The 258,580-nt window shown below is 34.8% G+C and overlaps 4 protein-coding genes, 2 non-coding genes and 1 pseudogene across 61 annotated transcripts; 3 read left to right on the top strand and 4 right to left on the bottom strand.

The window, feature by feature from the left end:
- Positions 1-16,514: 16,514 nt before the first annotated feature.
- On the bottom strand, positions 16,515-39,241 carry Gin1 (gypsy retrotransposon integrase 1). The gene is given in 9 exon segments (XM_046460468.2): positions 16,515-17,349; positions 17,352-17,429; positions 21,539-21,824; positions 22,452-22,628; positions 22,730-22,921; positions 27,944-28,249; positions 30,115-30,308; positions 32,701-32,846; positions 39,148-39,241. Coding segments are annotated over 8 exon segments (1,566 nt in total). The 5' UTR covers positions 32,840-32,846; positions 39,148-39,241; the 3' UTR covers positions 16,515-17,155.
- Positions 39,242-39,327: 86 nt separating this feature from the next.
- Positions 39,328-172,400, top strand: Ppip5k2 (diphosphoinositol pentakisphosphate kinase 2). 50 transcript variants are annotated; one of them, XM_058584339.1, is made up of 33 exons: positions 39,329-39,563; positions 49,634-50,028; positions 52,678-52,783; positions 54,344-54,539; positions 57,089-57,179; positions 58,496-58,581; positions 61,331-61,485; positions 62,913-63,014; positions 64,669-64,830; positions 66,124-66,245; positions 67,883-67,984; positions 69,059-69,145; positions 69,980-70,055; positions 70,328-70,437; positions 71,124-71,209; positions 74,064-74,189; positions 74,476-74,597; positions 74,874-75,056; positions 88,166-88,307; positions 89,486-89,709; positions 95,489-95,616; positions 96,099-96,213; positions 99,935-100,042; positions 100,128-100,244; positions 105,964-106,131; positions 108,693-108,866; positions 110,144-110,216; positions 111,748-111,867; positions 112,743-112,805; positions 114,696-114,755; positions 116,317-116,454; positions 120,149-120,274; positions 170,132-172,400. In XM_058584339.1, the coding sequence occupies exons 4-33, from the start codon at positions 54,380-54,382 to the stop codon at positions 170,281-170,283; spliced, it is 3,678 nt and encodes a 1,225-aa protein (XP_058440322.1). In that variant the 5' UTR covers positions 39,329-39,563; positions 49,634-50,028; positions 52,678-52,783; positions 54,344-54,379; the 3' UTR covers positions 170,284-172,400. The 50 variants fall into 50 exon arrangements, 48 of the variants coding, with proteins under 48 accessions (XP_058440309.1, XP_058440322.1, XP_058440316.1 ...); XM_058584333.1 differs by lacking the exon at positions 52,678-52,783 and adding an exon at positions 45,312-45,445 and having other exon boundaries at positions 49,697-50,028; XM_058584329.1 differs by lacking the exon at positions 52,678-52,783 and adding an exon at positions 45,312-45,445.
- LOC124103804 (small nucleolar RNA SNORA26) lies at positions 48,582-48,695 on the bottom strand. Its single transcript, XR_006855285.1, has one exon. It is a non-coding gene; the product is annotated as a small nucleolar RNA SNORA26 (small nucleolar RNA).
- Positions 58,652-61,318, top strand: LOC131424776 (large ribosomal subunit protein eL18-like; annotated as a pseudogene).
- On the bottom strand, positions 80,597-80,703 carry LOC124103808 (U6 spliceosomal RNA). Its single transcript, XR_006855287.1, has one exon. It is a non-coding gene; the product is annotated as a U6 spliceosomal RNA (small nuclear RNA).
- An 878-nt stretch (positions 172,401-173,278) lies between the features above and the next one.
- On the top strand, positions 173,279-192,097 carry Macir (macrophage immunometabolism regulator). Of its 7 annotated transcripts, none has more exons than XM_046460381.2 (4): positions 173,567-173,694; positions 178,229-178,298; positions 179,977-180,066; positions 189,561-192,097. In XM_046460381.2, exon 4 carries the CDS (start codon positions 189,584-189,586, stop codon positions 190,205-190,207), a length of 624 nt encoding a protein of 207 aa, XP_046316337.1. In that variant the 5' UTR covers positions 173,567-173,694; positions 178,229-178,298; positions 179,977-180,066; positions 189,561-189,583; the 3' UTR covers positions 190,208-192,097. The 7 variants fall into 7 exon arrangements, with proteins under 7 accessions (XP_046316334.1, XP_058440349.1, XP_046316337.1 ...); XM_058584364.1 differs by lacking the exon at positions 173,567-173,694 and adding an exon at positions 176,164-177,735; XM_046460378.2 differs by lacking the exons at positions 173,567-173,694; positions 178,229-178,298 and adding an exon at positions 173,279-173,418.
- Positions 192,098-253,051: 60,954 nt separating this feature from the next.
- Positions 253,052-253,956, bottom strand: LOC124103728 (mitochondrial import inner membrane translocase subunit Tim17-A-like). The gene has a single exon (XM_046460438.2). It carries the CDS (start codon positions 253,948-253,950, stop codon positions 253,435-253,437), a length of 516 nt encoding a protein of 171 aa, XP_046316394.1. The 5' UTR covers positions 253,951-253,956; the 3' UTR covers positions 253,052-253,434.
- Positions 253,957-258,580: the final 4,624 nt, after the last annotated feature.

Raw genomic sequence — 258,580 nt, 5'->3', positions numbered from 1 at the left:
ACTCAACAATAGCAAATCTATGAAACCAACCTAGGTGCCCTTCAACAGATGAATGGATAAAAAAATGTGATATCTAAGTGTGTATATATATATATATATATACACATACATATATATATACATATATATACATATACATACATATATATGATAGAATAATACTCAGACTTAAATAATAATGAAATCATGGCATTTGCCAGTAAATGGGTGAAGTGGGAGAATATCATACTAAGCGAAAAAAGCCAATTCGAAAAAACCAGAGGCTGAATGTTTTCTCTGATATGCGGATGCTAATTCACAATAAGGTGAGGGGAGGCTAGGGAAGAATAGAGTTACTTTAGGTGGAGAAGTGAAGGGAGGGGAGGGGGTCTGAGAGTCTGAAGAACAGTAGAATGAATCAGACATTATTACCATATGTACATATATAACTATACAACCAGTGGGATTTTACATCATGTAAAACCAGAAGAATGAGAAATTATACTCCATTACATATTACGTATCAAATTCTTCTGTCATGTATAAGTAATTAAAACAAATAAAATATTTTTAAAAAGATTAGTTCCTCATGGAAAATCCCTGATTATAGGTTTGTGAATCTTCAATTTTACTATATAATCCTAAATTGCTTTTTCCAAAATAGTTTTATCAATTTATGCACTATAAAAAGTATTGTCTGCTCTATATCCTTGCTAATACTTTTAATTACTTTGAATATGATTTCAATTTCATTTTTCTTGCTGTTAATGAGATTAGTATTCATTGACCGTATTTGCATTCCAACAAGGAATAAATGAAAAGTTAAGATAATCAGAGGGACATAGGTAGACTCAGGACTATCACCCAGAAAGTTGTTTCTAATCCTAGGCCCAAAAAGACAAGTGGAAGGAGAGGTTACTGGAAACCCAGAATATCCTACAGGTTAAGGGCTGTTCTTTGAACGCAATAACACAAGTGAGGAAAAGAACAAGGAAAAGGAATATTCCAGCTCCATTCTCTCTCCTTCCAATCTTCTGCCAAATCTTCAACAGGAATCCCCACTGCCCAAACTCAACTGGGAGAAAGAGGATTACGGAGACCCCTCTGATAATAAATAGTTCATGGAGGCTAGGATCCTGGGGCAGAAAGCTGGACTTAAAAAATTTCAAAGTAGGTATAAGGCAAACAAAAGATATTTGCATGAGTAATTTGGTCTCTTATATGACGTACCTATTCAAGATTTTTGTCCATTTTCTATTTGATTATTTATCTTTTTCATATTAATTTACAGGAAGTATTTATGTGAACAATTATTCCTACTGCAAATAAGATCAGTCTTCTTTTAAATCTTCATGATTCTATTTTTTTTTTCCTTGCCTTACTGTGTTGGCTACAGCCTCCCAATACAGTAGCAGTGATACTTGTCTTTTTCTTTTTAGTTATATTTTCAATGTTTTCTTCATTAAATATGTGTTTAGTATAAAGTTTTTTCAAATGGATATTAATATTTAGCAAAACTCTTTCTGCTTCTACTAAATTAGGAGGCTATAAAATATAAACCCATAAGCCAAATACAGCACTCTAACCTATTTTTGTAATACTATTTTGTGGAAAAATAGCCACTCCTATTTGTTCAGTACGTGTGGCTGCTTTCACACTAGGTTGCCAGAGTTGTTTAGTGCCAAAAGAAATCATATAACCTGCAAAACTGAAAATGTATACTTTTTGTCTTGATCTTTGAAGAGAATGTTTGCCAAATAGATAATTATATGCTTTTTCTGTTGGTCTGTCAATGTGGTTTTGCTGGATTTCTCAGTTTGTCCACTTCACATTTATTCTGTCCTTTTTTGCTCTCTTTCCTAGGAAGCTGATCTTTCCTGAAGTTGAGCTCCCCCTTCCTCTTTGATTTCCCATGTGGACTGCCAAATAAACAAGAGCCAGAGTTGAAAATGTGGCAAACAATAGATCACGGTTTTGATAGTAGTTGTCACAGCTCTGAGTTTTTAGTTCTGGTGTGGTTACACCTTGTCCCCTAGCCTTATTGCTCACTAGGCATTTCCTCTCTGTCCCCCTTCAGGCTTAGAGGATTCTGTCTATTGGTGGTCACCCATGTCTCCTATAGGTTGCTTATGAATATGACTTGTAGTCCGTCCTCCCTCCCTCCCTCCCTCCCTCCCTTCCTTCCTTCCTTCCTTTCTTCCTTCTCCCTCCCCTCCTCCTCCTTCTCTCTCCCCTCAACCTCTTTATCTTTTTTTTTTCATGCCAGAGATTGAACCCAGGAGCACTTAAGCACTGAGCCATACACCCAGCCCTTTTAATATTTTTTTTCTTTTTAATTTTGAGATAGGGTCTCATTAGGTATCATTAGGTCCTATTTAGGAACTTGCTAAATTGCTGAGGTTGTATTTGAACTTGTGATCCTCCTGCCTCAACCTCCTGAGCTTCTGGGATTACAGTTGTGCACTATTGTACCTGGCCATGGTTTCCTTTTGAACAGTTCCTTAAATTCTCTTAAGTTAAAATTATCTGATGTGTTTCATCTTTCTTGTCAGGCATCTTTTAAAAATGTAGTCATTAATTATATTAATGACTTTTCTAATATTAAACCAATTTGACATTTTTGGAATCCACTCAATTTAGTCATAGTGTAAGCTGTTTTGTTTGTGCCTATGAATATATGCTCATGAGAGAATGACATTTTGCTTTCTTGTTTTATCCCTTTTCATATTTTGACATCAATATTGCACCATCCTCATGACATGAGTTAAGGAGAGTTACTTGTTTAGACCTATGAATAATTTGTGTAAGATTAAAATTATGGTTTCTTGTAAAATGGCCTGGTAAAATTATCTGACATTTTTTCTTGAACTATTTCATAGGTGAAAATTTTTCTACAATTTATCTATTTAATTAATGTTTTTAAAGAGACTTATTGGAATATTTAAATATCATATATCTTTTAAATATTTACATTCTATATGGTTATGATCCTTTTTTATGTCACAATGTTATTTATAAATTCTTTTTGTTAATCTTGCCGGAATTTTCTCAACATATTAGTTTTTTCAAAGAATCAACTTTTGACTCAGTTCATCTTGTCATTTTATTTTTATTTTCTACTTCATTATTTTTCAGAATATTTATGATTTCAAACTTTTGGCTTATTCACCCGTTCTTTACACCTCGATGAATTGGATGCTTAGCTAATTACTTTTTAACCTTTATTTCTTTTCCAATATAAGCATAAAAGTCAGAAAATTTCCTCTACACAGTTTTGCTGTATTCTGCAAAAATTTTAAAACAGCTTTATTTAGATATAATTCAAATATTATATCATTCACCCACTTAAAACATATAATTCAATGGTTTGGGTTATATTACATTATTGATTTCTTTTAATTTTATTTTTATTTTTAGATATACATGAGAGCATACTGTATTTTGGCATATTACGCATACATGGAGTATAACTTATTCTAATTAGGATCCTATTTTTATAGTTGTACATAATGCAGAGTTTCCCTGGTTATGCATAAATACAAAGCTAAGGGAGTGGAGTTTTGGCTCAGTGGTAGAGCGCTTGCTTACCACTGATTAATTCTATTGTCCTTCCTATTCCCCTCTCCTCTCCCCTCCCTTGGTTTCCCCTATGTCTAATCCAATGGACTTCTATTCTTTCCCTCCTCATCCTCCCTTGTTGTGGGTTAGCATCCACATATCAGAGACAACATTCAGCCTTTATTTTTTGGGGGGAGGGGTGGAGATTGGCTTATTTCACTTAGCATGATATTCTCCAGTTTTATTCATTTACTGGAAAATAGATATTAGTGAGAATATTTCATTCTTTTTTATGACTGAGTAATAGTTCTTTGTGTATATATACTACATTGTCTATCCATTCATTTGTTGGAGGATACCTAGGTTGGTTCCATAGCTTGGCTCTTGTGAATTGAGCTGCTGTAAACATTGATGTGGCTATGTTATTGTAGTATGCTGATTTTTAAGTCTTTTGAGTAAACTGAGGAGTGGGATAGCTGGATCAAATGATGGTTCCATTCCAAGTTTTCTAAGGAATCTCCATACTGCTTTCCATAGTGGTTTCACCAATTTGTAGCCCCACAAGCAATGTATAAGAGTACCTTTTTCCCCACGTCTTCACCAACATTTATTATTACTTGTATTCTCTATAATTGCCATTCTGATTGGATTGACATGTAATCTCAGTGTAGTTTTAATTTGCATTTTTCTAATTGCTAGAGATATTTGAACATTTTTCATTCATATTTCTTTTTATGTGAAGTGTCTGTTCAGATCCTTTGCCCATTTGTTGATTTATTGATTGGGGTTTTTTTTAATTTTTATTTTTTTTAGTGTTAAGTTTTTTGAGTTCTTTGTATGACCTGGAAGTTAGTGTTATGAGATGCAGGTGATAAAGATTTTCTCCCATTCTATAGGCTCTCAGTTCACGTTCTTGATTGTTTCCTTTGCTGTGAAGAAGCTTTTCTGTTTATTGATTCTTGATTTTACTTCTTGCATTTTGGGAGTCTTGTTGAGGAAGTTGGTTCCTAAGCCAACATGATGGAGATTTGGGTCTACTTTTTGTTCTAGTAAGTGCAGGGTTTCTGCCTAGGTCCTTGATCCACGTTGAGTTTTGTGCAGAGTGAGAGACAGGGGTTCAATTTCATTCTACTACATATGGATTCCCAGTTTTCCCAGAACAATTTGTTGAAGAGGCTGTCTTTCCTAAAGTTTATGGTGTGTCTAGTAGGAGATAACTGAATTTATGTGCGCTTGTGTCTGTGTCTTCCATTCGTACCATTGTCCTTCATGTCTGTTTTGGTGCCAATACCATGTTGTTTTGGTTACTACAATTCTGTGGTAAAATTTAAGGTGTAGTATTGTTGATGCCTCCTGAATCATTTTTAAATTACTTATTTTTAAAAATTATAGTAAGATACATTTAAATGACCATTTTAGTTATTAAAAATGTACAATTCTTTGACATTGATTACATCACAATGTTAAGCAAACATCACCACAATTTATTTCCAAATTTTTTCCTACTCCAAATAGAAATGTTGTAATCATTAACCATTAATCCTCATTTCCCCTCCCTACTCTCAGGTAACTGCTAATATACTTTGTTTCTATGAACTTGCCTATTCTAGATATTTCATATAAGTGGAGTCATACAGTATTATTCTATTTATGGTCACTTGGATTATTTCCAATTTTGACTATTGGCATACAGCAAATATCTATTCAGGTCCCTGCTTTCAAGTCTTTTTTTGGAGGTATTAAATCCACAGGTGCTTTACCACTGAGCTACATCCCCAGCTATTTTTATTTTTTAAGACAGGGTTTCACTAAGTTGCTTAGGGCCTCACAAATTGCTGAGGCTGGCCTCAAACTTGCAATCCTCCTGCCTGGGCCTCCTGAGTTGCTAGAATTGCAGGTGTAAGCCAAGATGCCTGACTTTAATAATCTTCTTTACTCATTTTTGTGTGCTGAATTGTAATCCTTTTTTAGAAAATATTATTTATTTGATTTTATTTTTTTAAATACATGACAGCAGAATGCATTACAATTCTTATTATACATATAGAGCACAATTTTTCATATCTTTGTGTATAAAGTATGTTCATGCCAATTCATGTCTTTGTACATGTAGTTTGTTTTTTAATTAATTTATTTTTTTCCATTACATTTCTCTTTAAATTTTTTAATTGTTTTAATTAGTAACACATGTAATTCTTTATATATTCCAGTTAGATTTTCTAAAAAAAATGACATCTCCTGTAACTACTTCAAGTAAAATGAGTGATAGTAAACATATTTTGTGATTGATCTGGGTTAAAGAAGACTGATTTAGTGGTATTCATAAAGGCCAGGCAGATTTGCAACCAAGTTGCTTTAAGCTATGAACAAGTCAAATTAACCATCATTGTTTATTCATCACATACAACTGCAAAGTGCATAATATACACAATGTGTGTGTGAGCGTTTATGTTTGTAAGGATGGAATTCTACACTGACAAAGCAAAAATGTGGAATAAAGAACTGCCCATAAACCCAAAGGCTATAGCGTTTATATTACTATACAAAAATATTTTCCTCCCTACTATATGAAAGTGGTACAGGGGAAGGAGTGAAAAGAAAGCAGACTCTTTCCTTCAGTCTTTCCTATATTCCATTTCAACATATCTCAGAACAGAAGCCTCATGGAGGTGTTGGGGGAGATGAGTAAGGTTGTCATCTGCTATCTAGGTGTCATACAACTATCCAATAGGCCAAAGAATTGGCTCTCTAGTCTGTTCCTCATAAATTCCTTCAAAATTTGCATAGGGTGCTGGGCATGGTGGCTTACAGGCCTTTAATCCCAGCAACTCAGGAGGCTGAGGCAGAGGGTCATAAGTTCAAGGTGGGCCTTATCAATTTAGTGAGGAGCTAAGAAACTTAACAAGGTCTTGTCTGAAAATAAAATTAAAAGAACTTGCAAAGTAGGTCATCATACATAAAACACTTCACATATAAAGAAGAAATGATAATAGCCATATGGTTTAATAAGATCACTGTCCAAGATTGTTCTTTAAGTTGTGGATTATGATTTTCCAATATTATTAGAATAACATATCTGAAGAAAAGTTCAATAACTGTAAATATGTACTTTGATAAATTATTATGAATGGAACACATTATCTATGCAATCACTACTTAGATCAAGTAATAAAATGTGACTACTGTCTCCAAAGGATTTCTCATGTTCCTTCCCAATTTCTAGTATCTCCTTGCTCAGCAAAGACAATCTGAATTCTACAGTATAGATAACTTTTGCTTGGCTTTGAGCTTTACAAATCATGTACCATATAGTCTTTTTTATCTGGCTTATTTGGTTTGATATTTTGTTGTCTCTTCCATGTCGTTTAATATTTCTGTAGTTTATTTCATTTTAAGATGGAATTTTACCATCTCAAATATGTATAAAGAAGTGAGATCTTGGGACTGGGGTTATAGCTTACTCAGTAGTAAAGCACTTGCCTATTATATGTGAGGCACTGGGTTCGATTCTCAGCACCGCGTATGAACAAATAAAATAAAGGTCCATCAACTAAAAAAAAATGTGATTTGAAGTTTCTGGCTTAAGAAAGGCCTTTCAAAAAAAAAAAAAAAAAAAAAAAAGCAAGATCTGCTAAGAATCCTGTAATAGCCACTTGTGAATGTCATGTCATGAATGCCAGTTTTGTCTTTTTCTTCCAGTAAATAAATTGTTCCACTTACCAAAAAGAAAAAAATAAATAAATTAAATTGAAAGTTTGAATAGGGAGGTGATAAGATAAAGGAAGTTCCCTGGGCTCAAAACATCTTAACTTCTAAACAATTTGTGGGTGGGTAAATAAAATAAAGGAATCAGCATTAATGATAGTAAATAAAGAGTTGAGAAAGACACTGAGGGATTAGAGGAAGTAGAGGAACCATTTGGTTTGGGCCAAAAGCTCAGGGTAAACTACTCACTTAAATACTTTTAATCTGATGGCGTTTAATTGATTTTTGACTATTTAGTATCGATTGTAACCTTGCATAAAACTAACATTTCTCTCTCACTAGTAGTGCATTTGTAGAAAACAAAAGTTTAAAAGTAGTTTGTTTTTAAAATGATGTTTTTGGTTTTTAGTTATTAACAATGGTTATAAACTATAAAACTGAAAGTGGCCAAGTCATTTTTAGATCTTTAAATAAAATATTCTGTTACAGCTTTCTACACGAACAGGCAGACAGAACAAAACTATAGTTTTCAAAGCTTTAAGATACAGATCCTAGCAACATGTATATGCAAAAGACTATCAGTGAAAATTTAAAATCAAATACTAGTGAAGAAATGTATTCATAAAACTGTTGGTCATTATTCACTATCCTACTGGAGTAAGTAAATTCTAGGAGGGCAGGATTTTTGTTTATAATTGACATAACTTCAGTGCCAGAAACATACCTAGGACTGGCATTTAATACATACCTTTTTAGAGTGTATGAATGAATTCCATAGACAAAATGTAGTGATTTTCTTTTATAAATTTTAGTGAATTATTTTTACATATCATGTAAGAAAATTTTACGCTTGAAATGTTAATCTTGTTTAAAAATAACTTCAAAGAAATCATTCTCATGCAAAATATTTTTCCTTGTAACTAAGCATCTCTATTTCCTTCTATATCATGTTTTTACATATTCATAAAAATTCCACAAGGTGGCATAAAAACCTCATAAAGACACTTCCTGATTCTTTTTGGCCAAAGGTTTTAGATACAGAAAACTTCCCTTCAAGTCAGGTAAGAGGGACACTTCTTGAGGAGGAGGAGGCTGTGTCCTGCTCTAGCTTATTCTACTCCCTGTAGTCCTTTGGCCCAAGGACACTTCCAGGGCCTTTCTGGTCTGTCCTAGAGAGTGAACAACTGGAAACTTCATTCCAAAGGCCTGGGCTAGTGAGCATCTCTGCAGGAGTAGGGTCAGTTGTCATAGTCAGGGGACGAGTTAAGACAAAGACAGTCCTCTTGAGACCAGCTCCTTTGGGTTGCCACTCACTGGTGTAGGGCTTTAAGGAGTCCACAAATTCTAGGAATCTTCACAAGGTGTATTTGCTGAGGTAGGAAGGTTTTTATTATGTGATTTACACCTTCTAAATATTTAGTATGTGGTATATGGACCTCCATCTTCACCCTTGACTTGGCCTTGCAAACACTACAGGTAAGACTGTGTGTATAAAATCTGTGGGTATTTTCAGTGCATATTTGTTTACTTAAAGTCTGTATTTGGAATCTTTGCATTAGAAATTCCAGTCATAAAATCAGCATTCTATTTGAATAGCTAGTATTGGCTATTTATCAGGGAGTAAAAATAACTTTGATCATAAATTTCCAACAATTAAGTTTGCAAAAAAGATGAGTGTGACAGCTTTTACAGCTATTCATTAATATTCTGACTTTCCTGCTTCCAGAAATATGCTACAATTGTACTTACCTGTCCTTTAGTCTTAAGTGTGGCTATTTTTTTTTAATCTGCGGTTTGGGACTTTACTGATATTTCATTCACATACCATCAATTCAACTTTAAAAATATATATATTCAGGAGCTTCATGAATAAGTATCAATCATGATCTGGATCTAATGCTGTTTGGATAAAAAGGTAACTTTGAAGTTGTTTCTATAGCTGCTTTGTATCTTAATATGTTGCTGTAGAATCCAGAATTATTTTACTACCCCTCTAAGTTTATGTGCCAGCTTTGAAGTATAATTGACAAGTAAAAATTGCAAACATTTACAGTGTATAATGTGATGTTTTCATATAAGCATACATTGTAAAATGATTACAAACTAATTAACATAATACCTCACATAGTTAACAAGTACATTTGTGGTATGAACATTCTTAAATGTCTCTTAACAATGCAATATTGTTATGGCTACCGTGCTGTACATCAGACCTCTAGAATTTATTCTTCCTACTTATGTGAAACTGTCCCCTTAAACAAACATCTTCACATTTCCCCAGCTCCCAGCCCCTGGCAAACACCATTTTGCTTTTATTATTTTAACTCTCATAGTTTTCACATGTGAGATCATGCAATATGTGTATTTGTGTGTCTGACTTATTTCTCTTATTTCATCCACACCCAACACGAACCCAGAGGTGTTTAAACACTGAGAACATATACTCAGTCCTTTATTTTTTATTTTTTTGAGACAGGGTCTAAGTTGCTCAGGGCCTTGCTAAGTCACTGAGGATGACCTCAAACTCTTGATCCTCCTGCCTTAGCCTCCCAAGCCTCTGCGAGCACAGGCATGTGCCACTGCACCCAGCAAATTCTCATTTTTTAAGGCTGAAAAATATCCCTTTGTATGCACAGATATCACATTTTCTGTACCCATGCATTCACTCATGGACATTGTTGATTCCAGTGTTGCAATGAATATGGGAGAACAGATATCTCTTCCAGATACTGATTTCAGTTCCTTCAGATAGTACAGAAGTGGGGATTGTGGATCACAGTAGTTTTGAGGAACTTCTATACTGTTCTTCATAATGGCTGCACCAATTTACCTTGTCACCAAAATGTACAAGGTTTCCTTTCCACATCAACAGTTACTGCCTTTTTTTTATAATAGTCTCTAACAACTGTGAGATATCTCATTGTGGTCTTGATTCATATTTTTCTGATTTGTGATGTTGAACATTTTTTCATATCTGTTATTCATTTGTCTTCTTTGAAGAAATGTCTATTCAGGACATTTGTCCAATTTTTAATCAGGTTTCTTTCTTGCCACTGAGTTACTTACATATTTTGAATACTAACTCCTTATCAGATGATGATTTCTCCACTTCATTTTAGTATATTCAACTTTAGGTGTTTTATCCATTCTGAGTTGATTTTTTATATAGTACAAGAATTTGCATTCTTTTGTATGTGGATGTATAGGTTTCCCAATATCATTTGCTGACGACTGGACTTTCGGTATTGTGTGGTTTTGGAATTTTTGTTAAGGATCAATTAACCAGAAACGCAGAGGTACATTTCTGGGCTCTCTATTTTGTTCCTTTGGTCTACATGTCGGTTTTTGTGCGATTGCTATGTATATATGACAAGTTGCTTTTCTCTTGCTGGCTGCTTTCAAAATTATCTTTGACTTTTTAGAATATGATTGATACACTCTGAAGATCCGTTTAATACATCTGAAGTGCTTTGGGATTCATGAATCTAGATAGTCATTTCCCTCTCCAAATATGGGAAGTTTTCCTTCCCTTTCTGTTTTGTTGTTCCTTTTACAACTCCCATATACATATTTTGATTCACTTGAGGCATCCTTCTCTTCTTCACTCTCTTCTGATGGGAATTTCAAATGACCTGTATTTGAGATCATTAATTCTTTCATTTCTTTGATTCTGTTGTAGAAATTCCCTAACACATTTGTTTTTCAGCTCCAGAATTTGTTTGGTTAATTACCTTTTTTTTTTTTTTCATGTATGATTCCTCCTTTTTTTGTATCTCATGGAGATTCTTTTAGATAAGTCATTTTGAATTCTCTTGTCAGGCAGTGTGTGTGCATGATTATATATATCCTTTTCTTTACAGTCAGCTATTGGTGCCATCTTTTGCTTCTCTGTATAATGCTTTCATGATTATGCATGATCCTTGTAGTCTTTGTTGGTATCTGTGCATTTGAAGTAGGCACCTCTTTCATTTTTATAGACTATGTGGAAAGCCCCGATTCTGGGTGGGCTATGTGGTAGCAGCTTCAGGTAGACTAACTTAGCACCTAGGTTCACAGGGGTCTGGCTCCATGGAGCCAGTCTAGTATCAATGACTGCTTGGGAAAACCTGAACCCTGGACCACAGGAGCCATCCTGGAGCACCCTTGTAAACTGTACAATTCAATAGGATTTTAGTATACTCACACAGTAAACTATCATCACTAATTTTAGAACACTATTATCACCATAAAAGGAAATCTGTATACATTAGCAGAAAGTGGCAAGTTCTGACCATTGTAATATAAGAAAAATGTGCAGAACATCACAACAAGTCTTTTAAGACCTAGTGCTTAGTTCACCATGTTATCCTTTTTGTCATGTGGAATGGTGTCACTCTAGGGGTGGAGCACTATCACACATTTAGGAGTGAAAATAAAAATGGAGGCAAGAACGATATTGGCCAAATTATACTGATATATCTTGTGCATGTATGAACATGCAACAACAAATCCCATCATTATGTACAACTATAATGCACCAGTTAAAAAATGTGGGGGAAAAAATGGTGACAAGGTCTTAATGAACCAAGAGGGAAGAAATAAAACTTTGCTGTTTCAAGTCACTAAGTTTTTGGAGTAGACTGCAGGAACAGAATAATATATACATAGGAAAAAGGTTTGTTCGATGAGAAATTATTTAGAGGTGGGATTTTTTTTCAACAGTTTTAAGTTTTGTAATTCTAAAATGACTCTGATATTAATTGATCTCTTAAAATGGAAAAAACAAAAGACTGTCTCAATCAGAAGATCACTGAAGGAAAGTCACCTCACTTGAGATAAGAAAAGGATGCAATCACTTATATTTATGAAGGAGCGGATATAATACGAATACTGAATTTCATCATGAACCTTGCTCTGCTGATAGGAGCAAGATAGGTATCTCTGTTTAATATAACTATGAAAATTATGGTTTCTTAAAGGTTCTTTCTAGAATTCTACCTGAAACTTATTATTTGGACTGTAGATGAGGTGCTAGACTGACCTTTCCCCCCTAATCAATTATCCTTCAGCCTATATTAGACATTAGTTAAATAAGTATACCCCAAATATTCATTTTCAATATCACATAGTGTGAGATATTTGATAATGACCTTAAGATAGACTCTATTCATAACAATGCTATAGCTCTAGTTTAGGTTTTTATTACTCACCTTCACAACAAAATCCTATCAATCTATCAAAAAAAAAAAATGGGACTTTTTTTCTCTCTCTCATCCTCTAATCTTTTCCTTACAAACTTTCAGATTAAATCTTTCTAAAACAGTTCTTATCATGATATGCACCTATGCAAAGACCTTCATTAGTTTTTGCTCTCAGAAAATAATTTTGCTAGGCATCTGTATTAGTTTTCTAAGGCTACTGCAACAAAGTACTACAAACTGGGTTACTTAAACAACTGAATTTCATTGTCTCAACAGTTCCAGAGGAAGAAGTCTGAGGTGAGGGGCTTATTTTGGAGTGTTGTATGGAACCCTTTACTCTAGCTTCTATGGTTTGCAGTCAATCCCTGGGTCTGTGTCCAAACTTCCTTTAGGACTCTGGTCATATTGAATTATAGCCCATCTTAGTTCAATAGGCCTCATCTTAACTAATTACATCTGTAATAACTCTATTTCTAAATCAGGTCACATTCTGAGGTTATGAGGGTTAAGGACTCCTTCTTAACTGTATTCAAAGTTCTCCACAAGACTTCCTACTTACTTTTTCATCGTTATCTCCCATATCAAGGCAGTGAAGACAACTTCTGCATATAACTGAAATACTTTTCTCTCTTTGTACATATCTTTTGCTATAATTCTTTTGTACTCACTCACCAAATACTATCCATTTTTAAGGACTAGCCTGCATAATCCTTTTTCCATGAGGATAAATCTAAGTTTTCTATCCAGAAACTTTTTTTTTTGCCTTCACAGGTATATTATTTGTACTTGTCTTATGGAATTCAGCAATTTTCTTATTTATAATTTGAGTTGTACATGTCTTATATGGTCTATATTCCTTACTGGGCATTAAGTCCCTTAAAAGGATGAAGTACACATCTTATTCACCTTTTAATTTGCCCACACTGCTTCACATGGTGCTTTATAATACTTGTTGAACAAAGTTGTGAAATCATACATTACAGTTTCATACTTGTGGTGAGCCGTGTTTGTAGACGGTTGCCGCCATTAGAAGATGGCTCCGGTCTCCGTTGTGGATCTTGGTAAACAACTCCTTATTAGGGAGAGTTGGCGCGCTGTCCCTCAGTACCCAATGAGAAAACCCCGCATAGCAGCTTTGGATTGGACTTGAGTAAGCTTTATTAGGCTATGCTTGGGCGCTCGGCGGGGGGTCACTAGAAGATGATACATGAAACAAGGCCTGAATAAACTGCTGAAAGAAGAATCCTGTGTCGTGTTTTCCCTTGCCGGCGAGGGGTCGCGACAATTGGTGGCCCGGACAGGGAATTATATTCCTCGAACCCAGGATCCAGAACTTTCAGCAGTCAGTGTGGTGCACCGGTAAGTTCCCAGGTAAAGTGGGAATCCGCAAGCTAATAGCGGGACGCTCCTCGGTAAAGAGAGAGAGCGGGAAAAAGGACGCTCCCCTGTAAATAAGGAGAGAGCGGGGCTTTTGTACTTTCACTTTCTTTATAGCTCTAAAAACATTATGGGCGCTACCTCTTCAAGCCCAATTTTGTTGGCCCTAGATGGGTTGCTACGTTCAAAAGGACTTAAGGTAAATTTTAGCAGAGCACTTTGCAGATGTTTTTGAGAGAAGCTGCCGGGGCCGCGGCCGCGGTCTGGGCATGAGGATGGCGGTGGGCTCAGTCAAGCTGCAGCCGCCGTGCGAGAACCCGGCCCTGGCCGCGGCGGTGGCGGCGGCGGACAGCGCTCTGCGCCACAGTCCTAGCGCCCGCGAGCCGGAGCACGAGCAGCCGCTGGCGTCGCTGCGGCCGCGGCTGAAGGACCTGCCTGCACTGCTGCGGAGCGGGCTCACGCTGCGGAGAAAGCGGAGCGCCGCCGGGGGCCGGGACCGGACGGAGCCGGTGTGGGTTCCAGAACGCCTGACAAGAAGAGTCCCGACAAATACATCTGAGTTAAATATAATCACTTTGGCCATTACTTCCCAGGTGTTAATTCCGTTGTCTCCTTCTAATGAGACCTCTAATGCCACTCATTTTAAGGCTTCTCCTTATTGCACCCCTGAGTATGGCTTCCCTCCTATATTTACACCTTGTCAAGATCACTCTTGGGAGAAACATCAGGTCGCCAAAGGTTTTTCCCTTTCCCCCTCTCTCAAAAGGTACTTGTATAATTCTTCCAACAATAATTCCTCTATAGGAGCGGGTTGGTCCTGGTTTCAATGGTTGATTTCCAATGAAAAGGGGGCCACAGCCGACATCTCCGCTTTGGCTCAATTACGAGGAGTCCAAAGTTGGCTGTTTAATGTTTCTGGCAGTAGTATCCAAGATTCGGTGTGGGGTAGGAGACTCAAAAATATTTCACACAATGCACAATTAAGTAATGCAACGTTACCCTCTGCAGCAGTCTGTCTCCAATCTCCGTTTCTGTTCCTTTTGGCTAATGTTACATCACAGGGGATGCTTAATTGTTCTAATACTACCTGTTACTTGTCTGAGTGTTGGAATGGATCCTGGCCTATGGCAGTGGTTATGAAAATTCCAACTTTTGTCCCGATCCCGGTTACTGCGGATCCAGAGTCATGTCCTATTGTTGAACTGATTAGAGCCCGTAGAGATTTTGGAATTACGGCAGCTATAGTGACAGCTGTGGCAGTGTCTGCTGCTGCAGCAGTTACAGCTGGAGTAGCCATGGCCAGCCAGGTTCAAACTGCTGCCACTATTAATCAGGTTATTCAACAAACATCCACCATACTTGAATCTCAAAGTAGAATTAATCAACACATTCTATCTGGGATTTTGGCTGCTAATCAAAGGATAGATCTGCTTCAAGCTCAAGTTGAGGAATTGTCTGACCTAGTACTTTTGGGTTGTGTTGATCATCGTGCACATCTATGTATAACATCTCTCAGATTTAATGATTCCAGAAATACCTCTCAAATCATCGGACAGTACCTGGCCGGAAACTGGTCCATGGAAGCAGAGAAGTTGATCCAGACCCAACTGACACAAATTGCCATGTTGTGACATTGGGCCAATTTACGAATTGGTTGTCTTCTGCTTTTTCTTTCTTTAAGGAATGGGTGGGAGTAGGCATTTTTGGAGCGATGTGTTGTTTTGGGGTTGTCCTTTGTCTGTGGCTTTTCTGTCGCCTAAGAGCTCGCCATAGCCAAGAAAAGGCTATGATTGTCCAGGCTTTTGCAGCCCTAGAGAATGGTATCTCTCCACAAGTTTGGCTTGCGCAACTTAAGCAATAATTTCCTGGGTTTTGGCCATTGCACCCCAAGTTATCTTTGACATTGCACTGGGATTGGCAGGCCCTCCTCTTCCTGCTTTCCCAGTTATGGAAGGCCCATGCACTCTGCAGGCCTTGTTGCCATTGCACGCAGGTGGGCTTCCATGCTGGTGCTGCACTTTATGCTTTGGACCCTTTGTTTTCTCAGGGGCTGAGAGATGGTGTTGCCACTTCCAACCTCATAGTTATTGACCGGCTACTTGTAAAATCCCCCTTTCTTTTTCGCCGTCATCATGATGCAGGATGCGAGGCAAGGCACTGCACTTGAGTGATCCGATCTCAGGACCTCAAGGGAAGCATGTCCTATTGCATACGGGTTTGGCGTCCACGCCCCGTCCCATGAAAGAAGGCATCGGCTGATATGGTGTCAGATCTAGGGAAGGCGCCTCCTTAGGACTGAGCCATACATTGCAGCCATGTTTGCACAGTGGGATAGGACCTCTACTTTCGCCTGCATTGTTTTTTAAGAGATAAGGGGGAACTGTGGTGAGCCGTGTTTGTAGACGGTTGCCGCCATTAGAAGATGGCTCCGGTCTCCGTTGTGGATCTTGGTAAACAACTCCTTATTAGGGAGAGTTGGCGCGCTGTCCCTCAGTACCCAATGAGAAAACCCCGCATAGCAGCTTTGGATTGGACTTGAGTAAGCTTTATTAGGCTATGCTTGGGTGCTCGGCGGGGGGTCACTAGAAGATGATACATGAAACAAGGCCTGAATAAACTGCTGAAAGAAGAATCCTGTGTCGTGTTTTCCCTTGCCGGCGAGGGGTCGTGACACATACTTACTTTTTTTAAAGACTGCAGAAAAAAATCTTATAATGGATGCTTTAGATTTTAATAAATAATATGGAAATGAACAAATGTTTTCAAACAAACATATAGTTTCTTGAACCTATCTAACAAAGTAGATAATTTGAAATTATCAATATTGTGAAAAACCCATTAAGCAACCCTAATTTTCCTCCACAATATTGTTTTTAGAAACTCAAATGACAAAGAAAGCAGTTTTATTTCATTAATGTTACAGTTCATCCAATATTTATTAATCCCATTCTAGGTAGTTAAAATTTATGTTTTAAAAGGGAGAGAAATTAAAACTGAAAATGCAATACCAATAACAGACAAAATTTGAGAGTTTTGAACTAGAATTTAATTCATAACAAGCAAAGGTGCTTTACCCATTCTCTATTTAAAATAAAAACTGAATTTTTTCACACATGTGTATATATATATATATATATATATATATATATACACACACACACACACACACACACACACACACATACTGATACTCAAATGTAGCACAACTTTATATAAATAAACCATTATAAAACAAACTTTCAGGATTTTGCCTTCAGAGTGTCAAGATACTTCTATACAATTTAATAGATAAAATATCAAGACTCAAGGGGTTTTATACATTCTAAATAAGTACTTAAAATTAATTTTGGTATTTACTAACTTAAGTACTCAAGAACTTGGTTTGAAGTGTCCAACAGACTGAAAGTCTGCTTTTCAAGAGTACCATGATCTTCTATCAATGGAGAGGTTTTGGCATTTCTATATTCTAATAGTTCACGATCCTTGTTTGATGTTAGTAACTCATTGTCAACTATACCAATAGGTGCATCTTCTACCAGAATATTTGCTTGTATGCTCCAACTGGAATTTCAGGCAATCCAATGTAGTCATGATCTGTCACTACTGAACCTTGCAAGAGATAAAGACTGTCTGAAAGAAGAGACATAAGTTTGCTTTTCACAATTATAATTAAATATCATTTTAAAATTAAACAATGTTAAGTGAGGAACAAAAGTTAAACTAATGAAAATGAACAATCAAGATTAACAACTTCTTACTTATCCAGTTAAAATGTGTGTGAAATAAATAAAAATTTATATATTTATATATCTATCTCTCACACACACAATGGTCAAGGATTTTAAAACAGATAAATTTTCCCATTACCCTGACCTGTCTCAGACAGATACTTATGTGTGGAAGACAGGGAGTAGGAGTGGTAGAAATTAAAAGCAAAATTGTAAAACTATGTTTTTAATAATGATGATGTATTTAATATGCTTCTGGCAAAATATTCCTGGGTGTATTATTAAGGTTTAAAATATCTGTCACATCCTTACATGTACAATATTAGATAATTCTTCGGTCTTTTTACAACACACATTAGGAAGATAATATCAAATTATTACAATATAGGTTATAAACAGATTACTGAAAATAAAGTTGCTAAAATCAGATGTGATAGGAATGTGTAAGGAGGCAGGCTTCGATGAAGTAGCTTTAAAAGGTTAGCTTAAGTGTAATTCTTAGGTCTACCTAATCTACACTGAAACTGTTACAGGAATCTTCTTTCCAGCATTTTATTATATTCTTAGCAAATTTATCATTATCCTCAAGAAAAATGTATATAAAATGAATGTTAAACTGACAGCAAAGTAGCAGTATCTTTTAATATAAAGAATAACAGAAAAGGATTTCTTCCTATCAGATACTTTTAATTCATTACAAAGGCAGTTTTCTACCACATCTGATTATGTCCTGAACCTTGCCTTCTTTTCTGAATTTTCTCCCAAGACATTAACAGATTCTATTTAAGTTTTTATTAGCTTATTGAGTACCTATATTTTAAGTTCAAGAAACAGCAAAAGAAAGATAATTTGTCCATTTAGATTGAAGATCAATGAAAGTTGATCAGACTAGATAAATTTGCTAACATGTATGGGGAAATGATCCTACACTAACTAATCCAATTTAAACATTTATAAATTTAAATTTATAAATTTCAGTACATCATACAAATCTAGGCTATCAACAGATCACATAAACAAGCTAGGGCTTATGTTAGCCCAGTTAATTCTTCCTGAAGTAAAGTATGCCTGGTATTTTAGTTTTTAAGAGGTGTTCCAAGTTTAATTTCACCAATTCTTATTAATGTAAAAGCAGTAATTAGGTTGAAAATAACATTAAGAAGAGACACAATTTACGATGGAATAAAGTATAGATAATTGAAGATGAAAAGAAAATGATATCTGTATTCTAATATGGGATGAACTGATGGATAAGATGAATAAAACTGAAAGAGAAAATACAAATCACACACCCCATGAGAAGTATTAGGACCAACAGCAGCATGAAAGAAGAAAAAATGATCCATGGAAATGAAAAACTCAGAATGTGTTGACAGAGGTTTGACATTGGGGCAGGTAGTAATTTATAAGAGAACGTCAAAGGTTAGGTATGGTAATAGTATTGTTGGTAAATTATTCTACTAATAGTCAATGGAGAATTCTATAGGTTCAAGGTCTGTAAACTGCTGTAAAGTTATTAAGTGATCACAAATACCATAGTATTAAAGGAATTTCCAAAGACAGTTTTTTGTTGTTTCAAGCCACTAAATTTATTGTAGTTTGTTATGGTAACAATAGAAAACTTACTCAATAGTGCAAATCATTTTGCAGGTGGGGGGTTTTCCATCATGAAGGAAAATGAGTGTGAAATTTTTGGGTGATGGAGACCAAATCTATCACAAATCAAATAAATTAAAAACAACTCAAAATTTGTGATGAATAGAACAGTGAATTAATAACGTAATTTTTCCTTTCAAAAGGGAACATTTATGATTATGAAGAGATACTACAGTACGTTTTAAAATTTCTTGCTAAAAAAATAACTAGATAAAATATTAAATAGCCTTGCTTAAAATAGCAGTGACAAATACTGTAGATCTAATACCAAATGTGTTCTGTCTACATTATGTTCTAGATAAGAATGGATAAGATTTTGGCAACAGAAGTATATGTGTTTCAGATAGTAAATCTTTAATATAACTACAAAATCTCAAGAATGGTAAAGAGTGTTGATGACAAAAGCAGACAAATTTATAGTTCTTTTGGATATAGGTTGCCCAAATTTATGTCAAATATGAAGTTGAGTTATTCAAAGATATTGTTTGCATTAAATTTAGCTCAAGGACTCCTGAAAATCAGCTTATAAAATGAAGATTTTTAGGAAAATACATGATATTTAAAAAAAATAGATGGCAAGAATCATATGTATGTAGAATTTTTGCAAATGAAAAAAATACAAAAAAGAGGACCAAAGAATGGCCAATCAAGATGCAGATTCTAGGATGACCAGATGAGAACTCCCTTTGGTTAACATGAAAAATTAAAACAAATTCACCCATTAATCTTAGATTCCTATGTGTATGCTAGTAGTAATATTACAATTTTCTCATATTACTGAAAGAAACATCTTTGGAGAATTCAATAATGAGGCAAAATTTATAATGTTTAGAAACTTTTGTTCCCAATTAAGATTAGCTATATTCAGAAGCAGCAAAATATCTGCTGTCCTTTCTGAGAAAGTCTGTGGTAAAGGTAAACTAAAAAATATTGAAACAGATCATGATACAGGATCATTTTAAGTGTAAATTTTGTATTAAGGTCAGTACATTAGAAGGCAGCAAGTCCTGAACAGCCAAGATAAGAAAGAAATCTTGCTATAGAAAGGATAGCTTATAAATATATAATCTTTTTTTCTACATAACTTGTGGAAGCAAGAGATTGTACCGGGTAGCTGAGAACCAAGAGGCACAAGGAATGAAAGCACTTACCTTCTAACAAAGAAAATGAAAGTACTTGTGAGTTTTCAGAATTAGAACACAGTCAAGATAAGTTTACTGACTAGAATAACTGTGTCTGTCACAAGAAGGAAAAGCACTAAGAGCTTTTAGCACAAGAGTTGTGGCTTAGATAAGAAGCATAGTTGAGCTATTATTACTGACCAGGCTCCTAAGGGCTTCACATCCAAATACAGGATAAGTGTAGGTTACTTGTCATTGCGGCTCTTGTTGCTATTTATTTAAACCTGCTAAATAACTTGCTTATATTGTTTAAAATCTAGTATGTTGGCTGGGTATGGTGGTGCATGCCCATAAGATGTAAGTCATCATGGTCAATTGAGCTGAGACCATAACTCAAAATAAAATAAAAAGGGCTGGGGGTATAGTTCAGTGGTAGAGTGACCCTGAATTCAATTCCCAATGCCATAAAACAAACAAACAAAATCAATATTGTATCTTCCATTAGCTGTTACTTATATTCAAATATTACTTATGCTGTACCTTTCTTTAGATAAAAAAGCATAATTATTGGCTAAGGTATCAGTTAACTCTCTCTCAGTCATCTGTCCCAGAGAAGCTCTAGGGACAAAATAAAACAGTCTTGTTAAAGTAGGAGACTTAATCTGAAAGCCATAGCAAAAATGTTATTTAACTAGTCTATGAAAGTAAAGGTTAAAAAGATCAGCTATCTTGACTATAAAGAACTAGACATATTTGGGGATAATTATGACTGTTTAGAGTACAATCATGTTTTATAGCATTGTGGGAACAACCCACTCTGTACCCTCACCTTTCCCCACTCACGACATTTTTAAGTTCCCTTATTTATTTCACAACTAAATTCTGTACAATGTTTGTTTATGGCATTGATAATTTTAGTTGATTTTTTTCCATGCTAAAATCAGGCATCAAGTGTCTAACAGGATGTTGTGAAAGCAAAAACAGAAGATATAGGTTCAGTATTTTCCACATGAATTACTAAAAAGCCTACTACAAATCAAAATAAAATCTTTCAGTTTCAGAAGACACATTCTAATAAAACAGACTTGGGATACCTACCTAAAACTATTATCAAATTGCATAAAAATAATAAGAACAAAAAAAAAAAAAAGCCCAAAAAGTAAGAAAGATTTCTAGTATTTTTAATTTCTCTTTTCAAAGAAAGTAAAAATGCACAAAAGTGACAGATATTTACCTTGTTCACTGGATTCTCTTATGTAAGGCTTAAGGTGGGACATTTTGATAGGTCTTTTAAGCCTAGTTCCAGTATTGTCTCTGAGGACAGCACATCCACTTTCTGTAATATAGTCTATGACACAAGGACCAACCCATTCAGATTGAAAACGACCATCCTTCCACCAATTTTTCCTTTGTCTTAAAACTTCATGACCCACTTTTAAATGAAATGGATTTAATTGCTTTGGTTTCTTTTTAACAATGATTTTGCTTTTATTTAGGTCATCTAAATTGTTGTTCTCCATCTACAAATGTAAAAAAAAAAAAAAGCAAGAGGTTATTTCTTGAAGGCAAATGCAGATAATGATAATATTATAACAAAATGGTTATTTATTGAAATGCTACTGAAAAGTAGGCAAGAGTCTGATTCAATTCTTAAAGTAACATTTCAAAGTCAGTATTTTCACCCCTGCTACACAGAGAAGGCAAACTAAAATGTTAGTCATTTCTCAAAGTCAAAATACAGAATACAGCTATGATTCTAAAACTCATAATTTTCTCATTACTATCAGAATTCCAAACTAGCAAGCATACTATTTAACTAAGACAAGAAGAACTTAACATATAGAAACATTTTGGTTTAAGGGTATGGCATATATATGTGCATGAACATGTATACATGCTGAAATTTTAAGAATAAATATCACTTTATAGAGTTCTATAGTTTTTCATTTTGGGGGGAGATGGGGGGTTACTGGGGATTGAAGTCAGGGTCACTGAACCACTGAGCTACATCCCCAGCCCTATTTTGTATTTTATTTACAGACAGGGTCTCACTGAGTTGCTTAGCACCTCACTGTTGCTGAGGCTGGCTTTGAACTCATGATGCTCCTGCCTCAACCTCCCAAGCCACTGGAATTAAATAGAATCACCTGGCCCACTGAAGTTGTCTTATTCTCCATTATTTTATCAGCTTCTTTAATTGCATCTAGAATTCTAGCAAACATATTTGTATTACCACCATCCACTTCATGAAGATTATCCGAAGTCTCTGGCATATAAGGATTTCGGTTAAACATTTGAAAATATGGTGTATTCTTAGTAGGTTCCTATTTTAAGAAAAATAAACAACAATTTTGTAATAAAATATGTTTTCTAGCCAAGAAATAGTCATAACTCAGAAGTACAGAATTAATATAAAGGCACATACCAAGTGAGTTACATTGAAGGCAAATGAAAGAGCTGATAGGTGCTCATCCCAGTTGTTGGGATGGTCAGCACAGTATTTGGAAAGAAATGTTTTGATTGTGCTGGGAGTACTTTCAGTTGAATTAACAGTTCCAGAGGCATGAGGAATTATAATCTGTTTTGTACCAAATAATCCATATAGTTCATCATTGATCTGAAAAATACATAAAACAAAGTTGACTTTTTAACATTTGTATTTTTCACTGATTTAAAAAAGACTTCAAAAAGAATTTGAATGTTGTCCTTTTCACTGACCACAGCACATTCTAAATAGAAACATACATACTGTGGGCATGCTAGTGCATGTTTATAATCTCAGCCACTCGAGAGGCTGTGGCAGGAGGACTATGAGTTCAAAGTCAGCCTGGACAACTTAGCCAGACCCCATCTCACAATCAAAAATAAAAAAGGGCTGGGGATATGGCTCAGTGGTGAAGTGCCCCTACAATCAATTTCCAATAATTCAAAAATAAAAAATAAAAATAATTGTGATATTTTACTTAAAATAGTAGTTACTACTGAGTCCTTGCTATGTGATAGTCAATACAAAAGATGCTTTACATTGTTGTCACTAAATCTTAAAATGATTTTCTGAGGTATTATTAACCCTACTTTGAAGATAACCTTGGGAGGTTAACTGCCTTACCACACACATAAAATAAAGAAACAGAAGGTCAGGATTTAACAGCAATTCTGTATCCAAGTAACTTTTTAATTCAGTTCATCATATATATATATAGTAGGTCACATAATTCAGTAAACAGGCAGGTGCCCTTGGCCAAGTGACTGAAACTCACTTGGCCAAACTTCCTTATCTGTAAAATAATGAAACTTCTTATCCAGAACTCCTATGAGAATTAAATAAATTAATGTTTATAAAGCATTTAAAAAGAATTCTTGCCAAGCAATAGTCAAGAACTTATTAGTTTTAGCTACTTTATTACTTTTAACTACCTTTATTACTATGAACTACTACTATTATTTTTGTTGCTATTGCAGTTATTTTTATGCAGGGCCTAAAAGAAGTTAAAATGAGTTTAGAAAACTTGTTAACAGTAAAATGTAAAATAACTACTTTTCCTACATCAGCCATCGTGCCCCCCACACACTTTTTAAAAAAAAAAATAGATTCAATACCTTTATCTTATTTATTTTTATGTGGTGCTAAGGATGGAACCCAATGCCTCACACATGCTAGGCAAACGCCTTACCATTGAGCTACAACCCAGCCTTACATTGCAATTAAACATGTAATGCTAATCAGAGAAAAGCTAAAAGAAATGCAACTGTATTTCCCAATCTCCCTGGAAGGTAAAAGTGCTCATGAAATACAATTCTGGCAGAAAAAAGATATGCTAAATTTATTATATAATCTCAGCTTTAATTAGTTTTTTTGTTTTTTGTTTTTGCTCACTGTCCTCCCCTTTCTTCTGACTGATATGTAGACACTGTGACCTGAGCTCTGGCATATTATGTGCCTAAAATTCAGAGTAACTACCCAAAGATGGTAGAACAGAAAGCTCTCAGCATGGGTTCCCAATGATATTCACAGTTATCATTCTTTCCTTTTCAGCCTGGTCTTCTTTTGCCTGAGTACAAAACAAATTCTTTCTGCAGTTTATGTATTGGAGAAGGAAGAGGAATTCTCTGTTACTTGCTGCTGAACACAATTCCATGCTGATATATGTACTAATTCAGTTCTTATCTACTAATTTTCTCCTTTTGATTAAAAAGTAATTAGAAATCTCAGAGAACAGTTGTCACTGAAGTCAGTTTCAATCTGAGGACTTGATCAATGGCTTTAAATGACTCATGGAAAAGGCTTCAATCTCTTTGTTACAAAAGGTTGCCTAGGAATGATCCAGTGAATCCACTTGTGATAACCTTATCCCATCAACTTTTTCCCTCAACCATCTAATCAGATATTCTATCAGTCATTACAATTTTAGTTTCATATGACATTTAAAAAAATGAAGATGTTTTCCCATTGAAAAGTCTTATTCTCACATGACCAGTATAACCCCACATCATATTCAACCACAAGAATGGGATCCTAATTAGAATAAATTATACTCAATATACGTATAATATTTTAAAATACACTCTACTGTCAGTGTATATTTTAAAAGAACAAATAATAAAGGCTTATTCTTTTTCTTCAGAAGTTTACAAAAAGTTTTCATATCTTTTATGGAAACAATTTAGCAAATACTCTAAGCTGAGTATGTTAGAAATATCTGAATTTTTATCTAAATGTATAATAAATTTCCCATTTGTTTATTGTTCTAAACTTACTTCAACACTCTAGCAGTGTTTTCTTTATTTATTTAAAAAATTATTTTTAGTTGTCAGTGGACCTTTATTTTATTTACATGTGGTGCTAAGAATTAAACCCAGTGCCTCACACATGCTAGGTAAGTGCTCTACCACTCAGCCCAACCCCAGCCCAAGCAGGATTTTCTGTATTTGCTGATAAAAGAATACATTTTACATTTTCACCATTATACTTTTATGAAATATTTCAGTTTAATCACAGCAAAAAGTACAAATTTTCCCAAACATATGTAACTTTTTTATTATAAAGAAATCTCACAAAAAAGACTTGTGAACATTTATTATTATCTTTAGTAAACGTTAAAGTTACTTTGAACATGACCAAAAAAACCTGCTAGCTAATCATAATGGCTACTATATTATCATTATTGAATTTCTTTCTTTCTTTCTCTCTCTCTCTCTCTCTTTTTTTTGGTGAAAGGATCTTGCCATGTTATTCAGGCTGAGCTCAAAACTCTTGATCCTCCCACCTTAACCTCACAAGTGGCTGGGATTATAGGTGTGTCCCCCGTTGCCTGGCTTTCATTTAGTAGACAACAAGTACATAGTTTTTGATTATTGAATGAAGTAAAAATACTTTCAATTTATGAGTATTTTATAAACATATACATATTTCATTTTCTTTATTATTTTAGTGCTGAGAATTAAACCCAGGATCTCATGTATGCTAAGTATGTTTTGCTACTGACCTACACTCCCAGCTACGAGTGTTATATTTTAAAATGGATATTAAGTGGGTTAGGATGTAAATGCTTATTAAGTTGTCTGCATAGACCTGTGCTGAAAAGAATTAACATGGAAGGTCTGAGACTGCTATCCTTTGAAAGTCCTCCTTATGCTGAGCTGGTGGCACACGCCTATAATCCCAGTGACTCAGGAGGAGGCTGAGGCAGAAAGATTTCGAGTTCAGAGTCACCCTCAGCAACTTAGCAAGGATCTAAGTAACTCAGTGAGACCCCATCTCTAAATAAAACACAAAAAAGGGCTGTGGATTGTGTCTCAGTGGTTAAACACTCCTGGATTCAATCCCTAGTACAAAAAAAAAAAAAAAAAATCCTCCTTATAAGATTGGTCCTTGGCAGATATCTAAGATCTTGGATTCTGGTTCCCACCAAAAAGGTTCTACCCACTTTCTGATAAGCGTGGCTCAGTATGCCTGAATAGTTTATACAAATCATGTGGCTTTTGCTAAACACTTTTCCTTCTGAGGGTTTAGAAATTTGTTATATGCCAGGCCAGGGTGTCTATGAGAAAAGGTCCCAGTGAAAACTCAAGACACTGGGTCTCCAAAGAGCTTCCCTTGTAGGCAATATTCCACATCCCTTGTCACAATTCACTGCTGCAGGAAAATAAACACATCCTGTGTCTCTAATGAGAGAGATCTTAGGAGCTTTCACAAGTTACTATTTCTTGTATTTCTCTGACTTCTCCTCATATACCTTTTCTCTTTGCTGATTTTGCTTTATATGCTTCCACTGAATAAACATTAACCATGAATATGCCTAAATGCTGTGTTCTCCAAGTGAATCATGAGGATTGTCCCTAGTGGAAGATGGGGATAGTCTTAGGGATCCTCACACAAGCCCTAACTACTTAATAAATACAAGTTTAGGTATTTCTTTTGGACTGAGACATCATAGGTATTATGTACCAAGAAAGTCTAGCTAACTCTGATTATTCCTATACGGTAATCTATCCCTTATGAAATTTTATACTTTTTTTTCCTTTCCTTTCCTTTTTTTTTTTTTAACAAAGTCTTGTTATTTTGCTCAGGTTCATCTTGAACTCTTGGGCACAAGTGATCCTCCCACCTCAGCCTTCCAAGTAGCTAGGACTACAGGTGTGTACCACTCTGCCTGATTTAATTGCAAAAATTTAAAATAGGCTTTAAGTCTAACAGTATTACATTTGTTTTTTAGACTTTTCATACATATTATTGCCTGCTTATTCTTCCAGATTAACTTTAATTAGGTAAAAGGCCAAGACAAGGGGAAAAACATCTTTCAATACTGAATATTCTCATTCATGTATAAGATGTATTTTTCCATCTAGTCAAGTCCCCCTTTACCTGACAATTAGAGATTTTTAAGTTTTTATCAGTGCATTCTAGTTATATATAAGTGAGGTTCATTCTGACATAATCATAAACATATGGAACACACTTTGTTTCATTTCAGTTCCCAGTACTTCTTTCCTCATCCCATTCCTTCCCTCTGCTCCCTTTCCTCTATTCTACTGGTTTGTCTTCTAATTTTTTGTTCTTGGTTTTTTTTTTCTTTTGATTTGTGCTTTATAGACACATATAAAGGTGGAATTCACTGTGGTATACTCATATAAGTACATCACATAATTTGATTAATATATAGATATATAATTAATATATATATGTTGTCAATAGACCTTTATTTTATTTACTTATATGTGGTGCTGACAATCGAACCCAGGGCCTCACATGTGCTAAGCAAGTGCTCTACCACTGAGCCACAACACCAGCCCTGGTTAATTTCATTCTGTAGTTTCTCCCCTTTCCTGTCTCTTCCCCCTTAACCCCCTTCCTTTCCTCCCCTAATCTTCCATCTGGCTTCATGGGCAAGAAGCAAACAAAGATTATTTTGTGTAATCTTCTCATTTTAGTTTGAGGATTCCCAAAGATAGGTTTACAAATATTTAGCAGCACAGTAAGTACTAAAATCTAGTCTCCTAATTTCCAGTCCAACTACCCTTGTACCATAGCAATTTATCTGAACTTATTAAGCACTTTATCATGCACAGGACACTGTGGACTGAACACTGAAAGGCAGGAAGAATATACTCTCAAACCTCAGTAGTTTAATCATCCTACCTGTTGAATGAATTCATCTCTTTGGTCCATTATTATTTTCTGAGGAGGTCCATATAAGAAAAATATATTGATAATAGCTTTAGAAATTTCTGATGCTGAAACATCACACAGAGGCAAAATCATAACCCATTTTGTAAACAAATCTGTCATGATTAAAGCATATACGTGACTTCTGTTGCTTGTATGAAAAGGTCCCATCAGATCAACAGTAACTATACTCCATGGATTGTCCACCTTGAGAAGGTGTTGTTTAGGTGCTAGAATAACTGTATTTTTTGCCACTTGGCAATGCTGACAAGCATATACCTACAAAGAGGAACACAATAAAGAAAATAAAGACAAATATTAATATAGTTGACATATAAAATTAATCTTATAAATCATAATTTTGAAATGGTTAGTAGGTACTTTGCATTTTGAAGGAGAAACTTTTGGACTAAGAACAGCAAACTGAATTAAACCTTTTATTGAAAAACTAACAACTAAGAATATTCTACCCAGAAAAGCTGCCATTTAGAAATGAAGGCAACATCAAGACATTTCCAGGGCAAAAAAAAAAGTGAGTTAATTGTCATTGGACTGCCTTGTAAGAAATGCTAAAGGAAAATTTTCAAGTTGAAAATAACAACATGAAAACAAAAGTATAAAGCTCAGTGGTACAGAAAAAAAATAATTAAATTCAAAACAAAAATCTTTTATTAAGAACAATAAGCAAATAGTAATTGCTATTTCTATCAAATGACCATCTTATAGGGTTTTAGTCACATGGAACATAATTCTAATTCATATTCAATAAATATTTATTAAACCAATAGGTCTTAAAGTAAGTTTTCCTATTATTTTACTTTGTTTTTTATACCTTTACTTTATTTATATTTGGTGCTAAGGATGGAACCCAGGGCCTCACATGTGCGAGGCAAGCACTCTACCACTGAGCCACATCCCCAGTCCCTATTATTTTACTTTTTAATTGACACATAAAATTGTACATATTTATGGGAAACTATGTGATGATTCATTTTCTATGACTTTAAATCAGTTTGTGAATATGCGATAATTTCTATATGTAAAAGATGTTTCTAAAGTTATCACTCTTAAGATGTTCATTCATTCATTTACTCCAAGAATATTCATTGATGTAATTTCAATAACAACATTTATAGACACCAGGAATTTCTCTAGGTCCTAATGAACGAAAAAAGAGGGGTCAGTGAACAAAAACAAAGCCCATGTTTCAGTTAAGGGAAGTGAGATGAGATCAAATGATAAATTTATGGATGGTGCCATTTTTCAATGTACTTCTGTAATTTCACTTTGGAGACTAATTCCAAACTAATTTTAAGAAAAAATTTCAAATGATCGTACTACAGTATAGTCATAGTTACTTTTGATCAGATTTTTTCACTTTCCAACTTATTCACCAGATTTAATCAGAAATAACCTCTGATAATTTCAAAAGATCATATCCATTCTCAAATCATACATATTCAGTGGCAAAGATTTCACTGCATGTTTATAAGGGATGCATGGCAGGTTCACAATTTGATTTTGGTTTGGAGTTTCTGCCATGTTTGACACTTTCTAACTCAAATTGGAATAGAAATGAAAGCTGAGAGCAGAAACTGGGTTTGATTTGTAAACATATTCTCCTGCATACAGAAAATATGACTGGCATTAAAAATGTAATGAATTAATCAAAGGAATTTCAGCCCCATTTAAATTCTGCCTATACAAAAAAGTTCAATGATGAAAATGTGGTTCTAAATCATCTATATAAATATGGTATTTTCTTTTTTGTTTAAATATTTTATTTTTTAATTGTAGTTGAACACAATACCTTCATTTTATTTTATTTTTATGTGGTGCTGAGGATTAAACACAGTGCCTTACACATGCTAGGCAAGCACTCTACCGCTGAGCCACAACCCCAGCCCTAAATATGGTATTTTCAAATGTTTAAACAATACTTTTATTTTAGTTCAAATTGCAATTTAGTGATTTAAAAGAACTGTGAAGGGAAATAAAACTAACAATTAATATTTTTTTAGTACATAAACTCCCATACAAAAAAATACTTAATGAGAAACCAGAGTAAATCTGGAGCAACAACAAATTTTGCATACTTCTTAAAAAGATATTAGTCAAAGTGTTCTAAATACATAAAGCCATACCCACTGTTTGACATCATTGGTCACAGAAGTCCAATAGTAACTGGATTCCACTAAAGTGAGAGTTCTGGATATGCCATGATGAGCTCCAGTGTCATTTTCATGGCATTCTCTTAGGACTTTCTTTTTTTCCTCTTCTGAAACAATTACCAAACGATTTTGTTTTCTGTCTTTTCCAACATAAAACAGCTTTTTTTCTGGAATAAATGAGACCAAAGAGATAAAACTGTAACTTTTTAAAAATTTATATCATAAAGATAATCACAGACTTATCTTCAAACTATGGAGTTACTGAATTTACAAAGTCTTTCTCCACTTAAAATAATATTTATTTGTAATGATGTCACCATACAAACTCTAAGGTCCTTAGCTGTTATACTTATTGGCTATCTAGGAAGAACCCTAGCTGCTTTAATTCTGTAACTATCAATACAAGCAGAGCCAGCTTATTTGCCAAAGCATGTAATAACTGTGACAGTATGAAATTATCTATGTGAGAACTCAAACTAGGACAAATATCTGCAGATGCCTCCTAAAAATGGCATAAATTAGCAAATGAATTATATACAGAAAAATAACCCCCGGAAGAGAATTTTCTAAAAATATTGCACTTATATAACTGTAGTTTTGTAAGCAACTACCCCTCTCTGCTTTTTCTAGATTTGAATAGAAGCTAGGGTTGGTAAAGAGGAATAAGCTAAATGTTTTAAGTTATTTTCTTTCCTTCCCCCTCCCCCCCTATAGTACTAAGGATGGAACTCAGGGCACTCTACCACTGAGATACCTCCCCAGGCCTGTTTATTTAAAAAAAAAAAAAAAAAGGAACTGACTAAATTGCCTAGGATGGCCTCCAACTTGAAGTTGCCAGTGGCTGGAATTATAGGGCTATACCACTACACTGAGCTAATTGCATTTCTTTCTTTTTCCTTAGTACTGGGTATTGAACCTAGGGCACTCAACCACTGAGCCACATCCCCAGCCGTTTTTGAATATTTTATTTAATGACAGGGTCTCACTAAGTTGCTTAGGGCCTTGCTAAATTGTTGAGGTGGCTTTGAACTCATGATCCTCCTGCTTTAGCCTCCCAAACTGCTGAGATTACAGGCACACTCCACTTCTCCAAGCTAGTTGCATTTTCTTTAGGATACCTGAGAAGAATTTGCAATTGAGAAACAACCAAGGGATTCAGAACCATCACTTCTCCAGTATGGACAAGATAACTACTTAAAGGACAGAATCTAGCACTAAGCTACTATGTGCTAAAACACATGCTGAATAAAATGTTCCTTATTTAATTAGAAGGAAAGCATTCTGAGTAAAGGAACTCTTTATCTTATAAATCAGGAACTCTTATATATCTTAAGGGCATAGGATATGCTTGGCATTCAGTGAAAACTCAGTTAAACATTTTTTCCATAAATGATTAAATAAATGAATAAAAATGAATCCTCACTGCCGCAGTCCGGCTGGGCAAAATAACCGAGAGGTGACAAGCAACTTGAAGGTTGAAACGGGAACTACTTTATTGCGAGTGAACTCAGCGGGAACTCAAAGTAGCAGGCACCCAAGGTAGCAGGAGCCGCTTCTCTGCCAGATAGCAGAGGTATATATACTTAACTAATTACACACAGCTTGACTCAATTAACATCAGCAGTCAGCCAATAAGGAATCCTCATCATCTTAATGGCTCACTGGCATTGCTTCACAAACCACTTCTCCTGACAAAGTGCCAGGCGCCATCTTGACTTGATTTGCATCCCCAACATCTCACTTTAAGGGTATAAGAAGTAAATAGTCTGCCTTCTTTAAGCATATGGAGTTATTGATAGGCATGTACACAGGAGAGGAGAACAGGCATTTGTTTATTAGAATTTTCTTGACATGCTTTGGGAAAAGCCTAACATACCTATGTGCAAAACTCCCATTAAAAGCACCGACACTCATTTAGCTACTCATTGACTATTCTTCTTATCTATCCTATCCCAAACTTCTCATCCTCTTTGGAGGAGGGAAGGGGGGAAGAGGACATTTCAAGATAAATATTGCACTGCCTTTCAAATATTTAATCTATCAAGGGAATTCAGGATCCAAAAATAAATGTAACTCTGAGAATACTTTATAGCAGTGTGTGTGTGTGTGGGGGGGGCACAGAAATGAATACAGTTAATTCCCTCCATTTCTTCTTTTAGAAAACAAATTAGTTAACTTTGTTAATATTTTTATATTAAACATCAAATAAATTCCTTATTTACAGTGGCGTAAGTGCTTGAAAATGCCCCATCTAAGTAGGAACTACTGAAGTACAAAGGAAGGAGAAATCAATCAATTCTCACACAGGCTTCTATGTAGGTTTTATTTATTTTTTCATGGTATCTCTGTATATAATTCTGAAGGCCCTTCTTATGCTTACTGGCCTTCCGTTGGCTTCAGTATGATTTCTCATTTTGCTTTTGATTGTCATTACCATCTTAACTCATAACTGTTTAGCAACAACAAATTACCACAGAAATTATCAGGAATCCACAAAATAAAAATGCATGTGGAAAAGAATCTATAACTTATATTCAAAATTTTGGATGTTAATTTCACCTTTGAAGACAAATTTTTTTGCTGCTCTTCTAATGCCACTTCTCTCACTTGGTAGTGTAGTTGAGTGATATTCACCAGTTCGCTTATAATATGCAATCTGTTTAAGATGAAGGTCACCATTTTTTCCACTCCGGACCATCGTGAACCTAGGTAAAAGATATTTAAAGATATTACTTAAATAATAATCTAATTCATGCTTTGGGAAAAGCCTATTTTAGTTCAGGTTTCTGTCACATCTCTGCTTTTGAATTGAGCATTCCCAAAACATTTCTGGGAGGGAGACAATTGTAGTACAAAAAAGGAATAGAGTGATGTATGTGAACAAATACATTCAAATGCTATTTTTGAGATAAATCAAGACAAATTATCTTGTCTCTTTTTGTGTGATAAGCAATGCTGAAAATTTTCTATATACTAGGGGAAAAATGAACAAATATACTCTCTGTAAGGTTTGGTTAGTCCTCTTATTGCCAACAATGAAAATGTTACTTACATAGGTTGGTCCTGTTTTGTGACATTTAAATAACAGATTATAAGGAGAGAAATGTAATTTTATATTACTTCTAAATACATTCATGATCAGTACAAAATGCAAAAAACCTCATATTCAAATCATATGTTAAATATATTTTGTGAATGTTTTAATGATACATGACAGAGAAGATATTTAGCAGCCAGATCTCATACATTCTTCTGATCTACATGTAAACTATTTATCTTGAACAAAAATGAGTTTTGGTGCTGCATATACTCTGTCAATGTCATAAAAAAAAATCTGGCTGTACTGGCAAAAGCAAAACCAAACCCTTTTCTATAACAGACTATAGGTAACATGGTGAACCTTTTACAAAAAAAAAAAAAGCTTTTATTTCATATTTTCAGTTAAAAGGAACAATTCTGTGTTATTCTATTTGCCACCATGCTCAATCCTCCATATCCACTTTTGGCCTTTCTCTCCTGTTCGCTGTGCCCTAGGAAATTGACCCTTACACTCTGCATTTATCATTTTCTGATTGGAATTACCAGTGGGAGGCAGTGGCAAATCAGAATGCAAGAGAAGAAAGAAGTCAGGATATTTATTTACTGGCTCTTTCCTTAGATAAAGCTGCAACCCTTTACAAAGAGCACCCATCGGGGAGCCTGTATTCTTTGTCTCTAATTCTCACTGGAAGTCAAAATCATTTCTTCTTGACATGTCAGTCCTAGAAGTAGGAACTATTTTTTGCTGCTATTAATCTCCAGGTTTATTTGTCCCTATCCATACCTCTGAAAAAAGGAATTTTATTAAATTTTCTTTAAAAACCACAAGAGAATATATCTTCATTTTCCTGCTACAACTCTAATACAAATTATTAAAATTCGAAATTCTAAAAACAACATATTTTCTGACTATTGGAGGATCTCAAGATGAAACAAAGAATATATTACTGTAAAGAGAACATTGGAACAAAGCAGAACAGAGTATGCCAATGAACCATAGCTTAAGATGTATAAGTCTCTTTTCCTATGATACAGCTCTTTGAACAGCTAATAACACTTTTCTGGTCTATTTACAAGTTCACAGAAAATACCAATGCAATTCTAACATCCTTCAATATTAAGTTAACATGAAGTATAATCTGCTTAAAAGTAAAACTTCTGTAATGCTGACATAGTCCCGTTATAATCTAAAAAACAGGTCGGTTCTCTACAAAGTATTATCAATCAATATGTTCTAAGTTTAATCCACTTTCATTTAAATATATAACTTTTTCATTTTATAAAAGATGGCTGTACCCACAAATTGAACAAAGTAGTATATTGCAGTTTCTGAAAAACCCTTGAAAATTAATGGATTAGATTTTAAGATTTTGTATAAAAATAAGTAAAAAAGACACTGTAGAACTGGCATAAAAATAGACAAATAGGCCACTGGAACAGAATAGGGAATGCAGCATTAGATCCATACATATAAAGTCAATTAGTTTACAATAAAACATTCAATATAATGGGGGAAGATATGGTCTTTTAGTGATATTGGAATACCTGGATATCTTTATAGGAAAATAAAGCCATTAAGCAGCTGCCTCACATTTTTCTTAAACACTAATTCCACATAGATCATAATCCTAAATGTGAAAGGTAAACAACAAAGCTTCTGGGAGAAAACAAAGGAAAAGATCTTGAAATCCTTAGAATAAGCAAAGATTTCTTAAACAGGACATATACAAAAAAAATACTAGGATTTCATAAAAGTCAACATGTCTGTTCATCAAAAGATACTATTAAGAAAGTGAAAAGGCAAGTCAGAAACTGGGAAAAGATGTCTTTATATATATATATATATATATATATATATATATATATATATAAAACAAAGGACTTGTACCCAGTGTGTGTGTGTGTGTGTGTGTGTGTGCTCGTGCGCGTGTGCATGGATGGTAGAAGGAGACCCTCATTGTTATACAAAATACATGAATGAAGATATGAGAAAAAAAAAAGAATAGCGTTACCCTAGATTAGGTAGAGAGAAGTGATGGAAGGGGAGGGTAGGGGGTGGGGAGATAGGAAGGATAGTAGAATGAAACAGACATTATTATTACTGTGTGTATATATGTAAATGCATGACTAATGTGATTATGCAACCTGCATACTCAGAAAAATGAGATATTATATCCCATCTGATTCAAATGTATGATATTTCAAGGTCATTGTACTGTCATGTGTAACTAATTAAAACAAATTAAAAAAAGAAGAAAAAAGAGATAGATGGGGGGAGGGGCTGGGGTTATGGCTCAGCGGTAGAGTGCTAGCCTAGCATGTGCAAGGCCCTGGATTCAATCCTCAGCACCACATAAAAATAAATAAATAAAATAAAGGTATTTAAAAACAAACAAATAAACAAACAAAAGAGATAGACACAAGGTTCAGTCATTGGTCTAAATAGGGAGCAGGAAAGAGGTAAATTATTGTCTAATGGGTATAGCTTCATTTATACAAGGTGAAAAGAGTTCTGGAGATGGACGGTGGTGATTGTTATACAATATTAATGGACTGAATGCTAGTTAGTTAATGGCACACTTAAAAAGGTTAAAATGGTAAATTTCAAATTACTACAATTTTTAAAAATTAAAGAAAAATTGTTTTGGTTGCAAGAAGGGAATAACCCAAAAAGTTTTAAGAGGAAGGGCTTCTAGAGAAAGACTATTAGAAATGGAGGAGAGGAAAAAATAATAAGTGACAGTATTATGTTCCTGAGAAAGCAGTAAGGGATGACATCCATTTTACAAATAAAGGAATTAATCTTATTATCTCTTCCCATAAGGATATTACAGTGAATAACACAATGAAAGTAAATTGTTTCCATCTGAAATATCATTTAAAAATTCCCACAGAGTTTCTAAAATGTAGAAGGTTGTAAAGTTACTCCCACCCTAACAAGGAGAAAAAGCTGGACAACTTTACAAAGATGCCAATTTCCCCCAAAATGATTAAAGATTCAATGCAATCCAAATCAGAAACCCAGAAACTCTTTTGTAGAAACAGATAAGCCAGTTCTCAAATTGACATGGGACTTAGAAAAGTTAAAACAACTTTGTAAAGTAAAAATAGTTAAAGAACTTCATTATTACAAGACTCAGTTTCTTGGGACCAAGTGATGGTGTGGCAATCAAGACTATGGTACTAGCAAAATGAGAGCAGTAGATCCATGGAAAAAAATAAGAGTCTCCAATAAAAATCCACTCAGATATGGTAAACAGATTTTCAGCAGAAGTTCCAAAGTAATTTTAATGAAGAAAGTCTGTTTTCAATAAATACTGGAACAAATAAACAACTGTATTAAAAAAAAAAAAACCATGAACTTCAACTTATACCTTGCACTATATGTAAAAATTAACTTAAAATGGGTCATAGGTCCAAATATAAAACCTATAATTACAGAAGTCCAATTCTAGAAGAGACGAACTTTGGTCTGGCAATACTTCCAAAATAACAAATAAAAAACATCATTTATGAAATAAAAATTATAACTTTTGTTCTTTTAAATATATTGTTAAGAAAATAAAAGAAATCACATCTGGGAGAAAATATTTGCAAAACACATTTCCAATAAAGAACTTCTATCTGAAATTTATAAAGAACTTTCAAAATTTATAAGAAAACAATCCAATTTTTAAAATGAGCAAAAGAGCTGTATAGATATATGGTTAAATAAACAAATGAAAAGTACTCTACATCACTTGAGACAACAAAAAAAACGTTAATTAAAACCACAATACAATACTATTATATAAACAACAGGAAAACAAAAAACAAGTACTATCAAAGTTGCAGAGTACTGTTGGTGAGAATACATACATGGAATTTCAAGAAGGGTGTTGTCTAAGAAGGATGGAGTAAGAATTACAGGTGTTTGATACTTACCTACGACTCAGTACCAATGTTTGGGGGAAAAAAAAGACATAACAACTGTCCTTTTTTTTTTTTTTTTTTTTTTACAATAATGAGGATTAATGATATAATGGATTTGATAAGTCCTTTGTAAATAGTAAAGCAATATGTATTTATTGTTATATTCAAATATTATCATTCACATCAGGCTGTTTTAAGAGAACACTTTCTTTTCTCAAAATTTTTATAAGGAAAAAAGATTTTAAAATCTCTGTCCTTACATTAATAGTGATTAATGTTTTAGAGCTATGTTTATTTATAAATTTATACTGCTAATAGCAAAACCCAGAAGACTCAGGAGGCATATAATTTATAATGACTATTTATTTATTTACATACTTTTGCAGTAATAGGGATTAAACCCAGGGACACTCTACCACTAAGTCACATCTCCAGTCTTTTATTTTTTAGGAGAACGTCTTGCTAAATTGCACAGGCTGACTTCTATCTTGTGATCCTGCTGCCACAACCTCCTGAGTAGTGGGATTTAGGTGTGTTCCACTGCACTCAGCTATAATGACCTTATGGTTTAATGCTGGCTCTGAATTTAAGAGACAGATGAGAAATAGAAAATGCCTAAGACAGATGAGTTTATAAAAGCATTGCCTTTTAAATAGATGGTTAAGAGTTGTTATTCATGTTTGGTATTTATGTAAAATAATTTAAAAAACAGAAATTTTTCCTATTCATCACCTGGTCGCGAGAAACCAACCATTTGAGAGGTAGTTAATATGAGAAGAATGGTTTTAAGCTGCAACATTCAGGGCAAACATAATAAAATATCTTCTATGCACAGATTATTAAGCAAAGGTATCATTCACAAAGAATTAAGAGATCTGTCTGAATTACATAAATAAAGAGTATTTTAGCCCATTTTTGGATTTGCTTATATTTTTAAGAATTTAGGAATCAGAAAAGGTAGTTGAGTGTGATCACAACTTCTGTTTTTGCAAAAGGAATGTTAGGATCATATTTGGTTAAAATGAACAAATATCTTTGTGAATATTTATTGCTTAATTCCTTTGATAATTTTATCTTGTATGTCCAATGAAGTAAGACAGTTATCTGTGTTACTTCAAATACAATAAGGTTTTGTGTTTCAAGAAGAGTAAAAACCATCAAGCTGGTAACCTATGCCTCTGAAAGGTAATAATATGCATGTATTACAACTTAAAGTAAAATCTTGGTTTCAATAATACAAAAACTTGGAATTTATATTCTGATTTTTTTAAGTATTCTATTTTAATTGTTGAAAAAAAATGGGCCAGTACAATTTTATGCAATGTGAGAGACTGGAAAATGAATACACCAGATACTTCTCTGCTTCATTTCAGCTTACAAAAACAACAAAAGCCTTTAACTCCTTAGGCACACACATGAAGCCACATAAGATATTCATTTCCATTTTGAAAATTATTTTTCCATTCTGGTTTTGACATGCACACGTAGGGGAAATAATAAAATAATATGTCCTCTTTTCCTGAAAACCACGTGACAAGATTCTGTCTTAAGTTCACGTTTCTCCCCATCACAGAAGTCTTTAATTTGGGGCAATATTTCAGATTAAATCACAACTATGATAAAGTATGGATCAGAAAGCTCTAACGTCAGTCAAGAGCCGCACCCGACCTTTGAATTCACTCATAACCTTGGAGTCTCAAATACTATAACTATGCAGAAGTATTTCCCAAGCATTTTGATGGCTTGTTAACTGACTTTTAAGGATAAGGTCCAGATAAACTATGCACAAGCAGGAAAACGACTTTGACTAAAACTCAATCCCACCTAGTTGTCACCTCCCAGGGCCCGACAACAATATTCTTCCCTTTCTAGCCTGCTGGGTGGGACTTCGCAACGTTCAAGGTCCTCCCGCCCCAACGGCGCCTGCGCAAAATCTTCAGCCTTCAGTCGAAGAGAATGGTTTTGAAATTACTGTCAGATTACACTTCACTTTAAAATAAGATAAAATAAAATAAACCAGTACATATGATAAAGCACATCAGAATGACCACTCACCGAAGTGGTCCTAAATGCAAACGACTGTATTTAAGCTTCCTCTCGCGACTTATCTGGTGCTACAGGAAGCGGAAGTATCCCAGTCGGTCCTTCCTGGGCCTTTGGAACCTCGGTCCGGAAAGATTAGGGCGGATCGTTGGGCTCTTGCCGGAAATTGTTCCGCCCGGTCAAATTTGTGTGTGAGACCCTAGGCGGGTGAAGAAGAGGCGTGCCCGGGATTCAAGAGGTGTAGTAGTGCCTCAGCTACCTCTATGTGGCTCTTTAGCTGCTGCTGAACGAAGAAGACCCCTGTCCCCGCGTACAGCTGAAGTCTCAGGACCAAAACCTCACCCACCCTTATCCCCAGAATAAAAAGGGGAAACCTATGTGTATCGGGCTATTTCCAGCAGCTCGCGTGACAACCGCGTCCGAGTCAGGTGAGGGCCCCAAGATCAATGGAGGACAGGAGATACAGAAACTGATCTCCAGATGGTTGCTGCCGCTGGTAGGCATTTGCTTTGTCTCCTTTGCTTTGAGGACCCTAAACAGGCGGCTCCTTGAAAGGGCATGTGTTGGTTGAACGGCTTCGCGGGTTCAGAGTGACAGTACAGCCCTCAGGATCCCTTGCGTCTCGTTGTCCCTTCCTCCGCCTCCTTCTCCTCCTCCTCCATTGCTTTCCTTTTTCGTTTCTTGGTTTTGAAACTCCACAAATGGCAGCTAAGTTAGGGAACTGCGGAGCTTCCCCTAACTGCCACTAGTTCCACCAAAGTTTAGCACCTTCGAATTTGAGGACCGCTGTGGGTAGAGGTGGCTATTTATTTTTTATTTTTATTTTTAGTTGTTGATAGACCTTTATTTTATTCACTTATTTATATGTGGTGCTGAGAATCGCACCCAGTTACACATTGTCAGGCAAGTACTCTACCACTGAGCCACAATCCCAGCCCTAGAAGTGGCTATTTTAAATAATTTTCGTTCCTTATTCTTTGTTCCTTTGCTTGTCGCGCCTCCACGCCCACTTTAAAAGAACAAAAGCCTTGTGCATTATTGCAGTTTTCTGTTATGGTCGGAGGTTGCAGTTCACTGCTGCAACTAATCGATTGGAGACTATTACATCCTGGTTTGTGGATAGTGACCTTTGGATCTCATTCACGAGGTTCTGGGCAACTTCCTGGCAAATTACGATCTTGGAGTACTGTAAGTAATAGTTATCTTCGTTTAGCAAGCTGGAAGGTTTAGCTGTAGAAGTAAGAAGCATGGCTGACTTTAGCAACTAGCATCCTAGCCCTACACTAGGATAGAATTTTGTTTTGCTATTATAGTTTCCTCAATGAAATATGTAGTTTCAGATGGATAAAATAGTGAAAGTAGCTTCCATTAATGAGCATTGTGACAAGTGCTTTACACAGTCACTCCTCAAAATTTACCCCTATTTTATAAAGGTAGAAATTGAGGCTTTCAGAGGTCAAGTAACACTCTCCCCAGTAAACTTTTGCAGCAAGTAAACATTTGAATCTCTATTAGAAACTAAATCTCTCAGGTTCCAAAATCTGCATTCTACTGTCCTACCATTATTCTTACACAATTCCAATTTTTTTTCATCAACAATTTCAGTGGCTAAAAGTATTCATTCATTTAAAATATTTGTGTGTGTTTCTACTTGTGTCTGACAAGTGACAGACATGATCTATATCTTTGTGGAGCATCAGTATTGTGATGCAGAATTAACTAGTTCAAAATCCCAAATACTTACTGCAGCACAGGCTTATTTAAAACTAGTGACTGATTGATGTGCAGGAAGCTTATAGGAGTAAAATCAAAGCTTTCTATTTAAGTTTTAAACTCATATGACATATAGAGTAGTTATGAGGGTATATTAAAATGAACAATTGATAGAATTTTTTTGTGCTGGGAATTGAACCCAGGGTCTTCTGCATGCTAGAATCACTCTACCACTGAGCAACATCCCCAATCCTAGAATATTTATTAATCACCCAAATAAGTGCTGTACACTAAGTTAAGAACTGAAAATATATAGTTGAGATCCTTGTTTCTCAAAAGCTACCAGGCAACTACTTATAGACAATGTTGTAGAACAATTTAATAATATTCTTAGATGGAAATGGTATTGTGTTTAAGTAGAAAGATGCAATTATTTTTTTGGAGATGAATGCCACTGTATTTAGAGGTCATGTATGTTGATGCCTACAGCTTACTTTCAAATGGTGCAGTAAATATATGCCTATGTATGTGGTTACATAAATAAAAAGTAAATATAAAAAAAAGTTGACCATTGTTGAGTTTAATGGTGGGCATATGGTTGTTTAGTGAACTGTTCTCTCAATGTTTCTGAATATTTGAAATTTTTCGTAATAAATTTGGGAGGGAAACAAGCCCCAACAGTTGTAAAAATAGATCTGAAATATTGTGGAGCATATTGGATGGCAGAGGGTTTTGTTGTGTAGTTAGGGCCTCCCAGAGGCATGATAGTTGTTAGGAGAGCATTTATTGAAGCCTTCCAGTCATTTATTTAAGGAAGAATAAGACTTCCTATTCCTACAGGGGAGGAGTGATTTCCAGGGAGAAGGAAATGCAGGTTCAGCAGAAGGGTATTATATGAACATTTGAAGAAGGAAAAAAAAAAAAATCAATGTGAAGGTTGTATGAAACTTGGACTTTTAAAAATAAATAATCTTAGAAATGTTACTAGTTTGCCTTTGCCATCCTGAAGAAGCCTATTTAATACCCTCTTATGTAGTTTACTATTAATGCCTTAGAATTTAGTCACCATTTATAAGAGTGATTCCATTGGGAAATGCTTTGGGGATATGAGGTAAACTGGTTATGTATCTGTGTTCAGGTTGAGCAGCAATAACTGGAGTTCTCATTTTCTCTGATTTGGGGAGCAGAGATACAGTATTAAAACTGGGCCTTGAGGGAATTTATGGAAAGGGCTACAATGAAAACTTGGACAGAGTTTTGTATTCAGCCAAGGGGCCTCTGAATACTATGTAGGACTCATGAGATTTAAACAAGGTATTTTTTTGAGGACTAGTAGCTCTGGCCAGGACCAATAAAGCTATGAAAGAGAAGACTCTTTATCCTGGGCAGTAGTGTTTATGATAGTCTCAAGTAGTGAGGTAATGCTGGAAAAGATGTAGAGAGGTTTCCAGCAGCAGCATTGACAAAGAGAAGTTTCTGTGGCTTCCTTGGATGGAAGGTAAGTAGTTAGACTCTAAATTGAGTTGTTTTTGTTCTTTGATAGTTAGAATACGGTCAAAAATCTTGTCTTATTTATCACAGTTAACAGAATATAGAAACAGCTAACAGTTATTACGTGCTTAACATAAACTGGTTTTTGAAGCACTGTCATTGTTATTGTCATTTAGTCTTCAAAAAAATACATGAGATTTATAATCCTATTTTACAGATTATAGTTAGACAGGTTCAATAACTTTTACGGACACAGCTGAGCAAATTTCAGAAAAAGCGTTCAAACCCAGTTTTGTCAAAGAATATAGTAATTGTTCTCAAAGTGTGATTCTTAGTCAAACAGCATCAGCATCAGCTTGGAACTTTTTAAAAACTCAAAATATTGGCCCTCACCCCGCAAACATTTTAGTTTAGTACTTTTAACAACCCCTCTAGGTGATTCTGACGTATGCTGAAGTTGGAGAACTACTGCTTTGAGTGTGGAAACTTATTGACAGAATGGTGCTCATTTCAAATTTAGAAATCAGGGTTAAGTAATGCTTGTCTTTTGCATAGATTTAGAGAGTTACCCAAATCTAACTGTTCATCCATTTATTAAAATATAGATTCTCTAGTTAAGAATTATTGATTATGGGGCTAGGGTTGTGGCTTAAATTGCTGAATAATGTTGAAAATGTTATATATATAATGCATTTGGTTCAATTATCAGAGTTTAAGTGAAATAAACCATTTAGAATATCCTAGATCTCCTACAGGGCTCATTTTATTTCATTTTGTACCATATGTATGCCACGTGAGTAAGAGGGGGAAAAAAAGGTTTATTCTATATTTTTAGTTTTCCAAAAATTTATTAAGTATTTCAGTAATGTAAGAAAAACTATGGATTGTTGATTTTTTACTTTTAACTTATATCTGGCATTTTGCCACTCTTATTGACCTATGTGATGATTGAATATGATTTCATCAAGTTCTCGGTACTTGAACTTTTGAGTCTCAAGTATTCATTTATAATGAAATAATGAACATACATAGATGTACAAGCATTTTTAAGATGAGGAAAATATCCCTATCCCACAGTATTAACTAAGTGCTTCTCAACTTTTTTCACATTAAGGCAGACATAGAAAATTATTGTATATGTCCTGTATTTTGGGAAACTGAAAAGAATGCTACTGGAGGCAACTGGCCAGGGGGTATAGCTGTCTTGATGGCTGAGACAATTTCGTAACATACATATAGCTCATTTATGGTGAGGCAGCATGTTAGGAAGCTCTGCATTAACTAGTTACTTATCAGATAACAATGTTTATTAAGTGTTCATTCCTTTTAGGTTTTTATTTTGGAGAGAGATACATAACCCAAACTGTTAAATAATGATAAGGATGTAGGTGACCAAAGGTCACAATAAGTGATGGAGGGAAGAAGTTTTGAAAGTTATTGAGGAAAGTTTTGTGGCAGAATATTTATTGAGTACTTGAGATGTACCAAGCACCAGGAGGCAAAGATTGTGCGTCATCACTTTTATCTCCTTTCTATTATAGAATATAATCAGATTCCCTATACTATTAGCATACTGTCAAAACAACAGTGAGGGGGTGGGGTTGTAGCTCAGTGGAAGGGCACTTGCCTAGCATGTGTGAGGCACTGGGTTCGATTCTCAGCACCACGTAGAAATAAATAAAAACTAAAGGTCCATCAACAACTAAAAAATATTTTTTAAAAAACAACACTGAATGGATATATTTTGCTTACTATATGCTTCCATTCTTCCATCCTCTTATTCTTTTGAGGGGGGGTGGGGGTTACTATATGAGTTCTAAACCTTGTCTGTTCATTAGAATTACCTGGGAACCTTAAAAATATCTCAACCCTACTCTCGAACATTCTGATTTAATTGGTATGGAGTATGACCGTGAAATTGGAATACAAGCATTTTTTTTGTTTGTTCCAATTAGTTATACATGACAACAGAATGCATTTCTACTGATTGTACACAAATGGAGCACAACTTTTAATTTCTCTGGTTGTATACAATGCAGAGTCACACCATTCATTCAGTCATACTTGTACATAGGGAAATAATTACCGTCTCGTTCCACCATTCTTTGCACCCTTATAGCCCCTCCCCGCTTCTACCTCTCCTCTACCCAATCCAGAGTTCCTCCATTCTTCCCATGCCCCCTTCCCATTACAGATCAGCATCCATTTATCAGGGAGAACATTCGGCCTTTGGTTTTGGGGGATTGGCTTACTTCAGTAAGCATGATATTCTTCAACTCCATCCATTTACATGCAAATGCCATAATTTCATTCTTCTTCGAGGCTAAGTAATATTCCATTGTGTATATACCACAATTTCTTTCCATTCATCTACTGAAGGGCATCTAGGTTGGTTTCGCAGTTTAGCTATTGTGAGTTGAGCTGCTATAAACATTGATGTGGCTGTGTCACTGTAGTGTGCTTATTTTAAATCCTTTGGGTATAGACCGAGGAGTGGGATAGTTAGATCAAATAGTGGTTCCCTACCAGGTTTTCTGAGGAATCTCCATATCGCTTTCCAGATTGATTGCACCAATTTGCAGTCCCACCAGTAATGTATAACTTTTCCCCCACATCCTAGCCAACACTTATTGCCATTCTGGCTGGAGTAAGAGGAAATCTTGGAGTAGTTTTGATTTGCATTTCTCTAATTGCTAGAGATGTTGTACAATTTTTCATATATTTGTTGATCGATTTTATATCTTCTGTGAAGTGTGTGTTCAATTCCTTAGCCCATTTATTTATTGGATAATAAATTCATATAGCACTAATCTTGGAGGTTAGTGCTTCATCTGATACACGTGTGGTAAAGATTTTCTCCCATTCTGTAGGCTCTCTCTTCACGTTACTTTTTGTTTCCTTTGCTGAGGAGAAGCTTTTTAATTTGAATCCATCCCATTTATTGATTCTTGATTTTATTTCTTGTGCTTTAGGAGTCCTGTTGAAGAAGTCAGGTCCTAAGCCAACATGATGAAGATTTGGGCCTGCTTTTTCTTCTATTATAGGCGCAGGGTCTCTGGTCTGATTCCTAGATCCTTGATCCACTTTGAGTTGAATTTTATGCATGGTAAGAGATAGGGATTTAATTTCATTTTGCTGCATGTGGATCTCCAGTTTTCCCAGCACCATTTGTGGAAGAAGCTCTCTTTTCTCCAATGTATGTTTTTGGCACCTTTGTCTAATATGAGATAACTGTATTTATGTGGGTTTGTCTCTGTGTCTTCTATTCTGTACTGTTGGACTACACGTCTATTTTGGTGCTAATACCATGCTGTTTTTGTTACTATAGTTCTGTAGTATAGTGTAGTATAGTTTAAGGTCTGGTATTGTGATGCATCCTATTTCACTCTTTTTTGCTAAGGATTGCTTTGGCTATTCTGGGGCTCTTATTTTTCCATGAATTTCATTACTGCTTTTTCTATTTTTAAGAGGAATGCCATTGGGATTTTATATATATATATATATATATATATATATTAGTTATATATATATACATACATATATATATATGTATTTAGTTATACATGGATACAATACCTTTATTTAATTTATTTATTTTTGTGTGGTGCTGAGGATCAAACCCAGTACCTCACATGTGCTAGGCGAGCATTCTACCACTGAGCCACAATCCCAGCCTTGTCATTGGGATTTTAATTGCAATCGCATTAAAATAGAACTTTTGGTAGTATGGCATTTTGACAGTGTTACTTCTGCCTTTTGGAAAACATGGGTGATCTTTCCATCTTCTAAGGTCTTCTTCAATTTCTTTGTTTAGTGTACTGTAGTTTTCATTTTAGAGGTCTTTCATCTCTTTTGTTAGATTGATTCCCAATTATTATTTTTTTTTTTTTGAGGCTATAGTGAATGGGGCAGTTTTCCTAATTTTCTTTCAGAGGATTCATCACTGATGTATAGAAATGAATTTGATTTATGGGTATTGATTTTATATCCTGGTATTTTGCTGAATTAATTTATTAAGTTTTCTGGTGGAATTTTTTGTATTCTCTAAATATAGAATCATGTCATCAGCAAATAGTGATAGTTTGAGTTCTTCTTTTCCTATTCAGGGATACAAGCATTTTTAATGTATTATATTTAATCCTTCTAACAAGCCACAAGATAGATATAATTTACAGATGAGGAAATTAGGTCCCTGAAACACTGTTCAAGTTCATACAGTTATTGGATTCAATATCAAAACCCAGGTATTTGGGCTCCTGAATTTGTCCACTTACCATTAACTTGTTTAGTCCTTTAATAATATTTGTAACTATCTCTCATATATTGAAATGGAGTAACGGAGGGGGAAAAAAACAACTTTCTTTAACCATATGTTTTTCTGAAGCCCAAATCAGTCTACCTGCCTTTTAAACAAAATCATTAAAAAACAACAACCAAAAAACTGTTTAACTTGAATTTATTTCTGCTTCCCAATTGTCTTAAATGTAATCCAATAAAATTTGTTTTTAAGTCATTTGTATACATCTTAGCTACTTCTCTGATGTCTTTTTTTAGCCATTCTTCCTTTGTTTGCCTGTTGTATATTCATGTTCTATTCCTGTTTTAGAATTTTTAATTTTTTATGTTTCTTACCTAAAATGCTCTAACTCTTTGTGGCAGATTTCCCATATATATTTAAATTCATGCTTAACTGTTATCTTATAGAGAGGTCTTCTAACATATTTATTTGTGGATTTAACTATTGCCTTACTCCAAATAAATGAATCAGACATGTTTTCAGATCTAAATTTATAATCAAATGAGAGACATGTATCAGTGTACTTCAAAAAAGGGGACAGCTCAATCATTAATTCATATTGTTTTGGAAAAATATCTATGGAATACACAGTTGCTACCCATCAAGAAAAAGTTGATTTTCCACATATACATATGTGTGTGTGTGTGTATATATATGTGTGTGTGTGTGTGTGTATATATATATATATATATATATATATATATATATATATATATATATGACGTATGTATATGTGAGTGGTATTAAGCATCACAAAAATGTGGGAAAATATATATCAAAAAGACTAGTTAGTAGGAAATTCAATTCAGTTCTACAACCAAGAACTGCAACTATTAGTCCTGCCACTAGGTTATGGGGTAATTAACTGATTTTTATTTTAAAAATTCAGTTTTATGTGTTTCAGATATTTCAAAATGATACTCTAAAACTACATAATTTTTAAAACTTAATTTTTATCTCAACCTCTAAAACAAGTTTTATCACGTTTATTAGAATACCTAAAGTAGAAGAAGTACAATTGCCAGTATCTAATAGTGTGTCTTTTATAATATGTGAATATTATTTATTGATTAAATAAATGTATTTCAACAAATAATGAGTGATATTATTTTAGATTTCCATGTTATATTAGTTGGGAACTTTGTTTATAGAAGTGCTTATAGAAACTATGGTTTAATGAGTGTTTGATATGTGTCAAGCACTTTTACTACCGTGTTTAGCTTTTACGGAGTTATAGGCTATTAGTATACTCCCTTTTTTATAGATGAAGAAACGAAAGCTCAGAGAAACTAGCATAAGTTTCTAGTAGTTATGTAGTGACAGACTGAAATAGGTATATCTGACTCCAAAATCATGCCCTTTCCGCTGCTGAAATATTTGGGATATTTGCGCTGTGTTTAAATAGAAAGAGTAAAAAACAAGTAAGAAGAAACCTAAGGATATTTACCATTTGATACAAAACAGAGCTGAGATTAACTTACCTACTGCCATCAAGTGTTATAGCAATTGGAAACCATTTTTTCTTTATCAGCAAACATTTTTTAATGTTAAACAGTGAAGAAAGAATAGAAACAAAAAAGCTTTTTTTTTTTTTCTTTTGGTGATACTGGAGAGTAAATTCCAGGGATGCTCTACCACTGAGATACATCCCCAAGTTATTTTAGTTTGAGACAACTGTGGCTATGTTGTCCAAATTGGCCTCAAACTTGCCATCTTCCTGTCTCAGCCTCCCAAGTAACTGGGAAAAAAAAGCATTTTTTAATAAAGTAAATTATTTCTTCCAATTTTTTAGTCACAAACTGTTTTGTGTTTCATAACATTGTTCAATTTAAAGATAAATAAATCAATGCTGACTGATTAAACTGGTTTAATATTTATAAGGAGCCATCAGTTAAACTGAAACTGGAATTAGACCTTCAGTAATATAACCTCTTTTTTTTTTTCCAACTGTAACTGATTCAAAGAGGAGTTTTGCAACCTATTCTCTAAATTTTATGGAAGTTACCTTTAACCTTCAGTGTTAGCCTCTTAAAGCACTGCATCAACTTTAAAAGCACACAAGAAAGGGCAAAGGAATATGACTTTTAGAATTGTGTGTTGCAATTCTATCTAGTATATTATTAAACTCTTTTAAAAGTTATTTCATCAAGTAAGGTCTTTTAATATCAGTAAGCAATTGAAGGATGTGATATATAATTTGCTCTTGGTAGATAATTAATTTTAATATTACCAGAGTCCAAGTGCATGTAAATGACTTTGGTAAAGAATGCTTTTCAATCATAGCACTATTACATGATAGTTCTTTAACTGATCTGATTTCATGGGTGCCTGATTATATGGAAGAGTTTGTCATTAAAGAACATAAAATTGCTTGCAGAGTTTAGTGTTCATGAGCATTTTTGGGGTGAGGGGGACCCATAGATATTATTAGATTTGCTAAAGAGTGTTTAAATTCTGCAAATTTAGGAACTACTGTTAGAAATCTTATTTTCACTCTGTTTCCCCCCACTTTTTTAATAGATTTATGTATGGACTAGAATGTATTATAATATTATATTCCCTAAAAACCTGTTTTCAAACTAAACTTCTACAATCAACTTAATGTCACTTCAGATTAGTGCTCAATTGTTAGTAGCTGTTAAACCTACATAAATAGGTTTATCTGTTCCATTCCATTCAGATAGTTCTGAACTATGTGATAAAGGATGTAACTTTTAATATAATTTTGTTATAATTCAAATAATTTTCTCTTAATTTGTTATTTTTGCACTTGAAGAATTTAGTGTGTAGTTTTATATTATTTTGTATCACCTTATTAAATTGATGTGCTGTGTTTTACTGAAGATTACACTGTTAATTAATCTTATGGAAGAAAACATTTTCATTTTGAAAGTATTCATCCAGTTATTGGATGCTGATTATGCAAGCATCACTTAAAATTATCTAAGTGACAGGAATGTTTTTAAAGTACACTCAATTTTTTTTATTGCATTGTAGGTAAAACAATTGCTGTATCAACTTAGGAATACAACAGCCCTATTGTCTTTGTATTTTAAACAGCAGCAACAACTTTGATGTCCACAATGAAGCAATGATATCTGAGAACAAAGGAATATTTGCCAACTAACTGTCATCACACTTTCAAGTGATTGTATAAGCAGAAACAAACTGCAGCAGACCTCTGTCAGCTAGTATAGGGAGAATGCTTTCTTCTGATACTATTTATTTAGAAGTTTTAATATAGATACTTTGTTATATCTATATTAAATGAAGTAAAAATGAGTGAAGCCCCCAGATTCTTTGTTGGGCCTGAAGATACAGAAATAAACCCTGGAAGTTACCGACATTTCTTCCACCATGCAGATGACGATGATGATGAGGAAGATGATTCTGTAAGTTGTTTCTTTCTTTGGTGAGAGAGCAATATGGTATTTCTGCTAATCCCAGTTAATGTGAATGAATACTATGACCTTAAATTAAGATTTTTTTCATGTACAAATTTGTTAGAAATTTTTTAAACTGAAAAAGTAACATTTTGTGAGGGATGTTATTGAATTGATGGTGAATCAAGTAATATGGTAAATATAGTTAAGGTTCAGATTTCTAAGTTATTTAGTGATGCTTATTTTAGTTTCTTTCAGTAATATACATCATGTAACTTGGGGCTTTGCAGAAAAAAAATGGCTAAGAGAAATAGAAATCTGGGCCATGCATTAGAATTATTTCTTGTATTTGAAATACATAACAAATACATCAAGATTAAGAGGTAGAAGGAAATAATTTTAAAGGTACTAAAGAAGAAAACTGCTTACCCAAATTCTTTGTTTATCAGTTTGTAAATGGAAGTGCTGGTTGAACTGAAGATATCACTATTTATTAGCTAATCAAAAATCTACAAACTGGCTAAAAGGAGAGGCTGCATCATGTGCATAAGTGTGTGAACACACTGCAAATAAGTGTGTCTGATTCTCTTTCTGACATATTAGAATGTTTATACCCACACTGGATGAACATCTATTATGTTCGTTTTTCTACAGTTAAATTCTTCCAATGTTTTCCTTAGTCATCATAGATTTTTTTTGTGTGTGTGTGCATGGATTGCTATATTCTAAGGGCTGATTTAAAATGCAGACATTTTATAATACATGCTTAGTTTTCTAAGTTAAATTGGAAAGATAATTTTATTTTAAAAGGAAAACTCTTATGCTTGGTAAAAGTGATAAAAAAAAAAAAACCAAAAATAGTTCTTTAAGGCCTTTTCCATAGCAACATATTTCTGAGTGAAGTTACACATATCTATAATGCAAACTGGACTGTTCCTCTTTTAAAACTCTCAGTACAGAACATCTTCCCTATTTCCTACCCTTGAAAAAAATAATGATTATCAAGCTTCTCTCTGGCCATTCACAACTTTTCTTCATCTAAAGTCTTATCTAGAAGTAAAGTTTGAAAGTAAAACTTCTCTGGTTCACTTAGACTAGAAAGCACTACTGACTTGGCCCCAACTAGCCTTACTATTTTTCTCTGGAGTTCTGAACAGTGTGGATACTACTGCTAGAACAAGTCCTGTCTTCTCACATGTAAGGAATTTTATCTCCCATCTCTATTTATAGGTAGTTATCTCCCATTCTTCCTACCTTTTGTATTTTAGTAACATCGCAATTTTACTTCCAACTGGGTACAATGGCGCACTCCTGTGATCCCAGTGGCTCAGGAGGCTGAGGCAGGAGGATCCTAACTTTTGGGCCAACCTCAACAACTTAGTGAGGCCCTAAATGAGACAGACCTTGTCTCAAAATAAAAACATAAAAAGGGGGAACTGAGGATATAGTTCAGTGGTAGAGCACCTCTAGGTTCAATCCCTAGTTCCCCTCAAAAATTTTTTTCCATATATTTATTTCATGCCATATCATGTGTGTTTGCTGCTGAATATGTTTCTTTGTTGCTCTAAAATGCCCTTATTTTGAAGTACTTGAGTTACATTTATTCTTCAAAACCCTCCTCAGATTTTTGTGTCTTTCACTCCATTCTCCATGCTCTTTTCACATGACAAATTTGATCACTTCTTCCTTAGTACTATGTTAATATCTTGACATATAATGTGTCACAAGTTACTATATTATTTTTGTGGTGCTGATAATGCCAAGGTCGCGGGTTTAGTCCCGGTATGGGCCACCAAATGCCGCAGTCTGGCTGGGCACAATTCAGGAGCCACTTGTCAAAAGAAACAAACTTTATTTTTAGAACATACACACCGCACCACACAGCTCTTCAGAGCCCAACTGCCACCACCGGCTTCCCACAAGCCTCTTAATCTCCCCCCACTCCTCCTGCTCTTGAGGCCGATTGGCTGGGTCGTGTGGGCGGAGCAAAAAAAAAGTCCCCCAATAAGCAGCTCCGTGGTCTGAAAGGGTGGGGAAACAGCCCAATGAGCATCACAGCAGAGGAGCCAATCAGTTGGCAGCTAGAAGTTTGTTGGGGCCGCTGTGAGCCAATCATCAGCTGGCAGCTGGAAGTTTGCTGGGGCCCTTTCGGCTGTGGCTCTCAACATTCCCTATTAGACTCAAAGTACTTTAGTATTGAATAGTACTTTCTATATAACTAGACTTTAGACAGTAGAGTTCTTGGAATATTGGTGTTAAATAAACTGAACTTGTATTCATGATGTGCAGTTGACACTTTCATGGAGCTTGTTCTTTTGACCTATAGTTTCATATGGAGCTATCATTCTCCTTTTAAGATTTCAAAAATGTGAGCTTCAATTTTGTTAGGCATTAAATCTAACACAGTATTATGGTCTAGACATACCTCAAAGATTCGTATGTTGAGGGCTTAGTCCCAAGTGTAACAATAGTCAGAGGTGAAAATTTAGGGAAGTGATTGGATAAATGAATTAATCCATTGAGGAATTCATAATTTGTTGTCATTATTGGTATGTGGTGGAAATGGGACCTAGTCGGGAGAAGTTGGTCACTGGGGGTGTGCCCTGTAAGGGTGTATTTTGTCCCTTGCCCCTTCCTCTCTTTTTCTCTGCCTCCTAGCTGCTGTGAAGTGAGCAGTTTTTCTCCACTATGCCTTTCTGCCATTATGTTCTGCCTTGCCTCAGGCCCAAAGCAGTGGAACTAGCTGACTGAAACTTCTGAAACTGTGAGCTGAAATAATTTGCTCCTCTAACTTGTTTTTCTCAGGTATTTTGTTTCAGCAATGAAAAGCTAACACACAAAATAACTCCGATCTGTTTTATAATTAGTTTGTACTTCAAAGGTCTTACCTAATAGGAAAATTTTGTCTTAAGACTGTAAGTTTTTATTTGTTTACATTTTTAATGTCAATGTTTTCTTATCATCTTAGCCAATGAACAGATTCATTAATAGGTCTATAATAAAAAACCCTAATCTAGTACCTTTAAAAAATACTAAAACAATGTGAAATGTTAGGTTATCCTGATGAATCTACTTTAGGAACATTATAATGAGTTATGCCAAGGCTTTTGATCAGCATAAAAATTGAATAAGGAAACATAAAACTGGATGATCAGAGAAAATAAAGATAGCAGATCCCGAGAAGGATACAATTTATTATCTCTTTGTTTTATAATTCAATACTGGTTTGAACTCTAAATTTCATGGGTTAGAAGAGAAAACATGGAAGTATATTTCTAGGCAAAAAGAACAACTTAATTCTGATACTATCTGATTTTCTTTTTGGATCATAGAGGAGAAAATATCCTAAACCACTTTTTTGAGTACAGATTATAATGTCTTATAAAATATATCAAATCATGGAAAAGAAAGTAGAATCAAATGAAAAGCTGGACATAGCTTTTTATAGTTGAGAAACTCTTAAGCCCTGAGATGCATAGACCCCAGGGTGACTCTCCAGTACTTTTTATGAATGTATGAAGTTACTATTGTTATTATTTATGTATTCTGCCTTTTTAGATTAGAACTAATAGTGGCCTTTGAGCCACAATTTGGTGTAAAACTGGTAATATTAGCAACATCATTAAGGAGGAATATTGAGTGTGAAGATTGGAATGTCAGAGGTTCTTGCCATCTCTGGTAGCAGTGTGGTTCTCTCCAAAATTTTCTTTTGAGTTGTCATTAATGACCACATTCAAGCTCAATCCACAAAAAGAATTGAATACTATATAGCTTTGAAGGTAGAACCATATCTTACTCATGCAAGAAAAAATATTTTATTTCATTCCCATTGGTCTTTTTACATGAATTGGATGGGTTTGGGCCCACATTTGCCCTTTTTTCTGCTGTGGAGAGGATAAACAAATACGAAAGGCAGTTAAAGCAGAGTTTGTTTGTTTGTTTGTTTAATTAGTTGTAGATGGACACAATACCTTTATTTTATTTATTTTTTTGTGCTACTGAGGACTGAATCCAGTACTTTACGTGTGCTAGGCATGTGCTCTACCACTGCAAAGTTATTTCCTTAAGTTTTAAACTTGATTGAAAATAGTATCAATGTTCTAAAAATGTGTATCTTTAAAATTTTTTCCAGACCTTTATAGAAAATTATTTATAAGGTATTTATTGTTATAATAATGATATAATTTTTAAAATGCCTTTTTTGATTAATGTATCACTTTTATATATTTATCACAAGCCTTATTTACTTCTGAAAAGAATTAAATAGCTATGTTTTGGAGTTTATATTAAGTCAACCTGATTTTTTGTTTTGTTTCTCTTTTAGCCACCAGAAAGGCAGATTGTGGTTGGAATATGTTCCATGGCAAAGAAATCCAAATCCAAACCAATGAAGGAAATTCTGGAACGGATCTCCTTATTTAAATATATCACAGTAGTAGTATTTGAAGAGGAAGTTATTTTGAATGAACCAGTGGAAAACTGGCCTTTATGTGATTGTCTTATTTCTTTCCATTCTAAAGGTATTAAACAAGAGGGGGCACCCCTTTTTCTTCTCTGATTATAAAATTAATGCATAATAATTGTAGAATATTGAATAAAACAAAATAATATTAGACCAACCCACTCTCAACAATGTTATATTAACATTTTAGTATATTTCTTTCAGTCTTTTCTATATTTTTTAAAAATTTAGTGTCATATCCTAGGTATAAGTTTATATTTAACTTTTGCATTATTGTATCAATGTATATTTTTCACCTGTCATTCTTCAGTAACCTGTGGCATAGTATCATTATGTAGATGTACCATAAAATATTTAATTAATATCTGAATATGTGGACAATTTCCAATTTTTACTATTAAAAATGAGGTTGTGATCATCTCTTTGAATGTATATCTTTGTTTGCATTTGAATTTAATGGGATAAATTCTTGATGTATGAATATGCAAGTTGTTTTTGCCGTATAGAAAATGATCTGTCATTCCTCATGTTTGTATGCATACTTTATGTCTTAAGAAACTAATATTTGAAATTTTAGATCTCACTACTTTTTATTAATTAAGAATAAATATTGGTTAAGCTTAATTATTACTGTATAGAAAAATCCACTAGTTAAAATTATTACCAAGTGTAGATCTGAAATTCATAGCCTAAAAATCTGCAGATTAAATAAACTAAGAACTAGAAGTATAATTTAAAAGATGTGCTCTCAATTATAAATGTGTTGATATTTAATCATCACCTGTTGACAAAATATGCAGTCCTGAGTTGTTTTAAAGTCTCAGTTCAACAAGAAGAAAATGGGACATAGTTTTTTGTGTCCCCATTGTGTAAATTAATTTTGATTATTTCATGGAGAGCTACATTCATGATCTTTGCTCACCAAATCACCAAGACCACTCATCTTAGAGAACATTAAAATTTGTTTATCCTTGAGGGTAAGGTGTTCTCTTATACAGTCATAAGATTCTTCCTGTAAAAGCTATTTACCTCTAAAAACTAGGTGTTACATCTAAGTTCATATCCCATACAACATCTCTTGATAAGGAAAATGTTCTTCTTGGACAGTAAAAGTAGAGAACTGACTGTAGGTGTTTTCTATTTGTTGGATTATGTTAGGACACTTCAAATCATAGACATTAAGAAATCTTTTGCAAGTGATGAATTCTGAGAGTCTCTAATACTTGAAGGCTATATAATTTGGGGCCAAGTGATTTTTGGTATAGAGTTTTTACATTTAAATTTCAAAAACTAAGGGGAATTTAGGAATAAATCTTGTTTAACTGAATGTAGTTTTTTGTTTTGTTTTGTTCTTTTAAATTTCAATATGCCTTAATATTTTCTAACTTTTTTTGTAATGCTGCAAAAATAGAGTCTTCATGGATGCACTTCACCTTCAGTGGTTAAATCCTAAAATTGTACATACTGCTGATTTTCACCCTTTTCCATAGATAATATATTCACTAAAATATTGTCACTTAAGGAATAATAACAGTTAGCATATATTATTGAGCACTCACTATGCCAGGTATTGTGCTAAGTGTTTTAGATGTACTCTTATTTCATTCCTCACAAATTCTACTAGGGTAAGACTTACAAAATTCTCATTTATAGCTGGAATAATATATTTAAAGATGTTAAATAAATTTTCCCAAGGTTACATAGTGAAAGGTGTGCCAGGTTTGAACAGCGGTTTATGCTCTGAACCCCTAGAGTCTAGTGTGTGTGTGTGTGTGTGTTTCCTTTTTTTAATGGGGTCTAATTATGCTACCCAGATTAATCTTGATATGCTGGGTTCAAGGGATACTCTTGGTACAGCCTTCAGAGTGCTGGGACTACAGCTGTGCACCACTATAATTGGAGAGACTTTTAGTGTCAATATAGGAAGTAAAATAAAATCATTAAATTTTTTTAGATAGTTTAATGACTTTTCTTACCATATCTGCCATTTGATTCATTTTTATTGTAAAAATTAGTAATTTTACTAGTGTCTAGAAATTTTAGGGAAGTAATTTCTTATATTTTAGCACCAGCTTAGCAATAGCATGATTCTTCTTTTATATTTTGAGTATATGTGTTATGTGTGAATTAGTTTTGCTTTTGCTATTATTTTTAATGGTACGTAAATTCTTTGACTATCAGCTAATTTGAGAATATAAGCATCAAAATATTTAGTGAAAAGAATTGTATACACAGTATATTCTTAAAAATTATAAGGTAGTCATGGTTCACTTATTTATATATAGAAATCTTTTTGTATGTGAAGTAATTTTACTTTCTGTTGGATGACTTTGTATATAGTCAGGCACTGACTAACATGTCTCTGCTTTAATTTGTTTTTATAGCCACTGATGTAGTATGCCTTATTGATAGCATTAACTAGGAAAAAAATGAGATTTAATAGTAAAAGCTTAACTAAAATTTCTTTATATATTATACCTTTTATAGAAGTCAGTTATGAACATAATGAATCATTATTTTATGGGAGCATCAATTCAAGTTGATAAAGTTATAGATGTCAACTTATCTTGAAATTGTTTAGAGTATGTTAATGATATGTGTTCTTAGGATTTCCACTGGACAAAGCAGTTGCCTATGCAAAACTCAGGAATCCATTTGTAATCAATGACTTGAATATGCAGTATCTCATACAAGATAGGTGAGTGGTGAAGTTGGCTAAATTAAGGGAAGGAAAAATTAACATTTATTTAGTACCTACCATATACTGACATAGCATAAAGTGTTTTACATACTTATTTCATAGCATCCTTAAAAAGTATTATTCATAAATAGGTGTTTATTAACGAATTTTACAGAGAGGAAACATGAGAATCAGATCAATTAATTTGCCCAGAGTCATAAGTAGTACCCAGTAGTAGGACAAGAAGTTAAACCACATTTGTTTAATTTCCAAAGCCTACTAAAACCATGAATAATTACAAGTAATTTTTCTTTCATTTGACTGATAGTTAAATTAGGAAATAACTTATAACTAGATGTTTTTTAATGATACAATATATATATTTAAAAATATTTCTCTATGTATGTTAGCATTTATTAAAGGCCAAAAGTATAGATTTATAAATGAAATTATAAAATATGAGTGTACTTATGTATTTTATTTTATTTATTTATTTTTATGTAGTGCTAAGGATCGAACCTAGTGCCTTGCACGTGGTAGGCAAGCACTCTACCACTGGGCCACAATCCCAGCTATATCTATGTGTTTCTTACTCTAGTAAATACTCTTTTAATATCTCCGTTCTGTTTTTTGTTACTATTGTAATATCATATATGTGGAAATACTTTTATGATTTTTGGTTTGGGTTCTTTTTTTTCCTGCTCTCCCAGAATGTAGAGTTGTTATTATCTAAACATTTAAAACATTTTCTAGGGCCTATATTATAGTATATGTTCATATATAAGTTATATACATATATAAAAATGCATATATATTTTAACAAGTTTGAGAAATAAAAGCATAAAATAACCATTTAGTTCTGTCACTATATTTACTATATTTTTCATATAGAGAGCAATATATATACACATACATGCTTGCATTTTAGAAAACGAGAATTACATTTCTCTGAGAATACAGTGAACATTTTCCCATGTCATTAAATGTTATTTAAACATGTTTTTAATGGCCAGATTATTTCATTGTGATGTTATCAACTTTAACAAACATTCATTCATTTACTCTCTTGATTTAATAATAATATGCTAGAAGAAGTAGTATGCATAAACTTTTGTTCTCATTGCTGAATATTCCTTGCTGAATATTTCAAGTATTTTTAAATACTTGAAATGATTTAGATTTATTTTTAAATCTATATTTTTAAAAAGTTTTAAAACTTGATATACATACCCTTTTTAGTAGTACAACACAATAACATATAACAATAAGTACAGTGTTATATTCATTGCAAAATACAGCAGCAAGAGAGTAAGGATGTTTTTCTTTTTCTTTAGGAGAGAAGTATATAGTATTCTTCAAGCAGAAGGTATTTTACTTCCTCGTTATGCAATTTTGAACCGTGATCCAAATAATCCCAAAGGTAAGAATAAAAGATTTTAAGTATGTTACCTTCTGTCACTTGAAATACTTAGGCCACTCTACTTAACTAAAAGGAATTTAAACAATTCTTAGTATTCTGTTTAACAGTTTTCCTTAATGATTTAAATAAATAATCATGTATTATATTCAGTTAAAATGTGATATTGTGCTAAAAGGTTAACTGATAATTTAGAAGTTATCTCTTCTACTTTTCTTTGGTATGCATTTGACATATCTTTCAGAATCATAAAGTAAGTTTTGAAATTACCTGGTTATTGAATTTGTATTGATTATGGAAAAGCAGGTGACTCATTTCTGACTTAGAAACTTCATGCTATAGTGTCATAATTAAATACCTGATGCTACATATTTTGAAATAATACTATTAATATTTTAAAGTAGCCTTGACTCCTTTTTTTTCTGGTTATCTACTATATGACATGTAAGTTTTATGTAACTCAATCTAAAGGGCAAGATAGCTTTCCGGACTAGGCTGAGCTGTAAGCGCCATCATGGAAGTCGACATACGCCACAATAAGGACCAAAAGGTTTAGCACAAGGAGCCCAAGAGGCAGGACATCTACCTAAGGCTGTTGGTCAAGTTGTACAGCTTTCTAGCTAGACGAACCAGTTGTACCTTCAACCAAGTTGTACTGAAGATGTTGTTCATGAGTCGTGCCAATAGGGTACCTCTCTCCCTTTCCTGGATGATCCAGAAGATAAAGCTTCTGAGCAGAGAAAACAAAACAGCTGTGGTCGTGGGGACCATAACACATGACGTGCGTGTTCAGGAGGTGCCCAAACTAAAGGTGTGCGTACTGCGCTTCAGCAGCCGAGCCCACAGCCACATCCTCAAGGCTGGGGGCAAGATCCTCACTTTTGACCAACTGGTCCTGGGCTCCCCTAAGGGCCGTGGCACAGTCCTGCTCTCTGGCCCTGGCAAGGTCCAAGAAGTGTACCAGCATTTTGGCAAGGCTCCTGGGACCCCACACAACCACACCAAACCCTACGTCCGCTCCAAGGGCAGGATATTCGAGCGCGCCAGAGGCCGGAGGGCCAGATGTGGCTACAAAAACCAACCTCGGATCTTACTGTTAATAAAGAGGCTTTGGATTTGATAAAATAAAAAATAAAGGGCAACATAAATGTTTGTCTTGAAAGTTAATATGGTAACATTATTTTGGGAAATTTTGATTAATTATTGTATCTGAAAGAAACTTTCAGAAAAATTACTTTCCTAAGTTAAATAATGTCATGTTTTACATTATTTATGATATGAATGATCCTATACATTTTCCAGAGAATGGTAGTGCTGTTCTGGAATTAGTCCTCAATCTCTCTTTATGGCATCATTTCATACTTAACTTTGAAGTCTCTGACATGGTAATATAAAATGGCAAGTCCATAGAATCTGAGGAACAAGTATAGTTCTTAGTTTCATATGTATCATAAATGTTGATATATGTTGTTTACATAAATATATCTAATTAAAATCAAGTAAATACATTATCCAAGTTTTGTTTTCTTTATTATTTCTAGTTTAGAAAAAAGAAGTCCTCAATCATAGCATGATATCTAAGTTAAAAAATAGTGTAATTAAAATAAAGAAAAGAACTAACTATTCATAAGCTGGGTGCATGTCTGTAATATCTATAGTTCTAGATTTTGAGTCAGGAAGATCACAGGTTGGGGCCAGCTTCAACAACTTATTGAGACGCTGTCTCAAAATAAAAAATTATGAAAGGGATTAGGGAGATAGCTTACTGCTTAAGCACCCCAAGTTCAATCCTCAGTACACTATAAGAACAAAACAAAAAATCCCAAATATTCATCCTTGAGAACTAGAATTTGTCTATCAAGTTAAAAGCTACCTCTTTAGGAGTTTAAAAATTTGTACTCTTGAATAAACACTTAAATCACATTAATGTTCATAGTTAATGATCATATGTTAAGTAAATGTTGATGGAATGCTCCAATTTATCATGCTAACCTACTTCCCTACTGGTTCTGTTCCAGGCATTTGCTTCTATACTTCTTCTGTTTTTATGAAATCATCCAATGTGATCAAGATTTTTATACAGTATTGTTTCCAGACCTTTGTAGAATCTGTTCCCAGTATACTAGAACAGGTTTTCTTTCATAGAAAAACCATTATTACAAAAGAAAAATGACAAAGTGACATAATTTTTATAATTACCAAATTAATTGTCAATGGTAGAGCATTGATTTTTAAATTTTCTTAGGATAAGCATGGATAGACAGTGAGACAGGGTATAGAAGATATATATGAAGAAGGAAATTACCACATTGAAATGCACCATCTTAAAATTCAGAGGCCCTACTTTCTACAGTACCTGTGCAAGGAGAAATGTCCTAAAGGTGAAGATTGATGTGCTGTGGCATTAGTTTGGAGAATTTTGAAAAGAACAGATTTTACTCTTAGCTGGGAATCCAAGAAGAGGTTTTTAAAAATATATCTGTACTAGACCCCACATATCTGTATGAGATTCTACATGAGTGGTTTTTTTTTAAGAGTGGGTGATTTAAACATGCTGTTAGGATTGAGCATTCTTGGTGCAAATTTTTTGTTTTCTTCTGAATGTCATTAAAGCAAGATAAATTCAAGTTTGCTGATAAGGCTTATACAGTTTTGCTGCAGATTAGAACAATGCATTCTGTTGTTTGTTTTTTTTAAGCCTTCTATTATAATGAAAAAAGTAATTTTTTTTCTAATTATGTTTGATTTATAGAATGCAATCTGATTGAAGGGGAAGACCATGTAGAAGTAAATGGAGAAGTTTTCCAAAAGCCATTTGTAGAAAAACCAGTCAGTGCAGAAGATCACAATGTTTACATTTATTATCCAACATCTGCTGGAGGTGGAAGTCAAAGACTCTTTAGAAAGGTAAACTTTTGTAACCTTTATATGAGTAATGTTCTTCATTTTTTGAATAAATTTTAATAGTAATATACCTTTTAAAAAAGTAATCAAGCATTTAATAAAACTATAATTTTATCTTGAATTCTTGAAAATGTATTATTTAGAAGTAAATTCATAAAACTGATATCATACTGTTAGAAAAACATGGTGTCATTGTCAATATTTAATGCTGTTTGGCAAAATGCCTACCTACAGAATACTGAAAAAGTACTTAATTTGTGTTCAACCTCTTATTCATGTTTCTGTCAGACTAAAATTCAGTTAAACCAGTCTTTTAGAAAACTGACCCAGAAAAGTAAACAGTTTATAGAAAAAGTTATATTAATAACTTTTATATACATGAAGATATGCTTAATCATACCCATAATAAAAGAATGCAAAACAAGTCTGAAATATAATTATATCATATTAACTTTTTTGGTTTGTCAAAGATTAAACACTTATGTATGTGGAAAACAAGCACAAGCCTATACATCATAAGCAGGAATGCCGCCTCTTAGCAGTGTAATTTAGCAGCACATCAGAATTAGAAATACACTTACAAACAATCATGGAAATGCAAATAAAAATACAATGAGATGCCATTTTAATAAATAGCCATTAGAGTGGCAAGTGTTAAAGAATCTGATAATACTAAGAACAGCTGGAACTCTTGTACATTTGCTGGTGAGACTAAATTCTTAAAATAGTTTCTAAAAGGTTTTGGCAATATATTTGTAAGTTGAATATGTGCCATCTAGCAATCCTTAGAAACACAAATGAACATATATCATGGTGACACAAGAATGTTCAAAGCAAAATTGTTGTAGTAACCAAAGCTTGGAAAATATCCTAAATATACACTGGTAGGAGAATGGATGAATTCTGGTTTATTTACACAGTAGAAAATTTATAGTAGTATACATGAACAAACTTGAGTAACATGTAGCAACATGAATGAACCTTAGAAATATAATTCTTGGGCACTTGGTTTGATCCTCAACACCACATAAAAATAAATAAACAAAGATATGTGTTCATCTACAACTAAAAAAATGTTTTTTAAAAAAGATTTAATTCTTAATGTTCATTTTATTTTATGTTTTTAAATTTTGAACTGAATAGATACTTTACAGAAGAAGAAATACAACCGATCATTTTATTTTTATGCTCTTCAACTTACACATAAGTTAGAGACAGTATAATATAGTGCCAAATACATAATAAACCTTGTTAAATATTCATGGATTAAATAATTATTTGAAAATTTCTAAGATGGAACAATTTCTAAGGTGAAACAAAGGTTATATTATAAAATGAGGGAAATAATGTGATTTTCCACATTTTTTATTGGTGCATTATAGTTGTAAAATAATGTGGTTTTTATATTGATGGACAATTTTTACTTTCAGATTGGCAGTAGAAGTAGTGTATACTCCCCTGAAAGCAATGTACGAAAAACAGGTTCATATATATATGAAGAGTTTATGCCCACAGATGGTACTGATGTTAAGGTAAGACTGACTGAACTATATTTTGATTTTGTATTCAAGGTGATACTGATGTTAAGGTAGGATAAATTAAAGTACAGATGCTCCTCCATTTAAGAATGGGGTCACATCCCAATAAACCCTTCAGAAATTGAAAATGATCTACATTGAAAATGCATTTAATCAATCTACTGAAAATCAAAGATTAGCAACATGGTGTATAGGGTGAGTTGTTAACATAATTGTGTGACTCATTAAGAGCTATGTGACTCATTGCCATTGCCTAGCATCCTAAGAGAATATCATAGTACGCATCACTGGCCCAGGAAAAGATCAAAATTCAAATTATGACTTCTACTGAATGTCTATCACTTTTACACCATTTTAAGTCAAATTGAAAAATCACAAGTACGAATCGTAAGAGACCATGTAGATGTAATTTTGTATTTTGATTTTACCAGTAATCGAAGAAGGAAACACCCTTCACTAATCTAACTTCTATTCTTTATCTCTTTCTTTTTAATTAAGGATGCTCAAGCCATTTTGTTCCATGAATACCTTTGGCAGTTAGAAGCCTATGAATCCTTTTTTTAAACATAGTGAACTTAAGTGCTTAAAATAAAACACACAGGATTACGAAGAAAGATATTTTATCTAAGTGTAGTTACTAAAATATTTAAAAATCAACTTTTTAATATAATAATTGTGTGATTCTTTAAAGGGACTTTAAATAATAAAATATTAGGTGAGTCTAATAGCCTCCACATTTCTAAGCAGTACACTTTACCCAGATTTTGAGATCTGTGACAATTATTATGTGATTTAAGAATATCCATATGGGCACATTGATGTACACCTATAAGCTCAGTGGCTCAGGAAGCTGAGGCAGGAGGATCACAAGTTCAAAACCAACCTCAGCAATTTAGTGAGGCACTAAGCAACTCAGTGAGGTGCTGTCTCTAAATAACATATTTTTAAAAGGGCTGGGTATGTAACTCAGTGGTTAAACACCCCTGGATTCAATCCTTGGTGACATAGAATAAATAAATAAATAAATAAATAAATAAAATTTTAACTGGTAACAAATGAGATCTTAATATGTCAACTTTCAACTACCCTTTCTGTAACCACAATGTTCCTTTTAAAGTATAAATTTGATCATGATACAGATAATATCATAGTCTGTCCTCTGTCTTACTAATTTTATTTCTTAAAGCATAAACTGCATCAAATAACTTTTCCATATTTATATGCATCCTGCTGTTTCATATGTCTGTCCTTTGTGTCCATTTACCTCTGCTTAGAATGCCTTTCCTTCTCTTGTTCTGATTCATTCTCCACCTTTTAAAAACTTCTATTTTGGCAATTTTTTTCCTTCCATGATGTTTTATAGTTTTTTTTAATCTCTTTTTTGTTAAACTAAAACATTTTGAAGAGTTAATGCTCAGTTTAATAGTTTCCTATACAGAATGAATTCTTGCTTTACCAGTGTTGCCATATAAGTATTTATAACCTTTTCCAATGAAAATTTGAGATGTAAAATAGAAAAGTATGTCTTATAATAATACAGAGTCTGAACCATTTTTTGTTACTTTTTTCTTTGAATTTATTTTTTATTGGTTTTACGAGTGTTTGTGTATGTGTGTGTGTGTATATATGTGTTTAATATTCGTCAAAGGTTTACACAGTTGGTCCAGATTATGCTCATGCTGAAGCCCGAAAATCTCCAGCACTTGATGGCAAGGTGGAACGAGATAGTGAAGGAAAAGAAGTAAGATACCCTGTTATTCTCAATGCACGAGAGAAATTAATTGCTTGGAAAGTCTGCCTTGCTTTTAAGGTAAGATGTTAAGACAAGCCATGTAGACCTTTGTAAAAAAAAATTCTAATTCTTATTCTTGATTAAGAGACATTATTTGGATATATAATTAGAGTAATAAGCTGAGAACTGTTCATGTATTTTGCAAGCGGATTTTTATAGTGCTAATATATTGTATTCTTGTAGTACCAATATGTTCTTTCTGTGTTATATAAAAAGAAACTGTATGAATTTTTTCTGACTTTAAAATTGCAGAGATTAGTTCAGTTAAACAGTGTTTAGGGGTATTGTCTAATCTGTTTTTAAGAAACTAATTATAAGTATTATTTACTTTCATAGAACTGGTAAATTGTCCTTAGTATTGTAGCCTTGGCAGTCAATTCTTTTGGACTACTGTATAATAGAATATGTTCATGAAAGCACTGTAAAAAAATTTCTTAAAACATTTTACTTCTAATATTTGATTAATTCCCTTAATCTATATTAACAGAATTTTTACCTAACTTGTATAAAAGTTTAAATAGAAGTAGTACAACTGACATTTAATAAATAATAAATTTTACCTTTTTGAAATCTTACATTGGATACATAACTTAAAGACTAATAGATATTACTGGTTATTAAATAATAAATACTTTGTGTGTTAACCATAATGTCTCTTTTGTGGAAGAAATGTTAGATTGTAAGTAAGTTTTAATAGATTTATGTAAATTGTCTTATTATACAAGGATCCCAAAAGCTATGAATTCAAATTACATTATAGTAGTGCATGAGTATTTGCATAAAAAATGTGGAAGAAAATTTTCACAGAGTAACAAATTTATAACTTTCAGCAATTTTCTTCCAAATTTATTTTAGGTGCTCACAAATATGTGATTATGAGGAGATTAACAGATTTACAGGAATAATTGAACATTTCTTCTGGGATAGGTCTTTAATACTATTTTTCCTTTATTGTGTTGGGACTTAAATGACCTAAATTTCTGCTAGTGTAAAATTTTATCTGAATTTTCAAAATATTTGCTTTTCGAAAATTGAAATTTTAGTTGGAGATTGTTTTGATGCAGTGTTCTGTTTTGGCCACTGTAATCCTTTATACTTTATGTCTGTTTTATGATAAGGAATTTAAGTAATCATATGGAATATGTAATATATCTTTAGAATATTCAAATTACAAATAAGTAATTTCTTTCCCTTACTTAACATGAATTGAAACAATATATAATAATATACTTTTAGACATAAAATATATGTTCTAATAAGACTAGAAAACTGAATCATAATAATTTAAAGTTTATAACTTATTTTAAATAGCAAACAGTTTGTGGCTTTGATTTGTTACGAGCCAATGGACAGTCCTATGTGTGTGATGTCAATGGCTTCAGTTTTGTGAAAAATTCCATGAAGTATTATGATGATTGTGCAAAAATACTTGGGTAAGAATTTAATAATCTATTTTCTTCTCTTTACTTTGCATACTAGTTATTCAGAAACAAAATAATTGGTAACATTGAAGGATGAAGTTTTTTTTTTAAGTATTGTAGAGTAAAAAATCAGTTCATAAAATGGCACCTCCAGAGACTGTACCAGATTCTGAATTATAGGTGAGATTATCAAAGACAGATTAATTTATAATCAGTACAAAGGCCTAAAGATGTTAACTTCATAGAGTTAGAAATGCTATAACATGGTGATTAAAATATTCCTCGAGTTTTTGCTGTGTAATTGTAGTTGAAATTAAGCTTTTTAAAAAATTACATTGACCTTAGAAGTGTGAAAAATATGAGTTTTGTCTAAAGTAAATTGTTTAGAAATATAGAATCAGACAGGTTGCATGAAGGTCAGGGAGGCCAAGTGTCAGAGACTTCAGCAGATTATTCTGGTTCTTGTGGAAAAGAAAAGGGGAGAAAGGAAAAGGAAAGGGAGGGGAGGGGAGAGGAGAAAAGGGGAAAGATCCCTGTAAGAGAGAAGACTCCCATAGAAGAAGCCCTTGCCCACTTGTTCCCCACAAGAAGGGAAATTGGTGACAGCAGAACAGGAATCAGAGGAAACAACCCTATTTCTGGCTTTGAATTCACAATCCTCCTGTCTCAGCCTCCCGAGCTGCTGAGAAAAATAGGAGCACATTGTTATTATTTTGCTGGCTGTTTGCATTTTTGTTTAATAAACTGCTTTGCTTGCTCAAAAAAAAAAACAAAAAACAAAACAAACTTTGTTCTCTTATTTAATAGTGCAAAATTAACATTCATGAAATAAGTAAGATAGAAATTTTTGGAATTCAGGATTCTATGGGTGACATTTCTTTATGCAAGTATATGTTAAAGATATTCTCATAATATTATCAAGTGAATATATAAAATTATTGCAGGTAGAAATGTCAGTTTTATATTCTTTGATTCATTTTCCTTGTAACTTGATTAGGAAGACTTAGCAAGACAAGAACTATTTTTGACATTTTTAATACCTTGATTTTATTTATTTGTCTGTTTATTTATTTAATGTTTGCTGACAATCAAATCCCGTGCCCCACACATGCTAGGCAAACATCTTACTACTGAGCTACAACTGCAGCCCCTTTTTAACATTCTGAAGCATATCTGACAAAGCCACAGAAAACTTAATACTTCAAAATGTTTGATAATTGGACTCATATTTTATAGTATGTTTTGAAGATTGTTGAAGTTATGCTTAAAGTGAAATTGAGAAGAGTTATCTAAATTTTTCATGAATGAATATTAAATTTAAACAAAATTAAACACCTCTTTATTGTTAACCCTATTAGTAAAGTATAATAATAATTTGTGGAAAATGAGCATGGCATTTAGAATAGGTTTATAAATGTTCATTAAATGCATAAGGAATGATCAGTGGTCACCTAGTCCAAGAGACAGTTTTGAATTTCAGAGTGTGTATAATTAGAAATAATATAGTTATACTGATTTATTCAAATCTAATATTGATTTGTATTTTAAATTTTTCAGATGACTTTAACTCCTGTGATTCGCTACCATTCTCATTTAGTATCTAATTTTATCTTTAAATGAAATAATAATTATTTTCTTTTCATTTGAAGAAATATTGTAATGAGAGAGCTTGCTCCACAATTTCATATCCCCTGGTCAATACCATTGGAAGCTGAAGATATTCCAATTGTACCAACTACATCTGGAACTATGTAAGTTTGAATTATTTTCATTTAGAAATTCCTTGAGTTTTCTCTATTAGACTGTGCTATTATAATAAAAAAAATATTTTTAGATACTTTGTATGTTTTTGTTAGATTTGGTGTGAAGATGGGAGGAATAAATTCTCTTATATTGTTGTTAGATATAAAATCCTGCAATAGGCTTTGATAATTACAGAACTACATAATCAAGTCATAATAATAGAAGTGGTTAAAATAGATACATTTCTCAAAAGTTCAGTCATCATTATGTGGCTAGCTTAAGTTACAGGTTGAGATAAATTCATTAGACCAATATTGCCAGAATGTTTTATTAACATCTGCTGAGGAAAATGACTCATTGAAAAGTCAGGTGAGTTGACTGAATGCTTCACATTCACAGCTTAGAAAGATTTATATTAGTATGTTAAATAGTTTTGGACATTCTGATTTGTAGAAACTGTATTTACTTTTGTTTTTAAACCAGTATTCTCTAAACTTATTTAACACAAAATTTTCTCAGATAATTGTATTAATATCCTGCAAGTTATGTTCAAGACCTCATACTTTGGCTAATACTAAATTATACCTCTTAACTCTAAAATGCTTCTTTACTACTTTTATCTTCCATTAATTTGAGTTTTAAATACTATTCCTATTACCTGAGCAAAAGATAGCAAATTTATAAATGTAGTGACTGTTTCCTTTGCTATTAGATAAAACTTTATTTTTATTTGATGAACTCAGTCTAATACTACCAGGCAGATATTTTATAAAGTTCAGGAATCAGAGTACATTTACTTGTGTCCAGAGTTAACATGGTTCTCTTTTGAGAAGAGGAAGTATTATATTATATATCATAATATCACTCCCTCCTCCAACTTTTTAAATTCCTTTTAGGATTTAACTTCATAAAATTAAGACTAAATTGTTAAAGACATAAAATTGTTACAAGTACTACTCTTCATGGGAAAGATCTTAAAATGGTGAAAGATGGCCTTTAATAAATGATTGGATGTTTTATTAATCTGAGTTATGGTACACAAATCTTTGTTAGAGTATTAAGAACTTTTTTTTTTCCTTTAGGATGGAACTTAGATGTGTCATAGCTGTCATACGTCATGGGGATCGAACCCCAAAACAAAAAATGAAAATGGAAGTGAGGCATCAAAAGTATGTTTCAAGAAGAATATTTAGTACTCATGATATAATTTTAAGATTTCTGATGAATGTTAAGCTCTTTTAATTAATACATCATATAGGAAAATGTTTGACTACTATTTCTTGTTCATAAATATTTAAACCACTGAATGCATGTAAGTTCATTTAAAGTAATGTAAATGCCAGCACCTAAACATTATTATGGTAATGCACATAAATATCAGTCTGACCTGGCTTTTATTTATTGACATAAATGGGTTCTATTTAATTTTGGTTTATCATTCTGTTGCACTGCATTTTGAGAATTATTAACCTTTCAGTTTTTTAGAAGAAAATTAGTGGAAAGCTTCTATTCTGTTCAGTGTTTGATTTGGAGACTGCAAAACCAAAACCTGAAAAACTTAACTATCAAATATGTATTTACATACTGACCTTAGAGAATACAATAATATTTTGCATTATAATTGTGTATTCAGTTTTGATCATGAGAAAACTTTTAAAAGTAATATCGTGACCATTAGTTTAGTATAGTTTAGGAAAGTATTAAATTTATAAATACAGGTACAGCAAAGAAAGCTAAGTGTACTAGAACACTACTATAGTCCCAGATACTCAGGAGGCTGAGACAAGATGACCACTTGAGACCTGCTTGAGAAGCATAGTGAGGCCTGTCTTTGGGAGGAAGAAAAAAAAATAGTAGAGGAGCAACATCGGAAATAGGACAAATAGTACTGAAAATCCATAGGTTTTTGAGTTCTAGCCCCATATCTATTGCTTTGTTAGATTAAATATACTGTGGTAATATCAATTATTGCAAGTGACTAACAGTGCTCTCTTTTTTATAAGATTTTTTGATCTTTTTGAAAAGTGTGATGGATATAAGTCGGGGAAGTTAAAACTCAAAAAGCCAAAACAATTACAGGTAAGTGTTTTTGCTTTCTTGTTGAGTTTTAAATTTTTTTTCTTTAATATTTTTTTTTTAGTTGTAGTTGGACACAATACCTTTATTTTGTTTATTTATTTTTATGTGGTGCTGAGGATAGAACCCAGCACCTCGCATGTGCTAGGGGAGCGCTCTACCACTGAGCCACAACCCCAGCCCCGAGTTTTTAATTTTTAATGGTTAAGTTTTTTTTTTTTTTTTTAATGGTGAAATTACATAAAAATTCTTTTCCTTATTAACTTATTTTATAGGAAGTGCTGGATATTGCACGACAACTTCTTATGGAGCTAGGGCAAAATAATGATTCTGAAATTGAGGAAAACAAATCAAAGCTTGAACAACTTAAGACTGTATTGGAGATGTGAGTATCTTTTTGTAACTCCTAGTTGTATACTTACTTTAGTTCTCTGTCTTTTTTGTGTTGTGTGTAGTTATAGGGTTTGAACCCATGGACTCAGACACATGCCAGCCAAGCATAAGTAAAAATTTAATATAATACAAATTGATTGTTGTATTATTGAAAATTATTATTTTAGCTTTATTTTTAACTTTAATACGATTCAAAGAGGACATCAAATTTGTGTCTTCTGTGAAGTACTCTTTAGAATGAAGGCATATTACTAACTTGACCCCAGATTCAGGGCTGTTTAAATAAAAAAGTTTTAAGCTATGTTTTTATCAACTAAAAATGAGGCCCACTAATATTCCTAATAGAGGCTTTATATATTTCACCACTTATAATCTTATATCCATTGTTATTTAAAAATACATACATTTATATTTGTACATATTTCTATACTTTATCATCTCTTTCAAATTGTCTTAACTTTGTAAAAACTTATATTTTTTTGTTTTCAATGGAATTGAATGACTATGGTACAAATTTTCTGCTGGATATGTTAAAGAATTCAACAAAGCAATTACAAATAGAAGGGAGTATTCCTATCTGAGAATTAATTTTTCTCTACATAGATTTTAGTTTTTCTTTAGGAATCACATTAACAATTCATGAATATTGTCCATCCTGCTTACCATTTTATTTTTCAGGTATGGTCATTTTTCTGGAATAAATCGTAAGGTCCAATTAACCTATCTCCCTCATGGTTGTCCTAAAACATCTAGCGAAGAGGAAGGTATGCATTTTTAATGCCTATTATGTTATAAATATTTGTAGTCACTTAATTCATTCATTACATTTAGACCATTTTTTGCTTAATAGTTTAGAGATTGGCAGGTTAACTAAAAGAAAAATAAAATGGTGTTTTGTTAATAGTGACTCTATCCTTTAGGTAAAGGATACTTTTTATTGTTTAACCATTTATTGTATGGATATATTTTATTATTTTGAAACTGCTTATGACTTTTCTTTTTTCTGAGATTGTTTCAGAAAGTTATTTCTTTATAACTAAGTGATATTTAATCAGCCCCATTCTTACTTTTTTTTGATAGAAATGAGTAGAGTATTTAAAACAAAGCTAAAAATGTATGAAACGAACTGGGTGCAGTGGTACACACCTGTAATGCCAGCAGCTCTGGAAATTGAGGCAATAGAATTGTGAGTTCAAAGCCAGCCTCAGCAAAAGTGAGAAGCTAAGCAACTCAATGAGACACTGTCTCTAAATACAATAATACAAAATAGGGCTAGGGTTGTGACTCAGTGGTAGAGTGCTTACCTAGCATGTGTGAGGCACTGGGTTCTATTCTCAGCACCACATACAGATAAAATAAAGGTCCATTGATAACTAAAAAATATTTGAAAAAAAAATAATACAAAATAAGGCTAGGGATGTGACATGCTCAGTGATCAAGTGTCCCTGAGTTTAATCCCTGTAACCTGCCCCCAAAGTATGAAATGAATATTTGAAAATATACACAATGTATTTCTACAGTAAATTGATATTTTTCTCCATCCAATAAACATCAGTAAGCATTTAAATAAGGTTGGTATCCTAGAAACACTTAGCACAAAGGTCCAAAAATTCATTTACCTTTCAAAATCTGAGTGTGGTGGTACATGCCTATAATCTCAACCACTAAATTAATTATACAGGTTAAGTATTCCTTATATGAAAATCTTGAGATAGAAGTATTTAAAATTTTGAATTTTTTCCAATTTATAATATTTGTATGTACATGGTGAGATATCTTAGGAATGGAACTCAACTTTAAACATGAAATTTATTTATGTTTCATATATACGTCACACATACACACCCCTTATGTGTAGCTAGAAGGTACTTTTATACAATATTTTTAATAATTTTATATCTGAGAGTTTCATGGTGTGGAATTTTCCACTTGTAGCATCATGTGGGAAATCAAAAAGTGCCAATTTTGGATTTCAGATTTTCAGATTAATGACAATCAACCTGCTTAACCTTGTAATAATCAATCTTGCCTATCATAGTAGCAAAGTGTTTTCTCTCCTTTTTTAAACTGGTAATAAAGTGCTGATGAATAAATTGTGACAGGATTTTAGTGTGGTGGTAGAATTATAAATTGATACAACTTCTTGAAAAGTGATTTGCCAATCAAATCTTCAAAAAATATTTCTATACTTTTCTGTTAATAATAAATTTAATAATATTTTAAGTTTATTTTTTCCACTTTATTGAAATATACATATATTGTATATAGTACAGCATAAAGTTCCTTTGCTTTGACTTTAATTCTGCTTGTAAGAGTCTATCCCAAGGCCAGGCATGGTGGTACACTCCTATAATCCCAGTGGCTTGGGAGGTTGAGGCAAGAGGATCTAGAGTTCAAAGCCAGCCTCAGGAAAAGTGAAGTGCTCGCTTGCTAAGCAACTCAGTGAGACCCTGTCTCTAAATAAAATAAGAAACAGTGTTGGAGATGTGCCTCAGTGGTCGAATGCCTCTGAGTTCCTCTGTACCAAAAAAAAAAAAAAATCTATCCCAAGAAAGTAATTGGATATTCAGAGAAAGATTGATCTGTAGGGATATTCACATTGGCATTATTTATAGTAGCAAAATTGAAGTCATGATTATATTAAATGCAAAAACAAATTTGAATACATTAAACTTTATGTGTTTATTTTAACGTTTGACATTTTACCCTTATGTCATACTTTGTAATTAAAAGCAATACAGATTAATTCCCAATGTTTATGATTGGAAGCTTTCTATAACAAATATAATAAAAACTTTAGTTCACTGTTCTTCCGTAAATTGTCCACCTGCATGGTAAAGCACATATAATTGCTAACAAGCAGCAGGGGAAAGGATGATTTTCTGTTACTTTCAATGAATTATTATTCATTCTTTAACGTTTATAATATTTATTTTTGAATCCTTTTGTTTCTAAAATTCAATACAAACAAATCTTAAGGCCATAATAAAGAACAGGTCAAAATTAAATCATTGACCTATGTCTGAGAACAAAACTTCTACTGCGAACTTAAAGAGATTCCACAATTCTAATTTTTTTTTTTTAATTGGCTACATTTTCAGTGTTTGTATAAAATTAGATTGCATGAAATTTTAACTAGAATAAGTGTTAGGATGTCATCTCACATCTTCCTAAAAATTATGGAAATCACTGATTCCTCATCATAAAAACATACATATTTTCTTCACTTCAGGTAAAATATTTCATTTTATGTGACAGCTGAGCAGAAGGCACTTGATAGATAACTTCTGGACTTTGGCATTTAGGAGCTTATAATCTAGCAGATATAGCATGACTGAATTAAATACATTGGACAGATCAGTATGAAAATAGAGAAGGGAGAAGCAGTACTTCTCTGAAGAAAGTTAGAAGCCTTCTTACTGAGTATGAAAGAGATTTTAATATTTCAGTAAAATTTTAATAGGAAGAGCAATGGAATTCCTGATGGAAGCAACAACCTACAAAGATAGGCCCATTTAGAGAATAAAATAATTACATATGGACTAAGTCAACTAAATTAACATTGGCCCATTTCTGTTCAAACCTAACATTTGTTTTATTTGTTCACATGCATCTTAGATAGCCGAAGGGAAGAGCCATCCTTACTTTTGGTTTTGAAATGGGGAGGAGAATTAACACCTGCAGGCAGAGTCCAGGCTGAAGAACTTGGAAGAGCTTTCAGGTGTATGTATCCTGGAGGTCAAGGTAAATGTTGAAATTATTTTTTTAATATATTTTTAGTTGTCAATGGACCTTTCTTTTATTTATTTATTTTTATGTGGTGCGGAGTATTGAACCCAGTGCCTCTCACGTGCTAGACAAGTGCTCTACCACTGAGCTACAACCCTAGCCCAAATGTTGGAATTTTTTGAATTTGATTAAATTCATGCAATTTTTTTTCATATTCTCTTATTTTGTAATACTTGTAAATATTTCTGGAAATACAGTGAGATAAAAATATAGCTTAAGTGATTTGAGGATTTATTTTCAGGAGATTATGCAGGATTTCCTGGTTGTGGTTTGCTTCGATTACATAGTACCTACCGACATGACCTCAAAATATATGCCTCTGATGAAGGACGAGTTCAGATGACTGCAGCAGCTTTTGCAAAGGTAAAAATAGATGTTTTGTTTTGTTTTTAATTATTGGAATTGTCATCTACAATTTCATTGTTTTAAGATTTTCACTAAGACAGTATTTAAAAATTCCAAATTTTGAACTTCCAACTAAAGCTATCAACTGACAATGTGAACTATATTACTAATAATATTTATTTTTTAAAAATATTTAGCTTATACATTATGAAATTCAGAATGTAACAATTATTATGATACTTTCTATTTTGCATATTAATTTTTTAAATTTTTTACTTCATTTAATATGTTTAGGGTCTGTTGGCTTTAGAAGGGGAGCTTACACCCATTCTTGTTCAGATGGTGAAAAGTGCAAATATGAATGGTCTTTTGGATAGTGATAGTGACTCTTTAAGCAGTTGTCAACAACGTGTGAAAGCAAGACTTCATGAAATACTTCAGAAAGACAGAGATTTTACTGCTGAAGATTATGAAAAGGTGGGTCTTAGCAAACTCTTCTATTATGAACTATTACATGAAGAAAAAAGTGAATGAAATGTTAATGTAGAGCTCATTATATTATAAAGCAAATATTCATATGTTACCACCAGGTAGAGCAATTGAACGCTGGACCAATTTTGATCGCTGTCTATCCTTCCCTTCCCTATTGCAACTCATTCCTATCTTCTTGAAATAGCTATCATCCTTTGTTAAAAAAAAAAAAAAAAGCCATAAAAAAAACTAAGGATGATAGTTAACAATCTTATCATATCCAGAATACTTATTTGGATAAACATAAAAGTATTAGCCATGTATCTAACCACTGTAGTCTCATTTTGGGCTTTTTTTTTTTTTCCCATATAAGTTTATTTTTATTTTTGTGAACTTTCTTCTTATAATTATAAACACATACTAATTATACAAATTGATGGGATTCTCTGTGATATTTTTATACATGCATCTATCAGACATTAATCACGTACATCTACCCTTCTTCTATTCTTCTACCTCACCCTTCCACCCTTGGCACCCTTTCCATTCCCTCATGGTCTGTCTTCAACCTTAAGGTCATCTTTTATTTTCTTAGTTTTCACAATTGGGAGGAAACATGTGATTCTTGTTTTTCTGTGTCTGACTCATTTAACTTAAAATGTGGATCTCCAACTCCATCTGTTTTCTCGAAAAATGACAGAATTTCATTCTTTATGACTTGTGTATATGTACCATATCTTCTTTATCATCAGTAGATGGTATCTAGGCTGATTCCAAATTTTGGCTATTGTGAATTATGCCACAATAAACATGGGTGTGCAGGTATCTCTTTTGTATACTGACTTCATTTCCTAAGAAAAATACCAAAGAGTGATTTACATGGATCATAAAGTAGTTTTGTTTAATTTTTTTGAGAAACCTCCATATTTTTTTCCACAGTGTTTCCACTAAGAGTTCCTTTTCTGCATATCCTTGCCAGTTCTTATTTGTTTTTTGTTTGTTTTGTTTTTTAAAAATTATAATAGTCATTGTTAACTATAGTGAGATGAAATCTCATTGTAGTTTTGATTTTCATTTCCTTGATGGTCAAAGATATTGAGGATTTTTTTTCATATATTTTTGTTGGCCATTTGTATATCTTCTGTTCAGAGGTATCTATTCAGATCATTTGCCCATTTTTTGATTAGGCAATGACTCTATTTTTTTATGTTGAATTTTGTGCATCCTTTATATATTCTTTTATTTTAAACTTTAAATCTATTTTATTTTGTTGAATTAGGGATTGAATCCAGGCCTCTGCACATGCTAAGCAAGTATCCTACCACTGAGCTATATTCCCAGTTTTTTTAAATTTTATTTTGAGACAGGGTCCCATGAAGTTCCTGAGATTTAGCCTCAAACTTGGAATCTTCTTGCTTCAGCCTCCTGAGTTGGTAGGGTTGCAGTCATGCTTCACTATGCCTAGAATATTTATTTATTTTAAATGACAAAAATTGTATATGTTTATTTTTATACAACATGATCTTTGGAAATAAAAATCCATTATGGAATGGCTAAATGAGATAATTAATACATACATTAGGATCATATACTTAATATTTTTGTGGTGAGAATACTTCAAAACTGCTCTCTTAAGGATTTTTAAAACTAAAATACATTTCTCTTAATTATAGTCACCATGTGAGATCTCTTTTTTTTAATATTTATATTTTAGTTTAAGGTGGACACTTGGGAATTCACATTGGTTCAATAACTTTAAAAACAGTTTATCTACTAATATTAAACAAGCATATTATCGTTCACAGTTCCACTCCTAGATACCCAAAGAAACTTGTGTACATCTGCACCAGGAGGCATAGTAGGATGTTCACAGCAGCATTAATCATAACAGCCCCAAACTATAAAAGTAGCAGAAAGCTTATATAAATTATAAAATAGCTATTGTAAACAGTCCTACAAAGAACATGGAATGCAGATGTCTCTTCAATGTACTTATTACATTTCCTTTGGATATATACCCAGAAATGGAATTATTGGAGAATGTGATAGTTCTGTTTTTTGTGAAGCCTCCATACTGCTTTCTTTAATGACTGTACTAATTTACTTTGTGCTGTATTTTTTAAAGCTTCATATAATAGAAATATTTTCTTTTGCTCAATATTATGCTAATGAAATACATTCATAATGTTGCTTATTTCCATAGTTAATAATCACTACTATGAAATATTCCATTTTAGAGTTAGCAGATTTTTCTGTAGATCCGATGGTAAATATTTTAGGCTTGGGTCAAATATTGTCTCTCTTTTGCATTTCTTTTCTTTTTTTGACTTTCCTGCTACCCTTTTTTTTTTTCAATTTTCTCCTGGTACTTTTGGAGTTAACCCAGGAGTGCTTAACCACTGAGCTACATTCCCAACCCTTATTTTTAATTTTGAGACAGGGTTTCACTAAGTTGCTAAGACCCTCATTTAAATTGCTGAGGCTGGCCTCAAACTTGCAATCCTCTGCCTCAGCCTTCCTAGTCACTGGGATTACAGGTATGAGACACTGTGCCTGGCTTTGACTATCCTTTAAAAACATAGAAACCATTCTTAGATCCTAGGCTATACTACAGTTCATATTTGGCTTGCAGAGTATTGTTTGCTGACCCATATTCTATTTTGTGAATATTTTGTAATTTATATATGCTTTCTGCTACTTTTACAGTTTGGGGATGTTATGATTAATAATGCTGAGAACATCCTACATACTCAGTAAGAAGGCTTCTAACTTTCTTCAGAGAAGTACTGCTTCTCCCTTCTCTATTTTCATACTGATCTGTCCAATGTATTTAATTCAGTCATGCTATATCTGCTAGATTATAAGCTCCTAAATGCCAAAGTCCAGAAGTTATCTATCAAGTGCCTTCTGCTCAGCTGTCACATAAAATGAAATATTTTACCTGAAGTGAAGAAAATATGTATTTTAATGTACTGTTTAAAATATATTTTTTTTAAACAAAGTTTGTAAGATATTCTCCTATAGATTTTCTATAATTTTACTATTTTCCCATCACATTTATCTGCAATCCAGATAATGTTGACTTTGTGTGTCCTATGAGTAAAGGGATGAAAATTGTTTTTTTCCCCCCACCCCTGCAAGTCTGTGTACATGCAGTTGTTTGGGCACCTCCTCAAAAGACTGTTCTTTCCTTACTAAACTGTAATACTGTCTTTATCAAATATAGGTAGTCTGGTTTTGGAGTCTATTTGTTGATCCTTATGTAGTGCCAATTAATTAAGATCTTTCAACTCCACGAGGGCCCTTTTTCAAGTATTTCTTGGCTTTTCTTGCATTTCCATTTAAAATTTAAAATAAACTGATCAAAATTTCTTTGGGGGATTTTTATATAGATTGAATGAAATCTGTAGTTTATACAGATTTACATCTTTTATCTAGACTTTCAGTCTGTGAATGTAGTATGGTTCATTAAGATTTTAAAGAATGCTTTCAATAAGATTTTACAATGTCCTGAATAAAAGTCTTACATATCTTTGTTAGACTTAGGTTGAGTTAATTGACATTTTTTAATACATTTTTAAAATTTTCATTCTTTATTGCAATATAGAAATATGATTTAGTTCTTTAGTATTAGCAATACATGCATCAACCTTGTCAAGTTCATTAATCTCTCATAGTTTATTTAGTGGGGTTTTTATTTATTTATTTATTTATTTGTTTATTTTTGCAATTCTGGGGATTAATCCCATGGCCTTGCCATACAAGGCAAGCACACTACCATTGAGCTACATCCCCAGCCCTTTTTATTTTATTTTGAGACAAGGTCTCACTAAGTTGCCCAGGTTGGCTTTCAACTTGTGATCCTCCTCTGCCTCAGGCTTTAGAGTCTCTGGGATTATAGGTGTGTTCTGCTATGCCCTGCTCTTTGATTCTTTAAAAATACTCAGTGTTTTTATTTCCCAGTCTTTATGTATTTTTAAAATTCTTTTTCTTGCCTTAGTTCAATGCCTAGTATCCTTCAAACATTATTAAATAGAAGTAACATTTCTTTTCTTATCCATATTCTAGAAAGAATGCTTTTAACATTTGCCAATTAAGCATGAAGCTTTCTGTTCATAATTATCAATAATGACTGTTTTTCAAAGTAAAGAAATTCTACTCTATTACTATTTTGCTGATTTTTTAGCATGAAAATTTCTTTAATTTTTTTGTGAATTATGTGTGCTGTTTTAAAATGTAAAACTAACTTTGATCCTAGAATAAACTCAACCATTTTATTTATTTATTTTGCCATTTCTCTTTTTTTATTGACTTAAAAAAAATGACAGCGGAATGCATTACAATTCTTATTACACATATATACCACAATTTTTCAAATCTGTTTGTATCTAAAGTATGTTGACACCCAATTCCTGTTTTCATACATGTACTTTGGGTAATGATGTCTACCACATTCCACCATCCTTGCTAATCCCCTGCCTTCTTCCTTTCCCTCCCACCCCCTTCCCTATCTAGAATTCATCTATTCCTCCCATGCTCCCCCTCCCTATCCCACTATGAGTAAGCCTCCTTGTATCAGAGAAAACATTGGGCATTTGTGTTTTGGGGATTGGCTATCCTCACTTAGCATTATCTTCTCTAAGTCCATCCATTTACCTACACATGTCATGATTTTATTCTCTTTTATTGCTGAGTAAAATTCCATTGTGTATATATGCCACATTTTTTTTTATCCATTCATCCACTGAAGGGCATCTAGGTTGGCTCCACAGTTTAGCTATTGTGAATTGTGCTGCTATAAACATTGATGTGGCTGTGTCTCTGTAGTATGCTGTTTTTAAGTCCTTTGGGTATAGACCAAGGAGAGGGATAGCTGGGTCAAATGGTGGTTCCATTCCCATTTTTCCAAGGGGTCTCCATACTGCTTTCCATATTGGCTGCACCAATTTGCAGTCCCACCAGCAATGTATGAATGTACCTTTTCCCTCACATCCTTGCCAACACTTATTGTTGTTTGTCTTCATAATAGCTGCCATTCTGACTGGAGTGAGATGATATCTTAGAGTAGTTTTGATTTGCATTTCTCTAATTGCTAGAGATGATGAACATTTTTTCATATATTTGTTGATTGATTGAATATCCTCTTCTGAGAAGTGCCTGTTTAGGTCCTTGGCCCATTGGTTGATTGGGTTATTTGTATTTTTTGGTGCTTAGCTTTTTGAGTTTTTTATGTACCCTAGAGATTAGTGCTCTGTCTGATGTGTGAGGGGTAAAAATTTGCTCCCAGGATGCAGGCTCTCTGTTCACTTCACAGATTGTTTCTTTTGCTGAGAAGAAACTTTTTAGTTTGATTCCATCCCATTTATTGATTCTCAGTTTTAATTCTTGCGCTATAGGAATCTTATTAAGGAAGTTGGGGCCTAATCTCACATGATGAAGATTAGGGCCTACTTTTTCTTCTATTGGATACAGGGTCTCTGGTTTAATTCCTAGGTCCTTGATCCATTTTGAATTAAGTTTTGTGCATGGTGAGAGATAGGGGTTTAAAAAATATGGAACACTTCATGAATTTGCATGTCATCCTTGCACAAGGGCCATGCTAATCTTCTCTGTATTGTTCCAATTTTAGTATGTGTGCTGCCAAAGCAAGCACAAACTCAATTATTTTTAAGTAGTATCTTTTTATATGTCACAGATTTTGATTTCACTATTATTTTTCGTTAGTAGTTTTGTGTTCCTGAATTAGACTGGCCTTTCCTTTTTCTATATTTGTTATATCTTTGCTTCCAGTGTAAGAATTATTCTAGGCTCATAAAATTAGCTAGGGAGTGCATCCTATTTGATGGAAGTAGTTTATGTGCCAATGTTTTATTACTTTTTACTTAACTGTATTGGTAAATACTATGGCAAATCCTGTGGAAATTTAGTTTGTGGGAAAGTTAGGAATTTTGATATCAAGAATAGTTTAGTACTTCTCAGTTATGTCTTTGTCAATATTGCTATGTTCTTCTATATGTCTGTTTATAACTATCTTCAGAAGTAATATCTAGTTGATATGTAATTGTGGTTTTGATTTGCAATTCCCTGATGACTACTGATATTGAGCATTTTTCATATACTTTTTGGGCATTTGTATATCTTCTGTTGAGAAATTTCTATTCAGATGATTTGCCCATTTAATGATGATGATGATGATGATGATGATTTGTTGAGTTTTTTAAAGTTCCTTGTATAGTCTAGATAATAACCTTGACAAATATCTTCTCTCATACTGTAGGTTGTCTCTTCATTCTTGGTTATATCCTTTGCTACGCAGAAGCCTCTTAATGTGATATAATCCCATTCATTCATTTACTTTTCTTTTGGGGGTCTTAGTTTTTCTATGTTTGTTTTTTGTTGTTGTTTTTTATTTCCAGTAGGTTTGTGGTTTTCATTTTTGATCCAATTTGAGTTGACTCTATATATGATGATAATGGTGTGGTTTTATTCCTCTGCATGTGAATATCCAGTTTTTCTAGCACTGTTTATTGAGGATGTTATCCTTTCTTTATGTTTTAAGTACCTTTGTTGAAAACTAGTTGGCTTTGATATGTGATTTGTTTCTGGGTTCTATATTCTGTTCCATTGGTCTGTGTATTGGTTTTTATGCCAGTACCATGTTGTCTTGGTTAATGTATCCCTAGAGTATGTCTAGATATAGGGGCAATCTTGATACTTCTAGCTTTTTGGGGGTTTTGTTGTTGTTGTTTGTTTGTTTGTTTTGTTTTTGTTTTTGTTTTGCTTAAGATTGTTTTGACCGGTGACTTGTGTAGTTCCAAATTAATTTTAGGATTGCTTTTTCTATTTCTGTGAAGAAGGTCCTTGATATTTTGATAAGGATTGCTTTGAGTCTTTATAGCACTTTTGGTAGTATAGACATTTTCACAAGAGTAACACTTAAATCCATGAACATGGAGATATTTCCATTTATTTTTGTCATCAGTTTTTTTCATTACATTGTAATTTTCATTATAAAAGTTATTAACTTCTTTGGTTAAACTGATTCCTAGGTGTATTATTATTACTATGACTGCTACTATTTGTAATTTTTAGCTCTTGGGAATTAGATCACTTTCTTGGTTTCTTTCCCAAGAAGTCTGTTAATTGGTATATAAAAATGCTACTGATTTTTGTATGTTCCCTCTATTCTGAAACTTTATTGGATTTGTTTATCCATTCTGACAATCTTTTTGTAGAGCCTTCTTTTTTTTCTGTGTACAGAATCATGTCTTATACAAAACAAGGATAATTTATCTTCTTTCCTTCTTACTTGAGTCTTTCATTTTCTTCTCTTCAGTAATTACTGTGGCTAAAACTTCCAATACTATGTTGAGCAAGAGTAGCGAAAGGGAAGGAACATTCTTGTCTTTGTTCAGTCCCTAGAGGAAATACTTTCAGGTTTCTTTGTGCAATATGATATTGACTGTGGGTTTGTCATATATAGTCTGTATTATATTGAGATATGTTCCTTGTATACCTAGTTTTTTGAGAGTCTTTATCATGAAGGGATGTTGAATTTTGTCAAACACTTTTTCTGCGTCTGTTGACATGGTCATATTATTTTTATCCTTCATTCTGTAGATGTGATGTTTAATTGTGTATATTGAACCATCATTGCACTTCTAAGTTCCCATTGATTATGATGCGTAATCTGTTTTGGCTTTGGTTTTGCTGTTGTTTGGTTTTGTGTCTGTGTGAATCTCAGAATACTGGTTTGTTGTTTTCTTTTTTTGTGTGTCCCTGTTTGACTTTGGTATCAGGGTAATGCTGGTCTTATAGAATAAATTTGAAATAATTTCAGCCTTTTTCATTCTTTGGGATAATTTGAGAAGAATTGTTGTTAGCTTTTGGTTTTGCTTTTTAAAATTTTTAGTTGTGATTAGATACAATATCTTTTTGTTTTATTTATTTTTTTATGTGGTGCTGAGAATCAAACCCAGCACCTCACACTTGCTAGGCAAGCACTCTACCACTGAGCAACAACCCCAGCCCTTGGTGTTAGTTCTTTAAATGTTTGGTGGAATTCAACAATGAAGGCATCTGTTCCTGGGCTTCTCTTTTTAGGGGGACTTTTTGATTATTTTTTCCAGTCTTTGTACTTGTTATCTGGCTGTTAAAGTTTTCTGTGCCTTTATGGTTCATTTTTGATAGTTTATATGTGTCTAGAATTTTCCATTCACTTTTTATTTTTCCCATTTGTTGGCATATAGTTGTTCATGATATTCATTAATGATTCCTTGTATTTCTGTGCTCTGAATTATACTTTCTCCTTTTCATGTCTTATTTTATTTATTTGGGTTTTCTTTTTTCTTGATGAGACTAGCAAAAGGTTTGTTGATTTTGTGTATCTTTTCAAAAAGACTAACACTTGGTTTTGTTGATCTTTTAGCTTTGCAGGAGTTGATTGATTTTTGGTAGTCTATTATTTCAGCTCTGATTTTTGTTATTTACTTCTGCTAATTTTGGATTTGGTTTTTCCATGCTTTTCTAGTTCCTTGATTTACATTGTTAGGTTGTTTGAAATCTTTCTTTTCTTTCTTTCTTTCTTTTTTTTTTTTTAATGTAGGCACTTATTTCTATAAATTCTTCTCTACTACTACTTTTGCTATAGCACCATGGGTTTTGGTATGTTGTGTTTCCATTTTCATTTGTTCAATAAATGTGTTTTTTTTTTTTTTTTTTGGATTCTTTGAATGACCCATTTTTCATTCAGGTGCTTGTTGTTTAGTTTCTGTGTATTTGTACAGTTTCTAAAATTCCTTATGTAGATTTGCTGTCCTATACCGTGTGGTCCGAGAAGCCAAATGCTACCATTTTGACTTATTGAAATTCGTTGGGATATTTTGTGGCCTAACATATATGGTCTTTCCTGGAGAATGTTCTATGTGCTGATGAGAAAAATATGTATTCCATAGCTGTTAAATAAAATATTTTTAATGTCTATTCTTTCCATTTAATCTGTAGTATAGTTCAGTTCTGATGTTGTTTTGTTGTGTTTGTTTTTTGTTTGTTTTGCTTTATTTTTTTCTTTTGGTCTGGATGATTTATCCATTGATGAAAGTGAGATTATATATATATATATTATAATATAATAATATAACATATTATTATATTAAAGTCTGTATCTCACTTTAGATCTAGTACTATTTGCTTTTATATGATTGGGTGCTCCAGAATTGGGCGCTTATATAATTTTTATATCATCTTTATGAATTGAGCCCAAAATTATTATATACTGATCTTCCTTGTTTCTTTTTGTAGTATTTACCTAAAGTCTATTTTATTTGATATTAATATAGCTGCTATTTCTCGCTTTTGGTTTCCATTTGCATGGAATTTTTTTTTTATTCTCTTATTTTCAGTCTATATGTGTCTGTACCAATGAGGTAAGTTTCTTGTAGATACAATGTCACTGGTTGTTGTTTTTTATCCATTCAGCCAATCAAGTCTTTTAACTGGGTAGTTTTATTTTTATATTCAAAGTTATTATTGATAAATAATGAATTATTCGTGGCATTTTCTGGTTGTCTTGTATATACTTTGTCCCTTCTCTTGTTTATTTTTGTGGTTTGGTTTGGTGGTTTTCTGTACTGATATGGTTTGATTCCTTTTTTTCTTTCTCTTTTTGTATCTCCTAAACTAATGGAAGTTCTCTTAAATGTGAATTAGCACTTTACTCTTGTTTTTAGAAGTCTCTGTTCACTTTGGACTTTTGACTTTGAAATAAACAGGGTTTTTGATCAACTGTATTTGGAGTCTTTTGAGCCTCCTGAATCTAGATTTGGGGAGTCTTCAGTCATTATTTTGATGAATAGATTTTCTAGGCTTTTTCCCTTCTCTTTCTATATTAATCAGATACTTATAATTTAAACATTTGTTTACTTAATGGTATCTTATAAGTCTTGAAGGCATTGTCTGGTCTTTCCCTCTCCCCCGCCCCTTTCTTTTCTTTGTCTTCAAGTTCAGAAATCCCTTGTTCTGTTTGATGTATTCTGTTATAAATGCTCCCAACTGTGTGTATGTATATAGTTTTGTTGTTGTTGTTATTTTGGTTTTGGTTTTACTCACTGAATTCTTTAGCTCCAAGATTTGTTTGACTCTCTTTTGTGATCTCTCTCCCTTTCCTAAATTTCTCATTCGTATCATTCACTCTTTTTCTAATTTTGTTAACGTGTCTGTATTTATATTTTGGTATTTCTTTGAGTGTCCTTAGAACGATTATTTCGGATTTTTTTCCGTCAGGCATTTCATCAGTTTTCTTTTCTCTGGAGATTGGTGCTTCCTTTGGAGGCATTAGATTACTTTCTTTTTCACACTTCTTTTATCCTTAAGTTGATATTTGTACATATGGCCTGTCTTTTCTGTCTTCCAATTTTATCAACTGGCTTTTGGAGTAAAAGATTTTCTCTTGAGAGTATCTTATACTGTCCATTTGGTATATTAGATTGGCTTTGGATTCAGTTGTGTACAGTAATATAGCTTCTTCTGCTGTGATTAATTTAGGTGTCATTCATTTGGTGGGAGGTGGCAGGTAGCCTGTGGATTGCACTGGACATTTTTAGCACCATGGTGAGTATGGCACTTTGTATCCAGCAGCAGTCTGGAAATCTACTGCATGTCCACTTGTTCTTATAACATGGTGTGCATGGCAGTGGGAAAATGCCTATCTGTCACTATGGGTCCTGTAGGACTATTCCAACAGGCCTGCAAGTATGGCTCAGTATATGCAGGCCCTGCAGGAGCGAAGCCACTCCTGCGGTTGGGGAGATGTACCCCAAACTAGATCAAGGCCTTTGGAGGCTGCAGGATTCCACAGTAGCAAAAACTTCAAATGTCAGTGTGGACTCCTATTTACTTTTTTCCTCATCAATGAGAAGACTTTCCCAAGTTCATAGAGTTAAGACTGTGGCAGCTGAGTGGGTGATGCAAGACACTTTATTCCCTTCTTTACAGGGCCATCATAATTCTGTTGCAGTTTCCCCATTGCATCTACGTTACACTTCATTGCTCTCCCCCAAATATTCTAGCCAAGTAACCACTGTTTAGTCTTTATATTTGGTCCTTTTTTGTGGGAGGAAAGTGTATGCTATGTTCTATTTCACCATTTGCCAGAAGTTTAATTTATCCTTTTAGTTATTCTTCGTTGTTTCTTGAATTTCTGAGCTATAATTTTGGATCTTTTTCTTAAGTTTGAAAAAACAATATAGTAATTCCATTAGTGTAAGTCTCTTATTGTGAATTCCCAGGGGGCATTGTTTGTCTGAAGATGTCATTGTTTCAACTTTCCTCTTGGTAAACATTTTCATTGGATATAGAATTCTAGGATGGCACGTAATTTTCTTTTGGTGCATTGAAGTTTTTATTTCATTATCTCCAACACTCCATGTTTATATTGAGAAGTGAGAAGTCAGATGTTAGTTTTTTTGTTATACCTTTGAAGATGATCTTTTTTGCTGTTTTCAAATCCTCATGGGTACTTTTAACATTTTATTTTTATCTTTGGTTTGCAGCAGTTTTCTGGTGTATGTCTAAATGTAGGTTACCATTTTTTTTTCTCATGAGGTTATCTGTAATAAACCCAGTGTTTTGCATATATGCTAGGCAGCTACTCTAAGCTATATCTCCTCAGCCCTTATAGATTACTTTTTGTGTTTTTAGTGATTTGTTAGACTTATTGGAAATGTGGCTTGATATCTTCTGTTAGTTTTGGAAATTTCATCCTTTTGTCTCTGTCCTTTTTCTGGGTATAATATTCTAACCTATCTTTAAGTTTACCATTTTTCACTACATTTAAAGTATTTAAAACTAATCACTGTGTTTTTCCATCCTAGAATTTCTATTTGCTTTTCAAAAAATTTTCAGATCTTTGATTTTTAATGTTTTATTTTCTTTAACATAGGAAGTCTTATTTTTTAGTTGTATTTAATAATTCTAATCCTAGTAACTGAGTTTGGTTCTGTTTCTGTTGTCTGTTCTGATGATGGGTGTTCCTGATATCTTGTTTTCTTGTGTGCCTTGAATATGTATCATTAGTTGTAGATTGATACTTTGTTTGTGGAAACAACTTGAGATTGAAATTATTTTATCTTCTTCTGGTGTCTCTTATTTGTTCCTGCACATATGTGTTCCTACACATAACAGTCTGGGATTGCCATAAACCAACTTTAAAAACAGATCTTTCTGGCCAGGCCAGTTGAGGTTAAGCTGGTTTGCAATTTGTTGGTCAGTTCATTTGCTTCTGGTTCACCCTCACTTTTTTTGTACCCTAAAAGCAAGGAAATTACCAGAGTTCCACCTTTGGTCAAACCTGGACTCCGTTTTCTCCTATTAGTCCCATAAGGTTATTATAGTTTTGTCTAGTTTTTCTCTAAAATCAACAGATATTTCCAGTGTAAAAACATTCTTTAATGACAGGCCTACTTTCTGTATCACTTATCACTGAGTTTTGTTTTTACAATTCTTTGTGACCTATTTTCTCTCAGATGTCTTAAAACAAAGATGTAGAAGTTTTTTGCCCAGGATTTTTACTTACCGTCATCAATTTGATTGGTCTAAGCCTCCTAGTCCACTATAACCAGAAGTAGATTTTTCTATTTTATATTTATTTATTTTGATAGAAACTTAAACTTCTTGTGGTTAAATAAGTTGCTAAGCTACATGTCAAAACTGGAATTTGGAACTATGTTATCACTTATAGCTTTAAATCTAGTTAAGTACCTTGTCTAGAATAAGGTCTTGATAATAACAATATCTTAGTGTAATTACATGTAAATATATGTCAAGTAGTTGAAACTATATTTGCCTGTATTGTACAAACCAGCAAATTCTCATCAAATCTCATCATTTGAGTTAAGAATACTTTTGCTAAATTTTCTTTATGACTAATCAGATGATACCTAGAGTTTAAGGATTTTGTAACATGAAATTCTAGCCTTTTTCACCCCTCTTGATCTTATGGCTATATTTTGCATGTCATCTTAATTCATGAAATAGAATTATTTTCCTATTACTATATCATTCTCTTAGATAACTAGGCATAAACAGATATAAAATATATACTTTACTCATTTATATAGCTTACTCCATCTGGAAGCATTTCTCTTATCAAATCAATGCATTTAATTAAAAATCCTGTGAAGACCTGTGACAAAGTTTATTCTTTGATTCAAAGTTTGACTTCTCAAATCAGACATCGTATGGAAGACCCCAAATCATCAGGTAAATATGTTTTTTTTAAATATAGAACAGTAAAATTTGTTGCCCAATTACTGCAAACATTTCAAAATAATGCACCAATCTCCTTATTTTAAGAAATTAAGCCAGGCATGGTAGCACACACCTGTAATCAGTATCTTGGACGCTGAGGCAAGTTTAAAGCCAGACTTAGCAAAAGCAAAGCACAAAGCAACTCAGTGAGACCCTCCTCCCCAAATAAAATACAAAATAAGGCTGGGGATGTGGCCCAGTGGTTGAGTGCCCTTGAGTTCAATCCCTACTACCCACCCTCAAAAAAAATCAAGGCTTTCTCCTGAGATCTACTTACATGTATATTAATATATACTATATTTTATCACATATTTGTCAGATTTTATGCCAATTTTTTTTAAATGTGATGGTAACCATTATGTGAAGCTTTACAAACTATTGTGCCAGTATTACTTAAAAATCATGTATCACTAAACTGTCTTTGGTGCAAGATTAGGATGCACAGATTCTTATAAATATATATTAATTTATTAATAATGATTATGTGGTTAAATATATATATATATGACAAAAGGACAATAGCTAAGTTATGGTTGCTTTTATCCATGACAACATGAAAAAGGCAATAAAACATTTTTCATTTGATTAATTATTTAGCATTGCCCAATAATTAAGCAGTGACTATACACCCTGAGAACAAAGAGCAAACAAGATAATATGAGCCCTTACTCCAAGGCTAGCTTGGTTAACGATTTTGACATCTTGGATTTCTTACTGATACAATTGAGTCATTTGAATCGTTTTTAATTTCTAAGATTCTTATCTGCTAATGATAGTTGCCTATTCTGTTAATTATTTGAATCTAGAAAAATAATAGTACTTAAAATTCAGAATTGAAAATGTTGTACCTAAAAATAGTTTTGTTAAAATTGTTGTTCTTTTTTTGTATTATTATTGAATTCTGTAATATATGGAAAGATCTTTTATAAAAAGTTTCTAGTATTTATAACGAGTACTTATCCAAGTCAAAAAATTGGCTATTAATGGCCTATGCCTATGATAATATTTCCTAACTTCCTATATTTTTCTTTTTCACTTCAGTATTTCTAATTAAAGTTTTTAATATTTTAATATATGTTCTTTATCAGGTTTTTAAATTTGAATATACTAAAAATGATATTTTATTCTAGATATTCAGCTTTACCATAGTGAAACATTGGAGCTTATGTTACGTCGATGGTCCAAGTTGGAGAAAGATTTTAAAACAAAGAATGGACGATATGATATTAGTAAGATCCCTGACATATATGACTGTATAAAATATGATGTCCAGCATAATGGTTCCTTGCAATTAGAAAATACAATGGAATTATATAGGCTTTCAAAGGCATTAGCAGACATTGTTATCCCTCAGGTAAGTAGTTCTCAAGAATATATTTTCTTACACTATTGTATAAAATAGATGCTTTTTAACAGTCTACCAATAGATAAAACATAGTTGGTTTTCATGGCCCTAGAAAACCATTAACTTTATAATTATGAATTTATATTGTAAGGCTTTTTATTGTTTATTATAATCATAATATCTGAGAGTTGCTAACATTGATTTGATTGTAATGACTTTTTTAAAAGTATCCTATTTATTAGAGCAGTTGTAAGTTCACAGTAAAATTGAATGAATGATACATAGATTTTCCATATATTGTCTGTTCCTACACAGAGCCCTCTCTCCTTTCCCATTATAAACATCACACTTGTTACAACTGATGAACCTAAGGTGACATCATTATCACCTAGGGTTTATAGAATTCAGTCCTGGTTTATATATTCTAAGTTTTTACAAATGCGTAGTGATGTGTTTCCATAAGTATAATATCAGACAGATTAGTTTTATGTCCTAAGAATATAGTGACTTTTAAGAATTTAAATTTAAGAATCAATTCTCTGAAGAACAATAATATGCTCACAAACAAAACAAATGAAAAAAAGTTATGGAATAAATAAATCACTTAACAAATTATGAAGAAATGTTGTGCCCCTATCAACTCTATTATGAAAACAATGGAAAATGGGAAAAAAATATATATTTGCAAGCTGGGGATGTAGTTCAATGGTAGAATGCTTGACTTACCTGTACAAGGTTCTGGGTCCAACCTCTAGTACTGTCCTCTTTCCCTACACCCCCTTCCCCCAAAAAAAATTTTTTTGCAAGTCTTTTTACTCTATGTTAAAATTTTTTTGAAAATAAGGCTTTGAGGAATATGGGTCTTTTTGTTATAGGAGAATAAAACTAAAGTTCTAACCAGAATTCAAATAACTAAAATGCCATCAAGCAGATTAATAGTAAAGAAGCAAGCGACAAATCATATAGAAATCAAAAATTTGTTAGAAGAGCCAGATGCAGTGGTGTATGCCTTTAATCCCGACTACTCAGGAGACTGAGCCAGGAGGATCACAAGTTGAAGGCCAGACCCTGTCTCAAAATTTTAAAAAAAGAAAAAAATAAAGAATATGTTAGAAGAGAAAAAGTTTCAGATGCCACTTTAGGATTTCTTTCCAATTCAGTTACAAAGAAAGTTAGATATTATAAAGCAGAGCTTGGAGTGGATCAGATATTCCAACTTTAACTAAAGTAAAAAAGCAGGAAGAAACAAAATATGTGAAAATGATAAACCATAACAAAAGTTCAAATAGCCTCACTATGGATGCCAGTATATAAAAATGTTTTAAATAATGCCACTGTCCTTAGTGTCCCTTTCCTAAAATTCACCAATAGTCCAAATAAATAATAGACTTTGAACAACTAGAAGTTCAGGCAGTATACAATCTACTTACAGATATTTGTACAGTTATTTGTGAATATTTTGTTTGTTCAGTGATCATATATTTGGTCAGATGTATAACATACACAGTTTCAGAAATATTGTATGAATCAGTGTTCTAAAAACATGAATCCTACATCTAGAGGTATCACTCAGTGGTTAAAACACTTTCCTGACATGCACATGCCCTGTGCTTAATTTCCATTACCAAAAATATGAGTCCATTTAAAAAAGGGGTAAAAATATCTTGGACATCAAGATTATGTCTTTGGGAATTGCTTTAGAAAACAGGATTCATTCATTTACCATCATTTTTCACAACTGAAAATGTATTAGCTTTAAAGAGTTTTGTTATAATTATTGTCATTCTCATTGTCAAAATAAAACATTTTAATTTGCAAAAGAAAAATTTTATAGAATACAAAGTTTTATTTTTATAACATAGGATATGTGAAGATTACCATGAAAGTGCACACACAATTCTGCAGTTTTAACTGTAGGTAAAGATAGATGATCATCAAGCTAACGCTGAACTTCTGAATTGGCATCTATCTTTATTTTGTAATTCAAGGTATTTATTCAGATTTTCCTATGAAAGATTAAAAAAATGATTACTGGTAATTCAGAGTTTACACTGGAAGCATAAATAAGACCCTGATTTTTTTTTTATTGATTTGAGTTGCTTTAACTTTAGTTATAGCTCAATGTTTTAGTTGTACTTATGTTTACAATGGGGATTATTCGAAAGTATACTTTTGAACAATTAGCTACAAATATAAGGCCTTTGAAAACATTTATGTTGTCTACATGCACTTTTCAAGGCAGGCATTCAATATATCTAAATGTATTATGTACCCAGTAGCTAAATAAATAAACAAATTCTTATCTGATTATTAGCATATTCATGTTTGTGTTATTATATAGCTTATTTAATTTAACCCTCTGGATTTTTGTGTCTGTGTTAAATGTGTACAACATTTTAGAATTGAGTATGAAAAATTGTTTTCTAAGGGATGGATATAAAAAGAATACCCAAGTGTCAATGGAGTTTTAGGTGATAAACTATTTTTACATTGTTTATGCATTCAGATGTATTACTTCTAGTGTTGAAGACATTTCTCACCATGTACTTATAACTTAAATATTCATAATGAAATTTTAGGAACAGTAACTAAAAGAAACACCCAAGATTAGTATGGTTATACAAGATTTGAGCCATCATTTGTGTCTTTTAAAGTAATTATTCAAGTTTAGCTCTCCCCTATCTCTATTGTAGTTATTCTTTCTGCTGCAGTTAGATTAGATTTTCACAGCATCTTGGAATTTATTTGAAGACATTTCCTAAATTATTTTTCTTGAATATTTATTTTTGAAAACTTGGAACTTAAAAGTCCAGGAATCAGTCCTATTTTTGGTAAATTCATAACTTTAAAAGCAGATGTACTTTTTATATACTTCCTGGAGCTCTGAGTTAACTTTATAAATTGAGGGGAGGAAAATGGGCATTTTCTAACTTTTTAAGTTTGGTAGTCCTTATTGTGGCAGAAACTTAGAATTATTATTATTTTTTTAAATAGAATGTTGGGTTCAGTTCAGTAAATGTTATTTTGTTTTAACTTAGCCTTGAAATCCAAAAACCATGAACAAAGTTAAAGCATGGCAACCATTAAGAACATAACTAAAAATTAAAATCATATTTATAGTAATAACTTGTCATGATAATAGAATTTGTAGTAAAAAAAAGAATTTACTTGTGTTGTCAAGGAAATAATTAATACTTAAGACTTTGAGACTTTCTGACTTGGGCAAATGTATTTTAAGTTTTTAACTTGTTTAAAAAAACTAATGCAGATTAACAAAGCATCACTATCTGTGGGAAAAAAAAAAAAAAAAAAAACCTTAGATCACATTCTGGTGTACTTTAAAAGCACTACTAATTCTCTATAAAACCAATTTCTACTCCTAAATCAATTTTTACATCTCTGCTATGTGAATTATGTAATTCCAGTTGTATTTTGGCTTATGTGACAAATATGATCTACTACTTTTAGTTATTTTAATATTAAACTACTTATAGGTATTTATGCTACAGTACATTTAGCATGTCACCAGTCCTAATTTTCAGAAAAATTGGAGTACCAAAAATCATCAGTACCAAAAATAAATAAATAGCCTCGTCAGTTATATTTGTGGCAGAAAAAATTGCAACTGCATATGAGAATTTGGATATCTAAATTATTTGGGTCTAAAGGATGATGGCAGATGAGCAAAATGTCACTGTGTTGAAAAAAAGATTTTATTATGAAAGTAATATATGTGTCATAAAACTACAAAGTGAATATATAGCCAAAAAATCACAGTAACATCAGCTAGAGAGAAGCATGTTGATGTTTTAGAATAGTCTCGAAGGCCTTTTTCCTTAAAAATTTATGCATTTGTAATTTTTCTCATATATATAAATTCTTTACAAAACTGGAACCAAGAAAGCATACTGTTTTATAAACTTGACTTTCATTTAGCACCAGGAACTTCTTTACATATCAATAAATAAAGCTGTATATAAATTATTATTCCTAATGGCTGAATAGTGTGAATGTGAGTTATTAAACTAGGTTGTTGGACTTAGAAAACTGATTCTTTTAATTTCTTTCAATTTCTTTACGAAATTACTGTGTACTTAAGATGATTTCTTTAGTTTCAGAACTCCTTTTAACCCATTTTTTACCATACCACCAGTGTGTATTTCCTCATGTTTTGTTAAAACAAATATTTTTTAAATTTTCCCAGTTTTTTATTCTACCATTATTTTTTTATTTATACACATATTCACGTGTGTGTGTGTGTATGTGCTCACGTGCGCGCATGTGTATGTGTATGTATTTCCTCTTACATACTTAATTCACAGTTATCTATATTGGCAAGATTATTGACTGAATATAAGAAAATAAGCTTGAGTTTATGATAAGTGAGCCCAAGAAGTTCTGTTTTCATAGGTACTCCATCTGTAATTGGTCCCCATTTTCGTTTACTAGGAAGTTTTGACGTTTGTTTTCTATACAGATCCGTGGCTATCTGACTCTTTATGGAGGTATCTTTTAGCAGGAAATAATTTAAATTGATATATCCCAGAATTTAACTTGGAGAGAGAAGAAATGTGTGTTTCTTCCCTCTTTTATATTCTTGCTTTCCACTTCCGTCCCCACTTTGTACCTCTCCCCTTCTCCCACTCTTTCCATCCATACACAAAACTAATTTTTCTTTTCTAATATAAGGGTTTTTTCTAACCTGCCACCTTGAACTGTAATTGTCATTGTTATTACTTTATAATAACTATGTTTTCTTGATATTTCTCATTGTAACAATTCCTTGTAATTCTGATTAACTCTTAATGATTATAGATGTCATAAATGTGAATATTTCATAGCATTTTTGTTCACCACTAGTTAAAACTTGAAGAATACCTACCAAGGGGTTTTGAAGAATGTGCTATCCTTTTTAATCATTATATTTCTTTTTATGTTTATGACTATTCTTTAGTTTTTCTGACCTCAGTTCATCTTTCTTTTAGGGTTATTTTTACATTTTTACCTTCTGATTAAATTGAATACTATTCATAAAGATTGCACTCATCTATTTCTTGTTCTCTCTTTAAAAGTTACTTGCTTTTTTAGTTCCACCACAAAGTTCTTCTAATTATACTTAATGTTTTGAAAATAGTATATTTGCAGGTGCAAAAAAAAATGCGAAATAGGAGTCTAATGTTCATAAAAGGCTTAATACATGCTGGGCATGAACAAGCAGTACATTTAGTGAAGAAAATGCTTCCTAATTATATTAAATGTTTCCTATATATTTAAGGTACCAAAAGTAACAAATCCTACTTATATTTTTCCTGAGTTTAATTTTATAAGTAATAATATATATAAAATATATTTTATATATAAACTTATATTTGTATATATAAAAATAAACTTGGTAAGTATGTTGGATTTTTTGGGTTACCATAAAGTAATTTCTTCTTTTCAAAGTTAAACAAACAAAGTCAGGGGCTATTTCCAGGATTTCTCTTTTTCTTTTCTGAAAACAGAATATAAATTTAAAAATCTTTCAAAAATATGTTTGAATGAAGCCCATTTTAAACCAATGTCAGTTTTAATGAAAATAACATTTTTATTATTTTTGTATTTCTTTTCATTTGTTATACTTGTGTATGTGTTAATGTGTATATACATAAATCATTTGAATTCTACTGCAAAAAAATAATAAAAGCCTTAATACAGCATTTATATTTCAGTAGAATTCTTTAATTTGGGAATGCATTTGTAGCTCTTTGTCACTATACCCTTTTTCTAATATGTATTTTCTGCTCAGGAATATGGTATAACTAAAGCTGAAAAACTGGAGATTGCCAAAGGTTACTGTACTCCTCTAGTTAGAAAAATTCGCTCAGACCTTCAGAGGACACAAGATGATGACACTGTAAATAAACTCCATCCTGTGTAAGACTGATCGTTTAATAAATCTATATTCATCTATTTGTGCATACTTCAAATCTAAATTACTTTTTGATATTCACTGAAGTGTATCAGGTATATTATGGAAGTAATATTACCTATTACTAATATTAACCTCCAACCAAGACTCTCTTTGAATCCAATTTGAAGAAAAAGCTGAGTTCATCAGCATTAATGCCTATAAACATCTTTAGGACTGTGATCTCTATCATTGCTAAAATGACTCTATAGAGTGAACTTGACTAATATCTTTGACTAATCCCAGAAGACCTAATTAGTTCCAAATAGCTTCATGTTGGAAAAATATCAAAATAACTCCTTAATTGTGGTTGGGAGAATGATAGATTTATTTATCGTGGATTTTTGTACTTCTATTAAGATTAATCCTATTTTACAAAGTAATGTTGATACTTAATTGGTTTTTGATTATATGGTTATGTTTTAACATCATCTACTTCTAAATTTAGGTATTCCAGAGGTGTTCTATCTCCTGAACGTCATGTCCGTACCAGGTTATATTTTACCAGTGAAAGTCATGTACATTCTTTATTATCTATTCTTCGATATGGTGCCTTATGCAACGTAAGTAGAATAAATTATTCCCATCTAATAAAATTTCTTTGTAATCATAATCTTACTGTTTTTGCTGTGAAATTTTAGTAATTCATTACTCATTTGTACGATTTGCCATCATTTTTCCTGGGTTTACTATAAAACAAGTACTATGCTAGATTTGGAGAATATTCTCTTTTCTTCAAATAAGATCCATTTGAGCAACCAATAACAAAGTATTTTAGATGATATTATAGATGGCTAGCAACGGATGAAGAGAAGCTGATGTATTTGAGTCATTTTAGGGGTCAGATTAGACATTATGCCTCTTATCTTCTGTCATATAATAGCATTCTAACACTTGGTAGTTTAAAAAACCCACCATCAGACTGGGGATGTGGCTCAAGCGGTAGCATGCTCACCTGGCATGTGCAGGGCTCTGGGTTCGATCCTCAGCACCACATTAAAAAATAAATAAATAAAAATAAATAAAATAAAGATGTTGTGTCCACTGAAAAGTAAAAAGTAAATATTAAAAAAATTCTCTCTCTCTCTCTCTCTCTCTCTCTCTCTCTCTCTCTTTAAAAAAAAACAAAAACCCACCATCATTTTATTTTTATTGCTCACAGTTCAGAGGGTTGACTGAAATCTATTAGGCATTTTTGCTCAGGGTCTCATGAGCCTGCTGTCAGACAGTGGCTGGGGCTCTAATCATCTCAAAGGTGTTCTCTCATATCTAGTGCTTGATGCCAATTGTCAGCTGGGACATCAACAGGGATTGCTGACTAGAACAACAGCATCTGTTCTTTATATGACCTGCTTCCTTACAATGCAGTTGAGTTCTAAGAGTGAGCTTCCTAGCATAGCAAGGTGCAAGTGTATGCCTTTTCTCTGTCCTAACTACTGGAATCATGTCACTTGTGCTGCATTGATTGAGGCAGTTACAGAGGTTCAACCATGTTCAAAGGGAGGAGAAATAACCCATGTCACTATGAATGGAGTATCAGTGTCACATTGTAAGAAGAGTATGTAGGATTAAATTTATGTGGCAGCCATTTTTAGAAAATACAATCTGCTACAATATGCTCATTGTTCACAATAATTCATATTCCTCTCAGATGCAAAATTTACTTAACCTCTTTGCTAGTACCATACCCTCTAGGAATATGCTTTTATATCATAAACTTGAAGCCTTGAGCCTAGGAATTTTTGGTGTTCCCATAAAATTTCAAATTCATGGGGCCAGGGTTGTGGCTCAGTGGTAGAATGCTTGCAAAACTTGTAAGACCCTGGGTTTGATTCTTAGCACCACATATAAATAAATGAATAAAATAAAGGTCCGTCAATATCTAAAGAATTTTTAAAAATAAAATTCAAATTTGTGTTTTTTCTTTTTTATTCCACTAAAGAATAGCAAAGTGACATCCTTACATACATATATGGATCAGTGGAGTTTTAATAAAAGACAGTGAATAGAAAAAAATTACCCATATTTAGCAAGACAAAAGCTTGGGTATCTAGTAATAATGATGGAAATGTTTTGTGGGAAAAGAAATACATCTCTAACATGTTCTTCTTTTTGACTCTTGCACAAATATAAAAGATAGTAAGAACCTGAGAAATATAGGAAATTTTGGAAAGTCTGTAGTTGAAGCATACTGATGCGTGATGAATTAAAAAAAAAAGGTAACAGATAAGATCAGAGAGCCAATGCCTGGTATCCTAAGGGGATTAGGATGCCATTGAAAGGTTTTCAGCACGAAAGTGAGTGACTTTTGTTGCTGTATAAATGGACAGTAGATGAGAGTGAAAAGGAGGGAATCATTTGGGAAACTATTATACGGTGATTCAAAGAAAAATACCACAGTTTGGATAGGATGGTGGCAGTGAAGCTAGAGCTTGTTGGGCATGTATTGAATTTAGGCTTAATTTCTAAAAGTAAAACTAAGCAACACCATTTAAATAAATACAAATGTGCTTCTTGGAAATAATTAAATGTGTTACTAAAATGATAATTAAAATCTGTATCCAAATGATGTCCTGTTTTCTAATTTTGTTAAACAAAATATAATTTATTTCAACTACAATTCATTATCACAACTGTTACTATCCTGATAAGAATCTTTAAGGAATTACTTAATACCTTGTTCAGTCTCTTCCCAGTTGAAATTTTTTATTACACAGAATGGACTATGTAAAATATCCATAATAGATTTTCTTTCAAAAGTTTTGTTAAGGAAATAAGATTTCAGGGAATATATATAAGGAGCCTTGATTTTAAAAAGAAGATATTTTTGTGGCTTCTTACTTACTAATTGTATTAAGGAAGATATTACTAAACATTGTTTAATTTTATGTATTTGTTAGAGGAGACCTAGCAAAATCTATAACTGAAATTAGATAGTGTTCTTGATAATGTAGTATCAAAATCTAATTCATTAAATAGTTTAAATTTATCATTTCCAGTAAGTCACATCTAGTGAAACTTGGTAATGCTATTTTTATTTTCCTTTATCAACTTTGCACATATCATTTCCCAAACACATATGTACACACACACACACACATAGACACACAGAGATGTACTTTTTATTCACAAATATTATGTGCTTTAGGATTATATAATATCTAAAATAAAAGTGAAATACACTGAATTTTTTTGAAGTACATGTGAGCATGTGATCTTACCATTATATTTTTTTAAAACACTGTATAATCTACAGTGAATTTCCTAGTACTGTGCATTCTTATATATAAAAAATTGTGCTTTTATATTTTTTGTAATGCTTATGACATGTTTATGATGAAGAAAAACTATCTGATTTACACAAGATTTACATAAACTTTGTTTACAATTAACTGTAGACTTTATACTTTGGGTAGTTTTACCTTTTTACATAGACTTTTTATCTGGTTATGGTGGTACACACCTGTAATCCCAGTGACTCAGCAGGCTGAGGCAGAGGGATTGCAAGTTCAAAGCCAGTCTCAGCAATTTAGTGAGACCCTGTTTCGAAATGAAAAGAGCTGGAGATATAGCTCAGTGTTAAAGTGCCCCTGAGGTCAGTAGCCAGTACAAAAAAGAAAGAAAGACAGAAAGAAAAATCAGAATTTTCTACTTGGGATACTTGAGTATATATTCTCAAAGATTCCTTTCTGTTCTGATGCTCTATGAGTTTAAAGTCCAGTAATTCTCTAAATGAAGATGGAGAAACAGCAAAAGAGATGGGTAATATAAATAGAACTTTTATATGGCTCCTCCTGCTAATTGTTTACTGTCATTGCAGTGTAAATAAGAGATATTTACTGATAGGCATATCAAAATATGAGCCATATGATAGTGGAGAAAAACACTACTCTGATAGGATAATATTCTCTTATGGAGCATGATATTATATAATAGATACTTTTGAACTAATAAGATTAAAAACAAACAAACAAAAAAAAACACTTCTTACCCTAAGAATTCAGTAGTGGGTATCATATTTCAAGAGACTCCTTATTTTTTATTTCAAATATGCTCTTTTGAAAAAAGAGCACTGAATTTTTAATACCACTGCTAAATAATTTAAACAACCTTAAGAAATATACTGAAACTTTTAAATGTAGTAAAGTTATTTTGAAAGATTATACACATAAGTGTTCATCTTATATGTGTTATATCACTCAGAATTAGCCAAATTATTATAATAACAATGAAGTTAATTTTAAGTAATAAAATATAAGAAAGTGCTCACTGTATTTTGTTCAGGAATCAAAGGATGAACAGTGGAAAAGAGCCATGGATTATTTAAATGTTGTCAATGAACTCAACTACATGACTCAGATTGTTATCATGCTTTATGAGGATCCTAACAAGGTAACAGAGCTCTTGATTTGTTTATGTTCCCAGATTAATAGTTTGAAGTTCTTCATTGTAAAGAGGTTCTTTCATATTTTTTTAGGATCTTTCCTCAGAGGAACGCTTTCATGTTGAATTACACTTCAGTCCAGGAGCCAAAGGCTGTGAAGAAGACAAAAATTTACCTTCTGGCTATGGATATAGACCTGCTTCTAGAGAGGTAATGATGATGGAACACTCAGTGTTTAGTTACTGTAATTCTAGATTTTCATGAAGTTTCTATAAGAATTTTCTCTTATGTACTATAAATAATTCTCATCACAACTCTTAGGTAGAAAAATGACTTAAACTTTTAAAAATATGATTTGGATGGACAACAGTTTATACATATTAGAATTCCTCAGAATTTTATCTTTAAATTGTTTGGATTTTAAGTCCAATGTTTTGAATGGATAAGTTCAATTTTTGTTTTTTATTATTGTTGTTTTACTTAAGGATGATTATTCCATGCTACACACTTTGCATGAGTTACTGCAATTAATCTTTACCATATTAAGGATTATATACTATCTAAAAGATGATATATAAGATTGCTATTATTTTTTTCCTTAAATATTTGTTAAAATTTGTTGTGGAAGTCATCTGGATTGGAGTTTTCTTTGGGGGAATATTTTTAGTTATATCTTCAATTTTTTAAATTGATGTACTAGTAGTCAAATTTTCTACATATTTTTATGTCTGTTTTGGTAAGTTGTGCTTTTTGATTATCTAAATTTTCTAATTTAGGGTATATAGCTGTTCAAAATGTCCTTATGTTGTTTTTTATTATCTCTAAGATTTCTAATGATGTCCCTTTTTGCATAATGATATTTTTTGTTTCTTCACTAAATGAACCTTAGCAAAGATTTGGTTTTTGTTTTTTTGTTTTAATTTTTTCAAAGGACTGACAATTCCCTTGTTCATTCTGTTACGCATTTCTCTTTTCTTTCATAACTTCTGATGTTAAGTGTTCTATTTCCTTACTTCTGCTTTCCTTGAATTTATTGTTTATCTCTTAATTATTTTGATGTATATTTAGATCATGTATTTTAAAGTTTTCTTTTTCTAATATTTGCATTATCACTTCAGCTACATCACATAGTTATGTTTTATTATTCACTCAAAATGCTGTATGATTTCTGTGTGATTTTTCTTCTTTGATTCATGAGTTTAGGGATTCATGGCTTACCAAACATGTGGAAACTACATGTAAGCTTTTGATAACTATGTCTAGCTTAATTCAACTTTTGTCAGAAAATATATTTGGTGGCATTTCTGCTTGCCTTGAATGTATTTGGAATTGCCTTATTGTTCTACATATGATTTTTTTTATAATTACCACATGTATACTTTAAACAATGTGTTTTCTATTATATTTGTTGAGTATAGGTGTTCAGTGCAAGTCTGTTGAATAAAACTTATTCAACTGATGTTCAGATCTTTTATATCATTGAAGTGTTTTTTTAAGGTCTGATTGCTCTACTAACTACTTAGAATGGTATGCAAAAATCTCCCACTGCAATCATGGGTTGTCTGGTTTTCCTTACAGTTGTAAGGATTTTTGCTTCATATTTTGAGGCTATGTGTACAAATTTAGAGTTGTTATATCTTCTTTGTATCTTTTCTCATTATGAAATGTCACTGTTTGTGCCTGGGAAGTGCTTGTAATCTATTTTGATATTGTTTTAGTTTAACATTTCCTTTATTTTTAAATTTTATTCTTTTAACTTTTCTTTCTTCTTGTATGTACGGTGTGTGGCTCTTAAACAGTATATGGATTTTGGGTTTTTTATGCAAAAATAATTTATTTTGATATAGTTCATGTAAAGGTAGATATATTTTCAAAGTAAAAATGGTCAGCTACATCTGTGGTAATCTAGCATATCACACCAGGGAATAAATATTTTGAGTAACATTTTAGTTAGTGAATATTTGATCATAATCTTCGTAAGGAAAAAAAAAAGCCTCAAACAACCATTAAGTCTTGAGGGTTTTGTATTTATTTTACTTTGTATTTTTACAATCTTGGTCTTTGATGTGTCATATTTATTCATTTAATATAATTACTGATGTATTTTTGTTAAATGTACCTATGTGTTATTTGCTTTGTTTTTCCATCTCATGTATGTTTCTTTTTTTTTTTTTCAATGTTTTAGTTGTAGATGGACACAATACCTTTATTTTATTTATTTGTATGTGGTGCTGAGGATCTAACCCAGTGCCTCACACTTGCTAGGCAAGTGCTCTTAACACTGAGCTACAACCTCAGTCTCTCATGTGTGTTTCATCTGGTCTCTTTTAATCACTTTCTTTAAGAGACTCCAGTATTATCTGATTGTCTTGGCACTTGTAATAGTTTTACTTTGATTTGTTTTCTTGTGGTTAATAGAGCTTCTTTTACATGTGACTCAGTGGTTTTTTTGTTTTTTTGGGGGGGATCTTTTGCAATATTTATCTCTCTAATTTTTATACATTCTTTTTTCTCTTTCTCAGATTTAGCATACATCTCTATTGGAATCACGATGCATCTTAAACTCTATCTATGCATTTCTTAAACTCTTCTCTATTTTTTCCTGTATGCTTCAGATACAGTGTTTTATTTTTACCTCTCTTCCAGTTCATTAATTCTGTTTTTATTTTTCAACATGCTGTTAAACCCTACCCACTGAGTTCTTAATTTTAGAATGTAGTAAGTAGGGTTTAATTATGTTTTCTAGCTCTAGAATTCCCATTTGGTTGTTTTTATAATTTCTAATTTTTAACTGAAATTCTTTCTTGTAGTTATGTGAGAATATTAATTTTAGTTATAAACTTTTTAACTGATATCATCATTATCTGGATCACCATTGGATTCATTTTCTTTTTTTTGTCCTTGATTTTTGATCTCATATTTTCTTATATTTCAAGCTATTACCATAATGTTGTGCTAGACATTGACTATTAAAACTTGCAGAGAAAGTGTGGGCCTATTGTTGATATTGTGTGTTTCCAGTATAATTTACTTTTACTTCTGATGGAGAGCTAGGCTAAAGGAACTATAGGAGAACTAGCCAGTTTAGAGTATCTTAATCAAATACATTGTGATGATTCAAAATGGGTCTTAATTCATGGGAAAAGCTAATATATTTCTAATTTACCCTTATTACTACATAATGGGTATAATTATACCATTTTAGATACATACAAGAAACATTACTTCATTACATATAGTGTGACTGCTAGTGTATTAGTACTTACTTCTCATGAGAAATCTAGTTAAGAAAGATCAAACAGTATCCCTTTTTCCATTTATTTTTCATCCATTTACTTTCAACCTTTTAGATTCATATATTTACAATGTGTCATAAACAGTATATATTCAAGTTTTATGTTTTATGCAATCTCACAATCTTTGTCCTGTAATTGTAGTACATAGATAATATAATTCGATGTACTTGAAATTTATTATATATCATCTTTAACCAACTTGTTTGATATCATTCCTCTTTCTCTCACTTCTTGCCTTTTTTGAAGCATTATAGTTGTGCGTATCAATGTTATATATCATCTTTAACCATACTATATATCATCTTTAACCTATCTGTTTGATATTTGTTCTTTTTTCTCTCACTTCTTGCTTTTTTTTTTGAAGTACATTATAGTTGTGCATACCGATATTATTTGTTGTTACACATTCATATATGAACACAGTACACAATATAATAATATAATTTGGCCAGTATCACTCTCCAACACTGTCCCCACTATTCTTTTAATGGTTACCCTAGAGATAGTAACATGAATCTCTGACTTGTTAACATCAATAGAACTTTAATTATATGTTACTAACCATATAATCATGTTTTGAAAGATTTTAATTCTTTTACTCTCAATCCCATTTTATGTTATTTTTGTCAAGAATTATATATGTATGTTTTTAAAATATATTTTATATTCTCCAGGTCATTATTATTGTTTATAGTCAGTCATTTAGACTTGGAGTATTAGAATGTGTTAGAATATTGGTTGTATTAGAATCATGGTATATTAGAATGTATATGCATATCTTTCTATCAAAGTAATTATATGTGTCAGAACATGTCTTCCCAGTAGGTTTAGATTTCTTTACATATTGAGCATCTCTGATGTCTTTAGTCTTTCCTGCTACTCTCCTTAAGTCTAATATCATTTTCTTCCCCCATTTCTTTACTGCACAAAACTTCATTTTTTTTATATGCTATGTGTGATATGAAGTCCAGTTTTTTGTTTTTGTTTTTTCCCTATATGGAAAACTAGTTCTAGTACTGTATATGGAAGAGTTCATCTTTTCTCTACTGTCTGCAGTACTACTTCTGATATTCCAGACATATTGTTTTCATATATTGGTAGATTGGTTTTTGAACTATTTTGTTTGTCTCCCTGTAGTTGTATCAATATCAATTTCAATTATTACAGCCCTATAATATTAATTTCTAACTTGAAAGTTCTTCAGCTTTGTTTATCTTCAAGATTACCTTGAGTGTTTTAGAGTTCTTGCATTTTCATATAAATTTTGTAATCTTATAATGTTTCAAAAAGAACTTTTGGGGATTTAAATTAGGATTACACCAACTCTGCAGAGACCAATTTTGAGAGAAATTACTTTTGTGGTACTGAATCTTCTAATATAAGGTGTCTTGGTATATTTCTCACTTTGGCTGTACATTATGTCATTTTTGGCAAAATTAAGATTTGCAATAAGTCACATCTTCTTTGTCAGATTAATTCACATATTCTTTTTATTTTTTGATGCTATTAATAGTGTTTGATTTTTTTGTTTGTTACTATCATTGAATTTTAACTTGTATTAAGATCTTATAACTAGCAAACTTACTATATGCTTTATTCATTCTAATAATTTGTCCAAAGAGTCATTTATATTTTCTCTGTGATCTTATCTATGAATAGTGATATTACCTGTAATGGTTATTTGAAATTTTAGATTAAGGAAGTCTTTTTTATATTTATATAGTCCTTAATTTAATAAAGAATTTTTTATATACTCTCTTGGACTTTTCTTTTTCTTTTTTTTTCCAATATTAAATTTATGAGATTCATCAAGTAATTTTATTTAGTTTTAGTTTATTCTTACTGCTTTAAAACATGTATTTTACCATATGACTTTGGCCAAATTAATCCATTCTGTTCCAGGTTGATATTTGGTCTAAGATGTTTTATATTGTCTCCTCTGCTATGAAATTTTTAGAGTCTGAGACTGTGCCTTATTCATCAAAATCCTAGCAAATAGTACACACTCAATATAGTATTTAGTGGATGATTATCTTTTGTGCACTGATCACATTTATTGGAAATATTTGGAATAGAATTTAAATATTCTAAAATATATAAATTCAAATACTATTTTATTCTTGCTTGGGTTGATAACATTTCTATATAACAAAACCTGTCTCTACTTTTATTGATCACTAATTAGTATTATTTGCATATTTGAAGAAATTTAACTATATACTTTGTTTTATATATGTTTATTTTAAATTGTTATTTTACTTAATTTCTTCATAAACTGAATGTATTTCTTAAAGTCAGAGACTTGGTCATCTCTCTTACAGTACACAGCATAATAGGCTGTTATAAGAGTTCAATTAAGGACTGGGATTGTGGCTCAGTGGCAGAGCGCTTGCCTAGTATGTGTGAGGCACTGGGTTTGATTCTCAGCACCACATATAAATAAATAAAGGCCTGTTGACAACTAAAAAATTTTTTTTTTAAATAAAGAGTTCAATTAATACTATTAATTCATCCCAGAATGCAAATTGTATGTATCTACATCAAGTGACTACTTCAGTTGGTAGTTGAATTTGTTATCAGAAGAGATTTTTGTTTAATCTGAATTATAAGTGTACTGTATTTTTTCCTCACAGAATGAAGGCAGAAGATCTTTTAAAACTGATAATGATGACGAACCACATACTTCTAAAAGAGATGAGATTGATCGAGCTGTGATACTATTTAAACCAATGGTATCAGAGCCAATTCACATACACAGGAAGTCTCCACTCCCACGATCTAGAAAGATGGCTACGAATGAAGTATGTATATGTGTCAGAGCATGTTTTCATAGAGTAAACTAACTATATGTTAATAAAACTGAAAAGAAAATACAGCTTTTAATATGGAGTTTGGGAACCTTAAAAATTTTTGTCAACTTTGTCTGTTTTTCAAACAAATTTTTAAAAATATAGAGGCAGTTAGAAAATAAAGATTAGTTTTAGAGTTTGGAAATTTATGTGTAGCTTTTGTAACAAAATTGAATACAAATATGAAAGTAAGGTCTAAGAAATTGATAAACATCTATATTTTTGTCTTGTCCCTTTAGGTTATTATTCTTCAATAAAGAATTTTTTTAAAGTTTGATTTAATGTATCAAGAATAATTTTAATTTATTAAAACTAGTCAGAAAATGCCAAAGATGCTTCAACTGTAAGGGATTCCATTGACACTGCAGGTTAAAATATAAAATTTCAAATTGTTTCCTTATTGCAAAAATCTATATAGAAGCTTAAAAATTTGGTAATACTATTGAAAAATTTACCTTTGTATTAAGGTATGTAATTTGAGTCATTAAACTAATTCTTATGCTCACTCTTACAATACTATTTTAATAACCATTACCATAACATTTAAAAGGAAAGTTGAGCAGTTGTAATAAAACATGTTAGGTAGATTTTTAATATCTGTATATGTTTTATACTTTTAATCTTATTTTGAATTATTTATTTTTAGTAGGATGATTCTGCTAGTACTGATTGAGGTCAGTGCTTATAATTATTTTTTAAATGCTCTAATAAAAATATAAAGCAAGAAACTTAATTTGAGATAGGAAAAGCCATCAACTCAATTAGAAACATTTTTTTTTTTTGGTATTTATATAGATGAAATCCAAAACATTAAGTATCACATCATCTAGCAAAGAATTGTGCTTATTCTCCAACCCCAAATTTTACTATCATAAGTGTTTTATGATTCACTTCAAATTTCATGTAATTTGACACTCATGCATAGAAAAAAACTCAGTAGATTGTTGTAACTTCATAATGGAAATTGTGTACTAAATAGGGTAACTTACCTAGAACATAATATTTTAAGTTAATTAAAAAAGAGGGCAGTTTAAAAAAACAACCAAAAAATCTGGTTAACAATTATAGAACCTGGGATTATACGTTCTTTTATGGCTTAATTGAAACATTTGCCAGGAATGTTGGCATATGCCTGTAATCCTAGCAATTTGGGAGACTGAGGCAGGAGAATTACAAGTTTGAAGGCAGACCCAGAATTTAGCAAGACCCTATCTCAGAACAAAAATTTTAAAAAACTGAGGATGTAGCTTAGTAGTTAAGTGTTCCTGGGTTCCATCTCCAATACAAACAAAAATGAAAGAAAGAAATCTGGTTTTATGTTCAGGTATACTTAATTTCAGAAAATTAGGAATGACCTATATTAATATTAATCTAAGCCACCATTTGTTCAGGGGCAATGATTTTGATGTGTTGTTGAGCAAGCACTCTGCATTTGATTAAATTCTTTAGAATTTTACCATGAAACCCTCTACTAGTTTGCTCTCCAAAAAAATCTATATAACACTGCTCAAACAAAATGTATTGTGAGTCGGCTCATCTATATTGATAAAACCTTCTACAGAATCACTGCTCTTGTTAACTTTAAAAACACAGAACACATTTATAAACCTCTTTCTTATGAATTCTTAAATAATTGCTTTCAAGAGATTATTTCTATAACATGCTCAACTTTTACTTCCATAAGGTAAATTATTCAAGTTAAACTTTAAAGACTTTTTCTATTGTCCACCTCTCTGTGGGTATCAGAAGTTTGTATTTCTAAAAGACACAAAGAAAAAAAAGACTATTCTCTTTATTTTGTGCGAGTGGATTTTATTCTACTCTCACTGTTTGAAACCTAAACATGCAAAGATAAAAATGAGAATGTCTGCTGCATGTTTTGCCTACTGAATTCTATAATAATTTTTGGAGGGGGTAAACAAATAACTTGAAAGTATATAAACAAGTATAAATTTTGTCTTGATTTTTCTTTTATTTCTAATTTTATTTTTTTTAATTTGTTCTCATTAGTTATACATGACAGCAGAATGCATTTTTAAGCATTGTGATTTTTCTTTTTAAATGACTAGCAGAGAGATTTTCTTTTCTAAGTTCTATACATTGAAACCTCTTTAACCTTTACTTTGCTCACAACAGCACAAAATATCTTGAATATTTAAAATTAAACAGAATAATATTTAAATAGTTGCTAGATAGAAACATTAAAATCTTTCAATTTTAAGAGAAGGGACAACTATTAAGCAGTATAAATATTTTATGTATTTTAAGGAAATACAAATAGTTCTATATTGTTATCACAAAATTAAATTCGTATGTTATTCCTATCAAATTCTCAAATATTGAAATATTTGGCTCCCAAATTATGGTTTAATTATTTAAAAAAAAAAGATAAGAAAATGCAAGCAAACTGTATTTTTTTTTCTTTCTGATCATTTGGCTCTGTTGTATCTAACTGTGCATGCTCTGCTTTTTTTTTTTTTTTTTTTTTTTTTTTCCCCCTTTCTCACTTTCAGGAAGAGAGCCCCCTGAGTGTGTCTAGCCCAGAGGGTACTGGTACCTGGCTGCATTATACCAGTGGTGTGGGTACTGGGCGTCGAAGACGCAGATCAGGGGAACAAATCACTTCTTCCCCTGTCTCCCCCAAATCATTGGCTTTCACATCCAGTATTTTTGGCTCATGGCAACAGGTTTTTAAATTTTACTTCATTAAACATTTTTCCTCCCTGCATTCAGAGCAACAAACAACTGTCTTTGAGGACATCTAATCCCTTGTGTTTTACATCAGAGTAAATCCTTCTGCTTTTAAATTTTGAGTCCACTTAAAAATATTTATATTTAACAATAATTGAGGGAAAGAAACAACTTATGTTGCATATGTTTAGCATTTTTACTGCAAAAGTTCTAAATATCCAGGATTTAAATAATAATCAATAAATTTTATTTTCCTGGAACTTGAGCTTGCTGATAAAATTATTTTAAAGGGAAAGAAATTTTTATTTGACTCCAGTTATCTTTTAAAACATTCAGAAACAGAATTTGTGATTTGATGGTAAGAAAATTTACTGATTTTCCCCCCATCATTGAAAATATTGATTCCATTTGGAATTTGCTGAGAATGTAAACATTTTTTAAGCATCAAAATTTATGTGACCCAGTGTTAATTAGCAGGATACATCTAAAATGATTGTTCTCTCCCTCACTATTCCTTTATCTGGATGTATCTAAGGGATATATATGTACATTATGTTTTTCTTTGAGCTATATAATATAAGACAGGGCAAGTGTCTTATATTGAACCATCAACCATCAAGTGTCTTGTATTGAACCATCAATAATATGGTTCAAAATAAAATTATTTCAGAAGGACTTTCTATGATGGCATTTGGAAACTTTAAATACTCTGGTTTTTATTAGAATGAAGGTCTGCTGTTACACATGATTTTTCTGATAATTTCAGCAATTTCCTTTTGGAAATATAATACATTTGATTATAGGAAAAGGGATTATGGTATCCATTAAGGCTGTGAATATTTAAAGGTTACTCTGATAAAGTCCATGCATGGATCAGTAATTGTATGGTGACTTAACAGTCTGTCTGTCTTTTCTTTTGTTTGTGGTTGTTTTTTCCCCCCTTTAAATACAGGAGCTGTTTTAGAGTGGGCATTTGGCTTCTTTTAAAAGAGAGTGGATATATCAATCTATTAATTATTTCTTTTCATCTGTCTTGTTTCATACATTTTTCATTCTGAATGCCTGCTTCGCACCACTTCATTGCAAGGACATCATATGAAATGGACTCCCTTCAAAAGGGGATCTTGCATGATCTTTCATGTTTTGTGTATTTCTACTAATATTTATCATACAGCTTATTAACCTTTGTCTGTCTGGACAGGCTGCATATGAACTAAGGACTTTCTAATTTAGTTTGCTGTTTTATTTCATTTATTTTGTTTTCCTTATGTAGGTTGTATCTGAAAACACTAATTACCTTCGAACACCAAGAGCTCTTGTGGAACAGAAACAAAACCCTACTGTAGGTATGTGGTTTAAAGGAAATTGTATTCTATTCCCTTTATAAACTCAATATTGTGCACACATGTAAAACTCTTCAGTGATAAAAGCATGACCAAATGCTATGCTCTAGTTTTTATTTAATGTGTATTAATTCAGAAATGTTGAGTTGTACATCTCAATTACACAGTAAAGTTGTGATATTTTAAGACATAGTGTTTAATTTTGTTATGTAACCCTATGGTAATGACTTAGTCCACTTGCCAATGCTTGTTTTTAACCTATTATTATATAAGTCAGTTTATGAAGGAAACTTCATCTCTCCACTCAATAAAGATGAAAAGGTGCTATTGCATGGGGAAAAAAATCTATTTTTCTGATTAAAAAGGCTAATTAGGTAGAGAATGTTTCAAACCCTATCTGGGTGAATTTATTTTCTTTTGCAACAGCTCTTAAGGAAAACCAAAGCAAAACTGACGCACAGTGGCAGATTTACTCTCTATTAAAAACTATAGAACATAATTATTTCTTTGCTAACACTCAAAGCAACTTTGAAGAACACTTTACAAACTCATTGGGTTTAAGGTCATTGGTTGATAAATTATATGAGGTAACAACATTACTCTTTTCTGTAAATAGTTGTCTAAACAGGTTTAATAAAAGCATAGATCTCATTATAAGTTTAAACTATGTATGTACTGCAGTCTAAGTATATGAACCTTGTTGATGCCTATATACTTGATGATCTTTCTTTAATTACTTTAATAGTTTATATTGATAGCTTTTAATATTCCGACAGTATTTTAATAGAAATGTATGTATTACACCTTCTTAATGTACTAGCATAGTATATTTGATAGAAATTTATTTAATCTTTCCCAGTAGAGAATGTTTTGTTTGAGTAAAAAAACTTTTGCTACAGAGCATCAGTTTATACTGGCTGTGTTTTGATGATGACATGTTTTATTGGAGCTTTATTAATTAAGATCTAGAGTCATTTGTTAAGTATAAGAAATTTTTCCTGGTCTTACAAGTAAATATATTGATATACTTACTTTATTTTATAAAAAAAATTGACAGTCTTTAATTCAAGGGGATCAGAAAAGATTCTTCATTGATAGGCATACATTCAAAAATATTGATTTATTATAAAAATTTGTACTAGGAGAAGTATTTCTTTTTTTTTTTTAATATAGCCTGCTCTTGCAATTTGTTTATCAGAATCCCATCTTGTCCTAAATTATTTTTATGGTAATATTTTAAAACTTTTTAAATGTACATATGTCTAATTATTGTGTGTGCATATATTTTTCCTCAAAGATAGTATTTTATTTAGTGTTAAGTTACCCCATTTGTACATATTATAAATGGTAGTTGTTATTAGAAGCATTATGTAATGTTCCGTAGAACGTTACAAGCATATTGTGAGCCTGTTCAAGGCACTGCCAAAGGCTGCCTGTGTGTTGGTAAGAGCCATGTCAATTGCATGCTGCATGAATTCCCAATGTGAATGGAAGAACACCCGTTGTTGTATGTATTTTCTCTAACTCCCATCAGGGTCTCACTGTGCGGGCCTGTTTAGCACCTCGGTGCTCGGGGGTTCTTCAAGCGCACCTAACCTACAGGATTATGCTCGTACTCATCGTAAAAAGCTGACCTCTTCTGGCTGCATAGATGGTATGTGCACACATGCACACACAGATTCATACCTACACTCATGCACACACCCATGAGCAGTATTTCTCAAGCATATCTGAAGCCACTGACTGGTTCAAGTGGAATTCTAGCACCCTTTACCTAAATGACTATCTGTGTTCTATGTAATCCACAGCTTGGATCCATGTTTCATCAAACAATTAATTGTAGTTAAATTTAAAGTACTTGTACAGTAAGTAGTTCATTGAAATGGAATATCTAGAACTGCATCATATGTGTTCTTTTAAATAATTGATGATCCATATTATAAAGAATTTTGTTTGATCTTTTAAATTTGTTCATTGTTAACCCTATCCTACTTACTGATATTGAACTAATTAAAATAAGGTGAATAAAATATTTATTACTAGAAGAAAATCCATGTTGGTAATATTTTTATAAAAATAATCATAGAAAGAGAATATTTTAGGATTTCTAGCTAAAGGAGATCCTCTCACTGTTGTTAACAGACCTTAAGTTTTAAGATTTTAATATTCAGAATGCCTTTGAAGCTCGTGGAAGCTGGTCCCTTTTGCTAAGAGGAGTATTTTAGTTTTCAGGATCACCATATATATCCACAAATTTATTTTAGTCAATAAAACTTAGATTTACCAAAATTGCCAGCTCATCCTGCTTTTCTTTCTTTTATATATTTCATTAAACATTTGCCTCTATCATCAAGCCAGTTTACTGCTTTTAACCAGTATTTGGCTTATTACCTTCTCTCATTGTCCCTTCTGCATGTCACCTAATTCTAACCTCCTTCTATATTTGTTTTTCCCCTCTTTTTGTTTTTTTAAGTGTTCTTCTTTTGGTAGCTGTTACAAATTTCAGGTACCTGTTTTTCTCTTTCTCAGACGCCACACGCGGTTCTGCTGTTAAAAGGTTTTCTATCTCATTTGCTCGACACCCAACCAATGGTACGTTTTGCTTTTATTTTAAAAGATACTCCCCTGCTTCGTCCCTTTTTATTTTTTCTTTTATTTCAAAATGTGGGGTATACAGTATCATTCATTATCCATTCTTAATTTCAATTGGCATACAATTCCAACTTCTTAATCACCCAAATTATTGATACTGGCTGGCTCCCTTTTTTAGCTCTGATTTATAAAATAATTTAACATTATTCATCAAACTCTTAAATAAGCACAATTGATGATGAATTAACACCTTAAAATTCTAATTTCTCAAGTGACTAGTTCACACAAATTCTTAAATTGTAACAATTGGTATTAATTTATTCTTAATTATTATTAATTTTAATTTTTTCTCCCCAATTTCTTTTTTGACCACATGGTTGATTTATTGAGATATTTAACAGAAATACAGAGTGACCTGTATCAAATAGCCGAAGGAGAAGTGTCTTTGAAAATTTCTTGGGAACCAGGTGATGCAGATTTCACTGCGTAACAACATTTATCCCTGGCTTTGTCTAAAGCAAAACCAGACTTCGTCTGGAACACTTTGAAAACTTTAACCAGCAATCACTTTGTCCTCATGTGGCAGTACGGAATACTGTTATCAAGCAACCAGTTCCTTTTGATAACACTTCTTTTTCTTAAAATTTGGGGAATTCCTGATAGAAAAAAACGTCCAGAAACCCAATTCAGTTAAATTTAATTTTTTGAGGCTGAATAAATAGTAAAGTGTTTTACAACCAGTATTTATAAATTGAATCATTGCAGTATTGCAGCTTTTTACATAAAGCTTGATCTTCTGGAGCAATAAAGAATATTTACTAATCATCTTTAAATACTACAGGACCTAAGAATTTTTTTTAAATGTACAAGTTTTTGCTTTTTGTAATGAAGGTGCTTTTATCCCTGGAACCTTCTTAAAGTTTTTAACTACAAAGAAGTCTTTCAAAAATTGAAATTTTATGAATCTTCAGTGTTCAACACAAGTTTGTGATCATTCTTCCCCTTTCGGGTCCTTTAACACATCTAGATAACAGTGCACTAGTATTTCTTAAAGGTAGAAAAAGAAGACTTCATTCTCAACAAATGAAAGTTTAGTGTGCTTTCCCTCCACTGTTGCTGTTTAAATACTATATTTTGAAGAAAATGGTCTTTATTTGATACAGCTGCAGCTTCTAGAGATATCACATGCCTAAGAACCTCTTAGAAGACAAACAAGTCACAAGAAAAACAATTTACAAAATTTGAAGAAGTAGTATTCAAGTTTAAGACTGTCTATAGTTGTATGCTAAATGGTTATGTGCTTAAAGCCAGGCTTGCAGCTTTTATCAAGAAAAAAACTCTGTATTTTCATTGACAAAAATAATGATAGGGCTTGGGGGTATAGCTCAGTGGCAGAGTACTTGCCTAGCATGTATGTGTAAGGCACTGGGTTTGATCCTTAGCACCACATAAAAACAAACAAATAAAATAAAGGCATTCTGTCCATCTACAACTACAAAATTTTTTTAAAAAATAATGATAATAAATCCTTTTGTTAAATTAAAAAAGAGTAGTTTTATATTCCTTTGTTTTAGATTATTTTCTAAATGTGGCTTTTTCTACATATTATATAACTTAATGCATATAAAATACATTTCTTTTAATTATAGAAATATTTCCTTTGGGTTTTCAAGATTTCTTTTTTTCTTTTTTTAATGCTGTGTTGTCTTATCTGTCCAATGAATTGTCATTTGACTCTTCCTTTCACTTTTTATTTCCCCTAACTTTCATGTTATTTCCATCTTTAACACATATCATGGACTTACCCCTCCTTCATCTTTAGTTCAAGGAACATGGTGAAACAAGTATCTTCTGACAGTGCTTTACCTTATTTTCTGGGCCTCTGTGCAGAACACCTACACCTCTATAGGTGCTGGTCCATTTCCTCTGTGGAATTTCTAGGCTCCAGTGGTATGTTTTTATAGCTTCTAAACATGTCAGCGGGGTGGCTTTTTAAATTTCTGCACTAACCCTTTCATTGTGCATTAAAGAAAAAGTTTATTAAAGATAAATGGGAAAATTGTAGTCCTGAGGAACTTGATTATATTGTCATTCACCTGCTATAAAATCTAGCAGGTGAAGGAAAGAAAACAATAGACTTATAAACATCCTAAGGAAAGGAGAAAGAACACATTGTTAATTTTTGTCTGTAATGCAAAGAAAGGGTTTGAGCTTATTTGCATGAGTTTTATACTGTAAAAAAGAAAATAGCAATTGTGCAAGCATAATTTCTTAAGTGCTTACTTTAGGTGTTTTAAGTGTTGTTATACTACTATAGTTCTTTTTAAGTATATGCAATGTTCTGTCTTGCTTTGGTTTGCACCTGAAAATCAAATATATAAGCTTTGGTTGTTTTCATGGTAAGATTAAATTTCTTTTAAATGAAGTTCTCCTATTCCAACTGGGAATCCCCCCAGTAGTTCTTGGGTCCATATTTCTTCCCAGAATTTAAGGAGGAAAATCAAATAGTACTCAGTTTTAAAATGAGCACATGCTTATTGAAGCACATTCTATTTTGCAGTCTGAATTTAGTTAATGCTTACTTTTTAATTACTGGTGCAAGGCTTTTATGTTGTAAACTTAAACATTTAAAGTATTTCTTTGAAGGAAAACCAGTTTAGATTTTTGAAAGAGTACATGAAGAAAGACTTGTTATTTTTAACAGTATATTAAAACAATTTTAAAAGCCATTCAGTTGAATAAAATTTAAATAAATAGATAATTTTCTGTTTTTTAAAAAAGTGAATAACCTGTATCCTATTGGTTTAAGAAAATAAACTGTGTGTTTAAGTGCTTTTGTTTCACTGACGATATTAATACATATCTGCATGAAAATTTCATGAATTTTTTATATTTCTCTGCCGTTGTTAAATATAAACATATTTGTATTTGGTATTGTTTGTTACTTGACCTAACTTTACTCAGTCAGTGATTTTCAATAATAGAATTATTGGTGGTAATTCAGTAAAGGTAGGTGAAATATGTTTCAGAATTTTAACTCTACCATAAGTGAATGAATGTAATTTTAGAATCATACTAGAGAGTATAATTGGCCTTGATGTGACTAGAAAGGTGTTTAAAACCATTCTTCACAAATAATTATGTAATTGTTTTTTGACAAGAAATTACTTTTAGCAATCTAGCGTCAGGGACACATTATAACATCAGTTTATTCATCTATTGAATAGACCTGACTTTAACAGATAAAAACTGAAAATTTGTATCTTATCTTTTTCCCCCTAGGTTTTCTTAAGGAATTCATGTGCATGTAAAGAGAAATCTTTGTCACATCTTATTTCAATCCATATTGCATAGCATCTGGTGTCATGACTTGAGAGATCTTGTGTGTTTGCATGTGCTATATTGAAAAGACTAAATTTTCCAGTTCTAAACAGTGATCATCTTTCTTTTCAATTATTGATTTTGAAAACACCCAACTTTTATTTTTTTGTTTTTGTTTTCTCTCTTGCAGGCTTTGAATTATACTCCATGGTGCCATCTATTTGCCCTCTGGAAACTCTTCACAATGCCCTATCTTTAAAGCAGGTGGATGAATTTCTTGCATCTATTGCTTCACCATCAAATGAAGTTCTAAGGAAGACCCCTGAAGGTTGTAGGGAAATTAACTTTCATCATTATTATTTTATTATTTAATTGTTGAATATAATAAGAATTATAAAATATATAAACTCAAGTAGTAGTAGTGAATAGAATTTTTGAGGAGAAAGAAATGTAAAGGGACATTATTATTAATTCTTTGGTTTCAGGTGCAGTGAACCACTTATTTTGATTCTTCCCCAAAATATTTTCTTACAAAAAGAAGGGAAAATAAAACCAAAAATCTACAAACTGGCAATCAAAGTCAATAGCATAATAAAGAATCATAATTATTTTTAAACTAAATGTTATATTTCTATTACATATCATTTTATAATAACTTAAAATAATTTACAAAATAATTAGTTCATATTAAACCCCCCCCACACACACACACACACTTGCCCATCCCCGCACTACTTTGGAAGTAGTCAGAGCTTTTAATTAAAGGGCCCAAATGAAGACAGCAGTTTTCCAAATTATATTCCTCAGAAAATATTCTGAAGAAGTTAATTCATGTGTATGTAGAATAAATATTCTGAAGAAGTTAATTCATGTGTATGTAGAATAAGGGTTCTTGGCTAAGTTTTGGAAACTTTATATTCTACCTGCCTTTAGAGAAGTACAATTACATTAGCCTAAAAGAGTGAAGTTCTGTAAAGAATGCTGTATAACTAGATTTAAAACTTTTTTTTTAAGAAAAAATTTTTCATACATATTAAAAATTACATGTCACTATTCTGAGGGACCTCATTTTAGGAAATGCTCTAGACTACCTTTTTAGATGTAAAGAAGCCAACTAGTAATTGCCATTTTCAGCTCTATGGCATACCTCAGCATGTCAGAATTTCCAGTTTGCAAAGCACTTTCTGTTCTGCAAATGGTGTCCCTAAGAAGAGGGTTTTAAGAGACGGTATTCTGCTTAAGAGATAAGAATCTTGCAATTCTAGTTATATTCTAGAAAAGCAACAAAGTTGTTTTTTGTTTGTTTGTTTGTTTTGTATACCATTCCCTTTTTCTGAGGTGCTGTAAATGTATTTTGCCCAAGCATAAAATAACATCCTATAGTTAATAGACTGGACATCCCTTTTATGTCTTGCAGTTATTCTCTTCCTTTTCCTGGGCCATCACATTTATAATTCTAGAGCACTATTCACTTTCTGTTCTGTCTGAATGGTGTCCCTAATTTCTTCAATGTAGTGACCCTTCCCTTTTCTTCCACTTCTAGTAATGAAGGTCAGTTCTCAATCATTAATAGTGGAAATGTATCTGATGTGAATGTCTTAAAATAGTTCATTTTAGGAATAGCTTTAATTAGGTTTTAATTTCAGATCTTGCATATCCATGTGTCTGATTCTGAGCATTTATAATGCTTCAAATGAAGTAATAGATAAAGTCACAGTCAGGAAAATGAAGTTCATCTCCTTTTATGTTGTGTGTAACCCTAATAGAATAGAAGTACTGTTCCTTCACAATAGATAATCTAAAGAAATTCTAGTGTAGCCCTTTACCTTTATACTTGATGTTTCATTGCTTCCCTGAGATGGGAAATTTAAATCTTAAAACAGAGATTTAAAAAGATTCTGATAATTAAATCAAGACTTAAGGTAGATATCAATGCTATTTAATTTTAGATATTTGCAGTGAATAACTTGAAGGTAATAGCAATAATGACATCTGTTTGCTTAAAAATAGAATTTTAGTGAAATATTTACAAAAAAATAATCTTTTAAGATTTATTATGTGGCATTGGTATTTTATGACAGCTTCATTTTGTGGTTAGTGGATTCAGTAATTAGTATATTAATGAGGTACAGTAATGAGGCAAAGGATATTAGATTTCTTTTTTAGTTGTTTTGTATATCATGGATCTAAATTATAGCCCTGTTCCTCTAATTCTCTACAAGATGAAAAAATAAATTGCTTAATGCAGTTCAAGAATCAGATAAACCTTGTAGTAGATAATATGATTCATTCACATTAACTTGTATTCCCAAGAGCCTTCGGAAATCCATAGGAAGAGAAGGATTCAGAATGGTTAGGGCTTATATCTTCCATGGCTGCATCATCCATAGTATCTGCTTTGATCCATTTTATTTAAGATATCATTTGAGAGAAGTTTATTGTTCAAAGGAAAAAAATGTAGCCATAATTGAAGAAAATCAACTTAGTTTTTTACATTCTTTTTTAATATTAAAGAAAAGAGAATCCTGATTATGAAGGAAGTATCTGAATCTTACATTTTATGGAGTAATGGAAGAATTTATATTTACTAAATGCACCACATTTACATTATTTTAATTCCCTGGGCGCAATAGAGCACACCTTTAATCCCAGTGGCTCAAGAGGCTGAAACAGAAGGATTGTAAGTTCAAAGCCAGCCTGAGCAACTTAGCTAGACTTTAAGCAACTTTAGCAAGACCCTTTCTCTAAATAAAATATTTTAAAATGGGCTGAGGATGTTTCTCAGGGGTTAAGTGCTGCTGGGATCAATCGCCAGTATAAAAAAAAAATTCCTGAATTGCCAAAGAAATAGCCTCATATTCAAAGAACTATTTCTATTTTATTGTGTCTATAACAAGACAGAAGACAATATTAATTCCATTGGTGTTCAAGGTTTTTTCCTCATCTAGGACAAAAATTTCTAAATTTATGGTAAATGAAAGATAACTTAAAATAGTGTTTGATAAAATGGAGTAGGAATACTAATAAGGATAAGTTAGTGATGGAAATTAATTAACAGAAAAAAGATTTTAATAAAAGTGTGGAAGCAGGAAAGAACTAAGTAATGATATAGTGCTTTATATGATGTTTTAGGGACTTTTGTATTACATTATTTTCATTAGTGGCTGCTTTTTCACTATCGGTGACATTTCAACATGGGTCTCAACCACCAGTGCCACATTTGCCATAACTGGTCCACATCTTGATATTCAAAAGCACACTGAGTATTGCTGTCTGGACTTCCCCCTAAACTGCAAAATTGCAAATCTGACTTATAATCTTTTTCCTTTGTTTAGAAGCCAGAACCTTATAACAGTCACCTTGCCACCTGCACACCCACTTTGGGCTGTCCTTCCCTGAAGGATTTCATCCTGAAGAGTTCTCCCTACTTTTCTTTTTTGCACTTCTTAGTCACTCCATCTTTATTAGAAAGTAGGGATATGGAGGATAACTTTAAAATTTCCTCCTCTTTGTGAAGGTAAATCTTAGCTGGGTAATAAAGAAAACAATGTGATTTATTTAACTATTTATATCTAGTTATTTTATTCTTAAATATAATAGTGTAGTAGACCATTGTGTTTGTAAATGAATCATTCTTAAATTCCCATTTATTATTGAGATTTTTTGTCTTAAAAAGTACTGACTCTGTTCCATCAACTTTCTGTCATCCCTTAAGTATATCACTTTCTATCAGGGCAGAACAAAATTAAGTCTGCTGCACTATTCTTGTTGACATTCTTTTGGTGTATACTGTTAAAATGCTTATAATACAAACAGATCAATGATTTGGGTAAGACTATGAGAGAATTGCCTTTTTATGTGAAAGATGATTTCCTGAATTTACTCTCCAAACCTTGCCTTTTATTTTTTCAACATTGTACATATTTTAGAGTCACTAAATTATGTTGTAAAAAAATTTCTGTAATGTTAATGTAGAACTTACAGGAAATTATTAAATTATTATGTTTGTTTAATTTTTTCAGTCTTTTCTGCCTCACGTACCAGTCCAGCAATGAGAAGAAAAGTATCTTTAAATACATACACACCTGCAAAGATCCTCCCAACTCCACCGGCTACCTTAAAGAGTACTAAAGCAAGCAGCAAACCAGGTTAGAAATGTGCCTGTGAGTTTGTGAATTCTGCATAGCAATTAGGGTACTGATAATAGTTTGCTTTTTAAATGTGAAATCTATTTTCAGTATGATAATTGCACTTTTCTAGTGCTTTCTAGAGTAATGATTCTATCCTAAGTTCAAAATATATATAGTCCTGGGGCTGGGGTCCTAGCTCAGTGTTTAGAATGCTTGCCTAGCATGTATGAGACACTGGGTTCAATTCTCAGCACTGTATATAAATAAATAAGTAAAATTAAGGTCCATAGACAACTAAAGAAAATATTTTTTAAAGAAGTCTATACAGTCTGTTAGGTCTGCCCTCTCCTTTTTGTATCTGTTAATCATTTGCCCCTCCCCATGCGTAATTTAATAAAATATATTTCATATTCACACTTCTCTTCAAGCTAATTCATGGACTCTATTCTTTTGCTTTTCTGTTGAGCCTAAGGCATCATTCTATATTTTACAAAAATTTTTATTCTTGTTGCCCTCACTAAAATGGTAGCTTCTATTACTGTATTTTAATTCTCTGTTCTCAGTCTGATGATATAACTACTAAATTCAGCTATATTTTATAAGCATTTTTCTATTTTAACTTGGCACATTTGATTGTAGTGTTGATACTCTGTAAATGCTCTCTTACTTTGATTTGCAAGATATAACTCTATCTTGGTGTTCTTTTCATTTCTCTGATTCAGAAGAGTAATGCTTTATATGATGTACTTTATAGTTGAAACTTTGCTGTTGGATAATTCTTCTTTTTTCTGCTTTTCTAATCCAGTGAAATTCTAACCGTGTTCATTTTTTCTTATCCTTTTTTTTTTGTTTTGTTTTCAGAAATAGCTCCAGTGCTTTTGAAGATATTTTTGTTCTTTTCCTCCTATTAGTCCTTTCAAATATTTTTTTGACTTAAGAATTTGTGCTTAAGAGTCAGGGAACCTACATTAAAATCTCAGCTTTGCTACTTATTAATATAAACTTTTGGTAAGTTATATAACCTCTTGGTACAGCTTTAAAAGTTGTCAGAAGCCAGGCACTGTGATGCGGGCCTATAATCCCAGCAGTTTGGGAGTCTGAGGCAAGAGAATCAAGCCAGCCTCAGCAATTTACCAAAGCCCTAAGTAACTTAGACCCAGTCTCAAAATTTAAAAAGCAGCTAAAGATTTGGCTCAGTGGTTAAGCACCCTTGGGTTCAATCCCCTGTACCAAAAAAATTTAAGAAGTATCAGAAATGAATGCAACAACATAGAAAGTACTTAGTACACATTTTAAGCCCTCACTAAAATGGTAGCTTCTATTACTGTTGTTTTACAGTAGCCAAACTCTTTACTTCTGCCCAAATTCCATTTTTTCTTCTAAGATTCTTAATTCTTTCTCATCCTTCAAGACCTAACAAAACAACCTCTACTGATAATGTATTTATAACTCTGAAAACAAGAACTTCAGTGATACTCTGTACTGCTGATTTGTTCTTTTATACTTGATTATAGCTTACTCAGATTACACGGCCTTATAAATTAGGGTCAATATCTTAAGTAGACTTGAACCTTGTACATTTTAACAGATCAGGATATAAAATTGTAGTTTAAGATACTGAATAATTGTCTTCTTCACTGTAACTATTACTACATAAATATTTTCAGATAATAAAGTTAAAGTGTTGTTATATGAGTTATATTTCACTTTTCAAGCATTAAGCTAACCTTATGTTCCTAAGACAAATTCTACTTGGTCGTGATGTATCACCCAAACTCACACTCACACATCCATGCATACCCCAGAACTGCCACAAAAATGAATTGGAGTTAATTTAATTTTAAGGATTTTTGCATCTGCATTTTTGAAGTATCTTGATCTGTAGTTTTCCTTTTTTTGTGATGTTCTTTTCATATTTTGTTATCAAGGGTAATTCTAGCTTCATAAAATGATTTAAGAAATATTTCTTCCTTTTTTAATTTCTGAATGAGTTTTTGTAAGATTGTTATTTCTTCCTTAAATGTTTGGTAGAATTAATTTTCCATTTCATTTTTATGGCAGTTTTGGTACCTTGTATTTTTCAGGGAATATGTTCATTTTGTCTTCATTGTCAACTTTGATTTTTATGATTCTTTTAATGAATGAGATTATTACCATAACCTGTTGTTAGTCCACTGGTAATTTGTGTTCTCTTTTGTTCTTGATCATTCTTGCAGAAATTTAGCAATATTTTTTACCTTTTCAAGGGACCAACTTTACCTTATTATATGCCTGTTTGTTTTATAATTAAATGATTTCTGCTCTTTATCTACTTCATTCTACTTACTTTGGTTTATTTTTATGCTCTTTTTCTAGTTTCTGGGGTCATTAGCTATTAGATATTTCTTCTCTTGTTATATGAACATTTAAAGCTGTTACGTTTTCTTCTGAGCACTTTAATTGCATTGCCTAAAAGTGGTTATGAAGTCTATTGGTCAACTTCTAATTTGGGTGTTTTTTAGATATCTTTTTACCAGTTTCTTTTTAAATTTCATTTAAGTTACAAAGCATATACTGTATGGTTTCAGTTCTTTAAATGTGAGCTTTCTTTTATGACTTAACATTTGGATTATCTTGTATTAAGTGTACTTTAAAAAATAGTCATTCTATGATTCATTGATTTTAATAGATGTGGTTTATCACTCATTAGATCAAGGTTGTAGATAATGTCAGATGTAGATCTTGGCAGGATGTTGGGACAAGGAAAAGAGGTGTTCTAAGCAATCTCCACTCATAATTGTGGAATTATCTTGTTTTTCTTCAATTTGGTAAATTTTGTCTTCGTATTTTGGAGCTCTGTTAGTAATTGCATACATATTTGATTATTACATCTTTCTAATGTATTTGACTCTTTATTGTAACAAAATTTCTCTTTCATTTCTAGTAATGCTTTATCTTAAAGCTTATTTTATCTGAAATGAATATAGCTATATTCCAGGTGTCCTAGGCTTACTGTATATAATCAGTTTTATATTAGAAGTGTATTTTTGCATACTCATGTATTTGACATTTTAAAACATAGATTTGACATTCTAACAGTATCTGCCTTAAAGTTGCAGTGTTTATAGTTCATTAACATTTAATGTAATTACTAATGTTTGGGTTTAGGTCAACTACTTTATTATATTTTCTGTTTATTCCTTAAAATTTTTATTCCTTTATTCTTTTTTTAATCACTTTTTATAATACCTTTATTTTATTTATTTATGTGGTGCTGAGGATCAAACCCAGTGACTCACACATGCTTGGCAAGCGCTCTACCACTGAGCTACCACCCCAGCCCCTATTCCTTTATTCTTTCCTTTTTATTTTGTATTAATTCAATATTTTTCACAATTGCATTTTAATATATCCATTGGCTTTTTGCTACATTTTTTGTATTATTATTGTTACTATTATTATTTATTCATTTATTTTGGTACTTGTGATTGAACCCATGGGCACTTAGCCACTAAGCCACATCCCCTGCCCTTTTTATTTTTTATTTCGAAACAAAGTCTTGCCAAGTTGATGAGGCTGGCTTTGAACTTGTGATCCTCTTGCCTCATCCTTATGAGCTGCTGGGATTACAGTTGTGCACCATCACCCTGTTTTTTGTATTATTCTTTTATTGATTGTTCTAAATATATATTCTTAACATTTCAAAATCTACTTAGAGTTCAAATGTCCAGGTTCCTTTACCTTCTTCTCCTTCTACCCTTTGTACATTGTTTTCCATATGTTTATGTGTTATTTCTATATATATTATTTATACAGAAATATAATATTACTTGCTTTAAATAGTCATATTTTAAAGAAATGTCATATTTTTTCCACATATTTGCCATGTTTGATACTCTTCATTACTTTCTTGAAATGTTATGTTTCCATCTGGTATCATTTACCTTCAGCATGAAACTCTTTAGCATTTTTTGTACTACCAGCCTGTTGACAGCACATTCTGTTCATTTTACTGTGACTGAAAAATGTCTTTATTCTCCATTCTTGCAAGGTAATTTTGGTGAATAAAGAATTCTGTGTAGAAACTTGTTTTTCTCTGAGCACTTTAAAGATATTGTTCCATTGTCTTCTGGTTCCATTGTTTCTGATACGAAGTTTTAGTTAATCTGAATTGTTCCATGTATGCAGTGCTTAATTTTTCTGTTTGGCTTCTAGTGGTTTCTTTTTCACTTTGGTTTTTGGCAGTTTCCTTGTCTTTCCTTTTCTTTGGTTGTTTGTCTGGTAGTAATCCTGATTGGTGCTGGTATTTACTTGTACGGGCCTTCTCCAGTTTGCCACTAAACCCACCCAAGTTTTATTTTGTTTTGTTTGCAATACCCCCGGGTATTGAACCGGGATGTTACACATGCTAGTCAAACACTCTACCACTGAGCTACAGCCCAGTCCTTTTATTTTTTGAGACAGTGTCTCACTAAGTTGCAGGCTGAGCTCAAACTTGGGATCTGCCTGCCTCAGCCTCCCAGATAGTTGGGATTATAGGCATGTGTCATTGCTCCCAGCACCCAACCAGTTTTTAAGATATTTTATTTAATTTATTTAGTTTGAAACATTTGAGTCTTCTTTATAGTTATTTTGTTTTGGTTTTGCAGAGACATCATGTTAACTTATTTTCCTATGACCTAGAGCATAATTAAATTTGCTACTTTAAAAATCTTGTCTATAAAAGACTTCTCTCAGTATTGGTCTTTATCATTTTGCTCATTCTTGAGGAGATAGACATTTTCATGTTTCTTAGCATAATGACTAATTTTGCATTATAACTTAGACCTTATGAATGATATGTTATAAAACTTTGGATTCTATTATTTCAGTTATGTTCTTCCAAAAAATGTTTTTGTTTGTTTGTTTTATTAAACAAAGAGTTAATTTGAACTCGGATTGCAAAACTTTGTCCCTTGAAGTAGGTGATAGCTCAAATTTCATTTTTCTTTTTTTAACCTACAGGGCAGCTTAGAGCTTACTCTGCTCATGCCATAGATTGATCAGGGTTCATACTTAGAATTACAGTCTCTCCTTGCCTAAGATTTCTCACCTTACTTTCTATCAGCTATGATTCTCATAGTACTTGTTATCTGGTTCTTCATGCTAGTACAATTGGGTTTTATGTTAGATTTTTAGCCATTCTATATGGTATAGACTGGGTCCTTTTCTCAGGCTGAACACTAAAAAGGGGAAATTCATCCCATTGTTTTTTTCTTCTCTTGTAAGTATTGATTATTCTCCAGTAACTCCCTAATTTTATTCGTTCTTCGATGTCTTTTAAGTACTTGTTTTTCACATTTTGCATTGAGTGTATACTTGTTATCTACAGAAATATTAATCAGACAGGAGCATGCCCTCTCAAAGAAGTGTAACTCCACCTAGAATAGCTTTGGATGACTCATTAGACCTTCATGTTGGTTCAGATAAGGAAAAATGTTTCCCAAGCCAAGAATGTTTCTGGTTTTCAAACTTTGAGCTGTATATGTATAGTGATGAAATGAGAGATATAGGAGGAAATAGAATTGTATAGGAGAAATGATGAATTTACTGTTAAGCATGTTAGTTTTATGTTTCCTATCCAATATCTAAAAGAGACTTCCACAAGGCATTTAGATATATATTTAAATATCTGGAACAAAAGGAAAAGTCCTAGACCACAAGTATAAAGTTAAGTCATTAAGTGCAATACATAGTACCTAAAAAATGAGGGCAGTGAATTAGTCTCCCAGGAATAACAGAGTGAAATGAGAAACTTATTTTGTGAACAGGGCCCATTGTTATTTCTTTTCTATACTTTTGTTGAATTCTTAAAAAGTAAAAGGTTAAAAATGCTATATTAAATGTTGATGCTTCATTTACATCACAATGATGACAGTCTATTATTACTCAGCTGTATTATTTAAATGTGGATTGCTTGTTTAAATCTAAACATTAGTTTTTCTCTTTTTGTGTAGCTAACAGTGGACCTTCTAATGCAGTTGTTGCTAATACCTCATCTCGGAAAAAGAGTGTAAATGTAAATAGCACAACAGAAGTGCATGAACACAAAAAAAACACTGGGAAAAAGAAATGAAATCTTAGCAAAAACTGGAACTTCTTATACTTAGAAAAGTCACTTGTTGTATAGAAAAAGAAATGTCATAAGCCTTGACTGAAAGCTATCAAAGCAAGTAATTTATGTTTTTTCTTAAACATCTCTGTATTTGTTTAAAAATGTTTTAAATCTAGAGTTCTTTGTTTATATTTAGGTAAGGTATTTTTGTTATGAACTGGGAATGTTTAAAATAATGTTTATTAGCATTCTGTGAGTAGCAAAAATTGTCATAAATGTCTGTTGTTATTAATATGATGTTTACCATGTGCCTGTGGTAAAGAAAAAGAACATAAAAGCTCAGCTGGCCTGTACCAAAGTAAAGAGTCTGATGAGTGGCCTCTGTCCATACTTGTGTTCTCACTGAATTACATGTTAGTGTAAAAAAAAAAAAAACTTGGGTTGAAATTTGACAGACAAGATTACATGTTGGAACTTTTTGAAGAATGTATTTCCAAAGAGATCGCATTGATCATTTACATTAGAAATTTTCTCTTAATTGTTAGTGACATATATGCTGACATATATATTGACTGGAGTATTAACACGTGGGATATTTTTTCAAGCTGTGCTTTGAATTTTTTATTATGTTATTTAAAATGTTACAATACATATACAATTGGGAGAATTTCATCTTTATGCACATAAGTTTTTATATTAATTTGTAGAAACTATTTTCTTTATGTATGTCCTTACCATAAAAGATGCTTTGTTCATCAAGAAAATTTCTGTTTTATATACTGGCAGGAAAGGCAACTTTAGATTTTCTTTTCAAGATCTATAGCTGAGAAATTTATAAGTATTATGCTTATTTTGAAATTATTTTTAAAACTAAAGAGCTCAAGAATAGAAATTCTCAATGTTAAATTGAATTGTATTAAGTTAGTAGGTATTATGAACAGAGTCTCTTTTTTATCATTTCCATTCATATGTTGGTTGTACCTGTGGATGTCACTGAGAAAGTTTAAAGATTGCACATTTGAAATAAATGCTCTTTACAAATAGTTAGATTTTAAAGGGAAAATGAGATCATCGTGCTGTGATTTTACCTAGGATGTGAGAAAAAATTATTATCCTTGGTGCTTTTTTCCCTTGCTGCACAAATAATTGTGAACTATTTTAAGTGACTTAAACTGTAAACCAAACAGTACAACCTGCTAAGACAACTCTGCATTGCAAGTTATGTAACTAAGATTGCTAAAGCTTTAGATGAAAGCTAAAGAATTGTTGGATTCTCATTGTATGAATACAGTAATTATAACCTTTCAGAAGAGATTGTTCTAACCTGAAAACATTATCTATGAACTGAATTTTAGAAAATAAGTACCAAATGCAAAAATTGTGAATCTATTGAAGTTAATAAGTTCATATACTCCACATGAATGTAAGTGTGTTATATGGAGATTTGTTTTGTAAACAGTTGAACGTACCTAAGTTTTCTGTATGTGAAAATGTGGTTAATGTGCTTATTACGGGGATAAGTAAACTTTCATTTTTTAAATGGAATTGATTTAAAATATTTTCTTTCCCAAATCTGAGAATGCCTTAACTGGTAAATTATTTTTTATTTTTGTTCTTTATCTCTTTCTCTTTAGCTTTTAAGATAGGAAGAATGAGGGAAACTTTTTCTTTTTTTAAAATTGCATTTGTTTTGTTTTAGTTTTATTTTGTTTTTTAATATTTTTTTTTAGTTGTAGATAGACACAATACCTTTGGGTTTTATTTATTTATTTTTAAATAAAGGATCAAACCCAGTGTCTCACAACGTGCTAGTTGATCACTCTACCATCAAGCCATAATCCCACCTTGTATTTGTTTTTTTAGTTATACATGACAGTATAATCTATTTTGATATAGTTACACAAGCACAGAATATATCTTACTGTAATTAGGATCCCAGTCTTGTGAATGTACACGATGTTGAGATTTACCGTGATGTATTCATGTATGTACATAGCAAAGTTATGTCAGATTCATTGCACTGTCGTTCTTATTTCTGTCCCCGCTCCGTTCCCTTCATTCCCCTTTGTCTAAACCACTAAACTTTCAATATTAAATAACACTAAGATATTAAATGAAATGTATATATACATACATATATATATATTACATACATGTTTACATATATATATATATATATATATATATATATATATACATATATATATATAATGTATGTTTGCTTTTGGGTATGCTTTCTAATTTCATTGCTTTTTTATCTTTAACTATTTTTCATTGGCAAGTAAGAAAACTCCAACTGGAACTGGATTAAACCATAAGAAGATTTATTATTATACATTTCTGAATATCCAAAGGTGGTGTTGGCTTCAGCCATAATGTCCTCATGGGTTAGGTTGTCCGTCTCTCTCTTTACTCCAGCATAGAGTAAACTTAATTCCAGAGTTATTTACCCTTGTGTTCACAGGGTAGCTGTCAGTGCCAGTCAAGGCCTACATATTTCCTTGTTTGTAATCATTGCAACAAAAATTGAGGGCAATTCTCCCCGACCATAGACTATTAAATCATTCACTTTGATATGATTGGGACATCTTGGTCATTTTTAGACCCCTGAATGAAGAACATTCAAGGATAATTCCATGAACTTATTGACCCTGGAGTTGGTGATTGGGTCAGTTCCCCCACAAAGCCTCAGCTTTCTTTTTTTTTTTTTTTATTTATTTTATTTTTTTTAATTTTTATTGTGGGTTGTTCAAAACATTACAAATTTCTTGACATATCATATTCCACACTGTGATTCAAGTGGGTTATGAACTCCCACCTTCACCCCATACACAGATTGCAGAATCACATCAGTTACACATCCATTGATTTACAAATTGCCATACTAGTGTCTGTTGTGCTCCGCTGCCTTTCCCATCCTCCACCCTCCCCCCTCCCCACCTCTCCCCTCCCCTCCCCTCCTCTCTCTCTACCCCCTCCACTGTATAACCCTGAGGGTCTCCTTCCATTACCGTGCAATTTACCTTCTCTCTCCCTTTCCCTCCCACCTCTCATCCCTGTTAAATGTTAATCTTCTTCTCCTGCTCTTCGTCCCTACTCTGTTCTTAGTTACTCTCCATATATCAAAGAAGACATTTGGCATTTGTTTTTTAGGGATTGGCTAGCTTCACTTAGAATAATCTGCTCTAATGCCATCCATTTCCCTGTAAATTCTATGATTTTGTCATTTTTTAATGCAGAGTAATACTCCATTGTGTATAAATGCCACATTTTTTTTATCCATTTATCTATTGAAGGGCATCTAGGTTGGTTCCACAGTCTTGCTATTGTGAACTGTGCTGCTATGAACATCGATGTAGCAGTGTCCCTGTAGCATGCTCTTTTTAGGTCTTTAGGGAATAGACCAAGAAGGGGAATAGCTGGGTCAAATGGTGGCTCCATTCCCAGCTTTCCAAGAAATCTCCATACTGCTTTCCAAATTGGCTGCACCAATCTGCAGTCCCACCAGCAATGTACAAGTGTACCTTTTTCCCCACATCCTCGCCAGCACTTGTTGTTGTTTGACTTCCTAATGGCTGCCAATCTTACTGGAGTGACATGGTATCTTAGGGTGGTTTTGATTTGCATTTCTCTGACAGCTAGAGATGGTGAGCATTTTTTCATGTACTTGTTGATTGACTGTATGTCCTCCTCTGTGAAGTGTCTGTTCAGGTCCTTGGCCCATTTGTTGATTGGGTTGTTTGTTCTCTTATTGTCTAATTTTTTGAGTTCTTTGTATACTCTGGATATTAGGGCTCTATCTGAAGTGTGAGGAGTAAAGATTTGTTCCCAGGGTGTAGGCTCCCTATTTACCTCTCTTATTGTTTCTTTTGCTGAGAAAAAACTTTTTAGTTTGAGTAAGTCCCATTTGTTGATTCTAGTTATTAACTTTTGTGCTATGGGTGTCCTATTGAGGAATTTGGAGCCCGACCCCACCGAATGTAGATCGTAGCCAACTTTTTCTTCTATCAGACGGCGCGTCTCTGATTTGATATCAAGCTCCTTGATCCATTTTGAATTCACTTTTGTGCATGGCGAGAGAAAGGGATTCAGTTTCATTTTGTTGCATATGGATTTCCAGTTTTCCCAGCACCATTTGTTGAAGATGCTATCCTTCCTCCATTGCATGCTTTTAGCCCCTTTAACAAATATAAGATAGTTGTAGTTTTGTGGATTGGTTTCTGTGTCCTCTATTCTGTACCATTGGTCCACCCGCCTGTTTTGGTACCAGTACCATGCTGTTTTTGTTACTATTGCTCTGTAGTATAGTTTGAAGTCTGGTATCGCTATACCGCCTGATTCACACTTCCTGCTTAGCATTGTTTTTGCTATTCTGGGTCTTTTATTTTTCCATATGAATTTCATGATTGCTTTCTCTATTTCTACAAGAAATGCCGTTGGGATTTTGATTGGCATTGCATTAAACCTATAGAGAACTTTTGGTAATATGGCCATTTTGATGATGTTAGTTCTGCCTATCCATGAACAGGGTATATTTTTCCATCTTCTAAGATCTTCTTCTATTTCTCTCTTTAGGGTTCTGTAGTTTTCATTGTATAAGTCTTTCACCTCTTTTGTTAGGTTGATTCCCAAGTATTTTATTTTTTTTGAAGATATTGTGAATGGAGTGGTTGTCCTCATTTCCGTTTCAGAGGATTTGTCGCTGATATACAGGAATGCCTTTGATTTATGCGTGTTGATTTTAAATCCTGCCACTTTGCTGAATTCATTTATTAGCTCTAATAGTTTCTTTGTAGAGCCTTTTGGGTCTGCTAGGTATAGAATCATATCATCTGCAAATAGTGATAATTTAAGTTCTTCTTTTCCTATTTTTATGCCTTTAATTTCTTTCGTCTGTCTAATTGCTCTGGCCAGCGTTTCGAGAACTATGTTGAACAGAAGTGGAGAGACAGGGCATCCCTGTCTTGTTCCAGATTTTAGAGGGAATGCCTTCAGTTTTTCTCCATTCAGAATGATGCTAGCCTGAGGCTTAGCATAGATTGCTTTTACAATATTGAGGTATGTTCCTGTTATCCCTAGTTTTTCTAGAGTTTTGAACATAAAGGGATGCTGTACTTTGTCGAATGCTTTTTCCGCATCTATCGAGATGATCATATGGTTCTTATTTTTAAGTCTATTGATGTGGTGAATAACATTTATTGATTTCCGTATATTGAACCAGCCTTGCATCCCAGGGATGAATCCTACTTGATCATGGTGTACAATTTTTTGATATGTTTTTGTATCTGATTCGCCAGAATTTTATTGAGGATTTTTGCATCTAGGCTCATTAGAGATATTGGTCTGTAGTTTTCTTTCTTTGAAGTGTCTTTGTCTGGTTTAGGTATCAGGGTGATGTTGGCCTCGTAGAATGAATTTGGAAGTTCTCCCTCCTTTTCTATTTCCTGAAGTAGCTTGAAAAGTATTGGTATTAGTTCTTCTTTAAAGGTTTTGTAAAATTCTGCTGTATACCCATCCGGTCCTGGGCTTTTCTTAGTTGGTAGTCTTTTGATGGTTTCTTCTATTTCCTCAATTGATATTGGTCTGTTTAGGTTTTCTATATCCTCCTGACTCAATCTGGGCAGATCATATGACTTAAGAAATTTATCTATGCCTTCACTATCTTCTAATTTATTGGAGTATAAGGATTCAAAATAGTTTTTGATTATCTTCTGTATTTCTGAAGTGTCTGTTGTGATATTGCCTTTTTCATCCCGTAAGCTAGTAATTTGAGTTCTCTCTCTCCTTCTCTTTGCTAGCATCGCTAAGGGTCTGTCGATTTTGTTTATTTTTTCAAAGAACCAACTTTTAGTTTTGTCAATTTTTTCAATTGTTTCTTTTGTTTCGATTTCATTAATTTCAGCTCTGATTTTAATTATTTCTTGCCTTCTACTTCTTTTGCTGTTGTTTTGCTCTTCTTTTTCAAGGATTTTGAGATGAAGTATGAGATCATTTATTTGTTGGTTTTTTCTTTTCTTAAGGAATGAACTCCAAGCAATGAATTTTCCTCTTAGAACTGCTTTCAATGTGTCCCATAGATTCCGATATGTTGTGTCTGTGTTTTCATTTATCTCTAAGAATTTTTAAATTTCCTCCTTGATGTCTTCTATAACCCATTGATCATTCAGTAACCTATTGTTCATTCTCCAAGTGATGTATGCTTTTTCCTTCCTTCTTTTATCGTTGATTTTCAGTTTCATTCCATTATGATCAGATAAGATGCATGGTATTATCTCTACTCCTTTATATTGTCTAAGAGTTGCCCTGTGACATAATATATGATCTATTTTTGAGAAGGATCCATGTGCTGCTGAGAAAAAAGTGTAACTGCTTGATGTTGGGTGGTATACTCTATATATGTCAATTAGGTCTAGGTTATTAATAGTGTTATTGAGTTCTATAGTTTCCTTATTCAACTTTTGTTTGGAAGATCTGTCCAGTGGCGAGAGAGGTGTGTTGAAGTCTCCCATGATTATGGTGTGGTGGTCTATTAGACTCTTGAACTTGAGAAGAGTTTGTTTGACAAACATAGCTGCACCATTGTTTGGGGCATAAATATTTATGATTGTTATGTCTTGTTGGTGTATGGTTCCCTTAAGCAGTATGTAGTGTCCCTCTTTATCTCTTTTGATTAACTTTGGCTTGAAATCTATTTTATTTGATATGATTATGGACACGCCTGCTTGTTTCCGAAGTCCATATGAGTGATATGATTTTTCCCAACCTTTCACCTTCAGCCTATGTATGTCTTTTCCTATCAAATGTGTCTCCTGTAGGCAGCATATTGTTGGGTCTTGTTTTGTGATCCATTCTACCAGCCTGTGTCTCTTAATTGGTGAGTTTAAGCCATTAACATTTAGGGTTATTATTGAGATATGGGTTGTTCTTCCAGCCATATTTGTTTATTTCTGTTACTAAACATTGTTTGTTTTCCTCTTTGATTATTCCCCCCCCCTTTACTGTCCTACCTCCCACTGTTGGTTTTCATTGTTATTTTCCATTTCCTCTTCCTGTAATGCTTTGGCGAGGATGTTTTGAAGAGATGGTTTTCTAGCTGCGAATTCTTTAAACTTTTGTTTATCGTGGAAGGTTTTAATTTCATCCTCCATCCTGAAGCTTAATTTCGCTGGATACACAATTCTTGGTTGGAACCCATTTTCTTTCAGTGTTTGAAATATGTTATTCCAGGATCTTCTAGCTTTCAGAGTCTGTGTTGAAAGATCAGCTGTTATCCTGATTGGCTTACCCCTAAATGTAATCTGCTTCCTTTCTCTTGTAGCTTTTAAAATTCTCTCCTTATTCTGTATGTTGGGCATCTTCATTATAATGTGTCTAGGTGTGGATCTCTTATGATTTTGCACATTCGGCGTCCTGTAGGCTTCTAGGATTTGGGATTCTGTCTCATTCTTCAAGTCTGGGAGGTTTTCTTGTATTATTTCATTGAATAGACTGCTCATTCCTTTGGTTTGGAGCTCTGTACCTTCCTGTATCCCAATGACTCTTAAGTTTGGTCTCTTAATGTTATCCCATATTTCTTGGATGTTCTGCTCATGGTTTCTTGACAGTCTTGCTGAGCTGTCTATGTTCTTTTCCAGTTGAAATACTTTGTCTTCATTGTCTGATGTTCTATCTTCTAAGTGTTCTACTCTGCTGGTAGTATTCTCCATTGAGTTTTTAAGTTGGTTTATTGCTTCCTGCATTTCTAGGATTTCTGATTGCTTGTTTTTTATAACCTCTATCTCCCTGTATAGTTGATCCTTTGCTTCCTGGATTTGTTTGCGTAATTCGTTGTCGAAGTGATCTTTCATTGTCTGATTTTGCTGTTTAATGTCTTCCTTGATACTCCAGATCATCTGAAGCATGTATATCCTGAATTCTTTATCTGACATTCCATCTGCTGCAGCTGTTACCTCTTCTAAAGTTGCGTTGACCTGCATTGCTTGTGGTCCTTTCTTTCCTTGTCTTTTCATACTGCTTGTGTATCTTTCCTGCAGGCGCGGGCGGCGGCTCTGCTCTCTCCTTATTCCAATTGGGGTGTCGTGGCTACCACGCCGGCAGGTCACTGGGCCTGTTCTGGGCGCTGGCGGCGGCTCTGTTCTGCCCCTACTCCAATTGGGGTGACGAGTGTACCACGCCGGCAGGCCACCGGGCCTGATCCGCCGGTCGGTTGCAGGTTTGCCTACCCTGCAGGCGCGGGCAGCGGCTCTACTCTGCCCCTACTCCAAATGGGGTGACGTGTCTGTCGTACCGGCAGGCCACTGGGCCTGTCCCGCTGGTGGGTCGCAGATCTGCCCACCTTTCGGGCACGGGTGGAGGCTCTGCTCTGCCCCTACTCCAATTGGGATGTCGTGACTACCCCGCCTGCAGGACGCTGGGCCTGTTCCTGGCACGGGAGGCGACTCTGCTCTGTCACTACTCCAATTAGGGTGGTGTTTGTACCATGCTGGCAGGCTCCTGGGCCTGATCCACCGGTCTGTTGTAGGTCTGCCTACCTTGAAGGCGCGGGCGGCGGATCTGCCCTGCCCCTCCTACCACGCCTGCAGACCCCTGGGCCTGATCTGCAGGTTGATCACTGGTCTGCTCACCCTGCGGGCATGGGTGGCGGTTCCGCTCCGCCCCCACTCCAATTGGGGTCACGTGACCACCACACCGGCAGGGCCTGATCCGGGCGTGGGAGAAGGATCTGCTCTGCCCCTCCTCGAGTTGGGGTGACGTGTGTACCACACTGGCAGGCCACTGGGCCTGACCCGCCAGGCTGTCACAGGTCTGTTTACCTTGCAAGCGCGAAGGGCGGCTCTGCCCTGCCCCTCCTACCACGCCCATGTACTACTGGGTCGCGGGTCTGCCCACCTGGCGGGTGTGGGTGGCGGCTCCGCTCCGCCCCCTCTCCAATTGGGGTCACGCGGTCACCACGCTGGCGAGCCGCTGGGCCTGCTCCGGGCGCTGGCGGCGGCCCGGCTCCTTCCCTCTGGCTCGAGGACAAATTGAGGAGACTCGGGTGACTGAGCCTCACCCCCCCTACCAGGAGACCAACTGCTTATGTCACCGCTGGTATTGATGAAGATCTCTCCTCCACCGCTTTCTGCTGACATCAGATCTCTGCCATGTTGGTATCCTATGCGAATGGCAGCATTTCGTTCCCCTTGCCGGGCAACCCAAGCAACGGGTGAGTCCTGACCGGCCCTCAGCAGGACCCGGACCGAGACGCAGTTTCCGCGGGCTCCTAGCCCCGGTCCAGGGAAGTTCCGGGAGCCGGAACTCGGCTGCTCCGTGCTCGGTGTAAGCTCCTATAAGTGTAAGCTCCAAGAAGCAGTCCCCGCGGGCTCAGTTCCGGGAGCCGGAATTCGGCTGCTTAGTGCTTGGTGTATGCTCTGATAGTAGCAGGGTCCAAGAAGCAGCCTCCGCGGGCTCCGCAGCCCTGAGCCAGGGCGGTTCCGGGACGGTTCCGGGAGCCAGAACTCGGCCGCCCCGCACTCGGTGTTCGCTCCGATAAGATCAGATTCTAAGAAGCACCCAGGCGCTGAACCCTAGCAATCTGTCTGCAAGCCGCAGGCGAATTGCAGCCTGAAATTACCTGTTCTATGGCTGAATGAGCTGCAGTCAGTCGAAAACAGGTATGGTGACCTCAGTTTACCAACATGGTGGCTGCTGGCCTCCTCTGTGGTCTGACCAGTGTGGAGAACCGAGATGGACCGCTTCCTTCCCCCGTCTCGAACCCAGAATCCAGCCCTGAGTGCGGTGCTTGCGCGGCTGGCAGAAACTGCAGCACTGTAACCCTGCGTCTCTATCCCAGCGTGCGTTGCAGACTCTAGCCGCGGGGCGATTTGCTGAATAAGCAGTGTTACCCTCCGTGCGACAAACCTCTCGCGTTTGAGTCCCCGTAGCCAATCCTCGTGCGATGGAAATCCTTCCTCCAGGTTCCGGTGCACCCCACTATTGCTGGAAATTTCTAACAAGATATCCTTTAGCCGTCCTGACTTGTCATACTCCCACACAGTGAAGCAGCACACGGGGATAATGCACTCCCCTCGCCGCCATCTTCCTTCTCTCCTCAGCTTTCTTTAATATTTTGAATCAGATAATTCATCTTGAGAGGCTGTTCTGTGCATTGGAAGGTGTTTACCAGCATCTCTACCAAACTGTGAGGTGTTGAGGTGGTTCCTTTAGACAGTGAAGCCAAAATGAGAGTAATGATCAAGATTTTATTTATGTACCGTGATAATGTTAGCTAGAGACCAAAAAGGAAAGTAGTATCAACTCCTCCTGTCACATTCTCCCCCACCCAGTAAACTAGCATGGGACACAAGTCAATTAGATGATCATGCAGTACAGACAAGAAGAATTGAGTCATTGCTGAGGAGTGATGAACAAAGGTCCCTACCATTTTGTGGCCTTGTGGGGTGAGGTGGGAATGCTGGCAGTAGAACAGAATTAGATCCCAATGCAGAAAAGGATCTCAGTAAAGGACCCTGATAAGGAGACCTCAGAAAGAAGGTGCTTAGGCTGGGATCCAGGGAGGCGGGAGGTATGATCTAACCCAAGCAAAACCAGCTCAGGCAGTCCTGTGTCATTGACTGCTACTCTCCCAGACTGGCATGTGCTAGTTGTCCTCTAAAGCAAGCAGCTTTCCCCCATCAAAGACTAACAAGCAAAACCTTTGTAATTACCTATAGTTGCTCCTGAAAGATCACACAAGATTTTGGACAGGAGCTGTCTCTTCACCCTAGCCTCTATCCTATAGGCCAGTTGCATCCCCCCAAATTGTGTCAGTCAAAAATGTCTCCACGTTACCAAATGTCTCCTAGAGGACAGATTTGCTCCTAGTTAAGAACCACTGCCCTAAAGTATATGATCCTGTGGAGGAAAGAAGGATATATAAACTAAAATAAGTGTTCTGATAGAAAGAGAGATAGAGGAAAGATACTGGGTAAGTAAACTAGTGATCAGCACTATGAACTACAATTTAATATATTATCCATGTTTGCTGTAGTTTGCTTATTCTACTTGTGGCTTTCTTCTTGACTATAACTTTGAATTATGTGTTTGATTTAGGTGTTTTCTGTTGACTCCCTGCTATAAGTAATATATAATTGGTATATCTTCTACTTTTACTCTACTGCACACAGTTTATTATATTATTCCCTTGCTATTTCTTGTGTTTGCCATTATACCTGCAAATATTTTCATATTACATATGTTTTTATTATTGTTTGTTTTGCAGTACTGGGAGTCAAACCCAAGGCCTTGCACATGCTAGACAAGTACTCTACCACTGAGCTATACCCCCAGCCCTATGTTTATACTTTAAAATGTTGTATTTTCAGACATGAGTTATCAAGATGACAGAATTATTTCACCTTATCTCTGTGACTTTTTAAAAATTTTGCCTGCTCTATTTTTTTTTTTTTTTACAATATAGCCTTATTTCTGGATGGCATTGTTTTTTCTTTTCCATTTCTTTTCTGAGTTCTATTAGTTAATGCTACATTTCCTCTTGTTTTGCCATGGTTTTCTGATCACCTGTGTCTATGAACTCTGTTTCCTTAAGTTCTTTCAGATCAGGTACGGCAGTATAATTTGGTCACATTTTTCACACACTTGATGGATTCATTTTTTCAGTTGAGTGGGTTTTATCTGCTATTATTTCTTCTGTTCCTTTTTACCTTTTGGGGGAGTGTTTTTGTATAAATGCTGTGCAAGTTTATCCTCATTTATTACTTTTAAATGAGATAAATTTCTTTCTTGCTCATCTGTTTGATGTGATTTCATATGGTAGGGTAGGGCAGCATTTGGGACTAATACAATCTTCCCTGTGTTACAGTGAAGCTCCTTGTGACAGGATTGTAGTCTGAGAGCCTTTTATTCTTTCCTCAGACAGCAAAGAATAGCAATTGCAATTACTCACCTTTGGAGTCTTTTTCCTTTTTTCTGCCTCCTCTGCAGACTAATTCTTATGAATGTGGCATGTCTACGTAGGCATGTACTATATAACTGTGTTTTGGTCAACATCCTGCCAAATATATGTTAGTGGTTCCATAAATTATAATAAAATTGAAGAATTCCTACTGCCTACTGACAGCACAAGGCATTACTCACATGTCTGATATTGCTGATACAAGCAAACCTACCGAGCTGTCAGTCACGTAGAAGTATGACACATATAATTATGCAGAGAACATAATGATAAAATATGTTAATGGTTTATATATTTACTATACTTTTTATTGTATTTTAGAGTGTACTCCTTATTTTTAAAAACATTTACTGGAAACAGTGTGCCATGTTACATCATTGGCTGCCTCAGATATCTTGTGTTTATTGTTTCTCATTTGCAACAGAAGATCACATGAAGTGATTGAATATACCACTAGGTTTGTGAAATTACACTTTGTGATGTTCACACAATAATGAATTCACCTATTTCATTTCTCAGTATATGTTGTGTCCTTAAGTGGTACAAGACTGTGTTTCCTCCTTTGACTTTGCCTCTCCTGCCACACTGTGGTACCAAATAGTGTCTAGGGAGTTCCACATTGTTGGCACTCATCACATTTCCATTGTTTCAGAAGGAACTGATATCCCTCCCCACACCAAATCATGCTATCTATTTTAATCTAATTACTTAAAGATGTGGAGATATAAGCATCCTTTTCAGGTTATCTTCCTATTTGACCTTTCCTGCATTTGGCAGCTGTATCACATATATCGTGATTAAGATCAAAATATCTTTTAGTTTTGTTGAAGATCGTTTCTGTTTCAAATTAGTGATATTTTTAAATTATTTTAATTATTTTTGAGAAATAATTTCTTCATTTTCAAACGGCATCATTTCTTTTTTTGTGATAAGAAGGAAAAGGAGGAGGAAGAGGAAGAAAAGGCAAAGCCCAACCCCTGCTAGACTGCTCATCACAGTTATGTTCTTTAAGTGGAATTAATGGTAGTCCCCTTGCTACAGTATACTGTTGTCAGTATCAGAATCTGGTAAACTATAAAGTGAAAAACAAATCCAAGGCTTTTTTCATTTGTCATGTTTTTATTGGTGCATTATAATTATACATATAGTAGAATTCATCGTTACCTATTTATACATGCACATATTATAACAACATAATTTGATCAATATTGTCCCCCAGTATCTACCCTTTCTCTTCCCTCCTCCCTCCCCCAGTCCCTTTACTCCACTGATCTCTTCTATTTTCAAGAGATTCCTCCCACCTCCCCCCCCCCCATTTCTTCTCTCTAGCTTCCACATATTGAAGCATTATTTGTATTCTTTTGTGATAATAGAGTTGTATATAGTCCAAATGTCAGCTAGGCCTCTATTTTCATTGGCATTTCAGCGTTTTTACAGTCAAGGATGTTCTAGATAGCTCCCAATTCTTTTATGGATGCTGTGTTGCCAAGGGAACAGCCTGCCTAGTAACAATCTGACAGATACCCCTCCCCCCCAAAAAAATTCAAGGTTATTCTAGCATCTTCCTTGTTTAAAAAATATGTATTTCTTTAAATAAGATAATCTAGTCCTTCTCAAAGCAGGATTTTTTAAAAACAAAACACCATTTAACAAAATCAGACATGAGTTCTACCCACCATTTTATAATGTATATAGTGTGAATGACACCTTTGCGTAATCCTGTGGGATAATGCATGTACAGTTTAGAAAAACAACTGAAAGCACTTATAAAGATGTAACTCAATGAAAGCAGGTTATTTCTTTATCATTTTATGTGTGGTGCTTCAGGAGTACTTGATATATATGGAACGATGATTTAAAAAAAAAAATGTGCCTCCTGAAAGTGTTTTGCTGCTTTTAAAAAAACATAAATTTTCCTTAAGCTAGTCAAGCTCAGTGCTAAAAGTGGGTGGGTGGGTGGATTGGCATGACAAGAAAAATGAGAGAAGAGAAAGTGAAGGAAGGGTGAGACAAAAAATAACAATATGGATTATCGACAAGCATCATTACTGATATGAGGAAAGAAATTGGAAACCAAATAATTAAAAAGACTCTCACTCTGCACAGAAATGCTATTTTTTTCTATAATGCCCATGTCCAAAATTTATGACAGTAAAAGCCTCAAGTGTTGTCACTAACAAAATTTTGTATGATTGATTCTTCCTTGGGATCCACAAACGTTTTTGAAAGTCTCATTGTCATCCTTGCTTCTCAGTGGGATAGATGAAATAACACAAAGAGGGCATGAGCCACACAATATACTTGTATATATACATGTGTGTAGTATGTGTATACACACACACACACACAGCTTCACCTAGGAGCAATGAAATTACTTTTAAAAGGTGAAAATTAAAAGATTCAAAACTCAGGGAAAGCATAGAGGCATTTCCAAAGTCTTATAAGAAATGGTGAATATCTGGCTTGGAATCATGTGACTACAATCCTACTATTGCTTGTTACATAGGCTGGGCAAGAAAATAAAGCACTAAATAGACACTTTAATTCCACTTTTTTGCAATGAAATGTATGCATGTAAAAATACACCTATTGAACTGCATGATTATGATGATATTCTCAATTTTCTCAAAGCTTTTTAGGAAAGAGCACTGTGGTCTGCTCCAATGGGTAAAATAAGAGACTGGGAAAAAGGAGACCTTGGTTTTAATCTCAGCTCTACTACTGTGTATTTGGGAGACCCTAGAATTCTCCATATTTTGGTGGCCCCAGTTTCCTTTACTATGAGCCACAGGGTTTGCCTATATACATTTCTTTTCCTTCATGTCTTCCTCAGCATTCTATAGAAACTTTTCCATTCCTTCTATCACTGTCTTCCTTTTTTATCATAGTGATTTTTGAACTTAGGTAGAGAGCTTAACTAGAAGTTAATGATACTGATTCCCACTATCACTACCTCCTGTTTTCCAGATACTCTTTTGAGGAATTTATTTGGTTAATAAAGTTAATGAAATTATATAAACAGTTATATTTATAATGATAACCTTGAGAATTATAAACAGGATACAATTCATTTACATAAAACCTCATTACTACCCAGAATACATTTAGTAGTGGATATTGGTTGATATTGTGAATGCAAACTGTTGTTCACATTAACTTATATAAAATAAAATTAGGGAAATGGTTGCTACAAGAAAAAAATAATGCACTGCAGTATGCATATTTAGAGGTAATGTAGTCCTCCTATAAACTATAAAAGCAGATGGCTGTAAGGGGAAATCTTTAGTGTATATAGAATGTGTTCTGCATTATAATAGCATCTTCATTCTTACTCTTGTCAAACTGGTTGATAAATGGACATCAAATTAATCTGGAAAATGAGCATCTGATTCTGACTTATCTCTTAGAGTCTACGATGCTGTGATTCCAAGGATGTTTGCTCCTTGTCACTTTCTGCCCTCTGTATTCTGACCCATGCCACAACCACAAATAAATGTGGACCTTGCTGTATGAAAAAGAATAGACCTGATATTTATCTTTAACATTTGTTATAAATCAACTTGACATTATATTTGTGTGTGTGTGTGTGTGTATCCCTAGAAATCTAAAGTGACCATAGAAAGCATATGATGACTTCATATTAGTGGGTTAGGACAGGAGGCTACTATACAAGTAGAAAAATTTGTTGCCAGGTATGGTGTGGAAGTTTGAGAGGTTCAAAAAAAATTGAGGAAACTTAGTGAACTCCCTTATGAACACAGAATTAACCCCTTTTAAAATAAAAGGCCCTTTAAAAAAAAAAAAAGATTTAACAGAGTTGTGGGAGTTTTTTTAAATTTTTTCAGTTGTCAGTAGACCTTTATTTATATGCAGTGCTGAGACTCGAACCCAGTGCCTCACACATGCTAGGCAAGCATTCTGCCACTGAGCCACAACCCCAGCAAAGGCCCGTTGATGGTACACTATACTAATCTGGCTTAAACTAAAACTAGTCAAATGCTTTTCTCAGGCCTTCTTTTACCAAATGTTCATTGAATGCAGGTTATAAGCCAGTTACTGTGCTGAACTTTGACGATACAAATACGAAAACTCTTGATTCTACTTATCAAGGAATTTAGGGATAAATAAATTTATAGGGATCCAAATGCTCAAATGCAATCATAAAGTCCATGGCAAAATGACCTATAATTAACTCTGCAACCTCACTTAGAAATTCTGAATAAACTATTTTGGAAATATTTATAGCAACTCAAAAGTAAGAAGTTTAAAACAGTTTTCAGAAATATAAAAGCAATCAGTAGCTAAAATCAAGCTGGAAGTCTTTCTGTCCAAGATGTACAAGGTACCTCAACCCCTGGCATTTTAGGGACGATTTCAGGGTGGAGGGAGATAAACAGGGGCTTAGGTTAGACTATATGCAAGGCAGTTTGTTGGAAGTTGGCACCATTCAAAGTCTCCCACTGGTTTAGCATCTGGGTAAGCCTGTAGATCCCCAATGAAATAAAATGCCAAAACATACCATGGAGCACTTTTACAGTCCAGGGTACTCAGAGACTTCCACAATAGAAAACCCCATTTACCATGAAAATATCACAGTCTTCACAATTATCACTTTAAAATTTTGCCATTTCATTTTTAAAAGTAGTTATATTTTTATTAAAGTCTTGTATGCACATAATCTACAAGTTCAGGTATAATGAAAATGTATCAAAAAAGCTCCAGATTCAAAATTCTTCCTTTTAGCTCTTTTAAAATAGGCAATACATTATTGTTGTTTAGAGTCGCCCTACTATGAGATAGAACCCCAGAACTTCTCCTGTTTTAATTGTATTTTAGTACCAGTGATCAAGTTTTCACCAGATGAATGTTTTAGGAGATATGCTTACCTCTATTTGAGCCTCACACAATGTATACATATACTAAAACATAGGAGTATCCCATAAATATGTATAATTTTTATGTATCATTTTTTTAAAAGCTTCAGTTCTGTCTTCTTTTTTCCTTGAGCTCCCCTATACCTTTTCCAAGTTCCATTTTTTAAAAGACAACTCTTTCCAAGTCTTGTAGCCCTTCTTCAGATATTTACCTCTGAATTTCTAGGTAATAAACATGCACTGTGGTTGAGTCATCACTTTTTGTTTTATTTGTTGAATTCTTGTTATGGTAATCAAGAATTTAACTTTCTAAACTCTATTCCTCCTCCTCCTCCTCCCATCCTCCAATATTGTATTTTTGTTCAATCATTAGCCAGTGCCCTACAGTATGGCTATGTAAATATTGTTTCTTGTTGAGCTAAGTAGTATATTGTGATCATTTTTTACACAGTATTCATTTTGCTTAGAATTGTTTCTTTTTGATTTTCATTCAGTGTAATATTCTAAATTCTTTAGTTTCATATAACATGTAGAGCACAGTTTAATATTATTTTTGACATGATAGATAACCAATTAATTCATTTTTTTCTCCCTAAACATTTCCTTCCTATTGCTTGTCATAAAGTCTTTAGAAAATAAACACACAACACTGAAAGAAAAAAAAATGACAGGTACTCAGAAATTAATCCAGCGTCATCTTACAATTAAGAGTTGTGTGGTCCTACTCATCAGGAAGAATTTGAAATGAATGAAGGATTTATAAAATTAAGTTTTTAAAGCTAAGCAGGAGACATTTATACTTTTTAAAGGGGGCTGAAGAAACATAAAACCCAATAAATCAGCTAGCCAATTAGATACAGGTGGCAGACATGAAAACTTGTATGAGTAGACAGAAAAAATAAGTAAGATGTATTTTGGATGTACGGGATGCCAACTGCACAACATTCTCCTTTGGATTATAGAGTTTTACAGCAACTGTAAGCAGTGCTCAGTAAATCTTATCAATGTTGAAGGCAACAGTCCAGCTCTTGCACAGGCCAGGGTCTCTGAACATGAAGAAACTTTGAACAACCTGAAAAGGTGGCCACAAAATAATGTGGAGTGGCAACTTCAAAATTCTGATAATAGGTTTCATAGTTTTTTTCATACTGGAAAAGAACTGTCTTTTAATCTTGAGAAGTTTCAGAATAATTTAAAGGAGTAGTTAAGGGAATCAAACTAATGTAACAGTTTTTTACATTAAGGAATCATTGCATTTTTGTTTTGTGTAATTGTAATATTTAAGAATATTTGTACAGGACTGGGGCTGTAGGTCAGTGGCAGAATGCTTGCCTAGCATGTGTGAGGCACTGGGTTCTATCCTTAGCACCACATAAAAAAAATAAACAAATAAAATAAAGGTGTGCTATCCATCTACAACTACAAATTTTTTTAAAAAATAAAAAGACTATTTGTCCAATTGTAGTTAACAAATCAGGTTAGGCATCTGAAGGTTGGACAGGGTTTTATGCACCTAATTAGAGCTTAATAAAAATGAGATCTCTCACTAGCAGCCTTTTGTAATCCACATACAAATTATTATACTTTTCTGGAATCTTGCCAGCTATTTGAGAATGATGTTATACACATGAATGGGAGGATGGTTTTCTTGACTTATTGTTCTACTTCTTTTAATAAAAAGCTGACTTCCAAAATGGCTCAGAATATATTCCTAGATTTTCTATTTCTGTTTTCAATCTGAAGAGCAGAATAATATGTGCCAAAATCAGTTTGGATTGAAATCTGCACAACTTTTGGATTTCTGCTTCATTTTTCTCAAATAAAGATGAACCATTATGAAGTTTCTTGAAGTATCTCACCTGTATCAAAAAGAAAAGTAAGCTGGGTGAAGTGGTGCACACCTGTAATCTCAGTGGCTCAGGCCCACCGTGAGTTCAAAGCCAGCCTCAGCAACTTAGCAAGGTTTTAAGCAACTCATTAAGACCCTGTCTCTAAATAAAATATGAAAAAGGGCTGGGGATGTAGCTTAGTGGTTAAGCACCCCTGGATTTAATCCCCAGACCAAAAAAAAAAAAAATAGGAAAGGGACATTTTCAAGAGAATCTCATAAAAAACATAAGGGAAACTAGTAGGATAGAGGAAGGCAAGCAGAGGGAGGGAGGAAGTGAGGGATCGGGAAATGAAGTTGAGCAAAGTATATTAGGTGAATGTACAAATATGCCAAATGGAACCCACAATTCTATGTAATTGTTATGTACCAATAAAAATAAAGTTTCTATCTATTAAAAAAAAAAGACAGGGACATTTTCATATATTTGACCAGAAATGTATAATTAAAATGCTACACCTTTTTGTTATTCACATGTTAAAGCAGCTGATGGACTAGTGAAGTAGCTCAACTACTGCTCATTTGGGCAGACAGTATTTTTAGCTTCATCATAAATTATTTTACTGGGGGCTGGAGTTGTGGCTCAGTGGTAGAGCGCTTGCCTGGCATGTGTGAGGCCCTGGGTTTGATCTTCAGCACCGCATATGAATAAATGAATGAAATAAAAGATCCACTAAAAAATATTTAAAATAAATAAATAAAATATTTTACTGAGTTCTACAAAGTGCCCTGGGAGTTTAGTAAAGTTAGTATTGTTCTTACTTGACAGACACAGAAGTTGGTACCCAGAGAATTTGCAAAGGAGACCCAGTAGGTTAGTGACAGAGATAGAAATGGGACTTGAACTGGGCACCTGTAATCCCAGTGACTCAGGAGGCTGAAGTAGGAGGATCCAGAGTTCAAAGTCAGCCTCAGCAAAAGCAAGGCACTAAGAAACTTGGTAAGACCCTGTTTAAATAAAATACAAAATAGGGCTGGGGATGTGGCTCAGTGGTCAAGTGCCCTGAGTTCAATCCCCAGTACCAAAAGAAAGAAAGAAATCTAGCTCACTTAAAATTTTTTATTAAATGCAGCCTACACTCAGCTTTGACTATAGTGTGATTATGGGAAGAGAACTGAAAGAGTGTAGAAGACCCATCTGCCTTGACCATATCCTCTACTGGTACATGGAAATTCACTCACCTCTAAGCTCAGTTACTTCATTGGAAAAACTTTGAATGACACCTACTCTTCCTGTCATGCCAGTATTGTGTCCCCGTCCCCACCTTCTCTCACAAGCGACAAGATAATATGTGGAAGAGTGCTTAGTAAATTGCAAAGCACACCATTCAAAGCAAAATGCAGTCTTCAGTACCACAGAACAGGTAAAAAGAGATCATTTTGACTGATTCAAGGAAGAAAGTGAAAGTCCATTTTTGAAATCTCAGCCTTAGCTATTGTTCGGATTTCTTTGCTACACAATGATACAACCTGACCCTTAGTAAAAATTTCTATTAAAGCAATTCAAGGGTGACAGTTTACAGTGGGTAACTGTCTTCCCTAATTGCAAAGCTGCATAATGTAGAGCAAAGGGAAATTTGAAGGCCTCAGGGATGAGTATAAAGGTTATAAGCTGTAATATCAAATCCAAGTTCACTACAACGTAGTAGTTTGCAAGTTGTTCTGAGATTTTCTGTCTCATTACTGGGTTTTCAAATTTTCTTTCCAATGAAAGGCATTTAAGTAAAATTAGCAAACTGCAAGTGTGTGTGTGTGTGTGTGTGTATGTGTGTTGTGTATGTACAATGAAGAACTAAATGTGTAGAGGAAAATTGAATCATTCAAAATTATTTCTGTCTTTTCTAAGTAGTTATTTATGGAAGATTCATAGAGCTAAGAATATAATCTAGTGCCCAACATGGAATACTGTTCTAAAAGACATAAGCAAGGACTGTGTATACACACACCTCAGTGGAGAGCCCTTGCCGAGCATGCATGAGGCACTACCCTTGGTTCAATCCCTAGGACTGCAAAAATTAATAAAAGGCCTGACTAAAATGTGATTTAATCTAGGGTTTTTTCCTGTCTTGCTCTAGCAAAGAGGAGGGGAGCCAAATCTGAAAATTATTAAACATCTGTGTGAAGGGTTGTATTTGAAGTTGCCTAAAGGTCTCTGCTTTCCTTGAACTGATGATGACCTTTATCCATTTCTACACACTTTCATTTGGAAATTCCTTTACTAATAGTTCTGAGATAAGTTGAATTGATAAAAGTAGATGAATTAACAGCTATTATGAAGACAAACAACAATAAGTGTTAGCAAGGTTGTGGGGGAAAAGGTACACTTATACACTGCTGGTGGGACTGCAAATTGGTGCAGCCAATATGGAAAGCAGTATGGAGAATCCTTGGAAAATTGGGAATGGAACCACCATTTGACCCAGCTATCCCTCTCCTTGGTCTATACTCAAAGGACTTAAAAACATCATACTACAGGGACACAGCCACATCAATGTTTATAGCAGCACAATTTACAATAGCTAAACTGTGGAGCCAACCTAGATGCCCTTCAATAGATGAATGGATAAAAAATGTGGCATATATACACAGTGGAATATTATATATTGTATATATTATACACATATATACACAGTGGAATATTACTCAGCAATAAAAGAGAATAAAAACATGGCATTTGCAGGAAAATGGATGGAGTTAGAGAAGATAATGCAGAGAAGATAATGCTAAGTGAAGTTAGCCTATCCCAAAAAAAACAAATTGCAGAATGTTTCTTTGATATAAGGAGGCTGATTCATAGTGGGATAGGGAGTGGGAGCATGGGAGGAACAGATGAACTGTAGGGCAGAGGGGTTGGAGGGTAAGGGAAGGGACATGGGGTTATTAATGATGGTGGAATGTGATGCTCATTATTATCCAAAGTACATGTATGAAGACATGAATTGGTGTGAACATACTTTATATACAAGACAGAGATATGAAAAATTGTGCTCTATATTTGTAATAAGAATTGTAATGCATTCCGCTGTCATAAAAATAAATTAATAGAAAAGAGGGAGAAAGGGAAAGAAAATTGATTTGTCAGAAAATTACCATAAAATAATTATCCCTCTCTCTAGTTGCAAAGATAACTTCTTTTCAATTTTCTTTGAAGATCCTCTAGTTTATTATTGAGTGATTATATTGAAAAATCTCTTAATCATAGAGAAAGCTTTCAAATGATCTCTCTGTAGAATACCACAGTGCCACGCTGCTGACCAAACAGGAAAGTAGGCTTAGTTTGTTCAGTTTTCTTATAAACAGTTGTTCATGGTTCATTAAAGTGACTTGGGAAACAAATTTCCACGAAATACATTTTTTTAAGAATTGAGAATAGTCTTTATTTTGCAGAACTGTTCTCAGCTTACAAGCACACCTGAGGAGAGTATCCTCTAAATATAGTCTGTGTATGGGGAGAAGTTGATTGAAGTATCAACGATTCCAAATTTATTAATTCCAAATTTCAGCAATTTTATGGAAGAAATGTCAAATTAGTGAAACATATATTCTTTTTTTTCCCCAAACATGAATTTTTGGTAGTGAATTGCAGTACATATCTCAGATAAAAGATTAGAGATAGTTTTTACTTTAATGGCATTTACATTGTACCAAGTCCTCTTGACTTAGAACTGAAAAACAAAACCATGCACTTATTTTCTTCTTTCAAGACCACTTTCTGACTTTAATCTTTGCTAAACTCTTATATGAAATATTGACTTTCCTTATAGGTGGCAATCTCTAACATTACTCCTATGAATAATCCTTATATAACAATACCACTATGTTTAAAAGTGTTAGCCATTGCAGTAACCATCTCAGGTTTTTCCCTAGCAATAGAGATCAACCTATTAGCTTTAAATCTCAAAAATTAAATTTTATTCCCATACCTCTAAATTCTCAGTCTTAGCCCTTCTGCTATCAAGCACAATGGTGCTTAGGAATTTTTCTCCTGATCAACTTCTATCTATTAATAGAAAACAATAATGTTACCCAAATTCTTATTACATATTTATGTGCTATTACTACTTTATTCATGTCATTTGTGCCTCAACAAAATTATATTTTTAAAATCTTGCATATTCTACTTTCACTTGGCTTAATAATAATTACTATTGGTATTAATCAACCACAAAGCATTGCTCCACATTTGTATTCACATGTTTTTAAAGCAACATTATTCATGTGTTCAGAATCAATTATTCATTTCCTAAACACTTTTAGATAGCACCTAAGCCTTTTTTAATGGTCCTCTGGGGGTTTGCAGCAATTACTAGACACAAAAATTTCAATGATCAATTATATCTGGGAATTGGACTAGATTAAACAAAGTTAAAAAGGCTTCATTAATAGAGAAGTTTTCACAGCATTTAAAACTAATAAATATATGATTACTCTGAAGAGTAATTTAATTGACAGAATTCCCTCCAAACTTATTTGACCATGAAATTCTTTTCTCATAAAGGCATCTCTTGAGGAAGAAAGATAATTTAGAAATTGAGATTAGCATAAACATAAGGAAAGCCTTTAAAACCCTTTTTGAAGGACTCTGGATTGAACACACCAGTTCCAGACTGGTCTCTGCTACTTATTAGCTATATCCTTGGACATGTCACAAACACCTTTTTGAAACTCAATTTCCTCAGCTATAAAATGAGAAGAAGAATACTTTCTTCAATCACATTATGAGGATTTAAAAAAAAAGAAAAACAGCTCTGTGAAAGTGCCCTGTAAATTGCACGGTATTTTAATTATAAAGATATAAACCATTATGACGATAATGAATACAGAATTAAAAGCTGGTCCCACTTAGAATGTTTGCCTTACTCATTTTTCTAAAATGTGCTGACTTTAGATTAATGATCTGTTTTAATCATGTTTCCTAATGCAGTTAAGGAGAGTTGTTCTCTTTTAAACTATTCAGGTAGTGAAGTATTAACTTTAGGAGAAATAACTATGAAGTTATTAACCATAAAGGAAATGTTTCCAAGAGGCTCATTATTTCACAGTATCATATGAATTCTTGCATATTGCTTGTTGAACTAAAGATGATTAAGTTTCATGATGCTTGATGAAATACCAGACTATCGTTTTTCTCACCTGGATTAGCAATGAAACACTAAGAAATTAGGAAGAAAAATTGTGTGTGTAAATAACAAAATGATTCAGAGTTTCAGGTTCCTCTAGCATCAGTTACATGGCTAATAAAGATATGAAAAGTCCTGTAAAATCACAAGGAACAGGATGTAAGAGAGTGACTTAATCTAATTTGTGCTTCTGTAACAGAATACCTGAAATTGGGTGATTTATAAAAACAGAAATCTATTCTCTTACAGTTCTGGAGGCTGGCAAATCCAAGGCAGAGCAGCATCAGGATAGGGCCTTGTTACTCTTCCAATTTGGCACTGTGAATGCTTCATCCCCCTGAGGGGAAGAACATCGCGTCCTTATGTGGCAGAAGAGCAAGGGACTACACTTCCATAGGTCCTCATTATGATGGTATTAGTCTGTTTGTGAGGACAGAGCCCCTGTGACTTAATACCTGCCCTTAGGCCTCACTGTCCAGTACTGTTCTTTTGGTGATTAAGTTTCCAACACATCGGTTTGGGAGGGAACAAAAATATTTACACCCGAAAATGTAACAGAGTTTAAAAAAAAAAAACAAAAAACACGGTCCCAAGACATTTAACATTACTGAAGTAGAGTGAGTTGGTTAAGGATTATCCCTTAAATTTTTTTCTTTTTTGATGGGGGGTTACTGGGGATTGAACTCTGGGGCACTCAACCACTGAGCCACATCCCCAGCCCTATTTAGACACAGAGTTTCACTGAATTGCTTAGTACATCACCATTGCTGAGGCTACTTTTGAACTCCCGTTCCTCCTGCCTCAGTCTCCTGAGTGGCTAGGATTACATGCATGTGCCACTATGCCCACCCCTTAAAATTTTGAAATATAGTTGTTATTAGCTGAACTCTATCCCCCAAAATTTGTATGTTGAAATCCTAGTCCCCAGTACCTCAGACTGTGAATACAATTAGAGACAGGACCTTTAAAGAGATAAGGTAACATGAGGTCATATGGGTGGGCTCTTATCCATATGACTGATTTCCTAATCAAAGAAGATTAGGACACAAACCAAGAGGTAACCCTCTGAGGACATGGCAAGAAGGAGGCCATCTTCAAGGCAAAGAGAGAGGCCTCAAAAGAAACCAGCCCTGTCAATTCCTCAGTATTGGGCTCTTACCCTCCAGGACTGTGCCAAAATAAATTTTTTGTCCTTTAAGTCATCTGTTCTGGTATTTTGTTAAGGCAGTCCTAGAAAAATACATTAATTAGATATTTAATTTGGTGTTTTTAAAATTTTCTTTCCCTGAAACTGCATACCAGAACTGCATATCAGAACTCAAGCATTATTAAGTATTCAAGACAAAGGAAAATAAATATAAATAACTCTCCTCTCTTTTTGTACATGATTAATATTGTATTTGAATCTATCATCTTCCATTCCATTGTAACCTAAAAAAAATTTCTGTGGCTTACTCAAATGTGAATTTCTGAATCTGAAAGTCTTGAATTCTCCTACATTAGATAAACAGTAAAATAAAATCGTTCAAGGTAAGATTTGGAGCTTGATAGCCTGGGATCAAGTCAGGTCCCGCTGCTGTATAAATTCACATATAAATTGGGCATACAAATAGTTCTGAGTCTGTAAGGTTGTTATGAGTATTGAAAGAGTTAGTGAATACAGATGTTAGAAAACCATGATCAAAGACTTAAAGACCTGTGTAAACCAGGGACATTGAACTTGCAATTCATATATCAAACACCAGATGGCAGTTTGACTTCCCGAGGATAGTTGGTCAAGTAGGTTGATGAGCTTAGAATGAATATCGGTAATGCAGGGCAACTAAATTCTAGATTTTGATGAAAATAAGATGAATTTAAAGCCTATGTGCAAATAATTCTGTGCCAGGTCATAGAAACATGTAAAAGAAAACCTTAAATAAGACACATATCTAATTGTATTAGTTGCTTTCTGTTGCTAGTTATGCCAATCCTGGTTCCATGTTTTTTTGGCCATATAAACATGGACAAGTTACTTGGCTCTTATAAGCCTCAGTTTTCTTACCTGCAAAATGCCACATGAATTTAACAAATTTTTGTTGACCCCCCCACTACACTTCAGGCATTTGTTCTGGAATATGGGGATAGAAAGGACAGAAATCCTTTCCTCCACGAGGATTCTAGTGAATAAGAGAGAACCTCTTCTCTCTTTGAAAATCAGATACAGGTTGTGCACCAGGATGTTGAAGTGACATTTTCTACCATCATTTTCTCATAATTCTTCAAGTATCTTTGCATTTTGTAATGTAATTTTCAATACACCATGGATACAGCCCTTGCAAAGAGGGTGGTCAATGACAGCAAATCTTAGCTCATTACATACCTCAAACATGTAAGAGCATATGGATAGGTTGAAAGAAAGGATAGTTTTTATAGAGAATTTATTCAGAAAAAGTTTTGGGGGAATATATATCCCCACTGCAGCATAAGGCAGGTAATGCTCCTTCTCAGGCAAATGAGAAAGATTTTCAGGTGGTCATGGGAGGGCTTGACATGCATCCTCTAGTGTCTAAAGGGAGGGAAAAATCTGTACCTGAATGTCTGATTTTTCCAATCCTCCGCACACAGTCCTGCGAGCCAGGGAATCTGTTGGGTAAGTCTGTCATCTTGATTAAGGAAACAAAGTCAGGGGTGTTCATCTAGAGCAGCTCCAGGCACTGGTGGCCCTGATAGATGGTACATGCATGGATGATAGATGGTACATGCATGGATGCATGTTGCAGGCTGGGAGGGACTAGATTACTTCTGGTGTGATGATAGTGAACCAGTTCTGGACACCAACACAAAAACGGGGTAATTCAAATGGCATCTTTCTGCAAGACTGTGGATTGTTTTCACCATGAATGCCATGCCTTTCAGTAAAGGCAGCTTTGTTCTAAGTAATGTTCTGCCAACTCTTCTTGGTGTTTATAGTAATATAGAGAGAAATAAAATATTTCACTAGTCAAAGAGGCTTGGGAAATGCTGCGCACTTTTCCCTCCCCACTGGGGCCTGCACATTACCATATTATAGAGTTTTCAAAATTACGAAGGTTATTTTTGCTAAACCCGGCATACTTACTGACATTATAGGTGGTCAGGACACCTTTTCTCTCAGCACACTTGTTAACATCTCTTTGACCAGTGTTCTGTGTGACACCATTCTGGAAAAGATAAGATTAAATCATTTTTCTTCTGAAAGCCCTTGTACAAAGAAACAAGTTGTTAATAAAAGAGTGTGGAGATTACCCCCCAGCCATGATCCTCTAAAGCTAGAGCAGGACTGCAGGGGACGCATCCACAGGGAGAGGTGGCTTTGGATGAGGTAATGAAGATCAAGAAAGGACTGAAGATGGCTCTAGCTGGAAGACTTGGAGGTCAAGAGGGAGTCTGGGTCTAATGAAGAAATGCAGTGTTTCATAATTTTGTATAAGACAAGATCTAGAAAAAATATTTCATCTTAGGAGAGGCAACAAAATACTGGAGGTAAATGAAAATATTTTTGTCTAATAACTTGGTAGTAGTGAATTTTATCTATTTAATTAAAACTCCTTTAGCACTCACTGTGTGTCAGGCACTGTTCAGAGCATAACTATTAATTCATCAAATCCTCAGAATTACTCTATACAGTAGGTACTTTTCTCTTCCCCTTTCCATAGATGATGGAACTAAGACACAAGATATTTACTTACTTTTGAGCCAGAACTCAAGTCCAGGTTATCTGACTCCAGCATCAATTGATGCTCTATGCTGTCTTTGAAAATCCATAAAGTAGAACATACTGCTGGGTGTGATCCTGTATCATTCAATTGTTCAAACTCTAATCACAGTTATGAAGGAAAGACTTGCCTTCTTTTAGGTCCTCTGAAATGGGAGAATGTTCTCCACTTTATTCAAAACTGACTGACATTAGTGTTTGTCCTGTGACCTCTTGAAATATGACCTTTCCTTTAAGCAAGATGAAGCTAAAATTGATGTGAGGGATACTGTTCCAGGTAAAACAACTCAGGTGATAAAACATGTTACCTCAGCAATGCTGCCTAAAGGACAAATGTACATTTTTCATGAAAAGTTTTAGTTAGAAGGCCTTTATATCATTTTATGCACCATTTAATTAGATTTAGCTTGAGAAGTAGAGACAGAAAAGGTTTTATTTTTTTGAATCAGCTAATATTTGGGTGGAAAAATAATCTATGCACACTACAGAGAGTTTTGAATAACATCATAAATTTATAATTTAAAATAATAATGTATAATTCCCAAAGATAATTACATTGATAAATTTACTTATGCTCTCTTTTGTAGGTCGAATATGTATATGTGTGCTTAACATAATGAAGACCAAACTAAACACATTTTACATGTTATACTCTTTATTTAATATTATATTATGAATATTTTCTGAAAATATTACGTCCCTAACATTCTTGGTATAAGGTTAATGTTTATTCTGATGTTTGTCATCTTCTTTTAGGATTTTTACTTTTATGCTTTGGAGCCCTTCCCTTTGTTATCTTTCAGTAAAAGGAATATGCTTATTTTGTTTTTATCTTCTGCAGTCATTTTTATGGTTTTCACTTCCTGGCTGAACTTAACAGGTGAACAAATAGGTTTCTAATTATGCAAGTTAAAATCAATCCAAACTGTCTTTTTTGACTCAGCCCACTTCAACAGATGCTTTTTATCTTTCTGTTTCCTCTTGTTTGTCTTCCTCCTCGTCTTGATCCTTGTTAACATGATTTGGGGGTTGTGTTAGTCAGCTTTTTGTCTCTGTAACCAAAATATTCAACAAGAGGAACTTAGAGGAGGGAAAGTTTATTTTGGCTCACAGTTTTAGAGGTCTTGGCCCATGGTTGGCTAAATACCTTGCTCGGGGCTTAAGATGAGGCAGAACATTGTAGAAAAGGAAACCCTCTCAGCTCATAGCAGCCAGGAAGCAGAGAAAGAGAGGAGCCATGGGCAAGATATAGCCCAAGGGCATACAATAGGGACCTATTTCCTTCAACCTACCTGCCTATAGTTACCATTCAGTAGTTCATTCAGCTATCAATGGATTAATCCATTTGCTGATCAGAACCCTAATCATTGCCTTAAAACCCTCATCTCTAAACATTGCAGCATCAGGGATCATGTTTTCAGTACAAGAACTTTTCAGGAAACATTCCATATCCAAACTATAACTGGGTTTAAACTATTTAATCATATACATATACACACATGTATTCTCTTTTTTAAAAAATAAATTTAGTTGTAGATGAACACAATACCTTTATTTTATTTATTTTTATGTGGTGCTGAGGATTGAACCCAATCCTTCATACGTGCTAGGCAAGCGCTCTACCACTGAGCCATAACCCCAGCCCTATATTCTCTTTAAAGATAATCATATGTATATATACATATATATAGTCATATGTGTGTATATATATATATACATATATATATATATATATATATATTTAATAAAGTCCCTTTAAAGATGATTTACAATTTTCAACAAATTTTATGACCATATTCATTCAGAAATAATTTCAAACATGCAGAATATTTTTAAAAGTACAAAGAAAAAATACTCTCATAACCTTTATCTAAATTTGACTACTCTTAACATTTTATCCCATTTACATTCTCTATCTGTCTATCTATCTATCTACCCATCCCCTCTTCTCTGATCCATTTAATTAAAAATCATCAATGGATGCTATATCCAGGAGAAAGTGTAGATGAGAAATCCAAATTAAAACTGCACTGAGAGACCATCTCACTCCAGTCAGAATGGCAATTATCAAGAATATAAGTAACAATAAATGCTGGTGTGGATGTAGGGGGAAGGGTACACTCATACATTGCTGGTGATATTGCAAATCAGTGCAACCATATGAAAAGCAGAAAACTTGGAATGGAACTACCATTTGACCTAATTATCCCACTTACTGGTTTACACCCAACAAACTTAAAATCAGCATACTACAGTGACACTGTTACATCAATGTTTATAGCAGCTCAGCACCACATAAACTATGGAATCAGCATAGTTGTCCTTCAACAGATGGATGTATAAAGAAAATGTGATACATTTACACAATGGAATGTTACACAACCATAAAGAAAAAAAAATATGGATACTATCATGCTAAGTGAAATAAGCCAGTCCCAAAGAACCAAAGGCTAATTGTTCTCTCTGATATGAGGATGCTAAATCATAAGGGCGGGGGTAGATAAGATTAGAAGTACTTTGGTTTGGGGAATGAAGGAAAGGGAGGGGGAATGGGAATAGGAAAGTTAGCAGGATGAATTGGATGTTACTTTCCTGTACATATATATGAATACATGACCAATGTAATTCCACATCATGTACAACCAGAAGAATGGGAAGTTATACTCCTTAAATGCATAATATGTCAAAATATATTCTACTGTCATTTATAATAAGAACAAACAAAGAAGTCAGTTTTAGGTAAGAATTATCATTATCTTCCTCATCATATTTGTCTATTTGTCATTACCATCCCAATAAGTGTTAGTCTTGCTCCCTCTCTCTCAAGCGCTCGCGCATGCGCGCGCACACATATACACACACACACACACACACACACACACCAGAAAATTCTTGGATCTGATTGCCTAAATATTGGGATTTCCTTGCTACCAACCTCTTTATACCATATCTGAAAATGCAAGCACCAAGGCTTTTTTATTTGACAAATTATTTACAAACTGTGCTTCCCTCCCTCCCTCTCTGCCTTCCTTCTGGCCTGCCTTCCCTCCCTCAACAGTTATTGGGCATTTACTATGTACTAGCACTAAATGATGTTGGAGATAGAAAAATGGAAAAAGTCATGGTCTCTGATCCGTGCCTTCCACAAGACCTAGAGAATGGGTGAGCTCAGTGCTTCAGCTAAGTATCCTGGGGGATAAGAGGTTTGAGGAAGCAAAGAAACTGGACCACAGAGCTACTGATGGCACATCACCAGGATATAAGGGTGAAGGAAATTACTAGTCCAGGATTTGTAGCAATGGAAGGCAAGAACAAAATGTGATTAAAGGTATACTGGGTTTAAAGAAAGGAAGAGTGAATGCATTCCGCTGTCATATATAAATAAAAAAAGAAAGAAAGGAAGGGTGATCAGCAACCTCTCCAGGAAGGTAACGATAGCTCTGCTCTCCTCTCGCTGTTTCTGTTTTGATCTATCTCTGTGCCCCTGCCCCCATGCATACACACCCCAGATTTGAATTATGGGCCAAACCTGAAGCTTGCTCTGTGTGATTTCAAGAATCAACTCTTATTGCCTGACCCAATGATGATTTAACACCACACAGAGATGCAAAGGTTTTCCTTTGCCTGGGACTCTGAAGTGGTTAAAAAGGTAGCATCCCTGAGGTGTTTATGTTACTGAAAAGCAAAAAGAGTAGATTTATGAATTCTGGACAGATGAGTCATTAGGACGGGCTGAAGTTTCAAAAACAATCAATAAGGTAATTGTGTGAAATTATGATGCCTTATAAGGAGGTCACGGTTTTCCTGCTTGCTTATGGTACCTAACATGGTAACTTGTTGATTAAACTTGCTAACTTGTGGTGAGTGGAGGTACCACTTCCTTAAAAGTCTCTGTAAGAAGTTAAGAGGGGTTAATGCTGAGGGGTTCTCTGTAAGAGAACTGCTTATTCAAGTGAATACTTACAAAAGAATAGCCTGAAGGACTTGGGAACAACTTAGGGCTCTTGCCTTCAGTGTGGTCCAGGAATGAGCCAATAAGATCTCAATAATCCATTCAAACCTACCTTGGTAGGTGCAGTGTTTTAAGTAAGCAGGGTTCTAATATCACACTGGTTTCTGTACCAGCAAGAATATTTCCCTTGAGACGTGTAACTGGATTTTCTACTTCAAATTCATCTCATGTGACTTGGACAGTGATTTTTTTCCAGGGAATGGATCTTTTCAGTTGGACAAACTGTAGCATAGGATGAGAGAGAAAAGGAATTGTAAAGTCCTTTTTTAAATATTACCTTGTCCTCCTTAACTATGTACCCCTCAAAAAGAACTCAAGACCATTGTCATGTACAACAGAAGAAGAATTCAGTATTGTAAAAAGACTACCTTTTTCATGAAGGATGTACTGAATTTGAGATTTGTGAACACTGGGATCCATACGTTATGTCCTTGTGAGTCTTCCATTTATCAATTCTGCTGCACACTTTGGGAGAATATTTGGCTTAAATTTAAAAAAAAGTCTGTTAAAGAAGTTTAAGAAATGATAATCATCTTGTGGTGCATATTTACATATGTGTACTATTATTTAAATGATTATATGAAAGTCCTATGATTTGATTGTCCTTTTGACTAAATTATAGTTTGAATTAAGAATTTAGTACATGCAAATTGTGCATCAACTAAGGCAGAATACTTCGGGAAGGGAATGTTAGAGCTATAATATGCCATTATGGGGACTTCGAAACGGCAACTGGAAACTCACATGAAGGCTTGTTTTAAAAATTTATTCTCCTACATCATTTTACAAACATATCTAACCCTTGGCTATTAAAGCAATATTGAAAAATCAAGAAAACATCACATATATCTGTAGGTTTGGTTGGATATGCACTAGCTTAATATGTATAGAACTGTGTATCTCTTCATGCTGTCCTCAATTAGGTGGATGCAAACATAGATACAGCATATTACCAGTGTCAAGCTATTGATTTAATAAGCACTTACCTGTTAAAATGTACTCGGATCAATTTGTTGTCAGCTTTGGTTAGGTGACCACGCAGCTAACAATCCTGTGACTTTGGAAGTTTGCTTGTGATGAAACAAAGCACCCAAGGAAAGAACAGGAGAGGTGAATGCAAGAACTGTAGCTTGGTTCATTAAGGGTAGTTTCATGTCTGAGAAGGAATGCGTCCTCCACCGAGTGTAATCTTCATGGCTGCCTCCACCCATTTCTGATGTCAGTTTCTCCACAGGATGTGTGAACGAGGAAGTTCATTTCACATCCACTCTTGAGGCCTCAGCTTGGCAACTGCCTCTTCACTCTGCATCCCCTCACCACCCCAGTTCCACTGTAGCTTTCTATCATTTGAGGCTCCCATCTGTCCTCCATAGTAAGGGTGCCAGGCTGGACTCTTGTGGACTGGTGTACTAGGAAAATCCGGTACTTCATTACCATGAAGCTTAGATGCCCCAGAGCACGAGCAATCAATGCAGCTCTATGGGTGCAACAGTTTTCCCTGAAGATTTGGGAACTAAAGAAAGTTAATTACAACCACTTCCAAGAGATCACATGTAAGGGCATATGTCATTTCTCCCTTGTTCTTGAGCCTTCTCTTACTTTCCTTCCAAAATGTGACCCTCTCTTTTTTAGAAAAACTCTACCGTTGACCCCCACAGGGACTTGTCTTGCCCTAGTTTTGTACTCTTCCTCTGAAAGTGCAATCAATAAGATGAAATAATCTCCAACCATCTATATTTTCAACCTCTGAGTTGTTCAGTGTGGAACAACATGGAGGAAACATCAGCAGAAAAGTCAGTCCGGGGGACTTTGTCATCACAAATGTGGAGTATCCTAAGGTTTAAGGTATAGTCATGATTTTCCCCCTTCCCAGGAATAACTAAAGAAACACACACACACACACACAGCCAACTTAGACCACAAGAGTCTAAATCCATAGGCTATAACATTCCATTTATGACAGAAAGATGAGATACACTTGACATTGTTGTACAGAGCAGTAAGTTCCCTCTAGCTTACCTCAGTGGGTGCTTTGTTTTCTGAAACTGAATTTTTTTCTTTCAATAATTTTAGCTTGAGCCACCACTGTTGGCAGACACTGCAGATAGCTTATATTAATTCTGAAAGTAATCTGGAAAAAAAGAGATATTATTATCTCTTTTAGAGATGAGGAAACAGTGTTAAACCATTTGAACAAGGTCACATGGATAGAAATCTTACGCTTTCAAAATCCATGCTATCTCTACCCCCCTGCTATAGCGCCTCTGCCATGCGTCTGAGAGCCAGTGATCGGTCATTCCCAGCCCCACCGGGACTTCATGTCACAGGTGTGTCCAGGGCGGGCCTACTGGGGAGTCCATGGCACCAAGGCAACACACTCCAGGGACCCTTAGCCTGAGTTCAAATCCCAGCCCTGCCACTAGCCAGCTGCAGAGAGAGAGCCAGCCCCGACCAACTTACTGTGTAAGCCACCTCCCTGCCCCAGGTCACGTTGTATCTTGTAAAGAAATTTGATGACATAAGATGTCAAGCTGGGGCCTGGGATTTTAGCTCAGTGGTAGAGTGCCTGTTTTGCATGTGGAAGGCATGGGGTTCGATCCTCAGCACCACATAAAAATAAAAGTGTTGTGTTCATCTACAGTTAAAAAAATATTTTTTTAAAAAAAGAAGATGTCAAGGCTGCTCAACTGACCTATACATGCAATAGTTCACAACAATAGGAACAAAAATTATTTTCATTACTTTTTTTTTCAGGGAAAAGAATGTGTTTACAGAAGTAACTCTTCATAATTAAAAATGATTAAGCTTTTGGCTGTGTTTGGGAGGATCTAGAAGCTGTAATACTACAGTAGGTTAATGATTAAAAGGATAAAAAGCCACTACATGTACTTTTAGACTAGAAAGTTAACAAATTGACAAGACTGTTGGCAATAGGAATACCTTGAGTTTTGACTGAGAATTTAAACTGATATTAAATTAAAAAAAATTTTTTTGAATGGGCATCCATTTAACATAATCAATATTCAAGATTTATGAAAGACTATTTAGTAAAAAGTTTACGTCTTGCCTCTGTTCCCCAGTCATAGACTTTTCTTTCCTAACGAGATCCAGTGTTTTCCACTTATTAGGTATGATTCTAGAGTTAAGTTCTAAATGTGCATATGTATTGCTTTTACACTTCAGTTTAAAATAACATTTTATTTTGAGGTAAATGTACAACCACAATCAATTATAGGAAAAAATAGATCCCCTATACTCTTTATCCAGTTTTGCCCAATGATAATTCATATTATAGTGCTATATAATTTTATTTCATAGTACAGTATCAAAACTGTAATACCCACCAGAATATTGATCTTGATGCAGCCAGGACACAAAAATATGTACATTAATCACAAATTTGCCATATAGTGCCCTTTTATAGCCACAGGTACTTGTGTCCCATCCCCATTTTCTGCTTCATTCCTGACAACCAACTATCCGTTCTCCATTTCTAATATTTTGTCATTTTCCAGAATGACAAATGGAAATAGAATCATGCAATTCATAGTCTTTTAAAATTAGTCTTTTTCTGTCAGCAAAAGCCACTGGAGATTCATCCAGATTGTTGCAATATGAGTAGTTTGTTCCCTTTTATTGCTGAACAGTATGCCACCATATAGATGCACTACAGTTCAGCTCTTCACCTAGTGAAGGACATCTGTTCATTTCTAGCTTGGAGTCATTATGAGTAAAGTTAGATGTTCTAAGCATTCATGTATAAATTTATGAATAAATATACATTTTTGTTTCAAATAAATGCTTAGAAGGGTAAGAACTGCTGGGTCTTATGTGATTACATGTTTAATTATTTTCAAATTAATTTTCCAGATTGTTTTTCCAAAGTGCTTCCCAGTGACTGTACAATTTTACATTCTAACTGGTAAAGTACAGGTGATTTAGTTCCTCTATGTCCTCATCTGCATTTGGTGTTGTCACTGTGAGAGTCAGTGGTGATATTTTGTGGTTTTACCTTTCAATTCTCTAGTGGTTAATGTTCTTGAACATCTTTTCGTATGCGTATTTGCCACCTATATGATCTTACTAGTGAAATGACTCTACTATCTTTTGCACATTTTTGGAGTATTTGACTTCTTTACTGTTGAATTTTATGACCTTTATTATATATTCTAAGTACTTGTCCTTTCTTAGATATGTGGTCTGCAAATATTTTTGCCTAGTTTTTAGTTTGTCTGTTTATCCTTTTGACAAAGTCTAAGTAGAGCAAAGGATTTTAATATTAACAAAGTCCAATTTATCAATTTTTCCTTTAATGAATAATTTTTTTCATGTTAAACCCATGAATGTTTGCCTAGCCTCGGATTCCAAATGTCTTATGCTTGTATTCCAAGTGTTTTATAAGCTTTACATTTTATACTGAAGTCTGATTCACTTGAGGTAATTTTTGTATACAGTGTAATTTCTAAGGTAATTTTAAGGTAATCTTTGTGTAAGACCTAAGTTGGTTTTTAAATTATTTTTTCATTATTTATTTATTTTGCAATTTGTTGAAATGTCTGTCTTTCTCCGTTCTGTTGCTTTGGCATCTATGTCAAAAATCAGTTTGTTGTATTTCTGTTAGTTTATTTGGTTGTGTCTACCCTTCCATTAATACTACACAGCCTTGATTATGATAGTTACATAAGTTTTAAAATGCAGTCTACCTATTCCTCCACTTTCTTTTTCTTTGCCAAGATCATTGTGGCCACCACGTAGATTGTGAAACTGACATTTTTACTAATTGAGCCTTTCAATTCACAAATATCTCTAAGTTTAGTTAGATTTTTTTTTACATTTCTTTTATCAGTTTTTTTTTTCTTTGTAGTTTTCAGCACCCAAGTCTCTCATACATTTGGTTGCATTTAGACCTAGGTATTTGCCATTTGAAGTGATTGGAAATTATAAGTTATACTGTAATTTTTATTTTGGTCTTCACATATTCATTGCTAGTACATAACTAGATTCTTATACGTTCACCTTGTATCTTATAACTTTGCTGAATTTACTTTTTAGTGTGCATTTTTCTTTTTGGTTCTGTTTTTAGATTCCTTGGGGTTTTTATATAGATAATATGTCATCTACAAATTGAGGCACTTCTGTTTCTTCCATTTTGTTTTCTTGCTTTACTGTACTAACTAGATCTTTCAACACTGTGTTGACTGAGAGTGAGAACAACTTTGTTGATATTAATTCTTCTTTAAACATATGGAAAAATTCTCCAAAGAGATCATCTTGGCCCAGAGATGGCTTTACTTAAAATGTTTTAAATTATAATTTTAATTTCCTTAAGAGGTATAGGACTATTCATATTACCTTTTTCATATTGATGAGTTGTGACAGTTTATACTTTTCAAGGAATTGGTTAATTTCATCTAAGTTCTGAAATCTCTGAATGCAAAGTTTCATATATTTTCTTATTATTCTTCTAATATCTGTAGGGTCTGTATTTATATCCTCTGATGTGTTCCCATTATTGGTTTATTGGGTCGTTCCCATTTTGGTCTTCTCTCTCTTTTAGTAACTCTTGCTAGAGGTTTAACAATTTTATTGATCCTTTCAGGGAAACAGATTTTTGTTTCATTCACTTTCTCTTTCATTTTTTTCAATTTCACTGATTTCTGTTAGTATTTTGATTATGTCCTTTCTACTTGTTTTCCTTTGAGTTTATTTTCCTTTTTTTAAATATTCTTGGTATGAGAGCATAGATTATTGATCTGAGTTTTTCTTCCTGTAATTAATGCATTCATTTAGTGCTATAAATTTCCATCTCTGCCCTGCTTTACATGTGTCCCACACATTCTGTATATTCTATTTTCATTTTCACTCAGTTGAATGAATTCTTTTCTTCCTTTTGAGTCTCCTTCTTTTATCCAGGTGTTATTTAGAAAGGTGATGTTTTGCTTCAAGTACTTGGATGTTTTCTTGTTTCCTTTCTGTTATTGACTTTCATCTTGATTCATTGGATTAAAGAAAATGCTCTGCATAACTTCAATTCTTTTACATTTGTTGAAGTTTGTTTTATGAACCAGGATACACCTTCATAGATATTCAATGGGCACTTGAAAAGATTTTGCATTTTTCTATTCTTGTGTAATGTTCCACAGATGCCAATTTATTCTTGCTGGTTGATGGTATTATTGATTCTTTCTGATTTAGTGTCTAGTTGTTCTATCAAATGTTATTTGTGTTTTTAACTATAATTGTATATTTGCCTATCTCTCTTTTTAGTTCTATTAGTTTTGAGTCCATATCTTTTAGCTCTGTTGTTTGATGTATATACATTGGGTTTGGGGATGTATTGACAACTTTATCATTATGTAATGTCCCTCTCTGTGTCTGGTAATTTTATTTGCTAAGAAGAATACTTTATCTGATGTCAGTGTAGCTATTCTTGCTTTGTTTCCAATAATATTTGAATGATATATCTTTTTTTCTGTCCTTTTACTTTCAACCTGCCTGCCTATATCTATGTTATTATATTCAAAATTATGTTCCTGTAGATACAGTTTAATGACTTTTAATTCCTCTCTGCCAATCTTTCCTTACTGTGTACTTGGCTATTTATATTCAATGTAAATTTATTTGTGTATGTGTGTGTGTGTGTGTTCTGTAGATCAAACTATGGCCTCACATATGCAAGGCAAGCACTCTCACACTGAGCTACACTCCCTGTCTAAGGTAAGCATTGATATCATAGGCTTCAACATGTTGTTTTATTTTTTGTTTCCTCTTTGTTCTCTTTTCCTTTCTTGCATTCCCATGTATATTGAGCATTAATTTTAGAGTTCTGTTTTTATGAATCTATAACATGTTTTGACTGTACCTCTTTGTGGAGATTTTAAGTGGTTGGTTTAGGTATTACACTATTCATACACAATTTATTACTGTTTGCTGGTGCTGTCATATTGTCAGTTCAAGTTTGAAAGTTTTCTTCCTCCTTTACCCTCCACTACTTGTAACTATCTTAAGTATATCCTCTATATACATTAGAATCACATTAGACAGTGTTATAATATTAGCTTACTCCATCAAATATCAAGAGTAAAAGGAACTTCTATCGTACTTACCATACTTATTCTTTCTTCATTTATGGTGTACCAAAATTCCTTCTTTTATTGTCTCCCTTCTGTTTAAAACTTTCTTTAATCTTTTGTTTAGGGTTGGTCTGAAATTGACAAATTCTTTTAGTTCTTCTTAACTTGCAAATATCTTTTTTTTTCCTTTCAGTTCTGAAATATATTTTAGCTGGTATAGGATTCTGAGATAATAGTTTCTTTTTTTTCTTTCAGCAAATTATTTGTGGCCTGCATGGCTTCTGATAAAACATCTGCTATCATCTGAGTTATTTTTCTCTGCTTTAGTCAGTTTTTCACTGCTATGACCAAAAGATCCAACAAGAACAATTTTAAGGATAAAAAGTTTATTTGGAGCTCACAGTTTCAGAGGTCTCAGTCCATAAGTGGCTGACATTTTGTGGGGCATGAGGTGAGGCAGAAATGTGTAGCAGAGGAAAGCAGCTGGGAATATGGCTTTCAGGAAGCAGAGAGAGTGTGTAGTGTCTGCTCTACTCACAGGAACAAAATATAGATCCCAAAGGCACACCCCCAACCCCAATGATCTACATTCTCCAGCCACACCCTACTTGCCTTCAGTTATCATCCAGTTAATCCCTATTGGGGATTAATGCACTGATTAGGTTAAGCTTCTCACAACCCAATCATTTCACTTCTAAACTTTCCTGCATTGTCTCACACATGAGCTTTTGGGGGACACCTCATATCTGAACCATAATGTTACAGATGAACTATAATATTTCTCCTGCTGCTTTTAGGATTGCTTTGTCATAAATGTGTGTACAATGTGTTTTAGTGAGTATTTTGGGAAGATTTTCCTCTTTAGTATTATTTTTCAGCTCTTGATCTTTTGGCTTGCCTTTTGCCAAATTTGGAAAGAGTTCAACATTTATTAACAGTAAGTTCTCAACACTGTCATCTTTCTCCTCTCCTCCAAGAGATGACATCAATGCTACACCTTTTTCATAGTCCTACAGATTCCCAAGAATCCACTTGTTTATTTATTTTCTTAGCCTAATATTCCTCCGTTATTTAGACTGGATAATTTCTACTGCCTTATGGTACTTCCTGAAATAATTACTTCCCAAATTATTTCCTTTGTCATCTTCATTATGATTTAGGGCTCATCCATTGCATTTTTTAGTTCACTACTGTATTTTTCAGTTCTAAAATTTTCTTTTCATTTCTCATTATATTTTCTATTTCTTTGCTGAGACTTCTTTTCTTTTCTTTTTTTTTTTTAGGGCAGGGGTGGGCAGGGCAGCAGTACTGGAGCTTGAACCAAGGTACTTTACCACTGAGCTAAATCCCCAGCCCTTTTTATTTTTTATTTTGAGGCAGTTTGGGTGAGTTGCTTAGGCTGACCTCGAATTTACAGATTCTATTGCTTCAGCCTCCTGAGTCACTGGGATTATAGGCATGCCCTACTATGCTTGACTTTTGGCTGGGACTTTCTATTTCTTCTATTATTAATCTTTCTATTTTTAGAGTGGTGAAGGTGTGTTGCTCCTAGATTTAATTATTTCTCATACCTCAACCTAGGAATGCACCATTGCATCTTGCTTCATTTTCTGTGTTTCAAACATTCTTATAATAGCTTGTTAAAGCATTTTTATTGTAATTGCTTAAAAATTATTGTGAGATAATTCTGAAATCTGTGTCCCCTCAATGCTGGCACTGCATCTATAGATTGTCTTTTTTCATAAGTTGAGATTGTTCTGCTTTTAATGAATGATCTTTAACTTGAAAATTTTGTGAGATGTTGGGTTTTATTTAAGCTTCTGACCTCAGCACTTCTCTGGGCACCTCTGGCAGGACAAGGGAAAGTGCAGGTGGTAATAAATGTCCAGGTTCTCCACTCAACCTTTGTTGGTACCAGAATGAGTGGACTCCTCATCACTTCTGGGGAGGTAGGTTAGGCAGGAATCTGGCTCTCCAACAAACCTCTGTTGATGCAACCTGCATGGAAAACGTCAGGATTGCTTTGTTACTGCTCCTCAAGGTATTTTCACTAATATCATTCGACCTCCTCTGACTCTACCCGACTAGGAACTGGAAAGAATTCCTTGTGCCACTAGATGGAATGGAAACATAGACTTCCCAGGGGCTCCCACTAACACCACAAAGGAGAGAAATTTATTTTACTTCTCAGTTAACCTTCTCTGACACCAGTGAGGTTTTGGTGTTGAAATGCCCACAGCATAGCAAAGGTGAAAGTTCATGCTTTCCACTTGGTTTCTACTGGGCCACATTTTTAAAAGTTAATTAATCAATTGAAAAAAATTTGTGTGTTTTACTGGAATAGAGCTAAAAGTTTCTGTCTTTGTGGTCTTCCCCTTTCCTTGTCCTTTGGCTAAAGAGTGTAAGATTTTGTTAGACTTTTTTTCTTTTCTAGCTTCATTCATTGTTATTTTTGCTATCTTCTCTGACATCAGTTCTGTGATACATGAGGCAAAAAGAAAATCCAGTGATTTCACAATTGTAACCATTTTAAAGGGAGATGTTACAAAAAACCTCTAGTTGGTTTGTCATTATCTCTATTCCTTTCAGTCTTCTTACATTTGTTTTATATGAAACATCCGGGATTTTGCATTGTATTTTGTGGGAAGAACAGGGAGAAGTATATCTACTCCATCTTCCCAGGAGAAGTCTCATTTCATTTTAACACAGAGAAGAGCACATTTTTTTCCATAACATTTTTTCCCCACAATCATGTAGTATAAAACCCATTGTTTTATACATTATTTTTATTTACTTTTCTATTTTGGAGGTTACTTCATATTAGTTTACATAGACCAGTGTTTTGGGCACATCTTGACTATGAACAATTAATATTGATAAACTTTGTTAATTTCACTTACTTCCATGATGAAAATATTGTGATTTGAAAGAGTTATGTGATTCTCAGGCCCCACGGAGGGAAACTCCCGAAATTTCTCTTCAAACAATCATGGAGCTTAATTTTGCAAGTTTGCATGTCAGTTATTTGGAGCCTTGGGCCTCATTTTCCCATATAAACACATCTTCAGAAAATCAAAGAAAGAATCATAGAATATTATGACACTAAATTATGATTGTATAATTACTTATCTGCCTTATTTACTTGACCTTCAATTCCTCAAGGGCACTGTTTCGTCTTCTCTTTGTGTTCTCAGTTACCTACACAGGTCTGGCACATGGTATGCTTCAATAAGTCAGAACTGGAAGGGATTCTGAAGATGTTCTGGTGCTCTCTTTTGTTAAAAGGAAGACTTTTCCTCACCCCTAATGTTTTCATCTTCATGGAAGTAGATCTACTAGTAATTATATCTCTGGTCTATCTCTACCACCTCATTCTATCCCTCCCAAGGAAAGAAGTAATCTCACTGGAGAACTAAATTGGGCATGCTCTCCTTAGCTGCTGTCCTTGCCTTCTTGGGGATGAAGCACCTACATGGATGTCAGTGTTCCTCAATTCCTGAATCATGATGTGAGGAGGCCTGCCTGATCAAAAGTTGCCTATAAGTTTTTTGTTGTTTTTTTTTTTTTTAAAGTGGGGCCACTGTAATTTTACACTAAACTATGTCCCCCAGTTTTACAGAAACAATTGGCTACATCTATATGCCTTTTCCTTATTTATCTGTTTATTTGGAATGAGGCAGGGAATATGGGTGCTATTTATTAGTCCCTCTTGAGAGCCTGTGTCTCATCTCTTAATTGCAGATGAAGGAACTGAGGCCAAGAGAAGTAAAGTTTAACTTAGCAAAATTAAGGTGATAATTTTTGAGTACTTATTATTTGCCAGTGTAAGTATTCAGAGAGACTCATATACAAACACAACTCAGAGATGTTTCTTAAGAAGTTTATAATTTAGTGACCAACCCCAGGTCCCACAGCAAGCTGCTGTCAGAGCTGAAACCCAGAAGACATTTACATAATTTACACTATCTTATGACATTTACTTTCAAATTTATTCTTGTTCCTTTTCTGCCTCTATTTTCCCTATTTTTATAATATAATTAAAAGTCAAATAGAACTTTCCAGGCAAATTAGGGAACTCTAATTATACTTTGCTCTATGAAAAAAATATTTTGGAAGTTACACAATTTAATTCTCTGATCTACCTTGCTACTCTGTACACAGGAGGGACCTTTGACCTTCATCTGGAGTATGCTTATAACCTTGCTTTTGGAGGTGGGTGGGGAGACTAAAGAGATGAGGAGCCCTGTTCATAGTGTTTGCCAATTTCCATAGTGTAAATACACCCTCCATAACTGATTTAAGAACCAGCTTGCAACATTCCTGAAAATTTAGCAATCAATTCTCCTGACTCAGATAAAAGCTGGCTCTAGCAGCGGTACTGCAGGATCTTCTTCCCCTTATTTCTATTAAAACAAACTAAAATTTAATGAGCGTCTATTATATGTCAGTCTCTGGGCTTACTTTGGGGGTTAGACATAGTTCATGTCCAAAGGGAACACAGAGTCCAGAGGGAGAGACAGTCTGTTTCAGCACTCTGTGGAAAGTGTTAGATGAAGAAAGGACAAACGTTGATAGTAATCAAGAATCAAATCACTCTTCCCAGAAGTTGTGACATCTACACTGAAAGCAGGGGAATGGGTAGAAATGAGTTGGACTCAGAGGCAGGAATGAAGAATGTTCTATAATTAGGGAACAACTGTGTACAGGCTCAAGTGATAAACAAGAGGGATGTGAATGTTGAGTTACATGTGGTCTAAAGTGAGCTGAAGAGCAGTACGCATCTCCTTCCTGAAGCTCTCTTTTGTTAGAAGAAAGACTTTTCCTTACCCCTAAAGTTTTCATCTTCATGGAAGTAGATCCACTAGTAATTGTATCTGGTCTATGTCTATCATCTCATTCACATTTCCAACCTCCGGCTGGACACCTCCGCATGGATATGCTGCTGTCCCCAAATCTGGTTCACACAGTACCCACTGTCTCATACTTCTAGGGTTGGATAATATGATGAGACATTGATATTTGATTTTTTTTTTTTCAATTTTGTACTTGCCCTTATGTTTGTTGCATCAGGAGAGATGTGTGACAGGGCATAGAGGAGTTGCCTAACAGAATATTTATTCTTTTGTCTTCTTTTTATTGCCAACAGTCTATGGCCTAGAGAGAGGAAAGAGTTTGCTGGCAAAGGAAGAGTGTCTGGAAAAGACAAAAGGAAGAGAAAACCTTTCCCTAAGAAGAGATCCTTCTGTATCTGGACAGAAGAGGCAGAGATCAGCATGTCACATGAGCCCTTCAGTATGAATGACTGAAGATGTGTGAGGCTTAGCAGAAAGGTATCAGACCTCCAATATTTCTCTGGCCTCAAGAAGTGCTGGAGCTAGGAAGAGCTGAAAAGAAAAACCAGATTTGTATGGCAGACCCATCCTGTCTATGCAGCATGTGGCCATAGTTCTAAGAGAATATGAAAGAAACCTCTGGTAGACAGATGAGTAAAAGGCAAAGGGCCTTCCCCCACTACCTATCACCACCACCCATTCATAGCACGGAATGGTATATGCCCTTGGAACTTTGTCTCTACCCAAGGGAGTGGAGGAAATCCGGAAGAAAGATTAAAGCCTTGAAAGTGAAATAAAAGGATATGCTGAAACTTGGCACATTCACATTCTGTGTTTTACCCTGTTTTTGGTGTCTTGGTGGGCAGACTCCTGCATCCTGTTTCCCTAGTTCTTATGGCAGCTGCTTACGGGTTTGGCCGATGGAAGATACTGGCAGGGAATCAGAAGGCGGAGAAGAGAATTTGTGGTACATTTTCTCCTTCCCCTGCCATAGATGCTGCTTTGGCAGTGACTGTGTCTCCCCTGTGCAGCAGTTCCCACTAGCTGGCCACACTGCCTGGCCCCAGGGCTCCAGTAACCCTGCCTCTTCTCTTATTTCCCTAGCTAGGGGCTGTGGTTACTAATTTCTGGATTACTACACTATCTCCATGTTTAGTTTCTGAGATCTTCCATCCCCCTGTTACCAAATCCTTGCTTTCAGTTATCCCTGTTTGTAGATATTCGAAGTGGTCTCTATTTTCTTGGTTAGACTCTGTTTGAAACAGGTTGACTCGTAGAAAAGGGGATGTGGTATTTCTTGCACACCTGTCTTGGTAGTTTCTGTTTTATATCACTATGTCTATATCAAGTTCATCTATCCTATTCTCTCAAGCTGGTTTTATTGCTAGGTGAAACTGTTTACATCAATGTATAATCATTCCCAGACAACTGACATTTTAAAGTGATTTTTTTTGAAGAGGATGACTTGAGGCAAAGATAAAACTATATAAGGGGCATTTGAGATGGAGCATGTGAACTCTCAGGTTCAGAAGCTGTTCAGATCACAGGTTCACTTCTATATTTGGGCCTGATCTTTTCTAGTGTGTCATTTTTTTTCTTTATAGATTGACTAGGTCTTCATAGAACAAAAAAGAATTCTGGGAAGGACTTCTGCATTATTCCCATCCCACAAATCCCCCTCAGCCACAGTCCTTGCAGCTCAAACCCCATCTACTTAAGATAGTACTCAGTCACAGTCTTTAGGTGGCACAGACATACCCCTGATGAGGCCACACATAAAGCTATTATCAGCCATTATTGCCTGGTGAATTGGTTTATTAGGTATTCTTTGTAACACTCAACAACTGACCCAAGTTTTGATTGGGTGAAGAGTCAGGGCTGGGATGGAAGCACAGAGTACCACCCAGAAAGGGAGGCAATTTGGAGATAATGTCCTTTCAGGAGGACTAGCTGTGAGCCTAATAAACTAAGTGGCAAGTCAGAACTTTATTGCTTTTGGCCAAAGAACATTGCCAAACTTTCAGAACAAAGGGCAAGTACAAGGCATTTTTCCTGAAAAGTTTATATGATTTCAGATAGGAAAAAAATGAAATTAAGTTTCTGAAAATAAAATATACAATGTTTTGGAGTTGATTTTATGGGAATGATCACCAGAACAATAAACTATTGTGTCAAACAGTTTAAAACCTGAAATAACTTTCAGTGTGTTAAGGTACTGATGGAAAGGAAAAGTCCACTCAGACTATGTTGTGCTCTGTTTTATATTTGAGATATTATGTGTGTGTTGGAAAACAATAACCTATGTTTCCAAATTTGATTTGAGAACATTCATGAAAACATTCTCTTACCTCTACTTTCCCATGCTTACTTTAGGTCACACAAAAAGCCCTACTACAAAATGTCTTCTATCTGAACAGCCTACTGGTGAAACTGGTGTGTTTATATTTATTAACCTTTGTATTATAATGGACATTATATATAGATTCTGAAACAAGTGCTCTTTGAATTTGTATAAATGTACACCAAAATTTTATTTGTTTTAATCTTCAGATAAAGCATTATTGCTATTTTTTAAACAACGAACTCTTGGTTTGAGATTGTGACTGGTATCTAAGTTTACAACATTTATAAATTCTGGGGTCCACACTCTGAATTCACATCAGGTCAGCTACTTATTAGGTATGTGACTTCTAGGAAGTGACATAAATTCTCTGCATCTTTAAAATATGTTTCCGAATTGTTGAGAGATGTAAACTTGGAAGTGCATTTAAAAAGACCTGGCCTATAGTGAGCTCTAAATAAATGGCAGTAAATATTCTTATCACTGAACTGAATCAGTCTGGCAGAGATATGCATAAAGATAATCTTGATCAAGAAAATAATTTCTTACAAGAATGGAAAAGATCAAGTCTCCAGATTCAAAAAGTTACGCCAATCAGAATATGAACTTTACCCCCATCCCCAACACACACACACACACACACACACACACACACACACATTTAATGGATATTTAATAGTTTTTAAAGATGACATATAACTTCATGGTCTTCCAGTCTTTTCTATTTCTGTTCAGTGTTGAGCCTTTAGCAGAGACTAGCGAACGACAAATTTGAGCACATCACTTAACTGGAGAAGGCTCTGCGTTCCCAGGCCTGTAAGTTGAAACTCTCCAGTTGAAAGTAGTGTTTGGACTGAGGAGGGGGTGTTACCGCTCCTCTTTCCCTCTCTACTCAGTAACGCCCCCCTTCTCCGCCCCCACCAACTTCTTTAGGCCTCTTAGCGCCTTTCTCTCCCGCCCGCCCAGCCTTCTGGTGTCTGGGCTGGGCGCAGGAGGCGGGCTCAGCGCTGACAGGCTGTGCCTCTGCAGCCAGAGGGAGGAGGCGGGAAGGCGGGCGGAGGAGGCGGAGGCGGAGGAGGAGGCGGGGACTACGCCGGGCGGTAGCTGGCGCCGAGCGTGGTGGGAGAGGAGAGGGTACCCGGCTGGCTTGGCTGGCGGCCTCTGCCCGCATCTCGGCGCAGCAGCCCTGCACCTCTCCCGCCCTTGTCGCCGGGTCCGCGGTCCCGGGCACGGAGGAGGCAGTGGAGCTCTAGGCCACTGGTAGGTTGCAAGGGGACCGCGGCTCCATCTGCAACCTTTTGTGCCGCAGAAAAGGTGGTGGTGATGGGTGGTTGTGAAGGTGGGGGGTTGCCCCAGTCACCGATCCTGGGTGCCAGTCCCAATCGCGGCGCCGCCCCTTCCTCTTTGCCTCGTGTCCGGGCCGGGCGCACAGTGTATGCGCAGTGCTGGGGAATCCCGGCCGGGCTGGCCTCCGGGATGGGTGGCGGTGCGACCTCAGTGTCACTGGCCTTGGCGGGCCGGTCTCCCCGCATCCGTGTAGGGTTCTGAGCTCTGGGTGAACTGGGTGGGGCCCGCGCTGGTGCTGGGAGCCCGCAGTCCTTGGCACAGGGGTGGGGCTGGAGACGCCGTGAGTGTGCAGCGCGTGTGAGTGAGTGTGCGGGGGCGTGCGCCCCCGTGTGCGCGCGGCGTGCGCTCCCCAGGGAGGTGCGGGGATTCAGCGAACCCGAGCGCCTCTCCGGCTGTGCCGCGGTGCGGAAGTCTGGATGCGTTGGCGCGCGTGTTAGCCTCGGCCGCGGTGCCCTTACTGCGGGGCAGCAGGCCTGGGGACCCCTTTGACAAGTAGCTCTTTCTAGGCCTGCTGCGCCTCTGGCCGCGCCCTCTGTGGTGCGCTGGGTGCCACTGCCCGGGTCAGATAGCGCTTAGGGGGTGAGCCTCCAGGGCCTATCTCACCAGCCCTCCTAGCCCGTGCAGCAACCTTCGCCAAGGCCGTCCGAGTCCGCTGGTGCGGCTGGGGTGGACGAGCAGTTGTGGCCCTGTGCGCGCCTGTGGATTGGGCCCGGAGCTTGCCAGAAGGGAAAGCGGCAGATGTCGTTGGTCATCGCCGCCCTAGCCCCACCTGTCGCGGGTGGACTTTGGGGAGGGTCGTAAGCGTAGGAAAGGGATTTCGAAGCGGGCAGCAGTCAGACCTTGAGTAGCGGCCCCATTGTGAAGCTGCCAAACTCTCTCTAGCGGTGGAATCTGCAAATCTCTGCCAGAATGGAGATGAAAACGCCAAGGGAATGGTGGCCCTGTCCTTTTCCCCTTGCAAGTGTTCCACATCCTTAGGGACTCCCTGCTTCTCCACCCACGCCAATGTGCACCGGGTGGGTTAGTGATTTGTGTCGAGCCAAGATTTCTGTGTGTTTATGCGTATGTGTGAGGCTGTGGTGCACAGGTAAAACGGGAGCTGGGAACTTTTTCATCATTCAAAGAGAATGAAGAATGGAGGCAGTAGCATTTTGTAGTGTGCTTGCCACTCCTAGCCGAAAGAACTGTTCTTGTACAACGTTTCATTTTACATTATGTTTTTCAAAAACTAGCCTATAATTTCGGGTTGTTCGTTACTTTGTTTCTCTTTTCAATCCTGTGAAGCAGAATAGACAAGGGGAAATAGAAATGACACCGTCCCAAAGTTTATTTGCCCAGTCATTTCAGAATACAGTGTTGGTTATTATTGCAGAAGTTTTGGATACTTTATTAATTCAAAGACACAATTTATTCGAACACGACTATGTTTAATGAGTAGTTCACAGATTTCTTTGTATTTATTATGTAACTGTGCATTATAAGCTTTAAATGTTCAGGTGAAAGGTAAGAGTTAATGAGCACAGGAACCTCATAATTTGATATGCACTGGTATGTTTTTCTACCAGTTTTGGTTTATCTAATTGTGGTTGAGACTTTTAGTGTTAATTATTCCACAGTATAAGATACATTTATTGACTTTGCGTAACAGTGAAGTTGCTTATTTTCTGTGTATCTCCATAAATTTTGGAGAGCTCTTTTAATATTAACTCAAACATATTTGTCGTAGTTGGAATAATAAAACTTTATATATATGATTTAAAATTTCTTTGATGAGTTGTAGTTGGTGGGGCGGGGGGTGTCAGCTTATTTCTATCTGAAAGAAGTTTGATTTATGTCATCAGGCTATCAAAATGAGTACCTGGCTTTAAGCTTTCCTTTGGGAGGTTAGTCCCTCCATGTACACCTTTCCCTTTCATTATGTTTGGAAGACGCAGATTTCTTATAAGGACTGTGTGTAAATGTACAGTTCCAGTTATTGTCTGTCATATTTGCAGTGAAACTGAATATTTTCTCTAAAAGTAGAAGGATGACTTCACCTGGTAAGAAGATATTAGTAACCTGGGTTAATTTTTACTAGCAGAAATGGAATGAAAATGAATGCCACATTTTTTTTTAAGGGAGTTGCTATTAAAAGAACCGATACTAGAAAGAGAAACACGTTTTTTTTTTTTGTTTTTTTTGTTTTGTTTTTTTGTTTTGTTTTGTTTTACTGAACCAATTATGGCTTGTCTTACCATGTTGGTGAAGTTAATGGTTTGTTTGTAAGGTCAAGGGTGGTTTTAGAAAAGTCACACCCTACTTAACTCTTCTTTAAAACCTTGGATGATTTAATTTTTGCAAATTGCAAATGGTAAAGTGAGATTATTTGAAAGTATCCTCTAAGATGAGCATGTAGGTACAGATTAACTTTTTGGTGTTGTTTTTTTAAAACACATTGTATGTTTTACTTTGGTAATTAGTCATTTTGTTTCTTTCCAATTTGGGATATTTTGGTGCATCTCTCCCTTACTTGTTTTAGAGTAGTCTTTAAGATAACAAAATATTTCTACTAGTCTGAATGGATTTTTTTTTAAAATGTACTTTCTTTAAACTGCTTTTTTTTTTTTTTTTTTAAATGGCCTCTTCTTAAATAGCCACAGTGAGAAATACTGTTTCCATAAAGAAAAAAAAAAAAAAAGTTTGGAAAGCAAGAATTAAACCTCACTTCCACTCTACTAATTTATTGGCCTAAAATTCACCTTGCTTTTCTTAGTGCTATTTTTAATGATTAGTGAGATTTATTTACCAAAATTCAGAATGGGTGTGTGGTGGCCTTCCTATTGATAACCTTATCCTTTTTCAATAACAGATTTTTAATTTTTTTCTTCTTATTTTGGTCATGGGCCTGTGCTAAAGCCTCAGATTTAAGGGTGTGTGTATAGGATTTTGTGGGGACCTGAACATTTCAATGTAGGCTTTCTTTATTTGGGAGAAAAAAAAAATCTCATTTCTGGTTTCTTGGTATTATTCAAGTTTACCATTCTCTGTGTTAGATTTATGTATTTCCATTTCTCTCTGTGTTATTCTCTTTGGCCTGAGTTTCCACTTTTTATATTTGCCCCAGTCTCTGAGATATATATTTGCTGAGATATTTAGTAAGATTCAAGAGATATTGTTGAATGACTAAGTGAACATTTGAATTCCTGAGTGGGTACAAAAACATCTTCCTCAGACTTGGTGGAAAGCCACTGTAGAAAGAGATGTTTCTTCCTTTAAAAAAACAAATCCATTGCCTTTCTATAACTATATATCACATTTGAGTAGGATAACAATATAATTGCCATTCTGGGACACTTTTGAGAGTTAAAGGGGGTAACTGTAAATAATCATGCCAGGGGGTACTGACTGTGAATGAAGGCATACAATCACATCTACTTTTGAAGGACTTTCTTCTTTAACTGTGATCATATTTATCTCCTTACCTGAGAAATTGGACTCACTTGTTAGTTAATGTTTGCAAACTTTTCTATTTGTAGAATCTTCATTTGTAGTAGGTTGTTGGGTGCCTTTGTCTTAGTCATCTGTGGCTTCCCTATCCAGATGCTTGTGGGCAGCTTGTAGCTGCCCTTAATTTTTCTACTTTTCATTGTTTACAGGATAGTGACCTTGGGCTCTCTGTTTGATTCAGCTTCTCTTAGCTGGAAACATTGTGTCCTTTAGCCTTGGCTCTACTTTCTTCAGTCTGTTTCTGTGTAACATTTAGTGCCTATCTAAGAATTTCATGTAGGACCTTCCTCTTGCTGCTGGTGACAGGAGATCCATTGATAGATACCCTTCCAATCCTTCATGCCAGGATGAGGCCATAGCCATCTGCAAGTGTTAGAGGTTGATATGTTTTTAAAGTATACTAAGAATGGGTGTCATTGGAAAGACACATTTGGGGGGGGGGCATTTATATTACCATCTTTTAATTCCTGTTTATAGGAGATGGGGGTAAAACCCTTAGTATAATTTTGTGGTAGATTTCTTTATAGGCAATCTCTTACAGAGGAGGTTTTTTGTTGTTGTTTTATTTTGTGATTTCTTACCTCACTTTTTTTTTTTTTTTCTTTTTAACCATCCTTGTCTGCCTCCTCCTCTTGGTGCCTGTCAGGCATACTCAGTTAACACACAGCAGAGAGAGTGGTGTGAGTAAACACCAGGACTGGAGTGGAGTGTCTCACCTTGGTTTCCCTTGAGTTGCTCCCTTGGGTACTGTTTGTCTTTTATTCTTGACTTGGCACCTGTGTAACAGGGACAATCAGTTTCTACACTTTGATTTTCAGTCTAAATTTGTAAAACTCTAAATGAAATCTGTCTTACTTTGTGATAAATGTAGCCCTGAAAAGTGAAATGAAAATACTTATCTATATTTGGCCCAACTGTATAACCAGCAAGTACTGACTGAAACTTTTTTCCCCCATGCCTTATAGTTTGTGATTTAAAAAATAGCTTGGAATTTCTAAGAAGTCCATGATTTATGAAGGATTCTGTATAATACCCTCCACTATGTACCTTAAAGTCTTAATGTTTTTCAAGTTAAAAATAACCTTAGAGCAAGTAGTAAAAACTACCTCCCCCAATGATTTCACAAATGAGGTATTAAGCTTTTAGATAAAGTACCTCCCCAAACATTTAAGATAGGATTCCACTTTTAAAATGAATAAATACACATTTTTCAGAAACATGATTGTTATTTTAAAAGGTTGTGTTTATAACTGACCAGAGGCCACAGAGGCATGAAAACAAGGAAGTGGGCTTTGGAGCCAGACCAGGTGAGATTCAGTTCAGTCCTACACTGACTCTCAAATAGTATCCTTTGATCAAATATTTAAAGTGGGGATAGTAACTTCTACCATGGAATGAAGATTAAATGCCATAAATAACTTTTTTTTGGCATATAGAAAAAATAAGAATATTGGTTTCCCCATTGAAAATCCACTTACTGTAGATATCAATGTGACCCTTATAATGATAATATTGAGGAAACTCTTTGGGGGTAATTATATAAAGTAAAAAAAAAATTACCAATAGGTGCCTATTTTTGCTACATTAAAATTCACTTTATGTTAAAACCAGAGGCTTCATCGTTGAGCTAGAACCAATTCTTAATTATCTAGATTTCTTGGTTACCCACTTTGAAAACAGTTTCAAAATAGTGAAAGGTAACATGTCATTATTCACATCCAGTGAATTCCAAAGGCTGATCAACACAAGTTCTTTGGAATGATGTTTTTGGTGCATGAACTCCTTCCAGTTTCTGGAACTAAAGAAACAAATACCATTAATTTAGTAAATTACCCATTTCCTTTGGCTAAAACTTATCTGTGTTAGATAGAAAAGTAATCAAGTGACAGCCTCCTTGCCTTTTCCCTTATAGTTTCTCTTCAGTTTGAGAATGCTGTACAGTTCTGTTAACACTTTTCCAGGCTCTGTGCCTGCATTGGTAAAATCAATCAACTCATTAATTCTCCCACCCCCCACCCCTGCCCCAGCTCCCTTTCCCCCAGTTGAACACAATAAACGAATACTCAACGACCAAAGAAACCTTTACAGGTGGAAAAGAGCTTTGGAGAATTTTCTTGATCTCAACACATTAACCCAATTAACAGGGGAGTCAGGAGATAAAGATAGATTCTCTTACACATTAATTCCCCAGTTAAGAGGGGAAAGACGCAGAGGAGATGCTAGAACCCTTAAGTAAGGTAGCAACTGAAAAGAAGTGAAAACAAGTTGTTTCTCTGTCTTAAAAAATATTTTCCAAGAGCTTCCCAATCACTTACTTCACAGCAATCTTATAAAGAATTTTTATTGTTGCTATATATGGCTCAAATGAGTAGACACCAAAAATTAATTGCATAATAATAACATCACACATCTGTAAAGGGCTTTGCAGCATGCAAAACATGTTCACCTACCTCATTTCATTTGATCCATGTAACAGCTGTATTAGGGAGGAAGGGTGGTATTATTGGCCTCATTTTAAAGATTGCTATTTATGCAAGGTCAGGAGACAGAGAGTTCTTAGCAAGACCGGCACAAAGATCCCCACTCTTCCCTTGCTTTCTTAAACCCCAGCCTCAGCATTCTGTTTTTCTATAGAATACTGTTAATCTGGTAGCTGCAATAGGACTAGGATGGTAAAAGGAACATGGTAAGCCCCTAACTTTTCTTGTATCTTTATTTAGCTTCATTAGATACTCTTAGACTGTAGATACAGTTTACCAGCAGAATACTGGGAACAAGCATGGTAACATGTTTGAGGATTCATTTAGCTGAATAAACTCAAAATTACTTTTTAATTGAATTAATTAGTTATTATATTCTATATAACCCGTACCTGGTACTACCTCCTGCTAATTTCATCCTGTTTTGCAGTTAGAATGCACATAATTGCTTTGTAAATTGTGTTACTTGTTAAATTACAGGTTTATTTTTGTATTTCATGTTTAGTATCTGGAGTAGAACAGAAAAATTATTATGCCTGTGCTCCTTTGGGACTCTTTGGAAATTATACAGTGACATCTTCTGGGATTTAGTCTGGTGAGTTAAAGTTTGCTTTTTTTGTTTGTTAACTAGTTGAATATGAACATGCTATCATAATGTGCTTTGAGGATTATATAAATAGGTGAATATGCAATGTCAATGTATTATTGCAAATGTCTGTACTACATTTACAAAGTTTTTAATGGTCAGAACTGAAATTAGGATTGCAGTATGCTAACATTGTTAAAATGTTTGATTCTTTGAGTATATTTTAAAATTTCTGCAAAATGAATACATAATTTTGGAATACTATTTTAGAACATGTAGTAGTTAAAGATAGTTGCTATAGTTTGGGGAAAATTTTAGTAAAAACATTAATCTACAAATGTAGGCGAAACAATCTGCAAAAAGTTTTAGTTGAACATACATAAAAGATGTCTAACAGGTGGAGCAAAGCAGAATCATTTTCACCTGATTATGTCACTGTTTACTGCCAGTGTGGCATTCCTCTTAGCACACTGAATTAAAACTTTTAAAAGTATTGATGTTGTCTCCCCCTACCCCCATGTGTCATCTGTGTGTTGACGTAGTTGTCTGTGTGACTTCAGGTCTTTGAATGGGGGAAATAGTAATGATCTTTGTAGCTCTTTAGCATTTTGAAAACTATATTTTTGTGATTCTATGCTTTGATATGTCATTCTGCTTGGCCAGTACCTTTGTAGGTCCTTTGAGTTATTTAGAGAGGTCATAATCCTTGGAAAATGCAGTTTCATAATAAAGAGATTTCTAAATTAGCAATCAGCTGAAGATTGATTCAGAGAAATAGGGAGAAATAAATGCCAATTACTATTAAGAAGATGTACCCAATCAAGTTTATAAAATGCATTTTAAAACATTAAAAAAAAAATAAGAACACTACTAAAATTTCCAAGTTTCAGGACAAGAGCAAGAAGTTTGAAAAACATAAGTACGAGGTACATTTAGAGGATTTTAAATAAGAAATAATTTGACTGGCTCACTAACTCACCCAGTTGAAATAAAGCACAAACCTAGGAGTGGGTAGAAACTAAAGGAATATATTGGCACATGTGTGTGTGGCTATGTCTACCTCTATGCATATATGTGTTTGTTTATGTTATACTTGAATGTATATGTTATATTGTAAGTAAAGTAACATTCTAGCAGAATTACAAAAGGTGAAATGAATCAACATAGGAGGCAGCAAGTTTACATGTCATTAAAGGTGATCAGACATATACTAGACAGCCTTTAAGATTCCTTGGGGGGAGGGGGCTGGTGTTGTGGCTCAGAGGTAGAGCAACTGCCTAGTATGTGTTAGGCACAGGGTTCCATCGTCAGCACCACATAAAAATAAAGATACTGTGTCTACCTATAACTAAAAAATAAATATTTTTAAAAAAGATTCTTTTGGATTCTAAGATTATACAGTGTAAAATATTATAAAGTCTGGAGGACCATCTTAAACTTGGAAATATATGACAAAGACTTCTTTTATTTTTTAATGTCAGTTCTTTTTTGGGAGGGGAGGCGGTTACTGGCGATTGAACTCCCAGACACTCAACCACTGAGCCACATCCTGAGCCCTATTTTGTATTTTATTTAGATAATGGGTCTCACTGAGTTGCTTAACCCCTCGCTTTTGCTGAGGCTGGCTTTGAACTTGCGATCCTCCTGCCTCAGCCTCCCTAGCTACTGGGATTACAGGTGTGCACCACGTTGCCCAGCTAATGTCAGATTTTTGAAGTAAAACTTACATATAGTAAAATTCAGTGGATTAAAAACAATACATTAGGAGGAAGGCCTTAGGGACAGGTTGTTAGTGATTATTAGTGAAATAGGAAAAATTATGTCTATCAACATGACTAAAAAGAGATGGGAACTTAGGGGAGTAAAAATTTCTTTAATCTGATTAATTTCAAATTATAAAAAAAAAAAAGCAGGAGCTTGGGTTAAATTCTCCTGTTGATGTGTTTTATATACAAGTTCCCAAAACTCAATGCATATTAGAGACACCTGGATTCATTTTTAAATGTAAGAGCCCAGATATACCCCCATTCAGTTAAATCACAAATCTAGGTGAAACATAGATAACAGTAATTTTGAAGCTCCTTGGATGATTTCAATATGTAGACAAGTTTGGGAGCCACAGACTAGAATCATGCATGATGCATAATCATGTATTGAATTTTGAGCCGGGAGACTTGGGTTGTAGTTATGGCCACAAACTACTCTCATGGCTGCAGGCAAGCCCTTGTCTTCATGGCTTTTATGTCTACTTGTCTATCACTCCAACTGTAGAGCTTCCAGGTGGGTGAATTCCAAGTTATTCTGGCATCAAGACTAGGTGATTCTGGTCTTCTCTAGACTAATATTAGTCATGCTTAGAATATCCCATTTCTCAAAGAATGACTCCATTCTGAATGGTTTATTTTAGGTATTTAAAAAAATTAAACAAAACCTATTTATTTGTTTCCATATGGAAAAACTTGGAAGTATCCCTTCAATCCTGCCCTAGGTATTTTTTTTTTCACTTGGCTATTATGTTTATTTTTATTTTTTATTGGTGCATATTTCACTTCAGGTTCTTCTTGAAAAGGATTTTATTAACATTATGACTTTGTTTTAAATGTATAAGATGGTTATGTTCATATCTGTTTCATGGGATATGGCTATATGTTGCTAAGTACAGTTAAAGTACAGGAAGCAGTTTTTTTGTTTTTTACTGTTAGTACAATTTTTGATAAGCCTGATTCTAAAAAACATTCTAGAATACAATAGTTTTCAAAAAGCAGTTTCATAGCAGTTATGAAACGTGAACAATTTTTCAGAGCTAGTCTATGGAACTAAAGCATCTTAGTTACAGTTCTAGAATATTATAGGAAGGTTGGCTTTCTGGAGAGTGTTCAGGCTGTGCAGATTCCAGGCAGGTTGTGGTGTGACTGCTCATTCTATTGACTGATCATCCTGGCACATGAGGATCCTCTAAACAAGTGGTGTTTTGGAGGCCTGTTTGCTTTTACTCTCAGCCAGAATACTCCTGTTAGGATGGTGTGTGTTGTTCCTGATAATCTAAAAATGTCCATCATGTATATTTTTCTAGTATATATAAATTTTATTTTCCCTTTGTTTAAGGAAATTTGACAGTTTTAAAATTTTCTTTTCAAGAAATATCTAAGTGCAATAGTATGAGATATTTGAGGTCAAAGAACGGATATGATGTCCCTTTCATTTATCTTTTCCCTTTGGCAAAATGAAACATATTATCCTTTGGGCATATTTTCTTCCTTTCTTCTTCAGTAACTTCTGTTTATAAGCAGTAGAGTAGAAACAGGCACTTTCTTGGTGAGTAAGTTGCACTTTAAAAAAATTACATAAATTTTTAGTTTTATAAGGTAATAAATACATTCCCCTTATTAAAAAATGGGGAAAAAATGTTTAAAGCTTTGTGGTAGAGTTATAAAAATGTAAAACACATATTCTTTTACCTGGAAATTTTACTTTTAGAATTTTTTTTTTAGAAATATATTTCCAGGTGATTATTCCTAGTATGTGATTATATATTTTATGTAGAAGATGTGTTAAGAGAACACAGCAAAAATAGACTTATCCAAGTTGGTATAGGGATCTAACAACAGGTCTCTGTGTCTTTTGACATCTCAGCTAAAGCTTTAGAGAGTTGAAATACTTTTAATATACATAATAGGAAATTGTTAAATCACTTAATTCTTTATTATATGAAATACTACTAGGATGCAGTATTCTCTGAAAGAATTTTTGAATAGCAGTTTGGAAACTTATGAGCTATTTTCAAGGGTGGTCGAAGGAACTAAGGGCATTTAGATTATATTTTCAAACTCTTGTTACTTATGCCCAGAGTATAGGAGGTTTGGACTCTTGGAGAGAATTCAATGACTATGCAGATTCCATATATAGTCATAACCATTTGAGTGTTCTCATTGTGGTAGACTAGGTTCCCTTGCACACATGTATTGTGTGTGTGTTGTAGTTTGGACCTTTTGTTTTATTTTCAGCCAAAATTCACAATTGCATGCTATACTCACTGCTTTAAACATGTACTGTGTGTGTACATTTTTCTCTAGAATTAGTATTATCTTGTCTAGTGTTGTCTAATTGAATCCTCATGTATTTCAAAGAAATACAGTAGTACATACTACCACTGCCAGGTCTTTCATACTTTATAAATAATTCAGTGCTATTATTACTGGTTGGATTGTGAAGAAATTTGATATTGAAGATTTTTAGGTATCATTTAAAAAAATCATATTTGCTTTTAGTACTTGTTTTAAGAAGCTCAATTTTTAAAGCATAATTTTATTTTCTGTTTTACATTCTTTTTGTCCATAGAAATTTTGCTGCTGTCCATAGAAATTTTGTTGTTTCTCTTACTAAAACATTAACACTTTTTTTCTATTTTGGCTCCAGTCTTTTTCCTTAAACACATGTGAAAAGCACTAATGGAAAAAGAAGGCATCGTGGGTCTTTAATTTTTAGTGGTCACAAATGCGAAAGTTAGCATCAGGACTGATTTCTTGATTTACTGTTTGTTGGTGCAGTGGAAGTCCTGCTTGTTGCTCATTCTTGTGGTGATGCTTGCAAGAGCGCTTTGTAATCCTTTATCATGGCAGTGTGCTTTTGGGATACAGGTTTATTTTAGAATATGAAACAAAATGCTGAATTATGAATAGGCTTGCTAAAAATACCAAGCCTGTAAGCAGTTTTTTTCTTGATGAAACCTGAGGAATATGCTGCTAAACATAAGCTATCTCCAGTTACAGTCACTGTAGTTTTATTTCCTAATGAATGCTTTTTAATACAAAATTGGGAGCTGGAGTATATATAGTTCAGTAGTAGAGCACATACATAATCAATATACAAAAAGGCCCTGGTTTAGTCCCCAAGGGGGCAGGGGGGAAAAAAGGAAGGAAGGAAAGAAGGAGGAAAAGAAAATGAATTTTGCTGTGGAAAATATTGACCATCCACATATCAAGATATCATGCTGGTCAGGCACAGTGGTGCATACTTGTAATTCCAGCTGCTGCAGGTGGGGGAGGGAAGATTATCTCTTTTTGAGACTGCATTTTTTACTGATATTTTATTAGTCAAATTCTGGAATTAGAAGGTACTTAAACTTCTTCAGGTGGAGAAGTACCTAAGTAGATTCTAGTTTAATAAGCAAACAAACAAAAAATCAAAAAAACTGAAAAGTTGATTCTCTAACTTTCTCAGGATTTTGCCTCAGTATTTAAATTCAGTCAAGAAATTCTTAGGAATTTAATAGCAAAATGTTTACTTTTCAGTTACATTGAATGCTTACTAAGCATTCTGTCCAATTAAAAATGAAATATTTACCAAATCAGAGCTCTCTTTGCTGAAACCCAACCTCCATCTAGCTTTCTTAGAGCTACCCAGTAGGTGTCCTGAGAAGGGCAATATATAAGTAAAAGGATCCTTTAAAAAATGTAAGCCATTTGTGAGAATCCTGGTTCTAGCATTCATGTTCCTATATGAATATCAAGACATGAAGATGCTCTTGTTCATATGGTGTTATACACTACAGAGATCAATGAAACCACCCAAAAGAGCTGTTTTGAGAATACATTGTTGTTTGGTGCAAAAGGACTGATGTTTAATATCTAAAAAGTGCAGTGTTCTAGCTCTTAGAATTGCTTGTCAGAAATTCAGCAGGTAGCAGCTGTATATGTAATATTTAAAATGAGTCTTTTGTGTTTCAATGCAATGAGAATCCCATTCAGAAATTTCATCCAGAGTGTGGACCTGTTTTGCATTGGCCTTAGTTGTTAGGTTACATTTTTATGTCAAAGGATATTAAAATCCTTAGTTTTTAACGTTGTGTTTAAGTAGTATTTTCTCTAATGAGTATGTTGTCTGCCTCAGTAAAGTATAGATTACTTACACCAAGCTGCTTGGTTGAAATTTCTAAAGAACTTAAACCATGGATGTTTATTCTATGTAACAACCCAAGTTAAACTGTTTTCTCCCAGGTAGATATCTGAAGATCTGTTTAAATAGTTTTGCTTGACTCGGGTAATATTTCCTTATGGTGTTATTGGCTATTGGACACTTAAGTGATGTTACTTATCCATCCAACAGCAGTATGTATTTCATGCTGCATCTGTGAACATTATACATTTCTTAACTTACTTTCTTCACTTTTCTAGTTTTCCAGATACTTATTTGCTAGCCAGTATGTCATTTTTCCTATTTATTTAGACCCTTATATCTTGCCATCTTTTACCTTCAACATGAGAGATTCTATGAATTCCCAGTTGTTTGTCTTAGTACAGCAGGACTGGTTTAGTGTGGGAAGAAACTTGATGGCTCTATTGACACAGAAGCTTGTGTTATCTCTTTTCTTTCTCCTGTTCCTTCCCCTCCTCTTCCCCTTCTCCTCCTCCTTCTGCTCACTCTTTGTGTGTGTGTGTGTGTGTGTGTGTGGTACTGGAGATTGAACCCAGGAGTGCTCTACTACTAAGCCTTATCCCCATCCCTTTTTACTTTTTATTATTTTTTATATTTTTTGGTACCAGGGGTTGAACCCAGAGGGCACTTTACCATTGAGCTCCATCCTCAGCCCTTTTTGTTATTTTGAGGTAGGGTCTTGTGGGGAGCCAGCCATGGGCTGTGTGTGTGAACTGTGAGCATGAGTACATGAGTGGACTGGACTGACAATGATGCCTCTCATCTGGCTGGTGATGTATGTGTCCTTTTCACTCACTCTGCCTATGATCCCCACACAATACATGAGATGGTGTGGCCTTTCAAGATGTCTATCAATCTGCTGACCACAGACATCAGGAACCTAGATTCAACCCTCTGAAACCTGACCCCCTTCATTGGGGTGGAACTTTCTCCAGTGTCTTCCCCTCAATAAAAAGGGAATGCCCCCCCCACCCTTGTTTGTCTGCCTCCCTTGTGGGAGCTGGAGGAGAGGGGAGGTCACTGAAGAATCCCAAGAAAAAGATTTTTTCTCTGTCTCAGTGTGATTATTTCGTGCCAGCCCAGTTCACCTGGAGTGACCCCGAATGACTTAGTTATGTATGGAGACAGGATCTCACTAAGTTACTTAGGCCTTCTAAGTTGCTGAGGATGGCCTCCAACTTGCAATCCTCCAGTGTCAGCCTCCTGATTCACTGGGATTATAAGCATGTACCACTGAGTGGCCCTTTATATTTTTTTAAATTGAGATGGTGTCTTGCTAAGACACCAGGTTGGACTTGAGCTTGAGCTCCTCCTACCTATGCCTTCTAAGTTGAGAGAATTACAGGAGTGTGCTATTGCACCTGGTTGCTCACTCTTCTTTACTGCAACTTTGTACACTGTTGATTTGCTCAGCAATTATTTCCTTCTTCAGCAAAAGAGATGAATTTCAGCATTGAGAAGAATTATTAACCTAATTTAGAATGGGTGTGATCTGAATTCATAGATTTTTAAGTTCTTTCTAATATAACAAATGAGAATGAGGTGGTTGCTGGGAATCTGTGGATTCTCATGAATAGTCACATTTGGAAGGGACCTAGATGAGTGTCTCACCACTGCCTGTGGAGGTCATTGCTTGAGTGTCACTCTCTTGGTAGCTTGTTGGGCATGTGCATGTAATCTTTATGTGGACCTGCTATTTCCTCATGGCTTGGGTTATTTTGCTTTATGACCATCCCTTCCTTGACCTTCAGAATGAACATCAGAGAAGCAGTTCCTACCTGTAGCTGCCAGTCAGGTTATATAGGTCAGAGGCCTTGGATCTGTCTTCTTATGTTCTTTCAGGGCAATAGAATTGGGGATAAAGGAAGAATTAATTTCTCATTTGGCTAAATGTTTTTGTTTAGCCTAAAAATATGGTGATGCTTCATATGGTCCTTGAAAGTTTATTAGCTGGGAAATACTATTTTATGCATATCAGAGTACCTAGCAGTCACTATCCTGATCCTACCCACAAAAACAAATTACACAATGGAATATAAATTTAGTTTACATTAATAAAATATGACAAGGCCACTTATTTTAAATCTAGAAGGGTTGAGAGGCTAGGGCATTTTTGTAAAATAGAAATTGGAAATAGTATAAGGTTTAGAGTAAATAGTGATCCCTGTATTGATCCCTTTGACATTTGCTTTGCTTCAGGAATCATTATGAATGTTTGTTTTCAGTTGTGCTGTAGATGGGGACCATAGTAAGAACAAGAATGGCATCTGGTAACTTCACAGTCTTTTAATAAAGGAAGGTAGAGCATGCAAGTGGAGAAATAAGGTTTCATTTTGTTTTTAGTTTTTCAATTGGACTTTGAAGTGAATATAGAGCTTAAAGAAATGCTTCAATTAGGAAATAGTTACTTGTTTTGTGAAAGGATTCATAAGAATTATGTTATGTACTAACCTTTTTCTGTAGATTTTGCCATCTTAAACTCAGTTATTTGACATTTTGATTAGTGATCTGAGATACTTTAACACTGTAAACTACTTCCAACTGAAGATGAAGTAGAAATCAAGTTTCTCAGAAATGACATTGTCACTATTTCCCTTAGTGTCTGGTTTTCAAAATTTGTTTTATCTGTAACTTTCTGGTAACCTAAAATACTTGTGCTACTTCTTGTCAGTGGGGCTTCTCCAAACGGTGTAATGTGATAATTGTAATGAACATGTTAGTATTCATTTTGAATCATTCTGGCTATTTATTAAACTATTCAAAAGAATGTCTGAGGTATTGCAGACTATCTCAAATCATGCTATGTTTTATGGTTAAATAGACATGTAAAATGACATTTAATATTTTATATACTTTTAAAAATAAAAAAATTCCATGACATTGAATTTAGAATTAACTTGTAAACTGTAAAATGATTTTTTAAAATAATTCATTGAGGATGTGGAACGGACAACATTTGCAATGTTTGGGGGAACCTTATTCAGAGACTCCTCCATACCCTAAAAATATATATTTTCAGGTCTAAATTGAATTCTTCAAAAAAAAACTGACCAGCGTGATCAATTTTATAATATGGCTCTTAAACACAATTGAATGTAATTTCAGGTATAAAGAGCCAACCACTTACATGAATTTAAATGAGGAAAAAAATATAATTCTCAAGTTGAAAATACTTTGAAAATTCTTGTGAAACTTTCTCTGCTTGCTTTTATTTGCTTAATGTTGAGATCTGGATTTGATTTGCTTCATATTGTATCAAGGAGCAAACTTTATCTGGTTGCAGGGTGTATTAGTACTAGAGGAGTATTATTTTCTGTTTGTGTTTTCATGTATACTTTTTCATAGTACTTCAGGCTTTTGTTTAATTTGCTTGAGTTCTTGCAGGCAGAGAGGTAGTGGTCCTTTCATTTACCTAAATGTCCAATAGACGTGGAGAAAAATCTGTCAATTTGTCGTCAGCTACCTTTCAGATGAGTCTCATTTCATGGCTTCCCGACTTCTAAAATCATCCAGCGTGACTTAAGGTTCTGTGCATTACACTCTTCTAATCTGAGTCTGTTTACTTTTAGGAGTGTGCAGATTGGTGCCTAAAATGGAAGTAGACATAAATGGGGAGTCCAGAAGTACCCTGACCACCCTACCCTTGCCTGTGGCTGAGGTGAGCTCCCCAGGAAAAGCAGAGGCAGAGAAGCCTCGCTGCTCCAGCACACCCTGCTCACCCATGAGGCGAACTGTGTCAGGCTACCAGATCCTCCACATGGACTCTAACTATTTGGTTGGCTTCACAACTGGCGAGGAACTCCTGAAGTTGGCCCAGAAGTGCACTGGAGGTGAAGAGAGCAAGGGAGAAGCCTTGCCTTCCTTTCGCTCCAAACAGCTGGATGCAGGACTTGCACGTTCCTCTCGTTTGTATAAAACCAGAAGTAGGTACTACCAGCCATATGAGATTCCAGCTGTCAATGGCAGGAGGCGAAGGCGGATGCCCAGCTCAGGAGACAAGTGCACTAAATCCTTACCTTATGAACCTTATAAGGCCCTCCATGGGCCCCTGCCTCTTTGTCTTCTTAAAGGTAAGAGGGCTCACTCCAAATCTCTGGACTACCTCAATCTAGATAAAATGAACATCAAGGAGCCAGCTGACACGGAAGTGCTACAGTACCAGCTTCAACACCTAACCCTCCGCGGGGACCGAGTGTTTGCTAGGAATAATACATGAATGACTCTCACAGTTTAAGTCACTTTAGGTCAGCCTGCACTTGGCTAGAGAAAATCCACTGTTGTACTCTGTACATGACTCTTCACATTATAGATGGTTATATCAGCTAAGTGTCCCTGGAATATAAAAATTGTTTGGATCAAATTTTGAATACAGGAATGAAATCACAGGTACTTGGGGGGAGGGTATCATGCTAGAGCACGCAACTGCAAAGAAAACAGAATGTTGACCGTTAGTTTGTATAGCTCTTTAGCTAGGAAACAAAAAAAAAAAAACAAACAAAAAAAGGCTTTGGGACAGTAATTTCATCTTTATGATTCTGACACTCAAATTGGGAATGTTATCTGCTTGGTTGTTGCTGACTTGGTATGATTCATTAGAAATTTATATCTTAAGTACACAAGTACTTCTTGAAACTCTGTATTTTACTATAAAATGTATGTAATGATTTGTTTTATGAAATTTAGAACTTGAACATTGCTGAATTGGACCACTTTTTATTTTTAAATATTGAGTTTAAATATTTTATAACTGGTTTTGCACTGAAAAAAATTAACATTTCAGATTAAGAGAATAATCTTTCTTCACTTGTCTCAATAATATTATTGAGCAATGAATTTTTTATTTCCGCATGGAAAGTTATTGATCTCTATGGCTGTAAAATATTTCTTTATAGCGTTATTAAAGTGTGTCTTAATAAAATTAAATTTGGGATACAAAGTATTTATTTTACAATGGGTGGGTGGGGGGGGAAGCTTTTCCAGAAAGTTTCCAGTTTGAAGTTTTCATGAGTTGAAAAAGTTTCCTTAGTGCTTATTTTCTAATTTAAAATTCACTTGGAACTTTACAATGGAAAGGATTCTTTTAATTGTGGGTTATAGGCATAAGACTGTTTGCATCTGAATTTTCTGTAAGTGAATGGGACATTAATAGAAGATCTCATGATTTCTACTATTGAATGCTTAAACTAAGTATGAACTTAATTCAGCATGGCATTGGGTCATTCCAGTTTTAGTTCTGTGCAACACAGCACTCATTGAAATTCCAGTTTCTAGGATTAGTGTAGGAGACTAAAGTGCTTCTGTAATTTTAATGGGTTAATCCTGGATTACTTAACAATTTATGTCAATTGCACTGGTTCAATTTGTTGCTAAAGAAATAATGCCCTGGCTTTAGTAACAAATACAGCTCAACTATTCTTGAATATGTTTTGGAAAAAATGTATGTAACTTACCTTTTGTAAACATTTCTCTTTCTTTTTTTTTTTCCTTTCACTCTTTTGTTCTTTCTTTTTTTTCTTTTTTGACTCTTGAAGGTGCAATTTATTACTAATCTGGCATCTCTGGCAACATAAAACCGCATATTTTTGTTTTACTGTGGGGAGTGTGAGGTTTCTCGGGTGTTAGCAATCTTGCTTATAAAAATAAGAACACCTTTTAATTAATGAGTGGGTCATTCCTGGCACAATTGTGATTTTTTCCTTTAGCCAGGAAGAATGGCAAACTTTATTTAGAGCAAAGTAAGTATTAGGAAACCCTAGGAACTCTTAATCAACGTTTATTGTACTTTTACTAAGGCAAACCATGTGGAAGAGCCTTGGGAGGTTGACGCATATCTTACTGAGTTGATCAGATTTCTTGGTGGGCTGGAAATTTTCAGCTATTGTATATTTTAAAGTAAATTGCACCTTTGTAACATATTGTATTGATGAATGATCACTAAGATTAACTATATCTATACAGTCAATAGTTTGACAAGAAATAGAATCCTGTCAGATGCCAAAGAGTTGGGATTTTTACGTTTAATGATTAAACACCATTATTTATTGATGACTTACCCTGTGGAACTGTATTATTTCTAACTATGAAATAAAAGGGTGATGTAAACACATACTGTTATGTGGTGCTTTAAAATAGATCCACCATCAACAGGCTAGTTATTGCTTAAGAATTTTACCTAAGCATGTACTTTAAGACCCTAACTTTGTGAAACAAAAACCAGAAACATTTACTTTTGATGTTCATTGGCACTTCAAGACAAGGCAAATTATTCCTGGCAATGATATGTATTCCATTTACTAGGGAACCAAACTATTTTCTTGTGTGATTCATTGCTGTCTAGGTGCCTAAATTTCTTGAGTTAAATAAAAATATAGAGCTTTTTTGTTTGGTTATGTGTTTTTACTTAAGGACAGGTGATATTCACAAAAGGACTTAAAGTATAAGATATGGCATATTTGCTGTTTCCTGATGAGTAAAGATAGATAATTTAAATTTTGGTTTCCAAAAACAAAACCAAAAAACCCTTCAAATCCTAGATTAGTAATTTTCTTGCATTGTTTTGTTTTGGCAGGGATTGAGTCCAGGGACACTCTACCATTAAACTACATCCCCAGCCCTTTTCAGTTTTTATTTTGAAAAAGCATCTCACTAAGTTACCAAGAATGGCCTTAAACTTGTGATCTTTCCATCTCACTTCTTGAGGCACTGGTATTACATGTGTCACTGGGCCTGGCAGCTAGTAGTTTTCTAAATGATTTGCAAAGTCTCTTCATTAGTTCAGTTTCACTTTTTCTGTGCTCCATGGAATTGTTCTCCTATGGTGGGTAGCATTTTATTTATTTATTTATTTATTTATTTATTTATTTATTTATTTTTGTAAATGGATACAGTATCTTTTTATGTTTTTATTTTTATGTGGTGCTGAGGATCAAACGCAGTGCCTCACACATGTGAGGCAAGAACAGCACCACTGAGCTTCAGCCCCAGCCCAGGTAGCATTTCATTAAAAAAAAAAAAAAAAACTGGGGGGTGGGGGGTGGGGGGAACCTTCTAACATAGTTTCTATTTTTCAACTCTTTTTAAAAATCCAATTTAATATTCCATACTAAGTAGGACATGCTTCTGGCCATATACCTGATGATGTAATCTTATAGTACTTATTGCCCTAAAACATTGCTATAATATATAACTTTAATCTTTTTTTCAAATGTGTTCGAGGCTCAGATGATGCATTAAGTAGCAATAGAATTTCAGTCCTTGCCTGAACCTGAGTTGAGCCTCAGTCCTTGCCTGAATCTCTTATGTTCCTTTTACTTCCATCCAGCAGCACTGGCAGGGCTTCTCTGGTCAGCAGTTATAGAAGAAAAGACCGAACCTGTAAATCCATTCACCACCCCCTTTTTCCCACCTCATCTTCTGGACTCCTACTCAACTGGACTACTACTGTTCCATGTCCATCAAGTCCTATTGATTTCTCCCCATGTCCCATAATGTCCATCTGTGGATTGCTGGGTCTTTTTCCTTCCCTGAGGTTTACTTAAATGATTTTAATATTTGGGCTTTGGGAAGCTTTTAGAAGATTCTGAATTAATTTTTAAAGGCAAATTGGTCTTTCTCCAGAGAAGGAATATTTCTTGCAATCTTGAGAAAATCAATGTATTTTTACTTATTTTCTCCTCGTAACATCCATTTGTCTAGGAAAGCTTTTTATTCCATTATAACCATTGAACTTTTTATAAGGAAACTTTTGAATCACCCTGGCCTGAGTGGTTTGTCCTCAACAAGAATAAGGAGGAGGAGAGCCCATTACAGTTGATAAATGGTATAAATGTTCTGGAGGAGTTGGGATGGAGAGGGAGCAAGGACGTACATTATTGTAATGCAGAGTACAGTAAGTATTAAGTAAAATTGCCTTTTTAAACAATGTAATTTGATTAGGGAAATAGAAATTGATGAGGAAGATTGCCTGGGAAATACAATAAATGTGATTACAAAACTAGAAGTGGAGGTTGTCAGCACTTAATGATGCACTTCTGGTTGTAATGCAGTTCTTTTGATAAGAATTGTGAAATGCACTTCTTTGATATTTTACATTAGAAAAAAAATTAAGGATTTTTTTCTGGCTGAGAACAGTAGAAACAATCAAAAAAAGAATGGCTTTGATTTGTTAATATTGAGTTTGCCAAGCCCCTGGACACTACTGTAGTGGGGGAGATGTTGGGATGGTTTTCTTACCATTTTGAAATGACTTTGTACAAGGTTTCCTTAAATAGTTTCAGAGACAAAGTCTGAAACAAAATCTCAACATTGTCACCCCTGATCTTGGGGTTGTGTTTGATGTATAGATCTATGGGAGGGCCCAGGGTGAGAAAAGAGAACTCAGCATCTACTGGGATAGAAGCGAGTAGCTGTGCAATCAGTGGAGTCCTTAAATGATCCCGGCTGGGGTTACTTCTGGAAAGGAGAGCTTTGATGCTTTTGCTTTTGTGGAAAAGCTAGCAGCACTTTCAAAGTTCCTTCTGAATGTTCTCCAGAAAGTGACCTTACTGTGTGCCAGTGGAAAGAGGAGGGAACACTGTGTCCATGATGTTGACCTTTAGTCTGATTGACCAGGAAGAGTATTCTTCACCAAACTTTTATGTTAAAGGATTACACTTGAAAATATATATTTGGAAGACTTTGAATCCTCTACCCCTGGCTTAATGCTTCAGTTAGGCAAAGGAACTTATGCAATAAAAAGTTTTTTGATCTCTATCAGATCAGTTCCCAGCTAAGGGGAGAGCATGTACACCATCAGGCATGTGGCAGACATCACTAATCCATCCCTGCAGCCTCACTTGGAGTCCAATGGCCTTGTTATCTTTCTTAACCCAAGTATCACACAACTACTACAGAATTGATAGCAATGCCTAGGAGGTACAACATGTTTGCCCACCACATTCCAACACCCCTTGCAATGGATGACAATGTAAAATGAAAAATGGTATGAACAGTCTTGACATTTTGGACAGTGCCTTTTAACCCCAAAGCAGAGGAGAATGGTGCTGCCAATGTCACCACAAAGCATGGACTGAGCATGTGCAGGGACTCTGGAAATAGAGGGTTTGAGACAGTTTTCACCTTCAAGAATAGGCCTATTTGGAGAGGTGGAAAAGATACCACAAGACCATGCAAAGTCAGTGTTTTGTAGATTAAATAGCAATTTAAGAGAGGGAAGCTTCAGTCCTGTGGGACTGAAATCCAAGAAAGAAGTCTTGTTCATTTTTCTCTCAGTAGCCTACCCAGCTTATTGATGTGCTCACTTACATTGCTGATCTGTATAAAAGCTAAAATGTAAAGATTTTTTTTTTTTCCCTCAAAAGTGCCTTTGTAAGAAAGTCTGGGGAGACAAACATAGGCAGAAGGCAAAATCTTAATAAGTGACTCTGAGAAGGATCAGGGCATGCCAACTGTGTTCAGTTGTTACCTCTACTGTGTCCTCGGTTTGTCTGCTAAGATGAATTGACCTACTTTCTAGAAAAGCTGAAGCAATGAAGCTGGTAAATAGATATTTTTTTGTGACTTTTCCCTCTTGTCTTGCCATTCTCTTTATTCTTGTGTGCAGATGACACAGGAGGTTTACTTAAGTATTTAAGGTCAGAAGCACATTAAAAATATGTACTCCTGATTTAGTGCATACAAAAAATGCAATTGAAGGTATTTTGCTCAAGAAGTTTCCTAATGCAGCAGCTTTGTTTGCAGAATCCCTTCATTAATTTGGTCTTACTTTGTCTGCACTATATGGAATTGGACCCTATGGTAGATAGTATTTTATTGAGAGAAGGGGGGGCGGGGGATAGGCTGGATCTTTAAGCTGAAAAAAAATCTTGTCTAATAGTTTCTATTTCTAAACTCTTTTAATAAATCTTTTGAAATAATAAACTTATAACCCTAGATTAATTGGTAAATTTCTGTATTTTACTTTTGAATATTTATAAAATTTTAGTTCTGATATTCTTAATGTTTTGCATATATTTTTAGTGTAATGCTGATCTAATAAGAGTTGAATGCAGTTATAAGGAAAAATTTCTAAGGGATTTTCTCTACATTTACAAAAGGATGTCTATAGAAATGAACAACAGTTCAGTGGTAAGCCACATGAGGTAAATGTACTCATAATTCAAAAAGAAATTCATCAAGCATGACAAATTGACTTTTTTTTAGGAGAAAAGGACATTTTATGTTACATTTAATATAATATTGCCTAAATACTATTTGACCCCAAATTTATGTGCTAAATGCTTGCTGGGACAAGCTGTCAAAGTGAAATGATGAGAATACATTTTATTCTTCAGATTATTTAAAAGATCTTCCTTTGATTTTTTTTTTTAAAGAAACATTTGACTAGAATAGAGATCCCAGAGAAAAAACAGTAGAAAATATGGCTTTTCCCACTGGGCCGGTGACTTTGTATAGAAACTATAGGAAATGCTGTAAATGATAATGGCTCCTCTTTTGTGAATGAGAAGTTGTAAGAGTGACCTCATTTGTGTTGTGTTAGGTGAATAGTCAGATAGTAATGAGACAAAGCCTCTTTGTATACTGCAAACAGATGTAGTGATTAGGAGGCTATGTGGACTGCTCAGAGAGCTATGATGGATTTTATGTAAGAATGTATAAAAACATCCGTGTTTGATATAGAAACATGAAGATCAGACTTCTACAGTTTATCTGTAGGAGCTGATATTCCTTAGACTCAGTGAGTTCAACCTTTATTTAATCACCACATATTTACTGTAATTTTAGGTACCAGCCTCAGTGGTAAGTCATGGGAATACAAGTGAGGATACCAGAAGCCATAGTCAGGAGCAAATAGTTTGCATTTTTAAATAAATGATTCTCATAAACAGAAGATTTTTTTGAGCACCCAGAGGAGAACCTTCCTAATCCCACATGTGTGTGGGCAATACTTCAGCAGGGAAGCTGTTTTTGAGCCTGGAGAGTAAAGAGGAGTTTGCCAGGTGGGTAGAACAGGTGAGGGCCTACCAGTCAAAGGAGGATGCTCATATAGGAATATAAACCTGGCAAAGATCTCAGGATCCATCCATTCTACTTTTCCTGTTATCAAAACCAACCTAGACAGAAGTGTGTCATGTGTCTTTCTAAAAATTTTTAGGAGAGGAAATCATGCTGAGTCACTACCACTGTAGTTTGACCCACATTTTCTGGTGGAAAACTTAGCAGTGAAATTTCAAATCATAGTATTTAAACTGCCAAACAAAATTTTGCAGTCAGCATTTTTCTTAATCCTACAACTTTTTAACCTTAAAATTACTTCACCAGCTTCAAGCAGTCCCCCCACCCCTGCCCGCTTTGTGTGTGTGTGTGTGTGTGTGTGTGTGTGTTTGTGTCTGTTTCTCCAGTAGACCAGAGTTGTCACAGTGACATCTACATCTGGAAAATGAATAAGCTTTTGGTTACCAAGTAGTCAGCTTGAGTTCCTATATGGGAATAAAGCGGGAAACTCTGGGCCCTGAACAAACAAGATGCTTCACTGCAATTAGCCCATGGGAAGATGGGTAGGGAACGTAGCTTTCTTTCTCTCTTTGGCTCTAGTTCTTTCCCAGTGTGGCGTAGAAGGCTCTGATGACTCCAAAAGCTCCAGAGCTCATCGTTCACACATTCTTTTTTAGATTAGAAGATGTTTGGGGGAAATAGGATATAAGTTTCTGGTGACTCCATGAGGAGAACCTTACCCTGGGCCTAGTTTGCCTGGCCACTCTAACCACTCCCAGAATTCTCTCCTTCTGCCTCTTTCTAGGACACAGAAGGATTATTTGCTGGGGGAGGATGGGAGAGAAAGGATTAGGTGAAATGTCTGGAGGCTGTTATTGTTGCTTTTATTTTTAATCTAAAGTCATTTTTAAAACCCAACAGCTCACTTCTGAATTTACTTCATTTTGCTTTAAGGACACAGCTATAAATAAAATACTGGAAGGGCAACACTGCTTTTCACATGTGATGTTCTGTAACTGTGACCATTTTGATTTTGTTGTTTTTAAGATAAAATCACTCATCCTGGCTCTTCCCCTTTTTTGCAAAATGTGACTAATGAAGATAACCCTTAGTTTCATTTTCTTTATAAAATGGGAAAAGTAATTTCTAATTACTATTCTTGCAACAATTAGATATAGTTGAGTAATATAAAATGCTATATATAAAATATAGTGGTTGCTGAATAAAGTGCAGCCATTAGTAGTAAAAAAAAAAAAAAATCTGAAACCCTTGATTTGCCTTTTATAATTTCCCCCACAACTTTTAAAAAGTTCTAGGAGTAAAATAAAAACATTACACTTGAAATTAAGTAATTTTGGTTAAATTAAAAACATATGTATGTGCTTTGTAAATTTATGTTGTTCCTCACACCCAGTTAATGAAATAAAATTGCATTTTTTGAAGTGGGCTATGAAGTGGGTTTAGAGATGGTTATGAGAAGAAAATATTAGGCCTGCTTTTAAAGTATTGTAAAATTTTATCCTTTTAAGGATTTTATTCATGTTCCATGATCTGTATTTAGTTTGCTAGTTTAGTAGTGAATGTATAAAATATGTAAGTAAATATAAATATATTTGAGATATCAATTTAATTTTTTTTTTTTTTTTTTTTTTTTTTTTTGAGACAGGATGTTGCCCAGGCTGGTCTTGAACTTGTATGTTCAAGTGATCCTCCCACTGAGAATTCTTTCTGGGTCACTGGGATTATAAACTTTAAAAAATAAAAACCTCAGAACCATGTAAGTTTGAAAACCACTGATCTAAATGGCCATTAATACTAAACATAAATGACGTTTATAACAATCCATTATAACATAAAAATTCTTCTCATTGAGTCCAGTTTATGTTCTTGGAATTTTGTTTTATTAAATGTTTGAACATAGGCTTGAGGTTTGGCAAGATTAAAAAATGAGCACTTTTAGATGTTTATGGGTAATTTTAAAAAATTCTTATTGTATGTAGCTTTGCTTGTAATTTTATATTCAGTGTTGTGGCTCTTTGGTTTCTTGGGTTTGCTCTCTTGAGGACCTGATACAATTTGGAAAATAAAAGATAGTAGACCAAAACCCGCCTGTCTCAATGGGCTTCTGCGGTTTGCATCTGTGAACCTTCTCTTGTGTGCTCATTATTTTTCTGGTTGGGAACTTCTGGTCTGTGTGGGGAAACATTTGTTGAATATCCTATTTGCACAATCCATTATTAGTGCTGTTAGTGAGGTTTTGCTCTTGGTGATGGTGTTTAGTCTTGTCTTTCAAAAGCATGAGAGAGAGCTTTCTACTTCTTGTCCTGCTGTTCTTTTAGGCAGCTATGGACAGTCAATTGAAACATTATATTTTTAAGAAATAATAGAATTCCTTATCTTATTGTTTGACCCATGATTCCAATACAGAATTTCTCTCCTGAGCTTGATTTTTTGCTCTGACACATAAAGGATTCAAATAGTTCCTCTACTATACTACTTAGCCATTTTATATGGGGAGAGTGTAAAACCAGACACTATGTTCTGAGGCACTCTTGTATTAGAAATTTTGTCAAAAAAAAAAGAATAACATGAATGACACAAAGGCAGTGTGTCTGGGAAGTGGCTTCCTCCTTTTCTTTTTTCTCGGCTGCTTTCCCTCTTTTCCCTGATGCTGCCACACTTTTAAGGAACAGAGTTGAGTGCAACCCTCTCTAGGCCCAAGCTGTATGCTCAAGGACAGTGCTTAGGGGACTGGGGTAGGTGTAGTCCAGGGGACGTGGTTCCATGAACCCATACTTTGTGCTCTCTAGCTTTAGGACTAGCCTGCACTCATCAAATGATACAATGTATAATAGACCCTGCCACTGTTATTTCTACAATTAACTTTGCTACAGTTACTACAGCTAATTTGCATTAAATCGTATGCTAGTTTTGCTTAATATGGAAAAGGATCCATTTTCATCATTTGCCTACTCTCCTTATAGAGAAGAAAGTATTTCCATATATTTTCAGTCTGTGTGCCACAACTTACATGTATTTGTCCTGTATTACCTATGTTCCTCATTAGATTTTTTTTTTTTCCTGTTGCCTCAATGCCAGTTCCAGTTTCTGGTGTGTGTTTGTTGTTGTTCTTGTTTTTAGGGCTGTTTCTGTCTTGCCTAGGATAAATTTAGATCACAAAGGGTAAATTTTCAACTATTTCCACAGGAGTTTTCTTGAGTTGCTGGCAAGGCCTGTCTTTGTTGTCTAACCACAATGTAAACTGACTTCACAAAGACTGTTGGGAATTCAGCTTGTCTTCAGTTTTCATATAGAAACATATTAACCATCTTTTAATCCCTCCTCCAAAAAAAAAAAAATCCCTTGTGACTGCTACGGCTTACCTTTTCATAGCTTCTGAAATAAAAACAAATGTGTCTTTTTCACACACAACTGCAGAATTCTCTACTCTGTGACACAGTATCAAAGTGATGTTGGTTCTTCCCTTTAATGCTTCATGACTTATCTAAAAGATGGACAAATGTCAATAAATAAATAAATAAATAAATAAATAAATAAATAAAACGTCTATTTGGTTGCAAATGAAAAAAAAAAAAAAAAAATAGCCTGCCTCTTTTAAATCTGCATTCACTACTCCTCTGTAACTGCTAGTTTAATTAAAAAAAAAAAAATAGCAGAAGCACTCACTGAAAAGTTGGAGGAGGGCTCTGTGAGTGTGTGATTGGACCTTTTTGGAATTATAAAAATTTTCACAAAACATTTTGTATCTAAAGGGTTTTCAAAGCAGCATTCCATTCATACAAACTTAGCTATGTAATCAGTGTTTATAACAACTTTCTACGCTCTTGGTTGCTTGTCAGAGACTTGTATTAACAAGCCTTTTCATGTGGCCTGTATAATAGACACCTGCTCATTCACAGATTTTATTAGTAGGGAACCTTGTGGCTCCTTTTTAAGGCTGGCTGGTCATATGGGCCATGCCTTGTATTCATTGGGGCTTTATTTTGAAATCTACTATATTGTATAGTAACATATATAAATATATCAATAAACTACTAGAGAGTGTGTATATATTTTTGTCCATATCCTAGGTTAAGACTGCTTAGGTTATTCAACAGTGCATTGAGAACCTATTGTGTGTACAGAACACCTTCAGCACTAAACAAAATTAGGTAGTAGGTGACTTGTAAAGATGAAAGTGATCAGAAAGCCTCTGAGTTTTCCCTGAGTTAATATTGTATGCTCTTTGTTTTATGCAAATAAAACCAAAGGTATTATGCAGTTGGGTTGTCATGACAAATTTATCTTTGGTTTGACAACTTGATAATAGTTATGTGCTATCATTGATATAAAATTCAAAAAAGAATCTTTGAAATTACTGTTCTAAAAGGAGATAAACAATCTTACATATAAATAATTTTACTCAGTATTTGAAGAAATAAGTGGGTGAAAAGAGGCTAAGTACAATAAATTCAGCCTATGTATGGAGTTTGGGGAATAATTGCTCTAGATTTTTTTCAAAGTCTTACAACACTCATAGTGTCAGAAATGAGAGGAGCAATGCAAACAATATGGAAGCTGAGAAAAAGATCCAAGTCAGTTCAGTAACACCTACTCCCTTTTGTTAATTATCACCTGGTTTAGATTTAAATATAACTTTTCAGTTGCAGACTTCACTGTGGGCTCTATGTGGATGCACATTGTAAGGTAACAGTGCTTTTGTAACCATTTTGGGATTGTTAAAATATCCTGTTATTTCTGTGAAGTCACACAAAAAAAATGTGCCTGCTGAAATATGCAAAAATTAGAGCAAGATGATAGGATGTAGAACACCCTATAAAAGCCTGACCTTATGCTTTAATTTATCTATCTCTCATACAATCTTTTCAAAAGCTTGATTGCATTGTAGCTGTTTGTTTTTTTTTTTTTTTTTTTTTTTGATTAGGACAATTATGCCAGAATGACATTAAAATCCCTTTGCATGAACTGGGTAGCTTGTGCCCTTCTTATAATCACTCAAAGAGGGACTAGAGAGTCCTCTCCACAATAACCAAACTAGAGCTATAGAGGAAACTGCCAGGTAACGGCATTGTGAACTTAGGAGAGCAGTTATCTGTGTTCTGCATGCATTCTTGCTATTGAGCCCTGCCAGAGTTGGTCATCACACTGAAGTCTGCATGACAGGAAGGAGCTAGGTCAATCTCAAACAAACCTGCATATGCAATCACAATAGAAAGCACATAAAACCTGGGTTTGAATTCTGGCCTCTAGCCCTGGCACAGACCTGAACCTTTATGACTCAGATTTTTGTGTTTTTGGTTTGTTGTTGTTTTGTGGTAGTTCATTAGCTTTGTTTTCATTTTTATTGGCTTTAATTTCTTATTATTATTTGTCATGTTAATTGTACAGAATTAATGGGTTTCACTGTGATATTTCCATACTTCCCTCTATCATGTTTTGACTATATCCACCTCCCTACTATGCTTAAGAAAGAAAGAAAGATAGAAAGAAAGAAAGAAAGAAAGAAGTTATTTCTTACTTCTTCCTCTTCACCCCCCTCCAAGTCTGTTTTCAATTGTCCAGTCTTTTATTTTTCCACATATGAGAGAAAACGTGATATTTGTCTTTCTTCATCTGGTTAATTTTTCTTAACAAGATGACCCCCATTTCCATCCATTTTCCTGCAAATGACATAATTTAATTTTTTAAATGACTGAATAAAACTCTATTCATATAATACTTTAAAAAAATCCATTTATCTGTTGATAGGCACCTAGGTCGATTCCCTATCTTTGTTACTGTTGCAATACACATATGGCATGCAGATATCTCTTTTGTAAGCTGACTTCATTTCCTTTGGATATATAGCTAGGAATGGAATAGCTGGGTCACATGGCAGATCTATATTTACTATTTCAGGGAACCTCCATGCTGAATTCTGTAATGGCTGTATTAATTTACATTCCCACTAGCAATGAATAAGAGTTGCTTTTTCTTCTTATCCTCTTCAGCATTTGTTATTGTTTGTTGATAGTCATTCTGACTGGAATGAGATGGAATCTCAAGGTAGTTTCAATTTGCATTTCTTTGATGGCTAAAGATGTTGAGCATTTTTTTCCATATATTTATTGGCCACTTGAATTTCTTTTGAGAAGTATCTGTTATTATCATTTTAACCATTTTATTGATTGGATGACTTGGTTGTTCCTTTTTACTTTTTTGAGTTCTTTATGTATTCTGATATTAATCCTCTGTCAGATGAATAGCTGGCAAAGACGGCTGGGGATGTGGCTCAAGCGGTAGCTCGCTCGCCTGGCATGTGTGCGGCCCGGGTTCGATCCTCAGCACCACATACAGAGATGTCGTGTCCGCCAATAATTAAAAAATAAATATTAAAAATTCTCTCTCTCTCTCCTCTCTCTTTAAAAAAAATGTTTAAAAAAATAGCTGTCAAAGATTTTTCTTCCAATCTGTAGGTTATCTTTTCATTCTTTTGCTTGTTTGCTTTGTCATGTATAAGCTTTTTAATTTGATGCAATTCCATTTGTCATTCTTGCCTTTATTTTCTGCGCTATTCGGAGACTCAGTTTTTAAATTTCCAAGGACATGAGCTAAGCTTACGTGTAATTGCTTATCGATTATCTTGTGTATTAGCTTATTCAGGATAGCACATCCATTCACCTTTGAAATGTAGTAAAGAATATTTGTATCATTCACTTTTTTATCACTGAAAAAATGCCTTGGCATCTCATAGACAATGAAAACTAAGTTTAAAAACAATTTGGGGTATTTTTTTCTTGCTCTGAGGAATAAACTATTTTCTCAATAGATTTTGTATTAGATATTGTGCATCAAATACAGGAGGGATATACTGATGTCAAGTCTGAGTGGAGTTTCTAAGAAGAGCTTCAACAATTGTGCAGAGCTTCTAGCTGAATTTTGAAATAACATTCCTCTTCCCCAGATATATACTTCATTTTAATGATGAAGGCAATTGAGGATATAATGCATAATTAAACCTATCAAATAAAAATAGTTTCTTTCTTGCCCACTGACTTAAATTTGTTTAAGAACAAATAGAAACCCCGTGTCCCTCCTTGATTGCAACTCAAAGCATTCTTTATAGAGATTGAAAATTAATGAAATTACACAATTTATAAATATACATTTGAAGAAGACTTTTTGCTGGGCTGGGGATATAGCTCAGTGATAGAAACTTGCCGAGTATGCACCAAGCCCTTGGTTCCATCTCAAGAACCCCAGGGTAGGAATGGGGGTGGGGTTGGGGAGGGATCTTTCCAAATTGCATCCAGGCATAGACCTTTAGGTTACTTACTTTAGGTTAGATTTTTATAATATTTTCTAAATGTTTCCTGATATATACTGATAAATTCATATCCTCTTTGAAATTTGATATTGTGTAGATAAATATATAAAATTGAAAATTAAGTGTTGAGGTGGAAATGTAGACTTACCTTGGTTTTAGATATCACTTTTTTTTTTTTTTTTGGTACTGGGATTGAACCCAGGCTTAATCTCTGAGCCTCATCCTCAGCCCTTTTTATTTATTTTACTTAGAGACAGAGTTTCACTGAATTGCTTATGGCCTTGTTAAGTTACTGAGGCTTACTTTAAACTCATGATACTCCTGCCTTAGCCTCTGGAGCTGCTGGGATTATAGGTGTGTGCCTCTGTGCCTGGCTAGGCATTATTTTTTTAAAGTATAGTAAACCTTTTAGTTATTAAATGTCTTTTTCATTTTTTAGTATAATTCTTGGTTAAGACTTTCCAACTTCTCCCCTCTCAGTCCTAAGACATTAAATGCATGCGGTTTAGGATTCTAGAGATTGTTGTTTCATAATTATATCAATTTATAAATATAGTTTTGAAAATATAGAAGCAAACACAAACTTAATACTAGAGATCATAGTAACTAGCTTTCCTGTTTTTTTCTAAGTTATTTTCATTGAATATTGTGGTAAGGGATCTATTTTCGGTGTGATTCCATAATCTATTTAATTAATACTTAATGATAAAGCAGTTTTATGAATTTCTGTCTTGGAATTGCTTATTTTGAAAGCAGCAGGTTTCTTCAAGTAATCTTTACCTAGGATTTATTTATTTATTTATCCATTTATTCATTTATTTATGGACAAAAAGGGAAACCACTATTTTGATAAAGATAACCTAATTTACACATTTAAAAATATTATTTTAGGTCTATTCTGTCACAAGGGAAGTAATTTTTTCCTTTAACATACCTGTGAGAGAGCTAAGTAAGATATAGTAGACAATCTTAATACAATCATGCTGAGGACCCATAAGTATGACTATTTTCCAATTTGGGTTCCCTAGTGGGGGCAGTAAGCCTTGGAGCCCACGGTCAGCTGGAATGCATGAGAGAACAGCAGGGACCTTTGCAGCAGGGGAAGACATCGTTCTTCTGCTTCTGGCTTTTCGCAGCTTATGTGTTTGTGTTTTTAATATATGACTGAACCTAAAAGTTCATCTCTAATCTTGATCCACAAAGAAATGGCAGAAATCCTAACCAGCCAAATGATAGAAATTTAAATTTCCTGTGGAGAAAAGGTCAGTAATGTTCTGTTCTCTGGGGACAATCTCAGCACAGCAAGCCATCCTTCTGATTAAAATTCCTGTTGAGAGCTAGTGATTTGTCTGATTGGAAAACTAAATAGGTCCTTAATCACCTAGATAAGATGACATCACTGGTGCATCATGAACTGTCCAACAGATGAATAACCCCTCTCAAGTATCAACTTCATTTTAAAATTGAAAAACATAAACGTAGGGCTGTACTTAACAGCAACTATTTATAGTTCCATGACGTAAGGCCTCCAGTTTCCTATAATTCCCATTGTTCTCTAAAAATAAAGACCCATTTAACCCAGAAAGACTGAGAAGTGATCTTGTGATGTATCTGAGTTATTGTTAGATATGTGAGACTAGGGGGTACCATGACATTGTGCCAACACTGCTGGGACCTGGCCTGGCGGGACTCTACCTTTGCTCACTATGGATACTTGTTCCTACATAGCTACTTCAGAGAAAATAATACTCCTGTGGATGGGGTCTGATTTTTCAGTAAAAAGCATAAGATGAGCACACAGCCAGCATTATTTAGTCGGTGACAAGGGACAGACCTACTTAGACCACCATATTTCCCTCTCCGATCCATAAGGTTCCTGTTTTCTAAACATGGGAATTTTGTATTTAGATCATCTCCAGCTAACTAGGACTTTCTTTCAAGTCTCAGACTAAATTATCCTGAATATAAAAGAACCTGAAATATACATCATTTTAACCAGAGGCCAACAAAATGGTGCGAAGAAGCTACATACATTCTTGTTAACGTTTTTAACATTAGATTTTGCTTGATGGTCCCTTCTTTTAGTTTACTTTGTTTTCTTTCTGGATTTTTATGCACACTGCCGTATTTGTTTTGTTTCTTCTTCTTGTAAACCACAAGAAAGTAATAAAAAATAATGTTTAAGAAAAGACATGCATGCACCTTGGGTGCATGTATATCCAACTTTGAAATTACACAGGAAGTTCCTATTTTCTCTGGCTCTGCTGGAGTGTGCAGAGAGCTCTGAGATCCAGAGATTGTAGCAGTATTCAGAAAGCCCTGGGAGTCCTTGTTTGAGGCTTCTCATCTTGTCACTTAAGGGCTGAAAGGGAATTCGAGGATTTCTCACTATCAGTACACCCTGACATTTTGTATTTAATCTCCTTTTTAATGTGAGCTGTTGGAAGCTCCAAGAAGATACCCAATTACGGTCAGTATTGCTACCCAGTGTTTAAAACTGCTCAAGAGAAGGGCTTTGTTTTCAAGAGTCTGATTGTGAATGTTCGCCCTGAGCTTTTAGCTTTTCATATGAAATGATAATAAATTGTGCATGAAGGTGAAACACGGTGGAAGATGCAGTCTTATTAAATTTAATTTAGTGGATGGTTAATTCTGATGCTGCTGAAATATTGCTCATTCTGAAGTAGGCACTTTGGTGCCAGGAAAGTCCTTGATGCGTTTGGCATGGAACTGTGACATTTAGCTATTAGGTTGGAGTGAAGCATCTTGAACAAAGCTGAAAGAGTGAGGACTGAATAACTGAGTGCTCTCCCCTCTCATACATTTATGCCTCATTGTATTTGTGTCTGATTTTCATTAGGAAAATATAATTTCCTAACTAGTAATTGTATGGTCTTCATTCAAACTAACTGAGAAGGCTTATTTGTTGGATAAAGTAAGTGTAGGGTATATTTCTAAATGTCTGAATTGCACATTTTCAATGATCAGAATACAGCTATATTTTTCTTATGAAAGTGAACTTACTGTATATTTCAGATAAATAACTAACTGCAGTATTTGATAAAAGTATTTGATAAAAGGGAATATGTTGATTAATGCTGAGCCATTTTAACAAGCAAAGTAATTTCAAAATTTATTTATCCTTATAATGCACACATGGTATAGAAAGCCGTGAACAAATAAAGATGAGCTCATGGCTTGAGAACCTGATAGAAATTTGTGGACAAATAAAATGATAATTAAAAATGGGGAAAAGGAACCTTTAAACAATTTTTGCTGAACCTCATGTGCAGTTTCATAGTACCAAGCACTGATAAGGCTGGTGAACCTTTGGAAGGTTTGTAGGGCTTTTTCTTATCATTCCTATAGAATTAGCTACGGGTGGTTGTGTCTTCAGTGATAATTTGGATTTTTAACCCCAATTCTGTACAATCCACTTTTAAGCCTTGATACTGTGAAGTTATTTCACATTACTACTAAATGGTTTTTCATTAGAGTGTTCACATTTTAGAGAGAGAGGAAAAAACCAAAACTAATTTATCTGCTCAGTGGCCATAAGTATTTTGCACCGTGATATGCTTTGCTGACACTAAGGACGGTTGTGTGTGGGTGACAGACCGTGTCATACAGTCTCTGTCTCAGATGCTCCTCAGGCAGGGTAGGGGTCATGCAAGGACAACAGGAATCTGCAAGAGTGGATTATTTTCAAGGAGGCTCCAGATGGGATTTTATTTATCTATTTGGATTTCATTTGAAGTTACATCCAGGTTTGAAATTGTAGCCCCTTGTCAAACATTGATATAGATAAGCCAAATAATATTGATCTAGACCTGTCCTTTGTGAATTCTCAGATGTGCCCCCATTTTCTTCTATCATGCTTTGTGATTTTCTACAAATTATTCTGGAAGGAACTAGAAAAATCACATTTCACACCTAACATAAAAAAATACATAATAATATGAATTGAATAAATTTGGCTTACTTTCCTGTATGTAAAGGAGAAGTAAAATTTTGAATGTTTAGTATTTGTGTTTAAAATGTTTTGCCCAAGGACTTGTGTTGTAGCTCAGTGGCAGAGCACTTGTTTAGCATGGGTGAGGCATTGGGTTTAATCCTCAGCACCACATAACAATAAATAAGTAAATAAATAAATAAATAAATAAAATAACAGTATTATGTCCATCTACACCTATAAAATAAAATAAAATGTTTTGCCCAGGTCAGAATTAGATTTTCTCTCAGGAATGTCTTCCCTTGCCACATTTTCTAATTTTGCAAATAACCTCCAACTTTCATAATGTGTTTTCTTTGCTTTATTTTTTTCCTTTATCTTTTTATGACTAATTTTCCTTATCTTACTTATCATGTTTTTGTTGTTGTTACTTTCTATCATAATATAATCTTCATAAAAGCAGAGATTTTGGTCCCTTTTGCTATTATGTTACCATTTTCAAGAACTGTACCTGGAACATTGGTACCAAAAAAGTACTTTTTGAATAAATAAATAGGCAAATTTTAAGAGGTTTGACATTCATTTATTCATTCACAGACATTTATTAAGCAGACACTGTGTGCTTGTGCCTTACATAAGAAGCCCTCTTTGCTTGTTAGTATATCTATTTAGTTAACACTTTATTAAATTTGCAATGCCAAGTGCCCTCATGTCCAAGGGGTCTGTGATTTTCAGTATTTGTTAGTTACATAACTGAACAACTCATTATATTCAAGACAGTCCTATCGACTTGTAAGAATTAACACATTAACGAGATTTCTAAAGATAGAGTTTAAATGCTGAAAGTATTTAGTATCACTCTAAATGAATCATATGCATTTAGATATTGGGATAGAACCAAAGAGAAAATCTCAAATTCTACAAATGTACTTGGCCAAATCAGGCCATGCTGTCTGTCACTTGCTAATTTCAAGAGGCTGTTACCACACTGTTGTTGGGAGCATGTGCCTGGGCTTGAATGCTGACTCTGCCACCTACTAACAGTGCCACTTAGACATGTTCAGTAACCTTTTTGCATCTCAATGTCCACATCTGACTAATTTTCCTTATCTTATTTATCACAGAACTGGGTTACTGTGAGGTTGAAGATGAAGAAGGGCTTAGAAGTGCCTGGCACTTCTAATTATGTGCTCACTGATGTCAGTGTTGATGGGAGCTTCATCTAGCTTGTTTTTGGATTTTGTCTGTTTGTATTTAGAAATAGTGTCCATAATATTTTTCATGCAGAAGAACCAAGTAGTAAACTGAATAGAAAATATATTCAATGCAGTGGTACTCTTTTTCAAAGGCTGGACAGTTATTTGTTTTTTAAAAATTAAGTACTGTCATTCACACTCTAATATATTTGCCTTATCGGAGAAAGAGAAATCACAATTATTAAACGTTGTCTGGTTGTCTTAGCCCATTGCTGTTTTCATTCTCTAGGGGAGTCAAGGATTTTGTACACTGTGTACATACACCATGTTACAAAAAGGAAAAGCACAAGACAGGGAGTTTTTGAATTTAAGAAAGAATTTGGGGTGGGAGGGGAGCAGTGTTCAAATGTATTGCACCCTAGGAGTGTGTGTGCTTCTTGGGGACAGCAAGGAGAAAAACCTACCAGAGGCTTTAAGGAATCAATATTGCAATGGACTCTGGACTCTGGTTCCTGGCAAAGTGATCCTGAATCAGTCCCTGGACTTCTCAGAAAAGAGTGAAGAGTAAATACTGTATAGGAAGAGGCCGCACATGGAATCCTGTTGCTAATTAACTAACTGGATTTGGGCCAACTTGCCAAATCTCTCTCAAAGTTTTAATTTTCTTATCTGTACGTTGGCCATAAGAAAATCTCTCTCACAATGCCCATAAGATAAAGCATCAGTCAAGTCACTTTGCACTGGGCCCCCCTCTATAAATTTCTGCAGCAAATCATTAGTATCATGATGGGGAATAACAGCACCCACCTTAAAATATTTAGGGACTAAATGAGATATATAAAGCACCTAGCACCAAGTACCTATTTTAAAAATGTTCCTACCACTCCCTTCTTGGCTTTTCCAAGAACTGGTGTAATTCGCATACTTCTTTGGAGAGCAGTTTCCACCTTCTGCTTCTTTTTCACCACTCCAGCAGCATCTCTTCGATCAGTCTCTGTGAGTGATGCTCAGAGCATCTGCCCACATCTCTTGCTTTGTGCTACTGAAATGCAAGATCCAGGAGGATGACAAGACAGGCCACTTAGCGAATGCCACACATTTCATCTTTTTGAGGTTTTCCCCTGAAAGCATATCCACCTACACTCCTCTCTTCCTCCCAAAGAGGATTACTCAGTACTTGAAATCTCACAATCTGAATACCAAATTGTCTTGTCCAGAGGTAGAAAACAGATGGTCTCAGGCCAGTGCATCCCAGAGGCCTATTGTTTTATTTGACCATGATTAGTGCATATAGTATTTTATTTTCTTTCGAATGAGTTGTTAATATTTTAAAAAGTCAGATATTTCAATTATACACACACACACACACACACACACACATTTCTGGCTACTCTGAAAAGTGAGACAGTGAGGTACAGGGTCCAGATTCCTCCAAGGGAAGATGGTCTGTGGTGCAGCAGTGCCCCTGGAGTGTCCTCTGTTTAGATCCAGTCCCCACCATGGTCTTCCTTTATTCCTATTACCCTTATGGCTTTTGTCCATACAATGGCGTGTATTTTTGTGTTTACAGTTATGGGACCTGAAACCAACCAAAGCTTCAGGATGCTTACAGGTCTCAAGGTGAGTTAAAAACCAAGTGAAGCTGAGAATTCTAGTTTTGGGAATCTTGGGCCCTTGCTCTATTTCCTTTGCTGAAATTCATGAAAGATTATTATTCAGCTGAGAACAAGCTTTCAAGTTTTTAGTGATGAATTTTCAAACAGCTTGGCCCATTATCTTTCTTGGTTAGATCATGAGCAAATACAAATGAATTCACAGGTTTGATCTTGCTCTCCGTCCTGTTTCCTTCATTTTGGTTGACAGTTCCTGGCCACATCCCACTGTTTCTCTTCCTAAATTGGAAGGCACTAGCCCTGCTTGCAGAGAATGTTCAATGAATATTGGGTGACTTCATGTGATGCAATTCATCCAGGGTGGCAAGTACAGATGCCATTGGTGCTGGCAGTTAACTGAAATGTGTGCTTCAGGCTGGGGTGACTTGGAGTCTATCCACCCTGAACGTACTGCACAGCTTTCCCCACCTCCAGCTGACAGTCACCATGAGGGTATCCTAGTGCTGTCAGATCCACTTATGCTTTCATTTTTAAGAAGCCCTAAACCAAACCAGAATTTTATATGGAATTTTCTGGCTTAAAATTTGGTAATTAATTCACAGTTTAAAGTAAAACCATTTTGGCTAAAGAGAACAAAGGCGCAACAGTTAGTGATCTCTAGCAAGGAGAATTCCAGGTGAAAAGTGAACAGCTAACACAACCCAGCTATGAAGAGAGGAAGAGAGATTCACAGAAAAAGCACAAGCTTTGATGTCAGACACATTGGGTTTGAATCAGTTTTACTGTGCCTCCTCTGTGATGCTGGCCACATCCTTCACTTCACTTCACCCTCACTTGAAGCTTTCTAATGCTGAGGAACTTGAGTTAGGACCAAAGAGGGAATGTAGGTATAATTCATTGCACATGGCAGGTCCTGAGAAAATCTTCACTTCTTTGTTCCTCTGTTGGTATCATCTTGGTTTTTGTAGGATGGCACATTTGGATTCAATCTGTATACTCATTTTTTTTTTTCATTTTTCAACTAAGAGTACCATGAAAATGGTGGGTTGAAGATGCTTGCTATCTCCAGCCCAGAACTGAAAATGATCCTTTAGAAAAAAATTAAGCTGTATTGAATTTTACCTGATGTAATTAAGAGCCATTTCAAACCAGCTATTATTTATGGCATTAAGATAGGAGTCAGCAATTAAATATATTCATACATGGCATTACAGGGCAGCAATTCACTGATAAAAATATGCTATATTCCCAGGCAGTATTTTAGTTAAAGCAACGTATATATAGATCTCTCTCTCTCTCTCTCTCTATCTATCTATCTATCAACAATCCTGATATGCCAGTAAATTCATATGTTTTATTTTATTTTTGGGCATATTTCAATATTCATAGCAAAAAAAGATTTTATAATTTTTTTTCTGGAAAAAAATTAAGATATTCCTCACTGAATTTGGATGAACTTTAGACAGATTCTCAAAGCTTTTTGAATAATGAAAAACTTTTAAACAGAAGAATGACCAAAGAAAGGCCCACCTCCTTTGTTGATGTCACCTTCTGGCAGCTGAGAGGCATGGAAAGTGAGAGTTAAATAAATTGTGGGATTTAGAGCCTCTACCTATTATCCAACAGGAAATTCTTTGATTTGTAACAATTCTTCAGTTAAAAAAGGAAATAAGGAAAGCTGCAAAGAAACAAATGGAGTCAGAGGTGACTGAACCAAACATGCCCAATATTCAGATAGTGCCAGAAGTGGGCTGTCCCCTCCCCATCCATTTCCTATTTTCATGTAATCTTTCTTTTTCTGTTATCTGATAATATAGAATGCTTTCCATCTCTTAGACACTGATTTCACCTTACCAAAGGAGATTTAGTTCTGCATACATCTAATTTTGCAGTTGTGGTTGGAGGTGAGGGAGAGGATGTAAAGAAAGTCTCGATTTCCCCAGAAGTATCAAAATTTTAGGGGAAATGTTCCCATGATTAAAAAAAAAATGTTTGCTAAGAAAAAAAAAATTAAGTGTGTTTCTTTCTCATTTTTTTCCCCATGGCTTAGAAGGGGTCTAAGAGTTGTATGATGTAGCCGTTGCTAGGGAAACTTGCTATTTAGTGAGCAGCAATTTTCCAAAGCAGATGCATTTCCTTTCTAACTAATGAGTGCGTAAATGGTACCTCTATTGCTTTTTGCCTCCATATTTTGGAAACAACTTGAACTATTTGCTTAGGACAGCAGACATCTGCTTTATAAAATCGAAGCAGATAGATTCCTACTACGCCTTATTTATATGCAACTTGTGCTGCATATTTCAAAAGCACATTTGTGGTTTTGCACTTTCTTGTTAGAAGACATTTTACACCTGTTAATGGCAGAAATAATTGCTTGGGTTTACAAAAAGTCTTCTCTAAAAGGTTTAACTATGTTTGGTCTCATTGTGCATTTCATTCCCACAAGTCTAACCATAGAGAGGGGAACTTCACTGATTTGGGCAGGGAAGCAGGCTAGAAGCCCTGCTGCATAATAGCAAACTGAATATTGTTATGCAAAGTTGAGTGGGAGCTAGGCTATTTCAGAGGCAATAACGTTTTCTTCCAGTTCACCGATCCACTAATTTCTATTCACTTTAAACCGCTCTTGTATTTTTCGGAGAAAAAAAGCTATTTTCTACCATTTGCACTGTTCTAATCTTTGGCTTTGAACAAAATCTGCCTGGATAACAAGGAGATATAGTCACTCTCCTACACTTAGGGACAGCTGGCAATGGGTCCAAACACATGCAAATAAGGAATGTAGCTATTTCCATAAAAGGTGGGGCCGCATTCCCTTAATTATGCTTTCTGATTTTAAAAGGAGAAAGATAGGTTTAAAGAATTAGGAAAGGGCAGGGCCAGAAAATTAGGGCAGCAGCATGAAAAACAAAAGATTGAGCAAAAGACAAAGTACTTATATCTTTAAAAAGTATCTCCTTGGAAGAGATCTCTCAAAGTATCTAAATTTTAGAGCTTTTATAATACTTTTGACATTAAAGTACATTAACCCACTTATTACTGTGAATTTATAAGAAGACCTCTCTTGAAGTGATTATTCAAGATTATCCATGATTTTTTTTCTTTTTAAAAATCATTTACCCATTTTTTTTTTCTTAAAAGTTGTGTCCTTCTGGACAGAGTCCCTTAGAATGATTAAAGCTCTATTAACATTGGGTATATTATGTGAATGGTTTAGATCTCTGTTAAGTAAATTTGAAGCTTTAATTTTTTTTTAAGTAAATAACAGTTTCTTAATAAAATGCAGTTTCAAGCTGAATTGACATTACGTTTGTGGTATACGTAAGAAGAGTGGAAAGGAATGCGTTATTTTTCTAATATAACTTACAGAAGAATTATCAGGAGTATTCTAAAGTATACAACATGAAAGCCTAAGCCTAAAGTTCCAACAAGTTATTCAGGTTGCTTTTAATTGTTATAGAGACTTCCTTTGTGGGTTTTGGTGAAGCTATTAATCCCTTTTTCCATTTGTGTATAGAGGAGATGAATTGCCTTCTTCTAGGGAATCATGAAGGTTTGGTTTCTACTTTTTTTTTTTTGAGTTTCATATAAAGTTTCCTCCTTTTTTTAAAAAAAAAAATTTTTTTTTATTTTGAGGGATTGCTAGGGCAAATGTTCTACCACTAACCTATACCTATAGCCTGAAGTTTCTGTTCTTGATTTTTTTCAAAATCGAAATTTGAAACTTTATTTGAATTTTCCATTAATGTTCTTTTTTTGTTCCTGAATCCAATATAGAGAACCACATTGCATTTTACCATTCTCTCTTCTGAATCTCTTCTGGTCCATTACAAAATTTTTTTTTTTTTGTCTTTTATCCCCCAAGCTTTTGACAGTTGTAAGTAGAATCAGCCAGTATTGGGTAGAATGTCCCCCAAATCTGGGTTTATCTGATTTTATTTTTTCATGATTAGACTGTGTCTTAGTCAGATATTTCACTGCTGTGACCAAAAGATCTGACAAGAATAATTTTAGAGGAGTAAGAGTTTATTTGGCGCTTACAGTTTCAGAGTTCTCAGTCCATACACAGCTGAGTGTATTGCTCTGGGCCCAAGCAGAAAGGAGTCTCTCATTTATTCAACACTCAAAGGGATGGGGTGAGAAGTAAACTTACTTCCTGAAAGGCGTGGGTATTTAAATACACTACCTGGAATTCTTCTCTAAGGAAGTTTTGTCTGTTTTACCCAATTCAATTATTCATACAATAATTTATTCATATCAGTATGGATTTATATATGCTTATTTTATAGTTTGGGTTAAAATCTAATGTTGCTTTATCTTGTTGTTCAAATGTTTCACCTCTGGCAACTGAGAGCTCTTGTAGGTTGAATTCTTTGCCCCTTTGACATACCTCATTCTATTATTGCTGTCCTTTTAGTACTTCCTTTCTTTCTGGTACTACAAGATACAGTGCCCTAGATTCAGCTGATAGACACTTTTAAGGTAGTTATATTTTACTTATGTTAAAGAATCTGTGAAAACCAGTATGAACATATAATAGCATCTGATATCCCGAATGTCACACACCATAGCAATTATGAGATCACTTTATTATTTTAAGCTCATCATATTTTGGTTGCAATGGGTACTTAATGATGTGATGGGCTGAACTGAGACCCTCATTACCCCAAATTCATTGTTGAGGTTGTGAACCTCATTGCTTCACAATATAACTGTAGCTGGACATAATATTGTTGAAGTAATTAATGTTAAATGAGAGTGTGAGGTGGGCCTTGGTCGCAGTCAACTTTAGTTGATATGACAATATAGTGTAGACTAGTTGGTTAAATTATAGACATTTATTTCTCACAGTTCCTGAGGCTGACAAGTCCAAGATCAAGGTCCTTGCACATTTAGTTCCTGGTATGGACCTTTTTTCTGGCTTGCAGATGGCTGCCTTCTTGCTGTACCCTTACATGGTAGGAAGAGAGAGCACTCTGACCTCTTCTTCATCTTATAAGAAAAGGGGAGCCCCACCCCACCACCTCTTCAATCACCAAAGATCATCATATGAGCAGTTAGGACCTCAATGTGAATTTTGGGGGAATACTAATATTCAGTCTATATTAACCCTAATATGATATGACTGGTGCCTTTATAATAAGAGGTGATTAGGACACAGACATGTACAGACAAAGGGGTGATCCTGTGGGGGCATAGCAAGAAAGTGGTCATCTGCAGGCAAAGAAGAAAGAGGTCAGAAGAAACCAAATTTAACAATACCTTGATCTTGGACTTCTGTCCTTCAAAACTGTGAGAAAATAAATTTCTGTTGTTTAAGGTACCCAGTCTGTAGTACATTGTTATGACAACCCTAGAAGATAAAAAAAAAAAAAATCGTACACACCCACCCACCCCACCCCTGCACTCATGTAAAAGCTCTTGTAGTCTCATGTGGGAGAAAGGCACTAATACAATAATGAAATGATGATAAACAGTGATACAACAGCATAGGAGTGTGTGGGGTGAGGTAAAGGGGGAGAAAGGTGGGTGAATTTGTCTTGACTAAGGAAGTGGCATTTGAGCTGAGGCCTGAGAAAAGCTGAAGGCCAAAGCACAGACGGCAGGGGCCGAATGGTTGTCAAGGTAGAGAAACATATGACAAAAAAGAGATCTTGAGCTTTCAGTAACCTGATAATTTTCAGTTGGTATTTTGATTCAGATGTCATTAAAGATTCTCTTAAAACAGGCTTTTCAACTGTGTTCCCAGAACCCTGAGTGTCCTAGAGCTTGCCATTGCTGGGCTGGCACTGGGAAGTGGAATCTTCTTCAGCTTCAACAACACCCTGAAAGAATGCTTTTATTTTTGTAAATTGTCATTAAAGTTTCACTTACACAAAGCATTCTACTCGAAAAAGTTTGAAAACCACTGGTCTACCTACCTCCTGATTTTTAATGATACATACTCACCTATTATATGAAGGAGACAAAGGGAAGTAGATGATGATGATGATGATGATTATTATTATTTTGCTAATTGAGAAGTAGATTCTTTAATGGTTTGGTGCCTTTCCTTCTGACACAGAGAGAGAAGGTAGAATATGACAGGCCTACAGCTAGAGAGCCTATTTTATTTTTCCACCAGAGTTTATTCCCAGTTGCAATTCCATAAATATATGTTCACCTTCCAGAATTTAAGAACCATGTAAGACTGTAAAGCCAATAAATTTCAAAATACAGTTGAATTTTCTGTTTCCCTTAAATATTAATCAGAGATTAATATTTTTTATTATATTTTTATCATACTATTCCAAAATGAGAAGCTTGAAATAAGCGAATATTTTTGTTATACTATTCCAAAATGAGAAGCTTGAAATAAAGATACGTGTTTAAGAAGAAACAAGTGATTTTCATCACAGGTAGGGGGAGCTTGTTCTTGAGGAAGTCAGGTTTCTTCTATGAAAGTCTTAAAATCTTCCTGTTGATCCAGCCTGATACCTGAGTGTGCTTCCACAAGGCTGGCACTACAGTCTTGGGCCAATGGGAAGGGGAAGACTTGTGTTTCCTACAGAGTATCTACTGTCCAACAGAGAAAGGCTGAGCTGAGGTTTTTTTCATTTTGGAAACTCTTTTTGCCTTTTTTTCCTGGAAGACATAAAGTGCTTTAAAAATTAATTATACCAGAAAAAAAAAAAGGAGGAGATATACAAGTAAACAGATGCTATTTCCAGCAAGCAAGTTAGATCCATCATTATGCTATTCCAGGCTTTCTCTACTAAATGCATAGAATTTCTCTGTCAAAAGGGATTTAGAGGCTTCTTAGTTTCCCTTATTTTATAAACAAGGCAGCTGAGGCCTAGAGGCTTGATCTGCCATGAAAACTCAGGATATAAAAGTAGTAGGCTAAGAAATACTATATTTTATTTATCATTCATATGACTTTGGGATTTCTCTTTACTCTTTTATGCTTTCTCTCCTTCCCGGTAATCAGATAGGATTTTTTTTTCCCCTATCGAAAATCTTAGAAAAGTAATCCAAAATCATTTAAGCCAACATGGTATTTATTGAGTAATGTAATTAAAAACACACAGATAGGTTTGACTCTAGCAAGATTTGAGATGCAGTTACTCAAGCATCTTCTCTAGAGCCTGATTCCTCTCCATCTGCTTTCTCTGTGTCAGATTCATTTTTAAATACACTCTGTCCTTGCAGTGATAGGAGCCTTTTATTCTCCAGGCTCATGTTCAACAGGAGAGCGAGCTGGCCTCCTTTCATCTGCCCAGCAAGTTTCTTTGCATCACGTTGTCTTTGACTGAATCGTGTATCTATTACTAAATCAATTATGCTGGCCAGGATGTTGCACTGCTGGATTTGTCAGATCTTAGCCATATGCTATGTCCCCAGAGCAGCAATGGAGGCTACCATTCTTGAATTACAGGGAATGAGAGTTGAGGAAATTTAGAGTATTATTATGAAGGAAGGGAAATGAATAATGTCTGGCCTACAAGTTACAAATGAATTTTGTATTACCTTTAAATGTTTTTTTTCCTCTTTTCATTTCATTTATTGAACACCTACTGTGTGCCAAGCATGCAATCAAGAAAGCACAGACAAGTTTTCTTAATTCATTTTGTGCTGCTATAACAAAATTCTCAAATTTGAGCAATTTATAAAAGAAGGTTGTTCTCTCAGAATTCTGGAAGTTAGGAAATGAAAAACCAAGGCACTGGTTTAGTGTCTGGTTCAAAGATAGTGTCTTCTTGTCATTTCCTCTACAGAGGAGGAATGTTGTGTCTGTATGTGGCAGAAGAGCAGAACTGAGAGCACACCCACAACTATGAGCAGTTTTTATACTGATATTAATCCCTTTATGCCTCACCTTCTGTATGGTTGTACTGGGGATTACGTTTAAAGCATGTGAATTTGGGGGGGGGGGCACAAATCATAGCAATTTCTAACACATGGAATTTTTAACCTGAAGAAGTGAATGTATTTAGAAACAACCATTAAAACTAATAAACCCACAAAATGGATTAAATAAATTTTTTAAAAATTTAGTGCCACTCTGTTAGTGAGAATATACTGAAATATTTACAGATAAAATTGATGTGATATTTCTTCCAAATTGTCTGGGATTGTAGGGTAATGTAGGGTGGTATGCAGAAGTATAGATGAAATGAAATTGGGCTTTGGTAGACTAATTGGTATATGGGGATCCATTATACCATTCTCTCTAATGCTGTGTATGTTTGAAGTTTTCTATAATAAAACAGTTTAAGAAAGCAATTTCACAAATAAGTGCTGAGAAAGGAGATATATATAATTTTCCAGGAAGATTCACCAAAGTTTCAGTGATCAGGAAGAATTTCCAAGGAGTGATGTGTGTGTTATGATCTTAAGTAAAACTAGTATTGAGATAGTAGGAGGGCAGATATTAGCAGTAAGATAAAGGTGGATTGGTCATGCTCAATCTCTTCTTGCAAACACTGCAATCAAGTGAGACATTCCTTATCCTAGGGTGGAGGAGTGAATCAAAGTGGGACAAAAGGTCATAAATATCACTATGGGAGTTGTTCACAGATTGGTGCATGAAAGTTAAGGGATTACCATTGCTCTCTTAAGAAGTAGGAGTAAACTAGATTAAGGCTTGTAGGGTGGGGTGGCAGTGTGGGCAGGTGGCTCTGTCTGTGCTATGTGTGAGACACTGTGCCTTGTATTGGAGATATATGGCCATGGGTGGGGCTTAGTTCCACCCTTTAAGTTGTCTGTGATCTATGTAGGAGATAAACAGAGAGAGCCACCAACCAGACTGATTGAGGTTGACATTATAGAGGAAGTCAAGATAAAAAGAGAGGAAAGGAGGGAAAAGAGACAGCAAAGGTGGTCCAGGAAAGACCTCCCAGAAGAATCACTATGCAGCAGATCCTCCATAGTGGAGGTGGCAAGGAAGGGTACTCCATGCAGAGAGAACTGCACAGGGGATCTCCTGGCCTATTTGGTCCGGTGTTCCCACTTGTACACCCTTCTCTTCATTGCTCCAGTTTCTGGGGGAGGGGAGGTTCCACCAGTCACCTCTCCCAGTTCCGCAAAGGCTCAGAAGGAAGACCTTTCATTCAGCACCCTTCTCTGTCCTCCTGCTGTCCCATCAGTGCAGCCATACCCTTAGGCTCCCTTGTGCTGCTTTTTATAGGGCTTCTGTAGGAGCAAAGCTATAAACACACCAGGATGCAAATCCATAATTATGATGGTTTTATTAGGGGTTTGAGGTCAAGATTGCAGAGAATTGGACTTTGCCTCTGTAGAATGAAGTACACTGAGATGAGTAGCAAAGGAGTTTTTATTGTATGCTGCAGCTGTCACAGGGAATGATGCTGTCATCCTTTTTCCTCCACCCTACTTTCCAGAGCTTTTAAAGAAATGAGCTTGAGAGGGTGCTTCTTTAAAAGGGGAGGATAATGGGAGAGTTATTCTCTTCAGAGCATGTGGGACAAGGGACAAGTCTTTATCTAATGTCTTTTGCATAAATAGTAGGATTCCTGCTTACTGTTACTCTTAAATAAAATACTGGATTGAAAACATATCTATTTTTCAAAGATTCATTAAAGAGGATTATTAAAGAAGTTTTTCTTACCCTAAATAATTTACATATAGTGAAGTGGAGGTGAGTGAGGGCTTGTCACACTGAATATTTTTGAGCCTTTTAGTATTTGCAGTCTTGGTTTACAAATGAGCAGTTTTAAGGGATGAATATATATGAGCGAAAAGAAGAGGTGACTCTTATCATAATGCCTACCCCCCCAAAAAAAAGTTTAGGGGGTGGGCTATAGGAGACAATTTGGAACGACCTTCCAAGTCCTATGTTATGTTATGTCCCTACTGCTTATGGCTGCACAGTAAACTTAACCAGGCACTCTTCTTCTTCCAGGTGCAGGCAGCCTGGACAGATGGGCACAGAAGCTGGGTTTTGGCCCCTGCTGTGTCCCTCCTCCAGGGCCTTCCTGCAGGGAATAGCCTATTAGCCTGTGGGTATATTCAGCAGCTGGTCAGTTAACCACTCTGGTTTGGGTTGCTGATTTTTTTTAAAATATATTTTTCTAAACTTACATATTTTAAAATTTGAGTGTAAAAAATGATATCAAATTATTTGGTTTCTCTGAAATATATCAAGAAGTTTTCCTGACCAAAAGATACTCATTCTCATTAGGAATATTTTCTTCCTCTGATTTTCTGTATCATTTCTTTTCAATTCACAACTCCACCAGGCATCCTATTCTTTTTGTTTTAGGCCACATTTCTGCAGTGCTCCTAGAGGCTTCTCTGGAAATTCCAGGTTATTCATATCATATCAGTCCTAGTAGAGATGTTCTCTGGGGAAGGGTCAAGGAGTGGAATTTTTTATTTAGTTACTTTAGAAGTGGGTCATATTCTTAAACTGTTAACATGGGAGCTCCTACACATTTTAACTTAAAGAGCTTTCAAGACTATTAATGATAGAACACATATTCCATAAAGACTTCATTTTATATTTAATAATCTATGCATCCACTTATCAAGCACTAAGTCCCAGGCTCGGTGCTGTGATGAAAACAAAGATGAATAAGATATTGTCCGTGTTCTTGAGGTTCTTTAGTGTAATAGCACAGTTAGAAAAAAATAAATGCTTTATGATATGATTCATGGTACAGTGGATCTAAGAAGCAAGTTCCATATCCTATATCAGTACAGATAATAGAGAGGTTCCCTCTGTTTAGTAGGACCTGGTGGCGGTGACCCTTAAGCTAAGGCTGGAGAATGGATCAGATAACAGTGGGATGGTGAGAGAATTGCAGGCCAATGCCGAGGCAAAGCACAAACCATATTGGGGTAGGTAGCATGTGGTATGACTTGTCTGAAACATAGGTATTAATGAGTATGATGGTAATGACAGCAATTATGTACTGAGTGCCTGGCTTTTCACAAAGGGTTTCTAATCTACAGTCACAAAATGTAGGTATCATTATCTTCTTTATAGAGGGAAAAATCTTCATCTAAAGGAGTCATATTACTTGTCCATAGTTGTTTAACTCTTCAGTGCCGCTGTAGGGAGTCAAATGCAGATCCTCCTGCCTCAAAAGCTAGAGTACTTTCTACTGAGGACTATAGTCCTCAATTTGTGCAGGTGGAGAACAAATGAGCAATGAAATTTGGGAGACAGAAATACCCCTGACTTCAAGGAGTAAATTATTCAGAAGAAAGGAAGAAGGAAGGTCAGTCAAACAGGCATATTGCAAGGATGATTTTAATTTGTGAGTTGATCATTTTACCCCTAGTTCTGCCTGTAAATGATGGGGTATATACTTTGATTGGAAAAGCATTGTTAAATGTGATATTTAACATAGTTAATAACTAGTAAAACAATATACATATTTAAATAACATTATTCAAATGATGATGATGACGATAAACATGTGGTGAACTGAATGCGGACAACAGGCCAAAATTATATCATCTTTAATGCTCAAGACTCTTTGTAGCCTTGTTGTGTGATTTGTCACCTTGATGTAACTGAAGGAGCAGGGCTGTTGAGCCAGAAGGAAATTGGTTCACATCCCAGGACACAGAACCTTGTTTAACTTACCTAAAGAAATGTTTGGAACAACTTTTAAGTACCTACAATTAGCATGTACCTACAATCTATTCCTGTTATCTAAGCATGTTAGTATTGGTAAGCTTCAAAGTTCTCATCTGTAAAATGGGTGTACAGTCACATGCTATAAAGTTGTGAATGTTTGTAAAAATAAACTTAAAACACATCTTACAATGACAACAGAATAATAATTCAGTGTTAAAAATAAAGTTTTCCAATAGAGTATTTCTCTCACAGGACATTACTGAGCATGCTTAAATGGAAACATGATAGTAGCATGACAGTATTATGAATAGTCATATCATCAAAATTTAGCCTACTTTAATGATGGCTGTTCATTCTTTTACAAAAAGAATTATGTACCAAAATAAGCAACCGAGTATATGATTTTGAATTTAAATATATTCTGAGAATTGAGAGGATTTATATAAGCATATTTAATAGTAAAAATACCTTAAATTATTGGTTGTAGAACCTTGTGAAAAATACAACTCATTCTTACTATGTTGAAATATGATTTTACATCCATTGTATTAATGCAGTTCTGTCTGGCTTTTTAATGACAGTTTTCAATTCTTTTTGAGAAAAAAAAAATCAGTACATCAAAAGTAGGTCATGCTGTGCATAGATTTCTTTTCCTAGCATGATGTGTGCTTATAAAGTAGATTGTGAATTCAGCCTTCTCAGAATGAAAAATGAATGATACTGACATGTACATTGAGAATCAGAAGTATTATGTGCATCCATTGAAAATATTGCTGCAATTGTTTTGAATATTCTTGCAAAAAAACCCTTGTCTACAAGACTTTGTTTTTGTTAACAGAGTCTTCTAATTGAGACCCTTGTGTGGAAACCTCCCAGAGGGAAATCCTATAATTGGTGAAAGCGAAGAGGGAGTGTACAACACCCGGGATAATTCCATCTTCCTGAAGCCCTTGCTCCCAGTGCTTAAAGTGATCTCTTACATTATCCCAGGACACAGAATCTGAATTAACTTATCTGAAGAAATATTTGGAATAACTTTTAATTAGCATTGTCTTTAGGGTGTATTCCTGTTCATTCCTGGAGCATTTTGTGAAGATTTCTGTTGAACGGTCAATGGTGTTACCAGATTGATAAAGCAGGAAATAAAAACAAAAAACAAAAAACTTCCCAAACTAGGAGAGTACCTTTTTTTTTTCCTTCTTTTCTTTTCTTTTCTTTCTCTCTCTCTCTCTTTCTTTCTTTCTTTCTTTCTTTCTTTCTTCTTTTCTTTTTCTTTTTGGTACTCAGGGTCACTCAACCACTGAGCCACATCCCCAGCCCTATTTTGTATTTTATTTAGAAACAGGATCTCATTGAGTTTCTTCTCACCTTGCTTTTTCTGAGGCTGGATTTGAACTCATGATCCTCCTGTCTCAGCCTCCTGAGCTGCTGGGATTATAGGTGTGTGTCACCATGCCAGGCTCTGGGAGAAGTTTTTCAAAAGGATCCTTTTTAAATCATTATGACAAACTTCTGAAAAATAAGTTCATCCTATAAAATACTTCATCAATATTTCCCTGGAATGACCTGTGCATAAGGTATAGTTTAACACTTCAATAATACAGGCAATGAGTTGATTGGTCTATCCTTTTTTGCAACCTAATTCTGAGTAACTTAACATGGACATATGCAAATGTTATGATATACATTGCTCTTATTTTCTCAGCATGCAGGTGGTCTGAAGTCCTGAAAATATTTATACATCTTAACCCTAGAATTTATCCTATCTTAAGAATTTATCTCATGTAAATGTGGGTGCACAAAATGTACAAAATGGTCACTATAACATTAGTTATATAACAGTAAAAATACTGAAAAAAGACTTAAATATCTAAAAATAAGAGAGTTCTTAAATATATTAGACCAGACTCATAAACTGGAATATTACTTAGCAATTGAAAATGGATTTTTTGGAGAATAGTTAACATCTTTTGAAAATTCTCACTATTTGCCTGGCGCAGTGTTGTATGCCTATAATTCTGTAATCCCAGCGGTTCGGGAGGCTGAGGTAGGAGGATTATGAGTTCAAAGCCAGACTTGGCAAAAGTGAGGCACTAAGTAACTCAGTGAGACCCTATCTTTAAATAAAACACAAAATAGGGCTGGGGATGGTGGCTCAGAGGTCGAGTGCCCCTGAGTTCCATCCCCAATAATCAAAAAAAGGAAAATTCCCATGATTTGATGTAAGAATTATAATTAAAATTGTATATTTATAGTATAATATCTACCCAAATTATAAAAATATCAAAATATGTTTTCACTGATATTAATGGAAGGAAATACATCAAAATATAATTTCCCATTTTAGGGAAATAAAATTTAGGGCGATTTGTTTTCTTCCTTATCCATTTATACATTTATTCATTCACTCCATGAGTCTTTATTGAGGACCTGCCAAGTGACAGGCACCTACTAGAGCTGCACACTCAATGAGGAGCAAAAATTAAAATGGCCTTCATCACCAGCATGTTTCCAGTTTAGTGGGGAAGATATATATAAATCATGAAATCACATAAATAAATATAAAACTGTGACTAATAATGTACTAAGCAGGAGGGTGACTGAGAGCACATAATAGGGAAACTTGAATATTTGGAGTTTAATTCACTGAGGAACTGACTAGTGAATTGAAATTTGATGTGTGTGTAGGAGATTGAAGCAGGTACTGGGGGAGGACTGGGAGAATATTTCTTTTCGGAGGAAAAACATGGAAAATCCCTGTGGTTGGTGGACCAAGTTGTGTTTGGAAACGCGAGGGTAGTGGTACGGAGAGAGAATTTGGATGAGTGATATAAGATTTTTGTTTTAAAATTTTTATTTTTCTGCACCATAAGCCAGTGGTTGATAACTGAAGTTCTACTGGATAGAAATATTGAAGAGTAATATATAGAATGAGAAGAAAAGATGATATTTTAAAATTCTATAAAATATACCATTTAATGACTTTTTTTACATTGCTGCAGATTGACCCTAGGGTCATGCACAAGCTAAGCAAGTGATCTACCACTAAGCCACATTCCCAGACCCACTAAATGATGTTGATGGAGGGGAGAGGACACAGAAAATTGGGGAAGTAGCAAGAAAACTAGACGAGGGCTTATCATGCAAAACTGGGATATAGTGGTGGGGAGATCACCCACGTCAAAACTTCTGGTAAGTCATGTGAAGAAATGGTGGAAAATGTCTTTTGGGTTTTACACTAAAAAGTTTTGATGACCTTAGCAAATGTTATTTTGCTCAAGAGTGAATGGGGAGATTTGAGGACAAGGAGGTAAGGATCATATCTAACAAGTGATGTGAGAGTAAAGGGAAATTTTCATTGCTATATTTAATTGCCAGAGACATAAAACCTTTGTTTAAATGGCATTATGAGGATGGATTAAGATTGTGTGAGAGAGAGAACTGAAAATGAAGAAAAGAAAAGAAATACTGTACTACGTAAATTTCTCATGAGGTTAGAAGAATTAAAATTCAATACTATAATAAGAATGTTTCTGAAAATGATAAAGAAAGAAAAACTGAGGAAGAGCGTTAAGTTCCTAGAGAGGAGATGGACAGTTTCTTTTTGCTAACAGGTGACAGGGAAGGATACAGAAGTAAGCTGATATGTACAGCAACTTAGTCTTTTTGCTTTGGGAAGTAGAAGGACCCATCATCTCCTGAGGGAAAGAGTGAGAAGAATTGAAAGTTGGAGAGTTGAGAGAAATGGGGGCACTTTAAATAGTTATTTGGAGAGTGAGTGTGGGAAACTTCCCAGAAAGGTCAGGCAGAAGTGAGAGTTCATTTGAAGTTGGTGGTATGGATCCACTGTTCTGGCATTGACTTTCTCCAGCTGGGCTGAGCCACTCAGGACAAGAGCAGAGAAAGAAAACAGTGTGCTCATTCAGAGGTGAGATTTTGCCACACTGGTGAGATATAGTGACAGAGGAACAAGAAAATTCAGAATATGGGCAGATATTTTTCTGTACAGCTGGATTATGGAACCCAAGCTGAATAGCAAATGTGTGATCGCTGCTAACGTGCTCTGGATGAACTGGTGCTAAACAGAAGGATCAATGAATTCATCTTCCTAGGAGGCTGAGGAGTGATCATAATTTGAAGTGATTGAATAAGACAATTTGAACTATAGACATTTTTTTTTTGTCCAAGGAAGTAGTTCTTGAATAAATAACTTTGGGTATGAAGTAGATAACAGGTACGAGAAGGTCTTATCTACACTTTTCTAATATCTCTGCAATATACATGTTTTACTTTTATAATCAGAGGAGATATAAAAGTGAAAGTCATCCTCATTTTGCTATCAATCTCAGTCAGTAGTCTTAGCTGAATGGAAACCTAGAGAAAAAAGATTAAATTATGAATAAAAATCTTGTGTAGGTTAAGATGCTCAGTGGAAGTAATCTGACAATAAACATTTTCTAAAGTCTGAAATGTGCTAGAGGTGTTGTCTCCCATTCTCCGGGATGAAGCTTGCTCTAGCCTGGATATTTTGCTACCCAGGAACAGGCAGCAGTACTCCCAGGCTGGCTCACAGCAGCTACTTCTGAGAGAAAAGGCTACATATTCTATTCTTGAAGCACAATTAGGAGAAAGAAGGTGCATTACTGTTTTCACAGTATTTTTTGAAGATTATATTTAAATGGAGGTGATTCCTTGGCATCATCAAGTTATACTATGTGTATGATGTATCCATGTTAGGATCATGGATTCTAAGAGAAACTTACTTTTCAAAGGAGTGAGAGATCATCTAGTCCAGCAAATTTATTTTGTGATGAAGACATTGAAGCTTATAGTCAGCTTGAGCCAATATTCTAGTTTCTCTTCCCATCCTCATGAGGGAGTATAACATAGAAAACAGAATCTAAATATTCCATAATAAAATACAAAATACTCTGAACTTTCTAATATCAGTCCTCATATTTAGAGCAAAACTGAAGGCTTCTCTATTCTTGTTTTTGGTCTGGTGGAATTTCCAATTCATGGCATAACTGCAGAGCAGCATTTCTCAAACTGTGTTCCAAGAAATGTCAATAGGTTTATGCTGCATGATATATACCTCTTCTGAGAGTCACACCTCACCTTAGCATATAAAAAGTTATCAGAAGGGCTCAAGTGAATTATATTTTAAAACTTTATTTAACTAGGCAAATTTGTTATGAATTTTTAAGAGTTATAGTGTTTGGATGATAGAGCATACTGTGGTTTGAATGTAGTTTGATCCCAAGGGTCTATGTGTTTGACTTCTGGCACCAGGGTAGTAGTTTTGGGGAGTGAATACACCTTTAAGAGTTGGGGCCTTACTGGGCACACTGCTCTTAGAAGGGAATTAGGGTTCCCTGTGAATTCTCTGGAGAAAGTTATAAAAGTCTGAGCCTGGCCGCACCCAGTCTCTCACTCTGGCCTCCTGTTTGAGATGTGATCCTTCCTTCTATGTGACATCATATGTAGAGACTAAAACAATGGGGCCCCTCAATCTTGGACTTTGAACCTCCTAGACTGGGAGCTCAATTAACCTCTTTTCTTCCTAAGTACCTTGGTCAGGTATTTGTTATGGTAATGGAATGCTAATACAGAGTAGGGATAAACTTCAGGGGTTTGTTTAGGGTAACAGGAGTAGGGATAGTCAGACATGCAATTATAAGAATAAGCCATCACCAATGTTGATTGAGCTTTACTCACCTTCTTCCACAAGGTATTTATTCCACAAGGCCTTGCAGGGTAGAAGTACCAGAGTATAGGATGTGGTGTTGGCAAAATTGGGAAAGAATGAAATGCAACAACAGTAACTATAGCACACAGCAAAGTCCCAAGTTGTAGTAAGCACCTGTCAACATGACCTAACTCTTTACCTGATGAACATAATCTCCTGCAGCAATTCAAAATTCCAATCCTTAGATTTTTATGGATATTAAAGCAGTCATTTTAAAAGGACTCTGTTAAACATGTACTTAAATGGAAGGACAGTATATTAAATGAGTATGTTGACATATGAATATGCAAAATGATATTGCTAAATTCCAACATTTCTTTGACAATTATTTCTCAAAAATGTTTCAAGAATAGGTCATCCAAGCCATGAGTTACGACTTTATTTCATTTAAATGAAATTCAGAGTATTATAGAATCTGCATTTAAAAACTTCCTTTAAAAATTCACATGCTATAAAATACATCTTTTTAAAGTATATGATTCAGTGATTTTTATTTAGTACATTAACTAATTATACAATCATAACCAAAATATGATTCAGACATTTTTGTCATTTCCAAAAGAAAACCTATACCTTTTAGCGATCACTCACAATTCCCTTCTTTCCCCACCGTATGGCAACCATTAACCAGTATGGATGAGCTATTTCTGGAAATTTTGTATAAATGGAATCATATAATATGGGGTCTTTTATATCTGGCTTCTTTTATTTAACATAATCTTTTCAAAGTGCATCCATGCCATAACATTTATTTATATTTAATTTTTTAATAGCTGAATAATATTTCATTATATGGATATACTGTGTTTTATTTATCCTTCATCAGTTGATGAATATTTGGGTTTTTTTCTCTTTTTTGACAATGATGAATAATGCTTCTCTGACCATTTTTAGACAAGTACTTGTGCAGTCACACGTTTTACTGAGTACACAGATGCTCCTCAACCTATGGTGGGTTACCTCCTGATGAGTCCACTGTAAGCTGAAAATGGGTTTAGTATGTCTAACCTGCTAAACACAGTAGCTTAGCAACACAGAACACTGAAGAGTGTCTATTACTTATTCTCATGGTCATATGGCTGACTGGGAACTATCCAGTGTCAGAAGAGATTATCATACTGCATGTCGCTAGCCTAGGGAAAGATCAAAATTCAAAATCTGAAATACATTTTTTACTGAATGTGCATGATTGTAAAGTAAGAAACATGTCAAACCACTAGCAATCACTCCTCGACCATCTGTATACCTAAAAGTGGAATTGCTGGGTCATATGGTAACTCTAACTTTTTGACAAACTTCTAAACTGCTTTCCAAAGTGGTTGCACTATTTTACATTCCCAAGGGCAATGTAAGAAGGTTCCAATTTCTCCAAATCTTAGACAACTCTAGCTTTTTTTGTCTATCATTTTTATTCTAGTCATCTCAGTAGGTGAGAATGATTTCTCATTGTGTTTTCCATTGCATTTCCCTAATGACTAATGGTGTTGAACATCTCTATGTGGGCTAGTCAGTCTGCTTCTGCCTGTTGTTCTAGTCAGCTGTGACCAAAGACCTGACAAGAAAGATTTTAGAAGATAAGTTTATTTGTTGATCACAGTTTCAGAGGTCTCAGTCCATAGATGGTTGACTCCATTCCTTAGGGCTTGAGGTGAAGCAGGACATCAGGAAGAAGAGTGTGGTGGAGGGAAGTGGCCTCAGAACATGACCACCAAGAGGCAGAGAGAGAGGGAGACTGCCCTCACTATAGACAAGATATATACCCCATGCACATATCCCCAATGGCCCCCTTCCTCCAGCCACACCCTACCTATCTATAGTTATCACCCATCAGTGTATTAATGCATTTATTAGTTTAAGACTCTCATAATCCAATCATTTCACCTCTAAACTCTTTTGCATTTTCTCTCACAGAAGCTTTTGAGGGATACCTCATATCAAAACTTTTGAGGGATAAGCTTTTGAGGGATACCTCATATCAAAACCTGTCTTCTTCAGATAAATGTCTCTTTAGATCCTTTGTCCATTTGAAGTTGTGTGTCACGTGTTTGTTGTTTTTATTGTTTTGGTACTGGGAACTTAACCTAAGACTATATCCCCAGAACTTTTTATTGTTTATTTTGAGACAGGGTCTTTCTAAGTTGCTCAGGGCCTTGCTAAGTTTCTGAGGCTGGCCTCAAACTTGTGATTATCCTGCCTCAGCTTCCTTTGAGTCTCTGAGATTATAGTTGTGTGCCACCACACCTGGCTGTTATTTATCTATTTTTCAATGCTGAGATGTTGAGTTTCAAGAGATCTTCATATATCATGGGTAACAATCCCTTATCATATATAGTTTGCAAAAATTTTTTCCCATTCTGTGAATTGCCTTTTCACTTTCTTTGTAATGTCCTTTGAAACATAAGTTCATTTTCTTTTTAAAATTTTTGTTAGACAAAAACTATATTCATATTTGTGTGGTACCATGTGATTATTTGATATGTGTATACATTGTATAATGGTCAAAGCAGGGTAAGCCTATGTATCTTCACCATAGTTTGGATCTGGAAGGTCCTCCAAAATCCATGTAGTAAAGTCTTGGTTCCCAACATGGGCTATTGGAAGATGCTTGAATATCTAAGGGGCCTAATGGAGGTCTTTGGATAATTCAAGCGTCCTATTGGAGGACATACTGTGATACCAGCCTCTTCCTCTTTTTCATTTCCTAGTCACAAGGAAGTATTTTCCTCTGCCAAATGCTTCTACCATAATATGCACAGGGTCCAATAAATCCTAGACTGATACCTCAAAACTATGAACCCAAGGAAAAACATTTCTTTTTATAAACTAATTATTTCAGGTACTTGTATAGTAACATAAAGCTGACTTAACACACTCCCAGAATATTTATCATTTCTTTGCGTTGAAAGTATGCAAAATTCTTTCTTTAGCTTTTTATTTAAAGTATACAGTACATTATCATTATCTATAGTCACCCTAATATAGAAAAGAACTCCAGAATTTCTTTTCTTTTTTTTTTCCTGTCTGTCTATAACTCAGTACCTGTTAATCAATCTGTCCCCATCTCTCCCTTCCCAATCCCACCTCCCAATCTCTGGTAACCATCATTCTATTCTCAAATTTTATGATGTCAAATTTTTATATTCTATATTTGAGTGAGAAGAGGAAGCATATTTGTTATTGAGTACTTTATATGTCCTGGTCATTAACCCCTTGTCAGATGTATTATTTGCAAATATTTTCTCCCATTCTGTAGGCTGTCTCTTTAGTCTACTGATTATTTCCTTTGCTGTGTAGGAATTTTTAGTTTAACAAATTCCCATTTGTCTAAACTTTAACTTTAGTTTCCTGTGCTTTGGGAGTCTTATCCTTGCCTATTCTAACATCTTCAAGTATTTCTCTTGTTTTCTTCTAGTAGTTTCATAGTTTTGGATCTTACATTTAGGTATTTAATTCATTTGAGTTGGTTTTTATATATGGAGAACAACAGGGATCTAGTTTCATATTCTGCAAGTGAATATCAAATTTTCCCAGCACCATTTTTTGAAAATGCTGTCTCTTTTCCACTGCATATCCTTATCACTTTATCAAGATTAGTAAACTGTGGCTATATAGGTTTAGTTCTAGGATTCCTATTCTGTTACATGACCTATGTTTCTGTTTTAATTGTATTCACTTTTACACCAACTATTTTACAGCTCAAAACTTGGAGGCTGTGGCTAACAGTGAATAGCCACTTAATACATGTAAAAATGGCCAAGAACATATTATTGTTTTGTGAGATTCTTCATTTCCTTTATTTCAACTAGCTAGAATTATTTGCTAAGTATTTTCCTGCTCAAACTTTTAAAATGAAGGATTTGTCTGTTTAACAGAAATCTTCATTTCATTGTAAAGAAAGAACATGATGTCCTTGCCTTTATTCTTTTCTCACCAAACTGTGTCTTTATTGTAGCCTTTGTTTATAAAGCAGAAAGAGGCACCGAGCAAGGTTAATTTCATGTTGAGGCACAAAGATCAATATAAATGAGTGAAAATGTGGCCAACACAGCCAGTATCCTGAAAATTATAAAATGAAAACTCTCCTAGGTGCCTTTTCCTACTCCTTTTTAAAAATTATGTCTCAATGACAATGGGGGAAAAATGGAGGGTAAACAAAACACCACCATCACTTGGTAACTAATATTTACCCTGGTTACCTAGTGGGACGTGTTTGTAAAACATTTAGTGATGCTAGTGAAAGCACTTGCTATGTTTTATGGGGTGTGTCTTAAAGGTAGTTTTTTTCTTTCACACCTGTGAAGTAGATACATTGATGTCTACTTTCTCAAATGAGGAAACTGATTTCAGAAAGGGGAAGTAACATTCCTTATATTGCAGACAGTTAATGGTTAAACCATGATATCACTTCTTAAGAGGCATTTAAAAGGGAGAACCTTGATCCTAACCTGGAACGGTTAAAAGATGATCAAATTCTACCACAGCCTCTGCTGATTGTTTGATTTCTAGAGCCATCCTATCCTAAACACGCATCCATCTGTGACTCTGGCTTCTCTGTTGGTTTAGGGATGGGATGGCACAGAGGGTCATGCTGAGGCAGAAGCAACACCTGTTGGAGCTTTTTGGAGCACCTCCACTGGCCAGGTGTCTTTGTCATCACACACCTCTACAACAGGATGCTAGAGTTATGTCCTGTTGTATCCAATTTACAAAAGAGGAAGCTGGAGTGTACGGTGGGCTGTAACTTCTTTGGGGTGATGCAATGGCAGAACTGAAAATAAACACATCCTGTTTGACTTTGAATCATTGGCTACCTTCACATGTAAATTCAGGATTTTTAAAAAAATTCTTGATCATTTTGTCACCATGATTTAGTTATCAGTGGATTCCTTAGGTGGGCATCACAATGAATTTATGTTATATACAAACATACAAGAACAAAGAGATGATGAATAGATTGAGCACTGATATAATTCATTTCACAGATGTAGAAAAGACTTGAGGAAAACAAGTTACAACGATTACTATTGGTTACCTGCTAAATTTTTTTCTTTCATGCCAACAAATCACTCTGATTTCCATTTAAGAGCCATGTGGATATGCCAAGGTGCCACCATAGCTGGTTCCAGAGCTATAAATCAGGCTTCATCTGGTCCAATATGGGGAACACCATTTTCCCAGATGCAGGAACTTGTTCACAGCTGGTCTGATTTGGTTCAATCAGAATGAGTTTAGGACCTTTTTGGCAAGGTTAGGACATAGGTGCTCTTGCCTCATATGTAGGGGCACAGACTCAAACTGCTGGCCATTTTTGTTTATATAAGGGAGTAATACTAAGGACTGCTAGTGACAATGAGGAACTGAGATCATTGTTGAGAATGGCACATAGTCTTGGTGACAGCACAAACTATCTTGCCCAAAGACCGATTTGCCTGAGTCTGTGTCATAAGAATCAATAACTCCCCTTTATCCATTTAGTCTTGTTTTCCTAATGCTAATGTCTACACTGATGCCATCTTCTGATCCCACTTGTTGGTTCCATTACTTATATTTTCTCTTATTTATGTGACATATTGTCTTACTAGCCAGTTTTCACATGTCATTTGATTTTTTTCTTTTTACCTACAAGATGATAAATTTTGCATTGCTCAACCATATACTAAAAAAAAAAGTTTGTATTAAAAGGAAACAAGTAGTTTGTTGAAATGAACCCAACTACTTAATTCTGATAAAGCTCTAATAATAATTTAGTAAAAGAAAACAAGTGACACTTTTCAAATTATATTTATTATAAGGAGATACTTGTTTCCTACTTAAGACTTTTATTTATTTATTTATTTATTTTTGCCTTTTTTATGGTACTAGGGATTGAACACAGAGGGGCTCTACCACTAAAATATATCCTTGGACTTTTTATCTTTTATTTTGAGACAGGCTCTTGCTAAGGCCAAAACTTGTGATCCTTCTGCCTCACCCTCCCAAGTCCCTGGGATTGCATGTGTTTAACACAGCCCCTAGCAATACTCTTAAAAAATAGAGCAAATGAAATAAATTTTAGTATAAGAAGTGCTATTGTTCTTATATATTTTTCTTATATATTTTTATTGAGTAATAATGACTATCGAAGTAGCAAAGAAGTGAAAAATCCTTCAATAGTTTTATTATTAAAACTATCCCAATGCCATTCAATTTACTACTCTGTGTAAAGTCAACTAATATACACTGAAATTGAATTGTCTACTGTGAAGAAAATGTGTGTGCAAACATGGGTATTAGCTACTTTCACACTAGCAAGCAAGACTAATGTTTTAATGTAGCTAACCAATTTCCAACTAGTGATAAAAGTTTGTTTAAAAATGTGCAAAAACTCATTTATTAGTTTTTGTGCTTTTTTTTTTTTTTAAAAAAAACATCCTTTATTTTGTTTATTTATTTTTATGTGGTGCTGAGGATCGAACCCAGTGCCTCACATAAGCTAAACAAATGCTCTGCCACTGAGCCACAACCCAACCCATAGTTTTTGTGCTTTTTTGTTCTAAGATGTCAAATATTTATTACAACAGAGTCTTTTCTTGTGTGTGTGTGTGTGTGTGTGTGTGTGTGTGTGTATGGTGCTGAGGATCAAACTCAGGGTCTCACACATGCTTGGTAAGTGTTTTGCCACTGAGCTATATACACCCCAGCCTCAAGAGATTCTTTATTCAAATAAAAATTTGAAGATTCCCCTCATTCCCTACCCACAGTATTGTACTATAGTTTAGTAGTCATTGAATGAGAAGCTACTTTTGAATAATGTTGGATCACATGCAAATCTAAAATTAGAGAATTTATAACAAACATAAAATTGAGAGTATGTGCAATCCAGGAATGTCTATAGAGGCAGATGTGAATTGATTAGAATTTGGGAAGAGTAGCTATTGAACTCCAATATCCAGGGTGAAGACAGCTTGAGATATAGTTTTCCAGTGATCAATTTCAAATGGTTTTCTGGGAGATAAACCACATTTCAGAAGATTTGAAATCAATAGCAAAGAATAGCTCAGGGGTTTGGAGGGAGTAGCGTGTTATAGGTCCTCAGCATTGCTTTGAAAAATATTAAGTTGTAGGCATAAGTTGGTGAGACTTGGGTGTGCACAGGCATGTCTAAGATAAGGGCCAGGTGACATGAGTTATCCAGGGGGTAAGAAAATAAGATTATAAACTCCTTGACTCCCTTTCCCTTTTCATTTCCCAAAGAACTAGCTAACTGTAACTCCCACCTTGCTTTCCATTTCTACAAGGTGGTAATCCTGCAACATGATGGACCAAGGGGAAAATTATATGTCTTCCCTGAGTGCTCTGTCCTCTGGACCACCTACATTCAAGGCTGGATTTTACTTCTTAATTGTTTCTGAATTCCATCCATTTCTTTCCATTCCTACATCATTGCCTCAGTTCAGGTCCTTCCCTTTATCTCTCATCTGTGATATTGTAGCAGCTTCCTGATTCACCTCTCTTGATTCCAATTTCTTTTTTTAAATATTTTTTTAGTTGTAGGTGGACACAATACCTTTATTTTATTTATTTTTATGTGGTGCTGAGGATCGAACCCAGTGCCTCACACTTGCCAGGCACATGCTATATACCACTGAGGCATAATCCCAGCCCTGATTCCAATTTATTTGTACTCCATTCCAGTATCTTCATCATGGCCTAAAGTAAACTTTGAAATAAAAACTGCTCATATATTTCATTGTGTAAGAGGCCAGATGTATTTCCAGGACAAGGACAAATCTCTGAAGAAAGTATCATAAGACTTTTACCATCCTGTTCATTATCTTTCCAGTATCCTTTCCAATCTGATTCCTATGACTCTCCACCACTTACATGATGTTCTAGACCCATGGAGAAGACATTAAAGCTCCCAGAATGTGCATCCATGTGTGGTAACATCTGTGAGATCTTATTTTCATTGTGGCTTCTGCTTGAAATGCTAACTTTTATGTTTGGATATAAAGTGTCCCTTAAAAGCCCCTGTGTTCATGCAGAAATCCTCAGAGGTAAAATGATTAGATTATGAGAGTTGTAACCTAATCACTCCATCCTAGTTTGAAGAAACTGACTGGGTGGTAACTATATGCAGATGGGGTGTGGTTAGGGGAGGTGGGACACTGGGCTTATGCCCTGGAAGGGTTCATCTTCTCTGCGGCTTCTTCTCCTGCCTTTTCTGCCTACCAGTCACCAGTAGGTGATCAGCTTTTCTCCACTGCCACCTTTCTGCCACGGTGTTCTGCTTCACCTTGGGCCCACTATGAAGCCCTCTCAATCCACTTCTAAAATCTCCTCCCTCCATGATAGATAATTACTCCTTCTGCATTTCTCACCAAACTTTGTAAATATATCTCCTTAGCAATTGGAAATGTCAGGATTTGGTTTTACACTGTTCTTCCCATGTTGGACTGTAAACATGTTTTTATCCCTTTCTCCAGCCAGGCCTAATATACCATAGCACTCAATACCCATCTATTGGAGAACTGTATCTCTGACATCAGGAGCCAAATCTTCCTGAGCTTCTGAAAATGAGTGTGGTGACTCAGAAACCTTTCTTAGATCTCTGGGCTCTGTGATACGATATATTCTGAAATAATAACTTTATCCTGACTTTCTTCCACATATATATGTGGAACCTTCCCTGACCCAACACACACACACACACACACACACACACACCACAAATAAAGAACTTATGCTGAATGACTAGTAGTTATTTGCAGATCCCATGTTCTTGGGAAAGAAAATTCTGTGTCATAAAGATCTTTGCACTCCTGTATCTGCTATTGTTTTCTTAATACTGGTAAATTTTTTAAAAATGGACTCTACTTGTGAGAAGAGTTGGGAAATTAAAAATGTTTTTGCATGTCCCTGTGCTTTGTGAATAAAGAGTGAAGAGGAAGAAAACTGTCTAGTGGCATCGTAGGAATTTGTTTTTATGAAGGTAACTCAAAATATTTTCAGGTATGGCTTAGAGATATGATTTACAATTCATTTTGCAGTCTGTATAGCATACTAGCTTAAAATAGGGGATCTGGAGTAAGAATGCTTCAGTTCCGATCCAGTCTCTGCCTCTAAATACCTAACACTGTGACCTTGAATACACTACTCAACCTCTATATGTCTCAGTTTCACAAGGAGGCTTGTTGGAGGCACCAGTGAGATAATTCATATAAAACACTTGGAATAGCATCTGGAACTTAGAAAATGCTCCGACAAATCTGACATCAGACATTGATCTAGTGCATGAAATAAATTTATTAGCTTAAAACTGTCAACCTTCCCTGACTCAATTCTTTCTTTCTTTCTTTTTTTTTTTTTTTTTTGTGGTGCCTGGGAATGAACCCAGGGCTTTGTACACGTGAGGCAAGCACTCTATCAACTGAGCTATATCCCCAGCCCTCCCTGACTCAAATCTTACTAGAATCATCAGCATCAGAACATACTCTTAGATAGTAGGAACTCCTTTCTGTGTACCCCTAAATTCAGCCATTATGCATTTTTGACTTATGATTATTTCTATAGATAAGAAAAAAATATCAGCTATTTTCTCCATGCCAATTAGAGTGGAATCATTACACCACAAGCAACAACAATTAGTCATGACTTAGTGGCCTTACAATATTAAAGAAATGATAACATTTTGTCTTTTTTAAAATTGTAGGTTAATTAGAGTCAATATGCTTGGTCAAGCTTGAGAGAATTTTCTAAGTGCTGCAATATAGAGAAGGCAAATATTGATTGAAATAAGGAACACAGCCTCAGGAAATTCTGTAGTGATTAATTTGAATGTTTTGTATTTGAACAATGGAGTAAATATCATAGAAGTTAATTGGCAGCCAATATATTCTACGCCATACAGCTCAATTGATTATGTTCCTAAAAAATGTCTAGTTGCATAAGTGCAAGGTAGCCTTAATTAACATTAAACTCTGTTTGTTTGCATTTATACAACATATAAATATAGTATACATATAGTACTGATTGTACTCATCATCAATTAATGATTAATTATGTTGATTGTATTAATCATTAATCATGAATCACCCTCAAACAATGGAGTATTAAAATTCTTCTTGAACAGTTGGAAGAATTCATATGTATGACTCACAAGCATGTGACTGTGAAGGTGAGCAATGAATCTATTAAAAATATGGTTACTGAAGTTCACAAAACTTAGGTAACTTTATGTCAAATAGTTTATCAGTGGTTACAGACAACAATCTCTATACAAAATTATAGATTATAGAGTCATACATACAATTCAAATATAATTCACTTTCATTAAAAATACTATCAGAGATATTGAACTTTGAGAACTTCAGAGTGAATGACCTGGAACTTGGCAGAAGAAAGTGGTGTAGATCATAGTTTGGTTTACAAGCCCAGTTCAGTAGATCTTATTGTTCACTTTCATTTGCCAAGGTGTTTATTGGAGCAGTTCTCATACAGAGCCAAGGAAGGTGAAATAAAGACACATTTATCTCAGGTGAAGTTTTATACAACAAACTCTAAATTAACTGTAGAAGTTGGGGAACAAGGGACAAAGAGCACAGAGTGAATTAAAATCCTCAGGTGATCCTTAGATCTCATTTTGTTTCAGTTTATTTCTCCCACTTTTTTGCAGAGCTACAAGGACAAAACAAAAAGGATTGATTTACATATCACTATGACCTTTCTCTCTAGATGCTGGTGAAGATAATGAGCAAACTAAGGAAAGAGTTGGCAGAAGAGGGTAAAGAAAGGCTCAAGATGATCTGCTAGCATGTCAGGCTTAATATAGTTACAGGTTGACTGCTTTGGGATAATTTCTTTCCAAATTAGATGAGGGTAATACAGCTAAATTTTATTTAGGAAAAAGATAAACATACCCCTCAAGTTCCTCAATACACAGTCTCTTACCCTTCCCAAACTGCCTAATTACCTTATGCTAAATCATTTCAATACCTTTGGGCAAGAGAATGTGGTCTGGTATTTATATAAAATGCAGCTTCTTAGATACATTCTAGTCAAGAATTCTATGACAGACCGGCTTGTCTAAACTGGCTTATACTCAGGAGGCACTAGGCCTTGCAAATGGGGAAAGAGAGAAAAGGGCTATTCTCAAAGGTACTAGATATTTCCCTCCAAAAGTCAATGTTAAAATCTGGGTTAATTGTAAACCAGAAGTGAAGATTCTAAAACAAAAAGCATAGAGAATAGAGATAATTTTGCTAGTTTTTTTTCCACATCCCTTTCTGCTCATTTATGAGGGCCACATTTTTGTATTAGATTTTTTAAAGTATCTTTGAAATGGGGTGTGTAGGGACATGCAGCATGGGAGTGAGTTTGTTGTTAGTATACATTATGTACTGCATGTTTGCATCCCTCAAAAATTCATATGCTGAAACTCAAACTCCCAGTGGATGGCATTAGGGAGTTGGGCCTTTGGAAGGTAATTGTTTTAGGGTAGAACAATTATGATAGTATTACTATTCTTATAAGAAGAGAAAGACACTAGACCTTTTGCTGCCTATAAACTAAGAAGAGGGCCCTTACTAATCACCAGATCTGCTGGCACCCTCACTTTGGACTTCCTGGAACTATGAGAAATAAATATCAGTTTTTTTTCATACTCAGTCAATCTGAACAAGAAAGTCTGTGATGGTGTGAGTGGCAGTTGGTAGTGTGTGTGGTTGCTACTGCTGTGTGTGTGTGTGTGTGTGTGTGTTGGCCAGTGGTGTAGGGAATGAGGTGAGTTGCTGGCTGTTGGTGGTGTGCATGTATGTGTATGGTTGCTGGGAAGGCTAGTTTTAGCTTTTGTCTAGGCAGTCATTAAATTAGTATCTGGTCATTTGAACATATTAATCATTGGCATCTTTAGTTTATAGGGAAGCCCAGATCAATGCTGAGATGCTGGCTATTTGCTTTAAAGTCTGTGTTGCTAATCAGGGTCTATTTTGGTCAATTCACAGGCCTCCTCCTAAAACAACCACCCTTGAACTGTCAATAGTTGGGTAGACTCCCTCCTCCAGTGAAAATCCTTTCAACCTGTTTTAGGAGGAGAGAATGAATAAATGAGAGTACAGTAGGAATCAGAATAAGTGAGAAGGAGAGGAAGAGAGGAACAGGGAGAGGCAGAGAACAAGAAAGACATTATTTGCTATCTAGCTCTGACATCCTTAGCACACCCTTGACTTTTTCTCTAAAAAGGTGCTCCCTGCCCTGCTTTTCCAAAGCTAACAGAGTATCTCTGGAGGTGCTTCTCTGATTGCTTGTAACTTCTTTAAATTAGCTGAGGACTAATATGGTGCTGGGTGGCATTGCAAATCAGCAAAAGACGACCTTTCCAAAAACCTTATCTGAACAAGATTAATCTTTTCAACCCCTTGACTAAAAAGCCCTGATTTATATTAAACCACAGTATTGCCTTTGGGGCACATGATCATTTTCCTTCTTTAACTCCTGTAATTTTTTTTTTAATAAGGAAGTGGAAAGGTGAGGATATCCTCTCTCTATATACATCACTCTATCCTCTCTGGTATGTGTGTGGTGTGTGTGTGTGTGTGTGTGTGTGTGTGTGTGTGAACTCTGCTTCAGTAATTGCAGTAGCTAGAGAAGAATTATTGCTTCCTTGATCCTGTGCCTCTGTTTTGTCCTCACAAGGTGTATCCAAAAAAATCAATGTCTACTGGATTTAGAGGAAATGTTTTTAATGGGTCTGCTGCTGCCAAGTCTCCCTGGGAAGCTTGATCAATGTCTCCACACCAGTGATAGAAGCATTGAGGTTTCAGCAGCCTGGTCTGAGCAGACCATCTCAGGGGCTCTGGGTTTCAAATGTTTTGTGGAGGTCACATAGATATTATAAGTGAGTAGAGCAGTTAAATACATGACAACAGGGACTATCAGGAACTGTGTGGAGCTAGGGGCATCTTATATACAGTAGGCAGCTGCTACTCATCCCAGTCAGCTGCATAAGGCAGCTTGGTCCCTGAGAGGCAGGGATGTGAGGCAGGATTTTTCAAAAGAAAATTTCTCATATCCTTTCTCTCTCCATGTCTAGCATAAGAAACAGGTTAAGTTGTGGTCACATACAGTGACATTTGTGAATGTCTCACCCTGAAGAAAATGATTAAGAAATCTTCTAAGGTTTAAGCCTCTTGTGGAGGCACACACTATTTCCCTGGGCTGCCATGATAAAATACCATTGAATGAGAGGCTTAAACAAGAGAAATTAATTTTCTTGCAGTTCTAGAGGCTGAAAGTCCAAGATCAAGATGCTGAATTCCTCTGAGACCTTTCTCCTTGGCTTGCAGATGTCCACCTTCTCACTGTAGGCTCACGTGGTCTTTTCTCTGGGCTTGACCATCCTTGGAATCCCTTTGTGTGCCCAGATGTCCTCTCTTAGAAAGGTGTGTCAGTCAGATTGGATTAAGGTCCACTCTGATGACCTTATTTTAACTTAATTGCCTCATTAAAGACCATTTCTCTGACTACACTGACATCCTGAGATGCCGGGGTTAGGACTCACTGTGATTTGGATATGGTTTGGGTGTCCCATAGAGGTCTATATTTAAAAGGCTTGGTCATCAGGGTGGCAGTATTGGGAAGTGGTAGAACCTTTGATAGAAGGGACCTTGTAACAGGTCCTTGGGTGATTGGAGGAGCTGCCTTAGAAAGAAACTTAAGATATTTTTCAGGCTCTATCCATTGCAATACACATGGAAGTTATGCAGACAAGGGGGAGCCCTTGCCAGAACATGTGCCATTCCATTTGGACTTTCAGGCTCCCAAACTGTAAGCTAAATAAACCTCTTTTCTTCCTAAGTAAATGTCTTGAGTATTTTGTTATACTAATGAAAATCTGGCTAATGTAGAGTTTCAAGCTGTGAATTCTGAGAAGGAACACAATTCTGTCCCTAGCAATGCAGCAACCCACAGCCCCAGTTCTTCAGAGGCAGGCAACTTGGGCCTCTGCATTCCATTCTCCTCATTGAGACCAGTAGACAAGTATGTATTATAAACATGGAGCAAACAACTCTAGTATCACATACACAGTGACTTAATTAATGGTTTAAGCTTATCCTTAGACAAGAATTCCCCAAAGAAACTTGTGATTAATGCAGATTATAAAGGCTTTCTGCAAAGAGTATGGAAATACTTGACTCCTGCAACAGAATCAACTTTTTCATCATGTGAGCTGTACTCCATTCTGGAGATAGCATGGTCTTTAAATAGTTAGTAATTGGTACTTTGGTGCATTCCAGCATTTGTCACCACACACAGCTCTATTCTCTAAGAGAAAGCATCTGTGGTGAGAAATGGTGGTTTCTGCTCTCCATCTGTGTGTAGCCACAGTCTTAGAAGTCCATAACTGCTTAGCTTTCCAGATATAGGCTCCTTTGCTGCTGCTGAGAACAGACGGATTTTTCCAGTAAGTCAAGATAAGTTTACCTCTTGTGGAAAACAGCAACATTAAAAAGCGTAGCAGAAATTGTATATCCTAAGGAAGTACTCCAAACTCTTCACTTGCAAACAAAGTGTATGTGCTTTTGTTTGGGGTGGAATGAAAACTGACAGCATTGACCTAGTAACTTAGAAAGTTGGCATTGACTCATACAATTGTATAGCAAAAACAAATAACTTGGTAAAAAGTGGGTAAAGAATCTGAGTAGATGTTTTTCCAAGAAGACGTACAAATGGCCAATAGGCATTTGAAAACTTGTCAGCATTAGAAATAATCAGAGAAGTAAAAATCAAACCATGGTGAAATATCCAATCACATATGTTAAGAAGGCCTTTATAAAAAGATAAGAGGTAACAAGTGCTGATGAGCATGGGGAGAAAAGGGAATCCTGAACACTTTTCTTAAGAGTATAAATTTTATTAATGGTTCAACAATTATGGAAAATGGTATGGAGGTTCATCAGAAAATTAAAAAGTGAAATACTAGATGATCCAACAATTCCACATCTGGGTGTATATCCAAAGTAAATTAAATTAGTAACTCAAAGAAATATCTGCACCTAGTGCACCCCTATGTTCATTGAAACATTATTTATAACAGCCAAGGTATGGGTGCAATGTAAGTGCCAACAAATAATGGATAAATAAAAATATGCAAGTATTTTTAATATTCATTATCTACTATCTGTCTTCATATGTAAAACATGTATGAACCCATAGGACATTATGTTGACAGAGATAAGCCTGACAAAGAAAAACAAATACTAAATGATGTTATTTCTAGGTGGAATCTAAAACAATCAAACAATAGAAAGTCAATTCATAGAAACAGAGTGTAACAGTGGTTACCAGGGACCAGGAAGAGGAACAAATGGGAGAGGTTGTCCTGATTAATTAGCACATCTAATACCACCTATGCTGTCCCTTTGATTCTCAGAACTTATTCCTCTCATAACTGGAATTAATCTGACAGTTATTACACAATGTATATATATATTAAATCATCACTGAGTGTGCCTTGAATATGTGCAATCTTTATATATCAATTAAATATTTTAAAAAGAATTTGATTTTAATATTCTCATTTCACCTTTTCTTTTCTTTCTTTCTTTCTTCCTTCATTTCTTTCTTTCTTTCTTTCTTTTTTTTTGGTACCAGAGATTGAACCTGGGGCACTTAAATACTGAGCCACATCCTCAGGCCTTTTTTCCTTTTTAATTAATTAATTTGTTCTAACTTGTTATACATGATAGCAGAATGCATTTCCATTCATAGTACACAAATGGAGCATGATTTTTCATTTCTCTGTACACAAAGTAGAGTCTCACCATTTGTGTCTTCATACATGTATCTAGGGTAATGATGTCCATCTCATTCCACCATCTTTTCTACCACGTGCCCCACTTCCTTCTCCTCCCTCTCCTTTGCCCTATCCACAGTTTCTCCATTCCTCCCATGCTCCACCTCCCCCCCGCCCCGCCCCTCCATTATGAATCAGCATCCACTTACCAGAGAAAACATTCAGCCTTTAGTTTTTTGGGATAGGCTTACTTCACTTAGCATGATATTCTCAAACTCCATCCATTTACCTGCAAATGCCGTGATTGTATTCTCTTTTAATGCTGAGTAATATTCTATTGTGTGTGTGTGTGTGTGTGTGTGTGTGTGTGTATATATATATATATATATATATATATATATATCATAGTTTCTTTTTTTAATATTTATTTTTTAGCTTTAGGTGGACACATCTTTATTTTATTTTTAGGTGCTGAGGATCGCACCCAGTGCCTCATGCATGCCAGGCGAACGCACTACTACTTGAGCCACATCCCCAGCCCATACCACAGTTTCTTTATCCATTCATCTACTGATGGGCATCTAGTTTGGTTCCACAATTCAGCTATTGTGAATTGTGTTGCTATAAACATTGATGTGGCTGCTTTAGTAGTATGCTGTTTTAAAGTCCTTAAATTGCTTAAGGCCTCATCAAATTACTGAGGTTGGCGTTGAATTTTTGATCCTCCCCAGCCTCCTAAGCTGGGGGATTACAGGGGTAAACTACCATGCCTGGCTTATTTCACATTTCTGTGACTCATTTTGTTACTTGATGAATCAAACTGCTATTGCAAGCGCTGAAGTGTTTTTAGAATCGAATGGGTAAAACAAACAAAATATGGTATCTCATCTGTAATCCTAGAAAGTAGGATGCCTTAGTCTGCTCTGTGCTGCTGTAACAGAGTACCTGAGACCAGGTAATTTGTAAAGAACAGAAATTTAGTTCTTAAAGTTCTGGAGAGTGGGAAGTCCCCAAATTGGGTGGTGTGTGTGTGTGTGTGTGTGTGTGTGTATCTGGTGAGGTTCTTACTTCACCAATGGCAAAGGTGAAAGAGCAAGAGAGGAACAGAGAAAATAGGGAACTGAACTTGCTTTTATAGCAAATGTACTCTGGTTATAACAGATCATTCTTATGATGAAAACTTTAATTCACTTATGAGGGCAGAGTCCTCAGGATTTAATCACCTCTTAAAATCTTACCTTTTAACACTATTGCATTAAGCATTAAGTTTCCAACTTTGGGAGACACAACTAAAATATAGTGTAAAGTCTTCTAGAAAATTCATAAGTGACAAATGTTTGGGAGTGGGTACTTGACCTAAGTTATCCTAGTCAGTTTTGCCACTTAAGAATTAGAATTGAAATCTCAGAGGCTCTATTTCATCCCTATGGAGTGTGAAGGGACAGAAACACAGGGTTGAGAATATAGTATTTGGACCATGTGCATTCTAAGGCAGAGAAAGCCTATCTACAAGAAGGAGAAAATTAAAAAGACAACCCAAGAGAAACAGAAATGGGAGCCTCTTCACTCCTAGGGCAAAATAGTTCTTATCTCCAATTTCTTGTTTCCATTCCTAGTGTGGCCCATGTGTATTTTCTGCACTTGGCTTCAATGAATTCTCCACATATCTTTCTAGTAAATACTACTATTTGCTTAAGAGAGGTTTAAAGGTTCAGTTTAATTATTAAAAGTGAAAGTATCAGCCATACCAAGAAAAGCAATCAATTAACCATGGCAATTACCCAATTTTGAATACTATCTCAAATCTTTTGGTTTCTTTCATTTTAGGAGATTATCTCTGTAGTCAATTATAGGTATTTCTACCAGTATATGATCTTGCCAAGCTTTGAAGAAGCAAATATTGTCATTTTTTGCTTCCTGGTTTATATTACTTTTGATGAGATTTTCTTAGTTTGAAAATTTCATTTGTGAAATATGGGAGCTGATTATGCTAATTTTAACAATATAATACCAATACATTGGTAGCCCATTTTTGACTTTCAATAAATGGCTATGGATTAATTCATTTTGACTTATTTTCCAAGTCTTTTGTGTAGCACAGGGCTTATAATGTGGGGCAACACGTGCTTCGCTGGGTAACACACTCTTCCTTGGCTTCTATGTGGCTGTTGACCTGCTCCGTGCCATGAAATGACCATGTTAGAATGAATGCAACAAATCCACCAACTGTATGATTTCAGATACTGTTTCTATATTACAATTTTCTTTCTTTCTTTTTTTCCTTCTTTCTTTTCTTTCTTTTTTGTAAATCATCAGCTATGGAGGAGTACCAGATAGAATAGTCCAGAAAAATATAAGGCTGGATGAAGATTCATTTTCTGAGTAAGGTGTGAGATGTTCTGTTTAATTAAAGGTATAGTTTAGATCTCTATGGCTGCTCTAAATTAAGTGCCCTAAAATTACCCAGTGTAAAAAGCCAATTGGATAATCAGGGTTAGATCTAAAGTAGACTGACTCTTGCTGTCAGGTGTAAAACCCATGGGTATTTTAACACCAGGAGTATAGTCCAATGCACTTGTCCTTTGTAAGAAAACACCCTGGAGTGCTGTGATTTGATAGTTCTGCCATCAGCTCTAGAAGCTGTTGCCAGGTAATTAGTGGTGCATCCTCAGGGCAGCACCTGCATAGCTGTTACATGTAATTTAAGCAGGAATATAGACTCCTTGAGTCAAGAGAGTCAGAGCTTTCCTTATGCCTTTACTTGTCCTTTTTTTTTTTTTTTAAAGATAGCTGTAGGGCTGGGGATGTGGCTCAAGCAGTAGCGCGCTCGCCTGGCATGCGTGCGGCCCAGGTTCAATCCTCACCACCACATACAAACAAAGATGTTGTGTCTGCCGAAAACTGAAAAATAAATAAATAAATAAAGATAGCTGTAACCCTATATTTATAGAATTAAAAGTGAATCGTTACAACAATGTGAACATACTTAACATTACTGAGATATACATTTAAAAATGACTAGGAAGGTAAATTTCACATCATATGTATTTTGCCACAATTAAAAAGAAGGAAAAAAAATAAAGAAACAAAGGGGTTTATGTCTTATTTTCACCTATGGTTTGTCTGAGGTTTCAAGCAAGTGCCTATAAAAGCAAGAGTACCCCCTTTCATTTTAAATTTATATTAAATGTTTTCTTGAATAAACATCATCCCACTACTGACCTTGAAATTTCAAGATTCTCAAACATCTAGTAAATACCCTTGCCTTCTTTCTGTCTTTTCTTTCCATGAATATTTAATGAGCATTTGTGCATCTGAGACCAGAGAGAGGGGATGAGAAGCAGGATTTTCTCTCTGCCCTCAAGGAGATGCAGACTGGTTGGGATGACTGACAAACATTGGAGCAAAACTTAGGAGAGAACATCGGAACATGATCTTTGGGGATTCTAAAGGGGGCCTCTGAACAAGCCTGGAATCCCAGTAGAGGGTAGAGGTGCTAGGCTTACAGGAAAAGTGAAATCTGAAGAAAGAGTAAATAGGAGGTAGCTAGAATGTGAAAGGAAAGCCGGACATTTCTGACTGAAGGAACCACGTCTAAAAGAACTCAAAGTATCCTGGGGTGGGGATGCAAAATAGTGCCAATGATTTTGTATATTTAGTGAGTAATATTTGAGTGGGAAAGTGAGGGCAGAGGTAGGGAAGGTAAGGAGGTGGTAGAAAATGAGGTCAGAGATATAGGATCACGTCCTTATGTATCATACTCAGAGATTTAAAAAAAATTGTTAGTTGTATATGAACACAATACCTTTATTTATTTATTTATTTTTATATGGTACTGAGGATTGAGCCCAGTGCCTCACGTGTGGTAGGCAAGCACTCTACCACTGAGCTACATCTCCAGCCCCACAAGATGGGTTTTATATGTAGGTTTTCCCAGAATGTTTGGGCAATAACTTTAGAGAGGAATTTAAACAGGAAATGAATAAGATTTGTGGTTTAGAAAAATCACCCTGACAGTGCTGTGGGAATGAATGAAAATAGAAAAGACTGCATGACGTGAGAAGGTGAGAAGCGACAAAGCTCTGACTTACAGCTGTGGTGCTGGAGGAAAAGAGAAGGGATTGAGCAACATAGAAAGTGACTGAGGAGGGAGAAGGAAGTGTCAAGAATGAGCAGCTCTTTGAATGACGCATTAAGGTTTGTGGATTTCACTATATGTAAATTCCTTTACCCCAAGTAACCAGTTAATAATAGGCATGCTCAAGTATAGAGGGATGAAGTGCACTGATGTCTGTATCCTATTTTGAAATGAGATTGTTTTATAGAAAGCCAAATGGATTGATAGGTAATAAAGAAAAGATAGCACAAATACTAGCTGTAAAATGTAGATGTTATGTACATGGGAATTCACTGTACAATTCTTTCTTTTTTTTCTACAAGATTAATAATTTTCAGAATAAGAACTAGGGGAAAATGTTGTTCCTAATTTATACAGTTAGAGAAGTTATGACTTATTATATAAAAATGTAGTAATTCAAGTTTTCAAGAATATACCCAATAACTTGAGAACTCCATCACATGTATTACTTCCACAGTTCTATAGGATTCATATACTATGTTCATATTGCTAAACTAATGGATATTTAACTTCAATCTGTTTACTTTAATGAACATATTGTATTCTTCTCAAAAATAACTAATATAATGACAGGTAAATGAACAGAGAAACCAAGCATTAACCTGAAGATCAGCAGATAAAACATATAAAGTGTTGCTTAACTCCATGTAGAAATTGGTCAAACTGATTCTGGTATTGCATGTGGGGATTGGGGAAGCGGGAATAGTATTTCTGAAAAACAAACAAACAAACACAATCAAGCAATAAGTTCCTGTTTGTGTGATCAGGATGATGACTATGCTGTTAATCAAGGGAAAGAATCTGGGAAAAGGATTAGATTTGGGTTGAGTGGGAGATAGCCAGAGACGGTTATTTCAGGTTCGGTCAGACTGAGTCTGAGATGTCACACAGACAGTTGGACATACGGTTTTGGAACTCGGGAGAAGATTTTGCACTGGAGGTGGGAAGTTCTTGGAATTTATTCATATGGTAATGTAGATGAGACTCTGAGAGGGTGGATTGAGTGTTAAATTGACCAAGATTAGGACTATGAGGAAGAACTGAAGAAGACAGAGAGACAGGGAAGTGAAAATTTCCTTTAAGAGAGAGGAAGAAAGAACATAAGAGAGGCGTGTCACAGATCTGTTGGGTGCTCCCCAGAGTTCAAGTGAGGTCAGGGCTAAGCAGTGAGCAGAAACCCTGGTGAGATCAGTTGTGGTGAAGTTAGATTATATCACTGAGAAGGAGAAAACAGGAGGTTAGAATGTGGATACAATGAGTCCAAATTGTTCTCTAAAGAAGTCTGGTTAGAATGGGTTGAGGTTAGACTTTGTTTTTTAAGATCAAAATGACTCAAATCTATTTGGGGCATAAGCCTTGGTAACTGATGAAATGAACAGAAGTAGAAAGAGTAATAACCAAAGAGGTGAAAGACCTCTACAATGAAAACTACAGAAGGTTAAAGAAAGAAATTAAGGAAAACTTTAGAAGATGGAAAAATTTACCTTGTTCTTAGATAGGCAAATTTAATATTGTCAAGATGACTATACTGCCAAAAGTATTATGCAGATTCAATGCAATCCCAACCCAAATCCCAATGACATTCCTCATAGAAACAGAAAAAGCACTCATGAAATTCATCTGGAAAAACAAGAGACCCAGAATAGCCAAAGCAATCCTTAGCAAGAAGAGTGAAGCTGGTGGCATTACTATTCCAGACCTTAAACTATACTACAGAACAATAGTAACAAAAACAGCAAGGTATTAGCACCAAAATAGACCTGTAGGCCAATGATACAAAATAGAGGACACAGAGACAAACCCACATAATTACAATTATTTCATATTAGACAAAGACGACAAAAACATATTTTGGAGAAAAGATAGCTTCTTCACCAAGTGGTGCTGGGAAAACTGGAAATCCACATGTAACAAAATGAAATTAAACCTCTATCTCTCACCATGCACAAAACTCAACTCAAAGTGGATCAAGAACCTAGGAATTAAACCAGAGACCTTGCACCTAATGGAAGAAAAAGTAGGCCCAAATCTCCACCAGGTCAGATTAGGCATCAATTTCCTTAATAAGACTCCTGCAGCACAAGAATTAAAACCAAGAATCAATAAATTGGATGGATTCAAACTAAAAAGCTTCTTTTCAGCAAAAGAAACAATCAGTGAGGTGAATAGAAAACCTACAGAATGGGAGCAAATCTTCACCATAAGCACATCAGATAGAGCACTAATCTCTAGGGTATTAAAAGCACTCAAAAACCTTAACACCAAAAAACCCCCAAATAACCCAGTCAATAAATGGGCCAAGGAACTGAACAGACACTTCTCAGAAGAGGATATACAATCAATCAACAAATATATGAAAAAATGTTCAACATCTCTAGCAATTAGAGAAATGTAAATCAAAACTACTCTAAGATACCATCTCACTCTAGTCAGAATGGCAGCTATCAAGAATACAAACAACAATAAGTGTTGGTGAAGATGTGGGGGAAAGGCACACTCATACACTGTTGGTGAGACTGCAAATTGGTACAGCCAATATGGAAAGCAGTATGGAGAATTCTTGGAAAACTGGGAATGGAACCTCCATTTGACCCAGCTATCCCACTCCTAGGTCTATATACAAAAGACTTAAAAACAGCATATTACAGGGACACAGCCACATCAATGTTTATAGCAACAAAATTCACAATAGCCAAATTGTAGAATCAACCCAGATGCCCTTCAGTAGATGAATGGATAGGGAAATTTTGGTATATATATACACATTAGAATATTACTCAGCATTAAAAGAGAATAAAATCATGGTATTTGCAGGTAAATGGATGAAGTTGGAGAACATAATGCTAAGTGAGGTAAGCCAATTCCAAAAAACCAAGGCCAAATGTTTTCTTTGATATGAGGATGCTGACTCATAATGGTGATGGGGCAGGGGGAGCATGGGAAGAATGGAGGAACTTTATACTAAGGGGAGGGAGGGTAAAGGAGGAGGGACGGAGGTAGGAAAGATGGTGGAATGAGTTAGACATCATTACCCTAAGTACATGTATAAAGAAATGAATAGTGTGAAAATACTTTGTGTACAACAAGTGACTTGAAAAATTGTGCTCTGTATGTGTAATATGAAATGAATTACATTCTGCCATCATATATAAGTAATTAGAATAAATAAATAATTTAATAATAATAAAAGAAAGAAAGAGTAATAACCAAAGCTGTGTGTCCAAATAGCTAAGAAAAAGACTTCCAGGCTGAGTGGAAGGTTTAAACCTGGATGGGGTAGGGAAGCTTCCCTACCCTCCCATCAATAGGAGGGAAAGAAAGTAGGGATGGGTGTGGGTAAGTTCCTTTCTTGCGGGTGGAAAGAAGAGAAGCAAAAAGCCATCTTGTTTTTTTGGGGAATGTTAACAGGTAAAAGTGATAGGGAGCTGGGTGCAGTAGTGTATAGAGAAGAGGATCATAAGTTCAAGGTCATCCTTGGCAACTTAGTGAGACTCTCTCTCAAAAAAAAAAAAATAGAAAAGTACTGGAGATATAGCTCAATGGAAAGGTGCCCTTGCATTCAATCCCCAGGGCTGCAAAACAAACAAACAAATAAATAATAAGCAATAAAAGGTGATAGGAAAAGTGGAGAGTCAGAGATATATGAAGAGAATGGCTTTTATGGAATTATGAGCAGGAGCAGAATAGACACATGGAAAGAAATGCTGGCCATCAGCTGGCCTGGTAGTAGTTTTCTTCAGGAGCTCTTAGTTACCTAGATTGGAGATATCTACCTAGCTATTTCCATTCTGAACTGTTCCTCAGCTCTCAGCTCCCTTTTGCTCTTGGGTTTAATCTTCATCATAGATAGAATGTATCTGAGGCTGATAACCTTTTCTTTTGTAAAGAAATTCTCCACCTGTACATCTTAAGACAAATAGCCAGAAGTGAGTTCAAACATGTTTTCCCCAGAACTCCAATTTGAAATATAGCCTGTTAATGTTTTGATGTTATTATCATAATTAGATTGACCCTTACACCAAATCTGGTCAAAACCTAGCATTTATATTACATTTTGCAGCCTGTCTCCTTGGGCAGGTAATATATTTTGCTTCGACAAGCCTGAATGTGTTCTGTGGCAAAACAGAAAGAAGTTGCCAAGTCTCATCCTATTTCCAAGATATTTCATACTAAGGCAAGATTTTGCATATTTAAATCAAAATTTCACTAGTGACCTTTAAATTTCCAACTGACCAACTGGAATCTCAGTGCTTTTCCTTCTAGAAAAATCTCCTCCAATCCTAATATCCACTTTTTCAAGTGTTTTCAAAAAGTAGATTGCAGGGTAGAAATGAACCAGATGCCTGGGTGACCCTCTGGTGTGTGGCTTACTGTGTGGCTCCTAGATGGTTCATTTTGACACCTTGATTCTCATTCTTTCTTTATCCCAATCTGGATTTCAGCAGCAAACCCCTTTCTTCAATCTCCATCTGTGTAGAAATCCTAGAATGAGGATATTCCTGGCTTCTTCAGTAGCCATCTCCCCCTGCTCTTTTCTGGCATCTGATGTCTCACCACTGTCTCTTTCTGTGTCATTGCACTCAAGTTACAGGGGTTTTTTGGGTTTCAACTAGCCCTTATTTGATTTTTCAAAGAGTGAAGTTAGTAAAATCTTCTGGATTATTGAGTCCATTCAGAATAAACACCAAAAAATATTTTTTTCCCAACTTATTTGATCTTGATTTTTTTTTTTTAAAGTTCCAGGAGCTTTTTATTGTTTGAATAATAGAACACAAAAAAACAGGCAGAGAAGTCCCTAAGGAAATGATGATCATGTTCCACTGTTATTTGCCCTTTGGTCCTTCATCTTCTAAGCACTTATTATATTTTCTTTTAAGGACATTAGATATTTATTTTGATCACAAATGCAATCCGAGTGTGAATTCATAAATATGGCATCTTTTATTCCCCCCCTCCATGTTCCTTTAAACAGAAAAAAGTGCTAAATGTCTCTGCATAGCCTATTTGGCCACAGTTGTTCCACCTATGGTTTTAAAAACAGACTGCAACTTGATTTTCTGAAATCTTTCTTGAACTACAGCTCATTCTGTTAAAGAAATCCTGGGAAAAAAGTTCTACTGATATTGTCGATAGTCTCCAAAAGGTGAGGATGGTAACTGGGTGGAAAGCAACTTGGAGGGGTCTTCAGCAAACTGAGGACCATTGGGAAACTGTGTAGAGGCAAATCTTGTCAACAAGATGCCAGCTCCTTCAATTAAAGCTAGGAGAATGCCTCCCATTGCAGCTGACCCAACCATGGCCACTGGACCATTTCTTGCTGCCAGTATAGCTCCTGCTAAGGCACCACTAGTGATGGAGTTCCAGGGATCTTCTTTTCCTCTGACTTGAACCATACTACAGTCAATCATAGAGAACAGGCCTCCCCAAACCGCAAAACTGCCTCCCAATTGTGGAGCCCTGGTTCTAATAGCTGTCAAACTCCCTCGTAGTCTGTGGTTTACTCCCACTGGAGAATTTTGAAAACCTTTGATTGCTTGAAAGATACCACCACCTATGGTACCCATCGTAAAGGCCCCACCACAGTCATCCACAATTTGCCAGGGGCAAGGCTCTCTCACATACTCCTCCATCTTGACTCCAGCCGCGGGGGCGAAGTTAAGATCTAATGCCGTTCTTTGGATTCAGCCAGTCATTGTGTGAGCTCTGCTTTTTACCTTCTGCTTATGCAGTAGTATTTCCCCAGGTGTTAGTCAACTCATATTTATTGGGAGCCTGCTTGAGCTTGTTGTTGCAATAAAGAGGTGGATTAGTCATAGTGCTCATCATCAAATGTGTTCATGGTTTGATTGGACAAAATAACGATTAACATATAGCAGCAATTCTCAAACTTTAATGTGCAGAATAATCAGGTGAATGGTGTTTTAGTTTGCTTTTTCAATGCTGTGACCAAAGACTTGACAAGAATAATTTTATTCTTGTTTATTAAGAACTGTTTATTAAAATAAGTTTATTTTGGGGTTCACTGTTTCAGAGGTCTCAGTCTATAGATGGCCGATTCTATTCCTCAGGGCCAGAGATGAGGCAGGACATAAAGGTGGAAGAGTATGGTGAAGGGAAGTGGCTCAGAATATGGCCATCAAGAATTAAAGAGAGATTCCCCTCACCACTGACAAAATTTATAGCCCACAGGCATGCCCCCAATGACCCACTTCTTCCAGTTATAACCTACCTGCGTACATTATCACCCAGTTAATCCCTATCAGGGACTTTAACATACTGAGCAGATTAGTCTTTTATAACCCAATCATTTCATCTCTAACCTTCCTTGCATTGTTTCACACATAAGCTTTTGAGGGACACCTCACATCTAAACCATAACAGATGGTTTTAAAAATGCAGATTCTTGAGCTCACTCTAAAGAGGTATGTTTTTTAAATCTGGTGAAGAATCAGCATGTTTTCTTCCTTTCTTTTTTTTCCAGTATTGGGGATTGAGCTCAGGACCTCACACATGTTAGGTAAGTGATCTATTACTGAGCTACATTTTCTGCCCAGAGTATGCATTTTACATAAGCACATGGGGATTGGGGGTGTTGAAGAATAATGGAGGTTTGTATTATGCAGAAAGTGTGAGAATCATATTTTGAGAAATACCATCAGCAATGAATAAAGGTTATAATAAAGGTATCTACCCTGGGTGCTCTGGGTCCCAAAGAGGTACTGCCTGACTTAGCCAAGGAAGGTGGTTATGGGGCGGGGGAGGCTGAGGAGAAGTTTGATGGATACTTCACTGTCACCTCTCAAATTATCGGGTGGAGTAATGTGAACCCCAAGTCTTTGGCCTTTGTCTCTAAAACCTACTCTAAAGCATTTTCTACTTGATCTGTAGTGTGTACTCTTTGCTAGAATTTTTTCTTCTTTTTGACTAAACAATTATGTTGTCTAAAACTTCGTGGGTTTTGTGCATCTCTTCCCATTTCTAGGCAAGTTGTAATTAGGTAGCAATTTCCTCCAAAACTGTATTTGCTACCCTCAGTTCCTTATTTCTGAATTTACATAACTCCACATGATTTTTCATTTTTAGTGAACAAGCTTTTTTCTTAAGCCTGAATTGAACCACATTCACCTCACCCAGTCATTGACTGGATTATTTGTTTCTCACAGTTCAAAAGGCAGGCTTTCGATCAAACTGGACTGCAAAGGAAGTGTTGAACTCAGATCAAATCATTTTCTCTCTAGAAAAACATTAATATTAAATATTTTTTTTCTTTTCCTTGTAGTGTGGGGGATTGAACCCAGGGTCTCTAGGCACATGCTCTACCACTCAATTATATCCTCAGTCCTAGAAATCCATTAGCTTTAATGAATATGAGTCTGTAGTTTTTCACTTAGGAATTTTGTTATAAGAAGACTATGCAAGCAGCCTGATTGGAACAACTGATGACAAATGTGTATGGAAGGTCACTGTGTGATAACTTAGCACCTTTGTGTTTGTGTCTTTGAATTTAAACTTTAATGTCGAGAAAATGTGAACTGTATCATGTTCAATTTTTATGCTGTTAATATTAAAATTTTTTTGTTCTTTTTAGTTATACATGACAGCCAAAACTATTTTGATACATTTATACAAACATGGAATATATCTTATTCTAACTAGGATTCCAGTCTTATGGTTGTATATGATGTGGAGATTCACTGGTTGTGTGTTCATATGTGCACATAGGAAAGTTGTGTCAGATTCATTACACTGTCTTTCCTGTTTCTTTTACCCCTTCTTTCCCTTCATTCCCCTTTATCTAATCCACAGTATTTCTGTTTTTCCCCTCTCCCTGTTTGTTGTGGGTTAAAATCCACATATCAGAGAGAACACTCGACCTTTGGTATTTTGGGGATTGGCTTATTTGACTTAGCATGATTGTCTAATCTCTTAAATAATCGATGAGAAATGAGAAATAATATTAAATTGTGTAATATTTGTTTTTTATTTATCTGAAGTACTAATTTCCTCAAATTGAAATGTTGACATATAGGAACAGAGTTGTGTCATGTTGTCAGGCAGGAGAGACGTGAAAAAGTTGTCACCCATTTTATGAAAGAAGATGCTATGTACTGAATTTTGTTTTCCCCTCCCCAAGTTAGTATGTTGAAGTCCTAACCTGCAATGTGACTATTTGGAGATCTAGGTTTTAGAAGGTAATGAGGGTTAAATGAGGTCACTCAGTTGGGGACTTAATCTTGTAGGATTGGTGGCCTTAAAAGCAGAGGAAAAGATTGTTTCTTTCTCTTTCTCTACATGCCCCCTAACCACACCCCACACCCCCCCCCCCACAAGGAATGACAGAATGAACACACACTGAGAAGGCTGCTAACAGCAAGTCAGGAAGAGCCCTCAGCAGAACCCAGCTGTGCTGACACCCAGATCTTGGATTTCCAGCCTTCAGAAATGTGAGAGTGTCAATTTCTGCTAAGTAAGCCACCCCGTGAATGGTAGTTGCTGTGGTACCCAGTCAACTAAGACAGCACAGACACAGGCACATTCGGGTTCTAGCTCTGCATCCATCTCACCTTATTCTCTTCAACCTCCCTCTAAGTTTCCTGAGAACCTGCTTTCCTTTCTGCATAATGCTAGAGAATATATTTCCAGTTGCTGAAAAATTTTTTTTTTTACAACCTAATGAATCACCTCAAATGCATATATATTTATTCCACTATATGTTATACATAATAACATAATATACAATAGAATAATACAGACATTACATATTATATTAATATTTATTAATATTTTATTGTGTATCATATATTGATACTATATTCTTATATTATTCTATATCATATTATTTTTATTTTTATTTTTATTTTATTTTTATTTTTTTTAAATTTTTTATTGTTGGTTGTTCAAAACATTACAAATTTCTTGATATATCATATTTCACACTTTGATTCAAGTGGGTTATGAACTCCCATTTTTACCCCATATACAGATTGCAGAATTACATCAGTTACACATCCATTGATTTACATAATGCCATACTAGTGTCTGTTGTGTTCTGCTGCCTTTCCTATCCTCTACTATCCCCCCTCCCCTCCCCTCCCCTCCCCTCCCCTCTTCTCTCTCTACCCCCTCTACTGTCATTCATTTCTCCCCCTTGTATTATTTTTCCCTTTTCCCTCACTTCCTCTTGTATGTACTTTTGTATAACTCTGAGGGTCTCCTTCCATTTCCATGCAATTTCCCCTTCTCTCTCCCTTTCCCTCCCACCTCTCATCCCTGTTTAATGTTAATCTTCTTCTCCTGCTCTTTGTCCCTACTCTGTTCTTAGTTACTCTTCTTATATCAAAGAAGACATTTGGCATTTGTTTTTTAGGGATTGGCTAGCTTCACTTAGAATAATCTGCTCTAATGCCATCAATTTCCCTGCAAATTCTATGATTTTGTCATTTTTTAATGCAGAGTAATACTCCATTGTGTATAAATGCCACATTTTTTTTTATCCATTCGTCTATTGAAGGGCATCTGGGTTGGTTCCACAGTCTAGCGATTGTGAATTGTGCTGCTATGAACATCGATGTAACAGTATCCCTGTAGCATGCTCTTTTTAGGTCTTTAGGGAATAGACCGAGAAGGGGAATAGCTGGGTCAAATGGTGGCTCCATTCCCAGCTTTCCAAGAAATCTCCATACTGCTTTCCAAATTGGCTGCACCAATTTGCAGTCCCACCAGCAATGTACAAGTGTACCCTTTTCCCCACATCCTCACCAGCACTTGTTGTTGTTTGACTTCATAATGGCTGCCAATCTTACTGGAGTGAGATGGTATCTTAGGGTGGTTTTGATTTGCATTTCTCTGACAGCTAGAGATGGTGAGCATTTTTTCATGTACTTGTTGATTGACTGTATGTCCTCCTCTGAGAAGTGTCTGTTCAGGTCCTTGGCCCATTTGTTGATTGGGTTGTTTGTTTTCTTATTGTCTAATTTTTTGAGTTCTTTGTATACTCTGGATATTAGGGCTCTATCTGAAGTGTGAGGAGTAAAGATTTGTTCCCAGGGTGTAGGCTCCCTATTTACCTCTCTTATTGTTTCTTTTGCTGAGAAGAAACTTTTTAGTTTGAGTAAGTCCCATTTGTTGATTCTAGTTATTAACTTTTGTGCTATGGGTGTCCTATTGAGGAATTTGGAGCCCGACCCCACCGTATGTAGATCGTAGCCAACTTTTTCTTCTATCAGACGGCGTGTCTCTGATTTGATATCAAGCTCCTTG

This window comes from Marmota monax, unplaced genomic scaffold (genome assembly GCF_021218885.2).
Source record: "Marmota monax isolate L192 unplaced genomic scaffold, Marmota_monax_Labrador192_F-V1.1 WCK01_AAM20220418_F8-fsc00006, whole genome shotgun sequence".
Lineage (NCBI taxonomy): Eukaryota > Metazoa > Chordata > Mammalia > Rodentia > Sciuridae > Marmota > Marmota monax.
The sequence above is the reverse complement of the archived record's forward strand: the minus strand, read 5'-3'. Positions and strand labels throughout refer to the sequence as shown.

Bases quoted from the DNA above. Each gene is read 5' to 3' on its own strand.
- LOC124103728 (XM_046460438.2), bottom strand. From the start codon at position 253,950: ATGGAGGAGTATGTGAGAGAGCCTTGCCCCTGGCAAATTGTGGATGAC.
- Macir (XM_046460378.2), top strand. From the start codon at position 189,584: ATGGAAGTAGACATAAATGGGGAGTCCAGAAGTACCCTGACCACCCTA.
- Ppip5k2 (XM_058584325.1), top strand. From the start codon at position 39,512: ATGTGTATCGGGCTATTTCCAGCAGCTCGCGTGACAACCGCGTCCGAG. The intron at 88,308-89,485 runs GTAAATATGTTT...ATTTTATTCTAG, and splicing joins GGAAGACCCCAAATCATCAG to ATATTCAGCTTTACCATAGT. The intron at 116,455-120,148 runs GTTGTAGGGAAA...TAATTTTTTCAG, and splicing joins TCTAAGGAAGACCCCTGAAG to TCTTTTCTGCCTCACGTACC.